At 46.0% G+C, this 220,673-nt stretch overlaps 1 protein-coding gene across 3 annotated transcripts; it reads right to left on the bottom strand.

The window, feature by feature from the left end:
* Positions 1-1,116: 1,116 nt before the first annotated feature.
* ZBTB16 (zinc finger and BTB domain containing 16) lies at positions 1,117-191,394 on the bottom strand. Of its 3 annotated transcripts, none has more exons than XM_081844388.1 (7): positions 191,205-191,394; positions 185,260-186,549; positions 107,682-107,779; positions 71,665-71,751; positions 16,776-16,946; positions 5,911-6,078; positions 1,117-3,068 (listed from the first exon to the last, which is right to left on the bottom strand). In XM_081844388.1, the coding sequence occupies exons 2-7, from the start codon at positions 186,495-186,497 to the stop codon at positions 2,839-2,841; spliced, it is 1,992 nt and encodes a 663-aa protein (XP_081700514.1). In that variant the 5' UTR covers positions 186,498-186,549; positions 191,205-191,394; the 3' UTR covers positions 1,117-2,838. The 3 variants fall into 3 exon arrangements, with proteins under 3 accessions (XP_081700514.1, XP_081700515.1, XP_081700513.1); XM_081844389.1 differs by lacking the exon at positions 191,205-191,394 and adding an exon at positions 190,723-190,815; XM_081844387.1 differs by lacking the exon at positions 191,205-191,394 and adding an exon at positions 189,791-189,990.
* Positions 191,395-220,673: the final 29,279 nt, after the last annotated feature.

The raw sequence follows: 220,673 nt of genomic DNA, 5'->3' as shown, positions 1-220,673 counted from the left end.
TCCTTTGCAATTGGCCATGCTGGGAGCTGTAGTCCAGCAACATCTGGAAAGCTGTAGGCTGCCCGCTCCCTGCTCCAAGAAGGTGGCAGGCAACTCATAGGACAAGTCCTTCCCATGGATGACAACCAGCTGGCCCACCCCTCTAGGCAGCTAATGTAACTCCAGGCAAAGTCCTCACTGGGGGGTTTCAGGAAGGGGGGGATGAACCCAACCAGAAGACACACACACACACACACGCTGCTTACAGTCAACATTTCCCTCCCAAATTCCACAAGAGATAGAGGCTCAATCTGTGCCTTTCACTGTTTGGCTTGACCAAAGGGTAGGCAAGAGCGTAGCATGGGTTGACGGTGCCCAGGGCAGGATAAGCAAGTGTTGCATTCCCCTAGTGGACTGGGCAGCGGTCAGTCCCTTCACCGTCCAGCATCTAATCAAGGGAGTCTCTCCTTGCAAACTAGCTCCAACCTGGGAGCAGGGATAAGGCAGAGAAACACGAAGCTGTGTCTCCTCACTCTCCTGCCCTTGCAGCAAGGCTTTGTGGACCATACACGTGGCTCCGTCAGTGCTTTCTTGCCTTTCTCTTCCACCCTCCCTTCTTGATGGGTGGCACCACTGCCCATCACTCTTTCCCTCTTGGTTGGCCCAGGTGAGGGACGCTCTTGGGCGTCCCTTCGCTGGCCAAGAGGTAAAGAAGGCACCAGCACTGCCCCAGCCCAAAAGGCCTGACCTGGGAATGGATTGTCTCCCTGCAGCTCCAGCTTCTAAGAAGGAGCCTGTTGTGGGGGAACCTGGTTGCGCCCCCTCAGAAATTTGCACCTGTGGCCACGGCCCCCTGCACCTCCACGCTATGCCACTGAGGATGGGTTATCTCTCTGTTGACCTACTGTAGTAAGAATGCAAAGTGTCTCCGTGGTTGCTGTAGGCAGACTGCACTTGCTTCACTGGGCCAGTAGTTCCTCCCCAACCTTTGTGCAGATAGTATGAAGGCTGGCACTGGTGGGTTGGGGGAAGCATGTGCCTTTGATGCCCATTCAGCCCTAAGAGGGGTGACTCATGCACATGAGCCCATGAACCAAAGGGGTGACTCATGCACATGAGCCCATGAAGCCCATGAAGTCCCCTTGGACATTGCAGCAAATTGGCTATGGAAGGCAAGACTCTGCAAATGAAGAGCGCCCCATTGCTAAGAATTGGTATTAGAACTGGTATGGCCCTAGGCTTCCTCATGCCCACCAATAATGCAAATGCCAGTCTCATCTTTTAGTTCAATGATGGGGCTGCTTCCATGTTCACAAAGGAATGTATGCATGGACCTTGTCCCTTCATGGAAGTAAATGGGGAAACTCTCTGTACATCAGATCCCTCTCCCAAATTCCAGGGTCGTCAGATCGTCAGATCAGAGTGCTTGTTCCTGGAAGCCATTGCGTCTCCCACCAGCCTCTTCTGAAAGGAGCTGAAAAATAACTGTCCTCCCCACACCCCGGCTCCTCTGAGAAGGCTGACCACTCATATTAAGAAATGTGCAAAGTTATGCTGTCCCTAACTGGTTTCTCTCACCCGAACCCCTCTCCCACTCCCACTCAAAAGAAAACATTAAATTAAATTTAAAAGAATGCATAGAATGGTCTTTGGTCAGGAGAAAGCATTGTGACCTAGAAGGGATGGTCTACAGGTGAGTGGTGTGCTCTTGTAAACTCAACTTGACCTTGGTCATGCTCTGTGGGAAAATCTGGATTTTGCCTCAGGAGCACAGCCATGATGCAAACGATAGGCCCAAAATGGAAGCACAGGGAGGGGTGTCTATAGGGGAAATAATGACAATGTGATTTGCAGGCATCTCAGCACTTCCATTGCCCTACCCACTCCCCACTCCGGAGAGCATAGTAAGAACAGTCCTACCCTCCCCCTTGGCTAAGGCCAGACACAAACACTCAGCACTCCCATCCCTTCTGCCCCGCAAGACCCTCAAGACTGAGGAAAGCAGGGCACAATGCTCCACATACCATCTGAAACTTTCACCCCAGCACCTTCTGTGGCACACCTCTCCAATCCCACACCACTTCATTGGTGCCCCCTCAACCTCTGGCAACACTCCTGCTCCAAAGAGAATGGACTGGGAGGTTGAGCCACCTGCCAAAGGGATGGGACGGGGAAAGCAGATGAAGAGCAGCTTCCAGGGAATGTTGACACTGTAAACTGAAGCCTGTGCCGACTGGTGTCCTTCTCCCCAAGGATTGTGGGGTGCTAGGGATCTGCATCTAAACGAGGTCACAATATACCTAACAGAGAATCCTCAGAGGCCTCGTAAGACTGCAGTTCCCAAGGCTCCTTGGGGGAAATCAGGCCGGCAACGCAGAAGTGAGGACTTGGTTTCAGTTTACAACATGAATGAGGCCTTGGTAAAATGCAACAGCCCCACTAAGGAGTAGAAGAAGCTAAACCAAACCCCTCCTAAGGCCCTTTATGAGCATGGAGAGACAGAGACACACATGAGGCAACTGAAGACATGGCTAGGGCTGGGCTGAGAGAGGGGTGGGCTTTTTGTTGTTGTTGTTGTTAGCCTCTTGTGGGTTTTGGCCAGGGAACTCCAAAGAGTTTCCCTCCTCCTTCTCTTACTCCCGCTGCGATTGCAACAAGGACCCTCATGAGCTAGGAAGGAGGTTGCCAGCAAATCCTAGTTGGACAGAAACAGAACCAGGTGGGGTGGGGTGGGGTGGGATTGGGGAGAGAAAAAGAAGAAGGGAAAAGGAGAGAAGGGAGGCCAGAGACCACTTAGGGGGGTGGTTGGTTTTGCCCAGTCCTTCCCAGATTCATCCCTCCATCCCTCCTCTTGTCCTGTTAGACATAGCAAAGGTACAGATAGGTCTTCTCTATCCTCCAGTCGGTGGGGATCTCTTCCGGCTTGTGGCCTTTCATGTGCTTCTGCATGGCAGAAAGACTTGGGCAGTACTCCAGGCAGATCGTGCACTGATATGGGGAGGCTCCGTTGTGGGTCCTGAGGTGCTTGATCATGGCAGAGTAGTCTCGGGACCGCTGGTGGCAGAGCTTGCACTCAAAGGGCTTCTCACCTGCAATTAGAGAAGCAAGGCAGGGGGCAAGGGAAAAGTCACCGATTTGGAGAAAATGACAGCTCTGGGTGGTGCCTAAGCCAAAAACCAACCCTTCTGTTTCTCAAGGGGTTTGGATCCCCTGTGAAAGAGGTTTCCATTGTTATGCCCCATCCTCAAGACTCTTGAGAATTCCTTGGGGGTTCTGGTGGGTTTCGAACAAGGTGGCCAAAGACGGTGTGTTTTTGATTCCCAGGAAACATTTCTCCAGTGCTCTGCAGCCTCCATGGCTGCCCATGCTTCCTGATTTGAAAAAAACCCAAGGGAGGAGGTTTACACTGGGCTTTGAATGAAACATGGGCATCCAGGGAGGCTGCAGGGTGCAGATATCCAAGAGATGTGTTTTTGAATGAAAGAAAGGACCCTACAAAACCCCTCAGCCACCATTAAAAAGATCAGCATTTATGTATTTATTCATTTACTTAATTACTTACATTTATATTCCACATTTGCTCCAAGGAGCTTAAGTTGGGGTACATAGTTCTCCTCCCCACCATTTTATCCTCAGAACAGCCTTGTCAGGTAGGCTGATTTGACAGTGTGTGTCTGGTCTGACGTCACCCACTAAGTTTCATGGGTGGGGGGGGGGCGGATTTGAACCCTGGTCACTTTCATGTTGTAGTCTAAGCAAGGCTGAGTACACTGTACTTAAAGTGTACTTAAATCCAACATTTTGTGCCGGGGAGCCTAATCATTCTTCAGAAAGCAAGGTTGGATTCCTCAGCCTGGTCAAATAAAATTTGAGCTATTTTGTTGTTGTTATTGCATAATTCATTCTTTGCAAGTCATGGGAAAGAGCTATGCCCAGACTTTTGAGATTTCAGAATTGCAATAAGCACTGGAAGCTTTTTAAAAAGGCAGCGGAGATCCTCCCTAGGGAACTGTATTGTGTCCAATACCTCATTTTTAACCTTTTCTGTGTTCCTGTGAGATCACAGCACACAGAGAGCCATGGCTAAATGAAAAAAAAAAAAGGAGGGGGGGAAGAATACTGCAAGCCCGCAAGTATTTTGTTGACTGGCTATGGGCTTATTTCATCTTTGCAAAGGGCTCAAGTTACCATGCAGATGACCATCACCTTTACAGCAGAGTTACTCGGTCTTTCCCGGAGAGATATGTTTCGCTACTGTCCACGGCAGCCCCGATCGAAAGCCAAAGGGGGCTCCTTTCGACGCAGTAATTAACTGCCTCAGTCTTCTCAATATTGATACCTGCTCTGTGCACAGACAGAGCGAATAATGAAGTAATGAACAGCAAAAGTGATCTAAATATTGACCTGCTATTTATATTAGTTGTGGGCTGCTGAAGCACTCAGCAATTCGCTAGCTGGCAGTGAGAGATCTGGGTTCCACGGTACACAAGAAATCTTCTGTCTTGTATTCAAAAAAGTGGGGAATCCCACATTCAGCAACAAAAGCATGGGGAAGAGGAGGATGAAATAGGGGAAATTGTCCTCACGGCTGCCTATATAGAGGGCTGCCTTCTGCTGCAACCATGAAGGCAGAAATAGGAATATAGAAATCTGCCATATTGAATCAGACCATCTAGTTCAGTCTACTCAGATGGACAGTGGCTCTGTAGGGTTTCAAAAGAGTCTTTCCCAAGCCTGCTTAGAGATGCAAGGGATTGAACCTGGGACCTTCTGCATACAAAGCAGATGCTCTAGAACTCAGCTTTCACAAATGATTGCACAGAGAAGTCGTTTTCAGCTTCCTTTCTTCACCCTCCTTCTGATGGCACCCCTGAATGTCTCTTATGGAGCACATGTGAGTTGCAAAGGTTCTGGAGCCAAGGGCATGTGTCTCAGCTCATCTTGAGCATGTGTGAGGCCTTACAGGGGGAGGGTGTGTGACACATCGCTTCTGCTCCCTGTTAAATTCGGGGGGGGGGGCATTTAGAAGTGGCATGGATGAGCTGCCTTTCCAGGAAGCTTGAACCTTCTCCTTGAGGACACCTGCTCAACTTCCAAAGGAATCCAAGGAGTGCCATTCAGAAATCGCAGATCAAGAAAAGCGAGGGAGCCAGCATTGTGCATACACCTCACTTTTTGGAATGACAATAGGTCACTTTCACTCTGCTGCTTTCCTCATCCCCTTCCCTCCACGACACCCATACCTGTTCAGTGCAAATGGAGGGAGAAAACACTGAGCTGGCTGCTGGTACCTCTCTCAGGAGTCTGCTTTTGGGTCAGGGGTTACCAGTCACTCTTCGTCACCCCCATCCCCAGTAGAATGTCATCTCCTATGTATCTGGGGCTGTTCTGTATTATTATTATTATTATTATTATTATTATTATTATTATTGACTGCTCAATGCCGAAATTAGCTTCTAAGTGGTTCGCTAAATATAGCTTGCAACGGCTAGCAGGGTGATATTAGGAAACGGTTGCAGAGCCCAATGAGAGTGTGGATTTGGAACGTTATATTGGTCCACCTAGCTCAGTACTTATTCTGACCCACCTAGCTCAGTACTATTTGTTGCATCTGGCAGTAATTCTGTTAGGTAGAAAGACTCAAAGCTCAGTTGCTGGAAATTCTTTGCACTGGAGATGCCAGGGATTGAGCTAAGGACCTCCTTGCAATGCATGTGCCTGACAGCTGAGCAACAGCACCATCCATGCATACTGTATATGGAGTTGCCAGATTCTTGCTCCTACTCTCCCAGTATTTCCTGCTCTGACTGACAGCCACTCTCCACATTCTTTTCCAGCTCTGCTGCTGCCTGAGCTTCTGAGATGCTGAGCAGTGAACTGGCATCTTCTGCATGGAAAGCCTGAAATCCATGGCTGAATCCTTTTCCTTACCTGTGTGGACCCTGTAGTGGGTCTCCAGCTGATGCTTGAGGCTGAACTTCTTGCCACAGCCGTTGCATTCGTAGGGCTTCTCTCCAGTGTGGATGCGCTTGTGGCCCTTCAGAGTGCTCTCGTCCCGGAAGCAGCTGCCACAAAACTCACACTCGTATGGGTGGTCACCTACAATCAGATGGGGACTGTCAGTCGGGGAAGGCACAAGCTGGATATAAGTCAATAGAAGCAAATGGGGGCCTAGGGGTCATTCCTTGCCCTGACCCCAGCTAGAGCCCATAGCGTACAAGAGACATCTGGCTTAGTCCAGCAGGTAGTGTTGAGCTGGACTTCCAGCACCTTGGATAGCACCAAGCAGACCTCTTGCTATGTCAAGAAGAGCCTCCTTCATGGAAAGAAGATAAAGTCCCTACCAGAGAAGAATGGTAAATGAAGCTGTTGGACTATGCCGAAATGGCAAAACTGACTGGAAAGCTCAGGAACCAGGAAGACCAAAATTTTAATAAGGAATGGGGAAAAATTACAATTTACCTTAAAGACCATTGTAAGCAGCTGAAAACATTATCAGGACTGCAGTAACACTTGTAATGTAGAGAGAACTATGGATACAATGGAGTTATAAAAAACTTGGATTATTTTAAAAAAAGATGCAGTAGGAAAGGTTTAATAACAGAACCCAGGGAGGGGAAGGTGGACAAACCAGAGATTCGGGAGAATCTTGTAACTTTGGATGTGTTGTGGTATGATTGTAAACTTAAATACCGTATTTTTCGCACCATAGGATGCACTGGACAATAGGACGCACCTTGTTTTAGAGGGGGGAGAACAAGAAAAAAAAAATCTCCCCCTCTCTGCCCAGCGCCCCTTCAGCGAAGTGGCAGGAGGCGCTGTGCAGAGAGGGGGAGAATTTTCCCCCTCTTGTTTTCTCGCTCTAAAACAAGGTGCCATTCAGGCGGCTACCTTGGAAGCCTGGAGAGCAAGAGGGGTCGGTGTGCACCGACCCCTCTCACTCTCCAGGCTTCAGGTTCCTTTCGACCTGCTCTTTGGGGCTGGCGGGGGAAGCCCACCACCAGCCGCAAAGAGCAGGTCAGGGAGCAGCGGAAAGGCGCAGCGGAGAGGCTGCTGCCATAGCCACGTTTCACCTCTCCAGCTGGGAGAGGGTCGCGGGGCTATGGCGTCTTCGCTCCATAGGATGCACACACATTTCCCCTTCATTTTTGAAGGGGAAAAAGTGTGTCCTATAGAGCAAAAAATACGGTATGTAAAACCAAATAAAAAAAATTATTATTAAAAAAAGAGAAGAGCCTCCTTTAGGTGCGAACTGTGTGGAAGGGAAGCAAGACTCCAACTCCACTCTTGACATCCATATATTAGGCAATTAGGTCTTAAGAGAGAGGTGGCTACACTTGTATAGTCTTCTCCATATGATCAGGAGTCCTGAGCAACTGCCCCTCACCACATCACATGGAAAAGACTACAGGTGTACAGCCAGCACCCTCTTCAGATACCTGCCCAACATTCAAAGGTTGTGGCAGAGCAGGGATCTGACTCAGGGGGCTTCTTGATGACAGGATCCAGCTTAGAGCAACCATTCTTCCACGGTTGGCCTTCCGGATTCAGCTGTTTTCTCCTCCTCTGTGTCAGAGTCCTAGCTTTTGGCCAGGACTAGGGGTCATGGCAGGTTGAACGGCGTACATGGGGCTGAGACAAAAGAAGATTCTGAATGGCTGGAAGTCTGTGTGCCTCAATTAGCATTTCAAAATGGCAGCTGTGTGATGGCTCCGTTGCTCTTTCTGTCTGCCATCCTTTGTGGGAATTAGCAGCTTCTCAGTTGAGGGGCTGGGGCTGCTGTATCTAGTCACAGCCTTTCTTGGCTTTGGATTCAGTGCCCTTGGGAAGTCTGAGATCCTGGCTCAGGAGAGGCAAGTGCTAACAAGGCAGACAACTTTCCAGCCTGAGAAGCAAATCCAGAAAAGGGGCTTGGAGCGCTTAGTAGAGCGAGGCGCAGCTGACGGAGAGGGCTGCTGTGCTGGAGAGAGGAAGGGACCCTATTAGGGAGAGGTCACCCCCCATCCCAGCATGCTGCTAACGAGAATGAGACCAAGGAAGGTGATGGAAGAGGCATGTTCTGTTCCTCTACAACAATTCTCTATTTCTTGCTAGGAGGTGGTTTAGGAACATCTGCATGAAAACTCATATCAGGCAGTCCTTCTCAAAGGAGCCATAGTTTGCTCGGCACCAAGATGGGGAAACCAACTACACAAATCATTGGGATGAAGGACAACTGTGTGTTATCTTGTGAGTCATTAAAGAAGACCAAGATGGTGATGTGATGTTCATTGTACAAAAAGAGGACATGATGTGTGTGTGTGTGTGTGTGTGTGTGTGTGTGTGTGTGTGTGCAGGTATTGACGGTCTGGGCACAGCCTTCTCTAACCTCGTGCCCTCCAGATGTTTTGGATCACAATTCCCACCGGCCCCCAGCCAGTTTGGGAGCTGTAGTCAAAAGCTTCTGGAGGACACCAGGTTGGTGAGGCTGATCTAGCAGACCTAAATGACACTCAAGTGGAAGAATCATAGAATTGTAGAGTTGGAAGGGACCCTAAGGGTCATCTAGTACAGTGTTCCCCAAACTTGGGTCTCCAGCTGTTTTGGACTACAACTCCCATCATCCTTAGCTAGGCAAGACCAGTGGTCAGGGATGATGGGAACTGTAGTCCAAAAACAGCTGGAGACCCAAGTTTAGGAAACATTGATCTAGTCCAACTCCCTGCAATGCAGGAATCTCAACTAAAGCACCTATGACAGATGGTCATCCAATGTCTGCTTAAAAACCTCCAAGGAAGGAGAGTCCACAACCTCCCGAGGGAATCCTTTCCAGAGAGTATAATCTTGTGGTGAAACACTCCCTCTCCCCCTGGATGCACTTGGGATGCTACAAATTTGCCCTCCTGTACATGTCAATTTCAAACATCATTATTCCCTGGAGCATTTATTGATTTTTAATGGAATTTACCCCCACCTCCTTTCAACAGATCTGCCAGGATCTGGGAATCTGTTCCCACCTGATTCGCTACAGCTTCCTGCTGATGGCCTGGAAAAGTCCCAGTCCCACTCAGCTGCAGGGCCCCATCTATGAAATGACAGAGCCAGCAACTTGATCAAGAGGTTGGGTCTTTGTGACACGACTCTGTCCAATGCCCGGCTCTCTCCAGATGTTGTTGGACTACAACTCTCATAATCCCTGGCCATTCTGGCTGATGGGAATTGTGGTCCAGCATTTTGGAGGCACAATGCTTGCTACCCATGGGCTAATGGATCCCTAGGCTGATGCTCAAGAAAGGTTTTAACTCAGGATGGCAACTCCCTATGCAGATTTTGCCTTACCCAGTATTTTTTAGAAGCTGGTTCCCTTCCTTCTCTCTCTCTCTCTCTCTCTCTCTCTCTCTCTCTCTCTGATGGCCCCTATTTTTGGAAGAACACTCACTCATGCCATCTGCTTCCAATGTGCCACTGTGCTCTGGGCCAATCAAGTGGGTTAACCCACAATTAAGTGAGTACTTATCAATGTACATACAGTTCCAATCAAACAGACTTTTAATTGTCTGTAACCATAGGCCATGACGAAAAAGGGCATACAATTAAGAAAACATGTGTGTTCCTGACACCTCTGGTTTGGGGCACAGGGACTGAGGGGTGGGTTGGTGCGATTCACATATGAATTGGAAAGAAAAGACAGACATTCTCTGAAGAAACAGCCAAGGCATGCTTAGACAATGTCCTTTTGCTTGTCGATCTCTTCCTATCTTGGTCAACAATCCAGAGCCAATGTGAACTCTGTGTGTGTGTGTGTGTGTGTGTGTGTGTGTGTGTGTGTAGACTTTGGGAAACAATTGGTCTGTTTTGAGGCAAGTCTCTTCTGCTGGGGAAAGCTCACCGCCTAAGAAATCACTTGCAAATTAGGCACCACAAGAATACATTGGGCATGGTTCACTGGTAAGTTTGGCTACAGATGCCCAGTGATACAAGGGGGAATGGCACAAGGGAACTAGTTCCCCTTGCAGACAACCCCTTTGTGTCACTGGGGCTTGTGGGGCCAAAATTCGCATTGTATCATACCCCATAGCATTTGCATTTTAGGGCATCAAGTACTGAAAATCTCTAGATTTTTGCCATCAGTTTCACCAGTCTATTGCCCCTTCCCCTTCCCCTGCCCCCCTTTCCCCAGTATTGCTTCTTAAGGCAAGGAGGAAAAAAAGGTGAGGGGCTTCTAGCTCCTTTTAGCTTTTTTCCTTTTTTCAGTTTTTTTTTTTTTAAAAAAATATTTATTACAGAAGCCGAACGGAAGGACAATAAAGATAGATTGATCGCCCAAGACTTTGTTCATGAATATTTAAATATCGCTGATTTGTCTTGTCAGTGTAATTACAATCTTCTCCGGGCTTGGCGGATCCGACGACCACAAGTTTATGGTAAAGAATGGCCCCACTGTATTTCACTTGTCCCGTTGCAGATGTGCAGAGCCGCCAAGCGTGTAATGCCGCTCGCATTTCATACATTTTCCTCAGCTGCTGAAGGCTTAAGTCATCCACAATGACCTACGCTTTTTCATTATCCCCATGTCAAACCAAACTCGTGCCTGAGCATAAATTGTCCTTCTTGTTATAGACTTGCAGGCTGCCGCCTCCACTTCCTCTTTACAATGATATTTTACTCTCTTCCTTTCCTCTTCTCCCTCATCCTGCCGCCCTCTGCCCTCCCCTCACATCATCCCACCCCCTTTTTCCTCAATTAGGACCCTCGTTGCCTCAATTACAGCACTCCCCCATATTGTTAATCTTTTCTTTTAAAAACGCGGCAACCTGATGTGTACTAACAACATGCACACCTTGTATTCCTTCTGCTGCAGAGAGGAGCGAGCTATGCAGAAAGGGCCCCCAGAGACAGGGAAGAACAGAAGAAGCTGCCTCATACTGAATTGGACCATTGGGCCCATCTAACTCAATATTGTTTACACTGATTGGCAGCAGCTCTCTGGGGTCTCAGGCCAGAAATCTTTCCCAGAATTAGCTGGAGACGCTGGGAACTGAACCTGGGACCTTCTGCATGCAAAGACACATGCTCTACCACTGAGCTATGGCCCTTCCCTGAATAAAGTCTTTTTTCTAAGCATCTTCTTCTGAGTACAGTGGTACCTTGGGTTACAGATGCTTCAGGTTACATACGCTTCAGGTTACAGACTCCGCTAACCCAGAAATATTACCTCGGGTTAAGAACTTTGCTTCAGGATGAGAACAGAAATTGTGCGGCAGCGGAAGGCCCCATTAGCTAAAGTGGTGCTTCAGGTTAAGAACAGTTTCAGGTTAAGAACGGACCTCCGGAATGAATTAAGTTCTTAACCCAAGGTACCACTGTACTCTACAAATACTCAGTTGGTTACAGCGTGGTGCTGATAACACCAAGGCGGCAGATTCAATCCCCATAATGGACAGTTGCATGTTCTTGCAATGCAGGGGGTTGGACTAGATGATCCTCAGGGTTGCTTCCAACTCTACAATTCTATGATTCACTTCCAACTTTGATCTAGGATTCTACTGTCTCTCCCAGCCCCACCTGAAGATGCCAACAGGGACTGAACCTGGAACCTTCTGCATGCAAAGCTACATGCTCTACCACTGAGCCCATGGTCCCTCTTTCATCTACCCTAGGAGGCAAAATTGTGGGCCACCAAACAATAATTTGGTGGTTGCCGAGACCACAAGAGGTGGGCTTTTGTCCCTAGCCCTATGCATTACTTGGAACACCCAGGATGAAGTTAAGGTTAGCCCCAGTGTTGCCCTCTCCATCTCCAAATTGGGGAGGGAGGTGGGGCTGAGGAGACAAGTCCTGTATCAGTGCTGGGCTTCCAAGTGCTCCAAGCAAGGAAGGTAATGGTCCTTAAGACTGTGTTGGAGCCTAGTGTGGCATAATGTGCACCTGACTGCTTTGGGCAAGCCACTAGTCCTCAACTTCAGCCCCTGAACCATATAAACCAACCTCATGGTGGTGGAGGGTAGCTTGAGGCCCCACAAACACTATGGGCTGTATTAAATGCTTGTGTTACTCAGAGGAGACCCACAGAATATAAAGGGCATGGCTAACGTAGGTATAATGATTTCAGTGAGTCTACTCTAAGTAGAGCTTATTAGGATAAAGGTAAAGGGTCATGATTGACCCTTAGGTCCAGTCATGACCAACTCTGGGGTTGCGGCGCTCATCTCACTTTACTTGCCGAGGGATCCGGCGTACAGCTTCCGGGTCATGTGGCCAGCATGACTAAGCTGCTTCTGGCGAATCAGAGCAGCACACGGAAACGCCGTTTACCTTCCCACCAGAGCAGTACCTATTTATCTACTTGCACTTTGACGTGTTTTCAAACTGCTAGGTTGGCAGAAGCTGGGACCAAGCAACAGAAGCTCACCCCGTTGTGGGGATTCGAACCGCCGACCTTCTGATTGGCAAGTCCTAGGCTCTGTGGTTTAACCCACAGCGTCACCCACATCCCTGCTTATTAGGATACAACCCTATTTGTGAGCCTGGATAGCTCAGTTGGTTAGACCATGGTGCTGATAACACCAAGGTTACAGGTTCGATCCCTGTATGGACCAGCTGCATATTCCTGCATTGCAGGGGGTTGGACTAGATGATCCTCAGGGTCCCTTCCAACTCTACAGTTCTGTGATTCTATGATTCTATGATTCTATTAAATGCTTCGCACCAGAATGAGTGCTATCAAACTCCTGTCACGGCAAGGATCCTGGATTCCAATTCAGTGCTGCCCTTTCTGATTCTCATGCTACTGATATCTATGCTTCCTGATTCTCACATGCAAACAAACAGCCTCCTCAAAGTCAGAGTGATGACACTTCTCTGTGTCAAATTATTATTGGTTTTTTTCAGAAGACGCAACATGCAAGCTTCGATGGCAATCAGATGGCAGTCACGTCTTCCAATTCCCCGTATTCTATGGAGGATTTCTGAGATTATTATTATTATTAAGTTAAAAAGAGAGAGAGAGCGTTCTCTCTCCAACCCTCTCTCCAATTTAGGGCTCACTGTTCTAAGCAGAGCATTGAAATTCCGGAGCCTGTATGAGCAAATTCAATTATAAAGCCAATCACATGCTAAATGAGCTTAAATCTGCACACTTGAAGTGCTCACACCAATGACACCTGCTTTAGGAGCCATATAGAAGGAGGAAACTGGAGCTGCGTTTGGGGTACTGTACACACATGCACACACACACCAGCTGCCAGACAGCAACGATAACAGCAAGGAAAAATCCCATTTATGGCACGTTGATTAACTTTGCAAGGCCTCTTAATGAGGTTGACATTAAGTCCAGGACAAATGGGACTAATTAGAGCCCTCTCTGGCTGCTTGGCTGCACCTGTGACCCGGCCTCTCCATTGTTACCTGCTGCATTCGTGAGCCAGCTGAGTGGCCAATCCGGAGGCTTGTAGGCCGCCTCGCTGGCGCAGCAAAGGGTCTTATTATACAGCCGGCCAAGTAAATCAGGGATCCGTCAATGCCAGCAGCTCGGTTGGCCCTGTGTACTGAACGCAGCTGCTGATGCTAAACACGCAGCCCTGGAAGCAAATGGGGACGGGCAGGATGGAATATTAATGAGGCAGAGCAGAAAGCCTGTGAGTGACGCGAGCATCAGCTAAGCTCTCGGAAAGAGCCGGAGAGGCAATCTTAATGTTGTGCAACTGTACGTCTCACAGAAGGAGAATAAAATCGACAGCCCAGAGGCTGAGAATGCATGTTCTACATGAGCATATGAGGAGAGCATGGGACTTCGTGCCAACACTGGATGGTGTTGGGTGGTGAAATGACAGAGTTCACATGAGGTGCCACGCTGCACTCACAGGTAGACTCCCCCTGAACAAGGAGGTTCCATTCAGCTATCCTGGCCAAGAGCATTGCTGCTCCTTCATGAATTTGCCTTTTCCTTCTAAAAGGTTTTAGTGGCCATCGCTCCATCCTGACTAAAGCCCCACATCAAAGTCCCAGCCACTACAAGGAGAAATGTGCAGCTTGAGGAAAGGAGAGACAAAAGGGATGATATCTAAAGCATTGCTCTACATTCAGCTGCATCTGGAATTGTTTCCCAGAGCCAGAAGTTTCATCCTTCCCCAGGATTTGGCACTTAAAGGAACGGAGAAGGGAAAGCCCACACGTCAGTGGATTAATAGCATTAGCCCTCCTCCAATCGAAGGCAGCTTTCCAAAAACACTTCCTGATGCAATTTAAATCCCAATCGCATGCAGCACAGGTTGTTGTAATCCCATTAAGAACAGGGGGGGGGGGGGTTGGCCTAGTGAGCTGTATCCAGCACCTTAAGCAGTTGAATTGTGATCACTTGCCTACTTATTAAGGTCATATGACAGATCACGTCTCAGCCCCACCTCTCATCTTCTGGCCCACAAACCGAATTTCCAGAGGCAGATGTACAGCAGTTATCAACTGCCTCAGGGAGGGGGGAAACCAGATGTTGCTGGGCTCCCAACTCTCATTGTCTCTGGTCTGTCAGCCATGTTGATGGAAGCTGGCGTCCTGCACAATCCGAAGGGTCACAGGTTCCTCACCCCAAATTACAACTTTGAGAAGAGGCTGGGAAGCGAGTATCCAAAAGTTATCCTTGGCTTGAGAGAGGAAATGGTCCTTTCTCTGTATGGTGGACAGAGGCCTCTTGGAAATAAAGAATACCTCACACTAGGGATATGGTGAGAAACTGAATGGGGGATCTCACACAATGATGACCACTCCTGTTCTGTTCCTGGCAACTAGGATGGGGGGAGCACGCTTCAAGTAGGGCCTGATCATCGTGAACTCTGAGTTTTGACCACGCCTGCCTGCTCACCTCAGGGCCAACAAACCTGTCAGCATTTCATTTCCCCCATCTTCAATTCATTTCTTCACATTTCCACATCAGTTTCCATTTTTTATAATAAAAAAATGAAAACTCTTCACCAACATTTTAGTGCAAATTCCTCCTAATATATACAGTGGTACCACGGGTTACAGACGCTTCAAGTTACAGACTCAGAAATAGTACCTCGGGTTAAGAACTTTGCTTCAGCATGAGAACAGAAATTGCGTGGCGGCAGTGGGAGGCCCCATTAGCTACAGTGGTACCTCAGGTTAGGAACAGTTTCAGGTTAAGAACAGACCTCCAGAATGAATTAAGTTCTTAACCCGAGGTACCACAGTACATTGTTGTTCCGTATGCAATTTTGCAAAGTACACAGGCTTGCAAAGCAATATAATGCATTTTGTTATCCTGCTTCCCCGATATATTTGCTTTCATGCCAGTATAAGCATTTTGTGCAGATTACCAAGCTGAAGAACTGCATTGCAAAATTCAGAAAAGTGCAAATTTCAATGCGTGGCTGCATTTCGGTTTGTGTCTTGTTTTGGAAAGGTAGTAAAGGTAGAGGGACCCCTGCCCATGGACGTCCAGTCATGGACGACTCTGTGGTTGCAGCGCACATCTCACTTTACTGGCCGAGGGAGCCGGCATACAGCTTCCGGGTCATGTGGCCAGCATGACTAAGCTGCTTCTGGCGAACCAGAGCAGCGCACGGAAACACTGTTTACCTTCCCGCCGGAGGGGTACCTATTTATCTACTTGCACTTTGACATGCTTTTGAACTGCTAGGTTGGCAGGAGGAGGGACCAAGCAATGGGAGCTCACCCCGTTGTGGGGATTCGAACCGCCGACCTTCTGATCGGCAAGCCCTAGGCTCTGTGGTTTAACCCACACTACCACCCGCATCCCTATTGGAAAGGTAGGTTCACCTTTAAATGCAAGCCAAATTGAAGTCATTCCCCCCCCACACCCCATTACTCAGGCTGGTAGGACAGGGAGTGGCAGTGATGGAGGCAGATGTTTTGGAGTGCCCCTTTCCTGAAAGGGAAGAAGCTGGCATGGGCTTCCCTGGCATCCACAGAAGGAGGTTCCAAATATTGACTGGCACTGTCAACCCCTTTCTCCTTCCCCGCATACGATCTGCTGGCTTGGAAGTGGCAGCAGGTGCGTTGCAAACTCAAAAGCATCATGCAGGTGCCCAGAAGCAGCATCTCTAAACAGTAATTGTTTTATGGGCAGCATAAAGTGGATAGCCTTTGTAGGGAGCAATGGATTTCATAGAAATAGTTATGTTGCAGGGAATCCTAAGTAAAGTTCTCATTTAAACCTCCAACAGTGTTTATGGCGGGTCCTAAGGACTGTGCCTTTACTAGTGAAAATGTCAAGTATAATCCCTCTTTGAGTGCTTGCTAAATAAAGTAGAGTTTTGTTTTGAAAATGCCTCAACTTTACCTTATGCCCAGAACTGGGAATTACAGTGGTACCTCAGGTTACAGATGCTTCAGGTTACAGATGCTTCAGGTTACTCATAACCTGACTCCGCTAACTCATAAATAGTACCTCGGGTTAAGAACTTTGCTTCAGGATGAGAACAGAAATCGTGCTCTGGGAGCGCGGCAGCAGCAGGAGGCCCCATTAGCTAAAGTGGTACATCAGGTTAAGAACAGTTTCAGGTTAAGAACGGACGAATTAAGTTCTTAACCAGAGGTACCACTGTAGTTGCCCTGGGACCCCCAACACCAGGAGTCCTTGTTGCAGATCCATAATGAATCCCCTGCCACTCAGAGAGGATCCTTGGATTCACAGTTTGTTACAGGGAAGGAGGAATGAAGGATATACACCTCCCCATTCTCAGTGATGTTGCCTCATTCCCATCTTCACTGAGGGAGTTTGTCGCAGTTCCCACAAGCCAGTCCAAATTTAACCTCCAACCTTTTTGTGGTCTGCTTACCTGTGTGGGAGCGCAGGTGCCTCTTGAGGGCTGTGTGGCTGGGGAAGGTGCGGTTGCACTCGCTGCAAATGTAGCTGCGCACTCCAGCATGCACCTCCATGTGCTGCTGCAGGGCGGTCTGTGTCTGGAATCGTTTCCCGCAGAGCAGGCAGAAGACAGCCATGTCCGAGCCTGGAGGGAGAGAAGGAGAGGAGTTCTCATCAGCTGTTTCCCTTTTGTACCATGCCTGAGCGAGTGGTCTAGACACCAGCAGCACAGCACACAAGGCTGGGTGGAACTGCGCGTAGAATCTCATCTTAAAGTGCACCACAAGTTTCTAGACCTCATGGGTGTCAAGGTAAACGAAAATGTGCTGGAAACGGCCAACCCCAGACAGGAGGGCAGAGGAAGCAGCAGCTGAGGCTTTAAAGAAATGGCTGTGTTTAAAAGCTTGCAAAGAAATACAGTTCAAAATTCTACTAGCTGAACCATTCGTTCTGTTTCTGTCATCATGGAGAGATGCCAGGAATTATGCAAAGTGCCGAAGTCTCGCCCTCTAAACACTGAAAATGTTATTGAGTCATTTCACTGGCTTTTTTCTTAAAAAATGAAGCAGGTTATCCCAAAGCCAAATTCAGTGACTTTTCTGCTAACCCCCAGAAATCTTGATGTACATGTGGCCCAACCCAGCATATTGGCTGTTCCCATGCCTATGTAGAAACAAACAAATATTCAGATAAGCTTAATCTGTGACAGCTTATTCAGACTGGAACTTCAGTTTGGTTTTGTAGAGAGTGGTGCAAACCAAGGTTTGCCAATGGCAAGATGGCTGCAGAAGCAGAGGGACACCTTACATCGTATGCACCAACACAAGTGACTTTTGATATAACTATCAAAAGGAGTTATCAGAAAAGCATATTAGAAAAACGTACGCCTCCACTAATGAAACCTGATTGCACTAGTTAGGAAGGAAATTAAATTAAAATAAAATAAAATAAAGGGCAAATTAAAAAAAAAAAGAGTAGAAGTGTTATGATGTGCACATGGTGGCTTTTAAATTTCATCAGCTGAAATTGGGAAGAGAATGCTTTTTTTCCTAATGTGCTTCCAGAATATCCATCTGCAAGAAGGAGGTAATTTTGAAGAAGTAAAATTAAAAATATTAACTATCACTTTAAAGATGCCTCTTTGCAGGAAAGTGGAGAGGAAAGCAGAGAAGAGCCCCTGGCTCTGTTTTCATCTGATGACTAGTTAACGACAACAGTAAGATTTTTACAATGTAACAGCAGTCTGGAAATACATGGAAGCTGAAGACTTGCAGGAAGGTAAACAACACAGGAAGGAGGAGCAGTTTGGGGTGTGGGGCATGGCTTACTTCCAAAACAGCAGCAGGCAAACCTACCAGCATCTGACCCCAAAGTTCTCCTTCCTGTCTTCAGAAACCCAACCCATATTCTTGGCCAATTCTGGCCTTCGGAGAGGGCTGGCCCACTCAAGAGTTCAGATGAGTAGATTGCCTCAGGCGGCAGAGCACTCAGGGCAGGAAATCCCAAGGTCAATCTTTCCCTCTCCACCTTTGTTTCTTATGCCAATCTTCACTCACCCTGTCTTCCCTGGTGCCCCATTTTGGCGTTTGCCTCAGGTGCCGAAATGTCTTGAGCTGGCCCTACCTTTGGGGACCTTAGCTCAATGGCAGAGGGCATGTTTTGCATACACAAGGTTCCAAGTTTAATCCCCAGCATCTTCCGATATAACTAGAAAGGCTCCTTCCCAAACTGCAGAGAGCTGCTGTACACAACACTGAGCAAGAGGGACCAAACATTTGACTTGACTTAAGCCAAGCTTCTGATGTTTCCTCAAACACCAACTTTTGGAGTAGCTCCTCAGGAGGTGGAATGCCACAACTTTGCAGGAAGCAGCTAAGGATATTGTTTTTCTTAGTTTTGCCAGATGCAGAGCTGGCCTTTGGTTTAGAGAGAGTTTCAGATGTTTAGGGCTCTGGAAGCCCCAGCAAACAGCTGATTGTCACAACTTCAAAGCACCACACAGGGCTTTTTGCATGTGGTTTGCAAAGAGCCACCTGCTGTGTTTTGAAGTCTATCCAATCAGCTGATCGCTGGTGCTTTAAAAGCCTGGTGATCACTGGGACTTCAGAAGCACTGCATGAAGGGCTCTTGGAGCTCTGATGACCAGCTGATTGGTGGCACTGCAGAAGCTCCCTTTGGCTCATCCCATTCCTGATATCATGTGTGATGTCAGGTGATTGGCAGGTGGGCATGGCTCAGACAAATGGGGAGAGTGCAGCAGGCCAGAGATTCTCCATCCTGTTCTGTAGGCTTGTTGACTGCCCAGGTGTGTCTAGATTTCTAACCTGAAATACATCTTTGTGAAATCTGAACATGAGGCATGCTTCCTGATTACTGACACCTTCCATGCTGATGGCCCACTCAGCCCCTATGCATATTCAATCAGAAGAAATAGGTGGGGAAATAATCCCTCTTTCATCCCTTGCACTGCTTGAAATCCACTGGAGAAATGTCAGCCAAAGAGCTTACAAGCCTATGAACAAGAGACATAAAGGTGTTCAATGGCCTGTATCCATAGAGGCAGTAAATCTGCCCCGCGACCACATTCCAATATTTACACATCGTCAATAACAAATACCCAATGACCTTTGTGCTATTAAACAATTTGCTTTTGTTTATGCATAGTTGATTGTTCTGAAATGTATGAGTCAGTGCAAATTGCATTACCCAGGGAAGATTAAAGCGAGGAAATGCTGGCTTTTTTTGGAGGCCCATTAGAACGCGGGGAGGGTGGAAATAAAATTATCTCGAAAATTGTATTAGCGATTCATTAGCGACACCACACTATTGCAAGGTAAGCACTGGATGTGCATTGCCTTTAAAGGAAAAAAGAAAGAAAAGAAACGAGAAGCAATTCACACTTCATTTACGTGCCAGAAATGAACCCTCCAGGAATACGTTTGCAAGGAATAGGGAGAGATGCCAATTGTTTCTATTGCAACAGCCGAATCGGGCTGAATGTCGGGTGGGGATTGCCACAGGACAGCATCCGCATGCCAGAACTGTGACTCTATTGCCACATTTAGTCCAGGTGAGAAGAAAGAGGCAATTTCTGGAAGCAATATATATATTATTATTTTTTGCGGGGTGCTCACTCAAAGGAAACAAGCTTCACGTTAGCGTATCAGCAGAACCTTATGGAAATTATATATGCCCATTTTCATCTCCCAACACAGTCCCAGTTTCTATCAATTGCAGAATCTTGCACCTAAGGCCTCTTAGAACATACAGTAGAATGAGTCCTACTGCATCAGATCAAAGGTCCATTTAGTTCTGCATTCCACAGCAGCTCATTAGATGCTTCTGGGAAGCCCAGAAAAAGGGCATGATGGCAAGAGAGAGCCATCCCTGGGCATTATCAAATAGGCTAGAGATGATGGGAGTTGTACTACAACAGCACCTGTGGACCCAAAGCTGAAGAACACTGAACTAGAACCTGGGAGGTCAGGCCGAAATTTATATTACGATGCTGTCTGTTTAAATTGGCTAAAAGAGTGGGTTGTATTAAAAGATAGTGATTTGTTAGATCTAGAAGGATTTAACAATCGTTATGGTTGGCATGCGTATTTAGCTTATGGAAAAGGGAAAGTACACAGGGGATTTATGAACCATGTCATTAGGAAATCATTATATAAAACATGGACAAAATATAAAGATCTCCTAGAACAATCCCTGAGCATTGGCTAAGCAGGCTAGAGATGATGGGAGTTGTGCTACAACAGCACCTGTGGACCCAAAGTTGAAGAACACTGAACTTGAATCTGGGAGGTCAGGGTTCAATTCCCTACACTGTCCCTCAACCTAACCTACCTCATAAGGTTATTGCTAGCGTGGGGGGGGGATTGGTAGGGGGAGAACCCCTACCACTCGCTTGCTCTTCCTCTTATTTCAGACATAGCCAAATAAACTCTTTTAAGGGGCTGTCACATGGAAAATGGAGCAAGCTTGCTTTCTGCTGTTCTGGAGGGTAGGACTCAAACCAATGGCTTCAAGTTACAAGAAAGGAGACTCTGACTAAACATCAGGAAGAACTTTCTGACAGTAGGAGCTCTCCTTCCTTGGAGGTTTTTAAGCAGAGGTTGGATGGCCATCTGTCATGGATGCTTTTGCTGAGATTTTTGCATTGCAGGGGGGTTGGGGTCCCTTCCAACTCTACAGTTCTATGATTCTATGCATATTTTGCCACCTGGAGCTTCTTGGAGGAAAGGCAGGATAGAAATGTAATAATACCCCCCCCCAAACAAATAGTTCTCTCCCACTGTGGTTTTTGGGGTTCACTGGCAGATAGTTTAATTTACTCTTCACAACCAGCAGCCACAGACAGACTTCTCGTCCTCTGTGCCTTTGCCCAATTCTCTCAGGAAGCCAATCTAATCTAGTGGCCGTTTCCACATCTTGCACCTGCAAGTCCAAAAAAATGAAATACTTCCTTTTGTCTCATAAAAAGGATCCCTCTTCTCTCTGACATCCACCCATGCACCCCTCAGAGAAAGAGATGCTCAGGCACTTGCTGGAGCAGGCTTCCTCAACCTCGGCCCTCCAGATGTTTTTGGCCTACAACTCCCATGATTCCTAGCTAGCAGGACCAGTGGTCAGGAATGCTGGGAATTGTAGTCTCAAAACATCTGGAGGGCCGAGGTTGAGGAAGCCTGTGCTGAAGTCACTGCAAAATCTGTTTCCACCTGTGTATGCTTCCACACGTGCTTAGACCATTAAGGGGAACCAAGGGCAGTGGCGTAGCAAGTAATTTGCGCCCCCTAACCCATGGATTTGTGCCCCCTAACCCGTGGATTTGCGCCCCCTAACCCTAACCCCCAGATGTTGCGACCGGTGTGGCCGGCCCCCCCTGCACCCCCCATGCTATGCCACTGACCAAGGGAGCAGGGCAAGAGAGCAGCACAGCTGGAGACGATTTCAGGTGCTTTCACCTTCCGAGTGAAAGGCTCTCATTACCTTGCATCGTAAGTGCTGACTTAATCAGGGAGAGGGACCTCTAAATAGAAACAGGCTTTTTTGGGTAACAATTTGCAGAACAAGAAATGTGTCAGTGCTGGGGAGGAAGGCAGAGAGGTACTATGAAGTCAATAAACCCAAAAGGAACCTCACTGCTCTTGATGTGGACTTTTGCAGCATTTTCCCTACCTCCCCAGGGCACGCGGAAGAACACAGAAAGGTTGCAAACATTCTCAGAACTCAGAGACTCTGCACTTCTTAAATAGGTACCTATACCAATTTCTGGGTTGCCAACTGATCTGACTTACCTTGCTCTTTTGCTTTTAAAGGCAGAGTGATATGTGGGAATGCTATGGGAAGGGCTGCAGCTCATGAACATGAACATTTTGTTCGTGTGGAAGATCCCAGGTTCAGGTCCTGCCACCTCCAGTCTCTGACAGCTGCCAGTCAGAGTTGACAGTACAGTGGTACCTCAGGTTACATATGCTTCAGGCTACATACGCTTCAGGTTACAGACTCCGCTAACCCAGAAATACTACCTCAAGTTAAGAACTTTGCTTCAGGGTGAGAACAGAAATCATGCAGCGGCGGCGCAGCGGCAGCAGGAGGCCCCATTAGCCAAAGTGGTGCTTCAGGTTAAGAACAGACCTCCAGAACAAATTAATTTCTTAACCTGAGGTACCACTGTACTGAACTAGATGGACTTGGTATAAGGCAGCTCCTGATGTTTGTTCCTAACCACGGGGGAGTTTTCTGTGGCATAGAGAAGTAACCTGATCTCTTGCTAATGTCTGAAGACAGTGGAGCATCATCCATTGAGGTGAGTGGGCATTGCCCCACTATACTCAGTCTTCCCCAAGCCAAACCCCCACCTGCTTGCCTTCTTATAACCTGTCACGGGGGTAGACCTGGCTGTCAGCTTCCTCCTCAGTCTCAATTTGGTCGTTGCAGAACTCAGCAACATGAGAAGAGTCTGCTAGATCAGGCCAATAGCCCTAATGCCAGATTGGGCTGCATGCTGCCATTACTGATGGGAAGTCAAATGCAGTGTGAGGAGAGGGTGAAATAAATGCTCTTAAGAATGCCCTGTATTTATAAGCATACTGCCTCTGGCAGTGGAGGTAGAGCATATCCATCAGGGTTCTCCTGACAGCCTTTCCAGGAGAAGGGGGGTAAAGAGTCTAGAACAGGCACCCCCAAACTCGGCCTTCCAGATGTTTTGGGACTACAACTCCAATCATCCCTAGCTAACAGGACCAGTGGTCAGGGATGATGGGAATTGTAATCCCATAACATCTGGAGGGCTGAGTTTGGGGGTGCCTGGTCTAGAATTTGTTGGCTCTACCTATGGTTGCCTTCCCTGCCTTCTGCCTACTAGTCCCATTGGACAGTGGCCAGCCCTGACCAGAGAGACACAACAGCTGATGTTGGGTGGCTAGGAAATGAGATCTTAAATATTCTGAGTATGGGTCGGCCAAAGATTTTAGGGCACTGGGAGAAAATTAAAATGGTAGTCGCTGCATTTAGATAAGCTTAAAACTAGTAGACTGGGACCCACCAACATAGGTGATGGTTAGAAAGTTGGACTAGGAGCTAGGAGACCAGGATTTAGACTCTCAGCCTTAAAGCTCACTGGGTGACCTTTAGCCAGTCGTTATCTTACAACCTAAGCAACCCTCTTCATTTTTAAAGAAACTTCATTCATTTTTAAAACAAAGACAAAATATAGACAGCTTCAAACATACTGATACAAAAAGGGAGGAAAGCAAAACTAGGTAGATGGAAGGGAAGGGAAGGGAAGGTACAGGGATATTTTGAAGATAAAATAGAGAACGTAGGAACCATGTATGGCACCTTCATGGAGAAAAAATGGGCTATAAATGTGGTAGCAATGGTAGGGCACCCATAGAGGGCACTTTCCCCAGGACCTTCAAACCTGGAGCCAGTCCTGTGGTGACATCTCTCCACTCCCAGCCGAAACCCACAAACAAACCAATCCTTCTCAAAGAACTCTGTTCATGGGGTGGGGATGGAGAAAACTCTTATGAATGCAAGCTGCTTCCTTGCGCCCCAGCGACCGTCGATGCATCGGGTAAAACCTCCTTTTTCATTCAAGGATGTGCCTGCCCCCTCTTCTACACAAAACCCTGCAGCACGCCGGCTCCGTGGGAGACAGGTTTCTGTCTGCATCTTAAAAGGATGCAAAAGAAGCTGGGCTGACAGCAGAATGTACAGTTCAACTCCCCCACTCCCGACGTTCTCTTTATCTCTCTCTCTCTCTCTCCCCACACCCCAATTTGTAACAAACACTTTCTCCTCCATTCCTCTTTTGGAAGTGCCCCCCTCCCTTCCCAGTGGCACCACTCTGGACTGCATTCCAGCTATTTTCCGCCTTGTGTTGTCGATACAGTGCGTATCGCTATGCGCACACACAGCTGATGCACGACAGATGCTTTTCCATACTTCGACAACCGCCCCAAAAAAGCCTCAAACAAAAGCAGGCTGGGAAGAGCCTTTATTGGCAGCTATTGCACATGGCTAGTGTTGGCCCCTACGGATGGGCAGGGAAGGGTCAGTACAAGGATGCACAGTTCCTTCCTATCGAAATGTCCTGCAAACCTCAAAAAGCTTGCAGAGTCTCATATCAGCTTAGATAGGTCCCCTCCCCAAAATGCCACTGCAAATTCTTTTCTTCTCTGTGCTTTTTTGGGGGTGGGTGGGTAGGGGCTAGATAAGGTGTATTCGTGGATTGTGAACGGAACAGGTCAAATATCTACAGTGGTGCCCCGCAAGACGAATGCCTCGCAAGACGAAAAACCCGCTAGACGAAAGGGTTTTCCGTTTTGGAGGTGCTTCGCAAGACGAATTTCCCTATGGGCTTGCTTCGCAAGACGAAAATGTCTTGCGAGTTTTTCCGACTTTTTTTCCCTTCCCCCCCCTTTTTCTAAGCCGCTAAGCCGCTTATCCGCTAATCCGCTAATCCGCTAATGGGCTTGCTTCGCAAGACAAAAAAACCGCTAGACGAAGAGACTCGCGGCACAGATTATTTTCGTCTTGCGAGGCACCACTGTACACACATTTATTTTTTAAGGCAAAGGATTATGCCCAAGTTCCATGACTGTGATCTTTCCAGGGGTGAAGATAAAATCTTGCCACTTTGCTGCCATCTGAACTTCTTTTCTTCCCTTTTCAATTTATATCCCACCACAGGCTCCAGAAAGCCTCAGGGTGGCTTTGTGAGGAGCAGACACACAAACACATTTCATTACACAGCACCTACAGTAAACAAATTTGTCAGCTCGCTTGATCATTAAAGCGGGTGCTTCCCCCCCAATCCCCCTCCACATCATAGTGCAGGAGGGATTTACTGGTACTTGTACAGCAAAAATAACACGAATGGATTTACTAATTTTGTCAATCCTTTCGAGGTAGGGTGGAGGCAAACAAAGTTCCAGAACACAGACTTCCGACAGCAAGCTGAATACTAACACATGGCAGGATTGGTTGCTAAACGGTTTTGATTCTCTGCTCTCATTCCCCGCAGTCTCAGATATGACTGGTCTGCTATACCAGATCTTCACCATAAAAACACATCTCATGAGGTGACTGTTCACTTCTAAACATGCAAATACCTGAGCAGAGGGAAAGTGGAATGATTCGGAAGCTGGTGGACCCTACCAGGACGGCAGGCAAAGATGACACTTTGGGAAGAACTAATGAGGCAGAGAATTAAAAACACACATTAAGAGACACGGCGGAGGCCGGCAGTATCCCGCTCTTATCTGCTTCCCAGTCCTCAGTAAAGGCAGAAACAAAACCACACACAGCCAATAGCAAGCTCTCCACAGCCTTCCCAAATCCACCCTCCTCCCCTGGAACAAAAGTCCTCGCACCCACAAAGGAGTAAATCCCACGAGGTATGCAGCCCTCTGGTCTGTAACTTTCAAAATGACAGCAGGATCGGGGCAAAGGTCAGTGGGTCTGAGGCCCTGCGCACCTCAGCCAGCTGTGGTGTGGAGGCCCTGAGCCGGCAGGACGCCTGGCCGCAGAAGTCTCCCGTAAGTAGCACCCGCTGAGGCCGTGAATAAAGGTCGCCAGCGGGAGTGGAAGGCAGGACAAAGGCGGCAGGCCAGTGCGCAGGCCTGGAACAAATCTACGGTGGCACCGCGGGGTCCTCATTTGTGAAACTAATTGGCCCCCGATTTGAAGGGGGGGAAGAGAGAGAGAACCACGCAACCTGGACCTGTTTCAACAGCCAAGAGTGTTACAGAGCAGTTGCCACATGCAAACAGTGATGACGACAAAACAGCCCACCAGAAAGGACTAGAATTTTGTTTTTCGTGCCAAAGGGAAAGACACGCTGAACAGGGAAAAACATGAGTCACTTTGTGGCATTTGTCCACTACCGTGGGGCTAGACCCACACTTGCTTCTCCAGCAGTGAGTTACCCACTCTTGGGGAGAGCACAGCCGTTGTTGCATCATCTGATTTCCAAGGAGATTTTGGGGCATGGAGAGAAAGTCCTGGTGTACATGGACTCCCTGTCTTCTCCCTCCTCTGCCCAGATGTGCTAGTGGTGAAAGGACCAAGTGCCTGGCCTACAAGGCTCTTGGTTTGAGGTCCTTGCAGTGCTTGACACAAACTGGTGCCCTCCCTTTGTTGCTGGACTCCAACTCCCATCAGCCCCTGGCGGCATGGCCAACGGTCAGGAACAATGGGCACTGTAGATCAAAAAAACATCTGGAGGGCACTGCATTGGCTACCCCTTGGTTCTCAAACTTAATCCATTCCAGCAGTCTGTTCCAAAACCAAAGCGTTCCAAAACCAAGGTGCGCTTTCCCATAGAAAGTAATGCATAACAGATTTATCTGTTCCAGACTTTTAAAAACAACCCCTAAAACAGCAATTTAACATGAATTTTACTATCTAATGAGACCATTGATCCATAAAATGAAAGCAATAAACAATGTACTGCAGTCACACAATCAATCAATCAGTAGCTGAACTGGCTTCCACACAGTCACAAAAACAAAACAAAAAGCCGCAAAAACAGAAATGCAAAATAAATAGCAAAAACAGACAGACCTCAGCGTAACACTCAAAACGGAAGTGTGGCACTCAAAACAGAGCATGTTCGGCTTCCGAAAAGAGTTCGCAAACTGGAACACTTCCTTCCAGGTTTGCAGTGTTTGGGTTCCAAGTTGTTTGAGTACCAAGGCGTTTGAAAACCAAAGTACCACTGCATTCATGTGTCTTATAATAAGCAACTCTTCTTCAGATCTGTATCAGGGACACTGGATGGGAACAAAGATGGTACAATTCCCCAGTTAAGTGGTAACCGGTTATAATGTACTGCTTCCTCCATTTCCAGGCCTTATTGACAAATTCCAAATGAATAAATCACCAGATCCAGACCCAAGAGTTCTAAAAGAAATGGGCAAAAATATGTAACTTATACCTAAAAGGATCAGCCTCCATACCTAAGAACTAGGAAGTGGCCACTACAACATCTCTCTTCTTCTTTTTTTAGGGATTCAGAGATGGGAGGCTGTAAAATAACAGGCTGGTTAGCTTAAAGCCTGTTCTGGGAAAAGTGGAAGAAAGCATAGCTAAAGACAGAATGACGAAGCATATAGAAGAACAAGTCTTGCTGAAGAAGAATCAGCATGGCTTCTGCAAGGGTAAGTGCTGTCTCATGAAAAAATTTTTGAGAGTGTCAACAAGTATGCAGATAGAGGTGACCCAGTTGACACTTGTGTACTTCTAAGGAAGCTTAGCAGTCCTGGAATAACAGGACTGGTCTCCTTACAGATCTGTAACATATTATGGAACAGGAACTGGAGAATAGGAATAAGTGTACAGTTTTCCCTATGGAGGGATGCAGAAATTGCAGTGCCTCTGTCATCAGTATTGGGACTGGTGCTTTCTAACTGGTTCATTAGAAGTGAGAGGAAGCCAAGTTTGCTGATCACATCAAATTATTTAGGGTATTAAGAAGAAAAGGAGATTGGAAAGAGCTCCAAGAAGATCTCTCTAAACAGGGTAAACGGGCATTAAAATGGAAAATGTAGTTCAGTGGCAATATCGTAATGCTATAATTTATGGTGTGACTACTCTTGAAATACTGTGTTCAGGTTTGGTCACCTCAAAAAGGATATTCTGGAGCTGGAAAAGTTGCAGAAGAGCACAACCAAAATGATTAAGAGGGTGAAGCAAATCTCCCATGAGGAAAGAATACAGCATTTGAGACTTTTTAGTGTAGAAAAATGGCAAGCAAGTGGGGACACAAGAGAGGAGGGAGGGAGTGCTTTTCTTTCTCTTGGGAGATTCAGGAGAGACTTCTTCACACAGAACATAGCATGAGACTCTTAAATCTCAGTGGCATGAGTTCTAGCCCCACATTGGACAAAAAGATTCTGGCATAGCAGGGGGTTGGACTAGATGACCCCCGTGGTCCCTTTTAACTCTACAAATTGATGATGCTGTGATAGTTGAACTAAGGAATTTGCTCACACAAGGTGTAGTGATGGCTACTAACTTTGATGGCTTAAAAAGGGATTTAAGACAAATTCATGGAGGAGGAGGAGACTTTTAATGACTGCAGATCATCATGGTTGTCTATTACCTCCGGTTACAGATAGGTAGCCGTGTTGGTCTGCCATACATAGTCAAAACAAAATAACAAAATTCCTCCCAGTAGCACCTTAAAGACCAACTAAGTTAGTTCTTGGTATGAGCTTTCGTGTGTATCTGAAGAAGTGTGCATGCACACGAAAGCTCATACCAAGAACTAACTTAGTTGGTCTTTAAGGTGCTACTGGAAGGAATTTTTTTATTTTGTATTACCTCCGGTGTTGGAGGTAGTATACATCTGAATACCATGAGCTTCTGGACATCAGGAGCAGGAAAGGGCTGTTGCTCTCATGCCCTGCTTCTCATGGGCACCTGGTTGGTCACTGTGGATGCTGGATTAGATCGACCTCCTTTGGTCTGATCTAGCAGCCAGGCTCTCTTGTGTTTTTCAGTCTTGGGCCACCCTGCCAATCCCCAAGAGAAAGCATTTTGCTCCTCCCCAGAGAAAACAGTTGCATCGTTTTTCACTGTTCCTAGAAAACCAACAGCTGAAAAGACTACTACACTATAAATGAAAGAGCTTTCTCTGTAGCATTTGAGTGGAAGACCAGTCATTTGCCTGAAGGTCCCTGCCTCTGACTGTGCATGGCAAGGGTAGGTGGCGCCTGGGACCTGTTTGCAGTTTTCATCGGGGGGGGGGTATTATTTTTCTGCCAAACCACTGCTGGGTTGGTTAGGATAAAGGATAAAGCCCTTTCATTTCCCTGCAGCTGTTTAAGAACTGTGAAGATGAAGTGGGTTTTCATATTCTATAGGCTGCATCCAACACAGCTGTACATTAAGGTCACTTAGCTGAATATTTGTTCCGCTGTTGAAATGTTCTGAGCCAGCAGAATATTGTTCATAGAATCATAGAATTGTACGGTTAGAAGAGACCCTCAGGACCATCTAGACGAAACCCCTGCAATGAAGAGATATTTGCAGCTGTCTCATATGGGGATCAAACCTGCAACCTTGGCATTATCAGCACCGCACTCAAACCAACTGAGCTGGGCAAGAGAAGGCCTAGGTAGGTTGCTGGTAACTTTGTTGTACAGTAGACTCTGCAATCTGTTACGCAAGGGGTTCCCAGGTCTCATGGAACCTGGGAAGGAGAGAGCCTCAGAGACCCAAAGGAGGTGGGTTTTCCAGAAGACCGAGCATTCTGAAAAGGACAAAGGGCTACATCGTTTTCTGAACTGCTTCTCCTGGCTCCCCTTGCCCAACTTTGGCAGATGTTCAGCCGAGAGAAAGACCGAAGGGGCTGGATGGCATCACTCCAAGAAATAAAAAGCTTTTCGTAAGCCAAAGCCATGCGGAGGTGACACGGGGGCTTGACCCAATTCATGGCAACCGCCAAGGCTGTTTGTCTAGACTCTCGCGGTCTTGCCAACTGCTGGCACGGCGCCCTTTGCGGCATTGTCCTTTGAGGCTGGCGTTGGATCTGCCACGTGGCAGAGAGGGGGACACCTATTCCCACGACAACCTGGAGGTATTTAAACAAGAAGAGGAGCATCGTTTCCCAGGCTAAGGACAGGGCAAGGCAAGAAGCAGCAGGCATAAGCTCCAGGAAGGAAGGTGCAAGCCCAACCCTGAGAGAGCTTTCCTAGTTATAAGGGTAGTTTGAGAATAAGGAAAGAATCATCAGGAATGTCTGCAAGATCTGCTCCTGGGGGCATTAATGGAAGGAGAACATCCTGCCCCCCCCCCCGGACTGGGGTTGGGACTAGATTGGCAACTAGATGGAAAGATAGGCCAATATAGTACAGAACATAGGAGTGACAGGTCAAGAGGATATTGTGAATTGGGTTCAGGGTTGTTGTTTTCTAAAGCAAATTCAAATATTTGGAAAAAAACATTTATTAAAAATTATAATGGAACTTTTTCTGTGGCATTTCAGGGGCAGAACAAATGGGTGCAGCAATTCTTAACTCATTCAGGGATATCTTAATGCACCTACTTTAGATTGGGTCGAGAAGGGCATCAGCGAGAAACTTTCATCTGATTTTTTTTTTCTTCTGGTGCTGCACTGAACTGGGCACTCCAGGAGCAAAAAACAAACAAGTGAAAACAAGACGTGTCCATCAAGAATCCCAATTCTGGTTTCATAATTGGAAATAGTCCATTTCACTTAAATGCACCCTTCTAGCTCTGTGTTGAGACTCTTCACACAACAGTATCGGGGCCGACGAGTGAAGGCGTGAGGTATAAAACGTAGAGGCAAGGAGGTTTGTGAGCCTTTAAAAGGAGAACAAAGCTATAACTCATGTCGTTCACTTTTACCAGTTGCTCTTCCAGAGGTGTGTGGAGCACAGCAACTAGAATGGAGGCCCAAACTCCAAAGGAAGAGGACGCCATTTTGTCTGTATTATATCCTATGTGCTTCAGCTCTAGTTAGCTCAACCTATTTATTTCTTTTTTTAAAAAAAACACCTACCTCTTTGTGGAAATCAGAAAGGTCCTCTTTTGCCCTAGAGAGGTGTGTGTGCAGGGTGGAATAAATATGTCTAGGCAACACACATTCCATTAAAAAGTTAAGTCAGGATCCTATGTTTCCATGCTATCAAGTTTAATATGCAGAAGGCTGGCCCAAAAAAAACATGTCTTTCTTTCCTTGCCCTCTCCTCACCACATGTTGAAACTGGAAAAAGATAGATTCTATTCAAAACACAAAACAAATTAGCATTGTTCCAAAGATACGTTTTGATATTTGAATGCTGTGGCAGTGAAAGAGATGGGGAGGGCGAGAATATTGCCCTCCTCAATAAGCAAACAGCCACCTAAACCAACAGTGTGGGGGGGGGGAGAAATGAGAGAAAGGGGGAATGAGAAAAACCACAGACAAGAGATGGAGAGAGAGAGAGAGAGAGAGAGAGAGAGAGAGAGAGGTGGACTTATTCATTTCGTTGACGTTTTAATGGTTTTTCCTCCCTTTCCCCCCTCCAGAAGATGATTACAAATTAAGCAGCATTTAAACGCTTTTTACTGTCAACAATTAAAATGGGAGAAGGGAAAAGTGTAGCGGCCATTCATTTCCACGGTAACGCCGCTATCAGAGAACACCAAGGGGCCTCGCCTTTACTGTACGCCACACAATGGCCAAAAGAGAAAGAGGGAGAAGTATACCATTAATTTTGTAGGACATTCAAAAGCAAATTAAAATATAAAAAGCTCCAGGCACAAAGATAGATATGAAGAAAGGGGGGCGGGCAGGACAGGTCAAGCTTGCGGAATTAAAGTCTTAACAACAGGGAGAGCTTTTAGGACAGCCTTATAACATTTCACTCAATAGCCACCTTTTCTCATCTTTCTTGCTTTTTCTGTGTGTCGGGTGGAGATGGGTGTGTGAGATGCAGGGGGGAGAGGGGTTAGGTGTGTGAATGCACCTATAAGAGGGAAATGCATACTGAACATCGATCTTTTTCTCAAAATCATCAGCAGCAAACCATTTAATATGGCACATGTGAACAATGACGGGGTCCACAGCACACACACAAAAAGCAACAGTCTGCTACCAAGATTCATTTTTTTGAATGTGACATTAAAGTGGCTACTAGGGAGAGTGAGAGGTTTTTGCTGCGTGGGGAAAGGGAAGAAAAAAAGGTCCACAGCAACCCACAAGTGCTTTAAATAACAGGTGATTTGGAAAACAGTTTTTACCACACTGATGCTCACTTGAAAGGAAGCTGGTGGCGGAAAAGTATTTCAAACAATACTTGGGAGGTATGAGAACACCGACTGTCATTCCCTTCCTTTAGAATCCCAAAGAAGAAATCTCTTTCCTTGCTTAGCCACTGGACTTTTAGAAGATGAAAAATGGGAAGTTTCAAATGCCCTCCTCCATCCAGCCTACTTCCAAGTCTGAGATGCAGACAGCCACGTAGAAACAAGTATATATATATTTTTAAGTCAAGTGTCTACTCACTCCACCTTTCTTTTCAAAAAGTCGAGGTCTAATTGGTTAAATGCACCCCAGCTTTGTGGAAACTAGAAAGGTCCTTTCTTGCCTTAGAGGTGTGTGTGTGTGTGTGTGTGTGTGTGTGTGTGTGTGAATAAATATGTCTGGGGACACACATCCCATTAAAAGTTAAGCCAGCTGCGTATGCCGCCATGCCGTCATGTTTAATATGCAGAAGGCAGGCCAAAGGCATAAAAGAGACACGTCCCCTTTAAAAGGAAATATAATTTACAGTGTGCAGCCAGCCGCGCCATAGTTCCAATCTCGTTTACTATAGAGAAAACTCTGCTAGCTGCTCTGTATCCCACAAATCCGATTTAATCAGACAAGCCAGCCAGCGTGGCTTGAAGTAAAAACGGATAATTAGTAAACAGAGAGCTACTTCAGTGCTTCATTGGCATTCGAGGCGGGCTACTGTGTCGCATTTAAAATGCAGTCTGATGAAGTTTACAAAATCAAACCATTTGTTACTCCTATTGAAGAGGCTTCGGGCCACCTCGCAATTAAATTGGAATTAGTGCTCGGAATGAGATACAGCAAATTCATACTAAAAAGGGATCTGACTTTGAGACATTTGACTTCAAGCCTTCTTACACACACGCACACACAGAAAGAAAAAAAAGCAAGGAAGGAAGAACACATGCACACAGACTGCATATGTGTATTTGTGGGGGATTGTGCTTGTGGAAATGGAATTTGGGGTAGTTTTGTGGTAATCAGCTCCCAGCCAGGGCTGCATTCACAAGAAACGAAGGCTGGAGGGTTACTCACTTTGGTACCAAAAGTTTTTCCCCTGCATCAGCAGGATGTGAAGTCATTACAAGATACAGAAAAATCTGCCAATTCTCCTTTGCTACCTCCTAACCATATAAACCACCCTGGACTCTGCATTCATCATCTGAGGCCCTTCTTCATGTGCCACTTCCATATGAGGTCCAGACAGTGACAACATAAGAACGGGCCTTCTCTGTAGTGGCTCCCCTTCTGTGGAATGCTCTCCCCAGGGAGGCTTGCTTGGTGCCTTCATTACAAATTTTTAGGCGCCAGGTGAAAACGTTGCTCTTCAACCAGCCCTTGGGCTGATTAGTATTCTACAGCCTTTTAAAATTGCCTGTGGGAAGCGGGGTGTTACGGTTTTGCTGTTTTGTTTTACTTATTTACTTGTTTTTTAGGCATCGTTCTGCCCAGACACTGAGGTCCAGGGCCAAGGGCCTTCTGGTGGTTCCCTTGTTGTGAGAAGCCAAGTTACAGGGAAGTGGTGCCTGCCTTGTGGAACGCCCTCCTACCGGATGTCAAACAGAAAAACAACTACCAGACTTTTAGATGACATCTGAAGGCAGCCCTGTTTAGGGAAGCTTTTACTGTTTGACAGACTATTGTATTTTAATATTTTGTTAGAAGCTGCCCAGATGGGAGGGGCATAAATAATAAATAATAATAATAATAATTATTATTATTATTATTATTATTATTATTTCTGTGAACAGCCCTGAGATCTGATGATGAAGGGCAGTATGTAAATCAAATAAAATAAACAAACAAACCTTGGTATTCCCTCCCAGAACACCTACAATGTAGCTCGCAAGGCTAGGATCCGATAAGGCTCTGACCCACAGAGTCAAGGTTCCCTACCTCGCCTTCCTCTCTTCTTGCAAAGCCCACCTCTGCTATGCAGCCTTTGGGCTCAATCCAGGGGTAGTCAGCATGGTGGCCTCCAGGTATTCTTGGACTCCAACTCCCATCAGGCTAAGCCAGCATGTCCAACAGGCCAGGTACAACAAGAGTTCAACAACTGCTTTAGGGGTTCTGTGTTGACTTAATCCCTCCGTGTGCATCTTCAACTGAAATAAATCTTAGTAGTACATCAATTTTGCCCACACTTATTCATTGTTACCCTTAGGAAGCTGACTTATGCCAACTCAGACTGTGGGCCCAACCAGCTCATTAATGTCTACACTGACTGGCAGAGCAGGTCTCCAGACTTTCAGGCAGGGGATTCTTCCAGCCCGACCTGGAGATGCCACTTGGGTTTGAACCTCAGACCTTCTGCATTCACAGCCATAGCTGAGTGGCAGAGCACCTGTTTTCCATGTAAAAGGTCTCCGGTTCAATCCCTGGAGTCTGCAGTTAAAAGGATCTGGTGGCACAGAAATCTGTGTTGTAGCAAGTCTGACCATTGGTTCACCTAGCTCAACTTTAGTCTACAGTGACTGGCAGTGTCTCTCCCCACAGTTGGTTTCTCAAGTTGGGCAGCTGTCTTCTTACATTATTTTGTAAAATAACTGTTGATGTCATGCCACCACTCTACGGATCTCCTATGATTATCTTCTACAGAAGAACTAGCCCTCTTGGCTATGGTGGGTGGGGGGAAACTCAGGAAAGAGTGGAGCTAACCCTGATAACACCCACCAGGTCACGTAGCTCAAAGGTTAGGGGTACATTCTTCCACCCAAAGTGAAGCCCTGCACTCCCTCCCCTCCAACCTGCCTCTCATAGAAGAGCAGCCCTTGAAGTTACAGAACATTAATTGCCTGTTACACTTAAGTAACTATTTGTCTTTAACGACACTCTGCTCCAACCTATCAAGACACTTCCGTAATGCATGCAGCTGCTTTGATGTGGCAATAATGTAGCAGCCCCTCAGGTGACAATTTTTTGGCATGACTACTGATCTTGAAAATGTCTATGACACACCTCCAATGCCTTCTGCAATCAGGGCTGTCTTTAGCCTATGCGCCGGGGTGCAAAGATCCGCCCAGTGCCCCCAAATTTAGTTTAGCTGCCCCCAAATAAACTTTTTTGAGATTTTTTGGGAGGGGGGAAGCCCTTTTTTTAGGTGGGGCGAACTCAAAGTTGTTGAACTTTCTTGGGGGGGGGGGGAATTACCCACCTGTGACAACAACACAGCGGAAAGAACTGCTTTTGTTTCCTGAATTGTCGGGAATATTTGACGCAATGGAGTAACAGAGCGGCGGGGGGGGAGGGGGCGGGGACTTTTGCTCCATTGCTTTTTACTCCCACCGATCGAGAGTTAAGAGCTTAGGTGACTTCAGCGGTGGGCACCTGGTGCCCCCCGGAAATCGGCACCCAGGTGCCACGCACCCCTTGCAACCCTGGGTTGCAATGCAACCTGTCTGCAATGCACTCGCCTCAGGAAAGAGCTGAACTGGGGAATAAAATGCTGCCATTGTGATACATGGTAGGCCAGCCTACATGAAGGAAAAAAGGTTGAATGGTAGTGAGGTTTCCCTGCCATATCAAAATGGCTGTGTGGGTTTACCTTCCTTGCCACCCCTCTGTTCCATGCACCATCTATGATGGGCTTTCAGAAAAGGAAACAAGCCAATAAAGAAATGAAGCAACACAGCTGTTGATGCTGGAGTGCCCAGAATGAAAGGGAGGGGGGGAATGCACCACTCACAACATACTGATGGCATCTTTCCCCTGGATCCTTTACAGTCCAACACAAGTGTCAAGCATCTTGCCCTATGCGGCTACTGCATTCCTGAACAGGCAGCCCAGAATGCTTAAAAACATCGAGCCATTCCTGTTGGAATCACAAGGACAGAACTCCTCTCCTGACAGTTATAGACACCAGCTGCTCAGGAAAATCCATTCTCTTTACAGAGCAACTTGCACTTTTAGATTCCGACACTTAAGAATGAAAAGGAGACCTAGGGTGCAGCCATACTGTGATATCAGTATGGTAAGCACTGCTCTCACAACTTCTTGGAAAGAACTTCAGCTCACGGCAACCTGTTGAATATTCTTTGCTGGGTTCCAAACTTGCTTTCCAGTCTTCCATGAAATGGCAGAAATTAGGTGTCCTCTAGTCGATTTGCTATGATAGTGTAGAGCAGATTTAGCTAATATGGTGCCCCTCCAGAAATTGTTGAGTTTCACCTCCCAGCAGGTCCTGCAGAGCAGCATGGCCAATGATCAGGGCATGACAGGAGTTGTAGTGCAACCTCTGGAGCGGTGCCTCCTTGGCCACTCCTAGCAAGGTCCTTCAATTTTGGGGGGCCCATATGTGGTTAATTAAACGCCCATCACACCAGATCATCAGGCTGGGGCTCGCCAGTTTCCACAGGCATCTGTGAGACTAGGATGTTTGGTCTAGATGGGCCACTGGCTTGATCCAGCAACCTCTTTTTATGAAGAACATTGGTATAGAGCAGCGGTTCTCAACCTGTGGGTCCCCAGATGTTGTTGGACTACAACTCCCATCATCCCTGAGCTCTGGCCTTGCTAGCTAGGGGTGATGGGAGTTGTAGTTCAACAACATCTGGGGACCCACAGGTTGAGAACCACTGGTATAGAGGAATATTTTTGTCTTTACAAAGGAATAGGTCTTTCCTCCGCTAGAATGTTTCCACCTTTGGCTTGCATACATGGAATGTTCCCTATCACTTGCTGAGACTTTAAGAGCGACCCTCCCCAGTACACCTTTCCCGTTTTTTTCCCTTCTGTTTTTAGCAGCTCCAAGAATCTGCTAGATCCATCTTCCTCACAACACCCGTGCTGTTCCAGGCCTTCCGGGTGGCTGTGTTTTCGGTTCCTAATGCAGAGCATGGAAGGGGAAGGGGGAGGGAAGGTGGCAGAGCAGCAGGCAGAGGGCGGTTGGCTCTTAATGGCACAATGCAGAACAAATTAACATGGAAAATGCTCCACCAAATTAACAATAGCAGTTGGAGATTATGAGGCTTAAACATCTGATTCCTCCGCATTTGAGGCTTCCTCCTTTCCCAGATAGCGCATAAAATGTGAAGGAGCCCACCGTGGATGCATGGGAGGCAGATTTTGTCTAAAGGGCAACTTAGCATCACTCCTTGCTGGGGGCCCCTCTTAATCGACAGTTGGGCATCTTTCCCTGGCCTCTGTGGCCAGGATCCTGAATGCCAAAAGGGCTCCCTTTCACACAAAGATTTCATCTTGCCTAAGCACGAGGGGATCCCTGCAAAATGTGGCATTTTCTCAAATTTATTTGCTATCATTTATAAGTGGTTTTTAACCCTCACCTACTTTCCTCTGAGGAGAGTTCATTGTGGTTCTTATCCTCCTCCCTTCACATTTTAGCTTGACGAAAGCTCTGTAGAATAAGTTACGTTAAGTCTTTTTCACAATATTGCCTCTTTGCACCGACTAAATAGGAGAGGGGCTGCTCCCTTCCCATCTCCTGTCCCTATCTCCCAGTAACTTCAGACAAGGAGCTCAACATGGTGGCAAGATTGCAGGGGGCGTGGCATCAAGGGCATGGCCAGCAGGTGTCATCCTGCTACCGCCTCCCACACACATATATTTAATCTACATGTGGTCGATGACCTTGTGAAAAGAGCTACAGTTATTGGCGGCTTATGATCTCCACTGATGGAGGCAGCACACCTCTAAATACCAGTCTCTGTGGAGCAGAAGTGGGGAGAGCAGGGGTGCCACCAAGGGGTGCCATAGGGGGAAGCCCCCCAATTTTCAAGAAGGGGGCTGGGACCACCCCAAATTCCATGGTGATCCTCAAAAGGGTGAAGACGCTTTGTTCTGCTGTGTCCATGTGAGGCTCTCCAGGGAGTCGGCAGGGTGAAGTGTCTTCACCCCGTGTGTCCCTTCGACGATTGCCAGAGCATGTTCCCGAAAGGCACACTGGCGATCTCCACTAGTGATGTGGCAGGGAGAAGCATCTTCACCCGGGCATGTCCTCCACCAGGGATGCAAAGGTAAGGTGGGTGGGTGGGGGATGGCAGGCTGAGTCGGTCTGGCTGGGTTAGGGGGGCATCATGTGTGTGATGTCATGCATGTGCGATACCCCTCCCCCCAATGTTGGGCGCAACTCTGCGCACCTTGGGGAGAGTACTGCCGGATGACTTTAAAAGAGGATTAGGCAAATTCACAAAGGATAAGACTACTAGACACAATGGCCATGTTCTGTCTACACTGCGGAATCACAAGCGAGGAGAGTGCTCAGGTGCTGCTTGCAGCCTTCTGACTTAGGGCATCTAGTTGGACATTGTAATAAGAAGATGCTGGCCTTGATGGGCCCCCCTTCGTTTGCTCCAGCTGTGAGGCTCTCCAATGGTGTTTCATGTATTCCCCAAATGGGGTGGGGTGCATCATGTGTAGTGAATGTAAAGCCACCCCTGGCTCAGAGGATTATAGCATGTTCTCCGCTTGCTTCTTCTCCAGAGTTGATGGTCTTCAGGAAAGCATTAAAAAGAGGGACAGAACACAGAAAAAGGGGGGTGGAGGTGATGCATTTAGTATTTGAAATTTCCAACTCTTTTAATGGAGAGGTAAGGATCCTGTGGCTCTCCAGCTGTTGGTTGGCTGAACTCCCATCAGTACCAGACAGCATGGTCAAAAGCCAGGGATGATGTCTGGGTGTCCACCACTGTCTCGCCCTTAAAAAAGAAATCCTTGTGAAAATTCACACATTGTATCGGGAAGTGTGAGTGAAGTGGATCTGCCTTTAGATGCAAACAGAATAAAAGTTCTCCTCTCGACCCTGCCCAGGGGAGAGGTTAGGAGTGACTGGCAGAGGCTGGTGTTTGGACTGTCCCTTTCCCACAAGAGGAAGAAGCTGGGATGAACTGGCCAGCATCCCCAGTGGGAAGAGGAGGCTCTGTATCTCTGCTGGAACTGCCAACCCCTTTCTCCTTCCCCATGTGACATTTTCTGGACTTAGAAAGGACAGGCAGGTGCTGGAGGACTGCGCGGGGAAACTGGGAGGTGTGTGAATTTTGAAGAATGGTCACACTACGGTGTGCGTGTTGTTTTAGAAAGCATGAATCATGTACAGTAGGTTCGAACTGGATCAAATTTCTCTCCCATCCCCACCTGCTGCACAAAAGCAGATAAACCTGGCCTCAGTGTCAGCTGCTGCAATTATGTGTGCTCTGGTGACAAAGCTGAAGCACGAAGCATTCCTTGCACAGCACCACCCAAGTACATCCTTATGGTAAAACCCAGAAAAAGAAACCTTTGGATAATTGCTGTTTTCTGAATACTCTTTCACATTCACGCCTGCATATAATATATACAAACATGCAGACACACAGCGTCTCATCCGAACATCACGGCACTCACAAAACCCATCCTTTTTTCCTCAGCCTCACGTTTCCTCCCATCTCATGTCACTCGGCTGCCACACTTCTGCAGGAAACAATGATGCTATTGAGAGATGATTGCTGTTTGCTGTTAATACAGCAGCTCTGGAATGCTAAAAGCACACTTTTAAAAGGATACTGTATTTAAAGAGTCTTTCAAAAGGAAACATGCGACAACAACTCTTTCAAAGGATATACTGTGCTTTAAAAAAAAAAAAAAAGAGTGGTGGGGAGAGAAAGAGAGAGAGAGGGAGAGAGATGCTAAGTGCACTTCTCGGTCATTTGGTCTTTGCAAAAATTAGCTGTTTTATTGCTGGTGAGGATGGGAACCCAGAATTCTGAGCAGTTGCAGCCCTGGGCAACTCTCAGTTCTTTTCTGTCTACCTGCTGCCCTGGTTCCCACACCACCACCCACAATTGGGGTGGGGGGACAACAACATGGCCATCTGTAAAGATCCAGTTGCACCCACCTTTTCAAAGTTTATACCAGAGATAATGGCTGCTTGTAGATGCGAGCTTCATATTGTCAATGGGTTTTTTTATTTTCCAGCCATTGCAAATGGGTTGCTGGAAGCACATTCACAATGTCCTGAGGGACAGCTCAGTCAGTAGAGCATGAGACCCTTAATCTCAAGGTCATGGGTTTGAGTACCACGTTGGGCACAATATTCCTGCACTGAAGGGAGTTGGATGAGATGATCCCCTGAGAGGACCATCTGAGAGACATCCCTTCTGTTAACGTAAACTAGCACAATGTTACTGTTCTGGAAAAGGGAGAAAAATGTGGGTGATGTCAGGACAGGGTGAGGAAACTGTAGCCCTCCAGATGTTGCTGGATGAACTACAGCTCCCATCATTCCTGGCTGTAGGCTATGATGGCTGCTGGGGCTGCTGGGAGATGTCGTCCAACAACATCTGGAGATGTTGCACATGTGGTTTCATGATTGCTGGCAGAAACTATCCTTGTCTCAAAATCCCATTGAAAAGAACCTGGATGAGGGATAGCTCAAGAGGTAGAGCATGAGCCTCTTAATCTCAGGGTTGTGGGTTTGAGCCCCATGTTGTGCAAAATATTCCTGCACTGCAGGGAGTTAGACGAGATGATCCTTGTGGTCCCTTCCAATTCTACAATCCTGATTGTAGAAATGGGTTTTCATCAGAAAGGTCCGTCTGGATCAAGCTAGGAAGGGCAGAACATAGGCTAGCATTTGGATGCCAATGGCTTTGTGTGGGTGCTGTGAAAAGTTTGCATGCATGGGAAGCACTCCTCTGGGCACACCCCACATTGCACACTTCCGTGCTGTTTTGGAAGCTGCTTGGAGGGACCATGACACAGTAGCAGTGGAGAACATGTTTTGCATGCAGAAGATCCCAAGGTGAAATCCTGGCATCTCCAACTGAAAGGGAAGAGGGAGCCTATGATGGAGAAAGCATCCCTCTGAGGACCCCAGAAGAACCCTGCAGCAACTGGGTCAAGCCAAAGGGAGACTATCCAGTCTAGCATCCTGTCCTCACAATGACCTACCGGGTGCCCCCAAGCCTGCCAGCAGGACCTGAGCACGACAGCAGCACTATCTCGATTTGTTATTCCCAGCAATTGGTATCCAGAGCCACACTGCCTCCAACCGTGTAAGCAAAACATAGCCATAGTGGCTAGTAGCTGCCAATAGCCATATCCTCCATGAATTTGTCTAATCCTCAAGGGCCACCTCTCTCCATATGAACTGACCCGAACCCTGAGATCAGCCTCTGAGGCCCTTCTTCATGTGCCTCCTCCACGAGAGGCCTGGAGGGTGGCAACACAAGAATGGGCCTTTTCTGCAGTGGCTCTCCGTTTGAGAAATGCTCTCCCCAGGAAGGTTTGCCTGGAGCCTTCATTATACACCTTAAGGTGCCAGGTAAAAACATTCATGTATAACCAGGTCTTTGGCTGATTGACACCCAATGTTATCTTAAAATGTGTTGGGGGGACCTTATCGGGTTGTTCTTGTTTTTGCTTTCATTATGTGTTTTATGTTCATATATTGTGATTTTGTGTTGTAACTACTTTGCGACCTGTAGGTATAAGGCAGCATACAAATTTTAATCATCAGCATCATCCTTTTCTTAAAGTCATCCAGCTTTTTGGGCACCACTATGTCTTGGGGTAGCGAATGCCACCGTTCAACTATGTGCTGTGCAAAGAAGTCTTTCCTTTTGAATCTTCCGATATCATGGTCCCACTGGGTTCACCGAGAGAGGGAGACAAATGTTTCCCTGTCTACTTTTTTTTTACTGTCCAGTGTCCGCTAGGGAACTGAAGCCAGTGGGACATGCTGGGTTACATAGGTAAACCATATGACCTGCCATAAGACTGGCTCCTGTTCCTGCTTCAGAACACTGCAGTGCACCTAAATAAGGGAAAGAGAACTCAACATGATGGGGACATAAGGCATGTTTGGAGGCAGTTGCCAGTACAGAATTCCACCCAATGGTCATTACTCAAGGCCGGGTTGTGGGTTACGTGCCCCTGTTGCATCAGGAAAGTCACTGAACAAACATTCCCTCATACTGGAAGGCAGTTTCTGCCTCCCCTGATTTATTCCGCGGGCCATCTGGACCTTGAGAACAATGTGTCCCCATATCTGAATGGCTAGCCCCGTTAGTCACACCCTCTTCGCTCGACCTCTGCATCCCTAATCTTCACACTCTCTCTCGGCCCCTTTGAGTGTGGCAAAATGACCGGATCCAATTCTCACCTCTCCTTCGGCTGCCGAAGTTCAGAGGAGACAAAAGGGCCTGCCTCTCTGCACATCGGCGCGACAGGGAGCATAAAAATGACATATGCGGTGGCCCACCCCAATCCCCCAGAGTCCGCCTTTCCAGGTTTCCCAGCTGAAGCTCTGCTCCTCATCAGAAAAGTCACAGAAGTTAAGAGACCCTCTCACCATCTCAAACCTTATGGGGGCAATCACTGCATTGGGAACACACCCGTACCAAACAAATCTTGCACATTGTCAGCGCTCTTTGGGCTTTATTTTTTTGCTTGCAGTTCCTCTGATGATGATGCCTGAAGAGGAATCAGCAAATATGCTTCAGATCCTACTATGGGCAACAACCAGCAACAACAGAGGGAGACACAGAACATTATCCCTTGGTAATGAGACATCCCCCGGATCTTAAAGATATTCTTTTGGCAAACTTTTTTTTTTTGCAGCAGCAAAGTTCCAGCAGCCCTGGTTTAGCCTGTGGGTTGGGAGGTGGCTAAGACTTTATCTTGTGGCACAATGAAAGATGAGATTTGGGCGCAGAGATTCCATTCTCCCCTTATTTATCGGGAAGATGTTGCTAACACAAGGATGATGGAGATAAGATCGACTGAGTTCCCACAAAAACAGCTAAGGAGGAATCACTTCCCAACCCAAAATGATTTTCCTCCAGGGTGCAGGACCAATATCAAGTCCACTCTTGCAGCGATGTGCATTAGGCCTTTTCCCTGGCTGCTCTTCCCCTCCTCTCCATCACTATCTGCACCATATCATCAGTTTACTTATTCTTTATTACACTTCTTTCTTTCCTTTTCGGTGATTGCCCAAGGAAGAATGATTATGCCAGGGAAGGAGCAAAGAGGGAAAGAATCAAGCGGCTATTAGTGGCAGGCGGTTTATTGCAACAGGCGCACGAACTCATTCCTTTCATGTTCCCCCGGAATATAAAAGCCCCGAAACATTTTAATTTTAAATTCTTATCATTGAATTTACTGCTTTTCTCTCCCAATGATTTGTGTTGCTTTTTAATTTTTACAGTCTCTACAGCAGCCAGATGCTACTGCCTCAGGCCAAAATAATAAAAAAAGGCTACTGCAGTCATGAGTTACAGAGAGAGAGGGAGAAACCGCAACGAAAAAGCATGCTTGACAGAAGTTAATATCTCAATTTAACAGTGCTGCTTTGCTAATGATCCTTTGATATGTGTTTATTTAAAAAGGTCTGATCTTGACCTTGGAGGGAAAAATGAAACCACAAAGTCTTTATGAGGGGAAAGAGAGGGAGAGGTAGCTGTGGGGGTGGGAAAGGGGTTTATTTAGATATTGGCTTTGTGTCAATCGCCATGGCAGCTGGACCTGGGGGGGGGGGGAAGGAAGTGGCTGAAAGGGGGAGGAGCAGAGGCTCAGCATTAATTTATGATCAAATTTAGGTGTCCAAGGAAGCCGGACAGTGAGGGGGTGGAGGAATGGGAGATAAAACGAGGACCACTGACCATGTTCTTCACACACCCATTGGGTGTTCATAGCCACACAAAGGAGATCCTGGGTTAGAATGATGAAAGCATAGAAACAAAAGAACTGGTTTTAGGAACTGGTTTTCCCCACCTGTCAGCTTCACGGTTTCTTTTGGGGTTGCTCTGAGGCTGGGAAAGGTGGTCAAGGCAAGAGGGCAACGGGAACTGATGCTAAGCGAGAAATGGTGTTGGGTTCTCTAGAACTAGAACATGGCCGTCCTCCAGGCTGCTGGTGTAGAGGGGAAAGTCAGAAGTGTAGGGTTCCTTTGGGGTAGTCAGCCACCTGTCAGGCTTCAGGGACTTGGCTTCCTCACGCCCCTTTGGCAGGAGATAAGCAGAACAAAGTGAAAGGAGTCTCTTAAGAGTTCAAAGTTTTAATGACTACAGCAAGAGAACAAAGCCTCCATTCCTAGGGAAGAGGTGCTCCCAGTTAAAGGTCCCCCCCCCCACTTCCACCCATGTCACTTCTGCCTCTTGCAACCTGATCTAGCACCCACCTTATCTGCTCTCCTTGACCTCGGGCTGAGCAGATAAACGCTTTCCAGTGACAGTGAGTCTGTTAACTCTCCCTCTCCCAGTTCTCCTCCTCCAAACTGTTCACCACCCAGTTCTTCCCAACTTCTGCCTTCTGAACTATGTCCCTCTGCAAACCACTGTTCCAAATCTATACTGTCTTCCTGCTCCTGGGAAGATTGAGGATCCTGATGAGGAGCAGGGGGAGGCTCCCACCATTCCTCCTCAGTGCAGCCCTCCTCAGCACGGTCCCTGACATCACCTCACAGCCATGCCCCGTGTACGGTTATACAGTAGGTTTATAGCTATGCAATATTACTAGTTAGGGATGCATTGCAGCAATCAATGCAACTACCAATGTGTTGCTTTTCAGCTGGATCTACCTATTTATTTAGGGACACAGGTGGCACTGTGGGTTGAACCACAGAGCCTAGAACTTGCCGATCAGAAGGTCGGCGGTTTGAATCCCCATGACGGGGTGAGCTCCCGTTGCTCGGTCCCTGCTCCTGCCAACCTAGCAGTTCAAAAGCATGCAGTACAAGTAGATAAATAGGTAGTGCTCTGGCGGGAAGGTAAAGGGTGTTTCCGTGCGCTGCTCTGGTTCTCCAGAAGCGGCTTAGTCATGCTGGCCACATGACCCGGAAGCTGTACGCCAGCTCCCTCAGCCAATAAAGTGAGATGAGCGCCGCAACCCCAGAGTCGGTCATGACTGGACCTAATGGTCAGGGGTCCCTTTACCTTTACCTATCCCAACTCCCCCCCCCCAAGGAGATCAAGGTAGTGGACATGGTTCTTCCCCTCCTCACTTAATCCTCACATCAACCCTGTGAAGTAGGCAGACAGGTTAAGCTGAGAGGCAGCGTCAGCCACCGAGCTTCATTTTCTGTGCATGTCCGTGGGCAAACGATTTGGAGAGCTCCAGTGTCTTCTTCTGGGCTGTCTTAATTTGCGTTTTCCATGAGGTTCCATTGCACACAATGGAACTTGCACACCATTCAGAGCATGAGACTCTTAATCACAGGGTTGTGAGTTCGAGTCCCACATTGGGCAAAAGATTCCTGCATTGCATGGGGGGGTGGACTAAATAACCCCTGTGGTCCACTCCAACTCTATAAGGCACACTAGGAAATGGGGAGGTTTTTTCCTTGTCCTGTTTTAAATGGCTCAGAAGTATTTTTGATGCACTTCCAAATTTTACAACAGACATGGAAGGAAGGATGGACAGGTGTCACAGGTTAATGGGTTAACCCAGACCAGCAAAGTGACCATACTCCAGCCTTGCAAGTAAGTCCAGGTGACCCACCCCAAAGTATGTAACATTACAAACCAATTTTTGGCATACCTACACAGCCTGAAAGAAGCACCAGCTCTTTCCTATCTGTCTGCTATTTCTTGCCTGGTTGCCCAAAAGCACATTTGATTCACCCTAGGCGAGCAGAAGTGAGACTATTTACAAGCCTGCATTGCTGAAAAACTTAATAAAAGGTGCATTGGGAGACCCAGAAGGCAGAGAAATGCATCCCAACACCCCCTATTTATTTCCATATTTCAAAGATTTACCTTATATGATTCCATTTAAATAAAGCGCCCACAGCAGATTTTTTTGTTAATAATACAGTGATATCCACAAAATAAAACAGCTATAAAACCTAGAAGAGTTTACAAAAAATGCCCAGCAGCAATATCATTAAAATTTCTATAAAATGGGTGCAGAAGGTCCCAGGTTCAGCTTCTGACATCTCCAGGTAGGACTGGGAGAGACTCTTGCCTGAAACTCTGGGGAGCTGCTGCAAGTCAGTGCTCGCAATACTGAATCAGATGGACTGATGGTCTGACTTATATTTATTTGAAAGGGGACAAAAACTAGGGCTTACAGGCATTGAGCAGACCTCTATAGAGCAGTGGTACCTTGGTTCTCAAAAGCCTTGGTTCCCAAACGCCAAAAACTCAAAAGTAAGTGTTCCGGTTTTCGAACAATTTTCGGAAGCTGAACATCCAATGCAGCTGTCGGCTATTGTTTCTGGGGCACCTGCACCAATCAGAAGCTGCACCTTGGTTTTCAAACATTTCAGGAGTCGAACGGACTTCCGGAATGGATTAAGTTTGGCACTTTTGTTTTTGCTATTTATTTTGCGTTTTTGTTTCTGAGGCTTTTTCGGTTAATTTGCTTTTGTGACTGTGTGGAACCCAGTTCAGCTACTGATTGATTGACTGTGTGACTACAGAAATTGATAAAGGGGTGGTTTTTAAAAGTCTGGAATGGATTAATCCGTTTTGCATTACTTTCTATGGGAAAGCACGTCTTTGGTTTTGGAATGCTTTGGTTTTGGAACAGAGAACCAAGGTACCATTGTATTTTGATTCTGGCTCTTCTACATGTTAGCCAGAGGCAATGATGATAAACATCTCACCATCTCATCATCCTGAGTGGCTGAGTGGAAGAAGGACCAGAACAGAGATAGATACAGGTACCTGTACCTGTCCTGTCCCCTGTGCACACATCACACAAACAAACACAAGCACGCAGGCACAAATCCTCTGCAAAAGTTGACTTAGCTTGCTCTTACGAAGAGTAAAATGGGAACAAAGAGTCCCATCTGGTCAAGCAGCTGAGAAGGAAAAGCTTAGCGATACTACACCATAATCACAAACGGGTCTATATTTAGATGCACAAAGAGACTGCAATGATATTCCAATCTTTAAACCAATATGAACGATAGAACAGGCCAAGAGCTTACGCTGAAAGAAGCTATTAACTCCGAAGAGGGAGACGTAAGCACTGCCTAGAGTTAGAAGCACAGCAGCGGAAGCGGTAGAAAAGGACGCTCGTCCTCTGCCATTTCTTCTCCAGACTGGCCATGTCAGTGGGTGCTTTTCCAATCAAACAGGGCCCAGAATCAAACAGGCTGCTGTGTCCTGGCTGTGTCTACAGCTAAGCTGCATAATGATGAATCTTCCCTGTAAAATTTCCTGTTTCCCAGTGCAGATAAAGCCGAATGTGAGGTGGGAACTAATGTAAACCAAAGGGCTTTATCACCTTCTTTATCAGATCCTGGTCTAGACTCTGGCTTAATAATAATAAAAAAGCTTTAACACATTGCACATGCCTCTCCATTCATTCATTCATTCATTCATTTACACACACACACTTTAAATGAAAGGTCAATTCATAAAAACCAGCCCTTGTGTCATTGGAAAAGCCAGATTCAGCTAGGAATAATTTTCTCCCCCAATTCCAGAATTGCAAATTTTAATTTCTTCAGTGGACTATCTGAAGAAAACACCAAGGAGACCGACCCAGCAGAAGCTGGCAAAATAAATAAGCAGCATAAATATTTGGGAAGTGCAGACTGTCCTCTTCTTGGACTGTACCCTTTCAGGCTGTATGTAAAAGGGTGCAGTTCTGAATGCCTCTCCCCTCCACAAAATTAAATACCCTTATGGGCAGAGGATGCCAGAGCCCTTAGCATGGAGAAAACGGGCCCTTTCCTGTCATGTGCTATTTTTCTAGATCAGGAAGGCTTTAAGGTACTGACCTTTAAAGCCCTAAACGGCCTCGGCCCAGTATATCTGAAGGAGCATCTCCACCCCCATCGTTCATCTTGGACACTGAAGTCCAGCGCAGAGGGCCTTCTGGCAGTTCCCTCACTGCAAGAAGTGAGGTTACAGGAAACCAGGCAGAGGGCCTTCTCGGAGGTGGCCGCCCTGTGGAATGCCCTCCCATCAGATGTCAAGGAAATAAACAACTATCTGACTTTTAGAAGACATCTGAAGGCAGCCCTGTTTAGGGAAGCTTCTAATGTTTGCTCTTTTATTGTGCTTTTCATATTCTGTTGGGAGTGACTGGGGAAACCCAGCCAGTTGGGTGGGGTATAAACAAACAAACAAACAAACAAACATAGTGAAACATCAAAAAATGTGACCTGTCCCAAATTCTGTTCTTGGCGTACTTGCAGCTGGACATGGTAGATTTGGACAACAGACTGCCACTCTAATCTCTAAATGTTCTCCGAGATAATTAAAACGCATTCTTCCTGAAGTAGAAAACTAGCTCTGCTATGGGTGGGCTGGACTAGTACCTCTTCTCTGGATGGGTGGGTTTTCTTCTTGCAGGGTGTTTATGAAAGTGGGGAAGTATTTGCATTTATTTTTAAACACCTCCCACCTGGTACCCAAAGTGATAACAATCCAGTTAGAACTCCCTGTCCCCAGGACTCTAACACCTCATTCTGCAGCATGGATAGCCATACCCAGGCCTGAAACAGTCCGATCCAGAACTTATCACCTTAACTCCAATGGGGGGAACAGAGGATGTTAAAGGGGAACTCCGGCAACCACAGGGGAAGCCATGGCCAGCTGATTCAAAAAGGTATTTCAGAGGATGTCTGCAGACTGTTTTGCACAACCACTGAACTCGTCTTCTTTTTAAAAGCGGAAGTGTTCAGACACTCTGGAAACCTGGTAGCCTGATAAATACCCTGAGCTGCTCACATCAATGAAGATCAACCACAGCTCCGTGGATAAATTCTTCAGCAAAGCATCCTTGGAGGCCCAGGGAGCTAAGATCAATCAACCCATCACACATGCACAAAATAACAACCTTCAAAAAGGTTGTGCCAGCCAAACACGGTGAAAAGGCTGAAAAAAAATCCACCACTGCCACCATCTGGAACTTTTTATAGCCACCTAGACGCCTCGTGTTCCTACCTAAACTGCAATCTAGCCCATGTCCCATTTCGGGCGGAATCCCCCCCCCCCCAATAGAGGCAGGGAAGTGACCCTGAATTGATTTAACAACTGATGGATTCCACACCCGAGAGGGCAGCATTTCCCTGATAAATATTTAGTTATCCTTACTTGTCCTGCACAAGGAGCTCTCCACCAGCCACACATCAAAAAAAGTAAAACCCAATCTGTTTTGCCTGTCAGTATATAGGCGCACAGTCACATGCTGCCATTAAAATCCAAGTCAAAAGTAATGTGTTTGTATACAAAAGCTGGTCAGAGCTTTTTGCAAGCCAACAGCCCAACGGACTGCAGGCTTTGGCAATCTACCCATTGTCTTCTGTGGGAAGAAGCTCAAGCTAGTAGTTTGCTATGTGTAGTCATCTGGCCAGAGGAATTGGAACTGGAGGTCAGGTTTTTACATCGGTAACGTGAATTAGTTTTTGAAAGCCTGCAGCAATTTCGCATTGGTCACAAAATCAGAGACTAGCATTGTGGGTTCCTTTCTGAGAAAATCCAGCATTCATTATTTTATTTTTTTACATTTCCAGATGAATCATATTTTATTTTTTACTTTTCTTGAGACACAGCTTTAATTAAAACCAAAGACAGACTAATTAGCAACAGGGGAACTGGGAGAAAAGAAGTCACCACCTCCGTCCCAAAACTTGGGTTTCAAGGGTCCCAGGATACACAAGTAACTGTTAAGGTAAGCTAAACCTTGTCAAGATGAACTTTTTTCTCCTGCTACTTTTAATTAAAGTTCTTTAGAATTAAAAAGGACACTATTCAGGAACGGCTGGAGGGGAAAAAAATCATTGACACTGGCCCGTCCCCCTCCCTTTTTTCCCAAGGAAAAGAAAAAAGGTGGGTTTTGTGTGCTTGTTCACCCAGCCCTCACTGTACAAAAGGAAACGGATTTGCGGCAGGACACACGAGATGACCCCTTGACCCTCAACCGCTGAAAACTCCTCAATGGCATAAATACCAGATAATCAATCACATACCAGGAGGCCTGGGCCGGCTGCCCTTACCCCAGTGGTCGAGTTTATGAGAGATGAACTGTAAATGGACACCGGCTTAAGAGAGGCCCCTTCTGGCATTCCATGGGCAGGCCGGAATATTTTACGGTGGACAGAGAGAGGGAAAGAGGGGGGCTGCACTCTTGACCAGCTAGCTCTACACATTTCAGCACTGGTTTATAAAGAGGCCGGCTTTGGTCTTGAAATGCCTGGTGTGTGTCCGCTGGTGCCTTCTGCTTTGGTGATCTTCTACACACACACACACACACACACACACACACACACACACACACACACTGGGTCCAGTAAGAGAAAAGTAAAAAGAGAGGGAGAAGACCAACAGAGCCTGTTAAAAGTCAGCTAATAAAGTCATTGAATGATTGGATATCGGAGCACAGATGGCACCTATCCTCTTGTGGGTTCGGCGCACCAAGCACACACTCACAATATCGATGCCGTAGATTGCTCGCTGTCCCCAGATGGAGGGAATCAAGATGTTGGAAAGGTCTGGTTTTCGCCACCAGAGAAAAAAAGAAGGCATAATCGCAGAGCGGCAGGGGACATGACAACCATTTCAAATATCTACGTAGAGTGTGTGTGTGTGTGTGTGTGTGTGCGCACAAAAACACAAGGAGCCTGATCTCTTGCAAGGCCACCGTGGGATTGTTTGCCTGGGTGTGCTTTTCTGTTTATTTTCCAAAGTCTCATGGCAGATCCCCAACACTCTGGCAAGGCTGGCGTCGACTCCTCTTTCCTCATTTATACCCCGACAACCATTTCAAATCTAAACCTGAAGAAAGCACCACAGAGGCGTCCCATTTAACAATAGATTTTTGAACTTTGCCTCTCCGTTCTGGAAAAAAAAGAAGGAGGAGGCAAAGAGACTGAACTAGTTCTGTTAAATGGAGACCACTTGGTCACTAAATTTGATAATGCTTTTGTCTGAAGGTCAGAGGCTAAATATGTTCACACTAATCCCCTTCATCTAGAATTAAAGGACAAGAAAGGTTTTCCGTAGCTTAGCAAGAGAGTGCTTTTCTCATCGCTGTTTAAATACTATTTGCAGAGGGGAAAATTAAAAGTGAGCCAGTGACTGTTCGTTTTAAATACAGATCCCTAGAGCTTGCAAATTTCTCCTTTATTTATTTTTCAGGCGAAATATGTCACCAACAGAGCAAACCCATTCTCGTTAGGGCCCCAGAGAAGTTGAGATCTGGAAGTATAACTTTGCTACCAACTTAAACAACAACAAAAAATGTATAAGGTTGCAATTCCTTCCCTCCCCCTCTTTCTGTGTTGAAAACCAGGGAGATTCCCCAGGTTTTTTTGGAATGTGTACTCAGACTCAAATTTCAAATGCTGCCATACAACATTACAGTCGCACAAAGAGACTCTCTGTTTAGGTACCCAGGAATTGAGGAGCGGGGTGCTTTAGGCCAACGAGCGCCAAGAAATCGGAGGGATAAAATTGCTAACCTTAACTAACCCCGACGCTATGCAATGCTAACGCAGCTTGAGATACATAACGTCTCCAAGAGCTGGCCTTGGAAAAACACACTGCTCAAAGCTCACAAAGGTACACTCAAAGGGAGCAGAGGTGTGGCATCTCCTATCACCTTGGAGGAACTAATTTCCTGCACATTTTCAGGGCCACAGCTCGCGTGGCACCCCAGAAGGTGTGCTTTTGGGGAACCATGCCTGAAAAGCACCTTTTCGGGGCTGCAATCTCGCACAGGTCAAGCGACTCCTCGGAAGAAGGCATCCCGGTTTTTCACCGCGATGTGTTGGAGGGTATGAAGATGGCAAATAGATGCAATAAATAAATATTAGGTTAAAGAGGCCAGGGCAGCAGGTATATGAAGGTAAAGGGTAAAGGTAAAGGGATCCCTGACCATTAGGTCCAGTCGTGGTCAACTCTGGGGTTGCAGTGCTCATTTCGCTTTATTGGCCGAGGGAGCTGGCGTACAGCTTCTGGGACATGGGGCCAGCATGACTAAGCCACTTCTGGCGAATCAGAGCAGTGCACAGAAACACTGTTTACCTTCCCACCGGAGCGGTACCTATTTATCTACTTGCACTTTGACGTGCTTTTGAACTGCTAGGTTGGCAGGAGCTGGGACCGAGCAATGGGAGCTCACTCTGTCGCAGAGATTCGAACCGCCAACCTTCTGATCGGCAAGTCCTAGGCTCTGTGGTTTAACCCACAGCGCCACCCACGTCCCATATGAAAGTATGTGGGGAGATTTAGTACACCCTTTCTATATGGCACCAACAGTGCTTGAAAGATGACCCACATGGCTCTCTTCTTTATAGGCAGACAGGGCAGACAAAGGACAAGAAATCTGTTTGTCCCCACCATGTCTAGGTGGGCACTCCTAAACAAGGAGATGTGACTCAGAACTCCTTCAACGTGATACCCCCCACTAATGTCAACATTTGCAAAAGGATCCTCAGTCCTCTGTGAGCTTTCTTTCCATTGCAATGGTTAAAAAAAGCATGTGTATTGAGGGATACTTCTCACAGACAGATGAAGCACACAGAAGTTTCTCCACTGTGAACAGAGTCCCATTAACAATACAGTATAACAAAAACAGTTAAGATCATAGCTACTCACAAGTTTGCTGGGCAGAATTAACACTCACACAAATGCAGCCAGTGTCTCGAAAACATTTCAAGACCAGCTTATTACTCCTTTATGTTGTCTTCTTTTGATTGTCTCACAAGCTCTTTTGCTAAGGAGGTTATATAAAAGCTTCCAGACCCACTAGAATTTCTCTATTCTTGTTCTGTATGTTTTCCCCCAAGGAAATTATTGCTTTTAAATCAGCCATTCATCTCATCCACACAGGGAACAATGTGGATTTTGAGGTGAAGAAGATGCAGTATTATTTTGTTTTTGAGTGATCAACCAAGTGATATAGAAAATTTTAGGTTGAAAAGTACAGTAACTGAATGCATACATGACTTGAAAGCAAATTTGAAGGATGTAAGTGGCTGGAGCTCTCTCCAGAGTTTGAGAAACTACTTTCTTTGCAATATTTATAATAAGGCTATAATTGCGATGCGACATCTGATTTATTTTGCCATGTAACGCTGTTTAATCTCTTGAGAATAGATGTCTTCCAAAGAACTGGGCCACTGAATGCAAAGTTGAAATCAAAGAGGGAAAGTTTATAAGAGGCAAGCTCACTTTTCACCATCTAACGCTAGATCTTCCACTAAGATGTTGTTCTTAAGAGGGAAGAAGGAATGGAGAGTGAAGCATGGAGCTATTAGAACGTGGTGATGTAATAACATTGGGCTTCTTCCTCTTCCCAATGGGAAGATGCAAAACAGTCTTCTTCAGATGCATCCAGTGCCGAATTCATGTTAACACGCAGTGTGCACACACCCTAAAGCAAACCCCCAAGAACACTGGGAACTATAGTATGCTAGGGGGTGCTGGGAATTGTAGTTCATTTGGAGTTAAACTACAGTTCCCAGGATTCTTGGAGGTTTAGGATTTAAATGTGCTTTCACGGGAGTTGGAGAAGGAAGAGTGTGGGATAGAGGGATGAGTCTTGCACCCTGGTGCAAGGGAAGGAGCCAGGCAGGCTGGCCGGCTGATGGAGTTAGCAGCAGCAGCATCAATAGTGAGGAGCAGGAGGATGAAGGGGGAACTGGGGAATGGGGCCATCGTGACTGTCCCTGCCATGGGAGGCTGTGACTCTCCAACCTGGCAGGCCCCCAGCCAGCCAGCCATGCCAAATAAAAACAAGAATGAGCCAGGGCAGGAGCAGTCTCTGGGATGTGGGTGGGAGGGAAGGGTCTGGCTGGCGGGGTGCAGGCAGGCCTGTGGGGGCTGGCGTTTGAGGCGTGGGGGGCAAGGAAGTTAGGTGGGCAAGGGTGGGCACTGGAGCTAGCCAGGCTTTCAGGAGGTGCATCTGCAACCTGAAAAACTGAAAATCTTAAAGTCCTGAAATTTGTTATGTATGAATCTCTCTCTCTCTCTCTCTCTCTCTCTCTCTCTCTCTCTCTTTGGTAATATGTATTGATTTTAGATTGTTTTTGTTGACTGTTTTGTTTAAATCAGTACAGCATTTTAAAAAGAAAAACTGAAAATCGTTAACGTGCAACCGCACTGCCTCCCCTCTCCCAACAGAATGTCCTTATTTGCCTCTGAGGAGTGTTGGAGTGTATGTGATTTGTGTTGCATCCATCCTTCACTATACTTGCCTCTCTACCAATGCTGATGCTTTCTCTTTTTATTCTTTTCCATGGCTAATATTTAGATTAAAGATAAAGGAACCCCTGGCCATTAGGTCCAGTCGTGGCCGACTCTGGGGTTGCGGCACTCATCTCGCTTTATTGGCCGAGGGAGCCAGTGTCCAGCTTCCGGGTCATGTGGCCAGCATGACTAAGCTGCTTCTGGCGAACCAGAGCAGCGCACAGAAACGCTGTTTACCTTCCCACCGGAATGGTACCTATTTATCTACTTGCACTTCGACGTGCTTTCAAACTGCTAGGTTGGCAGGAGCAGGGACCGAACAACAGGAGCTCACCCCGTCACAGGGATTTGAACCGCCAATCTTCTGATCAGCAAGGCCTAGGCTCTGTGGTTTAACCCACAGCGCCACCAGCTTCCCAATACTTAGATTAGGTGTTCAAAAAGGTGGATGTTTTTCACAATCATGTTTGTCCTTGCCTTCAGTGATTGCTTTGGGGGATATTCGTATTCGGGAACTTTTGCCCTCGCTCTGAATGGGCCTTCTTGTCCTCAACGACATCATCATTTTCAGCACTGATACATAATAAACAACCATTTTTATTTTTATTTTAAATGTGACCTCCCACCTATAGTCTGAAACAGCCCAGGCAAACCTTTCCACCTCTGGGCTCTCGCCTGCCCCCTTTGTTCCGCCGTGCTTGTGGTCAAGACCTCTCACTGTCGAGCCTCCGTACGCCCCCCCCCCCCGCTGGAGACATTTTTAAAGCCACGCGCGGAAGGCATGGAATCCGGCAGTTGCGCCTGACAAACAGCAGTGGATGCCAGAAACCCTTTTAAACATTTTAGTTTGGAGTTCATCCGGCTGGAGCAAGGCTGGGCCAAGGCGAGAGTTGTTTTTGCAAGGGGTGGGGGTGGGGGGGCGGGCTGCACTCCGGCTCGCGAAGCATTTCGTTTTCGAAGCCCGAGCCAAAGCACACAGCAAAATATTTCAGCTGCAAGTCATAAGGTACCGATTATGGACAGGAGGCTTTCCAAAAAGGGACACCATCTCCGGGACTCTCTGTTCCTCTGTAAACACATTGATGGCCCCCTTTTCAGGTTTGCCAGGAAGATTCTGTTACAAGGAGGCCAGGCTTACATTCACGGTACCCATTTCAAAAAAAGAAAAGGAAAAAAAACACACCCAAAGGTGTGGCCAGGAGCCAGCTCAGGCGAAAAATAAATGTCTAAAGTTAGACTCCCCCAGTCCATATTTAGTCACTGGGAATAAGTGGTACAATTCTTCAAAAGTGCTGAGCTCCCAAAGTAGCTTTCAAAGTCAGCTGTGGGTGTTACTGGCCTGGGAGACATGGCAGGGAGTGGCAAGGCAAGCAGGATGGTATGCTTGTTGTATCTTTGTTGTAGGCATCTTCACAACAGGTTGTGCACTAAGAAAGAGTCCGACAAGAGACTGTTGCCATTTGCATTTCTGGCTGCTCCCCTTCGAAAAGGCTATAGGGAAACTGAGGAACAGAAATGACCGAGGGGATAAGATACCTTCCCTATGAAGAACAATGAGCAGAGGCACAGCTCTCTCCAAGCAATGGCTTGGTCACATGAATGGGTAGGCTTGTGAAATCCATTTTTTATTTTGTTTTTTAAGCTAGCACCTCCGCATCTACCAGCCGGTTTCAAAAGACAGCCCATTAGAATTACGAAACAGCATGTTCTGAGCCTAGGAATTTCTTTTCAGAACCAGAACTGAAGTGAGCTCTCAGTCTTTTCCCACCACAGACCACTCATGGTTAGCTTTCTTCATTTCGACAGCTTTGATTACACAGCCTAAACAGTTTGTTCCTTGCAATTGCTGAATGATTGGGAGCCAGAAACTATCATCTATCTATTTATCTGCAGATCATAGAAACCTAGGAAGCTGCCCTTTACTGAGTCAGCCCAATGGTCCATTTATCTCAGTAATGTCTGCACTGACTGGCAGCAGCTCCCCAGAGTTTGAGGCCAAGCCCTATTAAGAGATACCATTGAGGATTGAACCTGGGACCTTAAGCAGGTCAAGCAGATGCTCTACCACTGAGCTAAGACCCTTCTACCCAGAGATCTACCAGGAGATCTGCTTTCCACTTGCCCCCACCCCACGACGCATCACAGACAACTGGTGAGATGGAAGTTCCCCTCATTGCAGAACACATTGGAAGTGTAAGGTTGACTTGACATTGAGATCTCAACACTTGGCCAACACAACACTTGGCTGCTTGCCATGATGGCTTTGCTCTGCTTCCATTGTTGGAGTCAGTAATACTTCTGAATACCACTTGCTGGAAACCACAGAGGATGGGGAAAGTGGTCTTATGCTTAGGTTCCACTTGCAAGCTTCCCATGGACACGTGGTTGGCTGCTGTGAGACAGAATATTGGAATAGATGGGCCATTGGTCTGATCTAGCAGGCTGGTTTTTTCATTCTTACACACAAGGGAGGTCATACAGTTGGCAGGCTTTTGATTGTTGAAAGTAGCAAAAGTGATCAACGCAGAGTAAGTGGCCTTCGCAAGCAGCCATATTGACAAAGTATTTCATAAGAACATGAGAAGATCCTGGATAGATCAGACCAAATAGCCCCTCTAGGCCAGTCAAATGCCCCCAAGGAGCCTACAAGCAGGGCAGGAAGGGGTCAAACCTCTTTTCAATGATCTTCCCCAGCAACTGGTAACTGGAGGCATTTAAAGAAAAATTACAAAGCTGGGAAAGTACCTTCCTATGCCAGCTCTTCAACAACGGTGACCTGGTTGTGCAATGTCAGAAGGAAACCAGGATGCTCTATATTTGTGAGGAGAAGAGGGCAGAGGGATGATAGATTTCTCCCAAACCACTCAAAATATTAGGCAAAGGAGCAGTGTGTGTTAAAAAATTTAAAAATACACGAAATATTAATCCCAGGACTGAGTGGGAGATACAGAAAAGCTGCACAGATGAGACAAAAGTCATGGGAAAACTTGATTTTATTCTAGTCAACAAGTAATACAATTGGCAACTCTGCCTTGTAAGAGGTGGCCTGTGCATCTGAAGCAGAAGAGGCCCCAGGAGGGAACTGTCTCTTTTAGCGACTCCTTTTGCGTCAAGTTCAATGTATATTTTTGTAAGATGGTAAACAACTCTGGGGCATCATTCGCTACCTTCAGAAAAGTGCCCTCTGTACTTCTTCACCCATCAATTAAATCTTTTTGATCAGCATCAGAAACCCGCAGAACACACACGCCCAAGAGTTATGCTCTTCATATACCAGAGATTACAATATCAACTTCCTGCCTACGGGACAAAATAAATCAGGCATTTTTGAACCTGCTTCACTGAGATCGCTGTCGCCAGCACACACACTTATTTTTAAACTGCCACGGCTTCCCAAACAGGACTGAAATGTCAAAACCCACATCGTGTAAATAATTTTGCACAGACACACGTCGTAATTATACACAAACCCAAAGTACTTAGATGACCGAGGAACAAGGACTATCCAGGTTTCTGTGGAAATATTCAGCTACCACACTGCCAAACTCCATGCATCTATGCAAAACAACTTTCAAAATGGAAAAAAAGAGAACGCAAGCACACCACTGTCTTACGTGTTCAAGGAATACTTGGAAATCCTGACAGTGGTATAACATTGGAGGAGAAAAAGCTGGTCATCATCTTCCATGTGGCAAAGACCTGTTCCAAGATCACAGAAACTTCCCAGTTATCTTCTGACATTATGATGATTATGCAAGTAGACCACTTACACAAGCAGTTAAATGTCCCAGAAATATGGCAATAAAATCCTATTAAAAAACACCCAACCTCACAGTTGTGCAGATTCTTCTATGCAGTTATGTCTAATACCCATGTTTCTGCAAGCCGTTTCTCCTAAGAATGAATTTTTTTATGTTACTTTCACTATTATATGTATGGTTTTTATGAACAGCTTCCCCTAATATAGGCACTTTTTACACATTTTGGGCAGTGGTGGGAGCAGGGGACGGTCAGAGAACCCCACTGCAAAATTCAGATTAGTGTGACATTCAAAGGCTAGCTGTGTTTCAGATTTTTTGGGGAGGTGTGAATTAGGGACGTTTGCCTATAAATGTGAACCGGACTGATTTTCCCTGCTCTCCACCCCAATCCCTTTTGCTGTGGTAGCGGAGGAAAAAACAGGGCGCCGTTTTCTTGACAGAAAAGTTCTTGCCAACGAAAGCCTGTGATTGATTGCTGACACCAGCCCCCAATGAAAAGATAAATCCTTTCCTCATAACAGAGGCTGAAAGCTCCTTCCTCTACTTGCAGAGCGAACACCAGTCAGGGGATAACATTTCATCGAGGCTTATAATTGTCACCAAGGCCTTCTTAACCCATCCCTGATCTGCCCGGGACTGCTGAGCACTGCACCTCAAACTCCTGTTTGCTTTGGTTTTCATGTAACCAATATGAATAGGGGGAAGATAATTACCCTTAAACATACTTAATGCCAACAGTACATTATCTCTGTCTGTGGAGTAGCATGCTGATAGTATTTTTCCCACAAGCTTAATCAAGCTGCTATCTTAAAACTCTCCAGAGTACTGTGAAACGGTAATAGAAAGTCGTCGGCTGCTTGGGGAATTTTCATTTGGTGTGTGTGTGTAAGAAGAATTCGCACAGGCTGTTTGTACACAAAGCTTCCCGGGTGTAATAGCGCCATGATAATGAAGCCATGCTCTGGATTGGCCAGGCGCTGCCAAGATATCGTGAACTGGAAGATCAGAATAAAAAAAAAAGCAAACTTGTAAGATTTTAATGAGCTCTCGTGCACTCCCAGCTGTGGTTTATTTTGTTTTATTTTAAATTAACCAAGTAAGTTCTTGTGGTTCTGCTTCATGTCAGGGGCAGGCTTAAGGGTGCACTTTCACAAGAGGTATTTGAAGTGGCATCAAGAAAGGAGGAAGAAAGGAAAGGAAAGGAAAGGAAAGGAAAGGAAAGGAAAGGAAAGGAAAGGAAAGGAAAGGAAAGGAAAGGGGGGAGACTCAAAATGAGGTATACACCTTCTTGGTTAAGAATAGCTAAGTACCTTTGCTGTCACCCTCTGAGGGGAAGGTCTGAAACGGAGAGACCAGTGGCATATTGTTTTGTTGTTTTGGTTTAATTACTTGCTTGTGTTTGGTCTTGTATTTTATTCTGTGAACCACCCTGGGATCTCTCGATGAAGGGTGGTACATAAATTTAATATTAATAATAATAAAAACAAAATAAAGCTGCATGGGGATGTGGGAAGCTTTGGCCCCAGCATTAATTTCTGAGGGGGCACAACCAGGCGCCCCACATGACGGGCTCCCTCGTCAAAACCAGAGCCACGGTGAGGCAAGCCGTGCCTGGGTGGGGTCACTGGGGCTGGGGTGGCAATAGCATCTTCTTCTCCATGTGGATGGCAAAGCCCCACCCCTGGGCTGGCCAAGAGGGAAGGAGGTGGAGGGTGCTGCCACTGCTGTTGCCACCCACCAAGGTGGGAGGGAGGAAGAGGAAGGAGGGAAAGCACTGCCGGAGCCATTCACATTGCCCAGAGCGCCTCGCTGCAAGGACGGCGAGGCGACGTAGCAGTGCACGGGTAGGCGAACTAAGGCCCTGGGGCCGGATCCAGCCCAATCGCCTTCTAAATCCAGCCCGCAGACGGTCTGGGAATCAGCATGTTTTTACATGAGTAGAATGTGTCCTTTTATTTAAAATGCATCTCTGGGTTATTTGTGGGGCCTGCCTGGTGTTTTTACATGAGTAGAATGTGTGCTTTTATTTAAAATGCATCTCTGGGTTATTTGTGGGGCATAGGAATTCATTCAGTTTTCTCTCTCAAAATATAATCCGGCCCCCCACAAGGTCTGAGGCACAGTGGACCGGCCCCCGGCTGAAAAAGTTTGCTGACCCCTGTCTCGTGGCTTTGCCTTTCTCTGCCTTACCTCTGCTTCCAGGTTGGGGCTAGTTTGCAAGGACAGACTCCCTTGATTAGATGCTGGATGGCAAGGAGAATGGCCGCTGCCCAATCCACCAGGGAAGCACAACACTTGCCCTGCCCTGGGCCCCATCAACCCATGCTACGCCCCTGGAGGAGACTCCATGAGGGCAGGATGATGCCCTCTGCAGACCTTCACCCTTCCCAAGTTGGAGGGCTGTGGGCAATGGTGAATTGAAGGTGTCAGTAGCCCAGGTCAGACCTTCTCCACGTGTTCAGTGAATGGGGTGGAGAAGGGCAGAGCAGGTGTCCTCAGTGTCACACCTCGGCAGGATCCTGCTCCTGACTTTCAAGAGGAGCACTGAAGGTCTGCAAAAAGGTGCCACTGCAAGCCCCCAGCTCTCCATGTGAAGGACACAGGGCACAGTGAGCTGTACAGACTCACTCCCTCCCTTATCTATGAGTTCAATGGTATACCACCTTGTGTAGAAAGCTGCTTATTATGAATAAGTCAGAAGAAAACCAGTTGCCACAAACTGGGATCCACCATGGACAGACGCCAGAGTTCAGTGGCAGAGCACACACTTTGAACACAGAAGGCCTTAGGTTCAATCCTTGGTTTCTGCAAGTAGGGCTGGGAAGGGCTGCACCCTGAAACCCCGGAGAGCTGCTGCCAGTCTGTGCAGACAATACTGAACTAGATGGGAAGCTTCTCTGACTCCACAGAAGTCAGCTTCCTGAAATGTGGAGTTGTGAGCGAGCTTTCAAGGGAAGTTGAGCAGGCTTTTCCCAATTCGAAAATCCATTTGATGCCGTGTAAAGTGACCGAATTCTCTGGTTCTTTGTGCTAGGCAGGAGACGGAGTACTTTTTAACACTTCCCAAGAAAGTGCCTGAAGCAAGCATATTGTCTATATATCTATATATCTATCTGCTGCAAACTGGTTTGTTGCCGTGATAATAAGCCGAGCTGGAATCCAGTGACACGACTGACTCCTTTCACTCCCCGAGACGGCTGTGCTCCTGCAAGAGTCCCCCCCCCCCCCGCCCTTCCCTCTCCATGTACCTCCACTTACCACGATACTGTTTTGAATCTCTAAAATAATGTGACAACTTAATGATGGCACAATTATCTAAATGTTTAACAGACATGTTATCTAAGTGAATCGGATCGAGATTTCATCCCGCTGACAATAAACATCAATGGAAGCGCAGAAAGTGATGGGCAAATTATCACAAACCCTGCAATTTCAATGCTATTAAATTTGGAAGAATAACAGCCCCGAGGCCTGTAAACGCTGAATAAAATAGACCCTTGTGTTTGTCCAACTATTAAATCAAAATGCTACCAACATCCTAGGGAAGGGGGAGAGGGGAAGCGCGAGACAATTTATAGCTTTTCATGTTTCAGTTACACATTGGTTTTATTAACTCCTCTCTGCCATTTGGGTGCTAGTGGGTGGTTTTGCCAGTGAAGTTGGGAGGTTTTTTTTGGGGGGGGGGCACAGAGCATGAAGCCGAATGTCTTTGACCAAAGGAAGGGCAGTTTAAAGACTAAGCTGCAAGAGAAGAAGCAAAGATGTTTTCTGCTGGGAGCAAGGATGTTCTAACATGTTTACTAATGATCTGGGAAGAGGAGACAGTGTGTGTGTGTGTGTGTGTGTGTGTGTGTGTTGCGGAGTGAAGAATGGAATAACTGTGGGACTGGCAGACAGTGAAAATCAAAAACACAGAATGCCACACAATTTTTCAACCGAGTATAGGAGCAATGGCCATGGCAGGGATGGAAGGCAGCAGGTGAAATTCGATGCTAGCAAATGCGCAGTGAAAATGCCAAGCTGAGCTACCAAGTTGTTGTTGCTTTTTTTTTTTTAAAAAAAGGAAATTAACAGCTTATATTTAAATTAAGCAAACAAAACCTATGACAAATAATCTTTGCGTCAGTGGGAAATGGGCTCATGGAGCCGAAAAGATAATGCTGTATCTTGCATCTAGCATCCCAGCATGCTCAGAGCCAACCCATTGAAATGAATGGGTATGGCTAACTTAGGTCCATTCATTTCAATAGGTCTTCTCAGAGTGGAGATTTCTTGGAGAAGACCCCTTGAGTCTGAAGAGAACTTAGTTGGCTAGCGAGAGAGAGAGAAACCTCGTTGCATGCCAGTTTTCACTGGTTTCACCAGAAATGTCCTTTGCCCCAAAGGAAAGCAGTTTAGCTGATAATTTTTAAGAGTTTCATTCCGGAAAGCAGAACTGAGGACTGTACAGTCCAGCCTCCCTGGCTCTGACTACAGCTGAATCCTCACTATGGAAGGCACAGATTAGCCCGTGTTATTACACCTCTAGGATGATACGCAAAGAGAAGAGATTGTGTCCCACACCTTGTTGGAGATGCCTTAATGTAAGAACATTCAGATCATGTAAGCAAGGGTGTGTCATGTTCCGTGGGAGCAGAAAGAAAAGTGAGTATAATGCCACTGCGCCAAAATACACACATCCGCAACTTTTATAGCATAAGCTATTTCTCTCACCCTCAAATACATGCATAAAATAATTGCAGCTTCTTTGCATTGGATCTGAATAGACCCTGCTGGTGTTTTTGCCTTAAGAGAGGAGGCACGTCTTTATGATGGCCAAGTTATGCTAATTTGACACCGTGCTCAGTTTAAGTCCCCACGTGATGTTTGCTCTCTTTGCTCGGCTATGCCAAGTTCACACAGTCCAGGCAGAAGCTTTTGGGCTTCAAAAGTTGCGCTGGTCCACGTAGCAGGCAAAACCTAGGAGGAATGGGCCCATACTACATGAAAGAGCATCGCTCGCGTCGCAAATCAGACCCTGTCATGGCAGAGACGCCACATGCTAAGAAAATCAGCTCTATATTAGGCATCCAGCATGCCCCTGTAGTAGCAGAGTGCAAAACTAGGTCAGGAGTAAATCCATGCCAGGGTATTGACTGTACAAACACAAGCTCAGGACAGAAGCTTCCCATGTGGGGCTGACGTTACACAGCATTCTGCTCTCGGTCTTTTGCGCATGTGAAATACTTTGGCCCAGCCTGGGAAATCCTATACAAATCACCTCTGATATTTAAAAAAGTCAACAGCTATTACATTTTTTTGAAATAAAAAGGGACACAACCAGTTGCTGCTACATTTTCCGTGTAACCTGAACACTGCAACCATGCTGCTAGCAGCTGGTGCTGATTGAATTCATTCCTTTTTAATTTCAAAAAATATATATTACTTTTTTTTTTTTTACACCTTTCCCCCAGGCGTAGCAGGGTGCCAAAACATTTTTTCCTGTGAATGCAGAGGCCAAGTGATGTGAACAGCCACAGAAAAACCAATGGAGCCCAAAGTGTCTTCTAGCAGATTACAGACGTCTTGATCTCTTTTGAATATATGTAATTGTTGAGGAGAGGGGACAGGGAGGTTGGGAATTGCAAGGGGAGAGAGAGCAATTTTTCCGCACGGTGAACAGAAACCAAACTGTCACATAGAGGGTTTCTTTGCTAGAGGTCTTCACTAGGTCAGCTTGTTGTGTTGCACTGGCTCTTATAGGTTGTAAAGAAACAGATTCATCAAGAATAAAGTGAAGCTGAATCCAGACTAGACAGAGGTGATGTCGTTGGCCCATTCCTGAATCCAGCATCTAGAGGATCTAGCTGGGAATTGCATTCCCTTGAAGGAGTATCTGTATCGCTTTGGAGGGGATACTCTTGGGACCAGTTTTTTGTCACTGGAAGACCAGGTGGTTTTAATGGCCTGTAGTGCCTATGACTAGCTAAGAACATAAAATAAGCCTGCTAGATTAAGCAAGTGGCCCATCTAGTCCAACACCCTGATCTCAAAGTGGTCTGTGGGATGCCCACTGGCAGGACCTGAAGGTAATGACTTTCTGCCCATCCCATCAACTGGTATTAAGAGGCACAATGCCTCTGACTGTGGAGGTAGATCATAGCCATTGTGGCTAGTAGCCACTGGTTCACCAGCGATGGTCTTTCCTGGACCAGAAAAGTCTAGATACAGTTATCCCTTTTTTTGGAAACCTTCAGATTATACTCTTGCATACCCTCCAACATTTCTCTGATGAAACTAGGGATGTCCTAAGGAAAAGCGGGATATTCTTGGATCTAATCAGAAACCAGGACAGCTTCTGTCAATCAGGGACTGTCCCTGGAAAACAGGGACATTTGGTGAGTTTGCTAACAGGCACTACTTGGGGCCGAAAATGGTTTCAGAAGCTACAAATTTGAAGGTGGCAGCCAGGATGTTTCTGATTACTTGCATATAGCACCAGTTTTAAACAAGTTGCTTTCCCAGTCAAGGCACTGATGATGATCTATCACGCTCTAAATGACTTAGGCCCCATATACCTTTGGAGGTCTTCCTCTGCGGTGGCCCTACGGGCTAATGCACATCTCCTTCTCCAGTCTTTGGCCTGCTCTCCATAAACAGGTTGACTTAGCTCAGGGGTGGGGAACCGGCTTCTACCCGCACCAGTCCCAGCCAGCATGATCAAGGGTGCTGGGAGTCTAATGCCACCTGGTGGGCCAGAGGCAATTCATTCACTGAGTAGAGGGCTTTGGCCTGATCCAGGAAGTCTCATCTGCATGCTGTTATCTTCATTGCAATTGCCTGGTGCCCAAGTTCAAATAATCTAAGGGACAGGAAGGTGGACTCCAACCCCCAAAACACCACCACAACTTTGCTGGTTTGAAGGGGTCATTCTTGCTACCTCAACAGTGAATTAGGGGAATTATAAGCCTTGGAGTCTTTTTCTTCCAGGCGCAGGGAGCTTTCACTTCAGAAAACGCCAACAAGTTCAGAGTTTGATCCTCCTACCAGTGCTATTTCCAGCCCTGCTCAGCAAGAGGAAGCTATCAATTTCTTGGCAAGAGGGAGGCACTTTTTGGCCATAAAGCCAGTTACTGACATGCAACTGAGACACACTTGTTTACAGCTCGAAGAGGCGATGCTAAACCTGCTCCACTTGGGTCGCGCTGACCTCGAGCTGCCTATTTTTGTTCCTCGATTCTGCATGATCATGTCACCCTCTGAGCTCTGACAGGGCAGCCGCTTTTGCTGGCAGCCACCGACATTCTTGTCCCAAAGTTTTAAATCAAAACATACTTAATCTGTCCCAGGAGTGCTCCACCCCTCCCATCCAAGGTCATCATTGAAACCTGACCGTTAGGAACTCTCTTGTCCTCTATTTGAAGGGGGCAGATGCAACATGAAAGCTGCCTTGAAAAACACAAGGCTCCCCTCACAGGGGGGAAACAGCATGGCATTGGCAGGTGTGTTCTTCTACCACCCCCTACCCTTCCATCTCCAGAAGAGGTGCAGAAGACCCATGCCAGAATCCTGCCAGGCTCAGGAGGGACCTGTTTGGAGAAAGAGGATGGAGAACTGGAAGAACCCACAATAGTTCAAAGGCTGCCTGAAGAGCCCATCTTAGAGACGCTTCATCTGGGCCTCCTAACAACCCCTTCAACCCCTTCCAGAGTCCTGATTCCCCTGCTCCACCCCCACCCCCCAGCCTCAGGATCAAAGGTGGCAGCAGAACTGATGGGAAGCCCAGAGCCACCAAAGGAATAACCATTTGGCCACCAGACCACTCTCTTGTGGAGGGAAGGTGAGACGACCCACATGCAATAATGTTCTAGCAGAGAATTGGGAAGAGGAAGGGGTGGCAGTGGCTATATAAGTCTCCCAGTCTCCTCTGGACTTTTGCTGGGGTAACATCTCCCTTGTGAGCTAATTCATCTCCAACTTAGGAGCTGGTCATGGACATTCCACTAAGAGCCACCCCAGTTTGCCAGAAGAACTCAACCAAAAGGAAGGGCAGGATCTCAGTGGGAGAGCACCAGCTTTGCATGCAGAAGGTGCGAGGTTCAAATCCGGGCAGCATCCCCAAACATCTGGGAACATCCTACTGCCTGAACCCTGAAATGCAGCTCTGGCAGTCAGGGTAGACAGTCAGTACTGAGCTACATGGATGAGTGACCTGCCCTATAATATGTCAGCTTGCTACACCCCCATAGTTCCTACAAGCCTTTCCAGAACTGTGGCTGTCTCACTTCCTCTGCCAGAAATGCTTCATTTATCTGGGCAGCCAAATGAAGCAGGTAAGGTCTGAGGTGGTAGCATAGATCGTAACCTCTTCAGGCTCCCAGTGAGGCAGTACTGGATTCTGAATACATCAGAAGGGGACATCCTCAGGAAGCTACTGTATGCCTCCTTCTCATTTGTGGTTGTTGTCAATAGGCGCCTCCCCCTGCTGTCACCTCCCAGAAATAAAGAGAAGGCAGGATCTGTCTGCTAAGACAAGGACCACTGACATGTGGGACATCCACCACAGCTAGCCCTGCTTGAAGGCACAAGCCTTCCAAACAGGAAACTAGCACAGCAGGCGAAGGACCTTGGGTGGGTCTAGAACTGGGGCTCTGAGCAGTCAAACCTCAGCACCTGCCCTCAACACTCCATTCCTGTTGCAAGACAGAGCTCCTTGCACGGAGACAGGACCATCTAGTCTCATGCCTGGTCCTCTACAGGACCATCTCAGTCTCCTAGTGATGAAGGCACTGGCTAAATTCTGGCTCCCCAATCCATCTTGACCAATCTGCCATGGATCTTGACTCCTTCCTATTTTTGGAACATGCAAACATGTCTCTGACCTACTTGAATGAACTGCCTTTGCTGAGGCCTGATACTGAACTAGGATATTTATCCTGAAATGCTAGCTTTTAATTTGCAGGAAGTTATGTTTTGTTATCTCACATGGTGAAGCATATGGAAAGGAAGAGGGGATGGGATGGGTCCCTTTCACTCAGATAAAGCATTTTCTCCATGGGTTTCTTCAAATGAAATATTCCCATTTTCAGATTTGCAAAAGCCTGGGTCTATCTGGGCTCTTTGTGATATTCCAGGCAGGTGTTGGTTTCAGTTGTGAAAACTCAGAGAGCAGTTCATTTGCTTTTGGGTTCTGTGTGGCCGACAGATTAAGCAGACACTTAAGAGTGTCGCAATAGTGCACCTGGGTAGTCCAGGGGATTAGAGAAGGCTCCCACCACCATACTTCCTAGATCCCAAAACCTCACTGCATACTTTCTTGATCCCACTGGTGGCCAGTACAAGTCTCCCAAGCCCCTGGCAAGAGGTTGTCCAAGCTTCATGCTATCTTTCTGATGCGCCCAGGACACCACAAAGTCACTTTCCCACAGCAAGCTCCCACCTCACAGTGGCAATGTGGCACTGAGTTGCCCCAAAGGCTTCTGCTAGTTGGCTAACAGTGGCACTGTGATGCCGCTATAAAAGCACACATAGTAGATTCCTTCCATCGTGGGTCTTCATAATGAGGCATTGAATGTGGATACAGAAAGCTGCCCCATACGAGGTCAGACTATCTATCCACCTGGTCTAAGGCTGTCTATTCTGACTGGCAGCACCTTCTCTCTCTCTGGAGTCTGAGGCAGAGGTCCTTCCAATTGCCCGTCATCTGATCCTTCTAACTGGAGATGCCAGGACTTGAACTTAAGATGCTCATGTGTGTACAGCAGGTGCGTGACCTCTGACTTTTAGGCTGCACATGTTTAACGGCTTTGGTTTACTGCCCAAAATGGCGGCCCCAACTCTCCACATGGCAGAACTGCACGGCAAAGTTACATATCAAGCGCTTGGCTCCTCGAGAAATCCTGGGAACTGAGTGAGGGTACTGAGAATTGTCTGTTGCAGATCCCTAGCCCCGCTCACACACCTATAGTTCCCAGGATCCCCTGGAAGGAGGGGATGGCTGTTAAACCAGGTGTGCCTTTGCAGTTAAGAAGATACGCCAAGAGTCTCAAAGGCCATCACGTTGCACAAACTATGTAGGTCAAATGGAAAGGGCACCTGTTCCTATTTCTATTACAGTCAACGCCTATCAACTCATAAAACAGGCTTCTCACTGCACCAGGGGTTTTGTGAAAGAGAAAGTAACACAGCCACACGTATTTGCTGTTTGATCCCTTAGCTCTGGAGTAGATTCCAGGTAGGAGCCCTTCCTCCCCCGTCCTCCTGAAAATGCTTCTGCTGTGAATTCCATTAGTAACAAAACAACTTTATCTGTTGCCAACATCAACCAGCTGGCTAGTCTTAGGAGGAGGAGGAGGACAATCATTCTGAAATTTATTAACTGCTACTTTGCCAATGCAGTTGCAAGATCGAATGGCACGGCAAGCATCGGTTGCGCTCTATGATGCATGTACGGTCTAATGCCGGCTCTTCCTAATCCTGGTGCACACAGTCAGCTGTTGTATATTTGGGAGCCAAGATAGCATCCAGGGTGTTAAATTTCAACTTGCGGATTCATACATTCCATCCTCATTGGCATTTATTGGTTTATCGGTACTAAAAAGATTTGCTCGCCCTAATATAGTCCGGGAGGGAGGGAGGGAGCTGTCTCCCGCTTCAGTCGCAGGAGTGCGCAGAGTCATGCTCAAAGTGTGAATGAAGCTGGAGCCTCCCCTGGGACCCTCAAGCCAGTAAGTTCAAGCAAAGTACTCAGTGAAAGGAGGCGCTCACAGTACAAAATATGCCATGATAAAGAGCGAAGCTTTTGCCTCCTACTGTCTGCAAAAAAATGGAACAGAAACAAAAAACACTGAGATAAAACTATGGGGTAGAGCAACGTGCTGAAAGGGTAGGTGCAACGTCTGAGAGAGCCCCTTCCTAGCAACCAGAGATGCCCCTCATCATGATTTGGGGTGAAGCGGACACCTCAGAGGGCACCCCCAAGGGTCAGCACCCCCGTTCTGCTGCCAAGCTTTGCCATCAGGTGGGCAGGAGATCTCCCCCATACCCGGTGGAGTGGCAGAGCTTTGCACTGTTTTTTCCTGAGGGGAGAAGCAAAGCTCCACCACCGGTTGGGAGTGGGAGAGCCAGAAAGGAGAAGCCCTTGTGAAGTTTGCCCCCCTCCCCTTTGTGGGTGTGGCAGTGGGGCATTTTGCCCCAGGTGCCAATACCCCTCCAATTCCCCTTGCTATCACCCGTTCAAGACTGTTCCTCCATTCAGCGGCAGAGAAAATCTCTACTGGGCACCATTCACATGGCAGTGCATTCCATTTGCATGAACTTTCCCTAACTGTTTATTTCCATTTCACATGGCATAAAAGCCACTTCTGGAACTATGAGTGGAATGAGAGTGATGTACAGTGCAAGTTTAGCGCTCATTTTCATATTATTTGCAAATGGATTTTTTTTCCCCTGGGAGCAAATAACACAGAAATGAGCACTAAACTTCCGTTACAGAATTGGCTTTTATGTCGTGTGAAAGCTCAAATGTAATACTGTTAGGGAAAAGTTGTGAAAACGTTATAGATTGCCGTGTGAATGCAGCCAGTTTCACCATAACTAATTCTCTTACCGTGCCTTTTTTCTTAAACTTGGCATGCTTGGAAAGAAAGTTATTAGCTCAAGCATAAATTCCCACAGAGCAAAGGTGGAGACCCTCTCATATGGTCTCTGGACTCTAACTCCCATCACCCCAGACTATTGGCTGTGCTGGCTGGGGCTGATGGGAGTTCGAGGTCAGTAACATCAGGAGTTCACCAGATCCTTCATCCCTGCTGTAGATGATCAGGGTACCTAAGGCAGGAGTGCTCTCAGGAATACATTATCTCCACCACCATCCCACCAATTCACAATGGGAGCTCCATGATTCACTGTTCAAAGCACACTATCGGGGGGCTACTAGGGGGCACATTGGAAGATGGCGACAATACCATCTTTGGAAGATGGCGACAATACCACACAGGGTAATTAAGAGGCTGTTATGGGAGTAGGCAGCCTCCCTTGTTGCCCCAAGGAAATGGGGAACACTGCCCTTGCCTGCTGTGCCCATAAATCACCCCCTAATTCAAAAGAAGGGGGTGAGGGCCCCAGGCAGAATGCCCCCGTGTGGACCTCGGCTCTCCTGGACGCTGTCTCTGATCGTGCACTAGCTGCAGCAATTTGGAATAATTAATTACAAAAGAAGCAAATGCACATATTTCAAGTGAAGAAGGGGAGTGAAGTCTGCTAATTTAAGTGACCTCTGCGAAAGAAGACGACGGGTTGGAGAAACAGGAATATTTTACGATGAAGATACACCAAAGGCTGGGTATGTTGACCACGGGACTGAATGGGGGGGGGAACCTTTTTTACTTTCCTTCTATGTGATTTACAAGAACCCCTCCTCATTAGAATCATCGGTTGAACTGACCCAAGCAGGATGATTAAGGTCTGTGTGGAGATAAACTTTAACCAAAAGTATGTTTTATGGAGATCGAGAAGCAATAAGAGCTTTTGGAATGGCGCAGTAATTAATTCGGAGTCGCCATGTTGCTAAAGGATTTATAGCCGAGAGGAAGAACAGACTTGTTTTCAGACTGCATTCCTGGTGAATCTCCTCAGAGGTTTTGAGAAAGGAGGCAGATTGGTGAAGATTAATGACGCTAAGACTGTTTTGATGTATGGAAGTGATGTTATATGGAAAACGTCTGGATATGGCTACTGGATAAAAAAAATAATATCCACGCAGGATTACAAAATGTTCTAACCAGCTTGTGGAGACTATCAGAGGTCACAAAGAGAAAGGAAAAATATATGAAAATAACAACAAGATATGTGGAAAACAATAAGAAAGGACTGGATAGTACTGTGAACATAGGTTAGATTTGTGGACATTAAAACAGCAGTAAGAAGCAAGAAGTTGATTGGATCCCCTTCGGAACTTGAAATATGGGTACCCCCAACAAAAATTTAAAATTCGGCTGTGTAATTTGGAATTTATGTAATTTGGTTTGATTTGATGTGATTGGTCGGTTAATAAAAAAATATTCTTTAAAAAGAAAAACCAAAGCACACTTTGCTTAGCATAGGGAGGGAACCTGGGTACATGTGGATAAGACCGTTCACAAGGACAGCTTCTGTGCTATGAAGCAACTCTCCGAAAAGTCTTCCAGTGGGAAAGTTGTTGATCTCACACATCGCAGCTCAGGTGAGCCCAATTAAACAATACATTGATCAAGACTGAAACTAGAAATTGAGCAATCTGTGTTGAGCAACAGGTTGTTGAGCAAACTGTTTATGATAAGTTTTTGCCTTCCATCAGCCTGTGGCGATCAGAGGCACATCAGCCTTCAGTCAGCAAATGTATTGATGATCACCCTCCCATTTTTATTGCAGTGCCCTGCATCACCCTCTCCCAACCTGATGTGCTTCAAATGAATTGGACTACAGTTGCCATCAGCCTCCTGCCAGCTTTATTGCAGTTCCTAGTTGCCTGAAGGGTTCTACTCACCCTCAAGCAAAGGCAAGTAGAAGTCCCTGCAGACCTTCCCAGTGCATTGGGTGAGGGGTTTGTATGTGCAACCCCCCCCACACACTTTGATATTTCATGTATGATCTTTCCAGGAATTCTGGAATAACAATGCCGTTCTGCAAGCAAACCGCTGTTTTGCAAAATCGAGAGATTTTTGAAAAAAAACAAATGAAACCCCCAAACAGAACACCTACCAGTGTGGGTCTGCCTGTGGGTCTCCAGAGCATCTTCTTTTGAGAACTGAGCTCCGCAGTGGTCACAGACAAAGGCTTTGGCACCCGCTATAGAGAGAGAGAGAGAGAAGGAGAGAACATTATAAAATACATGTTTACCAAGATTCATGGATAAATCTTAAAAATTTACCTGTCAAAAAACTCATCCTGTTAGTAGCAGTGAAAATGAATGAAAGACCTCTTTGAACAGAGATCCCAAAATGGGTGTGGGGTTTCTTAGAGATAAAAGAAAATAAAAAATTGAAACTTAGGGAATGAGTCTAACTAACAAGCTAGCTTTTGCCTGGAGTAGACCTATTCAGTTAATGGACCTAAGTTTTCCATGCCCATTAATTTCAAAGAGTCTGTTCCATGAGTGTGACTAACTCTGGGCTCAACCCCATGGGAATGCAATATCTGCACTCCAAATAAATCATCAGGATTTTTTTTTCAGATGCAACTCACAGGGAGGTGTCACAAGGAACAGGGGTTGCACAAGAGCACAATGGTAGTTCCATAACATTAAGACTGTAATACAAACACAAACACACACACAATATGAGAATTAAAGAAGCAATAAAAATGCAATTTAGAATTAAATAAAGTACAATTTAAAATAATTATTAATATTTAAGGGAGACATTCTACAGTCCACCTGAATGAAGTTCATGGACCAATGGTGGTTCATGGAGCAAAGTTTAGGAACCCCTAGTCTAGAGATCTCTTTGATATACTTTCTTACATTAAAAATCTTTTCTTTTTAACAAATGTTCAGTTCTCAGCTCCAGGAATGCCTCTGTGTGGACACAGTAAAATCATAGCCACAGACATAAGGAATCTCTGAAATTGGGAGAGCGTCAAATGCTTCAGAATCTAAAGTTGACTATCACTGTGAAGTCTTTGCAATTACGGGGCTACTGTATACACAGTCAAAGCGAGGGCATGCCTTTTGAAAACCCAAACAAGGAGAAGAAAAAGTTCACTTGAACTCGAGGGACTTGGGAAGCCATGGCATATTGGCAGTAGATGTCGATATTACCACCCGTCCAAGCGCTGCCATCGATGTGGAAGGAACACAGATCACTACATGATCCCCAAGGATTGGAAAGGGATTCAGAATCAACATGTGGAAGGATATAATTCAGAAATGAGAGAGGGGCTGTGGACCCTGCCTAAGGGCCTCTGCCCCAGTTTAGCTTTGCATAGGGCCTCTGACACAAAGCTCTCCTACAAACATGGCAGCAGATGTACAGAGCACTCTGGGTAAATATGGCAGTTGGGATGGGGTCCCGGTGATTGCTGGAAGCAGACAGAAATCAAATGTGTAGGGCAACAGAAAGAGATGAAGATGCAGAGGGCTAGCCAGGGCCTCTTATGTGGGTTTGGGCATGAGCATTTGGTTGATAAATGTAGCCTCCATGTAGGGGTGCAGTGTAGCTTTCAAAACCAGGTGTGGGGGGTAATCAACAGGGGGAATTTGTTGCTTTCATGCCTTTCCTGCAGGCTCCTCTGTGGAGATGGCAGTATTGAGTCAGTGGCTCACGTGCTTCTGGCTTGCACTCTTTATAAAATTTGAGGAATTAGGTTATTAAAGGTAAAGGGACCCCTGACCATTAGGTCCAGTCGTAACCGACTCTGGGGTTGCGGCGCTCATCTCACTTTATTGGCCAAGGGAGCCGGCATACAGCTTCCAGGTCATGTGGCCAGCATGACTAAGTGTACGGAAATGCTGTTTACCTTCCCGCCAGAGCGGTACCTATTTATCTACTTCCACTTTGGCATGCTTTCGAACTGCTAGGTTGGCAGGAGCAGGGACCAAGCAACAGAAGCTCATCCCGTTGTGGGGATTCGAACAGCCAACCTTCTGATCGGCAAGTCCTAGGCTCTGTGGTTTAACCCACAGCGCCACCCGCGTCCCATTAGGTTATTACCCCTCTCTTATTGTCCACACCAGGTCACTCAACCACTGCTACCACGTCCTTTCTTTTAGCAGATCAAGATGATCATGTGACATCAAAAACTGCAAGGTTTTTAGCGGGGGCAATTAGAACAAGCTGTATTATTTGATTATTGATGTAAACCCACAAAATGTATTTTCTATAGTTAAGTTTTTACCTCTGTCTTTAATACAGTGGTACCTTGGTTCTCAAACACCTTGGTTCTCAAATGCTTTGATTCTCAAACTCTGAAAACCCGGAAGTACCGGTAAGTGTTCTGGTTTTCAAACAATTTTTGGAAGCCGAACGTTCAATGCAGTTGTCGGCTATTGTTTCTGGGGCACCTGCACCAATCAGAAGCTGTGCCTTGGTTTTTGAATATTTCGGAAGTCAAACGGATTTCTGGAACGGGTTAAGTTTGGCGCTTTAGTTTTTGCTATTTATTTTGCATTTTTGTTTTTGAGGCTTTTTCGATTAATTTGTTTTTGTGACTGTGTGGAACCCAGTTCAGCTACTGATTGATTGATTGATTGTGTGTGTGACTGTGGAAATGGATAAAAGCCCCCCATCCAAACAATGACTATTGTCAGTGCAGGGAAGGAAAAAAAAATTTCATTTTTATCATCTACAATGCTGTCTTATTTATTTTATAGTGCAGTACATTGATTATTGCTTTCATTTTATGGATCAATAGTCTTGTTAGATAGTAAAATTCATGTTTAATTGCTGTTTTAGGGGTTGTTTTTAAAAGTCTGGAACAGATTAATTCATTTTGCATTACTTTCTGTGGGAAAGCACGCCTTGGTTTTGGAATGCTTTGGTTTTGGAACAGGCTTCCGGAACGGATTAAGTTTGAGAACCAAGGTACCATTGTACATTTTATTTTATTTTATTGTTATGGCTAGTGGCTGATCCAAATAAAGATTCTTCTTCCTGGCAAGGAGCTGGCAATGACAATCTTCCAAAGCAGACTGGCTTTTGGGATGACCCAGGAAGACAATTCTGATGCCAGGGTGTGTATGAACATGGATAGCTGTGGGTTGTAATATTAATCACTTTTTAAGGGGTATGTGTGTAAAAAAAATAAAACAAACCACAAACGTTGCTCTTCCAACAAGAAAGGCGTTTGCTTAAAAATCATTATATGCCAATGCCTTCTTGGAGAGGTTAGCAATCCCATATAATTGCCGCCGCACCCCCAGCAAACCCCCCCCCCATTGTCAGGCATGCCATAAAGGGAAAGACGACAACACTATCAGATAAGGAAAGTGGCAACAGCAAGAGCGTGTGCTGAGACTCACAGATATTTCCACAACTATCAGTGAGGTGTGGTATTTGTGGTATTTCTTAGAAAATTGCTACCAACATGCATGGCGTCTGTTGGGTCACAGCTCCAGTTATAATGAGGGAAACAAGTGTGCACAGGATGTCTAAACAGCAGATAAGAAACTTGAAGATAAAAATAGACCCCACTATACAGACACAAGCACAGTCTTCTAAGCATATGCTGTTAGGCCAAAGCTGTGAACGTAATTGTTAGATTCAGAAGTTTGATTCATCTGTTCCAAGAAACTAAAGCACGGGATTCGGCGATGATAAAAGTAACCTTGAAAGGAAGGAAAGGAGAGGAGAGGATCTGGAGGAGAGAGTAGCAAACTGGTCTTTGTTTTGTTTTTTGTTATTGTTTTTTAAAAAAACAGCATCACTCCCTAGAATCTTAATGGCTTTATCAGGGTAGAATCTTTTGTGGGCCGCAGCAGACACTATGTAGATCTCTGGTAGATCACAAAATCTCATGCCGTACATGGGATGAGCAATGTCAATCACACTTTCTCTTAGTTTCTCATTTTTTTCAATCACAAGTTCTTAAATACGTAGTTTAAAAGTTGTCATGAAATTTCATCAGCATTTTAGAATGGCTTTCTCCTAGTGCACACGTTTTTTGTAGTACAGTAGTACCTCGGGTTACAAACACTTTGGGTTACAGACTCCACTAACTTGGAATTAGTACCTCGGGTTAAGAACTTTACCTCAGGATGAGAATAGAAATTGCGCGGTGGCAGCACAGGGGCAGCAGGAGGCCCCATTAGCTAAAGTGGTACCTCAGGTTAAGAGCAGTTTCGGGTTAAGAACGGACCTCCAGAACGAATTAAGTTTGTAACCAGAGGTACCACTGTAGTAGTAATAGTAATAGTAGTAGTAATAATAATTAAAAAAATATATGCAAACAAGCATGATGATTATTATTAATAATTTATTATTCATATGCCACCCATCTGACTGGGTTGCCTTTTAGATGTCTTCTAAAAGTCAGATAGTTATGTCCTTGACATCTGATGGGATGGTGTTCCACAGGGAGGGCGCCACTGCCGAGAAAGCCCTCTGCCTGGTTCCCTGTAACCTCACTTCTTGCAGCAAGGGAACCACCAGAAAGCCCTCAGTGCTGGACCTCAGTGTCCGGGCTGAACGATGGGGGTGGAGACGCTCCTTCAGGTATACTGGGCCGAAGCCACTGTACGCAGCATTGCCTAACAGGCACAGTTTTACAAAGCAATTTCCCCTAATAGAATACATTTTTGTGTTAATTTGACTACTATATGAACTTCTATGTAGGCTTTACACTAGTATATGCATTTTTGGCTGGAGAACAGCACTGCAAAATTTGGAGAAGGTGCCAATTTGGAAGGATAGCTGTGTTACGGTTATGGTTCTTGTTCTCTTTTGGTAAAGAGAATGAAGTACGCTCACTTTGAAATGAGAACTGGATTGGATTCTTCCCCCATCCCCAGCCTTGGCTCACATCCTGGTCTTGCAGGTGTCACAACACTCTTCTTTTTCCAGCCCAGCATCACTCTCCCAAAATATTCCCCTTTCCGCAAGAGCATTTCGCCAGCTCCCCTCCTCACCCCACTGAATCGTGCACCCAAAGAAAGCACAGAAAGAAGCAGCAGAAGTGCCCCCATTTCCCCATTAGAAAAAGAATTCCTCTGCCTTTAAATTGTCTCAGTAACGGCTGGCTCACAGGCAGAAATATTTGGCAGCAGTGAAATTAAAAGTGATAAATTTTCTCGCCAAGCTTTGATCGATAATAGAGGTCTCATCTGTTAATCAATAAGACAGTCTGCCTGTTTACTGTGCATACGCCGTTCGCGGCTGCTTGCGGGGCGATGTCAAGTTTGCATTCAAAACAACTCAAGTGTGCCTAAACCAAATGGCCAGTCCCTAAAAAAGAAAGGAGGTACGGAGGGGGTGGGAAGGAGAAGAGGCCGGACAATGACATCACATGCCTGCTCATATATTAGAAAAGACAGTCCACGTGCCTGCTTTTCCTTCGCTTGCCTGTACATTTCATTTTCTTTCAATTTTATATGTATATATAAATGCACAGCCTTTCAAGTCATGGGAGACAGTTTCACAAAAAGCCGTACACTGGAAGGCAACAAGGATGGGCTCATCTGAAATATACCCAAAGCTGCCAGGCCTAGTTAGAAAGAGAGGTGCACTAGAAAGACGGCCAGGATGCCAAATAGCCTGCCCCTCTCTCTCTCTCTCTCTCTCTCTCTCTCTCTCTGCTCTCTCCACCACCCCCTCCATCCCTTTCACCACCAAGCCCTGCTTAAATAATAAACACAGCTTTATTACCAACATAATTAGAAAGGTCAGTTCTATTTGAGAACTATTACAGCCCTTCGTGCCAGAGGCTGTTCGGAGAATGTTTTGTTCCAGAATCATTGACCTAAAAGGCCAGTACAGTGCCGGCTGGTACCTTGAAGGCTCTGGGGTGAGCAAATCAGATTTATTCTTGATCACAGCAGTCAGATCTCAAAACATTTCCTAGGCTGGTTTTTAGGGGGGGGGGGTTCATAAGAGAATAGGGAGACAGAGACTTTCCAAAACACCAACACCATTGCCCCAGAACTGGAGGAAAAACATGTCCGTTAAGAGTGTTTAATTTGATCCCTAAACCCCACGAAGCAAGATGCAATTAGTGCAAAGTGAAAGATGTTCTGAGCATGAATTATGACAATGCACACAGCTCCCAAGATGAATTGTGGCTCAGGATTCAGCTCCTGCCCATTCTCCAAAAATCTCTGTGTTCCCATGACCTCCTGCACCCTTTGTCTACCTAATGGCTGTCGAGCCCATGGTGGACTAGGCAGTTGCCTCCTAAGTTCCAGAATTTCATCCTCTACTGGCAAACCACTCCCCTCATTTTCAGTTGCAGAGCAGTAAGTTCTGCAGATAATCAGAGCTGTCCTGTTTTTCTTTTTCAGGGGTACTTCATTGTCCCTGTAGGCCTGTGGCTGCCATTGGCTTAGCTGCTGTGATGTCAGAGCAGGCCTGGGCAGCAGAGTGCTAAGGGTGCTGCATCGGAGAAATGAGGATCCTCATCCCTAAAGGTCAAGGCAGAACTTTTTATTCATATAAGTAGCATGGGCTGTATCCAATATTGTCTGTCAGCTAGTGCGAGGGCTCTTGTGTTAGCAGACAGGCTAGTTTCGATGTAGCACAGCAGAAGAATCCAAGTCAATAGATGTGCCAGGAGAAACTCAGGGTGCAATCTGCTCGTGCATCCTCTGATACAACAATGTTCTGCTGGCACATGTACAGCAGAATACCATTAAATGACTCACACACATTGGATACAGCCCTGTAAGTACTGCCTGAGCTTTCAAATGATGACATGTCATGACAAACCAGTCAACAGTTTCAAGGGAAGATGCTTACAGGACTATGCAATGGTGGGTGAGCCTGGCATCAAATAATGGTTTGGGGGCTAAGCCCTAGCAAATAAGGCTCAGAAATGCACTGGGGATACCTGCTTCAAACTTGATATTTTGTACAAAACAGACACAAGACAGCAGTGAAAAGTATATTCACTCAGAAGGAAGTCCCAGTGTGTATAACAAAACCGATTCCTAGGAAATACATACAGGATTGAAGTCTAACTGCATTCAGCAGGTATATATGCCTCTAAAATATTAGGAAGGGGGAGACACAATTCTGAAGAGACATTTCAGATTCTCGTGAAGCCCCATCAGATTGATCACTGCTAGTCATGTGCAAGAACACCCAGGTTTTTAGACACCTGGGCAATCAGATGCCTGGGAATGTTCAAGCCCCAGGTGGCACCCAAATCAGCTGCTCATCTGCCCGTGTTTTTTATGTCCCTTCTTTGGAAAACAAGAGTGAGCTGCATTTGAAACTCAGGTGCAGGATCTTAATGTTTGCGATGATTCACTTTTGCACGAGGCACACTTTTCTCATTGGCTGCATTACAGCAGAAGGAAATCAGGGACAAGGGGGAAGAGGAGGAGGAAATGGCTGGCAAAACAAGCCTGGTTCCATCTGGAGAAAACGGGGTGCTTCCATTAGAGAAAACACAAGCAGAACATTTGCAAACAATGCTAACCCAGAGGAGGGAACCCCACATGGTAATGGCCAGTTCAGCTCATTCAGGCGGAAGATGCACCTATGGCAGCATCCTTTTCTCACAGTCAGCAGACAAATGCCAGGTGGAATTGGACGGGTTGTGGTAACTTGCGTGTGTGTGTGTGTTTGTGTGATGCACTCTTTGTGTCCCCAGAGGCCCTTTTCCAGAGCTCAGCCCTGGCACTGAAACTAAAGGTAGTCTAATTCAGGGCCTATTGCTCAGGGTGAGTTAGAACACATTTCCTGCCCTGGGAAGCTGCTTTTTAAAAAATAAATATGTTTTTTTATTAATAACACTCCAATTAATAACATATCAAATCTTGCCACACCCTAATACAAATAATAAAGCCAGTTATACATTCCGAATTATATAATTTAAAGAGACTTCTCATGTTCTGGCTGGCCAGGGGGAAAGGAAGTCTCTTTAAATTATATAATTTGGAATGTATAATTGGCTTTATTATTTGCATTAGGATGTGGCAAGATTTGATACGTTATTAATTGCCCTGGGAAGCTGCTGATGCTATAGATCAGTGGCGTAGCATGAGGAGGGCCACAGGGATGGTTGCCCTGGGTGCAAAATGCTCAGGAACACAAAATTTCAAAACTTGATGCTGCCTCAATACAGCCGCGTGCTTCCGTTTCTGGGCTCCATTGAAAATGGTTTCTCCATATGAACTATGAAGTGACCTCTCCAGGCAACGGAATGACACTTTTTTTCTTATCTCTGTGGCTGCAATCTCCTGAGTGACGCAGGCACTGTTAGGCAGTTGAATGTGCATGTGTACTCCGTTTGCTTCCCTCTGTCCCACCTATCCTCTCCACATGGCCCTAAAGTGCTGGCAACCCACACAATGTCATTGGCAGAGATGACAATGCAGGGTCACTAGTCTTTTGGGGTCAGTGGGCGTATTTGGAATTTTGAGAAAATATCATGGCCACTGGTCACAAAATGGCTGCCACCTGGAGCATGACATAGCACAAAATTACTGCTATACCCGTGTGGTATATAAAAAAATGCCTGCCACAACTAAAAACCAGTAAAGAGCCATCTCAAAAAAGTCTGGGCATACCCTGTCATTTATGGGGAAAAAAGCTGCCTCAGCCACTGCCACACTCATTCACAGACAGAAGCAATGTGCACCTCTCCTCTGTTTGGGATGGAAGGGAAGGAGGGTTTCTGACTCTGGCATCCAATGAAATGTTGTCATGCTTAAGGAAGCATGTTCAATGTAGGAGACATTGGGCCAGGGCAAATAGTCCCTTTTGCATTATGGGTTTTTGAAGGGATGTTCACTGAGACCATGCACAGGCCCCCAGGGGAGGGCTGGTGGGCACAGTGGTACTCATGGAAGCCATGTTGGCAAGCCATGTGATATTGGGTAGATGGACCAATGTACCTGGTTTCTGGCAGTGTCACAGACTCACACATTAGCCAAAAAAAAGCACCCAACAGCATTTCCTGGGGAGAATAAGTGGGTGCCTTCTTTTCATTGACAGGTTCTGACCTGGCAACATATCTGGCATAGCAAACCCTGTTTTTCTACCCCAGTGATACTTGGCCAGAAAGGTTGAGGTGCATGGAGCCATTTCCTATGCAAAGACATCCCCACCCCCATAGGAACATTGTGGTCCAGGGCTCTGGGGATGAAATTTAACCCATGGTGAAAGGGGATGGACTATATAGCTTTTAAGAAGAAATGAACAAAGCAAAATACTTCCGTAAGTAACCAGGGAGAAGAAATGGAAGAAATATTTCTGAGCAATGAATAACAAGTGGAGCATTGCCCTCATCTATTGGGGAGGTTGTTTTTTTTAACAGGGGGGAAGAATCCTGGAGATTTTAAAATAAACATCTTGAATGTTCTGATGAGATACGCATGCTTGGTTATATAAGGAGAGTACAGAGCGTACCAAAACAGCCGACCCGCAAAAGCTGTCAGAACAATAAGTGCAGACACAGGGCATCTTACGACAGGCTACGCCGTACAGTTTTATTTACAGTACCTCTTATCAGTCAGGGAACAGTACGCAGCCTGCCAATTTTCAAAGGCTAGAACTGGGTGTTCTTTCTTTTGCTCAAGTAGATGTGTACGCCAGGCAGGGAGGTTTCTCCACCCCCCCTTCTCTAAATCAAATCAGCAAAACAAAAAGTGATACCAAGCCAGAAATCTTGCCATGTACGCATGCATAATAGGACTTGTTTGGAGGGCGGGGGGAAGGGGGGGGAGAAAGAGTGTTAAAGCCAAGGCAGAGAACAGAGCGATTGAATATGCAAATAGTTCAATGTTAATTTTACTATGTGAGTCACCAGGAAAATGTCAGCCAGCATCAGTGCTTATTACACCAGGGTTTCAGAAAAACAAGGAGAGATATTTATTAAAAGCACGGAACATCGGGGATGGAACATTCAAAAGCAATACATCTTTTGGTTATTTACAGGCTTTTTTCCTTCTTCCTTTTCTTTTAAAGCCTCTTGTTGAAGCTAGCAGCTTTAATGTAAACAGGTTTGCCCCCCCCCCCAAATAAACAATGTTTTAGGTGGGATTTTTTTTGTGGGGGAGGGGAGAAGGGAGAAAAGATAAAAGGTGGTATTTTTAGCAAGTTGTTTCAACTTGCCTACAGTATAAAGATATCTTCCGATGACTGACCCTGGAGAGATGGGACCCCGTGTGCTGCCAAGAGTCAGCTGTGTGTTTGAGAACATGCCTCATTCCCTTGGCACCAGCTCCTCGGCCGGTCTTCCGCTGGTGTTTGTACAAGCAGATTTATGGGCCCTCTGCTTAATAAAGATACTTGCTCAACTCAGCTGGCAAAAACAGGCGGCTTTTTCCATTCAGGCAGGATTCTGCAGAGTCACCGAGGTCCTCTGGAATGACAGCAAGTCCTCGCTATGCTCTACCCTCTCCCTCACCCCAGGCCCTTGACCTGTGTCCTTCCAGCATGGGTGACTGGAAGAAAGTTGGCACCTGCAATACATACCCCTTTTCAAAAGCCCAAGGCAAGCTCTCTGCTCTTCCAAAACCAATTCCTCTCTTTGCCGTACAGTCACAATCCAGGAATATTTGCAGCTGACCCAGCACTCATTTGGCTGAAAAAGGTGACAGCAATGGGCATGGATGGAGAACCGAGGCATAAAACCAGAGGCTGGCAAATAATTCTGAATTCTGGGGGGAAATGTTTCCAAACTCAACAGTGAGCAAAAGCCTGCCTCAATGTCCCAAAGACTTGCTATCTATTAAAAGCTATAGGAGAAAGTTTAACAGTTCTACTCGTCTAACTCTTGATGCTCAACAGGTAGATGAAACCTTGAGGCACCAAGCAGGACTTTTTTGGTCTGTTGGGCATCAGGACCACTTGCATGTCACCTGGCTGGAGACTCTTGGGTTAGTCTGGAAACCATGGCCAAGTCCAGGTTTGCAGGACATTTAATCCAACCCCAGAAGGATTGGCTCCTTGTATTGTCAACAGGCCTGGCCAATCTGGTGACATCATGCTGCCTTCTAATCACAAGGGCTTATGGTGGCTACTTCTGTTTCCTTCTGTGCCCAAATACTGCTTGATTTCCAATAAAGCTAGTCCAAACTGCTTGCCCGCCATTGTACTGGATGGCCAATTTGAGGCTATCCCTCATGGCGAATTACTCTGTCCTTGTGAAGAGCAGGTTGAAGAATATTTTGCTCATGTGGTTCTTCACTATAATTTCAACAAAGATGACCCGATTGGTGGCTCCTGTTCTCTCAAAAATTTCCAGGTAGGGCTTCCAAATGGGATCTGACCTACCTTTTGGCAGACTCAAACAGATTATTAACAGAGAATGGGGCTACATTTCTCTTTCTGGCTGCAAAAACACGAAAGGCAATCTTCCCTGATAAATGCTATCCTGTCCAATGGCTGTTGCAATTTATAATCTGGTTATTTCTTATTAATTTCTTAACTTACTTTTCATTTCCATATTTTAAAGCAATATGCTGCATAGCTCACTTTAGACATGTTTTATATTTTCCTGATCTAATATACTTTGTATGTTACGGTATTTTGCTTGTATAGTCATTAGTTTTTGGTTTGTTTGGGTTTGTGATCACATAATGAAGAGATTCAGTGTTCCCTTCAGCATCAGTAAAGGACCCCGATGTTTGTGCACTTGGCTGGGTTTCCAGATTTGGATCTGGAATTTGAGTTTGGTCCTAGAGCCCTTGCTCATGGTTAACTTATAGTGGGAACAAGTGAGCTGGGATGGTATGCAAATTCTTTATCCTTCACTGGTAGTTTTCATCTAAGAATCACCATCTGTATGCACTACAAGTAGAAGCTGAGAAGCCTTGCTGCGTCCAGGGTGGGAGGAACATGGTCAGGGTGAAGGCAGATAGCCCATACAAAAAGGAAGAGAGGTGTAGCCAGAGGCTAAGAAGCAAGATGGCGGCTATGTGATACCTCCACTGTCAGAAGCAGTATGCTTCTAAATACCAGTTGCTGGGGAGCATGAGGAGCAAAAATGTAGGTGCGCTCATTTGGGCTTCCCATTGGGAATCTGTTTGGCCACTGTGAGAAAAGGATGCTGGGCAAGATGGACCACTGGCCTGATCCAACCATGTTCTCCTTTTGTTCTTAAGCAGTAGATAGGAAGTGGGCAGAACAGCCTGGAATTGAAGGAAAAGAGCAGGCTGCAGGAGGAAGTAGAAAAGCAGGTATTTGGAGTGCAAAGCCAAACAAATAAATTGTCTCTGCTGTAGCACCTCAGTCCACAAAGAGACTGGTCAAAGAACCCTGGGAAGTCAATCTTGTTTACTCAGAAGAGTACCAACCTCCATCCATCTCAGTACAATTATGAGTGGGATTGTGCAAGGCCGAGATTCATAAGCCCAGGTAATTCAGCAACAGCGGAGGCAGGGACATACTTTGAAGAGCAGAGATTTGTACATTGGGCAGTGTGAGAACATAATGGGAGGCACAAGATGATTATGATAAACATGACTCAAGAGTGGATCGGATCAATTTCATACCTCCTTGGAAGCTAGAAAAGAGTTTGTGGAAGGTTCTTTGATGTGCAGGGTGGTGTGTGTGTGTGGGTCTGTCTGTCTGTCTGTCTGTCTGTCTGTGTGTCTATGTATATAACAATTGATAGGATAAGGAGTGGTGCTGGGGAATGTAGACATGAGAGGGAAAGGAAGCAAAACAGAAAAGGGCAGCTGGGAAGAAGGGGTGGAGTCACAGAATCACAGAACTGTACAGTTGGAAGGGACCCAAGGGTCATCTAGTCCAAAGTAGGAATCGCAGCTAAATAACCCATGATAGATGGCCACCCAACTTCTGTTTAAACACCTCCAAGGAAGGAGAGTCCACCACCTTAAGAGGTAGTCAGTTCCCCGGTCAAACAGAAAGTTCTTCCTAATGTTGAGTTGAAATCTCCTTTCTTGTAATGTGAATCCATTGGCTGGGGCCCTACCCTCTGTAGCCAATCTTTATTTAATTGCATCTATTTTTGCATCTTTTTCCGGTACTATGGTGCCAAATTACCTTGAGATTGTATGGTATAAGGCAATACATAAATAAAATCCTTCTTGGCACTGTTGTGAGTCGGAGTGTTTTCCTGTCCAGTCAAACTGCTCTCTGGTGTCAGAGGCCTCCTTCTTGTGATGAGGTCCATCACTTTCTGGTGTAGGAGACTCCCTCCTCCCTCCTCCACATATTTGGTGTAAAGCATAATGCTCCCATTCTACCCATTTAGATATACGTTAGGTTTTGCCTTTGCTGGGTCTCCAAGGCGAAGGAATTTCTTGGACAGCTCTTGGACACATGCAGAGAGCACCTCTGTATGCCACTGGTCTTCAACTTGTGGGTCATGGCTTGATCCAAGCTGGGTTGCAACAGGAGCACCACCACCATGCAAAAATATGGTAAAGGGTTTAAGAAATTGGTCCCCAAAAGCATATTTTAGTGGGTTTAACCCGTCTTATGCATCTTCACTAACTGACCACACCTCAAAGATTTCTGGAAGAGGAACTCTTCTCTTTATGCAGTCACATCCTTGAGGGGTTTTTAAAAATTACCTTCTGTGGTTTCAAGTGTGTCTAACTGTTCCTGCAAATGGTCCAAACCAGGCTTCCTCAACCTTGGCCCTGCAGATGTTTTGAGACTACAATTCCCATCATCTATGACCACTGGTTCTGCTAGCTAGGGATCATGGGAGTTGTAGGCCAAAAACATCTGGAGGGCCAAGGTTGAGGAAACCTGATCCAAAGCATAGCACAGCTATGACCCATCCGTTATGGTCCGAGTCCATGGGACTTCCTGGGATGAGATCAAATATTGCATGTCTGTATGTTAAACTCTGGCTTCAGAATAAAAAAAACCAGCAAGGTGATCCATATTTTATTTTTTATTTTTTGATTGCATTTATATACCACCTGTATCTTGCAAGGATCTCAAGGTGGTGTATATAGTTGTTCTCCTCCTCCCCATTTCATCCTCACATCCTCCCTTTGAGGGAGGTTAGGTTACGAGATGGTGACTGTCCCAAGGTCACCCAGTGAGCTTCGTGGCTGAGCGGGGATTCCAACCCTGCTCTCCCAAGTCCCAGTCCAACACTCTAACCACATCAGTCACAAAACAGAGCAACACCATAAGGACATAAGAGGAGTGTTGCTGGATGAGGCCAAGGGCTCATCTAGAATGACATCCTGTTCTTGCAGTGGCTGTGCGTCCATTATCTCCTGCGAATGTTGGGGGAATCAGCTGAACGGACCAGAAAAGGGGCAGTCAGGAGTGGGTGGGTGGGTGGGTGGGTGTGAGGGAGAAGAACAGAAAGCATTTGCTGGTCTTGAATATAAAACCACTGAATTCCATTTGGCAAATCTTCTGGAAAAAAAGGTTAGCACCTGGACATCCACAAATCCTTCTCTGAACTCTTACCTATTTTGCATTCGTTTAAAGAAGAAGGAAAAAAATAGATTCTCTTCTACCTCCCCTGGGCTTTGGCGCTGAAAAATGCAGAGGCAATTGATCAGCTGCCAGCTGTCTGCCCCAGCTCCTTAGAATAAAGCAGCAGCAAGTCTTTAATATCTGTCTATATCTTCTGCAAAACATCCAGCGGGTCACAAAATGCGCAGCCGGTTAAAGGATAGCAGGCGGGGGGGGGGGGAGCCTCCAAACACACTCATCTGTTCTGAAAGCACCGCTTTGCTATTTTTAGACACCCCATAATACTCCCCAATACCCATTCAGTTTAATGGCTTTATTGAGGAGAAGAACTGGGGCTCCCTGGTTCGTGGCACTTCTGATGTTAGGAAGTAGTAAAAATCTTCTAACTGGTAAAAAATGACACTCGTCCAATTGCCTTTGGTGTGTCTAAAACCTTAATTGTCGTCACCCAGCCTGCTGGATGTAAAGATTCTCACCGGTTTTCATAGCTTTGATTTCTACTTTCTTCTCCCCATAATTGAGGTGTTACATTACATGGTGCTGTGCTTGGCATTTTCAGAAAGGAGCAAGGAGCTGGACACCTAAACACTCTGGCGACCAAGAAGCTTTGCATACGAAACAGGAGGGGGAAAAAAAAACTTCTTCCTGAGTGGCATTCAGAGTTTCCCTTCATCTTTTTCTCTTTCATTTTAGGCCACGCAAGAAGCAAGAGCACTAAACTGTGCACTTTTCCTGTATTATTATCAGAGTATTATTAAAGTGTACCTGGCAACTAAAAATGACATCAAAATTGCTGCCTGAGAAACTGGAAAGATCTGGGTTGTAACGGAGGAACTGAAAACAGGTAATGTTAAGAATACACAACCGGCGATTAAAGTTTCAGGCAATGGTGGGGGAGAAGGTAAGATCACTAAGCAGAATTGCTGTCTATAACCACCATTAGTTTAATTTTATGGGGAAGCAACAGGCATAAGTTGCTATAGCACAAGAGACATATTCTTCTTTCAGCAGAGGCCAACCAAAAGATGATTCCGACTTCCCAAACACCCCAATTTTTCTTTTAAGTAATTCATTTCAAATTTACAATTCCATGTTCTCAAGCAGATCACTGAAGAGCATCTGTTCAAACACTAAAATGACCTCGGCATTTTTTCTTCCCCCTTTGTTTAGGTGTACAAATGCCTTCCGTGAAACTGCCCGGCCCCCACCCCACCCTCTGCCGCTGTCCACTACAAGGCCAGGTAAACAATGATTCATATTTTCCCAAACCTAGCCATTTTATAATTTAGCAAGGTGCACGTTGTTCTGTACCCATTAAACTGTTCTTAACTGCAGCGACATTTGAGGAGGAGGAGGATGGAAGGAGATGAAGAGTGAGAGAACAACGGGAAGGAACAGTAAGAAGGTAAGACAGGATGGATTCAGAATGGTCAGATAAGGGACTTGCAGATTTTGCTAGGATCAGGAGTCACACTAAGAGACACCAGGAGAAGAATGCCATCTCCTCCAAGTTCAGCTAATTCAACAGCACTTGTGAGGACAGGTGAAAAGATGAATAAGCTTGAAGCAGCATTCACTTCAGGGTAGGAGTGATACAACACTTATCACCTCTTAGGCATAAGAGTAAGACCATTTCTCACCTGTACTACCAAGACATCTCAATGCTAGTGCTGCTCTCTTTGGCAGCAGAAGCCTGTTTGCCAAAACCCCTTCAGTGTGTCTATTTCTCTTGCTGATACCTTTTATGAGTGCCAACAAATGGCCTAACCCATTGGCCGGCCTTCTGCATTCATCCTTCTAGAGCAGGGATGTCCAACTCCCAACAGACTGTGATCTACTCACATATACAAAAAAACTCGCAGTGATCAGATCAAAGTTGCCGAGCTTTTTTTTTAGGGAGGAATGTCCCATTGGGGGAGGGGGTTCAGGTCTAAGTAGCTGAACAATATCACATTATGGAGAGGAAAATTTCTGAATTGAGTAAGGGGGAAAGGTGGAAAGTCACTCATCAACAGGTTGCTAAAGAAACAATCTGCCTCCCAATGAAAACTCCATCTGCCGTTTCAGCGATCATGCAAAAATGGAGGATGGGCCAAGGGGGTGGGGCTGGATGCTATTATGCCACTGCAAAGGAACCTCCTGACCAGTCAAATGCGACCGACCTGTTGGACATCCCTGTTCTAGAGCAACTGATCAGTACAAGGGCTCCACCCTGGAGGGAAGTGACAATCGACAGATATATCAATGGAACACATGGGATTGCTTAAGGGCTCCCAGGCTCTTCTTCCTTGTTCAAGCTGATTGGCTCCATTCACAGTGCGTGGGCTGTCAACCATAAGCAGATGTTGGCTTTCCTGCCAATCACATGAGCAGCGACCCACATCCCTTCTGTATAAAGAAAGGAGAAGTGGAAGAGTTGCCAGTTCCCAGCTTGTGCCCAGAGGATTAGTAACCCAGGGATGTCACAAAAACATTTAGGAGAGCCAGTCCATGAAGCCACCTCAAGATGTGATGCTGTCTTCAATGGACTGGTATGACTTAAATGGTTTCATTTGCATCCAGATTGGAAAGTATAACATCCCAGTCCAAGCTTCTTCATCCCCAATTGTTGCTGCATGTCGTGTTGAGCAACAATCTGGAAGCAGCTTCTCATAAGGCCAACTGATTAACCCAACCGATTCAGATCTACTGAAAAGAAAGAAAGCTGGAGAATCGGCATTTAGCCTCCCAAAGACACCTTCTGGAAAGGTATTTTGAACATGATCCCATCATGCTGAAGTTCTGGTTGGTGATACCTAGTCCAACATCCTCTTCTCACAGTAGCCAACCGATGCCCCAGTGGGAAGCACACTGGGGTTATTTTTGAACTGGAAAGTAAATCTTCCCTGGGTCAGAACAGCTGGTGATTCTGGGTTTTATATGGTCTCCCACAATGTGGGATTAGTGGCTTGGATCGCTTGCCTGAGTCATCTGGAGTGGTTTGTTTGCTGGACTGTGTCAACATGGTGTGGGTCTGCTTGATTTAGCTGGCAGCTTGTGGTTCCTGGTGCTCTGGAATCTGGATGCAAGAAACCAAGGTGTTCTCTTGTGCAAGCCCATAGAAAGGAATGGGAATAGACAGTTCCTGGGTGCAATTGCTCTCTAGTGATGTAATAGCTTGCTCCTCAGCTAACAATTGTATTTTTTATTCAGCTCTGTCATGGCCAATGAATAGTACAATAAAGTTATTTGGATTGGAGCTAACAACTGAGCTTTTTGGCCAAACCAAAAGAAACTAGCAAGATAAGAAGCTGAACTCAGAGTAAGACTATACAGCTGAGGGGGTGGGATTGTGTAGTTACGACAGTGCTAGACCTCTCTCAGCCCAATACCTAGGATAGGTGCTGCCAGTCAGAGTGGAATGCATGGAGGCTGATGGGCAAAGACCTCACCTGGCATAAGGTAGACCTTTCTGCTCCAAAAAGAAAACAATATGGTGGTGGTGAGTTGGGATGGGGCATAAGTTCAACTGAGTTCATATTTAAGAGCTGAAGATTCACATTTTCTGAACGAACGTGAGAATCGAAACACAGCCAGAATCTGAAATTTCTCTGAAATTCGCACTTTTCCAAATTTCGTAATGCAGTTCTCTAACCGCACAACGTTTACAAAATTGCATTTAACAGAGGAAACTGTGGCTAAAAATGAATGTATTGCTGGAGATAACATATAAAAAATGCTTGAGGGAAAATGGTTTGTTAAACTATTTACATTAGTCAAAACTACAAGCAAAAAAATGTGTTTTATTAGGAGATATTCACAGGAAAAACCTAAAGGAATTTCATTAGGATTAGGGAAAAATTCACAAATGGCTGTATGGAAAACTGAAATGAAGACTGCAAAACTGAGAAACTGAGGGACCTGAAATGGGTGGATCCCGCTGAGACCATATAACACTGGTACTGAAAGACCTCAATTGGCTCCCAGTACGTTTCCGGGCACAATTCAAAGTGTTCATGCTGATCTTTAAAGCCCTAAATGGCCTTGGCCCAGTATACCTGAAGGAGCGTCTCCACCCCCATCATTCTGCCCGGACACTGAGATCCCGCTCTGAGGGCTTTCTGGCAGTTCCCTCACTGCGAGAAGCAAAGCTACAGGGAACCAGGCAGAGGCCTTCTCGGTAGTGGCACCTGCCCTGTGGAATGCCCTCCCATCAGATGTCAAGGAAACAAACAACTATCTGACTTTTAGAAGACAGCTGAAGGCAGCCCGGTTTATGGAGGGCAGTCCCCGGGCGTACCTGGCCTTAAATGGGCTAGGCCACGCCTCCCCATCCGCCGATTGGCGGGCAGGGTCGCAGGCATGCCCAGGGATTCCCTCGATCTCGCGGTGGCTAAAGGCCAGCCCCCGCGGGTGTGGGAGGGGGGCCGCAACCCCACCTCCTCCCAAGCTCGGAAGTGGCTTTAGAAGACAGCTGAAGGCAGCCCGGTTTATGGAAGTTTTTAATGTTTGACATTTTTTTGTGCTTTTAATTTTCTGTTGGGAGCTGCCCAGAGTGGCTGGGGAAGCCCAGCCAGATGGGCGGGGTATAAATAATAACTTATTATTATTATTCCACCTCTAGTGGTGAGCTGCTTCCAGCCTGAACCTGGGCAACATGACCTCCCCACGATGGGACCCCTCAGGAGCTGGGATGTGTCTGTGGTTGCACAGACAGGACTTACACACAAGCCCTTCAAAACTTTCCTTTTTGCATCCCGTTTTTCATCATAACAATGACCATTCCGTTAGCATAAAACATAGACCACGCCACCCAAACTGATCAGGGGATAAAGGCACACACCCAGAGACACTCCCCTCTCCCGTATATTTAGCCTGTTTACACCGAAAGCGCCACGAAAATGAACAGTCACGTTCTTGGCATCAACCTTTGCTGTTGAGTTCAGGCCAGAACAACTCCAAACAGCATCCCCTTTTCCAACCACAGTTTCATAACTCGCATATTTTCTGACGTAGCAATCCTCAGAAATTTCACAGGCACCAGATACTCCCTTCCCCTGCTAGCCAGTGAGAGCCATGTGCTATTAATTAAAATAAAACGTGGGCTATATTTGTATAGTGTGAGTGTTAAAACTGATGAGAAAATTGGGGGAGGGAAGCAAGAGGAAAAGGAGGAGGAGGGAGACAAATATGGATTTGTAAAAAAAAAAAAGTAAAAAAAGTGGCAAAGCAAATTTATGCATTGCCGTCACTTTACTACCTAATTAATTCAGTCATTTTTTTTTTAAAAAAAATCCAACCACAATTTTATTTATGTTCCATTTACCACATCAAAAGTGCAAAGGGGAAAGGGGGGGGGAGAACACGCACACACAACAACACTCCCCACACACTGATGCTAAAATAATACCTCAAGGCATCTATTTTTAATCAGTCTAAAAAAACACAAAACGCTGGATTCTATACAATCTCTCTTGGGCAGACCACCAAGGCTCGGAAAGGGAAACAGCCAAGTCTTCCAAGCGCCCTTGCTGGCTGCTGAAAACTGTTCTTGACAAAAAGAGAGAGAGGGGGAGAGAGAGAGAGAGAGAGAGAGAGAGAGAGAGAGAGAGAAAGAAAAAAACCCCACAGAAATCCATAATGGCCTCAGGCTCCTCTCCAATCTATTTTCTGCTCAGCTGGTTTTAAATGAAGTTATTATGAGTCATTAAAACACCCGCAAGCTTGTGGAAGTCAGCCAATTACAATTTTAAATTTAGCCTGTTCTCTACCCCAGTCCCTTGGTTTCTTCTGTTGCCCACAAAAAGCCACTGGGTTTGCTCTGGTTTAATTTCTCTCTCTGTGTGTCTGCTCCTTGCACCCCCAAAAAAGACCCCCCTCCCCTCCACAACCAAATTTCACTCAAATTTCACATATATATATATATACTTAAAATCATATTGCATAAAGAAGCAGATGGCATAAAATGTCACACACGGAGACCTTCCCAGTTTTGCATGTCTCAGATTACTACTAATTCTATCACACATATATTCATCAAAAGTGCGTCTTAGTTTTTGTTTTGAATGTACATATAGTTCAACAACAGACATCTAAGCGGAGCATGACAGTCAGGGTGACGTCATCATACCTGAGGTCTTATTTCATTTTCAAACCTACAGGATAATGGTCTGGGCCAGACTGTTAAAGGAATATAATACCTGCCCCCGACAACTCCCAACGTCCGTGTAAGTGAATCCCTTCCTGAAGGATCAGTCACACAAACCACGCTAGACTGTTGCAATCCTGGTGCAGAAGTAATTGGCATCATCTCCCCAAATCCACATTGGGCAAGGGGGACAAAGACTCTAGGAACAGAGGAAGACATGCAGGGCACACCCTGGGAGCTGAATCAGAGACCAGATGCTCTACCACTGATCTAGTAGGCCCTGGTGACAGGCATCGTTAACTAATTCAGGGTCTTCTGCAAACCCCATCCATGTTGTGGCCAGAAGAGATGACCCACCCACTCTAAATGGTGCCCAGAGGGCTCATCCTCACTACTGGAAGACAGAAGCATCCCCACAACAGCCTTGAAAGGCAGGCCTCTATGAAGAGCATGACTGCAATGGAGCTGGAGAGTTTAGATGGCATCCTGTGATCACTTGGTGTCCTCTGAGTTACAGCAGATGTTTGACTGGATTCTGAGCCTTCCTGACTCCCCTGAGGCGGCTGCTAATGCCTAGATGGCTGCCACTGGACTGTTGTTAGCCAGGGCTCCCGCTTCTTCTCTGGACCAGCTTTTCGCTGCCCATCCACACGGCTGCAATGAGCATCCTGCCCTATGCTAATAGCCGCAAGACAGATGAATGCTCAGGTGTCACTGATAATATGGCTTCTGCCTCTCACCCTCCCTCCTCTCCGTGAGCAGACAGTGAGGGGCGGCTGAGAGCTTTCTCAGCGCGCCACCAAGACATCAATTCTGCCTCTTGATTTCCTTCAGACAACAAGAGCGCGAGGCGTGCACGCTCAACGGGCAGCTTCTTTAAAGGGAATTTTAGAAGGGGTGGGTGGGAAATCAGCATTTTGGAGTGGAAAGCACAGGGGAGGCAGGCTCAAAGGTACCCGGGCCATTCTTCCCATGAGGAGTGCAGTCAGATGCTTGTGAATCTGTGGAACACTGCTGAGGATGGAAAGAGTGGAGCGTCTATTTTGGGTCCATGTGTCATTTTGGTTCAGCAAAATAACAAACAAACCCCCAAACCACACACACACACACACACACACATGAGAGAAAGTAAGATTATTACATAATTGCTGCTCCCCCACCCTTAAAGTAATGTTCTATCCAACAGACTGAGCTGGGAAGGGGTGGGGTGGGATGGGGGCGATGGTGACAAACCCCATTCCAAAAAACCCAACAGCCTGTGTTCCGTTTCAGAAGGCACAGAGTGTACTGTACGGCCTATAAAACTCCAAAACAGCCTCCAGACACTTCTGCAATCGTCCTCCATCAAAACACTTTGCCTTGCATACAAAAATAAGATACAGGGCTGAACGGAATACACAATCAGGCCATTACAGTACAGGGAGGCTGCTACTTAGCAACGAGGGGGCTTTAAAGCTGAGATGCAGGAGAGGAAGCAGAAATCTGTCGAGCCTGTTGGGCAAATGATAAACATTAGCAGGTTTTTGTTGGGTTGGGTTGGGGGGGGGTTGAAGGGGGAACTACAGAAGCCGTGCAAAAAAAAAGAGAGAGGGGGGTAAGGAACAATAGTGTGTGTGCTTTTTTGGACTGCGTACATTAAAATAACAAAAGGGGGAAAGGAGAGGGCAAAGGTTCTGAATAAATAAATCAGCTCATCATCTGATCTTCAGCTGACGGCTAGCTGCAAACATGGTTGAAGTCCCATTGCCTCCACCCCCCCACCCCCCAAAAGGATGGAGGGGTGTTTTCTAATACAGTGACCTCCGCTGAACTCTTAGAATGTTCTCCATCTCGTGCAGAGGTCTACCAGCTTTTTTAAAAAATGAAATGAAATGAAAACATGAAGGGCTGGCCAGAGGGTGGAGAACCCATACAGTTCGCAGAACCGCCAACGGCGCCGGACAAAAATAATCCATGAGTTATTGGCTTTCAGAAGGGTCTCTTGGCATCATCTTTGGTGCACGGTCAGGGGGGAAGGGGGGCTCTCGTCAGAATGCCGTAAATAGCGGAACGGAAGGGAGCTTTAAAAACAAGAACGAGAGACAGCAAACAGGAGTGCTGAGAAATAACATGTATTTCATCAGGTAAAGGTTGCTGGGGGTGGGGGTGCGGGAGGGGAGGGAAACATGCTGGCTGGCTGGCTGCATCAGCAGCAGCGAAGATCTTTGCCAGAACAGGAGCTCAGACGCAAAACCATATTATTCTAGTCAGCTTAAACTCTGAAAGCTGGGGGGGGGGGTTTGAAAGGCAGGAAGGCGGGGTGGGAGAGAGAGAAAGAAATGTATTTTTCATCAGCAAGTGTATAATTTATAAACAGCATTAAACAGTTTGTGTTTTCTTTCTCTCTTCCCCCCTCTTTCTCTTGGGTTGGACGGCACTCAAGCCTGCATTAATTTCTGCTCTGGGTACAGTGTGTTCTTGGAGCCGCATCTGCCAGTGATCATAAACTCTCTGGAATGCTGGCAGAACATCCAGACCCTGCCAGCAAGCCGATGACATCACTCTGGGAATAAATTCGGGATGGCGGCCAAAACTCGAGGCGGCGAGAAGGGGAGGGAAGAAAAGGAAGAGAGTGGGGTTTTTTAAGAGAGACTCTGGAACAACATGAGCACTTCCTTTTCCTCTTGCTCTTTAAAAAGCCCGCTCCTTTGGGCTGCATCCAACTCACTTTTACTCTGAGTAGACCTACTGGAATTAGTGGATCGAAGTCAGCTATGCCTGTTGGCTTCAGTGGGTCTGCTCTCAGTACGACAGACATTGAATGGAGGCAACCCTTTGGGGTCACTTGGCCAAGGATGCTGGGAACTGGAGGCCAACTGGGATAGCTCAGCTGGTAGAGCATCAGACTATTAAGCTCAGGGTTGTGCATTCGAGCCCCATGTTAGGTGAAATATTTCTGCAATTCAGGGGATTGGAATAGGCGAGCCTTCCAGTTCTGTGATTCTGTGAACACCTGGAGGGCCCCAAATTAGCCACTCTGATCTAGAGGAAAAGATACTTGATTTTTAAAGGTGTCCCTAGAACTACTTGAAAATAAGTCTTGGAGGGCAACAGTGAAAGGGAGGGAGAGAGAGACCAATGCCAAATGACTCATGTTAAAGGAGGGCTGAGTGGGTACCATGGAATATTCATAATCAGCCTCACTTAGGGGGGAAATGAAAGCACAAGAATATTGACACACTGTGCAGATTCTTTGAATGATGTGGGAAACTTGTTTGACTAAGGGAAGTAGAGTAGCATAGAGGCAAGGCACTGGATATTGTAGGTGGAAAGGGTGCAAGGTGCAGGAGCAGGAAAATGAGAAAGTACGGAGTCCAGTGGCAGGAAGAACAAGAGGCAGGAGGGTGGAGAAGGAAAAGAGGCCGATAAACTCCTTCCCCATGAATTCTCCTCATTTCTGAAGCACACAGGCTTTGGTCAAGAAGGTTGCAACTGGGTAGCAAGAAGATGGTCCTGATTATTACTGGAGGAAAGCAAGACTTGGGGTGTCAGATAGGGTTGCATTTGAGGCCTTGCATCAAAATAAGCAGGGTAAGGAGGGCTGCTGGTAACATCGGTTGCTGTCTCTCCCCCCTCCCCATTTAGGTCTTCTTTTGTTATCCAGTGCATTTTGCCACCCCTTGTTCAGCAGCCTCATCTGCACCAGGCTGCCAAATCCACCTGTCTGTCTCTAGCAGGACACTTCTCTATTCTTGTCACACAAGCAGCTGAAGTCGAATAGCCGGCACTGCCTCACCTTCCCTTCATGGAGACATAGACATCAGAGGGAAGGGAAAGGAAGGCAGCTTCTCCCTTTCAAGGCTCTCATGAAGAAAGAGGAAGTGGGTGACAAGAGGACAGACCCCCCCGGGACCCCCAAATTTCAATTGCACCCAGTATATTGCTCCAGCAGTCATGGTGCAAAGGTTGCTTGAAGTTGACTGTTCATATAAACAACAACAGACCCAGAATGAGCTAAAAGGTGAGACTTCTATGGTGAGGGACTTCTCCATTTACTTATGTCATCAGATCAACAGGTACCATGGACACTCAAGGTGCTATATAGATCTATCATAATTTGGGAGGCGTTAAAAAGCACCCTCCACTTTCAAAATGGCATAAGATCTGTGGATCTTGGGGGACACTGATGGCAACTCACTCATGGTGGCAAGACTTGGGTCATCAACGTACAACCCGGCTTCAGAGTTTGCCTTTGCAGCCCTGCTCACTGGGAGCAGAAATACCCCGCCACATTGATGAGGGCATATGACCGGGTTGGAAAGATCTATAGGGGAAATGGATTGCTGCCACTCTCATTCACCTGAAACCCATCCTCAACCCATCTCTGCAATTGCCAAAATAACCCTCATTGAGGAACTGGAGCAGAAATGGGCATCTTGGGCTCCTTATCCTGGCACACTAGTCTACTCCTCTCTGCCCAAAGCAAAAGGGTCACACGGGTGAGTTAGGAGGCAGAAAGTGTGGCCAATCTGAGTTGGATCCAGAGTTTGTAGTTACCTAATGGGGCCTTAGGAGCATTCCATTTTTACCATATGCCACTGCCCCACGTGTTCCATGCCTATGTTAACAAATAGGGTTTGTGTGCTTTGGATACCTATAGTTATATCAAGCATGCATGCAATGGTTGCTATAAACACTGCCATGAGAAAGCACACCCACACAAAACTATAGACAGAAAGGACAATGATGGAGTGGTTTTATTGGAGAGTGGCACTGTGAGTATTGATCTTTATGCCACTTGGTACAACATTTCGCAACACTTTGCCTCTGTGCTCTTTGTAGTGCCCATGTTGTGCTTGTCTGCTCATCGGCCTTACAAAGGCACCATATGGAAAAATTACATTGTTATTATTTCTAAATATTATTCAGCTCATTATCTGCTTTGCACAAACGTTTCAAGCAAACGTACAAATGCAAGCAAATGCATGATGCAACAGAGGAAAACAAAATATTTAAAAAACAAAGCAGTCAAACCATAACAACAAGCTCACCGCTACCTAACATGGGTATCGTCAACAAAAAAGGGGAGAGGATAATCATCGGCTGGCAGGAAAACAAACAACACTCAAATGCCGGGGAGAAGAGAACCTATTAGTCTGGCTGTTGTTGCCAGGCGAGCCTCCCTGGGGTGAGCATTGCATAGACAGGGAGCCATCGCCCAAAAGACCTCTTCATTTTTAGGAATTTGCTTTGGGCATGATCCTCTGGAAGTGGAAGTGGGTGGAAAACACCCCTCGAGAGCATTCTGAACAGCAAGCTACACCAGCCCACTCATAAGATGAAAGGAAAACGAAAGGGAGATAGAAGAATCCACACCTGGGGCCCAGTAGGTATTTTGCTTATGCACCTACATGGTTTAAGAGTGGATTAGAGAAATTGCTGGAAGAAGAGGGTGCAGAATTAGGAAGGGCTCTTAGCTGCTATGGCTCAGTGGAGATCTCTTGCTTTCAAGGGACCTGGTTAGCCACTGCACTGCCCCATCTCTTCTGCTTTCCTAAGATTCACTCAGAAATAATCTGGAAGTGTGTTTCTGATTTACCCTCCTGGTTCCCAATCCAACAAGTGATCTGTGGTCAAGTTTCCCTAGATGGATCAGGGTGGGGAGCCATCAGACGAGGGTGTTAGCAGAAATATTGTTTCCTCTTTGCATTATTGTCCCCTTTTCCTCCCTTCTCCAACCACATCCCCCCTTCCAGTTCTGCAAAACTGTGTCGCTAAGATCACATTCACTGCCAATCTGATTTGGGGAAGATTTCTTGCTCTAAAACCATGACGACTGAAACCTAGGGATGAACCTAAACCATCACATTATCCCAAATAAAACTATCAGGTTGCCTCTCTGTCGCACACCCAGAATCCTAGTCAAAGCCAGGGTGGATAAAAATCAATGATCTAAATTTTAAAAATAAATAAATCAGATTTTTAAAAAATTAAATTGGATTTTTAAAATAAAATGCTTTTGTAGGAAAAAATCTTTCTAAAGATAGTTTTCTATTTAAGTTACATTATAGGCTTTCTGGGAAATGATATATAATGAGCTGAAAAAGGTATTTAAGTATACCTTCACCAAGAAACCAGAGGCCTTCCTTCTGGGTATTGTCGGCCCGAAGGTGTTAAAGAAGGACCGAACATTTTTTATGTACGTAACAACGGCAGCAAGGATACTCATCGCTAAGAACTGGAAAACTCAAGATCTACCCACACTGGAAGAGTGGCAGATGCAACTGATGGACTACATGGAACTGGCCGAGATGACTGGCAGAATCCGAGACCTGGGAGAGGAGAGGGTTGAAGAAGACTGGAAGAAATTCAAGATTTATTTAAAAAAACACTGTAATTTGGTTGAATGTTAAGAAAGGATGCTAGATCATAAATAATTGTGCACCACTAAACTAGATGGAATTAAGATGACAAGTAAGTTGAGGAAAAATTATAAACCTATTGGAGAATTAACAGATTAGAGTTAAATGAATGTGACACAAGATTGTAAACAAGATGATAAATTGCAGGCAAGAATTGACAATGATGCAAATGGGAGCGGGAGATGTGAGGGAGTCCAAAGAAGTTACGAAAGTATGTTATGATATATGTTATACTGTTTTCTATCTTTGCATTTATGTTTAAAAACTTTAATAAAATATATATTTTTTAAAAAAAGTTACATTATAGTCAAAAGGAGATTCATCAGGAAATAAGGATTTGTTTTAAGTTTTTCATGTGTGCTAAAACTCAGTCTAAGGTGTGGGGTTTTTTTAATGTTTAACCACATCAGCTAACAAACATGGATACATATGCTATAATGTTATTGTTTTAGTTCAGGGATGTCCAACCAGTAGATCGCAATCTACTGGTAGATCCCTGGCTGATCCTGGTAGATCACGGGATCCTTATCAAGTACAAAAAGTTAAGAGGGGAAAGCTTAAAAACTCTGTGCAATCCTCCCCCCCAAAATAGCTTAACAACTCTGGGCAATCCACCCACCCACCCACCCCACGCACGCTCCTCCTCCCTCCAATGACAATGGGTAGACCACTGCCAGTTTTTTTATACTGGGAGTAGATCGCAGTCTCTTGGGAGTTGGACATGCCTGTTTAGTTAAATAAATTGTTTAAATTGTTATCAAGGAAATTATTATTTTTCTCCTCCCAATAAAGTACAGCAGAAAAGTTCACCAAATACAAACAGTTAACTTATTAAACCTCACAATAATTTCATAATTATCACTCTATGTATTTTAATAGTATAACCAAATCTTGTAATTTTTGATATAACTGTAAAAAGAACTACTCTGAAAATTTATCATTACAAAAAATGAAACCTTCCTCTGGTTGTAAATATTAAGATTGTACCAGCAAGAATTAGTCTTTCTGCAAATAAATAAATAAATCAAGTCTTACTGACTAGTGATTTCAATCGTGATTTCAATCAATTTGATTTCAATCGAACCCACCCTGGTCAAAGCTAAGCCATTCTTAGGAGCACAGGAAGATGCCTTATATACCATGTCATGTCCTTGGTCCATCAGGCTCAGTATTGCAGTATTATAGCTGCCCTCCAGGGTTTCATATGGGAGACAAATCCCAGCTGTACCTGGATATGCCCCACCAGGAATCTCATCAGCTCTTCTCTCTTTAGGGCTGGTCCATTTGTGGGTGGCTGCATTTCCGGTGGACACAGACTCAGAGAATGGTAAGAAGAGGCCCACAACAAGGATTTCAGTCCTCTGGCACACGATACAAAGATACACACATTTCTGATGGCACCGTGGCAGCCCTAACCTCCTTAGGGCACGCGGGAACAGGGGCTGCCCTGATCAATCCTGTTATTTAATGCGAGGGTTTATCGTTTGCTAATTGATTTCTTAAAATAAAAAAACCCTCTATCATCAGGTATCGCTCGTAAACACTTGATTAGTTAACGCGCATCCAAAGTGAAATTAAAAAACGCCACACACACGCTGCTCTAACTTCAATTAAGCCCAAGGTTTAACAACAATATAGCCAAATACTACAAAACATGTTAAGTGCAGGCAGGGGTGGGAAATGGGACAGACAGCAGATAGGGGGGCTGGCTGGTCCACCTAGGGAGTCAATTTCTAATTAAACAAGTTGTGAATTTATCCGAGAGAGAGAGAGAAAGAGAGAGAAAGAAACAGGTTTTAAAAAAACAATCCGTTGTTCCAGTGTTAAGAGGAGGCCTTCATTCAGTCAAATCAGTGTAAGCTTATCTGGGGATGGAGGGAGAGCAAAAAAAGGAGGGTGGAGGCAGAGAAAATTGGAATAAAACAGCCCAAGGGGGTGCCGGTAGCTTTCATAAACAACAGCCCTGGAATTTAACGCGGTTGTTTTCGAGCACCAGAGCAGCTCCTCCCTCCCTCCCACCCAGGCAGGCAGGAAAGGGGAAAAAAAAAAAACCTTTCATGATGACAAACTTGGCTCGACGCTCACTGTACATACTGTACCCGCAAAACAGGCAGCCAGCCAGCCAACTGCTGGCACTGGGCCAAAACGACAACAACAAACAGAGGCAGCGTGCGCCAGAGAGGAGAGGGAGGGAGGGAGGGGAAGGGAAAACACAGCTGAGAGGCAGCAGAGCGCTCTCTCCACACGGGCCGACACCGTGCTGTCCCCACCGCCGGACAGCGCGATGGGACGCTGGGGAATCGCCGGCAGGTTTGGCCAAACCTGGTTTTGCAATCCGGGTATTCGGTGGTTACAGAATATTCACACACACACACACACACACACACACACAAACACACACACACAAAACAACACACACACACCACTCTCTCTTGCATGCATGCATGAACACAAAACATGAATTCTGCATATCTTGTTTCCTAACATGATCTATTCAGCCAGCCGGCTGCTTGCATGGACTCAAAAGCTGGATTTGGGGTCTGGTTTCAAGGTAATGAGGGGATGTGGGAGCCTAGGACTTGCTGATCAGAAGGTCAGCGGTTCGAATCCCCGTGACGGGGTGAGCTTCCGTTGCTCGGTCCCTGCTCCTGCCAACCTAACAGGTCGAAAGCACGTCAAAGTGCAAGAAGATAAATATGTACCGCTCCGGCGGGAAGGTAAACGGCGTTTCCGTGCACTGCTCTGGTTCGCCAGAAGCGGCTTAGTCATGCTGGCCACATGACCCGGAAGCTGTACGCTGGCTCCCTCGGCCAATAAAATGAGATGAGCGCCACAACCCCAAAGTTGGCCACCACTGGACCTAATGGTCAGGGGTCCCTTTACCTTTACTTCAAGGTGATTGGGCTAACCTATAAAGGTCTAAACATACCGGGAGTCAAATATCTGAAGCAAGACCCCCTCGCTGGCTGAAAATGTGCAGGGAGTCCCTCCTTGACACTCTGCCAATGGCAGGCGCACATTTGAGGTGAGGCAAGAAACGGTCTTATGTTCAATGGCACCTTGTCCCTGGAAACCCCTCCATCCCTGAAGCATATCTGCCACTGACGCTCATCCCAGCCCATTTCAGTACCAGGTAAAGACCTAGTTATTTGGATTGTTTCACCGGTTTGGATATATTTGTGATTTGCACTGCACCTCACTTTAAGAACTTACAATGAACAGTGAATTTGCAATGTTTCACATAGATAGATAGATGGTAGATAGATGATTGATAGATAGATGATAGATAGATAGATAGATGATAGATAGATAGATAGATAGATAGATAGATAGATAGATAGATAGATAGATGAAGATGATAGATAGATAGATAGATAGATGATAGATGATGATAGATGATAGATGATAGATGATAGATGATAGATAGATAGATAGATGATAGATAGATAGATGATAGATAGATAGATAGATGATAGATGATAGATAGATAGATAGATAGAGATGATAGATAGATAGATGATAGATAGATAGATATAGATGATAGATAGATAGATAGATAGATAGATAGATAGATAGATATAGCTATAGCTATAGATATAGATGTAGATGATAGATAGATAGCTATAGCTATAGCTATAGCTATAGCTATAGATATAGATAGATGATAGATAGATATAGATAAATTATAGATAGATTTGCATTTGTGCTGAAACCATATACTTCCTCTCCATAATTTTTTGGCCCTATAAACAGGATATAAAAGTGGACAACTACATTCCGATTATTTTCAGAGGTAGGGCTTAATTTCAGGAGGTCAAATGTCCCTGAATTAACCTCTCCACAACACAACTGAAATCTCCCCCCCCACACACACACAATTTATTGTGGCAACTGACATCCCCCATTCCGAAAAATGTCCCAGGGAACACATGGAGCTTCAGCAACCCTGGCATATTTTGTCACCTGTCAGAATTAACCCACCTGGCTCCAGGAAAAACTGAAAGAAGGAACAGACTTTTGCCCACCCTCTTATCACCCTCAAACGTAGGTTGAAAGTTCTTTTTATACCTACAGAGAAGTTTTCGCTGGGTGGAAATGTGGAGCTCTGCTGGAGGGACAAAGCTTCCCTTGGAATATATTCCTATATTTCTAAAATTGGCCTGGCACCGTACCATGCGCTCACCATTAAAAATCTTCCTCAGTGGTAGAGCAACTGCCTTGCACACAGAATTTGTTTCAATCCCTGGCTTCCAGTATGTTTCTGAGCACAATTCAAAGTGTTGGTGCTGACCTTTAAAGCCCTAAACGGCCTTGGCCCAGTATACCTGAAGGAGCATCTCCACCCCCATCGTTCTGCCTGGACACTGAGGTCCAGCTCTGAGGGCTTTCTGGCAGTTCCCTCACTGTGAGAAGCAGTTACTGGGAACCAGGCAGAGGGCCTTCTCGGTAGTGGCACCCAGCCTGTGGAACACCCTCCAATCAGATGTCAAGGAAACAAACAACTATCTGACTTTTAGAAGACAGCTGAAGGCAGCCCTGTTTAGGAAAGTTTTTAATGTGTGACATTTTAATGTATTTTTAATCTTTGTTGGAAGCTGCCCAGAGTGGCTGGGAAGACCCAGCCAGATGGGTGGGGTACAAATAAATTATTATTATTATTTTTATTATTATTATTATTATTCCTGTAAAGCTGCACAGACCCTCGTCTGAAACCCTGGAGAGCCACTGCCTCTCAGTGGAGAGAGAGCTAGATTGGACCAAGGCATCTCCCTTGCTTCCTCTCTTCTAAGGCTGCAGTTTCCCATCATGCTCAGCTTCTGCCCTTTGACAGCAAGAGAGACTGAGTTGTTTTCAGCACCTTCCAAAACCATTTTTGGTCCATCAAGCCTACCCAGGCATGTAATTTTAGCACAGAATTTTGACATGGGAGTTTAATAGTTATAAAGTGTTTTAAAATTACTGGTTTTATTTTATATTTAAAGGGTTGGGGTTTTTTTTTTACAAAATGTAACCTGCTTTTAAACTGGTGCTTTAAATGAAGATTTTAGACCGTCTGTTGTGAGCCACTCAGAGGTCTTTTGTTCCAGCAAGCAGTATCTAAATTTTGTTAAATAAATACATGCAAATCTCTGTGAACACCCTGCAACTGTTGCTTCCTTCCCATGCTTACAGTGAGGACCAGACTGTAAATACTCCAGAAGCTAACAACTAGGACATGGTAGGAGAGCCCTATCTGTGTCCAAGGCTAGTGTCAGGAATCAGCATAACTGGGCAATCGCCAAGGTCCGCACTGCAGCAGTGAGTCCACAGTCAACCCTTGGAGCCCCCAGGCCTTGCTTCTGCTGCCGTCTCTTGCTGCTATCACCTGTTCACCTATCTCTTCTAAGCAAGCGAGCCAGGGGAGAGATGCAGAGGGCTTGCCTTCCCCTTTCTCCTGGGACAGCTGTGTAGCTAGGACTCAAAAATAATATGGTGAATGAATGAACAGCAGTCGGGGATGAGGAACAAATTTGTGGTGGGCAGGAGGGGGGTCGTTAGCTTTCTGAATTTTAATGAGAAACTATCTAATCTGCCTCCTGCCAACCTAGCGGTTCAAAAACACGTCAAAGTGCAAGTAGATAAATAGGTACCACTCTGGCAGGAAGGTAAACAGCATTTCCGTGCGCTGCTCTGGTTCGCCAGAAGCGGCTTAATCATGCTGGCCACATGACCCGGAAGCTGTACGCCGGCTCCCTCGGCCAATAAAGCGAGATGAGTGCTGCAACCCCAGAGTCAGCCACGACTTGTCCTAATGGTCAGGAGTCCCTTTACCTTTTACCTAATCTGCGCATCTCGAACCAAGAACCAAAACACAGCAATCCTTTGAAATCTACGCTTCTCCGAATTTTGCGATGCTGTTTTCCAACCAACGGATATGTGCAAAAATGTGTATACATATTAGAAGAAAGGGGGCATAAAAATGCATTTGTATATGAAAATTGACTGTTTTGAGAGAAAATGCAAAAAAGTACATTAGTCAAAACTGCATGCAAAAACTTGGGGGATGGGGTTAGAATCAAGATGATGATGAATTTTCACGATGAATTTTTTTTATGTTAACAGAAGAATGCCTAATGAATGCATGAATGTGAAATGCTGATTCTAAGATTAGAAAAAAATGAAAAACTGAGAGAAACAGAATCTGGCAGATTTCTCTCTCTCTCTGCACAAAGGCTCTGTGCCTTTATGTGTGAGGAGGTGAGTCCGTTCAGGAAAGGGTCCAAACCTTTGAGCCCCACAATCACCACACCATCAAAATTGCGTGAGAGAGACTCCCAGCCAGCCAGCCACAATAGTCAAGGCGGTATGCCGCCATCACTGAGCATGCTCTGTCCTGATTGGGCGGTCCTGCTGCCACTTCAGTTCTCTTGCTTAAATACCACCCCCCTTCTGCAAAGCTTGGGACACATAAGCTACATAAGGAGCACCATTCAGAGAACTGAGTATATGGGATGGCTGCACACTGAGTTCCTCCTGCAAGTAAGTTTGGGACTGAATTAACTTTCAGGATACCAAGCCTCCCACTTAGCATTCCAGCCCCTTGATAGCCATTTAATTAAGGAGGCTGCATAATTTGAGCCCACTCGTGAGATTCATTACAGGAAGCGAGTGCCTAATTCTGCAACAGTTTTACTAATGCAACTCCAGTGGTTGCTCGGAGAATGCAGCTTTCGCAACACATACACAGAAATGCAGAACGTATTGGTGGAGACAAAGACGAGCGAAATAGGGGGAGCCATGTCTGTCCATCCTGGAAGGATGGAATAGTAATCAGCCACTTGGGATTCAAAGTCTGCCGCTCCAGGGCTGTGCTTAAGCACCTGCAGTATCAAGGAGCCAAAGAAAACCATTCAGAATGACAAGACCTGGCTCTGAGGACCTCTGACAAAGTGTAACCAATTGGCTTTAATGGCTGGGAAATCATTGAGAAATTGTAGTTTGTACTCTTCAACAGGGCAAAGTCTGAAGCGTGGCTCATGGTCTGAATTGGTATGCATTTAAACCAGCACTGTCCCTAACTCCAATGGCAATCTTTAGAAGTATGTTTCTGGTGTATGGAGAACTCTCAGGAGGGAGGGAGGCCACAGCTTCTAGAGGCCAAGGAGTTGAACTTCTGTGCACCCAACAGTCCTTTGTCCTAGCACAATGGCTACCATTATTTAGTAGCCTGTTGTCAAGTGGGCACAAGACCACACTATGGACTAGAAAGCTGTTGGTTAAATTTTGTGCTGGCCATGAGCAAGCTTTGCCATTTTTCTCTTGACCAAGCCTGTCTTTGCAATACAGGGATAATACTGGCCTAACTTACAAGTGCCAAAATCCCAACAGAGCAGAAAAGACTATTTATGTATGTGACCATAGCTGCCTGGATGTTAATGGCCCAGAGATGGAAAGAAGACAAAGTCCCTGCCAGAGAAGAATGGCAGATTAAGTTGGTGGACTATGCCAAAACGGCAAAAATGACCGGAAGAGTCAGAGATCAGGAAGGCCAAAATTTTAATAAGGAATGGGAAAATTACATAATTTATCTTAAAAACCATCGTAAACAGCTAAAATCATTAGTAGGATTGGAATAACACTTGTAGTTGAATTTTGGATATAATGAAGATGAAAAAGATTTGGATTATTATAAAAGATGCAGCAGGAAATGGTTAACAAACAGACCCACAAAGGGGAGGAGGAGATTCTTTGGAATCTTGTTTTTATGTTGGTTGTTGGATAATTGATTGTAAATTTTTAAACTGCAAAACTATTTTTTAAAATAATAATAATAATAACAACAACAACAACAACAACAACAACAACAACAACAACAACAACAATAATACTGGCCTAACTTACCATGCCACCCGAGTGCTTAATGGGGGGTGATATGATAGCCATTTTGAAATATCTGAAGGGCTTGTCACTTTGAAGATGGAGCTGTTTTCTGCTGCTCCTGAAGGTAGGATCTGAACCAATGTATTCTGACTAAACATTAGGAAGAACTTCCTGGTGGTGATTGCTGCTTGGCAGGGCAACAGACTACTTAAGAGGCTGGTGGACTCTCTTTCACTGGAGGTTTTTAAATAGAGATTAGATGGCCAGCTGTTTGGGATTCTTCAGCTGTGATTCTTGCACTGCAGAGGATAGGACTTGGGGTACCTTCCAACTCTACAATTCTGTGATTCTATAGGGTTATCTCCATAACCTCGCCACCTCACACTCTTCACCCCCAGAAGCCCACACAGCAAGCTGCAGACACAAGATAATCCATGCAAAATAAGAAAAGCTGTTCTGTTCTTACAAACTGAGACCTAACTCAGGCTGGTGACCAGGTATGTGAGCTTTCTGTTATCACACAAGCATCCTCAACAGGCAGACCAGAGTAATATTTCACAGGGATGAAAAGGGAACAAGCTGGGTCACAGGTTAACAGCAAAGAGGGCCAACTATCAGCAAACAGCTCAATTTGGTGGCTTTGGGAAACCTTGTTTTACACACACCTGTGATTTGATTCATTCTATGTTCTCCATGGAACATAGAGTGCTCACTGGAAGGACAGATCCTGAAGCTGAGGCTCCAATACTTTGGCCACCTTGTGAGAAGAGAAGACTCCCTGGAAAAGACCCTGATGTTGGGAAAGATGGAGGGCACAAGGAGAAGGGGGCGACAGAGGACGAGATGGTTGGACAGTGTTATTGAAGCTACCAACATGAGTTTGACCAAACTTTGGGAGGCAGTGGAAGACAGAAGTGCCTGGTGTGCTCCATGGGGTCACGAAGAGTCGGACATGACTAAATGACTAAACAACAACAAACAACAAATGTTCTCCATGATGAAGGGATATGGGAAACTGAGAGGCTTGCAACCAATTTTAAAATACACATTTCTCCCAACTTTGTCTCTCTTTTGAAACAAGTCCTGCCTCATACACACACACCAGTCACTATTTATAAGGAGGGGGTGACAGAATATGAAATGCATTGACATCTGTTTTGGTCCTAAGTGTTCATCTTCTTGTACGCTCTACACTCAATATGATGGGGATGATGACGATAGAGTTTCAGTATATTCCAATCCTGATTAAGCTAAAATACCACGAACCTGGAAAGTGGATGGGGGGAAGGAATGCCCCTCCCCCCATTTTCCCAAACTTACCTGAATGAGCCAATAAGTGCATCCGGAGCCGCAGGCTGTCAAGGAATCTTTTCCCGCACAATTCACACCCATAAGTCTTCATCCCACTGTGTAGTTTCCTACAGAAAGGCAAAAGATGGGTGGAAAGTGAGTCCTCTTGGTATGCTCAGAGATTTTGAGTGCCGGGGTGGAAAGAATTTATTTTTAAACACCAGCCCTTAACCCATGGGGATGTTTCACAAAAGCTACTGTTACTGACAGATTCTCATCAGTTAAGAATCACAGGAAATATAATATATTTAACTGGAAGGGTTAAGCAGGGGAATTTTTAAACAACCGCATAGGCTTGTTGTAAAAAAAAAAAAGGATTCAAGACTTCTCCTGAAGTATTTATACATACAACCAAATAAGGTTCTAAAAGACGTGAGCATGCTCACAGACAACAAAAAAAACCATCTCTCATACACCTGGGCTGATGTGACGTGTGATAGGTGGGTTTTTGTTGTAGCCTTGCTCAACCCAGCCTCAGTTCTGCAACTGTATAATGGGTGCTTTTAATGACCGGAATGGAATAGCCACAGACAGGTTGATGCTATAATTTTAAACATGTTTCCACCCCACCCCACCACCCCCAATCTACTGATGGACCACCTCTCATGGTGGCTAGTAGGGGCTGCTGAGAAGAGGAGTCATGAAGTGCTTTTTAGATTTACCGGTATATAAAAAAAATGTGGAAACAACTGGTGAGAAGAAACAGCAATATATGAGTTAAGGAAGGGCAGAAATGCCAACAGAATGATTGGAAGCGGGGCGGGTGGGGGATGAAGAGGAAAAGGTACTTAATCAACATCCTGGGAGATTTATTTTCCTGCTTCCATCTCTACTCCTAACCCAGGGCTGTGAATCTAGACACTTCCCAAGACAGGTGATGAAAGGCACCCATCCATGGCCTTTCTGGTTGGGAGTGTGCACTGTCTCTTTTATAAAACAGCTGCTCATCAAAGAGTGAACTGGTGAAGTTCTTGAGCCATTGGTCTCACGGCCCAAATGATATTTAGCAGGCTGAGCTATATATGTCAAGATGGGGCAGTAGCAGGATTGATCCCAAGAAGACAGAGGAGGAAATAGTTGCCCAACTTCTATCGGTTTTAAATTCCCATCACTGAAATTCGTCTACAACCCTATGACAAAGACACATGGAGCAAACAGCCACCCAATCACAGCTAAGCTACAGACTGTATGGAGTATCACCCCCTGTCAATCAAATCCCTTCCCCAAAGAGGCTCAAAGGGGCATGAACTATAAGAAAAGCAGCTGCCTAGGGGCACTCAATGGGGGTACAAAGCAAAGCAGGTGAGGGGTGTGGTTTAGATAGAGGGTGTGGTCTAGAGAGAGTCCCAAGGGCAGATTTGGGAGGTCACCAGGTCTGGGGTTCCTCAGCCCTGCACTAAAAGTCCCACACAGGTTTTCCCCCCACATTTTAACAGTGGAGAGGGTCACTAAAACCAGAAGGCGGGGAATGTTGCCACAGAATAACACTGCCTAAATGTAAATGTGCTTTGCAGCATGTAGCAGTGAAAGGAAGACTGAACAAGTTTAGTTGCACAGTGCAGAATATAATGGGGGGCACAACCTGATCCCACATTTTTGCACCGGGGGGATTAACCACTTCAAGCCAAGATGGTTTTGACCCTGAAATGGATTGAACGGTCTTCTGCATATAAAACAATCAAACAGGTTGAAGCTCCTTGATGGCCCATCCACTGCCAATAGGTGTGCAAGTTAAATGCTAAAATGCTCAGGTTTAAGCAGCCCTCAGCTGAAATGCCCTCATACCCACCTGCAAAATTTGCCCCTCTGTTCACAGGTGGCAAAACTAGGAGACACAGTTGTCCATCTCCAAAAAGTTTTTTGCAACCTTTTTGCACCCTCCCTTTGGTGGCCATGGAAGTGCCTCATTTAATTTTCCCCGCTCCCACTTCTTTGCACTTATACTTGCTACTTCCAGTGGCAATGGTGGTGCCGTCCAGCGGCCATGATGCAGTGTGATTCCAAGAGTGCCCCAGGAAGAGGGAGAGAATACTTTGGCAGGTCAGAGACCTCTGGGTGCAAGGGAGACCTCCAGTGCTACTGGCTGCCACAGCTTGCAGTTAAAAAGCTGAAAAAAGTAAATACTATGAATCACCAACACTGCTGGACATATGCAAGGGAATAATTATAATTATAATTATAATTTATTATTTAAGCTCCGCCCATCTGGCTGAATTTCCCTAGCCACTCTGGGCAGCTCCCATCGAGTGTTAAAACAATACAGTATTAAATATTTAAAACTTCCGTAAACAGGGCTGCCTTCAGATGTCTTTTAAAGATAGGATAGCTGCTTATTTCCTTCACATCTGATGGGAGGGCATTTCACAGGGCAGGCGCCACTACCGAGAAGGCCCTCTGTCTGGTTCCCTATAACCTCACTTCTTGCAATGAGGGAACCGCCAGAAGGCCCTTGGCGCTGGATCTCAGTGTTTGGGGTGAACGATGGGGGTGGAGATGCTCCTTCAGGTATACAGGACCGAGGATCTAAACTACCTCACTTTTGAGCCCCTGTGCCCCATTTTGGCTGGATACCAGGTAGAGAATTCGGTCAGAAATGGGAATAGCAGCAGAAATTGCCACAAGTCGTCTGAAGTCAGGAATGGAAATCACACAAGGAAATATGAGCAGTGGTCATATTCATCTTGTTGAGTTTGCAAATCTTCCATAAATAATTACATTATTTTCTGCATTGTTTCTGATGTTTCCCTTCCATTGAAATTAATTACACACAGGCAACTCCCATTTTAGCTGCAACCGATATGTGTGTGATTGCACACACACGCACAGGACCAAACCTGGAAATGACCCAGAAACTTCATAAAGACATCACTGAAACGTCACTAAAAGGGTGGGACAGGGATGGAGCGGGGGCAGAATAGAGTGTTTGCAGGCTTTTCCAATGGATTCTGATTTCACACAATTTCACATAAGAGTGCAATGACCCGCAACGCAACCCCCACACAAACGGGGCGTTGCCTGTAATTAATTATTTTTGTTTTAACCATGATGGATAGTGAGACAAATGATGCAGTCTTTTGTGGAAGCCAAACTGTGGTGGAACGGAAACAGTGCTGCTTGCAACAAAGTCAGGGTAGAGAGAAATCGCTGCTTCCTTACACTGGGACAAGGTGTAAGCATGTCATTTTGGAGAAGACACAACATTGCCCCACATTTTCAGAGCTGCATGACATCCCACAAGGGCTGAATGTGCTGTTCTGAAGAGCCATACTGAAGGACACACGCATGTTAGAAGAGAACCACAATCCCAGTAGAGTGTTTGCAGGCTCCTCTTCCCTGCTCCCTCCCACTGCCCCAAGCAAGGCATTTGAACAGGGTGTCAGAAATGACAAAAGAACACATTAATCTTACTATACCCAACAGCTCACCTACAGATCTACATGGCAATCAAACTCGGTGTCCCAACCCTTCCATTGGTTACATAACCAAGTCTTTGTTTTTTGTTTTTTTTTTAAAAAAATAACAGTGCTTTGGCTTTCGGCAAGTCATTTATTTGAAATATCTCTATCAACAAATTTCAGCAGGAACAAAAGTTTTCCATTTGGCACCTGCTTATAGCATGATGTTATCGTAGCCAATCTTATACAGTCTCTTTCAGCAAGGTCTTTAAAGCACTTTATCTCTCAGGCTCCTGGTAGCGAAATATGATTGAAATGTTCTATTTATGCTCAGTGGATTAAGGCTATTTTATTGCCACACACATAAGAAAAAAAAAGGAAAACCCTTGCAGATGTAAGCAAGGTATTATAGCCATCCACGCTGTTAAGATCTGAAAGAGAAAGATCAATAGACAAGTCGACCATTTTCACTAAATTTGTGCTTTTAAGAAAGAAGGAATGGAGGGGGGGGAGAGACCCACGAAAACACATTCAAAGTATGTGGGTATTGATTCCCAATTATACACTCCCAAAATGGCACAGTCCAGAAAAATGATCTGCAGTTTTTAATATTTGAAATCTGACTGACATCATAAATTCCTAATCTCTTGTGCATCCTGAATAAGTAAATAAATGTCACTCTAAGCAAAGTAAAGCCACAATGTGGTGCAGAAGGGATTATGGAGGGAGACACACACCGTGGAAATCTCCTTCTGCTTCAAGAGAACGCAAGTGATCCTCCTGGGGAGGTTTGTGCCACAGGTTAATACGAATGCACAGGTGAAGACAATTCTGCTGGACTGGTGCTGAACAGGCTGACACAAATAAATCAGCCCCAAACTAGCAAGCCACCCATCTACAAGCTGTGCCTGCCATTGTTCTAGCAGTTGGAAATTTGGGAGTCTTTTTCCTAACAGCACAGCAGATTGCTATGGCTTGCACATGGCCCAATCTTAAAGGGGGAGAGTCAGAAAGGTATGTTTTTATCAAGCCCGTCATACATGTATATTTATCAAGCAAAGCTCTAGGAGTAATACTTGTTGTTGTTGTTTAGTTGTTTAGTCGTGTCCGACTCTTCGTGAGCCCATGGACCAGAGCACGCCAGGCACTTTTGTCTTCCACTGCCTCCCGCAGTTTGGTCAGACTCATGTTTGTGGCTTCGAGAACACTGTCCAACCATCTCGTCCTCTGTCATCCCCTTCTCCTTGTGCCCTCAATCTTTCCCAACATTAGGGTCTTTTCCAGGGAGTCTTCTCTTCTCATGAGATGGCCAAAGTATTGGAGCCTCAGCTTCAGGATCTGTCCTTCCAGTGACCACTCAGGGCTGATTTCCTTAAGAATGGATGTGTTTGATCTTCTTGCAGTCCATGGGACTCTCAAGAGTCTCCTCCAGCATCATAATTCAAAAGCATCAATTCTTCGGCGATCAGCCTTCTTTATGGTCCAGCTCTCACTTCCATACATCACTACTGGGAAAACCATGGCTTTAACTATACGGACCTTTGTTGGCAAGGTGATGTCTCTGCTTTTTAAGATGCTGTCTAGGTTTGCCATCGCCTTTCTCCCAAGGAGCAGGCGTCTTTTAATTTCATGACTGCTGTCACCATCTGCAGTGATCATGGAGCCCAAGAAAATAAAATCTCTCACTGCCTCCATTTCTTCTCCTTCTATTTGCCAGGAGGTGATGGGCCCAGTGGCCATGATCTTCGTTTTTTTGATGTTGAGCTTCAGACCATATTTTGCGCTCTCCTCTTTCACCCTCAATAAAAGGTTCTTTAATTCCTCCTCACTTTCTGCCATCAATGTTGTGTCATCTGCATATCTGAGGTTGTTGATATTTCTTCCAGCAATCTTAATTCCGGCTTCGGATTCATCCAGCCCAGCCTTTCGCATGATGAATTCTGCATATAAGTTAAATAAGCAGGGAGACAATATACAGCCTTGTCGTACTCCTTTCCCAATTTTGAACCAATCAGTTGTTCCATATCCAGTTCTAACTGTAGCTTCTTGTCCCACATAGAGATTTCTCAGGAGACAGATGAGGTGATCAGGCACTCCCATTTCTTTAAGAGCTTGCCATAGTTTGCTGTGGTCGACACAGTCAAAGGCTTTTGCATAGTCAATGAAGCAGAAGTAGATGTCTTTCTGGAACTCTCTAGCTTTCTCCATAATCCAGCGCATGTTTGCAATTTGGTCTCTGGTTCCTCTGCCTCTTCTAAATCCAGCTTGCACTTCTGGGAGTTCTCGGTCCACATACTTAAATACCTCCTTATAAACCTTCATATCAAAGTCAACCTTTGCATGCAGAGGGTACTGGGTTCAACTGGCATCATCTCTAGGTACAGCTGGGGGGGGGGTCCTGCTGCTGCCAGTCAGTGTAGACAATACTGAGCTAGGTGGACCAATGGTCTTACTCAGCATAAGGCCATATGGTAACTGAAGAGGGTTGAGGCTTCTACTGAATTTTGGCATGCTGGTTTTGTGAATGTGATCACATGGGACAAGACTGCACACAGCTGAGCATATCCTGGGTCAAGGGGGCCATGCTAGAAAACAGCTACTGACTTATCAAAACATTCAGAGAGTTCACTGAAAAAAAGAGCCAAGTCATGTGAGCTAAGTGGTCTTCATTCAGGTTCTGAATACTGTCACCAACCACCTCCCAGAGTGGCCTCTACCTTCCCTCAACTGCCACCACAGGGGTGGAGGGGAGGGGAGAAGAAGCAGTAATAGTGATATTATCCATTCTACTGTAACATTATATATATCACAAGAAGATCAAACCTCTCCATTCTGAAGGAAATCAGCCCTGAGTGCTCTCTGGAAGGACAGATCCTGAGGCTGAGGCTCCAATACTCTGGCCACCTCATGAGAAGAGAAGATTCCCTGGAAAAGACCCTGATGCTGGGAAAGATTGAGGGCACAAGGAGAAGGGGGGCGGCAGAGGATGAGATGGTTGGGCAGTGTTCTCGGACCAAACTGCAGGAGGCAGTGGATGACAGGAGTGTCTGGCGTGCTGTGGTCCATGGGTTCATGAAGAACTGGACACGACTAAACAACTAAATAACAATAACAACAACAACCCACAGCCTTGGTTCCACCTGAAATATGATTGCGAAGCGGGAGGCAATGCCTACAGTTGAATACATCAGTGATACATCCTTTTTCTATGCAGGTGCCAATTGTATGCAGAGGGTCTCAGGTATGAACCCTAGAATCTCTTCTCACAGGTAGAAGGGCTGGGATAGTCTTCTACGTGAGACAATAGAAACCAGCTACCAAGATACAGTGCCAATACCATAGGCCTTGTTTGCCAAGGCGACAAACCTGGACTAGGAACAACCCAGGAACCTAGTCCTTCAAGCAGCTAAAAATTGGACAGTGGTACTCATGAAAGTTCATCTTTCCTCACTCTTCCTGCGGAGCCCATACCAACGAATTTGTGGTGGGCAGTTGGCTTCAAGAAACTGGATGGACTTTACTCCAACTCTGGGAATATTTAAGTAAGCCAGAGCCCCAATCATAGATGGTGGCTTGCAAAGATGACCTACTCATGAGAGAAGTTATCTCTGAACAGCGAGCTTGAAGCAGAATTGACAAGGGCTTTGTCCCCACCCCTTTTTAAACTATTGAGGAAGACTGGAGTTTGTGGGGGGAGAGAATTGCTGTACTCCTGCCTTCCGCAAAGGCCACTGGAAAGAACAAACAATCAGACACTGGACTGGAAAGCAGGGGGCCTCTCGCAAGCAGTAGGTAATTAAAAAGGCCTGTAAAATCTCCTGCACAAAAAAAAGCAGCACTTCAAAGAGACCGTAATTCCAGCACTGACCAGTCAGGACTGTGTGGTGTAAAAATTATGAGTTTTCCCAATGGGGTGCTTTGTGTGAAAAGGCAAAGGGGATTGGTGGCAAGTGATTCGGCACCACTCGGGGAGAATTTTATGTTTGTGTGTGTACAAAGGGTGTGCGCGGGCATTTGTCAACGCAGGCCGAATCCACCCGCACACAGGAACAGCAGGGGGGGCGGAGAGGAGAAAGGCTCACATACAAGGCCACACTGCTCACTCGGGCCTTTGTTCCAGCCAAGCCAGAGCAACTGCTACTACTCAGGCGCTGCTGCGGCAGCAGTTGCTAACCCAGGATGGAGGGACATTGAACGTAAGGGCAGCCTGGCTAGGTCAGGCCTACAGAGGCTTCCCACATGGAGTGCCTAACCTCCTGGAAAGGCAACACACATTTTTCACCCCAGCACCTACTCCCCAAAGGCATACGCCACCACCCCAAGGCAGCCTTCTCATATATCTCATATAACCATAGAATCAGAAGGGACCCTGAGGATCATCTAGTCCAATTCCCTACAATGCAGGAATTTGCAGAGGTCCCTTGTGGGGATCAAACCCATAACCTCGGCGTTATCAGCACCACGCTCTAACCAAGTGAGCTATCCAGCAGGCATGGGAATCTAACTTCCATGGACTTCTTTAGAAATGGAAGAAACTTCCACCTTCAATTATTCTGACATGGTGTTCTTTTCACCAGTATATGCATTTGGGGGTACATTTTCACCTAATACACTCACTTTTGTACACATTTTTCAGTGGGTGGGAGACCTGTCCATTTCTGAAGCAACCACCAATACATTTCATTGAGTGACCCGGAATTCTAGAATTACACAAGAGGGTCGCTGGTGGCGGGACACCTGCTTTGCCTGCAGAAAGTTCCATCCCTGGCAGAATCTTCAAATAGGGATGGGGATGTCCCCTGACTGAAACTGTACCAAATTGATACCAGTGTGGACAATCCAGAGCTTAGAGGGACAGATGGTCTGACTCAGTATAAGTCAGATTCTCATGTTCCTAAGTTAAAAAAGAAAACAGAGATTGACAACTCCTGGAGTAGCTCTCCTAGGTTTCTGGCTGGAAACAATCCCAGTCCGACTTGGAGATGTCAGAAACTGAACCTGGGAACCAACTGCATGCTAAGCAGATGCTCTTCCAGTGAGCTTCTTAAATTCCAAATAAAAATACTACTACTATATAATGCCCCTCTTAAAATGGGGGGGGGGAGAGAAAAGGGGATCACTGGGGATGCTCCCGAAATACCTGAAATTCCAGGCATTAATGAAGAGGGTTTATAGATACAGTGGCACCTCAGGTTACATACGCTTCAGGTTGCAGACTCTGCTAACCCAGAAATAGTACCTCGGGTTAAGAACTTTGCTTCAGGATGAGAACAGAAATTGTGCTCCGGCGGCGTGGCAGCAGCAGGAGGCCCCATTAGCTAAAGCAGTGCTTCAGGTTAAGAACAGTTTCAGGTTAAGAACAGACCTCCGGAACGAATTAAGTACTTAACCCGAGGTACCACTGTATAACCTTTTTTTCTCTCCTTTGGATAATATAAAATTTATGCTGCATTTGTTCTTAGAACCTGATGTGTGTACTATGGACAAAGCAGATTATGAATGCAGCTATACAAAGGTCACTTCCCCACGGCCACCTGTTTGCAAGCCAGAGTCAAAGCATTCTCTATTTTTGCTTGAGACAACCCCCCAAAGCAAAACATTTCCCATCCAGTAAGTGTCAGAGTCACGGGCAATTTCTAAGACGAGCCAACTTGGTCCATCACACGGGAAGTGTGAGCTCTTGCTGCCCTCTCAATCCTGTGTCAGAATAGCGGTGGCTTTCCCCATTTGTGCAAAAATGTGTTTATTTACATATTTATGAGCCACACTTTTATAGGAAATGTAGCAAGGCAGTGTACAACATGAACATTAATACTACAACAACAGCAGCAGCAGCACTGTTGCTAAAAGCATAAAGGGAATGTCAATAAAACTGGCTGGTTACAAAAAGTGGCCTGTCTGAATGGTCCAGTTTTTGAAAGATATCTAAAAGAAAACTGATGCAAATCTTTGGTGAAGTTCCCAGTCTAGAAGTGGCCTGCAGTTTGCTGCTGGCCTTTAAAACCAAAATTCCTTGCATTAGTGAAACAAACTGAGACTAGCTGACTATGCAGGCCCCAAGAAATCAGAAGCTGGCACCTCAGAATTTTCCGTGTTGTGCAATAGATGTTGGTGGCACCTGGAAAGCTAAAATCACCCCTGACCGGCCTTTCTAGGTTCCTGGCCTATTACTTTGGCCAATGAAAATTGGACATTCATTTGTCCCACTTTATTGACCTTTCTTTCCAAAGAGATATACCAAACATCCTGTTTTCTTTGGTGTTTCTTTTTCTCTTAGGGATGGGTGAATTTCGGTTTCTTTTGTTTTCTCCTTTTCCCACTCTTGAGTTCTCCACATTTCCACATAATTTTGTACATTATTATTGTTTTTAAGTCCTCATGAAAATTCCATCAGCATTTTTAGGGAAATTTCTCTCTTAATATACACATTTTTGTATGCAATTTTACCAAATACACACATTTTTCCAAACCAGATTTCCCCTAATATTTACATGTTCTCCCTAATAAAATGCATTCTGTATGCTATTTTCAATAATATATTCAATTTAATACACAGATCCCCCTGGTATGTGCATTATTGTACATCGCTTGACTTGAAAGCTGCAATGCAAAATTAGAACAGTGCAAAATTCAATGGATGTTCACATTTCGGGTTCGCATAGTGTTTCCTAAAAGTTTGAATTTGTTAGATTGGTCTTTACATGTGAACTGAGTCAAATTTCTCCTCCCATCTCTGTTTTCTGTACACTGCTCTGTGGGGCCCTTGTTAGGGTTGAAAGCCAGTTTGTAAAACTAGCTTTTATTTTTATAAATGCATACAATAGGTGACAACTTTTAACCCACTGTAAACCAAACAGTACTTGTTTGCAGCCCAATACCCTAAACTCTCCTGCCTTTTTTAAAAGCTGCAAATAAAAACACCTTTTATAGTATATTTATTTAACAAGCTCCCCCTCCAACCGCCCCTCCTCCTTTCTCCCCTTTTCTTGTTTAATGAGGAAGAAAAGGGTGCTTTGCTCCGAAGGGGGAAGGGCATAAAACTCTGAGTTGGCATTCAGAAGGGCCTGAGAGTTTGCACAAAGATTCTCTTCCTTCAGGCAGACTCGGCAAAACCAAAAGAAGTACAGATTTTAGGACATTTGATTTTTTTTAAATTTTAAACGAAAGTATGTGTATAATTCTACTCCAACTCCTCAAACAGACTGAATACAATGGTTAGGAAATTTGACAGAAAACTATTCCCGGTCATTTATTGCCTTAATACGCACCTTTGTCCAACAGGCAGTTTTGACAAGAGCAATAAATTCCAAATTTATGTCAACAGAGCATATGTTGAACACCTCATTTCTGAGCTAAAGCGGCATGCCGCCCCATAAATCACCGTTCTGTTTGAAATGAAAGTAGATTACAGGCCTGGGTTATTGAGCAGTTAGAGCTACAGTCATATAAATCAGAACTTTTAACTCTGGGCGATCCGTCGTGCAATTAACTAAAGGGTGCTTTGTCATTTCAGGGCTCGAGCACAGGCTTCGTGAGGCGCATAGAGCTACTGGGGGGGCATGGGGTGTTAAGGAGGGAGGGAGAGGGGGGAGTTTATTTGGCAACTGACAGATTTGGTCACCATCGTTATACTAAATACCTGTCGGACTAGTTAATTTTACAGCCAACTGACTAATCCTTTCCAACATTTGCCGCTAAACGCAGATGGGGGCAGTGGGGGGGGGCAGACTTGCCACCTCAGTGCTTAGGATCCTAAGTAGTTACTTGGGGAATCTAACGCAGCAGCTGCAATCCAAGGTGTGCGCCTCTTGAGCCTTCCAACGCAAGGGATCCTGTCTATTCCTTCACCTCTTGCAATTTTTGGTAGCAATTGAAGGGCGATTACTGCCATCGCTGCTACACCCACCTTCCTCTTGTCGTTTAGACACTGCAAAGACTAGACCAGTGTTTCCCAACCTTGTGCCTCCAGCTGTTTTTGAACTACAACTCCCATCATCCCTGACTAGCAAGACCAGTGGCAAGGGATGATGGGAATTGTAGTCCAAAAACAGCTGGAGGCACAAGGTTGGGAAACACTGGACTAGACGGTTACATCCAACGTGACAAAAGCAACTCAACTGCTGCAACGTCTTCTCTCCATAAACTCCAGAAACTTTCATTTGTGAAGGTTGCTTAAAAATATCGTGCCAGAGAGCCTCGACTTTCTGAGCCAAAGATTCCAGGGTTCCTAGAAAGGGGAACTGACTATTGGTTCAGTTTGATGCACAGTCAAGCAGCAAACCCCAACCTGGTGCCCACCATGACTACAACTTCCATCAAGTCCAGCCAGCATGGCCATAATAACTGAGCCTGGTGGGAGCTGTATTGCAAAACCTGAGGGAGGCACGAGGTTTGGAAAGGGCTGTAGTAGAGTTATATCTTCACTGTGGCAACAGCAGATGTAGAGAAGGTTTTAAGGTCAATTTCTGGCATCTCCAGTGTCTGGGGAGAGGGTTAAGGAACAGGTTGCAAGAGCTGGAGGAAATCTTCCCTTGTCCAATGCCCTGGATAGCTGCTGCCAGTCAGGGCAGACAACACTAAGCTAGATATACAAATGACCTGGAATAAGGCAGCCTTCCAACTAGGAGTTTAGAAGGTCATTCTTTTGGATGGTTGAATTATGAAGCAGATGAGGAATTTTGCACGACTCAGTGTGAATCTGTGACCAGTCACTCTTGCATCCCTGCAGATAAGGTCTCCTCAACAATCGAGACTGGAGGGTCATCTCTTCCAACCCAGTGTAGACAAAAATAGGCTTGATGTACTATTAAAAGGTAAAGGTAAAGGGACCCCTGACCATTAGGTCCAGTCGTGACCGACTCTGGGGTTGCGGCGCTCATCTCACTTTATTGGCCGAGGGACCCGGCGTATAGCTTCCGGGTCATGTGGCCAGCATGACTAAGCTGCTTCTGGCGAACCAGAGCAGTGCACGGAAACGGCGTTTACCTTCCCACCCCAGTGGTACCTATTTATCTACTTGCACTTTGACGTGCTTTTGAACTGCTAGGTTGGCAGAAGCTGGGACCGAGCAACGGGGGCTCACCCCGTCGTGAGGATTTGAACCGCCGACCTTCTGATCGGCAAGTCCTAGGCTCTGTGGTTTAACCTACTATTACAGAACTGCAAAGTTCAGCTCAGTCGGTGTGGATCCCTACCAACGCTGCAGAACATCTCTGCTGGCTTTCCAACAAGGAAGGCATATGCCTCTTCCTAATAGACTTCCCATCCTTTCAGCTGGGTGCTATGATGACAGACCAGAAAACGTACATTTCACCATGCAGCAGATATTTAAACTGTGGAACTCACTTCCACAGGAGGCAGCGATGGCTCCAAACTTGGGTGGTTTTAAAAGAGAATTGGACAAATGCATGCAGCAGGTGGCTACCCATGGCAACCAGCCATGGTGGCTATGATCTGCCTCCATGTTCAGAGGCAGCAATGCTTCTGAATGCCAGTTGCTGGAAACCAAAGGAGAGGAGAGTCCTCTTGTGCTCAGGTCCTGCTTGCCAGTTTTCCACCGAACCTAAGAACAAGATGATGGACATCTGTAGATGAACCACTGGACTGCCCCAGCAGGCTCTTCTCATGTTCTTCCCAGGATGAGAGGAACCTGCCTTTCTATTACAACCCCTTGCTGCTAGATCTTGATATATCATTGAAAGATGCTGGTTGGACTAGCAGCCCCTGGATCATAGCTGTCAACGTTTTCCTTTTTTTAATGGAAATTCCCTTATTCCAAATAGGATTCCTCGCAAGAAAAGGGAAAAGCTGACAGCTATGCCCTGGAAGAATCCAAAACATCATCTATGCACCAAGGGAACGCCCAGATGCTCAGGACCATAATAAGGAGGTAGCTTACTGGATGATTTGGAAATGAAACAGGCCGACTGTCAACTCTAAAGCTGAACTGGTTGCATATCCCCCTAGACACACAAAAGCAGCAGCATTTGCTATGGACTCACATATATGTGTTTGTCCAGATGTTTTTCGAAAGGCGCTGTTGTGATGCAAAGCGCACGTTCTGGAAGGTTACCAGCCATATGAACAGCAGCAGCGGCACTATAAAAAGATTCAGACGCTAAGTATTTCCTTCCCTATAAAATATTCATTGCAGTATGTGAGAGCCAAGGAGCCGAAACCTTAAGCCTTTTCTAACTTTGTACTGCAGTAATAAACAGACTTTTATAGGAACCTTCTGATTTTATTTATATCAGGCTATAAATATGTTGTTCTATCAGAGACAGAACCACAGGCGAACGTACGCAGGCCCTTTGTGGCTCTGCAGGGGGACCTGCATAAAAATGGAAAATGAGCAAAAAATTATGCATGCTGGTTTTAGGTTCAAATTTGAAAATGAATAAATCGCCGCAATAATTTGCAAAAGAAAAATTAACTCCCTTGTTCTTTTATATATAAATATATATATATAATACAACACGGAAATCAGGTTTCATGGCTTCCTTTACGATGATTTGTGCCAACTTAGGACAAAAAACAACAGATCTCTAGCTTAAGCTCACTTATCCTAATAAAAGTTAAATCAGCTGTCAGCTTAGATCTTGGACTGAACACATACTTAAGAATATCTATTTTACTTCTGGAATGGGGGTTGGAAGGGAGAAAGTGTTTACAAAAAGATGCCACAGAGGGAAAATTACAGCCATGTCTCCTCTTTTCATCGCTGTTCGATTTGGCTGTTTCAGTTTTGTGTTAACTGTTTGCACTGATAAAAATGGGAACCGGGGGGAAGGAAAGGGATTAGGCTGTATATAAGGGTATCTGCAAATACAACCACACACCTCCTCCACATCTCCCCTTCTGCAGAGAGGGCCACCCATGGAGTTTCCACAAGGCTGTGGTCCAGCAGACACACTCAGCCGAGTTTTCTGATAGGAAGCAAAAATTTAAAAACAAGAGCCAAAGAAACATGGGCACTCAGCTGCAAACACAGGAAAAGCACATAGCTTTTCAGGCAGCATTCTCCAACCTTGGGTCCCCAGATATTGTCAGTCTAGAACAGGCATAGGCAAACTTGGCCCTCCAGATGTTTTGGGACTACAACTCCCATTATCCCTAGCTAACAGGACCAGTGGTCAGGGATGTTGGGAGTTGTAGTCCCAAAACATCTGGAGGGCCGAGTTTGCCTATGCCTGGTCTAGAACCTCCATCGTCCTCAGCCAGGTGAGCCAGGTTAGCACAGTATCCTAAGCAGGGCCCACTGTTGATGCTCTGCCTTGGGTCCCCTTGTCTTTAAAACAAGCAAACAAAAAGGCACTTATTGGCTCCCAGAAGCCACCATCGTTGGTTCTGATACTGCTCCAGAAAAGAACTCATGCTTTGGAAGCAATGTTTGTGTGTTTGGGGTTGGGGAGGATGGTTGTCCTCTGCAGCTACTGGCAAGTCCTGTGGGGATCCCCATGAACTCCACAGGACCCCATTGGACAGCAGTCCTCAATCCTGGAGTGGGCTTCCTATATAAATTGATATCCATATATTTAATGCAATTCAAGGCTACTGAGAATGCAAGAGGATTCACATACAATACAGGTGGATACCACCGCCATGAGATCATGGGGCTAGGAGCCATTGAAAAAAGATGCACCACCACTTTTGAGGCATGAACAATGTTCAGGACACTAATGAAGGCAATGTTCTGGGGGTTTTGCAGCCTTTGGAAGCTGGGAAAGAAAACCGAGAGTCCCAGGAACTCTCCTGGGTCAGAGCGGTAGAGAATGTGCACTTATTGAAGCAACAGGAACTGAGGAAGCTACTTTAATCCATCTATCTCAGGATTTTGTCTACACTGAGTGACAGTGGCTCTCCAAGGCTTCAAGGAGGAGACTCCCCAGCCCTACCTGAAGATGCAGAGATTGAACCTGGAACCTTCTGCATGCAAAACACACACTCTACTGGAAAGCTACAGTCCTTTCCAGTGTCAATCAGCAGTTGGATCTGGTTCCTCCAGTAGGAACCGGAACTTAAATGCAAAAATTGGAACTGAAAGAATTGAAGCGGCAAATGTATATAAATATAAGGGTTCTCCACTTGGGCACTGAATACAGTGTCCAGTCAAAGGCTGCTGTTTAGCAACCTACTTATGGAGAGATGGTCCAACTCCATGTCATTGCATGTCTTTCCTGACAAGTTGCTTGGTTTTCACTAAAAAGCAGCTCATCGAGAAAGGAGAAACTCTGAGCAGTGTGGGTGGAGAACTACTTAATACCACTCTTCAGCCATGGTCTTCAGATCAGCTTGCATATAAACCCCCAAGAATAGAATAAAGACCCAAGCTAACAAAGACATTACAGCAGGCACTAAAAAAAACAATATATATATATAATATCCATCATAAAAACAGAATCAAGGCTATAAAAGACCTGGGTGAATATAAAATATTTGCTGCTGGTGCTGGAACACTAAGGAGGGTGGCACTGGGAGAAATTCTCTTGGCGAGGGGTTCCAAAGCTGAGAGTGCTACAACAGACAAGGCCACATGTGTGGTCACCAGAGACTAGCCCTCTGAGGCTGATTTTAATGGCTGGACAAATTGACATGGGAGAGGTACTTGTTTTTGGTGCCTTGATCCCAGCCCATTGAGTGCTTTGATGGCCATCATCAGGTACTTTGGACCAGCAGCCAGTCCAGTTGATTAAGAGCAGGAGGGATCTGCTCTCTATAGTCTAAGGGTCCTTCCAGGTGAGCATTTATCATGCTCATGGAAGCCCCCACTTTTTTGCAGTGTCCACACAATGCCACCATGGTCAAAATGCCAGCCTGTAGCCTCCACTTAACCGAGAATTACTCTTTCCAAGGAAACTACTCCAAGTTAGAACAACCTGTTTCAAACAACTTGCTTGAGACACCTCAAACCTCCTAGTGCCGAGGGTTGAATTGCAGACCCCAAACTGTCTCCCAAGGAAGCCTTGCTTGCAGGCTGTACGAGATGTCATCACCGCACGGGTACCTTCGGGTTTTGTGCTTTTTAATAACTGATTTCCCCGCCACACGCATATACACTGTGCAACGGCTTATGCCACGAGAGCTAGCCTGATATGGAGATGGGAAATGCACCCAAACAAAGCAACAGGCCTCTCCACTCCGCAAGGAGTCTTGCAATAGGCACGGCTAACTTCGCACGCCACCTCTGATTCTGCAACTTCTTTGGAGGATGCCATTAAGGAGACGGGGGCCTGATTTGCCTCTCGCTCGCTCCACTCGCGTCGTTTCGTGCTCTGCTAAATCAATATGAAAATCAATTCATCCACTGATACATTTTATCAAGATACATGCGGCAACGCCACATCTCATCTACAGTGCAGATATTGTAGATGCCCAAGGTCATCACACAGAAAAACAGTCCAGCGAAAAAGAAATCCCCCGTTATAGATTGCCTGCAAATCAGAAAAGGGAATGGAATAGAGAGTGGGCAGAGAAGATGAGCCTGGGGAGGCAACAATTACTTGGGGGGGGGGCTAGGAATCAAAGCCCTGTTCGGTTGTTGAAAGGGCACACAACAAATGCATAAGGAGGGAGAGGGACACATCATCTCTCCCCCGACTTTGCACGTTCACTGACCCTCTGCTCAGACAAAAACCCTCGTCAGACACTGAATGAACATGCATAGGTTTGGGGGTACAGGGGCTTGGGGGTCCACAGGGCAGGTAGGAGTGGACACCTGAGCTTCTTCCAGGTTAAAAATGGGGTAAGGCTATTAGCAGAAATTGAGTGATATTTGTAAAGAAAAAGAAAAGAAGAATGTATACAAAGTAGAAATGATATTATACAATATAAACCTGTGTAAAAAAAAATAATGTCTGTATTGTAGTATAATGAGACGGATTGGAAGGACGGTGTCAATGAACACTTTTACTTTGTAAATAATTTTGTCTTGCCTTTTCTTTGCTCTTTTGATTTCTTTACTTCTTATCTTTATTATTTCTTTATTTTCTCTTCCTTTTCCCCCTCTTTGTTATTCCTTTAGAAATTTTCTATTTTTTGTATAATTACACAATGTTTGTGCAGATATGTAAATTTTTAATCAATAAAGAATAATTTAAAGTAAGTAAGTAAATAAATAATGGGGTAAGGTAGGGGCCTGGGTGGCACCTCAATGGGTCCAGCTTTTGGAGGGTTCAACACACATTCAATGCTCATTGCAAGCACGTGACTTCTCCTAAAGATGCCTGGCAGCTGTAGTTTCCACCTCACAGATATACAGTTCACAGCACTCATAACTAACTGCAGTTCCCAGGATTCTTTGTAAGGAGTCATCTCTCTCTCTCTGTGTGTGTTTTGGATTATTATTATTATTATTATTATTATTATTATTATTATTTAAATGCTTTTCTTGGTTTACAAAAGTACATGACTTGTCTCTTTTCTCAGGTTGTAAAGTCTTTTCTATATATCAGTTACATATGATGTGAGACATTAGTATTGTACACAGAAGTCTGGGGAAGGAGAAAAGAGGGGGGGAGTGGTAAAGTTATACAGTGGTACCTCGGGTTAATAACTTAATTCGTTATGGAGGTCTGTTGTTAACGTGAAGCATCACTTTAGCTAATGGGGCCTCCCGCTGCTGCTGTGCCGCTGCTGCACAATTTCTGTTCTCATCCTGAAGCAAAGTTCTTAACCCAAGGTAATATTTCTGGGTTAGCAGCGTATGTAACCTGAAGCGTATGTAACCTGAGGTACCACTGTGTTTTTATATGTTGTGTGTATGTGGGGGTTTTATGCCAGCGTCATTTGGGTAGGTTCTCTTTCTGTTTGTTTATTACATTTCCATCGTATGGGAAACAGCCTTGCTAGAAAAGCTAGCCAACAGACTGAAACTGATGCAGGGGCAAATAGAAGAGGATGCCTTCACCCCAGTATGGCTCCCCATTATCACATACACAGCCCAACAAGGGAGTCTTCTGTGTTGAAGGTGCTTTCAAGCAGTATTACCCAACCTTGGGCCTCCAGATATTTTTGGACTACAACTCCCATCATCCCTAGCTAGCAAGACCAGTGGTCAGGGATGATGGGAATTGTAGTCTGAAAACAGCTGGAGATCCTAGGTTGGGAAGTGCTGCTTTAAAGGAACGGTGTGAACCTGTCCTTAAGAGTTAACTGAAGCCTAAAACTGGCAGGCAGGGCTTCCCATAGCTCCACCACCCGGGAGAGAGCTGTTCATGAGATTAGGAACACTGGAAGATACTTTACACAGAACCAGACCCATAAGAGCCAACTCCTAGGGGCTTAGGTCCCTTTGCCCCCCCCCAAAAGCACTTGAAGGGGCTGCCCCCCAGCCCAAAGTTAATGAGCATTGCCATTCAAATGGAAACCTCTGGAATCAGGATGCTAAAGGGGTCATTGACAGAAGGCCTCTTCTTAGGTTCTTAGGACCATAGGATGAGTCAAGGCCATTCAAAGAAGGTTTTTAGTTGTGTATCTATGGCGGCGGCAGCACAGAGAGGCTGTCCCTCCCCCCCCCCCAGCTTTGATGAACTTGAAAGCAATTATTTACTACAAAACAGTGACATCAGCCACCAGGTGTCTCAAATAGCTCTGGCAGGCACCGCTGAGTATCAAATATAATTCGCAACTGCACCGTCACTGCAGCCTTCTCACCTCTAAACATAGGAGACTAAAATAAGAGCTTCCAAAACAGGGCAGAAGAGTCAGCTGCAGTTTTACAAAAGAAGAAAATAACACAAAACTCAGTGCTGTGTTGTTGTTGTTTTTTTTTGGGGGGGGGAGAGACACACGCATAACAATGTTGCAGATTTCTAAAGATTTACTGCAGAGCGGCGGGGAGGAAATATCAGACAGCATAACCAGGAAAAATGTTCAAAACATGGTAAGAGATGTACGGAAGCAACCATTTCCATCCTGCTCTGTTTGTCTCAATCAGCACTGTTTGCATTCTGCTGCAATTCAGCTTCCACTAAAACCAATGTTATTTCTCTCACTATCCACTATGGTCAAAAAGTATGGAATTACTGGGTGCAGATGGGTGGGCAGGGCACACAGAGATGGAACGGCTTAGAAAAACATACGGTTGGATTTATGACCTTTTCAAAAATGCTTTTTTGAAGTTTTATCTTTGATTGTTATAAGTTGAGAGGATGGTGAGGAAAGAGCAGGAATGGGTGGATCATGCTATTTCCAATCTACATCACTTTAAATCCATAGGAAAACATGCATTTCTAAATGTGTGTGCAGAGGGGTGTTGAGTGAAGAACTGCACTGGATCATTTGGGAAGTGCAAAAGCTGTGGGAGCAACTCAACTCCAAATTGCACATTAGTCTTAGAGGTCTGGATCAGGTCTGTGCATGTTGCAATTAGCAACGATCTCAAGCATCCCTCGGAGAGGAAGAGAGATTTAGCTGCACTTGTTTTTCTTATTCCTACCCGCCCCCGCCCCCAGCTCTTATGTATTTACAGTGGTACCTCAAGTTAAGTACTTAATTCGTTCTGGAGGTCCATTCTTAACCTGAAACGGTTCTTAACCTGAAGCACCACTTTAGCTAATGGGGCCTCCTGCTGCCGCTGCGCCGCCCGAGCCTGATTTCTGTTCTTATCCTGAAGCAAAGTTCTTAACCTGAAGCACTATTTCTGGGTTAGCGGAGTGTGTAACCTGTGAGCGTATGTAACCTGAAGCGTATGTAACCCGAGGTACCACTGTATACCACTTTGGGCTTTTTAAGGAAAAGCAGCTGAAGGAACTTAAAAAAAACAAAAACCTTGCATTGACAGAGTGGAAAAAGAGCAAAGGGAAGGTTCTCATTGCAAAGCTGGTCTATGGAAGAATGCAGTTGCTTCCTGCCTGAATCATACTTCATCATCAAGGTCCCTTTTGAGGAAGCAGGGAAATGAGCCTTAAGACAGGGAGCATGCACCTTAGACAGGGATGCTTGGATTTTGCAAGCCTGCATAAGCCACCCTTCCAGCAGCAACCAAAAAAGGCACCCACCTCCTAGAACTGTCCCCCCTTCAAGGAGGGGCTTTGTTTTTCTCACTGTAACCTTATTCACGAGGCAAAAAGAGAGAGAAGTTGGCACGCAGCAGATAAAGCTGCTAGGATTTCTCTGCTTCTAATGTATTCTAATGTCCCGGTTCCAAAACAAATTTCTTTGTTCAATATTCATTAATTGCTCAGTTACCTTGAAATGAGAATTTTTGAGAGCCCGAAGGAACGCGTTAAAAGGCCGAATCAACAGGGAAGGGAGGGGGGAACCACACACACACCAAATCTTTGCAACCCCAAAGGGAATTAAAGGAAGAAAAATGCTATCCCTCCTGCCAGTTTTTAGAGAGACACATTCTCCACATCTGTATTTATTCCTGGAGGTGTACAGCCTGAAAAGATCTTGGCAGGTGGGCAAACAAGCATGCGGGTTCTAGGACTGGCTGCCAATCAGATGCACAAGACTTGGTACCAAATAAGCCATTGGTGTTTCTCAGGAAGGAAGGCTAAAAGGGGAATGGCTCAGACCCTTTCTAGCCTGTGCCCTGGGGAACGAGAGTTGGACACACACATCTGCAGGAGAGAAGCCAAGCCCACAGATCTTCCTAGCAAAGGCTCAAGTGGAAGTGGCACCCCATTTTTGTCTGCTTGGTTGTTTATCATTCTACAAAGTATTTTACTTCCCTGATCCAGGTAACAGATTGCATACACCACAACAGTGCCACATTAGGGAAGAGCCATAGCTCAGTGGTAAAGCACCTGCTCTCCATGCAGAAGGTCCTGGGTTCAAACCCCAGTGGCATCTCCAGGTAGGGTTGAGAAAGGACTCCTGTCTGGAACCCTGGAGAGCTTCTCTTTGGTCAGTGTGGACCATACTGAGCTAGATGGACCAATGGTATGAATCAGTATAAGTGTCAGAGAGGATGTCGGGAGTTGGTCAGCAATAACTCACAAGGTGTCAGTGAAGTTAACCCTTTATTCCAAGAAACGAAACAGTTCAGGCCTAGTGAGCACAGCAACTCTTCCCAAGAGATCTTGCCCCAATGAGGCAGTTGCAAGGACTGAAGGTCCCTGCTTTCCCACAGCTATACCCCAGTTCCTTCCCAAGCAATCCTAGGCTCCTTTGTCTTGCCTCTCTTTGTTCCACCACCTTCATACCTCTGCAGGTTATGGGAGACCAGTGGGGAGGGGAGCTAGTCGCAGGAGGAGGGGAAGGCTTCTTCAGCAGCCTGCCCCATCTCTGCTTCTTGGCCCCCCTCCTCTCCAGTCTCTGCTTCTGCCTCTGTTTCTGGACTGCTCTCTGTCACAGACTCTTCCTGCTCACTAAGTCCTGTTGCCTCTTCAGTTTCTGACACCTCCTCCTCCCAGTCTGCCGCCTCTTCTCCCTCTGACCACCCATCATCACCCCACCTCCAGTCCCAAGGCTCTGAGCCTTCTTCCCTTGGGGGTTCCCCAACTGGTGCCTCTTATCACTCATCTGCATCCAGCCATCCCATGACAATAAGGCAGCTTCCTATGTTCTATTATTCTAACCCAAAGCAGGGGGAGCCAATGCTGTGCTCTCCAGATGTTGTTAGACTACCACTTCTGTTGACACCGGTTATTAGGGCTTATGGGAGCTGGCATTCAGCAGCACCTGGATAGAACAACCTTGATCAACACTGATCTGAGGATGTGGGAGCAGCTAGAAGGCAGACCCATTTTTTTCTTTTCAAACTCAGGATGATGAGGGGCAGGCGGTTCTTGGCCATTTCTCCACAGATCAGGAAGGGCTGTAGCTCAGCAGTAAAGGTAAAGGGACCCCTGACCATTAGGTCCAGTCATGGCTGACTCTGGGGTTGCGATGCTCATCTCGCTTTATTGGCCGAGGGAGCCGGTAACAGCTTCCGGGTCATGTGGCCAGCATGACTAAGCTGCTTCTGGCGAACCAGAGCAGTGTACAGAAATGCCGTTTACCTTCCCGCTGGAGCGGTACCTATTTATCTACTTGCACTTTGATGTGCTTTCAAACTGCTAGGTTGGCAGGAGCAGGGGCTGAGCACCGGGAGCTCACCCCGCCACGGGGATTTGAACCGCCAACCTTCTGATTGGCAAGTCCTAGGCTCTGTGGTTTAACCCACAGTGCCACCCGCATCCCTGTAGCTCAGTGGTAGAGAGCACCAATTGTGCAGGCAAAACGTTCCAGGTTCTACTCCTGGAGGCTCCTCATGCTAGCTGGGAATGACATCTGTCTGGAGCCCTGGGGAACCATAATCTGGTTGCATAGGCAAAGGGTGGGTAACCTGTGACCCTGCAAGGGTTGCTGGTCTCCAACTCCCATCAGCCACATGCAGGAGCGTGAGTGGTCAGAGATGATGGAAGTGGTGGTCCAACACCATCTAGCCAGCCCTGATGATAGGCAATGCTGAGAAAAAATGATGAATTGTATGACTTGATAGAAGGCACCTTCCTGTGTTCCAGTTCTCAAAATGTATCCTGGAAGTCTTTGAAAGCCAAAATGACAATGAGTTGCTCTCAAAGGCTTCATTTCCTGCTGCTGAATGCAACTGCAGCTAGAACGCAGTAGCAGAAGGGTTAAGCAACGAAGCCAATGAGAACTAGCAATTTCTTCTCACCTAAGGCCTTGGGCTATGGAAGTGGAGATTCAGTGATGCTTAAGTGCTAATGCATTTTATTAGGTGCTCCAGAAGTGCAGTTTATGTATTCCACTATTCCTAGTCACACGGCACCCTCTTGTTTAGAATCACCATTGCTAATTCAGTTTCTTAGATGAGACTTCCCCAACCTGGTGCCCTCCAGATGTTTTGGACCACAGCTCCCATTTTGACAGATGTGCTGGCTAGGAATTGTGATCCGAAAGATCTGGAGGGTGCCAGGTTGGCAAAAGTTGCCGCAGATGTTCTTTGGAAATCTAGCATCACCAGTTATGAAAGCAAAAAGAGAGATTGCTTTTGTGAATCACACACTGATCCCAGAGGACCAGGGTAAATTGAGCAGACTTGACATGTACATCATGTATGGTTAGAAAGGGCTAAAACTCCCCTCCCAGAAACCTCCTCTTCCTCCTTCCCCCAAAGAATTAAACAGAAAACAAGATGATCCAATTGAAAAAAGAGAGATAAAAATGACCTTAGAAGTCTACTGCCAGGGGCAAACTGTAATTATTCAGATGTTTTGAGTCCTCTAATTCAGAAATAGCAAGTAGTTCACAAATTCCAAATTTAAAAATAAACACATCACCTGATCTTCCTAACAGCACGTTCCCTTGAGGGGGGAAAGTCATCATCCAAATTGTTACAGCCAAAAATAAAAGAAATTCAGGAGCTTCTTGTGTAAAGCTAAAACAGTACCCTGCTGGATCAAACCAAAAAGAAATCTAGAATCTAGGTCCAGTATCCTGTTTCTGGAGATCTAAACTTTTTCCATGTGTCATTTTCATATGCACTCACTCAGCCATGGGTCCATTCCATTCCCACACGAGGGGAAGATGTTTGTCCACTACATCTGGTACTCAGAGGTACCAAGAGAAGAATCACAAAGATTCCATTTGGCTGCTTTATATTGAACCGGTCTCAGATTGACTCAGACCATTGCTGTATCTAGCCCAGCGCAGCCTCTTTTGACTTGCAGTGGCTCTCCAAAGTCTCAGGTTGAGGATCCTTCCCACTGGGGCTGCCAGGGATTGAAGTGTGTGTATCCTGGGACTTTTGGCATGATGTAGAACATGTGCTGTGCCATGAGCAAAAATTCCCCCTCCATCTCACATGTGCATGAATTAATTTGACGGGTGCATATCCCTTCATCTAAGTTCAGGAATGTAAATTCCTTGATCATTGTTGACGGTCTTTAAATAATAATACTAATAAAATGACCTTCTATGAATAAAAAATGCTTTAGCATTCACCTTAATCACAGTTCATAGGAACCAGATTCCCTCTTAAGGCAGAGTTTGCTAATCAGCTTCAAACCCTAGTTACAGCTGACCTCTGTTCAGTAATCCAGTGCTGTCTCAAAGCTGCCCATCCCATGATTAACAGCAGTATCAGCACTGACCTTAACCATGTTTAATAGCAACCATGACCAAGTTTGTGTTAAACGCCACCCACATCTTAACTACAGATTGAAGCCAACTAGCAAACCACTGTAAAGAGGGAACCCAGCTAACCACAGCTTGGGTCAGTGTTGATGACATAAACCTTAACTGTGCATCACACCTGCACCTGCCCTTTGAAAGTTAACAGAATGTTGTAAGAAATCGCTCAGGTGAAACCACCAAACACATCTCAGCCATGATGGTGGTGCAAAGGCTGGGGGAGGTCACACATGTGTGTATGAGATACAATACATGCCCTGCGGTGGGATTGTACTGGTAAGAATTCCCAATCCATTTGAGTTTATGGAGTGCATGTATGCATAATAAATATATACAATAATTAAAACTGTATCCACCCCCATTGTTCAGCCTGGACACTGAGATCCTCCTCTGTGGGTCTTCTGGTGGTTCGCTCACTATGAGAAGTGAAGTTACGGGGAACCAGCAGAAGGCCTTCTTGGTAGTGGCATCCTCCCTGTGGAACGTCCTTCCTTCAGATGTCAAGGCGATAAAGAACTACATAACTTTTAGAAGACATCTGAAGGCAGCCCTGTACCAGGAAGTTTTTAATGTTTGATGTTTTACTATGCTTTTTATATGCTGTATAAATAATAATAAAGTTGTTGCTGTTGTTGCCATTTTGAACACAGACCATACCTAGAAGGGCAAACTCCATGGAAACAGTGAAGAAGTTGGAGAGAGAGAGAGAGAGAGAGAGAGAGAGAAAGAAAGAAAGAAAGAAAGAAAGAGAATTTGCATTTCCATACTGTCAAGCAAATGATCACAAAAACGTCTTCCTTTTGCTAGTCTCCTTTTGGACACTTGGGTTGTGTGAATCTGGGGGAAGAAGTTTAACACCACCACTCCCAATGTCCATCACCTTCCCAAACCACCATTAGTCCTCCCTCAAATTTCCCTAACGAAATCACTTATCATTTCATTCTCTGTTCCCACTAACACACAAACACACAATGCTCTCCTCCCTGCTGTTTCAGCCTAGCAGATTATTTGAAACTGAATACTTTCAGTATAACAGGAGCAAGATCTGGATTAAAAAAAAATAAAAAAAATCAGGGAAGCAATCAAATATGCAATAGATTCCATAAACTAATTTTGTGTGCACACCTGGGGTCTTTTGATAACGTCAGTTGCGTCTATGCAGCACGTGGATTAAAATTTCATAGAACCATGATTTCATCAGTCCCTAAACTACAAAGGATTAATTAACAGCAAGGGAAGAGCTTCTAGGTTGAAAGTACAGTCTTATGGGGGTGGGGTGGGATTTATCTATCTTTGCTCTCCAGATGGCAGCGTACATGGAAAAATGGGAGGACTTTGATGAGAACACAACCCTTTACTACTGAAAGGTTTGAAATATGTATTGTTTCTGTAGCTATATACATATATTGTAAAGGGGCAATTTTATTCAGGTTCCTGCAAGGTGAGCAAAAAGTGGCTCCAAGAGACAAAGAAATGGGGGGCAGCTTCCCCCCCCCACAACATTCACACTTCAAAAAGCATCAGAGACATGAGGCGTTCTTGAAAATGACCCCCAAAAATTACCTTTAAAGGGAACAGCTTTATTTACTTACTTACTTAAAAAACCTAGTTCTGCAGGATTATTGTAATAACCTGTAGTTTCATAAGAGTTTGTATTTAAAGTAGATAATTAAATAAGCAAATTAAATGAATTTGGATATGCAGAAGATATTAAAAAAATAAATTAAGAAACTGCAGAAAGAGGGGAAGGAAGTCAAACCTTGAAATGCTAAAATGATTGTAAAATTAATGAAATGTATAAATTTGAAAAGTATAAATACAAATATATTTTTTTAAAAAACACACACACACCACACAACCTAGTTCAGGACATCACATTAGTTTGATTATCTTCAATGCAATTTGAAGGAATTCAGAGACCCGCATCACTTCATTTAATATTAGGACAAAAGCTTTGAAAATGGCTCTTTTGACATAGGGAAGAAAGTTATCTGAAACATTCTAAGAAAAGTTAATTTGGTGGTAGCTACAAATCTCTCCTTCTCCCCCCCCCCCGTGCCTTAAAACTATGCCAGGTCCAGGATGTTGATGGTGCCTCTGCTGCTCGTCAGAAAACCTATTTAGGAAGGGTGGCGCCATGCCACTGGCAAGGCCCAACATCAAGAAAGAATTTATCCTTCCTGCAGGATCCTATTTGACAAATTCTGCTGCCTGCAGACAGGGTGGAGAATTTTAGGAGACCTTTTTCCCCCTCCTCAGTTCCAGCTAACATAGATCTACAGGGATGCCCACCATGGCAGATAGGTGGTGGCCTAATCAAGAGGAAGGTCAGACATCCCATTATTCTGGATAGAGAGCAAGGCAAGGCAAAGTCAGCACCTCGGAGAGAGGGCTGGGGATAAGTTTCAGGACCACGGTTAGAGATACTGCTGCTGAGTCAAAACATAAAGTTGTCTTAGCAGTGTCCCAGAGCATCTGGCAGATCTTAAAAGCATGGGCTGTGTTCATTGACTAGAGGCCAAAGTCCCGGACCACTGCATCTGGTCAGTTAAAAGGACAGTGCAGCCACTGGCTTCTTTTAGGCCCTAATGTTTCAGGGTGTAGGCATATCTCTTCAGGGCTCTACTGATCCTCTGAGGAGTCTGATAACTCATCATCTAAGTCTAGTGGCATAGGTATTTCCTCAGGGTTCAGGGGAAATGTGGGCTCTAGTGGTCATGATTCCATGTGGGATAGACTAGAGAGTGGGCCAACCTCCCCTCAGGGCTGCCTTCATTGGAGAACTCTGACTCCAATGAGTGCTTGCCTGGGGCTGGAAGACAGTAGTAACATGTTCTATCAATACAAGGATTTCTGCTTATGCAATGGGATTGTCCCTCTTTCCCTTCTGCTCACCCACTAAACTGATTCCGTGGCTTCCTCTACACCTCTGGAGCAGATCTGGGGAGGGCATGGAGCACACATGGGGAGACAGGAAGATCAATTGAACAAGCAGAAATCCTTACACTTTTGGGATATGTTCCTGGGACACCGATCTTGTTTTCATTTAGAAATAAAGAGCATGCTTGAGGCACCTGCTTGGGTCCCCTCCCAACTATATCAGGTGAAACAAGAACTCAAGCAGAGCACCCACATTTATTATTGGTAGCTCTACCGTCTCTCCAAACTTTAGGCCACAGAGGCGGGAGAGGAATTAACTTAGCAGATAAAATGGAGTAGGAAGGAGCAGGCAATTGTTCATTAAAAAACAACAACTGGGGAGGGAAAATAGAGAAGAAACAGCACTTTGCTTCATGGAAAAAAATACACACACTCATGTGCCGGACTTCAATTCTTCAGAGAAAAACATCCACTACACCCAGCACTCACATAGCTCAGCAGAAAAGCAAGCTCGTGCTGGAGTTTGTGTAGCACAAGTGGCCGAGAGACAGACTTTTCTTTTTCCCTCTCGTCCCCAGGAAGATAAATTAACAAGCTGTCAGCAGAAGACAGCCAAAGCAGTTGTGTTTCTGTAAAGGGGCAGTGGAAGTGTCTTTGATTAATGAAACCTTAATACTTGGTCGTTAGGAAGCCTTTCTTCAGACAGGCCAAGGAAGATAGATCCCTTCCAGGCAAGTGGGCCTGGAGAACGGGAGAGATTTCCCAGGTTTCTGCTCAAATGGAAAGGCGTTGACAAGATAGGCAAGAAGGGGGAAGAGATGCACACGGGATTCCTTCAAGAGTAGGAAATGAAGCTCTTTGCAGAGATTTTCGTTAGCGGAGATCCCAAAGGACACAGCACTTGCAGCTCTTCTCAAGGAGGGAAAGTGTCACCGTCTTAGGCAAAGCAGTGGTGGGCAAGGAGGTGTACTGAGTTGATGAAACCAAGATATTATCACCTGTGAGTTTAAGGGCAGTGTGGAAACAGGGAGGATACTTCAACAGGAAAGCAGTGAGCCTTCCAGAGTTCAAATTTGGAGAGGTGGCCAGGGCCAGGCATATGCCACCCAGCTACAAGATTGGAACCACAGGTTAGGGATGGGGGAGAAATTTGGTCCAGTTTGCATCTGGAGGCAAACCTACCTAATTCACACTTTCAGAAATAATATTTTTTTGTTTGTTTGTTTTCCATCACACTATTCAGATGTACATCTGAATAGTGTGATGGAGATTATGCGCTGAAATATTTTAGTTGATATTTTAGATTGTAAAATGCTATTTTTATCTATTGATTTGTTTTACCTTGTGGGCTTATAGCCGAATAAAGTATTATCTATCTATCTATCTATCTATCTATCTATCTATCTATCTATCATCTATCTTTCAGAAATAATATGCAGACTGAAACACAGGCATCCTTCAAAATGAACACTTCTCCGAATGTTGCAACGCTCCAACCAAAAGATGGCCTCAAATACACATAGAGTGGGGCAAATAATGCATATAAAATTTGTGGAGAAAGCATGCATTATATTGGAGGAATTACTTTGCAAAAATAGTCACGTTGGCCAAAAAAAAAAAAAAATCATGCTAAAATGCTGCTGAATTTTCACGAGGACTTTGAAAATTAAAATCATAAACTGATATGGAAATGTGATGGACTGAATTTAAGATGGGGGGGATGAGAAACTCAGAAGAAGCAAGTAGGCAGATTTATCCACTGTTACCAGGGATTCACATTGAGGAAAGTCTGGAGAGTCAAGGAGATCCCTTATCCCAAAGTTAAAATCTCGCTGCCATAGCAGCTGCTTCTCCCTCTTCACTTTCAATTTTTAACTTAGGGGGGAAGAATTTGCCCTGGGACATCCAGCTGCTGATGGCTCCTGCAACATATCTCAAAAAGGCCTTCAGTGCTTGGTGAGAGAGGAAAAGAGGATTCCAGCAATTTACAGATATGCAACTCTGCTCCCCAGTGATGACTAACGAAGCCCTGATACACCCTTCCTCAAACCTGGCACACCACAACTCCCAACAGCCACAGCCAGGTTGGAATCAAATCTCTACTTGGGCAATGAGGTTATTGTGAGGATCAAAGGGGGCTGGGGCCATGTATACAACCTTCAGTTCCTTGAATGAAAGGCAGGATAATCAGTGCAACCATTGCTACTTCCATCTGCAAAGTTCAGGCTGTGAATGTTTATGTAGCTAAAGACGTAAGATGGCAATATTCCATAAGGAGTGGGCAGAAGCGCTGCAAAGGGAATTCCCCCGGGGGGGAAACAAAAGCAGAAAGATGGAGATCCTGCCTTTGCTCCAAGCAGTTCAAACTGCCTACGTGATCCCCCTTTCCCTCTTCAACCTCACAACAACCCTGTGAGGTAGGTTAGGCTGAGATAATGTGAAAGGCCCCAAGAAGTGTGGATTTTGAAAGGGCTTCAGAGAACACCTGGGAGCATTGAGGAGAGAGGCATAAATGGAATCCCGACACCAAATCCTTTCCCTTTTCTTTTCAACTTCCGAAATAAAACTGATAGGCAAATCCGAAGAACATCTCAGAACTACGGTGGCTACTAAAATGCTATGCAAGTGTTCTCCAAAGAGTCCTGTTTAACAATGCATCTACCAAAAACGTAATCATAAAGCTGAAAAATCAAAGACCTGCTTTTCGAAAGCATTAGACACAGGTGCTCTTCAGAACTAATCAGGTCACTTATTCAGGCAAGTAAACAAGGAGCCTAATTGCCACCTTCCATCTCGGAAAAACTTGGCCGGCCACGGCAGAGGCACAATTTGTTATTGAAGCAAGATACTTGCTCTTTCTCTCCTCCCAAACAAGTTCTTGGATTGCACAGAGCAAGAGGAACAAATTGCTTACGACTACACACTGCAAGAACGCTTCTCAAAATACCCTTCCTTTAAAAGATCATATCAGCACATGGGGGGGGGGAGGGGGGAGGAGAGGAAGGGGGGGCATACTTGACTTGAGTCCTCATATCCTGACTTTATGCCAGAGTCCATTACAAAGTCATCTGATAAAATGAGGCACAAGGTTCTGCCCCCCTCCTGCACCAAATAAAACATTGTTTCAGGGCAAAAGACCTGTCAAATCAGGAGGTGTCAAACTAGCTTGTGTAAACTCTCTCCCTCGGGAGTTTTCAATATTACATGGTACACGGTGGTCTCAGCAAAGCTCATTCATAATGTTTGATTTGGCTCCTGTTCCAAAACCACATTAACACACACACACACACACGCCTCAATCTGCGCAGGAGGAAGCAACAGGCTCAAGCGAAAATTACTCTGGAAACTTTTTAAATGCTAAATCGAGGGTAATTTCAGGAACGGTACAATACAGTTAATGTTAGTGCCTGGAAGGACACTGCGGTTAGCAACCCGTGCCAGGACTTTTCGTGGGCTCACTAACAGCAAGGGGCAGGGAGGGGGGGAGAAAGAGAAGCATTTAAGGAAACGAGGCCAAGTATGCCAGGATCGCTTGGATTTCTTTGTTTAAAAGGCTGGCATGTTTTATGGCAATGCCGGTAGAAAGCTAGACGGAACCATCCCAAACTCATTCCGCCTTAAACACGGGGGGGGGGGGGAGGAAATGGAATGGGAGACTGCTTTAAAAGCTAGGCAAGGGGGGTGCATTATAGGGCAACCAGAATGGGATGCAAATGCCAGACAGGGCAGGGGAGGACCCAGGTACCAGGTCACCCAGAAAAGGAGAAGCGATAAAATAAAGTACACCTTTACACAGTTCATAGTTAAACTATGGATCTTAATTCCAAAGGAGGTGGTGATGACCAGTTTGGGTGCCTTTCAAAGAGGCTTGGATAAATTCACAGAGAACAAGGCTATCAAAGGCTACAATGGCAATGTTGTACCTTTACTGTAAGAGGCAATATGTCTCTGAAAACCAGTTGCTGGAAACTGCAGGGCTCAGGTCCTGCTCAAGGGCTTCCCACAGATATATGGGCAGCCATGTGAGAACAGGACACTCAACTAGATGAGCCACTGTCATGATCCAAAATGCTCGTATGTTCTTACGTCGCAGGAAGGTAAGGAGATGCCTTATGCCAAAGTCAGATTCAAAAAGACAACAGATCAAATCTTTATTACTGTCATAGACCAGCATAAAAGGGGGGATTCAGTCCTTTAAAATCTGAAAAGCATTTTGGAAAGCTAAAAGATATTAAAACAGAAGGTGAATATCAAAGTCTATAAGAATTTAAAAGAAGCTAAAAGAAGGGATAGGAGCATTGGGCAGGTGTGGAAGAGCATAAAAGGTTGATATATAAAAGATTTTAACTATTAATTTACAGAGTTTGTGGCACAGGTCTTCCTCTGACGAATTTTGAGCGCTGCTGTGCAGAATCTAGCAACATTGTATGTTGTAGCAGGACTGGTATCTGAGAGCAGCAGGGAGGTATAGATTGCCCTATGCGCCCTGGGTAGTTATGAAGTAGTGGGGAAATCAGGCTAATACAAATGTCTCTGTAATACAGGCACTGGAGAAGGACATGTTTCTATTTGTCCCGAGTCACAGAGGCATTGTCTCTCTGGGCTGTCAATCTTATTACACCATGTCAGAACATTGGCACACCTAGCTCTGTTTTGTCTACAATATCTGGGAATGGCTCTCTGGGGTCTGAGGCAGGGGTTTTTCCCTGATCCTTCTTATGGAACTGGGACCTTCCACACAGAAAGCTGTGTCCCTTGTCCTTGAGACACATGGTCCCCTCTGTGTGTGGTTTTCCACCCAGCACAACCAAATGCCCACTTTCCCCAAAAAAGAACCCAGTCCACATTCCATGGCTGACCTTCCCTCTCATCAGTTCTCTAAAACCCCATGGTGGCTTTTGAGAGCAGGAGCAATTGTGCACATGTCACAAGATCTCCAACTTTCCTGTAAAGGGCTTCCCCACCCCCACCACCCCGCTACCCACCACACAATTAATTATTTTATGAAGTCACAGACCCCTGCACCCAAAACACACCCAGCACCCCCCTCCCCTCCCTCACCCCGCACAACAGGTTCCATGCAGATCCTAGAGCTTTTAAATTATACTGTTAATGAAAGCAAATAAAGGCAGTTAAAAGGCAATTTGCTCAATTGGTGTTAATATTTAAGCACAGCATGTGCAAAGACAAGATCGCAGAATTCGAGGATTTTTTTTCTCCCCCCTGAAGAAAAAACTTTTTGCCCCAGCTGAAAAGGGGGAGGGAATCAAATGCATGTGGTGCTGGGTATGGAGGGCTCCCCCCCCTTCATCTTCCTCAGCATCAGGTAATGAGGCTGTTTATTAAGCTGAAATTCCCCACATTAAACTCATTCGTTTCTCTTATGCAAAATTTTCTTTTTTTGCTTGAACACTTGACAATCTTATACAACAAATATAATGTACATCTTCTTAACTAGACAAGAATATAAACCGTATAAACAAAAAACATATACAAGTAATACTCCATTTGTTTACAGACATTAAACTTATTCTGTATTTTTACTCTCATTTTCTTATCTATTTATTAGCATAAATTAAAAGTAGTTGGACTACTTTTGTAGTTGGACTTCCTATCATTTCCTGATGTGTATTTTCTTTCTGATGATGAATGTACCTTACATTATTAGCTTATCCTTTGTTTCACTTATGCAAAATTTTCAAACTGTTAACAGCGTTCCCCAACTAGGTGCCCCTCTAAATGTTCTGAAACCCAACTTTCACCACCGCTGGGGCTGATGGGAATTATGGTCCAAAACATGTAGACGGCACCCACTTGAGAAGGCAGATTTGGAAGATAAAAGCCAACTTTAGGTGGCACTTAAAATGAGCTGGCTCTCTCCCCTTTCCCATGTCCTGAAGTAGGTATTCATAGAATGATAGAACTGAAGCAGACCAAAGTGGCATCTAGCCCAACCCAAGGCAGCAATCTCAGAGCCCTTTCAAGAAGTTATTTTGCTTCTTTCCTTCTTACCTCTTGACATCTTCCCTCCTTGGTTTTTAGCAAAGAAACCAAACCGGGAACTCTGATTTTTGGTTCTCAGATTTCCTCCCACCTTTAAGAACCACGTTGCATTCCCAAGAAAAAGATGTATCGATATTTCTGAATGAGGTTGCTTGATCCCTATGTTGGCATGCCGGTTCTATTTCATTGCAGTTGAGACGGGTCTTACTTTGCCTGCCCACCCGGTGGAGATGATTCCTACCTCCAAGAATAGAAACGATCAAGGACCAGTTCAGAAAGCAACATGTAGGGATGCTCACTGCAATCTCTCTTGCTAGGAAATCCTACCACCACCACCAGTTATGCCCAGTTCAAGGCATCTCAAAGGGCTCATCCACACTTCTTGTCCCACTCCTTTCCCCTGGAAAAAACGCTGTTTGGCACTCAGTTGGAGCAAACAGCAATTTGGGTTTTCTCCAGGTTGTTGTTTGCTCCGATTTAGCACTAAAGAGAGGGTTCTCCCTGGGAAAGGAGTGGGGCAAGGGGAAAACCACTCTGACAAGCGGAAGTGTGGACAAGCCCAAACTGTGCATCAGTGGGTTTAAACTGGTTTCAGATCACAGATATTGTCAGAATGGTAGGACAGCTTCTCATGAACTTTCTGGTCCACCAAGCTGAGTCCCAGCCTGGCACAGACCTTAATCCCACCCCCTTACCAGTGCTCTCAAGACATCCAGAAGACCAATGGGGGGGCAGATGGACTCGAAGCCCAATGAGACAATCTCCTATCTCCTTCCTCTTGACTTCCCCACAGAGAAGTCAATGTATACAGAACTTTTTTTGTTGGATCAGGCAATCAGAAAGTTGGGGAGGGCGGCTTCTGGTCCAGGGTCCCCATGTGTGTGGTGTTCAAATAGCTGCAGCCCAGAGACCAAGCACGTGCTATGCATGCAGAAAGTCCCATGCTCAATCCAGGGTAACTGAAGGAAGGACTAGGAATATCCCATCCGAAACCCTGGAAAGCTGCTGCCAGTCAGTTAGACCAGTGTTTCCCAACCTTGTGCCTCCAGCTGTTTTTGGACTACAATTCCCATCATCCCTTGCCACTGGTCTTGCTAGTCAGGGATGATGGGAGTTGTAGTTCAAAAACAGCTGGAGGCACAAGGTTGGGAAACACTGAGTTAGACAATACTGAGCTAGATAGACCTATGATCATGTTGTTGTTTAGTCGTTTAGTCGTGTCCGACTCTTCGTGACCCCATGGACCAGAGCACGCCAGGCACTCCTGTCTTCCACTGCCTCCCGCAGTTTGGTCAAACTCATGCTGGTAGCTTCGAGAACACTAGCCAACCATCTCGTCCTCTGTCATCCCCTTCTTGTGCCCTCAATCTTCCCAACATCAGGGTCTTTTCCAGGGAGTCTTCTCTTCTCATGAGGTGGCCAAAGTATTGGAGCCTCAGCTTCACGATCTGCCCTTCCAGTGAGCACTCAGGGCTGATTTCCTTAAGAATGGATAGGTTTGTTCTTCTTGCACTCCATGGGACTTTCAAGAGTCTCCTCCAGCACCATAATTCAAAAACATCAATTCTTTGGCGATCAGCCTTCTTTATGGTCCAGCTCTCCATACATCACTACTACTTTATGGTCCAGCTTTCCATACATCACTACTGGGAAAACCATGGCTTTAACTATACGGACCTTTGTTGGTAAGGTGATGTCTCTGCTTTTTAAGATGCTGTCTAGGTTTGCCATCGCCTTTCTCCCAAGAAGCAGGCGTCTTTTAATTTCGTGACTGCTGTCACCATCTGTAAAATCTTTTGCACCCCATGGGCCACATCATAATGGCCAAAGTATTGGAGCCTCAGCTTCACGACCTGTCCTTCCAGTGAGCACTCAGGGCTGATTTCCTTCAGAATGGAGAGGTTTGATCTTCTTGCAGTCCATTGGACTCTCAAGAGTCTCCTCCAGACCATAATTCAAAAGCATCAATTCTTCAGCGATCAGCCTTCTTTATGGTCCAGCTCTCACTTCCATACATCACTACTGGGAAAACCATAGCTTTAACTATACGGACCTTTGTTGGCAAGGTGATCCCTTCATGGATCACCTATGATCTTAGAATCATACAATCATAGAGTTGTAGAGTGGGAAGGGACCCTGAGGATCATCTAGTTCAACCTCCTGCAATGCAGGAATATGGAGTTGTCCCATAGGGGGATCGAACCTGCAACCTTGTCATTATCAGCACCACACTCCAACCAACTGAGCTACCTATTTGGTCTGACTCAGTATAAGGCAGCTTCCTATGCTCTTACAATTCACTGATTTTTTTCCCCCAAAAGGGGAGGCTTCCTGTTCTCAGCTGCCTACTGTAGGGCAAAAGCTGAACCACCAGGTATGGCTTTTTTTAACATCTAGGGGGGGAATAGAAAAGTCTGGCTTTATGTGCACATGGATGAGATCTCTCTCGAGGTGGAAAAATCCTGAACACTTTGAAGATGCAGAAGTGATTGTAAAATAGAATAGCAGGAATGATCTGTTGATTACAATGTATTGCTTATTTTCTTTAGCACACCATCAATGCACATGGTATTATACGAAGCGCTGTAAAGGTTATAAAAGGTTTCTCAACGGGCTAGGAGTCTTTCTAGACACAGCCAGGCATGGACCCTGCTGTTTATGGGAAGAATAGCACCAGAGACAAATCCACATGGGGGAACTGCTCCCTCACCCCACCCCCAGCCGTTCCCGCACCAGCTACATTCGACCCACAGGAACCAAGCTGAAGAGGATGTTTATGTTAGTCTAGTTTGGGGGGCTGTAAGACTCCCAGGGGAACACATTCCTACAACCAAAAGCAGGGCACAATGTATACAAGCTATCTGGCCTGGCGGCGGGGGTGGGGGGGGCAAGGACTTGGCTGCCCCCTGCAGATGGCAGGCCCTGATTCAGTTTTAGATGGTCATGTGCTTGCATGGGCCAAAAGCCAAGTCCAGGTGATCCCCTCTATCCTCAATGCACAAAGTCTAGCTGTGATTTTTCAGCGGTAAGCAGCATGAGCTCTGTATATGTTCAGAGATACCCTTCCTGGCAGCCAATCTAAACGCATGCAAACAAACAAAAAGGCCTTATGAGGAGTGGTTGAAGGAGCTGGCTATGTTTAGCCTGGAACAGAGACTGAGAGGAGATAGGATAGTCATCTTCAAATATCTCAAGGGCTGTCACATGGAAGATATGGCAAGCTTGTTTTCGCCTGCTCTGGAGGGTAGGACCTAAACCAATGGCTTCAAGTTACACGAAAGGAGACTGAACATCAGGAAGAACTTTCTGACATTGGAATGGTCTCCCTCTGGAGGTTGTGGACTCTCCTTTCGTTTAAGCAGAGGACAGATGGCCATCTATCTTGGATGCACATGGCTGAGCTGCCTGCATTGCAGGGGCTTGGAGTAGATGTCCTTTGGGTTCCCTTCCAACTCTACAATTCTAGGATTCTATGAAACACAGGCCGAGGGAGTGGAACTGGCTAGGCCTGGAGCTGGGTTTCCCCCCTCACTCCAGCACCCAGGGCAGCCTGGCTTAACAGACTTTTATATGCGCTGGGAAACAAAACAAAAAAGTGTGGCTCACTTTATTGCAATATTCACTTTATTGTAGGGCTGCCCCCACTTTTGGGGGGCAACCCTACTTTATTGCCATGGTCTGAAACTGAACCTGCAACATCTCTGAGGTGTGCCTCTATAAATCCAGCTAATGCAACATAACATGGCAGGCTAGGATTCAGGATACAAAGTGTGGATAACAGAACAGGCCAACTGGCTATGGGAAGCCAAGCAGGAAAGGAGCAGAATAATTCAATCCTCAGACACACTTCGCAGTACACAGAAGTGACTATATGGTGTGGGGGGGTTTTGTACGATATACCTAACCCTTTGCAAATGCATCCCTTCCAAAACAAACGCTGGCGAGTTTCTCTTCCCATAAGCTCTTACCCAAGAAGATACACCCTGAGACTGTAACCACTGTAACCACATACAGTGATTTCAGAGAGGCAGAATTTGAAATTCATAAAAATGGGCAAGCTGCATAATTTAAAATGTGCTAATTGTGGATATTTAAAACGTGGGAAGTCTATTTCCTCGGGGGGGGGGCGGTCTGAGGAAAGTAGCTTTAGAATTAATATTGCAAAATTTCTCTCTGGGGTAACCTGGATTGCTCACCAAAATGGCATTAACTCCTTGTTCTACTAGTAACAAGGAAAGCTGTTTTCCTTTGTGAGTTGTTGGAAGGCTTTAACACACACACACACACACACACACACACACACACACACACACCATCTCTCCCCCAACTGAGAGTATGTCCATTCAGTCAGACTTAAGTGATCACTAACTACACACAAGCCCAGTTTCCCCCTCCCCCGCTCCTCGCTGAATCTAACCCCATGAGGTCATTTACTCAGACAGTGGGAATCGGATTGTACAATAAGACATCTTCCAGAGCAGAGCTTTGCTAGGCATTTACCACAGCACTCTCGGCAGCCCTGGTGAAAGGGCATTTTTACACATTCACAACATACCGGTTCTCAAGGTTGTTTGTAGCAGCAATCACAACAGTTTCCAACTCACTCTTTAAAAGGGAAAGAGAAAAGGAGCTCTTTCGAAGCATATCCGATTCACAACAAACGAAATGAATAAATAAAAACTATCGCGGTCAAATCTGACAGAATTGCAAATGGAGTAAAAATAAGAACCTAATTTTTAGTTTGACTAACACACAAACACAAACACCACAGGGGGGGAAACTGGATGCAAATACTCCAAGTTAAAGCCCCGTTTGTGCTTCAGTGCCCATGCTGAGCTCCTAACAGGGTGTGCCGTTCTTTTCTAAGATCCAACCTGGCAGAGCAGATTTTTGAACAATTTGCTACAGTGGAACCCGGAGTTTGGATTCCCCAAATCTGCACAAGATTTGTATGCATTGCCCAATGAGCATTGGGCTTTCCCATTCACTATCTTTAAGATATTGCATTAGGACTGTCTCTCCCTCCGCCTGCCGCCCCCCCCCCACTCGCCCTGCTACAACAGGAGCTTTTGGCAAATGAGACCTGGTTTTCTAATGGCTGGAAATATTTTGTACACTCTGCTGCTCCCTCTGAAGCGCCTTTGTCACAGCCAGGGTCTCTGAGCTAAAGCGTGTACCAAAAGACCATCTGTAGCCACCGTCTTTACAGAGAAGTTTAAATAGAAGGATGAATGAACACAGGAATTAATGAATGACGAAGCCGTATGGTCCCACTCAGCTGCCCACACTCACATGTGGCATTCAAACCCTCCCTGCCTTCTGCTACAATGGGCAAGCTTCTGAAAAAGAGACAGAGACTGACAGTTTTAACATACACACGGGGAAAGAATAAGAATGGCAACTTGTGGCAAGGTTCCCACCAGATTAAGCCACTTCATCTGAGTTAGGAAAGGCACATTTCAATCCCAGATTAGAGGATGGGCAGCCAAAATAGACATACAGACTCCAAAACTGCCAACAATGTTGAGAGAAATCAAGATGAGACTCCTCTGATGTTGGAGTTATGTTCATCTCTGAAAAAGGAGGAAAGCATCACTGCTACCATGCAAGAATTGATAGTTCTATGCCAGCTCTAGCCTTCGTACTTAAAATATCAGCAGGACATTGTTTTTATGTATCTTTGCAATGTAGATAAAGTTAGGGATGATGCCACAGCATATATGCTGTCTTGCATATTATTAAAAAACATGCAAAGAGCAGATATGGCCAAAGGAATCATCTAAAAGTTGCCAGCCCCTTGCAGAAGGTCAGAGCTACAAATTGACGCACAAATCTCAAAGATGTTCCCACCTGTAACCTAGTCTCATAGTCTTATCTGAACCTTCCAATATTGCAGGGGCGGGGAGCGGGGGGTGGACAGGCACCTCCAATAATTTCTCCCTTGCTTCCCTAGGTGTGTTTTTCAAATGTAGCCAGGGAAACGCAACCTATGAAGTAGCCCAAGGACGGAGGCTACTTTGATGCCCTGGGCACCATCGCTTGACATCAGCACAACTTCTTGCAATGTCACTTGAGAGCTGGGATGCCGGATAATTCCAACAAAAACAGAAATAGGAGTGGAAATAGCCGGTGCTCACTTTTTCATCCCATGTTCAGGATGGAAATCAATCCAGCGAATGCAATTGGCTTTTACTGTTGCTGTTGCTCTCAGCTCGCAAACGACACATTAATTGATTACTCCCCCAGACTTCTGCGTTGTGTTTCCTCTGCTCTAAAATGAATGGAGCGGAATAACTTCATGGCAACATTATGAAATTTCACCACAGTCGACGGCAAGGTGAATATTGTAGTTTTATGGTAGCAGCTGCACCGGAGCAGCATGGAAACAGTGTTGCATGCAACCAATACATGTGGGAGGAATGAGAAATGATGCCTTCTTGAATCCATGCTTAAGGGACAAGGCTGGGAGAGTTGTCAGGTCCCTGAGTGGACCTATAAGAACTCAGAGGGGTTCAGACTTCCCTGGAGCAACTCCTGCTTCCTGGTGAGCCCTTAAAAGTCCAGCAGTGCTTGACTGGCTGCCTTTCAGCCAGATCTCTGTTATCCAAGACCCATGTCCACATCCGTCAGACTCCACCCAAACATTTTCATGCCTCTGGCCATGGATCCTTTCCCCTGACAGCCATGCACCCAGAGCATCCTTCCAAGGACAAGCATTACAAAGGTACTTTTACTGCTGTGAAAACTTTAACATTCTTCCTTTTCATTCCAGAGTACGAACGGTAGCAAAAAGTTGCGAGAATCCAATTGAATATCTGAAAAGCATTTTTTTTAATGCAAGTTCCATCAGAATCAAAGCCCCCCCCCCACAACTTTAAAAATGGGGAAAGGCAAATGACATCTGCAAACCCACAGAAATGGCCTGATTTCCGTGGGAAATCCTTATTCCACAGAGCAAAAGATCAGCAGGCACAAGCAGTTCAAAGATTGGCGTTCTGCGTCCAGCCCTATTGCACCGTAAGGCAGCAGAGAGTGTGGTACAGATTGATGAACCATGGAGGCTTCCCTTTAACCAGCATGGGAAGGAAATTTAAGGGGAAAGCATATAAAAGATCCATTAGGAACTAAATTCAAACCTTCCCCACATAAGCAGCAGTAGCAGCAACCACCACCGTCTTGATGTAGTTTTTAAAAGGTCTTTCTCAACTGACAGAAGAACAGCAGCAGCTTGGAGATTCCCCGCCAGCTGAGCTGAGAACGGCAATCTTTTCCCTACATTCTGCCTTCACCAGGAGATGTTTGTGCCTGTTTGTTGTCTCCAAAATTGCCAACTAAAGGTTAATGCAATACACGAAGCAGAGCACTTCTCAATATTAGAATGCTACTTTTATTTTAAAAGCCATCATGTGTAAAAACGTTAGTGTTTTTGAAATTGCATTCTTGGAGTTAATTAAATGGACAATCTTTTACACATAAAAAGTGAGAGAAAGCAATTAAAAGCTAAACAGAGAGAAATGCTTTTGCGGGGAGGCGTGCTCCACACCCCCGCTCCCCAGAATCCCCCTGCGTTCACTTCTTGCAAAAACGCAGGCCTCCGCGGAGCGCTGGCTGCCCAAATGCGGCTTTTAATGGCACCCCCGGTGACAGTTCCATCAGTGTTTATTTCCCTTCCAAGTTTACCTGGGAGACTTGGTGCAGCCCAAGCAGACTTGCTTAGGTGGAAAACGCATAGTGCCCACAAAGAAAGAATGGCTGGCAGCTTCTGGACCGAGAAGCACGGTGGATGCCCCTCAGCAGACCGTTGTGCCCCTTTCAGAGGCAAGAAGGTTTGCCATGTGACTTGTGTGCTGTGTGGAAAAGATTGTGGCTTGAAAACGTCTAGATATGAGACAATTGGCATCAAATAAATCTGCAGAACGGTAGCCACTGCACGGATTGACACAACTGCAAATGCACTCACTGTCCTGAAGTGCAAAAAAGCTCTCTCAGAGTGTTGCCAGGATGCAGCCAAACAGCACCAAGCACCACATCCTCATGATGCAATGATGAGAAGCTACCTATATCTCAAAGTGTGACCACATATCTGATATCCAAACTCATGGGAATCTGCCTTACACCCAGACAGAGCACTGGTCCATACCCTCCAACATATCTCCAATGGAAATAGGGATGTCCTATTCCATTAAAATAGTAGTAGTAGTAATGGTGGTGGTGGTGGTGATATTATTTATACCCCACCCATCTGACTTGGTTGACCCAACCACTCTGGGTGGCTTTCAACATATATAAAAACATAATAAAACATTAAACATTTACAAACTTCCCTATCTAGGGCTGCCTTCAAATGTCTTCTAAAGGTTGTATAGTTACTTATCTCCTTGGCTCAGGGGTCGCATAACTCCATACCCTCCAACATTTCTCCAATGAAAATGAGGACATCCTAAGGAAAAGTGGGACATTCTGGGATCAAATCAGAAACTGGGATGGCTTCTGTAAAACCCAGGACTGTCCCTGGAAAACAGGGACACTTGAAGAGTCTGCTGGTCTATTTAACTCAGCACTATCTACTCTCACTGAAAGTGACTCTCCAGGGTTTCAGGCAGAGAGGGATCTCTCCTGGAGATGCTATGGGGGAGGTTCAACCTGGGCCCCTCCTGCTTACAAAGCAGGTGCTATATGAGTGAGCTAAGTCCCTTCTACTCTCAGCTAAGGCACCTGGCCATGTGGTAAATGGCATGGTGTGTTATTATCCACTTCCACTGAGACACGGCCAAGAGAGAAACTGATCAATGTGGCACCCACTGGGTTCTGTGCTACCTGTGGAGAGGCCCATCACAGACCAGTGACTTCGAGCGCTTTAGGGTTCTACACACATGCATACATTGTGCCCCATGTGCCCAGGCACAGCTCAGCAACAGTGGCTAGTCCTCACGCCCACAAGCCTGGCAAACAGCATTTGCCAGTTATTGGGCATGAGCCAGCACACTTTGCAAACCTCCCTTGTGCAAGTTCAGCAGCATAGTATGGAAACATCTTGGTTTTGTGCTTTTTGAAAAACCCAGTTTGCTGGACTGAAACCTCAACAGCTACCTATTCTCAGTAGTCAACAACGCACACGCGGTCACCACTTTTGGTGTCGTCTCCCCGCTGCCCGCCCCCCCCCCCGATTCTCTTTCTGCTTTTGAAAAAGTGCTCAGCCCAAATCACTGTGACAAGTTGCGTAGAGCTGCCTGACACTTCCTTCCCCTTTAATTAGCAAGTTTTCTACCCGTTTTGGTGATCTTTAAGATATTACCTAGAGGGCGCAACCTTATAATTTGGAGCAGGAGTCAATTTGCACACACCTGGCCACAGAGAGAATCGGGACTCCTGTGAGGGACTGAAGAAGAACCAGTAAATGCCAAAGGAGAGCTATCTGGGAGGCCAAAGAACCAGCTAAATGACAAAAGGGAAATCTCTCGTTCTTTTTCAATCCCAAAGTGAGCTGAAGTAGGAAAGGCTGGCAGCCAGGAAATTCTGTTATTCAGGATTTCCCTGCTGTTCTTTCAGTAATGCCTTTACTGAGACCTCTGAGTCCATCTACCGCATTGAGAAAGCACCTCACACAGTTAATAAAAGGGCAGCATGGATAGGAAACAGAAGTGGGGGAAAAAATGCTGAAAGGGTTTCCCCAACCCACACACCTCCAGAAAGGTTTCCCCCCACCCCCACCCCCCACATTGCTCTGAGTCATGGTTCACTGCAAAGCCCCACAAACTCTTTTTCTCTCCACTGCAAAGCCAACGGTGACATCAGCAGATATCCACCCCTCTCTTTTCCACAGTTCTGCAATAGGTCAAGCAGAGTTTCAGGTAAATTGGTGCCGGAAGTGTTTCACCACCAGTGTGAGAAGGTGCTTTTGAAAGAAAGCACGACCCAGCAAGCTACCGTACATGGGCCTCCCCCAGCCTGGTGCCTTCCAGGTGCAATGAGACAGAACTCTGATCAGCCCCAATGGGCACAGCAGTTGTGGACTTCCATCAGCACCAAATGTCCTAGCTTGCTGGGAGGATGGGAGCTGGAGTTGAAAACATCTGGAGGGGAAGGCTGGGAAGTGTGATCTCAAGGCATGGCAGAAGAAGATGCTGTGGGGTGGCAGAGCCCTTCCTATCGGGTCCAGTGCCATAGAAAGGGAGGGGGAGATAAAGCTTTGAAGACTCCTGATTCAACAAGCTCCACAAGGGGAGAGACCACAGCTCACTGGCATTGCAGCTGCTTTCCATGTAGAAGTTCCCAGCTTTAGCTCACATATCTGAAGGCAGCCCTGTATCGGGAAGTTTTTAATGTTTCATTATGCATATATGTTTCATTATGCATATATTTGTGTGTGTGTGTGTGTGTGCGCACACACACACACATACGCACACATAAACACAGTGCTTTTTCCTAAAAAATGTTTAGGGGTACTCTCATTTTGATTCAGGAAAATCACCATTTTATAGTTCAAATCAGGAAAAATAAATACAGTAAACGGACAAAAGTACAAAGATTCACAAAATGTTTAGGGGTATGTGTACCCCTGTGTACTCCCAGAAAAAGCACTGCATATATGGGGCAACCCAGTCAGATGGATGGGGTACATAGAAGCCAACTCCTAGAGGCTAACATTCCTTCGCCCCCTGAAAAATATTTCAGGGGGCTCCCCCCCCCCCAATTGATGAGCACTGCCATTCAAATGGTGTGTGTGTGCTGTGTCTTGTGACCGATTATGTGGGGCAAGGCTTACCTGGGTCCCCTAATAAGTACTTTATTCAAGCTGGCACTCCTGGTAGAGTATAAGTAATAAATTACAGTTTATTTACTTAATCCATTCTAGAAGTCCGTTCCAAAACCAAAGCATTCCAAAACCAAGGCACACTTTCCCATAGAAAGTAATGCAAAATGGATTAATCCATTCCAGACTTTTAAAAACAACCCTTAAAACAGCAATTTAACATGAATTTTACTATCTAGTGAGACCATTGATGCATAAAATGAAAGCAATAAACAATGTGCTGCAGTCACACAATCAATCAATCAATCAGTAGCAGAACTGGGTTCCACACAGTCACCAAAACAAAACAAAAAAAGCCGCAAAAACAAAAATGCAAAATAAATAGCAAAAACGACAGACCTCAGCATAACACTCAGAACCAGCGGTTCTCAACCTGTGGGTCTCCAGATGCTGTTGGACTACAACTCCCATCATCCCTGAGTTCTGGCCTTACTAGCTAGGGGTGATGGGAGTTGTAGTTCAACAACATCTGGGGACCCACTGGTGGGGAAAGGCTGCTCAAAACAGAAGTGTGGCACTCAAATCAGAAGTGTAACACACAAAACGGAGCACATTTGGCTTCCGAAAAAACTTCACAAGCTGGAACACTTGCAGTGTTTGGGTTCCAAGTTGTTTGGGTTCCAAGTTGTTTGAGAACCAAGGTACCACTGTATTATTTTATTATTATTCACAGAATCTGTGCTTTAAAGGGTCTGGGAGATGGGAGAATCCTTGGCCTCACAGCCCAGAGAATGGCTGCTAGTCAAGAGTTCTGGGTTACAAATGGAGCACCAACAGCCCGACCTATATAAGGCAGTTTCAGATGGGTAGGTGGGTAGATGGGTAGATGGATAGATGAGATAGATACATAGATCTGATATGAAGGAGGGAGGGGAAAAAACATTGCACCAAGGGGAAGCTGGTGATGACATACACCATGTGAGAGGCTCTATTGCCTGGTCTGATCAGGCACTGAACCCTCCAAAGTCCAAGGCTGATGTCACAACTGACATGGCGACTCCACCCCCAGTGGGATTTCTTTGCAGCATGGATGAATCAGTCAATTTCAGTTTCTCACAGTGTCTCGTTTTTCCAGTCTAAAGTTCAGTTTATCACATTTGCAAATCGATTTGTAATTTTAAAAAAACTTATCACAAAGAGATTTTAATACTTTCTTATGCAATTATACACAACACAATCATAGAATTATAGAAATGTACAGTTGGAATGGACCACAAGGATCATCTGGTCCAACCCCCTGCAATACAGGAATCTTTTGCCCATTCATAAACAGTTCCCCCTAATATAATGCCTTTCAATGTGTTACTTTCCCCAATAAAAGCATTATTATGCACACTTCCACCCTAGCTTGCGCACTTTGATCCAATTTTAGGGAGCATCCCATATGACAGTTTTCCAAAACCTATGGGTCTGCTTAAGTATCAGCTAGTCTTCATTTAACCAGTTGGCTAACCAAAATAAGCTTTTGGTTAGCCAAAATATAGCTAACCAAATAATGCTTTTCTGAGATCAATATAAATCGCATCCACGGTCCACTAAACAACCTAGTCGAGAAAAAGAGATAAGTTTAGTCTGGTGAGCCAGAAGAGGGAACTATTTTTATTGGCACAGAAATTGTAGAAGTTTGGTAACTTCCTGCATGATTCCATAACATTAGAAGTTGATGTAGGTGGAGTTCATGCTCTGTTTCCTTCCCAGACCAGCATTTTCCTTTGCAGAAAGTTGTGGGTTTCAATTTTATAAAGAGACCATCTTGCAGCAGCACCCACATCACTAAGGTGGCACTAAGTAAATCCTCAAGTTCTCAGCAGAATTATGCTTATTGCATCCCATCACTGATACTGCAACCCGACGTACAAAGGAAAGTCATATGACATTCCAATTGGAATGACGATCCACGTTGACGGCAGCAATCCTTTAAGGAGCAATCCTCCACTGGATATGCGGCAGCAATCCTTTAAGGAGCAGGAAGCTCAGTTTTCTCTCATTATCTGTGTAATGACAAGAAGATGGAAGCCTATCTCTATGTCAATAAATACTATAGGCACTCACCAATCCACATTCCATCAGAGGTATTCAACTCCTCTAACACGGGCGCGAAAACGAGTGCCTGTTATCTTAACCCAATAAAACATGACCTCTGCTTTAGGAAAGAGGTAAAGTTCAGTATTGATTGGCCATTCAATAATCTGCTCATAATTACTATTATCTTGTTGACTTCATCTCGTTAAGAGGTCAACAATTTTGCGCGCACACACAAAAATTCTTGCAAACCATGCTGTTTGATTGCCAACTTCATATGTGGGCCAAAAGATCACTCACTCTTGATGTCTAATTTTATAGTGCTTTTTTCCCCCAGAGAGGAGGTGGGAGAACAATATTAACAGTCATTAAATTTGATTTTACTTCACCTCTTGATCCTTCAGATTATAAAAAGGCAGAGTCAATGAGAAGTATGCTAGGGTCAGACTGCCTGGAGTTAATTATAATGCTCCAATGATACAAGCCTACACTGCTGTGTCCCACTTAACTCTCTTCCTGTGGGACATCTGCCAGTTTCAGCCTGCTCTTCTCACTCTTTATAGAATCAAAAAGGTTTCCCTTGCATTTCAGCCCAAATGCTCTGCAGTCCTGCAGTCCTGTGATGTGCAGTCAGGGAGAGGCTAAACATGGTTTGGATGGGTCTTCCAGTGATCCTCAATGCTCAGGACTCAGACAATGCATGGCTCAGGGGCATGCAAACAGCATCGCTGAAACCCTGATTTAAAGCCAAGGAGATCTGCCTCAAGAACTTCCAAACTGGGTTAATGATTGGCACTTAATTGCCAGCACCAATGGAAATCCTTGGAGAACAAAATGCAAAGCCAAGACCTCAAAGCATGACTCACTCCAATGGTAGCGTGACTTCCTTACATTTGCTTATCTGACTTGGATTTATGGCATGTCCCTATCCAAAATCTCAAGGGAGGTAAATACAATGTTTTCTTATCTTGGATTTCTGGAGTGACCTTTCATCAGTTACACATGAACATGTGAAGCTGCCGCATACGGAGTCAAACCACAGCTGCAGTTGAATCAGAGAAGACCAGCCTTCGTCAGCCTGGAGCATTCCAGATATTTTGGACTGCAACTCCCACCAATCCCAGCCAGCATGGTAAAACTAGGAGATGGCCACCCAAGCATGTGCCCCTGACTAGTACCAAATGCTGGAGCAGGAGCTAAGCCAGCAAACTCAAGCAGGAGCTGGACAAAGACCCTTGACAGGCAGCTGTTAATATGGGATGGCACCATAGCTCAGTGGTAGAGCATTGGCTTGGGATGCAGAAGGTCCCAGGTCCAAATTCCAGCATCTCCTGGTAAGGATGGACAAGACCTCTGCCTGAATTCCTGGAGATCCACTGGCAGTCAGTGTAGACAATACTAAGCCAGATACACCAAGAGTCTGGATCATTATAGGACACAGTTCCTATAACCCTGTGAGCTGCCTTGAACTAACAACACAGTACCAAGTGAGAGGCTTATGACGTCACTGCCAACCCCAGCCCTTCCTGGCCATCTGCTAAGTCATAATTTACAGTTGACTCTTCTCTGATGCCTCCCTCCTCCTGAGGAGACCCCAGGAGAGAAAGCCTCCTGGCAGCCTTAAGTCTCTAATGGGTTCTTCCAAATCCACAACTGTGGAGTGGTACACCTTTTCTTTTGAGGAGGTCATATCCAGGGTCCATGTTGAGCAGGAGCCTAATATCCAACAAGGATTTGAATTTGGTATGCCCCAGCTAACCACAAGACCCACTGGCCCTGCCATAACAGCCACCACTTTTTGCCTTTAAAAAGCCAAGCGTTAGTATGGAGATCCTTGTGCGGGGAAAGCAACCTAGAGGATCTACTAGGGAAGTAAACCAACAACAAAAAGCAACTTCAATTTGTGATTTAACAGACTCCTTCCAATGTGTTTCGTTGCCTCTCTAGACTCCATGTGTCAGGCCTGTTTTGTGAATTACAGGGTGCAACTCATTAAGCACTCCTGAGCTTTCCCCAGATGGGTTAGACCTTTCAGCCCTGGGTTATTGAGAGACGCGTCCAGCATTTCAGCAGAGCCAGGAGCATCAATTCAAGTTCTTGCTTTCACTTTTTGGCTTCAAAAAGGGAGAGGGATGTAAAAAAAAGTCTGTGTGTTTGTGTGTGTGTGTGTGTGTGTGTGTGTGTGTGTGTGTGTGAAGCATTCAAACACACCACAGAGAAGGTGCTTTCCTTCCAACAACATGGAGAAAAGCAAGGATGGAAAAGCAGAGGAAGGAGGAAGGAGAAGAGACAATGGCAGGAGAGACTAAAGAACCTGTACAACACTGTGCTGGACATGTTCACAGAGATTATTCCCTTAATAAATGGGTGTGGTTGGTGGCCTCATCATGAGCTGTGCTTGTGGATGCCCTCACAGGAGGCAAATGAGCCCACAAGACACACTAGCACAAGATACAGTGGTGCCCGTTATCTTAAATAGCTTTGGGAAAGGTACACAGAAACTTTCTGCTTGTTCCCGGGACAAGCAGAAACCATTCCATCCATCCTTTTTGTAGTGAAGGCTGGTGGGCTGCTACTCCACAGGGTTCCAGCAGCTACAATTTTGGCTCAGCTAGTAAAGTGAACTGTGAATCCCTCTCTCTCTTATCGATGGCTCAATGGTTTCTCCATACACAAAAGTAACATATTCCAGAAGCACCTTTTGGAATCAATGCAATGGACTGGTGGACAGGACTCAGTTCTGCTGGTTTTACTGTCTTAGAAAAACACTTCTCTGCAGTCATACCCTCCAAGTTCTTCTGCCATCTTATCATGCAGCCAACAACTCTGGTGGAAAAAGGCATGCAAAACGAACAGTGGTCTTACCTAGTGCGATTTTTCTAGAAAAAGAGGTGCCAAACTCACAATGAACGCCGTCCCTGTTTTCTTATCATGGCAAAGGTGCACTCCTGAGTGGTGCTGGTGTTCTGGTGAGTTCCAGCTGGGGGGGGAGCCCTGGTCTTCCACCTGTGTCCCCCCTCTACTTGCAGGTATCCTCATCGCCGCCACCCTTAATAATTAGATTGCAACACGTTCCCTCAAAATGGCTTATAATGAATGAAAAGATTGCTTGGGAAGAGAAATCGAAAGGTTTATAGGTGTGGAACGAAGGAAATCAAAGCAAGAGAGGGATGGGAAAGGAAAGAGAAAGAGAGAGAGAACGAACTCAACAAAAAGATAAAGCAAGACTCCACCAGACCCTCCATTTTTTTGGCCAGTCATCTTTCCAGACAGCTTGACTTGCGCTTTATAATCAAATCTTGCCACTCATGTTATTTCATAGTTTACACATTCTGTTCGGAGGTGGCGGGTGGGAGGAAGAGACAGACTTCTCTGACGCCAAGACATCAGTGTTCAAAGAGCGTAATGCCATACTTAGGAAGGGAGAGAAATCAATAGCTGTTGCACCTTTTCCCGGTAAGATCACGACTCTGTTTTAGGAGAGGGGGAGGCTTTCTGAAATGTAGCCTTAACAAACAGAACATTGCTCAACCGTTCCAGAGGCGAGTGTCATAAACAAGCAGGCACATGGCAAACATATTGATTTCCTCAACCTTATCACACGGCAACCACTGCTCAGTTACCAAGCTACTTTAATATGTAATTTACTGTGAGGAGAGAGAACAAGGAGGAGGGTGCCTGAAATATTTACTGTAGAAACTGAAGGGGGGGAGAGAGAAAAGGCTCAGCTGGTGCCCAGTGTGTAGCTTGGTTGCTGACACTGTATGTGTAAAAGGATGGGAGACTCCAGGCACTGCCATTTGCCAGTTTTCACCAGGGGTTAAATGTTTCCCAACTTAGAAGCAGGGGTGGGCGAATCAATCCGTTTTGGTTTCTCTCCATTTTTCACTCTTCCGCTCTTAAATTCAGTGTTCCACATTTCTACATCAGTTTGCATTTTTTTAAATTCCTCGTTAAAATTCAGCAGCATTTTAGTGTGAAATAACCCCGATAATACACATTTTCAAATGCAACAGGCATGTTTTTTTTGGCAAGGTTTCCCCTAATATAATGCATTTTCTGTATGCGAGTATACTACATTTTCACCAATATGTGCATTTTTATACGCACTAGTATGTGCATCTTTGTACATATTACTTGATTGATTCATCATTTGAGTTTACTTATATGCTGTTTTTCTGCAAGCGGCTGTGCCCAAAGTGGTGAACAGAACTGCAAAATTTGGGGAAGTGTGAATTTTGAGGGATGGCTATGTTTTCGTTTGAACGTAAGACAGTGACGGCCAAACTTGGCACTCCAGCTGTTTTGGGACTGCAATTCCCATCATCCCTGACCACTAGGTGCTGTTAGCTAGGGATGATGAGAGTTGTAGTCCCAAAACAGCTGGAGGGCTGAGTTTGGCCATCACTGACGTAAGAAGAGCCTGCTGGACCAGGCCAATGGCCCATCTGGTCCAGCATCCTATTCTTACAGTGGCCAACCAGATGCCACAACTGGGAAACCTGCAAGCAAGACCAGAGCACCCTCCTGTCCTGTGGTTTGCAGCAACTGGAATTCAGAAGGACTCTTGCCTCAACTGTGGAGGCAGAGCATAATCATCAAGGATAGTAGCTTTTGAATTTGCCCAGTCCTCTTTTAAAGCCATCAAGTCTGGGGCTGCCACTGCTTCTTGTGAGAACAAGTTTCATAGTTTAACTATGTGCTAGGGACACAGGTGGTGCTGTGGGTTAAACCACAGAGCTTAGGACATGCCAATCAGAAGGTCGGTGGTTCGAATCCCCGTGACGGGGTGAGCTCCCATTGCTCGGTCCCAGCTCCTGCCAACCTAGCAATTCGAAAGCACATCAAAGTGCAAGTAGATAAATAGGTACCACTCTGGTGGGAAGGTATACGGCGTTTCCGTGCGCTGCTCTGGTTCGCCAGAAGTGGCTTAGTCATGCTGTCCACATGACCCGGAAGCTGTACGCCGGCTCCCTCGGCCAAAAAGTGAGATGAGCGCCACAACCCCAGAGTTGTCTGCGACTGGACCTAATGGTCAGGGGTCCCTTTACCTTTACATTTATGTGAGGAAGTCACTTTTTTTGCCTGCCTGAATCTTCCAAGCTTCAGCTTCATTGGATGAGCACGAGTTTTTGTGTTATGAGAGAGGGAGAAAAACTTCCCTCTTCCCACTTCTTCCATGCATAATTTCATACACTTCAACTATGTCACCTCTTGTCTTTTCTCTAAGTGAAACGGTCTCAATATCCTTTTAGTGTATTAGCTGCCCTGGTGTAGAAGCCCTCTTGAGGCTATTGTATGCATAAAGATGGAACACAAATCAATAAACTAAGTGTATTATTGTTGTTGTTGTTGTTATTATTCATTCTGTTCCTTTGTCACTTTTCTCACAAAAGGTGACCCAAGGTGACTTACATTGAAACCAGTTAACACAAACACAACCAACAAAAGCCTTAACTATGCATCTATGCAGAGAAAATATCTCTGTGAGCTTTTAAAGTTGAGATGGGCCAACATCGCACAGGTGCCATCAGCTGGTGCTGACTTTCTCAAGTGATGAAAATGCACCTCTGAACCTCACTTTAGTTCTTGGCATGGGAGGTGCTGTGGTCTAAACCATTGAGCCTCTTGGGCTTGCCGATCAGAAGGCTGGCGGTTCAAATCCTCACAATGGAGTGAGCTCCCGTTGTTCTGTCCCAGCTCCTGCCAACCTAGCAGTTCGAAAGCATACCAGTGTGAGTAGATAAATAGGTACCGCTGTGGCGGGAAGGTAAACGGCATTTCTGTGCACTCTGGTTTCCATCACTGTGTTCCATTGCACCAGAAGTGATTTAGTTATGATGGCCACATGACCCGGAAAGCTGTCTGTGGACAAACGTCGGCTCCCTCAGGCTGAAAGCGAGATGAGCACCACAACCCCATAGTCGCCTTTGACTGGACTTAACCATCCGGGGTCCTTTACCTTTACTTTTTTACCTAGTTCTAGGGAAACTGGGCCCAACTTCCTCCTCCCAGCTATTGCAATGGCCCATTCTTTTCTTCTCCCCTTCTTCTGGTCCTAAGCCAAACAATTTCTCCCCCAAAATGCCATCCAAATCTAAAGCACCTCATCCCAAAAATCCACCATTGATGGTTCGCTCTGCTGCTGCTGTTGAAGCAGGAAGAGGACTCTTCCCGAATCTGCACCTGAGGATCTACCTGCGTTGGTCTTGGGCAGATCTCCAGAAACAGCATCCACTCCTTGGTTACACAGGGAACTTGGCAATACCTCTGGGGCAAAGGCACATTTCGCAGATGACTGCCTCTACACACAGCAACACATCAAAAACAAAAACAAATGATGTCCTTTGGATGCTGCTTGTTTGTTGTGACTGGTTGGCTATGCATTTATTATTATTATTTTTAAAAAGCCCGTGAACCACCCTTCATCCAAAACTGACTTCTCAGAGTCATCCCCAAAGAAATTTAGCAATTTCGAAAAGTTCAAAAACACAATAAAATCAAGAGGAACAAAGCCATCCAAGCAGCTAAAAATATCACCATCTACAATGTCTGGGGCAAATAGATCAGGTTTTTAACCTAGTGTCAGGCACTATCTCCCTCGGAGTGGCAAGTCTACAGTTGGGGAGCCACCACAGAGAAGGCCCCCTCTTTGCAACCCACACAATGTACTTTTCTGCTCAAGATGGAAGATAGAAAATGGGTTCTTTGGAAGGTTCTCAGTGGTTGGGCTGGATGGTACAATGACGAGTCCTAGGAATATTACAGTGCTTTTAAAAACAGTTTCTAGATTTGCAATGCTGTTTCAAAAAATTTTATATGGCTGCTTTTATCCCCACTGCTAGCCATTTGGGAAGCCATTTGGTTTCCTCAGATTGGGAACCCCCATGGTTGTTGTTGTTTTAAAAACCCCAACAACTATAAGCCACTCTAAGCCCAGGAGACAGAGGGGGTACAGGCAAGCACAGAAATGAGAGCACCCAGAGGGAGAGGGACCTCTGCCAGAAACCCTGGGGAGCTGCTGCCAATCAGAGCAGACAATACTGATCTAGATGGACCCAAGGATCCGATTCAGTGTAAGGCAGCTCCCTACATTCCTGGGAGCATTGGCCATTTTGCCTCAGCTCCTAAAACCACCACCATCCGCACCACATTCACCCAGTCAGAGACGGAGAGGGAGAAGATGAAGAATAATCATAATAAAAAGGAAACAGACGGCAATTCATCAGGTTAGGAAAATAAAGCTTGCGGACCCGGCAGTGTCAGCCCAACGCCAGCCAGAGATGGCCCAGACGTTACAAAAGTACTTGTGTTAGGCTGCGAGGAAAACGGCGGGGACTGTTGGAAGCTGCTCACCGGAGCCAGAGTTCACCGGAGTTCAACATCAGAAGCGTGCAGTAATAAATGATTCGTAACGTATGGTAAATCTTGCTGAACAGTTTAATGGGGAAATTAATGCTTTAACCAAGCAAAGCCCTTTATGAGGCGAAAGTGTTACAAGGCTCAGCCGCGCTCGAGGTTTGAGCATAATATGCCGGTTGAAGGGGAAAGGAAAAAAAATAAGTTAATGTTTCTGGAGCTCCAGGTACACGCGGATTAAAAGACGATAAATGGCCTTTCAGGCGCCTGGGCCTTCAAAACCAGGAAAATTATTTATTTTGCCAATAAAAATGAGAGCAACACAGTTTATGTGGCTTTTATTGTGAACTTTAAACAAAAAGGAATTGTGTCCACACGGAACAAGCCATCTACGGCTTGGGCGTTTTGATGCTGCATGTTCAATAAATCTGCCTGGCTACTGGCCTTTTTCAGGGTCCAGAAACACACTTCAATTAACAAGGTGCAGGAAAGGTCAATGGGATCTGGAATGCAGGAGTCGAGGTGGAAGAGGGTTCCTCTGAGGATGTGCAGAGTGTTTTTTCTCTGCACTCTCTAAGTGCAGTCAGCATCAGAACTCTGGGAATGGCAGATGGGCACCCCCAGGTCCCAGGGGCTCCTCATTTTCACAAACGTGGGCAGAGATAGACAGTGCTCTTAGAAATTAAGGAGTAACTGCTTTTCTTTATAATGATAGCATAATATTAAGACTATTATATGGCTGTACAAAGCCATTAAGAGTTTACATTTTCATAGCATAAACTTTACACACACACACACACAAACCCTTAACCCACCCCTTTTAATACATACAGCATCTTAAGTAGATCTTCTGGAATTTACAAGATAAATACTGGTAATTTGATTCTTATCTCCTTTAAATCCAATTCTAAGCCAATTCCATGTAAGGGACACTAATTATAGCCTACGGGGGAATGAAAAAAGGTAACCTATCAGCGCGAATGCGCTCAGAACACTTAAAGGGGTATGGGATGCTGAAAAGTTAAATGGATTTCAAAGCTGCTCTTTCGTAAGGGCTGTAATTTGTTAAGTGAAAATTATTCTCTGCGCCCGCTTCCTTGGAATCACACGTGCACTGGGTAATCTTATCAAGGCTTTGCGGAAAAATGCACCAGGCTGCCGAGGCGGGTGGTTGGGCAGTCCTGCCCTGTTTAAGCTCACCAATCTCTTTAAGGCTGCCTGATCTTGGAGCAGAAGGCTGGGGAGTGGGCTCAGGACTTTATGCTGAAGGAAGACCCCTCTCCCCACCACCCCAAATGTCCCCTGCTTCACCCGTCACCTCCCGAGATCAGAAAAGGAGCTGTGAACTCACCACCCATGTTCACAGGCAGGAAACTTTCATGTTCTGCTTCCAAACTTCCCAGAGGAATAGGACTGACCACCACAAGAAACAGGATGCTAGATTGGGCGGACCCGATCCGGCAAATGTGGCTCTTAACAAGGGACATTTTCCATTAAAGCAAATCAAAGTGAAAAGTGAAAGAAACTAAACTCGTTGACTACCAGGGATTTGAAGGGTGCGAGGAATTTGCTTGGTTCCCATTTTAATGCCAAAGCTACCTAGTTCACATAACCCTGAACCAATGTAGGATGCTGAATGTACCTATCCTTTGAAATTTGCACTTTTTCTGAACTGCGTGATGCCACCTGTCTATGCAAGCAAGTGCACCAGCAAAGGAAGATTAGCCTGGCCCAAAGTGGAGATAAACACGTGCTTACAGCTTACCAATTCCTTCTGGCCTTGAAGAACTGAGCACCCTCATCTACTACAGTACTATCTCCCTACACGCCCCTTCCCTTTTGTGTCTTGTCATTTTAGTTTGTAATCCGGAAGGCAAGGCCTATTGGTATGAGCCACTTTGGGAGACAACTATTTTCTGAAAAGTGGGATAAGAAAATATATAGGGCTTTTGTCATATTCAGAACAAGCCCACCAAATTTATAAATTTAAATCCATTGATTTCAGCAGGTCTGTTTTGAGTATGACTTAGTTGGACATCACCCACAGTGAATTAATAACTGCACCTGTTTCTATAAGGGAAGAGGCTAACTGCAGAGGAAATTTTCACTGCTGGATCCACACGTCCTTCCACAGTGGGGACATAGGTTTCTGGGTGGGAGCTGATCACGGTGAGGGTTTGCCCTCCAGGTAATCTTGTACTCCAACTCCCATCAGCCTCAGCTATGATGGCTGTACAGAGAAAAGGGAATTTATTTAAGGAAAGGTGTACATGGTAGAACTCATGGGCATCCAAGGAAACTGAACGTTGGAAGATCCAGGACAGAGGAAAGAACGTATTTCTCCACACAGCACTAGACAGAGGGCCTTCTCAGTAGTGGCGCCCACCCTGCGGAACACCCTCCCTTCAGATGTGAAGGAAATAAGTAGCTATCTTATTTTTAAAAGACATCTGAAGGCAGCCCTGTTCAGGGAAGTTTTTAATATTTAACACTGTATTGTTTTTAATACTTGATTGGGAGCCACCCAGAGTGGCTGGGGAAACTCAGCCAGATGGGCGGATTATAAATAATAAATTATTATTATTATTATTATTATTATTATTATTATTATTATTATTATTAAATGGAACTTGCTCTTGCAAGAGGCCACCCTTCTAGATGACTTCCAAAGTGAATCAGACAAATTCATGGAGGACAAGGTAGGAGGGAGAATGCTCTTGTACTCAGATCCCGTTTGAGGGTTGCCCACAGACATCTGGTTGGCCACTGTGAGAACAGAATGCTGGACTAGATGGCCTGTTAGACTGATCCAGTGTGTGGGGAAGAACATGTGTATATGAGAAATGTGTGCTAAAATTGTGGAGAATTTTGGGTAAGGATTATCTTTATATAAAGAAATGTGGTGAATAAGATTGGGAAAATGAGAAATTCAGAGAAACTGAAATTGACAGGCTTACCCAACCTTACTTCTAAGACTGATGATACTTAAAGGTAAAGGGACCCCTGACCATTAGGCCCAGTTGTGACCGACTCTGGGGTTGTGCGCTCATCTCGCTCTATAGGCGAGGGAGCCAGCGTTTGTCCGCGGACAGCTTCCAGGTCATGTGGCCAGTATGAATAAGCCACTTCTGGTGAACCAGAGCAGCACACAGAAACGCCGTTTACCTTCCCACTGGAGCGGTACCTATTTATCTACTTGCACTTGTGTGCTTTTGCACTGCTAGGTTGACAGGAGCAGGGACCGAGCAACTGGAGCTCACCCTGTCACGGGGATTCGAACCGCCGACCTTCTGATCGGCAAGTCTTAGGCTCTGTGGTTTAACCCACAGCGCCACCCACGTCCCTAATCTTGATGATACTTAGCAGTAAAAACTAGCAAGAGACAGCACCCAGCACCTCCCTCCTCTTTGCTTCTATAATGTAATGAAACTAAGCTGCACTGGTGCCTCATTTCCCCCCAGCCAGCCCTGTGCCCTCCAGATGTTTTGGGGTAAAGCTTCCTAGTCCATCCAGCCACATGATCCTGGGGCTAATGGGAGTTGTAGTCCGAAACATCCAGGGAGTGCCAGGCTGCTCTCTGCAAACCATTGGTTTTGAGTTGGCTTCCTTTCTTGAGAACCCACTTGCTCAGCCATGCCACAAACTCTTAATGACCAGGTACCCTTTACAGGCCCTTCCACTGAAATTAATTGCTCGACACAGCAACGAGCCACGTGCATTGATTCTGGTTATCATGAAACGTGCGGCGATCATGTTAGGAAAGAGAGAAAGCGGGCCTTGGAGAATAAGGAGAAAAATCTGTGTGACAGAGTGTGTGTGAGTGTAGGGAGGGGGGAGAACATTTTTGGACCCCACCAATAACTGGTTTCAGAATGGGCAAGCTGGGGCCAAATACAACCTTTCGCCTGCCAAGTGATGGTGTGAAACTCTGACTCAGCTCATTTAAAAGGCAGGGGTGAGCTTGCCTCCTAACCTCTACAACAATCTCAGGAACATAAATTAAACACGGGGAGGCTGGTAGGCAAGGTTTAAACAAACCTAAAACATTTGTGTGTGCGCGCGTGCACGCGTGCACATACACACACACACACACACAAGCAAAAGTCTCACACCATCATTCCTTCTTCTCCATCGAGCCTGGCTGTGACTGACAATAAAGGCCCCTTTAGTCTCCAGCAATCTGTGTCATTTCTACACCCCCCTCCCCATCACCCTCCCCCCCCAACCTTTGTGCTCTGCCCTCTCCGGCCTGGGTAGGCCTGACTGAACAGAGACAGTAGCCTTTCAAGATGGCCACTTGGGAGTCCCATTTCTATGGGCCAATGAAAGGGGCTACTGTAAATAAATGGGGCCTTCCTGACCTGGCCATTGTCTCCTGCCTTGACCCCTCTGCGTCCGGCCTACTGTAACAGAGGAGCCTCCGGACAAAGGCCCCCTTCAGAGACACCTCAGAGAGCGGGGGGGGGGGGCATCCCAACTAGGATGAGGAGGGAATCAGGTTTTCAGTGTGGAAGAGAAGCATCTGGCAGAGGGACGATGAGGGAGAAATGCAATTCGGTTTACATTTCTAGGCAAACCCACCAAATTCACATTTTGCGAAACGACTCAAAACCAAAACTCAACCACCCCAAATTTTTCAACGCAGTTCCCCAGTCTATTAATGTCTGCAAAAATGTGTGCACGGGAAAATGCACTCCATATATAAGAAATGAACTCAACCCCCCCCCCCCCCCGCAATGTATATATGGGGCAGAATTGCATCCGAAGAAATATTGGGAGAAATTCAACCAAAAGGGTGGCAAATGAGTGTGGAAATGTACAGAGCTGAACTTATATGTGCAAAGATGAGACACAGAAGGAAACTGAAATTGACACATTCACCCATCCCTAATCTGACAACTTCCCAAATGAAACGTTTGAGGTTACAATGTAGTGTCACTAATATCACGTCGAAGTTTGCGTTCAGTCCGAAAGCTTCGTCATGCATGGAGCTTGTCACTGGATTTTGCTTTGTGGTTTTCCTTACCAGCATGGAGCCTGCTTTTGGGTGTTTCACAAGCCACTGTGAAATATTTTTCTACCATTGGGATGTGGTGGGGGTGGGCTGTGCAGGTTGGCCAGATTTTCACATAAAAACAAGGTGGAAGAGAAACCGTGTCTTATCTGAAAAGCAACACCAAGGGAGAAATGCACTTTCTTCATGCTCAGAGGCACTGTTTTCCTCTTTAGCACTTTGCATGTTCTAGGGATGAGCTCTAGGCATTCAAGACAATGGAACGCCTGAGCCCCAAAATCCAATGCTGCTGTTTATTTTTTCAAAATCCTGCACCCAAGGAGTGGCAGAATCCTACAATTACTCAACATGAAACTTAGGTGGTTCCTCTCTCGAATTTGTCTACTTTTGGGCTTTGCTATTTCTGTGTATCTTTAGGCCCATAATTCTATTCTATTTGCATGATAACCTGATTTTTTAAATTTTTTTAAAAATCTCAAAATACATTCTCCAATGCACATTTTCTGGCACAATACGTATTTAAATCTGTAGTCTGATACATTTAACCGTGTTGCAACAGTTCAAGAAGTGCAAAATCAATGTGAAAGCTACATTCAGGTCTGAGGCCTTTTGCATAGGAATTTGCAAATGATCAAATAACTCAAGTTCTAAGGGTCTCTTTGCTGTGCGCCCAGGAAATCACACACATGCATCCAAAAAGACAATATGGAGAGGCAGAAAAGTATTGGTTAAGTTCTCAAAGGGGAGGTTGGGTTGGGTGCTCACCATAATATTATGGGAAGGCCAAGGGGTTCAGGTGCCCTTCCAATAGGCCTACTCTATGAACTTAAAATAGAGACATTATATGTACCCTTGCTATCTATGAACATCTTTCAATAATAACATTTAAACCAAAAAGTAATAAAATTGTGCTGTTTTGGGGCACTGCCAGAATCCTCCACAGCTGGCACAGCTCCTGACATGGCAATGGGTGGGTATTGTGATGTAACATCCTTTCAATGACATTTTAGGGAGTGAAACAGAGAATGGCAATTTTATAAAAAGCTAAAGGGAGGAGCACACACACCTCTTGGCTATCTAGTGCTGGTAATTATGAAGATACCGTATTTTTCGCCCTATAGGACGCACATTTCCCCCTCCAAAAATGAAGGCGAAATGTGTGTGCGTCCTATGGGGCAAATGCAGGCTTTCGCTGAAGCCTGGAGAGCGAGAGGGGTCGGTGTGCACCGAGCCCTCTCACTGTCCAGGCTTCAGGAAGCTCTGCGCAACCCTCGGGAGACCGGCTTCGAGGATTGCGCAGAGCTGCCTGCAGTCCCGGGCTCAGCGCTGCTCTGCGTGGCCATCGGGAGTGGGGTGCGAAGTCCCGCCTGGCTCCTGATGGCTGCACAGAGCTGCCTGCAGTCCCGGGCTCAGCGCAGCTCTGCACGGCCATCGGGAGCGGGGGCGAAGTCCCGCCCGGCTCCCGATGGCTGCGCAGAGCTGCCTGCAGTCCAGGGCTCAGCGCAGCTCTGCACGGCCATCGGGGGCGGGGGCGAAGTCCCGCCCGGCTCCCGATGGGTGCGCAAAGCTGCCTGCAGTCCCGGGCTCAGCGCAGCTCTGCACGGCCATCGAGAGTCCCGCCCGGCTCCCGATGGCTGCGCAGAGCTGCCTGCAGTCCCGGGCTCAGCGCAGCTCTGCACAGCCATCAGGAGCGGGGTGCGAAGTCCCGCCCGGCTCCCGATGGCTGCGCAGAGCTGCCTCCAGTCCTGGGCTCAGTACACTTCTCCCCATTGCCAGCCCCACAAGCTCGGGGGACAGCGGGGAGGTGGAGCGCGCCTTCCTGCTGTTCCCCGACCTGGTTCTCCCAGCCCCGCACCTTGGGGGGGAAATAATTTTTTTTCTTTATTTCCCCCCCAAAAAACTAGGTGCGTCCTATGGGCCGGTGCGTCCTATGGGGCGCAAAATACAGTAAGTACAAAATAGTCCCATCCCCACAAAAATGTAACCGAAGCTCTCCCACTCCCACAAAAGACACAGGGAAACAACTGTCTCAATGGTGGTGATGCACAGGCCACACAAAATATAGTGGAACCTTGGAACTCGAACGGCTTGGCTACCGACAAATCGGCTCCCGAATTCCGCAAACCCGGAAGTAAGCGTTCCAGTTTGTGAGCATTTTTCGGAAGCCAAATGTCCAATGTGGCTTCTGCTTGAGTGCAGGAAGCTCCTGCAGCCAATTGGAAGCTGTGCCTTGGTTTATGAATGTTTTTGGGAGTCGAACAGGCTCCCAGAACTGATTCAGTTTGAGAGCTAAGGTACCACTGTATGCTCTTGCAGGGGTGAAGAGTTTTAAGAAATTTATAAGCAGCCGTAGCCTGACAGCAAAGCTTATTTTCAATGCCGTACTTATTTTCAATGCCATTTCTCAGTCATGAAAAAGCAAAAGAGTGCATCTGTGAGCATGCACAGAGTGCCCTGTAACCTCCAGAGTCAGATAACACTCGATTAAACAACAATCAATGGCTTTTAGCTGAACATGTGAACAAAACGTTAGCCTTTCTGGGGGATAAGCAAGTTTGCGCTCTTCCTGGCTTGACCCATGTCGACCTGTTCAGACATGTTAGTCGTCACTGGATGGGGATGAACATGCATGTCTGAAGCAGCTTTGGGCATGATGAACACTTGTGGAGTAATGGGGTAGCAGGCTCAGAATACAACTCGGCACCTCACATTGATGAGGAATGAAATAGGATTATCCGAAGTCCACACAAGCCCCAGTAGCTTACACTGATCCAGGATGCTTCCTTACAGTGTGTCAGGCCAATGGTCCATCTAGCTCAATACTGTCTAGACTGACTGGCAGCAGCTCCTCAGGGTTTCAGACAGGCATCTTTCCTCAGGCCTACCTGGAGATGCTGGGGCTTGAACCTGGGACCTTCTGCATGCAAAGCAGTTGCTCTGCCACTGAGCTACATCTCTCATGCCTTTGCATGCCTTTCTCTGGACTGCCGCTCAGCGCTCTGCATGCCCTGCACCCCTCCCGCCTGTCCCGCAGCACGTGCGCCCAGCCCAGCCATGCAATACCTGCGACCCGAGCAGCACGTACCAGCCCGTCTCTAAATTATCTCCAGGGGAGGCTGCTGTGGCTTTTACCCCTCTAAATAATGCATTTGCAGACCCTAATTAATGCGAGGAAAAGGATGATATACATTTCTCTGTTGCTTTAAGTTACATCTGGTTAGACACTTTGAGAGAGGAGCAGCCTCTAGCTAAAGGGCCAGATAAGCTAAAAATCAATACCAGCAACGGGCTCAGAATCCTTTAAATCAGAGCGGCCCCTTTCCAAACTCTCCCTCGAGCGAGAAGGAGAGGTGCAGGGGAAAGCTGCCAATTCATCAGCACCATTACTATGGAAATCCAAGCTTGGCTTGGAGGGGGAAAGGAGGCTCAAGGAGCTCACCTCTCCACACTCACCTGCCAAGGCAGAAATAATCTCCGCTTTCAAAAGGCCTTGTCCACTTCCTCCAATGCAAACAGGAGCCATCGCAAGCTGGGAGCACAGAGTGGTGGGCAGCGTCGCTAAGTGGGTGCTGCCACGCTCAGCTTTGCTGACGGCTTTGAAAGAGGGCAGTTACTCTCCCATGAGTCTTTGAGGCAATGGTGGCTTGCGGCCAGTGAGAAGGGTAGCAACTTGGGAGAGGGACCAATCTGACTCACGGGTCCCCTCAAAGGCGCCACAGTGTTTGGGCTCAGGAGAACTTCCTGGGAGATTTCACCCTATGCAAATCAGCCCCCCACAGGCCAACCAACCTCTCTGACTGGCCCAACATGTTCAACCTCCTCTTTGGAGGTGCCAGTTATAAGCAGGATGGGGAGAACCAATCCAAGTTAGAGCAGCATGGAATCCTGATGCTTGACAGTGGCTCCTTGAATGCTTACACCCATTGCTCTTCCTTCCTGCCCATCATTCCTCAAGGCCCACCTTTTCCATGAAGCTTGATTCATCCCCATCCCTCCCTGTACCCAGTGGTCATGAAGTCAGCCTTCCCCGATGGAAGTTGATGGCAGTTTCAGTCCTAAACATCTGGAGGGCACAGGTAGGCGAAGGCTGAACAAAGCAACAATCATATATTCTTCCTCTGCTCACCCCCTGCCTCCATTTCCCTTTCTCTGTTACCTCCAATATCAAATTTCAAATTGCATGCTCACTGGGGCAAGGAGCTGCACTATCTTAAGTGCCATGCATGTGCAGTGCTCTTTCTCTCTATAAGGACAGAACTTATAAGCCCTACAAGGGCTGCTGCAGGCACATGTGTTGCTGGACTCCTCCAGATGTTGCTGGACTCCAACTCCCATAAAAGGTAAAGGGACCCTTGACCATTAGGTCCAGTCAGGACAGACTCTGGGGTTGCGGTGCTCATCTCGCTTTATTGGCCAAGGGAGCCGGTGTACAGCTTCCAGGTCATGTGGCCAGCATGACTAAGTCACTACTAGAGAACCACAGCAGCGCACGGAAACACCGTTTACCTTCCCGCCGGAGCGGTACCTATTTCTCTACTTGCACTTTGACGCGCTTTCGAACTGCTAGATTGGCAGGAGCAGGGACCAAGCAACAGGAGCTCACCCCGTTGCGGGGATTCGAACCTCCGACCTTCTGATCGGCAAGTCCTAGGCTCTGTGGTTTAACCCACAGTGCCACCTGCGTCCCTCCAGCTCCCATAGTCCCTGCCTATTGGCCATGCTGGCAGCTGGGGGTGCTGGGAGCTGGAGGGCCACAGATCCACCACTCCACCTTAAGATGACTACGATCTACCTCCACTACCAGAGGCAGCATGCCTCTGAATACCTGTTGCTGGAAAACACAGGTGAAAAAAGCTCTGTTGCACTCAGGTCCTGCTTATGGGCTCCCCAATGGGGCACCCAGATGTCCACTGTGAGAACAGGATGCTAGACTAGATGGGCAATTGGCCTCTTCTTACGTTTCTTGAGAACAAAAGGTATTGTTTCTCACCCTCCCACTTCTCCGTGCGTTCGACTCTGCCAGGATTTCTAAAGCGGTAAATTAAATGCGCCCAAGGCGTTTGACAGGTATTGTCATTTTGCCTGCTACGTTGAACCACAAGAGCAAAGACAGAGAGAGCATAAGGAGACCGTGGTAAACAAGAGTTGGCCAAGACCGCAGCAGCGCGAGTGCCGGGGCGGGGGGCAGGCAGGAGAAGGAACGGGCTCTTGCCTTGAGGTTAGCAGCTCTGAGAGAAAACCCAAGAGATCAGCAAACTGCTGGCAAGGAGCCAGCATTGCAGGACACACCTCTCTGCCTTATCTCTCAGACACAACGGTAGTTTGTGCATCTTGCAGAAAGTGTGCTACAACCACAGAAACCCTGCATCCAGCAGCAGCAGATAAGGCACCTCAGGCAGCCGGTGAAACAAGCACGCTTGCAACTCCCTCAACAGCCGATCCGAACCAGAGCAATTCATGAAAGGAACAGAGTGGGGTGGGGGGAGAGATGAATCAAGATAGGATCGCCAGTTCAGATTTCTGCCTCCTTCCTCTGGCGTGAGGAGGGAGCTGCAATGGTGTGAACTCTTTGCTTGTGGGAAGCGGGATGAGGCCAGCGTGGCTGAGCAGAGCGCAATCTTTGATCACGAGAGAGGCCTGGCACCTTCTGCAATGGCAGTAGCTGAGCTACAACCTCTAAGAATTTATGCCAATTGAATATACAAAGCCTACTAGATGGGAGGCCAAGTCCTTTCACTTAAAAAAATAATAAATAGATCCAGTCCCCTAAGAGTATGGGTGAGCACCAACAACTTTGCAACCAGGAGAGACATTCCAGTTCAGACACATGGTCTTCAGCAGGTGGTCTCAGCTGGCACAACCAGAAACCAAATTTTAAACGAACGAAATGTCAGCCAACTCTCCATTTTTGTCATTCGCACACACTTCCAAGAAAAAGTAAAGGGGGGGGGAGAGGAGGAATTGAAACGTTTTTTTGAACTGCCCAAGAGTTTAATCAGTTCTCTCCTCTTAAAAGCCCTCTCTTCGCAAGTTTCAACTTTCACAATCCCCAATTAGCAGAAACTCTCCTTAAAAAGAAGAAAAAGTCAGGTTTGGGGTTGCTGCTTTTGTTTCTTTTTTTAACACACACATATCAAGCACTTCGTATTTATGTCATCAGTGGTTACCAGAAAGGTGAATCACGCGTCCTCCTTAGCACTCTCCTCTGATCCTCTGTGAATAACTACACAAAAGGAGGAGGTTGGGAAAGTACGCAGAACCATGGCCACTCGTACCGACACTAGACGGCAACCTTGGCTAAGAATAAAGGTCGGCGCCACCTCACAAGTGGGGATGGTGATGATGCACCATAAAATCATTTTGGCAGGTATGCAAACTTTGTGCATTAACTTTGGCAACAGAGGAACCAAAGATGTCCCAGAAAATTATCTCTTTCGGCCTCACCTCTGAGTGGTATGTCCTTTGTTGCAACCGTCAAAGTCCTACTGCTTGAGCTCCTACTGATGTTGGTGCTTTAAGAGAAAAATCTTATGATTTTCTATTGCTCCAGCCTGCCTTGGAAGGTGAATGGATCCAGTTAACGCCTGCTTCCTTGCACAAGGAACAGTATGTTAAGGAAGAGAGCAACATCCACTGCCCTAAATGTAGTACCTGGTGTGTTAGAATGAACATCTCTGCAGTTTGAAGATAGAAAATTCATTCACGGGTATATGTAAACAAGCAAGTTGTTAAAATGATGTTGCTGCAGCTGAACTCCAGTAAAAACGATGCCTTTTTGAGAGATGAATGAACCTATCTTCCCCTGGGCTTGTGTGCTTCCCCCCTCTGTATGAGGAGATCAGATGTGTAGTTTATAAACATTTAAATAAATAAAACAAGCTTTTGCTTCTGAATTCAATTAAGAACATTTTTGCATTTCTTCAAACCCGAAACCAATCTTGTTGAAACAAGCCAGCTTTGTAAACTACGGTTTGACAGTGGCTTGTTTCAAACACAGAATAGTTAAGATTGACCATAGTTTGTTGAGTTCAGATGGTGCGTTAAAAAGCAGATAAATTGTGAAGAGGGGCAGGCTCACTCACATCACCATCAACCATGGTTTGCATCACAACATCTGAATGCAGTCATTTATTCTCTCTCCCCCCTCTCTCATTGTCTTTCTGTCAAACACACACACACAGAGGGGCCTGAGGTTTTTTTGCATGATGAAACCTGCAAACAACAAAAGAACGGACTTTGTATTAGTTTTTGTTTGCTTCCCGGTACAATAAACTCCTCAAGGAGATACCAGAGTTCTTTAAATAGCTGACCAAGTTCTGCAAACACTGGACAGCACAGCTCCCAATTTAAACAGCTTTACCATTTGAGTTTTGCAAGACAGATAGCAGAAATTGATTGTGCAGCAGAGGTGGGGTGGGTCATTTTCCAAGTTATTCAACTCAAAGTCTGAACACACACATACAAACTCCAAACGCCCTCCAACAATGTTAATTTATTAGGATCAAATTCCAAAACCATGACATGCAGGAGCCATGAAGATAAATAAAGGTGTCATATATACTTGATCTCATATATATATATATATATATATATATATATATATATATATAATATTATATACACACACACACACACACACACACACACACATATATACACACACTTACCGTACTCTCTTATATAGGTTCATATATACTTCTATACATTACACTTGCAGGAAGATAAATGCAGTAAAATAGTCTAGATGAGTTAAGTCCATCTTCATTTTCTTCATCCAAAATGAATTACCTTTTTCATACAATGCAGACATAACCAAATGTGTGTATGCATAGAGCCTTTTTTGCATGTAACATTAAACTATGGTTGAGTGTAATGCACTAGGGGGCTTGGGGAATGGGATCTATTCAAATTCCTTTAAGAAGTGACCTGACCCACCAACCCAGAACTAAAATGTAGACCAGAACCCAAGTTATCCATCAGACTTTGCACTTCCCAAATGTTCTGATGCCCTTCTCACAAGAATGCATTTCAAAATGTGGTTTCATACACTTAAATGCCAATTTATGTAATATATGCAGATCAATGTAGAAATGGGACATAATGGAACGGACCAAAGGACAAGCACATGTTAAATTGGCACAGCATTGACCAGAATGAGACTCGTTCCTGCTATGCACTGGAGCTGAGAAAAATGGCAGGATCATGCTCTTCCCACATTACTCTGCTCCTCTGCTGCAGATGTGAAAAGAAAACAAGAAGCTTTTGCTTCCACTTCTAAACTAACTAGAGGTTCCCCATTACATCCAAACTAAGGGGATCTTGAAGTATGATTTGTTTAAACAATCTAGGACTATGTCACAGTTTATGATCCTGGCTGGTTTTTTTTTTAAAAAAAAAAAAAACACACAATAGTTTAAACCAGGGGTAGGTGGCCCTTGGTCTATAGAATGTTGCTAGAGTACAATGCCCATCATCTCTGACCATTGTCCATGTTGTCTGGAGCTGAAACTACAGCGATCTCAACAACATCTGGAGGGACTCAGGTATAGCACCTCTAGTTTAAACTAACCAGGGTTTACCAGCTGCACCAGAAGAGGGGAGGAAGGAGGTGTTTGAACCCTGCACTCATGCAGGTGACACCAAGACTTGGGAGAGGAACCTGGCTCTCCATATGCTGTTGGACTCCAACTTCAAACTCCCACCAGCAGTCAGCATGGCCAATGGTCGGGGTAGTGGGAGTTGCAGTCCATAGGGCACCGTTTTCCATTACAGCCAAACTGAGCTGTTATGTATGTGTATAAGTGTGCACGCCACCTCATTTGCAGATAAAAATGCAGTTCTTTATTTCTCCTTGCTTGAAAGGTGAGAACCAATTTCCATCCATCCCACCACTCCTCAGATCTCTCTCTTAATCTGAAATCATTTCCCACTTGACAGTTCGCCTTCATATGTCTGTAAAAACCCGGCGTCTAAAGCGGGTAATCAGCTTCTCATACATAGCTAAGCAGACTGCAGGGTTATCAGTAAAACTGATATATAATCGGATAAGAACAGCAAACCTTTTGTAGCAACATGGTCCAGGAATAGCTACATCTCTCCTCTACTGCCCCACCCACCCCTCTCCCCACAGCCAGCGCCGTTGGCTACACACCAGACAGCTCACTTTTATATTATGCACATAAGGTAGAAGAATGTGCTAAATATCAGAGAATAGGACACTATCCGTCCTCCAACCAGCTTCAGTGGGAGAGAGTTGGGCCTCTCCCACTGAAGTCAATAAGGCTTAAAGGTGCTTAACTTTGGGGGTGAATCATGACTGCAGTTTTAAATGTGTGTTCTTTGGGGCAGGGGCCCATCACCTGAGCGACCCTGTAAGCAGCATGCATATAGATCATGCTACAAATAGCACTGTTTGACACAACAGATTTGTTGGGTATCGAATGTAATATTATGGTGCTACTTAAATATGAGTGGAAGTTACTTGTGCAGGCTGCTGTTATTAATTGCCATTTATATCTTGTTCTACCTACCAGGTGCTGAAAGCCAAATGTGTGGGGTTATCCCCTTTTTAAGCCCACAAAAGACTGCTGTGTGCTGGGGGTGGGCAACACTTGCCCTGACCCGGGCACCAGCAACCCATGTTACACCCCTGCATCCACATAGACAGTAATGTAGGGGGTTGGACGATGACGCTTGGGGTCTTTTCCCACTGTACAATTCTATGATTCTAAGCTAGGTGGAACATTGGTCTGCTATGCTGTGAGGCAGCTTCACGGGGTCCCTATATTGATAATGAGAGTATGCAGACGCTACTACAAGTCAAGGGAAGCTCCGTGAAGAATTAAGGCTATATAAAGCATTTAGCTGCCTAACACCAGGACAGGAGAGAGAAAAATTGCAGCAACAATGACACAATCCAGGTCTGGCCAGTATGAATGGAACAAGCTAATTTACACAGGAAGTAAGCACTTACCAGACCCTTCATCCCAACACACAAAAACCTTGGCCATATCTGGAAGCAATTACAGCCAGTTAACATGATCCGCCTGCCACTAAAATTAACTACAAACAGAAGGTTTTTTTGTTGTTTTTTTCACTCGGGTGATAGGCGATGCAGCAGCCCCCATGTTTGACTGATGGGAAATATTCAGTAATTACTCATTTTTAGAAGTCATTCCTTGAAACCAGCGAGGGGTGGGTGCAACGGTTGCTAATTATGAATGAAAAGGAGAATGTCGCTCATCTTGCTAGTTGCAAGGGAAGCAAAAGGCAGCTACTGCTCACAGCCCTGGGATAAGAAAATGAATCTGCTCCGCTCATGCAAAGAGAAAGGTGGTTACTCAGACTTCTTAGAAGTTTGGCGTCATTCTGACACTTGCAAGCTTCTCTGTGGGAACTCTGGGCAACTAGGGGAAAAACCTCTGTGCTAATATTTCCATGTTCCTCACTCATCCTCTCCAGATCTCGCAAACAAATTAGTGTTGCCTTTCACTCCGAAACAGATTTGTTTCCCAGTAAAAAGAAGAGGGGGGAGTCATCAACATCCAGTAAGGTTGAGCCAGCCTTGCAAAGAGAGGGTGGAAACAAACACTGAAACCAGATAGCTGATAACAAGATTGCACCACTGTGCATATTTTAATCCATTCAATGATAGCTCATTTCAATCTGCAGAATAGAACAAAGAACATGGTGAACCAGTTGCGTTGATCTGCCACATCAAGAGCATGAATGAATGAAATGCGTATGATGCTAGTCACTGGCTATGAAGCTATGATTTACGTTCCTGGTGGCCATTTCATACAACCAACCCACAAGGTGTTCAACTAACCACACATTGGACTTGTTTCAATCTGGGCTCACGTGATTTGCACCCTCGATCTCAAGATAGTTTCATCAGAATATGGGGCACTTCAGAATGATGTTAACATGGCAAAAGAAGGAGACAATTTTTTATATATAATAATAAATAAATAAACTACATTTTTTTATCAATGCCTTCATTTGATTTAACAGATGTAAGAAATTCAGATATCAGAGCTGCAATCATTTGCAGAACAAAAAACAAAAAAGCCCTTCAGTCTTTAGTTCAGGCTGTGACAAGCCACAACTTTGTGGATTTCAGAAGTTCGACACACATGAAGAGGATGGTGGGGCTGGAGGAAGCAGATCAGGGTAAAGGGAAGAATACTCAACCCTCACCATTCTCTTAACAATGAAAGTCACCTCTATTATACACTCAGATGATCATCACTTTTAGGTTGAGCAAAAGGACAACCCCCCCCTTTTTTTTTTTTGCTGACACTCCCAAAATCGTGGAGGTGCTCTATCACCTGCAAGTCCCTGTTCCTGAATCCCTTGGCTGAAAGAAGCATCAATCAGCAGCAGATGACGACAAAAGGTGACAGTTTGGGGTGAGTACAATGGTCTTTGGGTAGTGTTACCTTTGGGGTAGCAGTCATGGCATTATGGAATTTCCCCCTGGCAATGCTTGCAGTTGCCTAAGCTGATTTGATTTTAGGAAGTTCAAGATCTCCCATTTGGAGAACCCTTTAAATGGACAACTTATTGTTTGATGGAGTTCAGGACAAATCTTGCTAGATGGTACCTCATTGGGGTTTCCTTTTATAAGGACAGGGTCATGCAGGAAATCATAATGCTTAGAGACTGGATCTTAAGAAATGCAAAAAGAGATGGGAAGAGTGATATTATAAGGGAGATATATTTTTAAAAAATCAGGGGATGAATCGCTTGCTAAATTAAGGTTTAAAATCCCCCCTTCTCAGGATCTGCTACAAAGGGCAAAGAGCACTGTCCAATGAAGTGGCCTGAGCACATATTTCTCTAGGGGTCTTCCCACCTCCAGCGCACATTCCACGCATGGAAACAGTTAAGTCCCCCACAGGATAAATCAAAAAGTTCAAGGCTCCTACCCTCCACAATGCGCTCCCTCTTTCCCCAGTGACAAGAACCAGAGAGGGCTGAACTGGCCGCCAAACTTCCTGAGGAGGGGTCTCCTCGGCGCTCGCAGGTTACACGATCGGGGTCAGAGCCGTGGACCTTAACGGCAGCCTTCATTTCCTGAATGGGGGGTGAGTTCTCTTGGCCATAAAGCTAATAAGAACTTCCTCGCATGGCAAGCGCTGCCTGACAGAGCTACTTGTCAGCCAGCCCATAGTGGGAGAGTGCTGGTTTCCATTAGCGGGTTACAATGCCAGGTGCCACTAATAAGGTCCATCAGCGAGAAACACGAGACTGCTAACCTAGCCTACAAACTCTGGAAGTAATCATTGTCAAGAGGGTTTTTCTTTTCCCTGGGAGGGGGCGAGTGGACAGCAGAAGAGATTCCAAAAATTCAGGTTGCAAGGGATTCGGGAGTACATTAGCCAATGCGTCATTAACACAACATTAAAATATGGGGGGGGGGGAGGTTGCTACATCAACCCCTAGGCATGAACCAATCTGTCAATTTCAGTTTCTCTCAGTTATCTGATCTTAAATTCAGGTCTCCACATTTCCACATCAGCTTGCCCATTATTTAAAAAAGTCCTCGTGAAAATTAAACAGCATTTCAGTAAAAAGAATTATCCTATTGTGGTTTTGCCTGATTTATACGTATTTTTTTCAAACTGACTTTCCACAATATAATGCATTTTCAATGGTGTACGCATTTTGAGGCACACTTCACTTTAATATATCCCTGTCTTTACACATAAGCTGGATGGATAACTGCACTGCAAAATTCAGAGACGTCGCAAATTTCAAAGGATGGTTTCATTTCGGTTTGGGATTTTTTTTTATCTTTTCAAGAAACTAGGTAGGTTTGCTCCTGACTGCAAACTGGAATCAACTTTCTCCCTGCTGCCTAATCGCCAACACCAAAAGCAAAAGACATTGAGGAAAGGAAAGATTCTTCAAGGACACGGAACAGGGCTCCAAAAATGCAGATGGTGCACTGAAAACCGCATTTATGTAACAATGTGGCGAAAAAAAAGAGATGCAGAGGCAAGTTGGCCATTGAAACAGCCATAAGCCTTGGCCATGTTGACCCAGCCAAAGTTGAGCACTTTGTTAAAATGTTTATTCCGTGGGGGAGCTGTGCACATGCTTAATTCTCTCCCACTAAATCAATGGGATTTAAAGAGTGCTTAACTCTGGCAGGATCATGCCCTTTGATTCTTGGAATGTGAGTAACACCCTCATTAATATTGCTGTGTTCTAAGTGTGTTTGAACTATACAGCCTCCCACCCCCCACTCAGCCCGCAATTAAAAGCTACAATCAATACCAACATTAGATTAAGCCTGAACTTTCCTGAACCTTGAAGAAAACCTCTTATTAAAATGAACATTTTTAAAAAAAAAAATACAATTGTAAACTCACGATGTGGTCAATTGGTCAAAATCATAAGCACAGTTTAAGAAAGAGCAAGAGATTGAGTGACGTTGGCTTTCTTAGCCGACCTGATAAAGTTATACTAGTGCAAAGAGTTTTGTAAGACTTTGAGGGAGGTCAAAATTTGAAGCTCTTGATAAACGAGGCATATAGGGGCACCTTTGGGAGGAATAAATAAATATCACAGGGCAAAAAAGTTGACCCAAAAGTAAGCATTGGGGCGGCTGTGAAGATCGTACACTGTAAACTTATAAAGAAAAGAAAAACTTTTGCCAGTCACTTATGAAACTTCTCTCACCAGTAAAATGTTGCTTGCACCCACATCTTCTCATAAAACCTTAGAAAATGCATCATACGTGTTTCAAAAATTCAGTTAATGTTGATAATTTGCCCATGATTCAGTCATTTGATGAAGTTAGCACAAAATGACAAAGTTACTATGAGCCTTTGGCATATTAAGTCCAATTAAATCTTCCAGAATTTTCAATTAATTCTACATATTTCTGGACCAGTTTCTCAGCTGGCCTTTTTTAGAGAATTTTTAAACAACAACATTTGCCAGTAAAAAAGATGAAAATGAGGATGAAACAGAGTCATTCATGATCTTGGCCATTCTTCAGATCTGCAAGTGAGTAGCTGAAAAGAGTGTGTCATCAGACTGGTTTGGGGACACTTACTAATATTCTTTGATAAATGTCAATGTTTTCTGATAAATGACGATAAAATTTGGTCATAGCCAAAGCTCATTAGACACTCGTGATTTATCAGTGAATTTTCTGCCTTTTCCCACTGCTCTCTGAAAACACTAAGAGTTATTATTATTCATCATTTATAAATCATGTAAAGCTACCCAGATGCCGTACTAAAACATTTCTAACATTTACCATAGCAATGTAGGTTAAAATGAATGTTAGAAATGCAATGAACTGCTAACACTCTTGGGAGGAATTCCTTCAGGACCAATCTATTCCTGAGGAAGTTTAGGACACAAAAGTTATATACACAAATCAGTTATATACACTGTCTGGGTTGCAAAACTAAAAAAACCAGTAATTACATATACGTGGGCATTTATCAGCCAAGCTATCAGAGGTTCAAAGTAAATTTAAAAGCATTCCCTTGTGTCCTGGCTTTGGCTTAATCACACTGCACAAAATTCTTCAAAAATTAGCAGCACAAAAATCTGACTGGATTTGTGGGAAGTAGAATTTGTGACCACTACATGGCTTTCAGTCAAATGCAGCCATGGTTAATTTCTGCAGGATCGTGCCCATCAGTTTAAAAAATACCCCATTTACTAGAAAGCTTCATCTAGATATTTACCATCCAGTCCTAACCAACATGTATCTTTTTTTTTCTGAGAAAACCAGCAAGACTATGTTAAGAGCATCATAAATAAATAATCTAGACAGCTACAGTTGTTGCTTCAATTACATCTAAAAGAGCACAGAACAGAAAGCTTTTTCAAACAAACAAAAATTTGGCTTATTTAGACCGATACATTCTATGCCTTCTTATTCATAGTTTTCAGTTTAAAAAAATGGCAATATTGGTAAAATTAAGTAAATACTAATTTAACACTGAGATTAGCTGCAGTTGAATATATATATATATATTATCGATCAGGTCTGGCAACTCCCGGCTGCCTCAGCATTAGAAATTCCCTAGCTGCAACCTTTGCCAAGTTGCCAAACCCTGGCACTGTAGCAAACATAGATAGATAAAAGCTTGTCCCAGCACTCAAATAAAAGGAGAGATGCTCTTTAACAACAAAGAGAGAAAAAGATTGTGCTTAACATACCGAGACAGGTTGCATGTCCCACCTCAACTCCAAAAGTAGAAGGTGATTCATTATTTCCACCAACAAAGTGTCTGGCATTTCTCCAGTGCCCCTACCATTCATCTCTGCTTAACCAAAACTACACCGAGAGATAAGCCACTGGGTGTTTCCATTTTACAGGTGGGAAAGCAGAGGTTGAGATGCAGGGACTGGCCCAAATACACCCCAGGGCTTGGTGTCCTCCAGATGTTCTAGACTACAGACTTTTGCTGGGGAGAATGGAGTTGGCTACCCGTGCCCCAGAGTGCATTCAAATGAGCCACCCAGAGTGGCTGGGGAAACCCAGCCAGATGGGTGGGGTATAAATAATAAATTATTTATTTATTTATTTATTTATTTATTTATTTATTTATTTATTTATTTTATTATTAACCATGTGGTATATTGGCCTCATTTCTCTGTCTCCTCACCTCACAAACACGCTCGACAAAGGGACTGGTTTTAATTGGATGTTGGCTTATAAAAGGGTGAATGCAAACCCCTGTCTTTGAAGCAAGCCACAGAAATATAAAAGAAACACAGACACTCAAAGGTCTTGTGCATTTGTGTTCCTTGTAGATTGCAGAGATGAGGGTCACTCCTAAATTCTGTGCACATCAAGGGTTAATGGTATGGCTCCATCTGCATTGAGTCCAATGGGACATATAGTCCCAGGAAGGAGAGAATAGGTTTGCAGCCTAATAGAAGCAGTTGTGTGGCTCACTGTTCCCAACACTCTTTGCCTAGGCATCCTCCAGCAAGGGAACTGCTGGAACTGCCATTCAATGCTGTCAGATAAGAACTCCTTCTCCCTAAAAGCAGATGAATAGGCAAGTCTGATTCTATGGCCTCCAATGGAAAGGGGGCAGAGAGGGTTGAATGCTCCCTGCACTAGCAGCTATGGGGGGAAACGAGGACAGAACCCTTTCCCTCAACATGCTAGATTTCTGCATGCAGAGAATGTTAATGTTTTGGAAGAGCATTCCCTTCTGTGAGAACCTCACCTGCAAAGCCCAGAATCTGCTTCGCCTCCTTATTTGCTCTTTATGAGAGTTGGTCTAACACTGGCAACCAACCGTTACTGGAGCATTCAACACGGGATTCTGGTTTGGGGCCAAGAAAAGGAACTGACCAACTGCTGCAATAATGCATCTGTATTTATTTATTTTAAGGGAGTTGGCCAGTCCAACCAGAATCCTAATGACACAAAAATTGTTACATTATCTCAGGCCATCTGGGATCATCTCAGATAGGACATGCAGGGTGCTCAGACGGGCATCATCAATTCTGTGCGGGGTGCTGAGTGGTAGACTTCTTAAACTGATCTTCAAATGTGGAAAGATAAATTGCCTATTCACTGGCAAGAAGCGATCTCACATTAGCCATACACTACACCTACATTGGCCATGGCTGGCATTTTTTTTTAAAGACCCCGAAACAGAACTTGCGCACCCGGAGTTGCCCAAACGGACAGAAAAAAAGCACATCCTGTCAGAGCCTTGTGTGTACATTTGAACTACAGTAATTAAACTTGTTGGTTCATTAAAACACTTCAGAGCATCTCCAGGATTCTTGCTCTGAATCCTATTAGCGGACTGCCTTGTAATATGTTTGTTTGCAGAGTATTAGATACACAAGAAATATGCCGAACTCTATACGCTGAACCGAAGCCAAATGTCTGCCACTAAAGGCAAAACCAGGAAGGAAAAGTAGTACTGTGAGACCCAGAGACAAATTTGCCTGGCAGGCTTCTACCCAGAGCCTAGGGGAAAAAATGCCACAAGGAGCCAATTCTCAAAGCAGCCATCAACCATGAAAGGGAAGAGGCTTTCTCCCCAAATAACAGAGGTTTTCTAAGATTCGTTCCCCAAAGGTATAACCAGACTCTCAAGGAACACAAAAGATCAGTTATGTTCAAGAACCAGAAACATGTATTCAGGAAAACTGGTGCAGTTGGATTAAGTCAAAACTGAAATGGGGAATATTTTTAACCCAACATTTTAAAAAGAACTGCCCTACTGTCAAACTTGGTTCACACACTGATAATGGCATTTTGTTTATTTTTTAAATTAGGTTAGTCTCTCAGCTTGAGGAACATAGTTTTTAGAACAACCCCAAAGCAAATGTATGAGTTACTTGGCAAAGATCATAATTGGTTTCCATGTATTAACACCCCCTCTTAATAAATAAATCACTGATCTTCTTAATAGGTTACATTGCTTTTGTGAATTAATCTGTTAAAATAAGCTGTGAAAGTTTACAGCCAAAACTGATAGCATCCATTTTAAACTCCCCGTTTTCAGAGGAAGTGTCTTTTTCCCTTCCAAAAAGAGAAATTTAATCCAGAAACCAACCCTGAGGTTGTAGTAAACAGAGTGTAAATTTCTGTTTGTTTTGATTTATTTTTAAAAATGTATACTTGGCTTTCCCAGAAGTGATTTTCAAAGCAGCTTACAATAACCAAACATTTTTTTAAAAAGTCACATATCAATTACAAAATGGCTCAATGCCCAAAAGAATTATTGTTCAAACATCGCAAGTGCACTGTGAAGTCAGAAATAAAGCTTGCAAAGAGATAGTGGGGGGAGGGACATTTTGGGAGGAGGGGGAGAGGGGGAATAACAGGAACCAAATCAATAGCTGCTCCAAACTTTAATTCATAAAAAGGGGATGAGATGGAAGCAACAAGAAAACTGACGTTGGCATAGCTAACTATGGAGACTGGAACGGAGCCATAGCGGGTAGTAACTGAGAGCGCATGTCTAAGCTGGCGTATGTCCCTTTGAGTTTGATGGTACTTACTCCCAGGTAAGTGGGCACAGGGTTTCAACCAGAAGGAGTCATGTCCTTCCAAGTAAATGGGCAGGAGTTCATTTATTTCCCCAGGAACCCTGACATATACATCACAACCTACCCTCAAATAGAGCTGGGTGATATATTGTCCGAAACCAGTTTGAAGTCCATATCATGATATCAGTTTCATAAATGTTGACCTGGCAATATATCGCAAATCATGATATGTGCGTGTGTGTGTTGTGCAAAAATCACAATGTGGGAAAACTGTGAAGCCAGCCAATGCCTCTACATAGCTCCGACTTTATTTCAGTCACTGTGATATGTCAGTATATTGCGTTGTTTAGCTGGTGATATGATGCTGAAAACCAGATATCGCCCAGCCCTACAGTGTTCACCTCTACGCAGTTCCATCCTTATTTCAGAGATTGTGATATATCAGTATATTGTGATGTTTAGCTGGGAATATATCACAATATTGAAAAGCAGGTGTCACCTAGCCCTACACTCAAAGCATCAGCCCCTCCACCACTTTAGCTATTAAAATGTTTCTAAAATGGACAAAATGTCAGAAAGTGCCAACCAGCCTGGATAGAAACAGCTCCTCTTTCTGCTATATATCAAAACCACTAGTGCAACTCTGACTATATAATCTAGTGAGGAGGACGCTGGATTTCCTACAGGCCTCCCATCCCTCTCTCCTCTCCTGGTGCCCACTTGGCCATCATCTCAAATCTCTTCCCCCCACCTCCCCATTTATTCTACTCCGGGTAGCATGAGGTTAATGTGAAACCCTACATCATGCTTCTAACTTTAACAAAGAAAGTAGATTAGCAAGCCTATCGAAAGGAAACTCAGTTCTACTGGCTGCAGTCAAAGAAGTGAGAAACAAAGTCGCATAAAGTAGACTGCGAAAACAGACTCCGGAGGCAAGGTTTGACTGCTGAGCTCAAGAGGGAAACCAAAAGGACGTACCTGTGTTGTTCTACTGTCTCGTTGTCCGGAAGCTCTGCCCCACAGACGCTGCACTGTTCACCAATGGCTCGGTTCTCAGTTTTTATACCCACAGCCAGTTCCCCGAGCTTGCTGAACAGCTCTCTCTGGATGAAGCCTTGTGGGAGGAGCCCCCCGTAGGCGCTGAAGTCCATAGACACCGCGAGAGCCGGCTGAACGTGCAGAGCGGGTGCCATGGAGGACGGGATGCTCAGCATGGAGTCGCCTTTGTGATTGGGTAGCACGGGGTAGATGCCCATCGTCTTGTCGCCGTGGGAAACCATGAGATCTGGCCCAGCCGGCGGGCCTTGGACCGCCTCCGAGGACTGGTCAGCATTCTCGTCACGGGGGTAGTGAAGTTCGCGGGCACTTGTGATGACGCTGCTGCGCGTGGGGGTGCCGGGCCCTTGCTTGCTCTTGTCATCGCCTTTGTCCCCCACGGAAGCGCTCATGTCGGCCGTCCGCGGGCTCTCGTGGCTGGAGGCCTCCTCCACCTGCATCGCTTCCGTCTTCACCTCGGACAGGTTTGGGTGGCGGCTGCCAGCAGAGTGCAAGTCTTCGGGGCCGCTGTGCTGCAGTGCCCCTTGCAGCAAGGACTGGCCGATGGACATGAGGCTGTCGACGGCGGCCTTGGTGGGGCTCATGGCCGAGAGTCCGAAGGAGGTGGAGACCGAGGGGCTTTGCTCCACCATCAGGCTCTGGCCGGCCAGGCTGGAGTAGCCACTCTCTTCACTGGAATGCTTGGAGATGAGTATGTTTTTAATGTACTTTGACTTGCGGTCTTCTTCCTCTTCGGTGCTGCCGTCAGCCATGTTGGCCTCGGCATCGTTGTCTTCTGATGCTTGAATGGTCTCCAGGATCTTCAAGCACTGCTCTTCCAGGTACTCAATCTCCAGGATCTCAGCAGCGTAAAGAAGGTCGTCCAGGTCTTCGACTTTAGCCTGCAAGGTCGCCGTGTAGGCGTACTCCAGGATCTGCTGGAATGTCTTTGGCGAGAGGAAGTCCAAGGTGTAATGCTGACTGTTGCGGTGGAAGAGGATCTCGAACATTTTGCTGGTGCAAGCCAGCACTGTCCGGTGGGCGTGGAACTCTTGGCTGTCCACCAAGATCACCACATCGCACAAGGTCCCAGCCAAGCGCATCTGGTTGGCTTTCTGCAGGAGGCCGGTGGCGTGGCTGGGGTTCTGGAGCTGTATCATACCCATCTTAGTCAAATCCATAACACTCCCGGGGTCTAGGCATCAGGGAGTCTTTCCACTGCAGGATCCGGAGCTGTCATAAAGGAAGGGAAATGGAGGAAGGGAGAGAAGAGAGAGAGAAATTGAGGAAAGGCGGTGGGAATGTGGCACACAGTGTGATGAGATCGAACTGAGAACCCCAAGAAGTCAAGCAGAGAACTCATCCCCTGCAAAAGAAGAAGACAACTAGACACCAAAGGTGAAAGGGGGCCTGTCTCTCTGTATCCTATGGGTGAACTGGAGAGAGGAAGGAAAGGGTGGGATTGTGGGTGGGGAAACATTCCTATTTGCTCTGCTTTGCTTTCCCCTCCATCCAACAAGCCACTTTTGGACAGAGACAACTGAAGGCTTGGTGTGGGTGGGAAGCAAAGTTAACCCTGGGCACACAGCTAAATCGGTAGAAGGACTGTGAGGGGAGGCACAATAACTGGAGAGCAAACTAACCCATGATTTCTACCCCAGTAGCCTTTCCCAAAGAATTCCCCAGCCCACAATTTGAAAAGATAGAGGGTGGGGGAGGACATCCTCCCTTCCTTTCTCCTCCTTGCCTTCAGCTGTGGCCCTGGGCAGAAGCACCTCTTCCACAACCCCACAGAGCCTTTTCCAGGACAAAAGTGCAGCCAGGGGGAATGGCTGGGATCCTGGCCAGCAGCTTTTCTCTCCTTTGTTCCTGGGAGGAGTGGGGGGAGTTCGATGGGGCCGAGAGGAGTGAGAGCGCATACGGAGGTTACTCAAGCCAGCGCTGGGGAGCCTAAATTTTACTATCCATATGAGACTCTCCCCCCCCCCACTTCCCCAAACCCAAGCCCACTCTCCTCCAGAGACCAAGATGATACCCAGCCAGCCAACAGACAAATAGTCCATTCTGAATAGCATCTTCTTTAGACTACATTATTAGAGTGAATATACAAACTGCCTAACATCCCTTTCTCCTGCCCGGGCTCTCACATATACACAAACACATCAGCTTCTAAGCGTACACACACAACAAGCACACGCTGCAAAAGCAGATTTGGCATTAAAAGGTTAACCCCAACTACTTGGAGGGGGGTAGAGATAGGGTTGCAATGACTAAAAAGGGTTTTGCCCCCGCCCGCCCCCTGCACGCTTATAGGCAACGACACCCCTTTGCCACAACTTTCTACAATCAATGCAGCAGTAGCTGCACTTGATATAACAACACGCAACACTTTCCCCTGTTGGAAGGCTCTGAGGGTCCCGGTTTCTAGGGCTGCCTCCCTTGACTCCCACCATAAGTATCTGGGAGAGTAAGGTGTTGACTTCTCCCCACCCACAAACACCCACAGGTAGCTCTTCAGCTTTTAATGCCCCGAACCACGAAGCAATGAGCTCCTAACTCTCACCCGGTTCCAGTATCCTCAGAGCCTCCGTACGGCAAACAGAGTGCAGAACTAAGAAAAGGGGGTGTCACCCTAGAATAATTCAACCCCAGGAAACAGGAGCTGGGGGAAACTCGGGACTCGGTCCCCAGGTTCCGGTCAGGTCTCACTCGCTTCCCACAGACCAGGCTCGATACCCGAACCCTAGTACTTTTTCCCATCCGCACCAGCGCTAGAATGGATCGCTCCTTATCTGAGCTTCTAAGCAGAGCTTTCGGTTCACAATTGATCCAGGGTGAAGATTGGGAAGTAATCTTATTTGTTTATTTTTTGTGTGTGGGGTGCGCGTATTTTTATGACTTTGCGGGAGAGGGCTCTTTGAGGCGCAAGTCTGAACTGTGCCATCAAGGGAGAAGCGAGCAGGGCGCGTTTACTGGCAAGGAGATATTCATGAGGTCCAGAAGCCGCGATTTAACCCAGCAGGGGAAAGAAAGCAAGGCGAAATCCCCTCGTATTTTGCAACTAAAGCAGGAGGAGGGGAAAGAAAACACCCTATCTATATATATTTAATATGAGTAAGGGGGAAAACGCTTTTTAAAAAAGACGTCTTCTTTGTACTTTTCTTCAACACCGCCCCCCCCCCCACAAAGCAACCCAATTCATAATACAGTTAAGCCGGGAGGGTGTACATTTATTTTTCAGAACTGAGATCGAGGAGATATATACTGCCCACCAAGCAAGCACTTGAATTGAGCTTGGAGGGGGGTGAATCCGCGGGTGTCCATCAAATTGGAAGCCAAAACTCCTTTGGGGCTGGAAGCAAAAGAAGTCCGAAAATCCGAGGTCTGTGTTGTTTTAGCCTCGTTGTTCGCTGGCGCCCTTTGCGCCGGTTGCGGCGCGCAGGCGGAGGCCCTCAATCCCCACACCACGCACACACTTAAAAACAAGGTCCAATTCTGATGTTGTGGTAACTGACCTGTTCGTCTGTGCCCCTTCTCCAAATAATTCGCTTTGAGCAACCTCCAACTATTTTGACCAACAGTTGCTTCCGATGGCCCTGCAAACGCATATGACCGCCCCCAAAATACGTGTCCTCGAGCAGAGCCCTGTTCCGCCAGGCACGAGGATGAGGAACGCAGGGCTCGCATACCCCGGCCGGCGCACGCCCTCGGCAGCCTCCGCGCACAACCAACACGCGCAACTGCCGGCGCTCACCGCGCACCCCGACCTTTGCACCATCCCCAAAGATAGCAAGGTTGGAGCAAAGTGCAACCGCCCCGCTTCCCCCCGAAGAAGAGCAAGTTGGTATCCCCCACTCGAACAGGAAACCCCAAATATTCTACTCTCTTGCACGGGATGCTGTTCCCTTTGCAACTGCGTAGGAGCGCACAGTCCACAATCTCCTTGTGCTTTCTAACATCAAATGATTATTTTATTGGCATAAGGGATTTCCTTGCCTTTTTAATCCTTTTTTCCTTCCTTCTCGGCCTTTTTTTTTTAAAAAAAATTATTTTATATCTATTGTTCCCCTGGCGCGCAAATGCTGCTTCTTCGCGTGCCGTAGTCCAGCCAGGCTCACACGCTCTACGACTTCGGCCACTGTCCTGCGCTCGCACGCCACTCCGCTCCCCAAGAAAAAGAATAAATGCCCCGAAAAACTTGCGGCGCGCTCCCCAGGTGCCCTGCAAAGTGTCCCGAACTGACAACCCTCCCCCCTATGTTCCCCTCTCCAAAGAATGGGAGCGAAGGAGGAAGAAGAAGAAAAACGCCATCAACCACCACAACAAAAAAAGACCCTTCCTTGGGGCACTGTTTCTCTCCCCCACCCCAAGTTTTGTGCAGGAGCCCTCGGGGGCCGTCGCTTGCCCCGTGCGTAATTGCGCACGCCAGCCCAAGGAGCAAGTTTTTGGCTCCGTCCCGCTCGCGGAGACTTACCGGGCTCTGCACCGCGGAACTCTTGCGAGCTGCTAAAGAAGCAGCGGCGGCGGAGGCAGGAGGAGGAGGCGGCAGTGGCGGAGGAGCGGCGGCGGCGGCCGGAGGAACAGCATCGCCGGCGCGTCAGGCGAGTTCGCAGCGCCCGCTCTCAGGCTCTCTAGCTGCGCTCGGCGGCGCGGCTAGCAAATCACCAGCGGCTGCCTGACGTTGCCACGGCTGGCGAGGCGCGTCGGGGCCGCCCCCTGCTCTCCTCCCCTGCGAAGCCCCAGCCAGGCACCATCTTGACTGCTGGCACCGACGGCTCCTGCCCACAAGCGGCCGCGCGCGGCGCAGCGCCCGGACCCGGCCTAGCCACGGCCAGCCAGCGCACGGAGCCGGACGCCGGGGCCGCACGACCAAGTCGGGGATGGCCTGACCCCTAGCTGCCAAAGACGCCTCTGCTACTCTGGTTGCAGCTGGACTATTGGCTACGCGCGGGACCAAGAGTCCGGCGCTCAAGAGTTGCGCCCGCGTCACGCGAGAAAATTCAACAGGGAGCGAGGGAGGGGAGGAGAGGGGACTCCTGTTGAATTTCGACCTGCTCGACGGCTTTTGGAGGCGCGGAAGGGGAGGGGCTGCTGCTGCCAAGGAGGGCAACGGGGCTTGCTTACACCTCGAGTGGCTGCCTAAGTGCTAGTCTGCCTGCACCATACGCGGTTCTCGCGTGCAGAAGAACCCGTTGGCTGACGACGGCGCGGTGGACTGCCGGGACATAGTGGAAGAAGCTGCCCCGATCTTTGGGCAGGGCTGCCTTGGGAATGGAGAGGCGCCGATGCTTCAGCGGTGGAATTGAATGTCTGGCCTGCATTCTGATGGAAATATTCCCTAAAGCGAGGGTGCACGGCAGGGGCGCTCCGCACGTGCCCAGATGCACTCTTTTTTAGCCCACTTACCAGTTCCTCCCCGAGGATTTCTTTTCAGTCCCTTGAGTCAAATGAATCTTGATGTTACAGATACCACCCAATCGCTCCTGCGCTTAACCCACTTTCCGTCACCACACACACACACACACGCACATACACATACACACACACAAACACACACACACACACACACACACACACACACAGAGAGAGAGAGAGCCTTCAACTCAGGACCCAGACAAGGTTCGCCACCAACTGACGCACACGCTTCCTGATGCGCTCCTAGGGACTCCGGATTGGGATTCGACCCGTGGAAACGCCGTGCGCATGGGGACGGCAGAGAAGCGGTCCACATGATCGGGGGGGGGGGCTAGTAGGATTAAAATGAGCCCCCTCCCCTCCCACACAACATGCCCAGCTCCCTTTGATCCAGTCCATCTGTGACCAGATGTTTTGGGGGCAGTAACTAAAGGAACAGGACCGTTTCAAGCACAGTATTACACAGCGCGGACCTGTTGTAAGTCGCCGCACCTTCTTCTGGGTGGGTTGGTGGGTGGAATTCCGGATTGACAACCCGATGCGCTCAGAGGGGCAGCCCCAGAAAGTTGCGCTGGGTTTGCTGGAAAGCCCGATCCGGAAAATACGCGCGGAACACGCGCGCGCGCGCCATAGGGGCTCCCGAGGGCTGCTGCTGCTGCTGGACAGCGCTCTCCCTCTGCCCGGATCAAATATGGAGGCGGCGGCAGCAGACGCCTACGGGAGGGGCGGAGGGGGAGGGATAAAAGCCCCCCTCCTACCTCTCTCCACTCCGCCTCCCTGCTGCTACCTGCTGCTGCACAAACTCACGAGCCCCAGCTGGACGCCCCCGTCCGCACCGCAACACACCCGCCCCAGGTTAAAACAAGAAAACGCGTGCGCTTTGCCACCACGCATCCAAAATTAAGACAAAGACTCTCCGTCCTCCGCACTCATCCAGTGTTCTGCCGTCTGCGAGGCATGGAAGGGATTCTTCGCTCCTCGCCAGTCCTCGGCGTCTCCCCGCTACACACGGACTACAGTGGTACCTCAGGTTAAGTACTCAATTCGTTCGGGAGGTCCGTTCTTAACCTGAAACTGTTCTTAACCTGAAGCACCACTTGAGCTACTGGGGCCTCCCGCTGCCGCCGCGCCGCCGGAGCACAATTTCTGTTCTCATCCTGAAGCAAAGTTCTTAACTTGAAGCACTATTTCTGGGTTAGCGGAGCCTGTAACCTTAAGCGTCTGTAACCTGAAGCGTAACCCGAGGTACCACTGTAGTTCGCACGCCCAGGTAGATCCACGCAGGAGTTGCTAATAAAACCAGATGGGCGGGATATAAATCACCATCATTAAAAATTATTAAATGAAACGAGGGGTGGGGGAGGACAACGGTGGGTGGAGTGGCTGGGATGGTGACTTCACAAGTCAAAATGTCCTGAAACTCGAGAGGGTGTTTCATGCGCTACAAAATGTGTGTGGGGGGGGGGTTCTTTTTTTCAGTCCGGGTTATAGGAAGCTGCCCTATTACTGAGCCAGGCCAATGGCACATGTAGATCAACACTGAGTGGCAGCGGCTGTCCAGGATTTCAGGCCCCGGGGGAAAATGAGTAGCTGCAGAAGTGAGAGGGTTAAATAATTCACACACAGTCCCTCCTCTTAGAATCAGTAATTCCAAATGGGGGGGGGGGTCAAACATATCTTTGTGCTTTCGGAGGACTGGTAACAGGTTGCAAATATACACAGCTGCTGATGCCACTGAAGCTGCTCTCCTGCTATGCTCACTCACTGGGAGTGTCTCTGCATGCTCTGTCCTGGCCAGAGACTCATACAGAGAAGCAGCAGGTAGACTCCCTCTGGGTCCTGCTCTTCCTGACTCCTACACACTGTAAAAGCAGGAGTAAAGAGCACAGGGGAACCTCTACTTTCAATTTACAGTGCCGCTGATGTCCCCCACTTCTCAGAAGTCTGAAAAATGCAATTGAGAAGGGAGGGCCAACAGCTTAGTCCCCATCACAGACTGAGCAAGCGAGAAATGGAAAAAGAACAATTTTCAAGTTCCTTCCAAGAAAGCTGCTCCTACAGTTTGCTTCTTTCTCTTGGCTGTTGTAGGAGCAATTTTGCCAAAACAGGGAAAATGCACAGTTAACTCTCTACATCTTAAGCTTCAGTTAATCAATTGGTTAGACAGAGGGAAGGTGGAGAGGGGTATCAGTGTGGGCATACTGATTGGAAGCTTGGAACTGGGCCAGCCCTGGCACCTGACTTTTGAATGACAGTTTTCAAATATGTTTGGGATGCAAGAATCCTCTTCAACAGCATGAAAGTAACCGACACTCAAACTTGTGGACACGAAGCTGAATGTAGGAAGATTCAGGACAGATTTATTTATTTTTAAGTACTTCTTCATACAGCTTGTAGCAGCTGAACTAAAGAACTCACTCCCACTGGAAGCAGCAATGGTCAACTTGGATGGCTTTGAGAGAGGGTTGGACAAATTCATGGGGGATAAGGCTACTGACGGCTTCTAGGCTGGGCCCTTCTCCCACTGCCAGAGGCAGTAATGTTCCTGAGAAAGAATTGGCGGGAAGAGTGCTCTTGCGCTCAGAACCTGCTTGCCATTTATCCCCTTGCATCTGGGTGTGAGAACTGGTCCATTGGCCTGATCCAGAAGCTCTTCTTATAAAGATGGGAACAGGGAGGAACTCGGGGTAATGTCGGGGGGGGGGCGCGGTTCACAGTCATTGCACAGCCCCATGTCCTGTTTGCTGTTAAAATGGACAATTAGCAAAGTTAGGTAAGTTTAGACAGGAGTATTCAAGGGCCTCATGCTGACAAACAAAGGTAATCATGCTTGTTTGCATATAGAATACAGTCTGAGTTTTAATATACAGTGGTACCTCGGGTTAAGAACTTAATTCATTCTGGAGGTCCATTCTTAACCTGAAACTGTTCTTAACATGAGGTACCACTTTAGCTAACAGGGCCTCCCTCTGTTGCCGCACCACCGCGGCACAATTTCTGTTCTCATCCTGAAGCAAAGTTCTTAACCCGAGGTACTATTTCTGGGTTAGCAGAGTCTGTAACCTGAAGCGTCTGTAACCCGAGGTACCACTGTAATAGAATCGTAGAACTATAGAGTTGAAAGAGACCCTGAGGACCACCTGGTCCAACCCCCCCCCCCCCGCAAGGCAGGATTATGCAGCTGTTCCATTTGGGGATCAAACCTGCAACCTTGGAACGATCAGCCCCAAGCTCTAACCAACTGAGCTATCCAGGCCAAGTATGAACCATTTGTCTTATGCCACCACCCTGTAGATGATATTATATATTAGGTCACTTCAGAATGTGGCAATTCATCCCTACTACAGTGTTCAAAATGCCCATTGTTCTAGGTGCAGTTTGTGACGGGGAATTTCATTAGTGCAAGAAGATTCTGAGCTCTGGGCACAGTACTGTGCCCTAAGATTTCAGATTAAAACTGCAGAGTGGAAGGAAAGGAAGACCTTTTCCTGCCTCCCCACTTCCAGCTACTTTCTGAAGACTGGAGAAGAGACCCTCTTAAAAATATTATGGGCAGGGGAAGGACTTGTATTCTTGTTACAAAAAAGTTGCACCTAGACATTCTGTTGTTGCGCCCATAAACTCCATATAGTTAAAGCTATGGTTTTCCCAGTAGTGATGTATGAAGTGAGAGCTGGACCATAAAAAAGGCTGATCACAGAAGAATTGATGCTTTTGAATTATGGTGCTGGAGGAGACTCTTGAGAGTCCCATGGACTGCAAGAAGATCAAACCTATCCATTCTGAAGGAAATCAGCCCTGAGTGCTCACTGGAAGGACAGATCCTGAAGCTGAGGCTCCAATACTTTGGCCACCTCATGAGAAGAGAAGACTCCCTGGAAAAGACCCTGATGCTGGGGAAAATGGAGGGCGCAAGGAGAAGGGGATGACAGAGGATGAGATGGTTGGAGAGTGTTCTCAAAGCTACCAGCATGAGTTTGACCAAACTGCGGGAGGCAGTGGAAGACAGGAGTGCCTGGCGTGCTCTGGTCCATGGGGTCACGAAGAGTCAGACACAACTAAATGACAACAAGATACCATTTAGCTCCTCGCTGCCATATCACAGTTTCTAACACAGCTCTTGTCCATCGGCCTGCTGCTGAGTGGGGCTGTGGCCTTCTTCCCTGAAGTCTTGCCCTGAGGAGCTCAAAAGGAGGCCATCGTTCAGAGGCAGAGCACCTGTTATGCATGAGGAAGGTTCCAGGTTCAGGCCCAGATAGCATCTTCAGGGAGGGCTGGGGTGAGATCTGCCTGAAACCCTGCAGAGGAGCTGCAAGTCAGTGTAGACAATGCTGAACTAGATGCACCAACCATCTGGTTTGATTTAAGGAAGCTTCCTTGACTCTCTTTGGCCCATGGAATATCAGGCTCAGGGCCTTGAAGTGTTTCTGTTTTAAGCTTCCTTGGTTCCTATGACCAATCCTGTAAGAGGCAGGACAGAGAAAGGCCCTCAGGGTTGGCTGGAGGAAGCTCTGATTAGACAGGAATTGGAGCTGCTTGTACATACACATACAAAACCCCTCTTCTGATAAGGTTTTATTATTTATTTCTAAAGTCCCAGCTCAACAAACAAGCAGGACTTATATAGGGCTGGCAGGGCATTTTCTGGTGTCACAGAATGACCATGAAAGGCTGAGAGCAAAGATTTACTGCTGGCCTTTATAGAGAGGACAAGGATGGGAAATTGCAAGATTACGATGAAATGGGGGGCAGCAGCAGGGCGGGGGGGGGAGAGAAAGGGGAAAACAGTGTCTGGTGGGTGAACAAATCTGCTTCTCAGAATAGAGAGAGGCTGCGATGGAGGCTGTGATGAGCAGAAAGTCAGACCATTGGTCCATTTAGCTCAGTACTCCCTACACTGGCTGGCAGCACCTCTCCAGGGCCTCAGGTGGGGGTGTTCCCCAGCTTCAGGCTGAATTGCATTACAGCTTGGAATCCCCTTCTAGAGTACATCTGGTGGCTGGTTATTTTCAGCACCTATGACTTGTACCCCTGGCTTATGCCCCCTGAGTTTACATTTTGATAATATTTACACCATTCATTCAACCAAACTAACAAATCCCACAAGTTTCCTTATATGTACAGATTAATCAAAGTGGGGAGAGAAGGGATGGACACCCTGCCTTGGGTCTACTCTTTGAAGTGTGCACAAGCATGCTAGAAAAAAAAGGTTTCCAAATTAGAGTAAGAGATCTCTCTCTTCATAAGAAATCACTCACTTCCACTCTCCCCCCGCCCTTACATGGTACAAATAGGATGTGAACTGATATTACAGCCAGTTAAGATAGGAAAATAAGAAACACATTTAAGAATGGAGATGCCCCGAGGCTCGGCACCTGGGTGAATGTAATCTGCAGAAGGAAAGTGTGTTTATAATTATAATGGGGTTTAATGTATGCTGGGGACAGATGAGGTTGGCACTCATTTTGCATGGACGGCCTGATATCAAAACCCTCACAAAAGGTGGAGGCACGGAGGTTATTAGATCCATATCAAAATGCTGAGCTGCACATTCTGCAGATAAGGAATTGAGACAGGGGCTAGCCACACAGAACATATGTGCACCTCTGTTGTGGCCTGGGCTAAATTCAAAATATTGGTGAACCTTATTGGATCTGGGTACCTGAGGTTTTGAAGTTTATTCTTCCCTGGGTTTTAAGCTCTGGAGATGGTGAGAACCAGTGCTATTTTTCTAGCAAAAGAGATGCTGGAATTCACCATGAAGACCTCCCTTGTTGTCTAATCATGGCAATTGTGCACACCTGAGAGGTGCCGGAACTGAGTTCTGGTGAGTTTTTGCTGGAAAAAAAGCCCTGATGTAAGTGCCAACGTCATCAGAGGTGATTTTTATTTTATTTTTGAGGAAGGTCCTCTTATGGTTCAGTGACTGATTAAAGAAGAAGAAGCAAAGAACAGATCAGAAACCAACTGACAGTTCTCCAAATGGAGAGGTGCAAGAAATGAGGTTCCCCAAGGATCAGTACTAGGCTGACCACTACCTGTAAAGCTGCTTATAAATGACATGGAGTTAGGGGTGAGCAGAGACGTGGTGAAGCTTGCTGATTCCCAACTTTTAAGACCCGTGGGCACATTTGGGTTTTTTGAGCAGCTGCCATGGGTGACACACCCCTCTCCTCACTTCTTGCTCCCCTCCCTCGGATCACATCTTTCTCCTTAACATTAGAACATTAGTGAGCATTCTGTGATGTCACTGCATCTTACCCAATGACTAGGACAGGTTTGGAAGTGGTAGGCAAAACAGGAAACAGCCAGGCTTTTTCCTACTAAACACACTGATGAACTCAATGGGAATTACTTGCAAGTAAACATGCATGGGAGAAGCCCCTCCCCATTTATTAGATGTTGAAAAGAGGGCCTGATGAAGAGGACTACAGCCCAAGCACAAGGCAAATAGCATGACAGTGAGGAGTTTTGCTTACCTACTAACTTTCAAAAGGCTGGAACTCAGAGCTGAAATTTTGTAGCTAAGGGGGCCATTTTTACTGCTGCACGCATAAAATTAAGCTGCATGAGTCCCATTAGCAGTAATGGAAACCCCATAGCTAAGTCCCTGCTGAAAGTTAACTCACTGGTGCATTTAACCTTTGTTTGTGTATATGTACAATGTGAACGTACAAAAGTGGTTTTTGTTTGATTGTATGTTTGTTTCACACAGTCAGTGATTTCCAGAGGAAGCCAGCCTGAATGCAAACACTTCCACATCAATCTTCCAACAGGCCAGACAGTGTCGGGGGGAAAGGATGGTCCTCTGCTTTTGCCTATTGGAGCTCAGCCTTCTCTGCTGGGAGGGCAGGCACCTGACCCCCACAGCCTCCAAGGCAGAAGTGGGGACCTCACATCAACCCCTAGGCTGTGCAAAACACTCTCAGGAGGAAGGGAACCCCACACCACTTGCAATAAGCCAAACAGATGTCTAGAATCCCTGTAGTCATCCCAAGGGCCATGTTCCCCTCCAGGCAGTCTTCTGAGGGCCACATATTGATGGGCGGTGCCAGAGGCATGGAAGCAAATGTCATTTTCTGTTTTGCACAGTAGGCTGGGGTTTCTGCACACAAACACTGCCCTTCATCCAGGCAAGCAAGAACCATTATCAGAATTTGAGGACACATCCCAGCCAGGTGAAGACATTCGAGGAAGGAGTGAAGAAAGTCCAGTGAGGGGTGTGGTCTGGGGCCAGATAGAGAAGTGTGGAAGGTTATATTTGGCCCCCAAGGCCTGAGGGTTCCCACCCCTCCTCTAGTGGGTGTAATTAGACTCCTTGAAATCCCTCTTTCATCTAGACTGGGAGTTAACTCTGGATAACAGCCTCCAAACCTATAACGTACAAAGGAGTTCATACCCAATGACTCTTCCTCTGACTGAATCGCTGCCTTTTTAGGATAGCAAGAATGTAATTCTGTCTCCTATTGGTGGGATAGTCTCACCTGCAGGAGCTGCCTGTCTCATTTTGCCACCTGAGGCTAAATGGGAAGGTTTTGCCTTTAGCACCCCACCCACCAAAGCAGGGATGCCCTTACTGGGAGTTCAGCGAGCTCACGTGAGAGTTCTGCAAGATCTCATGAGATCTTGCCAGAAGCTGCCACTGCATTACCCTGGTGGCAGCGGTGGGCAAGTTGCCTGTGGGGGACCACACCATTGGATTCTGCCACCTGAGGCAGCTGCTCTTGTCCTCCTCATAGGCAGGCGGACCCTGGTGTCGTGCCCCCTAATCTATCATCCATTTACAACCAAGGTCCAAGCACACATACTTAGAAAGGAGCCCCATTGAGTTCAGTGGGGCTTACTCTCAAGTAACTGTATTTAGGATTGCGCTTGAGATTCCTATACTTGTCTTGAAGCATCTCTGGCTGCCTTCTCCCCACTGTGGGCTCCTTTTTCTTTTAACAGCTGCATGTTGTTGTTTAGTCATTTAGTCGTGTCTGACTCTTTGTGACCCCATGGACCAAGGCACGCCAGGCACTCCTGTCTTCCACTGCCTCCTGCAGTTTGGTCAAACTCATGCTGGTAGCTTCGAGAACACTGTCCCACCATCTCGTCCTCTGTTGTCCCCTTCTCCTTGTGCCTTCCATCTTTCCCAGCATCAGGGTCTTTTCCAGGGAGTCTTCTCTTCTCATGAGGTGGCCAAAGTATTGGAGCCTCAGCTTCAGGATCTGTCCTTCCAGTGAGCACTCAGGGCTGATTTCCTTAAGAATGGATAGGTTTGATCTTCTTGCTGTCCATGGGACTCTCAAGAGTCTCCTACAGCACCATAATTCAAAAGCATCAATTCTTTGGCAATCAGCCTTCTTTATGGTCCAGCTCTCACTTCATACATCACAACAAGGGAAGAGAAACAGCAGGTCCCTTCCATGTAGAAGACCTCAATTTCAATCTCCCACTTCTCCAGGTAGGGCTGGGAATGTCCTCTGCCTAAAACTCTTCTGCCAGTCAGTGCAGGCAGTATTGAGCTAGGTGGGTGAAGGCTACGTAGCAGGAGAGGACCTGGTGAGGTTCTAATGTTTAAGGCAGCCTTTCTCGAGCTGATGCCCTCTAGACTACAACCGGACTGCAATCCTCATCACACACCTGCAAACCAGCGCAGCCAGCCTGCGGTCAGGGATGATGGGAGCTGCCTGTGAAATGCTGGAGAATATATCAGGAAAAGTGTGGGTGACAACAATAAGGTCATTTGTAGCTTACAGCCCTAAGCTTGCAAACACTTGGAGGTCCTTTGTAAGCTGTGACTCAGGATCACTTTGACAGCCAAGGCCAGCCGGCCCACATTCCAAGACTTTATCCCTGCTCCTCCTTGCCCCACTCCAAGAGCTCAGAAGAAGAAAATATTACCAATGGTGACTCGGCTATGGAAGGCAGACTTTTATAGTGCTGAGAAATGGGCACCCGGGCTCTCTGCTGTCATGTTTTCCTTTCTCTTTCCCTGTGACAATGCATGGTTTGGTTTGTAATTGCATTAAAATGTCTTCTCTAGCAGCCTATGACCTAATCATCTCTTCAACGCCTATATTTAGAAGCCGTCCTTTGTACTCAGGAGAACTGAAGCCAGAAGTAACAAGCACTGCTCTTGATGTCTTAATAAGCGCCGGGTTTGTTTGGAGGGTGTTTTTTGCTCAATTTGCTGCATAATTATTTATTTTGTCTCCCCACCCCACTGCCACCTTCCATTTCCCTTCTCATCTCTTTAGCCTAAAAGGTTTGACATTTTACCAAATCATGGATAAATTTTGCGTAGTATCAAGGGGCAGCTGTGGCACCGCATGAATTGTGTCTCTGTGTGTGCCTCCCTTGTAAATGGAGAAGTCCAACCCAATGGGAAGTCTGCAAGAAAGAAGTGGAATCAATTAAAAATGTAAGAATAAATTATTTTAATTAAAAATAGCTCAGAGGCAGAAAGAGCAAGATAAATGGAGAGGGGGATGTGCTCACTCCTAAATGAGTCGTCAGAAACATCATTGATGAAATCATTTTGGAAGATAACATTTTGGGGTGTGTTTTGGGGGAAGAGTAATCTGGTAATCTGCATGGTGAAAGATGCCCACTAAGGAGAAAGGAAGGAAATCGGGCACTTAAACTGGTACTTGCATTGTCCACTCAGTCTTTATCAGCATGGCCATTTATTATTATAGTAACATACCACCTTTCTTCCAAAGAGTTCAAGATTTCCTCACCCCTTTATCCTAACAATAAGGATGTGAGGTAGGTCAGGTTGAGAGATACTGGTCACCTAAGATCACATAGGGATCTCCATAGATAAGTGAGCATTTGAAGCTGGGCCTTCACCATCTTACTCTGATATTCTAACCATGACATCACACTAGTCCCCACTGAGACCCCGATGCCATTATTACACACACTAAAAGTTAAATAGCTCACTGATGCAGTTCACAAGAAGTGGATGTGAGAGCTTGCTGTTATTTGGGGGCGGATCAATAGCCCACCGGTCTTACCTGCTGTCATGGACTGGTTGGACTCAGATGAATGGTGGGAGGAACCAGCTGAGGAACTACCAAGGGAAGAAGATTCAGAGCACAGGGAGTGGTGGTGGGATAACGATGAGTGGTCATAGGAGGGGAGGAAGAAGATTGGGAAGAGAAGGTGTCAGGAGCTAAGGAGGAGACAGGGCTTAGTGAGCTGGGAGAGTTTGTTGCAGAGAGAAGTACAGAATCGGAGGCAGAAGCTGAAGTGGAAGAGGAAGAGGAAGAGGAGAGAGGCCAAGAGGCAGAGATGAGTCATTTGGTGAAGAGTCACAAGTGTCTCCCCCTCCTGCTGCAACAACCTCCCCTCCCTGATTGCTCCCAGAACCAGAAGAGGCATAGAAAGGGTGAAGGAGAGATTGGTGACACACAGTCTCTGATTGGGATAGACCCCGAAGAGGAGGGGACTTAGGCAGCTAGGGGGAGGCAGGGACCTTCAGTCTCAGCAACTGTTTTATGGGAGCCAGACCTACCGGAGATGAATTTCTGTGCTTATTAGGTGTGGCACTCCTGTGCAGAACACATTTTTGCTAATAAAGAGTGAACACCAACTTGCATGGTGTGATTTACTGCTGGCTTGCTCCTGGTAGCTGCATTATCTGACAACATTGACTAAGCCAAGATTTCACAGAAATCTCTTTCTAAAGATCTAGCACAGGGTGGTCCAACACAAAGCCTGCAGCCTGCATGTGGCCCTCAATGCCTTTTTGGGTGGCCCTTGCTGAGTACCAAAGCTGCAAGGAAATGGAAGTGACAACATGAAAGCCTTGCCCTGCTTTGCTCATGACCACCGCAAGCCACTCATTCCAACTGTTGCTGAGAATCCACCTTGGGGGCTTGGATGAGGATTCCCCACTTCCCATTCTCCCGTCTCTGACTGCCCAGCCCCTTTCTTCTGCCTCAGGGAAGGCACAGAACCCCACAAATATCTGCCCCCTCCTCCTTCCTCCTCTGTCCACCCTTCAGACTCCTATCTGTCCCTGACATTCTTCATCTTAAGGTGTCGTGTGTGTTTATGGTGTTATCTACACTGGTGAGTTATAAAGTTAAAAATGTGTTATAAAAATGTGACACCAGAGGGCTCTGTAAAGCAGTAATCTGTCGCCAATGAGAAATTTTTAAATAGCGTTTTTCAGATCAATGTAGATCCAGCCTATGAGTAGACTCAAATGGTTCTTTCCCTCCCCTTCTACAAATATCTACAAAGAAACTGCATCACCAGAAGCCTTTGCTCATGCTTCACTTGAAGACCCTTAGCTCTGCAAGCCTCAAGTAACAAATTACTTGACTTGCATTGGCTCCCAGTAAAAATGCACACCTTGTTCAGACTTCTGATCCTGTTCCATGCTGACCTAGGTGACTAAAATTCAGGAGCCATCGTGTCCTGACAGGAAACTGGCCCTCAAATCCCCACCCTGTGAAGTACAAACTGAACAAAGAAGAACTGAGGAGATGTTGCAAGTCTAATTATGGAGCCACACCTCGCTGTTGCAGGCTGGCTGCCAAGCTATTTATTAACCAATTTTATTTCTTGAATATTTGCAGGAGGTGCAACAAGTTCTTGCTATCTTATCTGTCTGGAAACTGGAAACAGGTTGCTGTGACTTCTGGTGATATTTGTACAGCAGGACCGTTGGCAAATTTCCCAGACTTCAAAAAATCCAGAGCATTAGAGATACCTCATCCAGTTCAGATGAAGCAGTCTTTGTCATCCCAGTGGAAATCTGGGTTATTTATTTCTTGTGCTCACATCCCACTCTTTCATGATGAGAATTGGACACTTGGTAGTGAAGTATGGACAGGCCTTTCACACCTTGGCTCTGGAATGTGCTCCCCCTAGAAAATTTGTGACTGACTCCTCACCACCCCAGTCCAGAGTACAGTGTGAAGCCCCTTTAGACTGCCAGACATTCAGCTGCAGGTCTCAGTTCCTCTTGGTCAACCAGCACCATGCAGGTGTCAGGGACTGGGCAGAGGAGGAATGGAGAAGACCTCCTCCCCAGCCTGACCCTTCTAGAGAAGAAGAAGACAGTTCAGACTTATAACGGGGGTTTGAGGGAGGTCACAGCTCAGAGGCAGATGAGGGGGAAAGTGGGGAAATAATGGAGGAGGAGGCAGAGTCGGAGCAGCTGGCTGACACATTATCACTAGAAAGCATTCCAGACCCTCCATCTCCCAGAACCTGGCAAGCCTTGAAAGTAGGAGAGCAAAGAGCTCAAAGACAGATGGCCCTAAGTGGCAACCATAGAGGGGGTGGTGCTGTTGACAAATGAGGAAGTGGGAGAAAAGGGAGGTGGAGGTTTACTTGGGACAATGCCATTATTCCAAAAGGCTGCATTCCCAAGCCTCTCTGTGTAAATATTGAATAAAAAGCAGATGGTAAGGACTTTTCCTTGTCTTATCCATTGCTGGCAAACTGCTGTGGCGGTTGGTTCCTCTGCCGCCTGACAGCAGGATTGCAAATGCCCTTGGCCCCTATCTAACTTCAGCCACACAAAAATGGAACTTATGGAATGTGACTGGTTGGAAATATGAGTCCAGGTACATAGTCAGTTCTGCAAGCCACCTTTTGAAAGCAATGCAATGGGCACAGAGGGTGCTGCCATCCTGTTCTCGTGTGTATCTATTGTGGAACTTGAAAAGATGCACACATTGCATCAGATGATGCCCATAGTTCCTGTTCCCAACAACAACAACAACAACAACAACAACAACAACAACAACTCCTTTACTATTTATATCTCTCCCATTTGGCTGGATAGACAAAAGCTAGGTGGGAGCATCTTTGTTTACCAAAGTATTTCTCTACCTTCAGTTGAAATCTAAGGATTGTATTCAACTAAGTTCCACCCAAAGCAGACCTACTACGTTAGTCATGTGCATTAATGTCAATGAGTCTACTCTGAGAAGGAGCAGCATTGGTTACAATCCTTTGCATTAAAAAAACAAGCCCCAAACCTTCTCGACATACAATATAAGTTGCAATGCAGAAAATAATTCCTGGTTGTAAATAGGCTCATCATGACTATAAGGACTAGGAGTGGATCTACACACAGGAAAAAACACACTATAAGTAAGTCATAAATAACAAAAGGAAAAAAAAACGCTATGTAAAATTGCATACATTTTATTATTATTATTATTATTTTTTGCTGTCCTTTGCTACTTGGTGTTGCATGTTTATAACATATTCCAAACACTGTTTTTTTGACTAATGTAGCTGAGTCCGAGGAGTAAAGAAGACTAGGAATCTGTCAGTGTAACCCTGAAGCTGCAATCTTCAACCTACTAAACATAGTGGGACTTTCTTCAGAGGTTGTGCTGCAAGTGTACTTAGAATTAAGTCCCATTGAGTATCTCCTGAACAGGTAAGCTCTTTTGTAGTTGCCCAAAGTGGGAGGTGCCTTTAAAGGGTGTCTTTGTGGCCACTGCCCCTCCCTTCAGCTCATTCCTGTGTAAAAGCAGCAGGCACTGATGTTCTCCATCTAACCACATCTCATCTACCTGCCTACTCCTCTGGAAATGCTTTGTAGATATACCAGACAATTCCATCTCAGGAACTCTCCTTCCACCAGTTGAAGCTGGCAGGGAGAGAGCCCAGGAGACAAATAGTAGGAAATCATCCAGCAGCTGGGCATATTCTGAAGGATAACCTGGGCCCTTAGCAAGTGTAAATCACTGTGATCTCAATTGACTTTGGTGGGTGTCAAACGATGTCTGGAGGCCCTGTGCTTCCCCCCTTCCCACAGTGCAACTAAGCAGCCCTGGCTCCAGAGCCTGCTTATTTCTAGCTAAGGGGGCGCAAAAGGATGGGCTATTTATTTTTAAACCTACTTTATAAAAGAAGACGAAGCTAATTTCCCTCGTTTTCCTTTGGACTCCTGCCCGGGCTTCTTGCTGCACATGCATCCCTTTCCGAGCCAACAAACTGGCAGATACCAAATGCCAAGTCGAGCCCAGAACAAAGAGGATAATCTGAAAGGCGAGAGGTGCTGGTGCCAGGAGGAGTTGGGTCCCTGGGCTTTGACTGCCCTCGCAGTGGCCACGGCTGACCTCTAGTGGTTCCTCGGGGAAATGGAAGAGTGAGGTTGACATGCCAGGCTCTCGCTAGTGGTGCTGGCTTATCCAAAGGTCCCACACCGCGTGGCACCTCCCTGTGCTCCTGGTTGGATGCCAAGGGAAATGTTCTACTTTGTTACTTGGTGGTTCTGTAATTTCGCCTGTTTGTTTGTTATGGATTTGGTTATAGCTTATGCCTTTATAACAGATGTGTTAGTCTTTAAGCTGCTACTAGATGCTTTATGAACTTTGCAGCAACAGAATACTACCGCCAGCCTTCCAGAAGATATAGATTTAGTTGTATTTTCTTTTTTTTAAATCAATATCCTTGTTTCATTTTTATTGGTTCCCTTATGTAAATTCATTTATTTTTGGAGGTGGGGATGCATGTTGTAAATGTACCTTGATAAATAAAATATATAGTAGAAGAGTCATTGGGGTGATCATATGGAAGGGAGAGTGGTTTTTTGTTGTTGTTTTTTATTTCACTATTATTAAATTTATATCTTGCCTTTTTCCTCAGACTGGAACTCAAGCCCTGGGATAGCTCAGTTGGTAGAGCATGAGACTCTTAATCTCAGGGTTGTGGCTTCGAGTCCCATGTTGGGCAAAATATTACTGCACTGCAGGGGGTTGGACTAGACCAGGGATCCCCAACCTGTGGCCCTCCAGATGTTTTGGCCTACAACTCCCATGATCCCTAGCTAACAGGACCACTGGTCAGGGATGATGGGAATTGTAGTCCAAAACATCTGGAAGCCCAAAGGTTGGGGGTGCCTGGACTAGACCATCCTTATGGTCCCTTCCAACTTTACAGTTCTATGATTTTCTGCAGCTAATTCTATGTCATTTTTTTCTGCCTTAAGCCCCCCAGAGTGATGAACAGCCTGTGAATATAAAAGAAAGCTACAATTAAAGTACAATAAATGCAGGAAGTCAAACGGAACAATATAAAACAGCAAAATCACCCATAATTACACTGGATATGACTTTCGGCAATGCATGCTATCCATTCATGCTCTCACCATAGACGCAGCCCTCCAGCATCCCACCTCTCCCATAGAAGCTGGGACCTACTGCAGGCAAAGGAATTTCTGCGCAGCTGGCCCTATGATTCTCCATCCACCAAGCAGGAAGATTTTCAGTTCTGCTGGACGGACATCTGTGACGTTACCATATGAGAGTGCTGGAGGTGAAATAGTTAAACAGGTTACCCTATCAGAACCCGGGGGGGGGTGGACTCAGAAGGACTATAAAACCAACTCTGGGGGGGAGTTTGTGAGGAGTTCGTTGGGAGTTGGGTGGTTGGTTGGAGTGGGAGTGAATTGGGATAGAGTTTGTGGGTAGGTTGAGTTAGTGTAGCGAAATAGGCTGAGTCAGGAACAGTTAGGGGCTAGGCAGACAAGTAAATATCAGAGAGGTGGTTTAGTGAGTGAGAGCAGGTAGCGAAAGTTGTAGGTCTGGATAGGCACCCCATGAATGTAATTGACTGATACTGTTTATGAAACCACACGCTTGTTAAACTGCAATAAATAAACAAAAGTTTATGTTTCAATTTAACACTGACTGGACTCAGTATTGTCCCAGGAAGGGCCTGGGTGGTGGCAGCGAGAAATAAAGTGGTGGCACAGGGATCAATTGATGGTGAAACGTATGGGGACCCTGTGTGATCACCACAACATCTATTTCAATTCTTGCCTTGCTCATTTTAAATGGCCTGCAATCAACCAGGCCACGTGGTGTATGGCTGGTTTGGGGTGTGGTGGCCACCCATTGAATGACACCCACACCTACTGCAAATATGGACAAGCCCATTATGGGCCTGCACTTGCATTGAGCTAGCTTGGAATCCCTGCCTGTCTGGAGGAATTCTTTATCTCCTCCATGGAAGAAAAATGTTTCCATATTCCCTCCCGCCGCTCCTGACCTGCCGTCCCAGGGAGCCCTTTTGCCCCCGAGAGCCATAATGTTATTTGTTAACATTTTTATGACGCCAAATGGTCTGCGCCGGAGCGGGTGCCATTCTTTCGCTGGGAAACCATATGGCACTCCAAGTAATAAATAAGGTATTGTGATAGTTAATGAACCTAATTGCTAGCAAAGGCTTTAATACAAAGCCTGCGCCGCTGAGAATTTAGCACCGCATTAGGGATGCGATGGAGCTCCCCTGACTTCTGAGGCTTAATTTAAGTTCTATATTGCAAACCCCAGAAAATAATTCCAAACCCTCCTGCTGCAAAAGCAACCTGCTGCTAGACTGTGATTATACTGAATTACTAAAAATCGCAATCCATTTTATACACACGGTTAACCCTTGCTAGGGCTGTCTCCTAGAGGTGATTTGATTTTCAACCACTTAAATCACAGCTTGGGGACAGATATGTAAATAAACCCCAGGCACCATCCCATTCACGATTCTCCATTTTTGAGCATTGCCCTCAATGCCATGACTTCCCCTTTCAAGCAAAACCCTGGCCTAGCCAGAGAAGCACTGTGCCAAAACCTCCACTCTAGTTCCTTTTCATCTCTTGTGAAAGAGGCTTCTCTTCTTCTACGCTCTTCCAGAGGACACTTTAGACACTTTCCTTATGGTTTTTCAGGGTATGGGGTTGAGATGGCTCTGTGGTTGTGAGCTAGCTAATGGCTTAGGCCCCCAAATACCTGAAAGATAACTTCCTTCCCTCTAGGAGTCCATGGGTGGTAAGATCAGGAGAGGAAGCCCTCTCGGTGGTTCCACCACCCTTGGACTCTTGGGAAAGGGCATTCTTTGTGGCAGCCCCTGAGTTGCAGAACTGCCTCCCCATAGAGGTGCATCTGGAGTCTTCATTATATAAAAATGGTAAAGGGACCCCTGACCATTAGGTCCAGTCATGACCGACTCTAGGGTTGCTGCGCTCATCTCGCTTTATTGGCCGAGGGAGCCGGCGTACAGCTTCCGGGTCATGTGGCCAGCATGACTAAGCCGCTTCTGGTGAACCAGAGCAGCGCATGGAAACGCTGTTTACCTTCCCACTGGAGCGGCACCTATTTATCTACTTGCACTTTGACGTGCTTTCGAACTGCTAGGTTGGCAGGAGCAGGGACCGAGCAACGGGAGCTCACCCCGTCGCAGGGATTTGAACAGCCGATCTTCTGATCAGCAAGTCCTAGGCTCTGTGGTATAACCCACAGCGCCACCTGCAAATGCTGAAGACATGCCTCTTTACCCTGGCTTTTGAAACCTCAGAGGTATGTTTTGGGTGACCTTATTTCTGCAATTGCAAGTTGTTTTAAACTGTTTTTAACATATTTTAATTGTAGTAGCCCACTCTGGGACCTTAGGGTGGTTCTCCAGGGCTGTGCAGCCTCCCCACCTGCCTGCACTTCCTGACCTGGGGGAAAAACAACCTCATCACATCTACCTCTAGGATTTCATTGAAGCCAGGGAGGCTGGCCACCAGGTGCTTGAGATTAGTGCATTCACTGATAGTGTTTTTAACAGATGTCCTTCCTATTACCTTTTAAAAATAAAATAAAATCTTTCTGCACTGAATTCTTTTAAAGTAAAAGAAAGAGAAGATGATAAATAAGAAGAAGCTGCCAGGATCACAGTAGACAGCATCCCTGGTGTTCTCAGCTTACAGAAAAGCTCAACTAAGGATATCTTGATATTTTCATGAAGGGTGGGCACCCAGGAAGGCTGCAGAATGCAAACCACGGAAGAGATGGTTTGCAGACACCCCTTGGGCACCATTACGTTCAGTCGTGGCCGACTCTGGGGTTGTGGCGCTCATCTCACTTTATTGGCCGAGGGAGCCGGCATACAACTTCCGGGTCACGTGGCCAGCATGACTAAGTTGCTTCTGGTGAACCAGAGCAGCGCACGGAAATGCCGTTTACCTTCCCGCTGGAGTGGTACCTATTTATCTACTTGCACTTTGATGTGCTTTCGAACTGCTAGCTTGGCAGGAGCTGGGACAGAAGAACGGGAGCTCACCCTGTCGCGGGGATTCGAACTGCTGACCTTCTGATCGGCAAGTCCTAGGCTCTGTGGTTTAACCCACAGCACCACCCACGTCCCTTGAAAGTAAGGTAAGTGCAAACAAAACAAAACCAAAACCTACACACTGCCCAGGAGAATTTCACTATTTCTTTCCCTCTCCCCTTTGATAATTTTTGAATGCAATTTCTTTTCTCATTAATTGATATAGATTTTTTTAAAAAAAACAACAACACAGAAAAAATGTTCAGCACAGTACTGAGGTAAAAAGGCCAAACTTCAGAGGCCTTGCAACAACAAAAGGTGGTGCTCCTCAGTTCTCTGAACTCCCGGCTACACTCACTGCGAGAGATGGACTGTGATACAAATGCTGAACTGTCAACTAGATGTGTGTCCCACAGGCAAGTGACGTGCTCCCTGAGGCTCTGATAGCTGTGGATCTGAGGGAGGGATAAGTACCTCCATTGGCTGCTGGTGGTGAAATTATCCCCATTCCTGTGCATGAACATGGGCAGTGCTTTTTTTCCTTAAAAAATGTTTAGGGGGACTCTCAGTTTCCTACTTATATTAAAAAACCGTCCCTCAATGAGGCCAAACTTAGATTCACAAAATGTTTAGGGGTATGTGTACCCCTGTATCCCCTCAGAAAAAAGCACTGCACATGGGCATAATTAGAAGCAGTCACTATGTAGACCAGGGGTCAGCAAACTTTTTCAGCAGGGGGCCGGTTCCACTGTTCCTCAGACGTTGTGGGGGGCCGGACTATATTTTGAAGAAGAAGAAAAAAGAATGAATTCATTTGCCCCACAAATAACCCAGAGATGCATTTTAAATAAAAGCACACATTCTACTCATGTAAAAAGATTCCTGGACTGTCTGTGGGCCGGATTGAGAAGCGATTGGGCCAGATCCAGCCCCCGGGCCTTAGTTTGCCTACCTATGATGTACACAATAACAGGGAGGGATGATCAGTGGCTAGAATTGTGAAGTTCAAGTTTTGCATTTGGACAAAATGTGACCTTGTTAATCGGGACATTTGCACCTGGTGGCTTCTGGTGGCCCTGGTTGCAAATTGAGCAAGCGTGCTAAGTAGATCACCCAAAGAAAGGAACGAGGTTTCTCTCACCCCTTCTCTCCCCCCACCGGGAGGGGGGGCAGGCAGCATCAATGTACAGCCTAGGAATCCCTTCATCTGCCATGTGAACAGATGTGGAGCATCAGGGCAGGCTTTGAACACAGGCCAGGAGTGAATGGGCAGGAGGCAGCAGGATGTTCTCTGGCCTCTCAAGCGAGCTGTACACAGACAACACCTCCCTTAGGTAATGGCATTAGAAGCATGCTCCAGTGGTGGAAAAGGTGTGACTCTCACTGTACATGCTTACAGGAATAGGCCCTCAGGTGCGAGCCCAGCCCTGTAATGGGAAAGAAGAGAACAATGTGTCAAGAGTGTTCTCAAAAGCAGGTGAGAGGTTTGGTATGTATTTATTCTCCCAAAGGAACAGGCTCCATCCCTGGGAAGAAATTATGAGACAATCTGATGGGTACCTTGCCAAGGCAACATCCTAAATAAAAACCAACAAGCTTCCCTATACAGCTAAGCAACAAATAGGTTGCCTCAATCCAGCTATGTCCTCCAATCCGTTGATACTATACCAGCACTGGGGAACTTCTGGCCCTCCAGATTTCTAGATTTTGTTGGACTCCCACTTCTATAGACCTTGAGCAGCAGCCATGGTGTCTCAGGCTGGTGAGAGTTGAAGTCCAACAACATTTGCAGGGCCCGATGTTAGTCATCCCTGCCATAAAGTGTTCCAGCTTTAAGTTCCTAGGGCTTTTCCTCCTAGGAACATCTCCCTGAATCTGGTGCCTGCCATCTGTTTTGGACTACAACTCCCATCATGCCCTGCTAGAGTGATTGCATGAGGCTGGGGCTGATAGGAGCAGAGCTCTGATGGCAGGGCCCAATGGGAGTTGCACTTCAAACCATCTGGAGGGCACTGGCTTGAGGAAGGCTGAATGAATGAAGCCTAAGTACATGCAACTGTAGTTACCACACATTCTTCCCCTGCTCAGCCTTGCCTCCATTTCCCTTTCTCTGCTGTTTCCCATATCAAATTTCAGATTGCAGGCTCATGGGGACAGGGACCTGCACTATGTCTAGCGCCATGCATATTAGCAGTGCTCCCTCTCTCTCTATAAGAACAGACCTTATAAGCCTGACACGGGTGGTGTTGTGGTCTAAATCACTGGGCCTCTTGGGCTTGCCAATCAGAAGGTCGGTGGTTCAAATCCCCACGACGGCGTGAGCTCTCGTTGCTCTGTCAAAGCTCCTGCCATCCTAGCAGTTTGAAAGCACACCAGTGCAAGTAGATAAATAGGTGGAAAGTAAATGGCATTTCCGTGCACTCTGGCTTCCATCACAGTGTTCAGTTGCGTCAGAAGCAGTTTAAGTCATTCTGGCCACATGACCCAGAAAGCTGTTTGTGGACAAATGTCAGCTCCCTCGGCCTGAAAACAAGATGAGCGCCACAACCCCATAGTCGCCTTTGACTGGACTTAACCGTCCAGGGGTCCTTTACCTTTACCTATAATCCTGACAAATGCTGTTTCAGCCACAGGTGGGGAGCCCCATCAGATGTTGCTAGGCTACAACTCCCATCATCCCTGACTAATGGCCATGCTGGTTGCTGGGACTGATGGGAGTTGGAGTCCAACCACAGCTCGAGAGTACCAGGTCAAGGAAAGCTGCCTTTGGTTGCTCTCCTTCTGGTAGGATGGTGGCAGCAGATCTTTTAGCATGAGTCCATGCTAAAACTTGCTTGGGCCTCGTTTCACACTTTGCAATGGAGCCATCCGTGTATGTTTGCATCCTTGTCCTCCTGAGTGCTAAAGGCTAAGATTCAAAACCTGACTGCTGTGGGAGTGGCAAAGGTTTGTTGGGGTTTGTGGTGTTCTTAGTTTCAGTTGCCCAACTGCAAATTTAGAGGACTGAATATTTCTGGCCTGAAAGTTGCATTCCAGAGGCCAACATGCCCGTAATAGGAGTAGCTGGCCCCTGTTCTCACATGCATGCCTCTTTGCATGCAGAGGGCACAGAAGTCCCACCATGATGAACGGGGTTTAGCTCAGTACTACATTTCTTTCTCAGTATTACATTTCTGAGTGCTCACTGGAAGGACAGATCATGAAGCTGAGGCTCCAATACTTTGGCCACCTCATGAGAAGAGAAGACTCCCTGGAAGAGACCCTGATGTTGGGAAAGATGGAGGGCACAAGGAGAAGGGGACAACAGAGGACGAGATGGTTGGACGGTGTTCTCGAGGCTATCAGAATGAGTTTAACCAAGCTGTGGGAGGTGGTGGAGGACAGGGGTGCCTGACATGCTCTGGTCCATGGGGTCACAAAGAGTCGGACACGACTAAATGACTAAACAACAACAACAACATTTCTTTTTCCGGCACCACCATCCAAACTGGTGAACCAGAAAAATTTGCATTGGACCAAAACCACCACCACCACCCCACTAAGGGTTAACCACCCCTGATTTAGGAGGGTAGTTCTTAAGTTGGTCAAAAGCTTTTGAGGAACCTGGAGACGTCTCAAGAGCCATTTCACAGCAAAGCCTATCACCTCTATCTGAGCATATAACAGGGAATGTTTGCATAGTTTGAGGATTAGTTTCTTAAATCTCGCATCAAGAGAAGTGATCTATGACAAGAGCAAAAAGATACAGTAATGAAGCTGCGCAGACCTAGCTAAAAACCTATTCAGAGGAAAAGACATCCCTTCAAAGTGCCTCCCTGCAAAGAGCATTCCATAGATGGGTTGCTGTTGTGGATGGGCACATTGTCATTTGATCTCAATCTGCCAAACCCGGGAGTGGCTTCTTAGGAATTATTATTGAAGAAGACTCTCCTGTACAAGCAGGCAGTTTCTCCTAAGCCTTATCAATAAGACCTGCCCGGGCAGTCATAAGAGCAATTAAGGCGTGAGAAACCAATTGGGCAGGAACAAAAGGCATCCACAAAGGCAGATCGCAGGTGACAAGCAGAAACTTCAAGGTGTTTACAACAAGGTTGCTTGCTTGCTTCGCAGCATCCTCCCACCGCCCTTGCTCTTGTTTCTGCTGGCGGCTTGCATTACATGTTGAGTTTCAAGGGCTCTGTCTCGGTCCTTTTGGGGTGCATCCAGAGCAGACTGCCATCAGGTTTCATAGAGGGGGACTTTTATCTGTATGGGGATGTAGCTTAGTGGTAGAGCACATGTACTGCATGCAGAAGGACCCAAAGGCAGCTAGCTCCCTGTTTTTCCTATCCATTACTGTCTGCCTGACCTGTGCTAATCTTCATGTGTTTCCTGTACCTAAGTTTGAATTTCCTGGCTAAAAGGAAAAGGAGAAAGCAACAGGTAGACAGAAATTAAGGAAGAAACTGCACAGAGAAGGGTGTAGTCACTTGGTTCTGTTCCAAAAAGACTATTTTTTGGGGGGGGGCAGATTTTGGGACCCTTCTTCTTTCCAATTTTCCTCATTGTATGTTAGAACAGTGATGGACATACCAGCCTACATCTGATCCATGTCAGATTCGCCAGCACTCAATCACAGACCTCTTCCATCAGCCCCCCCCCTTTTTGTACAATTTTCAAAAGAAGACACACACAGACAATCCAGATGTCAATGGTACACATTTTGTATACACTCTTGTATAAATACGTCTATTTGTGTGTATGTTTTGGGGACCAAAACGGCAGTGCAGAATACACAATGAATAATGCATCTGAAAGAAAGGTAAGGTAAAGGTAAAGGGACCCCTGACCATTAGGTCCAGTCGTGGCTGACTCTGGGGTTGTGGCGCTCATCTCGCTTTACTGGCCGAGGGAGCCGGCGTACAGCTTCCGGGTCATGTGGCCAGCATGACTAAGCCGCTTCTGGTGAACCAGAGCAGCGCACGGAAACGCTGTTTACCTTCCCACTGGAGTGGTACCTATATATCTACTTGCACTTTGACGTGCTTTCGAACTGCTAGCTTGGCAGGAGCTGGGACCGAGCAACAGGAGCTCACCCTGTCACGGGGATTTGAACCACCAACCTTCTGATTGGCAAGTCCTAGGCTCTGTGGTTTAACCCACAGCGCCACCCAAGGTAGCAACATATAAAATGATGCATGCCATGGGGGGGGGGGGAGGCAGACAGAAGCTTGTCTGCTGCCATCATGATGGTAGAACGTGGGTCATCCAAAAAACTGAATGTTGAAAAATTCAGGAGATGAAATGAATTACTTCTTCACAATGCCTATAGTTAAACTATGAAATTTGCCAACAAAGTCAAATAGACCACTAGCCATGAGAGCTATCGAGAGTGCGCTGCCTAGCTTCCTGTGGCTGCTGTAGGGGCTGTTTGTTCCATTTTTATCATATTATATATTTATGTTTACATTTTCAAGGCGTGATAAGTCATTTGGAGACCTTTGGGTACCAAGAGACTAACCAGCCTAAACAACAACAATAGATTTATAATATTACTGTCGGTACGAGAGTCAGGATGCCTCTCTGAATGTTAGTTGACAGGGATCATGAATGAGGGAGTGCTTTTTTAACATCAGTTTTTAAGGGCTTTTTGGTGTTACAAATCATATAAGCAGGGGAAGGTACATCTATCGCCTCCACTTTCAGTTCATAAAGTCTTTTTCACAGTTCGTTTATACTCAGTGAGATACACTTTTGTCATAGACATCTTGTGGTTGGTGGGTGAAAGAGAAGGGGAGAGAGAGATGGGGGTATTATCCTTTCATTCTGTTGCCTACTGTTACTGTAGGGGTTTGTGTCAACATCACCTGGATAGGTCCTCTATTTATACATTTATTTTTGTTACTATTGCTAGAGATTAGGGGGTCCCTAGATTGGTTGGTTGGTTGCATTTGCAGTGTGGCTTGCTTGGGGGGGAGGGTTAGGTTGTTGGGCCAGGTTAGCCATATTGATGAGTTCCTGGAGGATAACGCTATCAATGGATGCTTGTCATGATGGCTATATTACTTCTGCTGACAGAGCAGTATGTCTCTGAATACCAGATGTTAGAGATCACAAGCACTGCTGCTGTGTCCAGCTTCTGGCTTTCCATTGAGTGTCTCCACTCCATCATTCAGCCCAGACACTGAGGTCCAGCTCCGAGAGCCTTCTGGCGGTTCCCTCACTGTGAGAAGTGAGGTTATAGGGAACCAGGCAGAGGGCCTTCTTAGTGGTGGCGTCTGCCCTGTGGAACACCCTCCCATCAGATGTCAAGGAATTAAATAACTATCTGACTTTTAAAAGACATCTGAAGGCAGCCCTGTTTAGGGAAGTTTTTAATGTTTGATGTTTTATCGTGTTTTCAATATTCTGCTGGGAGCTGCAGAATTATTATTATTACTATCAGTGCTTTTTTTCTAAAAAAAATGTTTAGGAGTACTCTCATTTTGACTCAAGAAAATCATCATTTTATAGTTCAAATTGGGAAAAATAAATACAGTAAATGGACAAAAGTACAAATATTCACAAAATGTTTAAGGATATGTATACCCCTGCATCCCCCCAGAAAAAAACACTGGTTATTATTGCATGGACAGGTGGAGTCCCCCCAACCCCAGGCGACCCCCGAGCGGAATAATGACTCAAGACAACGTGCTATGGGATTAAAATTGGCCACAACTTTATTAAATTTCAGGTGTAGGGAGGCCTTGGCTCAGGCACTGGGCGTTTATCCTTCCCTGTCCCCAGCCAGGGATCTGGGAGACATCAGGGTTATCTAGAATGTGTGGGGATTGGGCTGGCTCTGGAGAACATATGTTCAAGCAGAGAGCCCACCCCCCGTTTCGCCACCGTCGCAGGGGAGAGCAATGACAACCTTTCGGCGTATGGCCAATGCCTCCCCTCAACACCCCTTTAACGGAGAACCCTGAGATCAACGCCGCAAGGGGGGCGTGGGTCACTGCTTTACACACACACACCCATTTAGGAAGATAGACTAAAGGATTTCGCCCAAGGCCTGAAACCGCCGAAGTTGTGACATTTTGCTACGAGAAAGGCAAAACCTGCCAAAGAAGGAAAATTCGTTTCCGGCCCTTCAACAGAGACCTTGACGTAGCAGCGCCCGCGTACCTGTAGAGAAGAGGTTAACCTGCAAAAGAAGGCTTAACTGAGGGAGAGAAGGGTGGGATAAGCTCTGGAGCCAACTGACGACTCCCAAGTAAGATCCTCCTCCTATTGTGTGGGCAGGTACTCCCTCCCCCTACCTGGCCTGATCACCTTAGCAATGCCTCCCCAGGCAGGATTGGGCGATTGGCTGAGGTGGGCAGAGACCTCCAGGTATCCAGCCTGGGGTGGGCGAAACCAGTCCATACTACCGGGAGCCACACTGGGATCCGGGGGGTTGCGTGTGACCATGAAAAGGCGCCCCCCATTTGATGTGGGGAGTGGCCATTACTACCTGGTTGGCCAATAGGAGAATCTGACCAGAAAAGCCTTTGGTCTGACCCATCAGGGACCTTCTAATGTTCTTATGCTCCAAATGTTTATAATTCACCCTCACCTCACCCCCCCCCCCCCAGCGAAGCCTGTATTTGGCTGCCCTTTTGGCACCCCCACTTCTCCCCAAAAGACTGAAAAACGATGGGTCAAATTCTTAGGCTGAGCACTAAGTGCCACGCAGGATGACTTTGCAAAATCTCTTTCTGGCATGCCACAGGACCAGGCTTGAGAGAGGTGTTTGTTGAACACCCCAGAAAAGTACAATCTCGGAAAAAGACTGGCGATCTCAAATCTTTGTTTAGCCAGGACAGTTTTTATGGCTGCTCTAATTGTGCCACGCATTGCCACGGAGACAGGAGACAGGCGAGAGGGTCTGATGGTGGCTGGAGCGTCAGAAAAGGAAGAGTGCCAAGACAGAGGACTGCATTGGGAGGATTTAAGATTGTACATAAATACACTTTACAGTCACAGAAAGCCTGTGTGCGGAGAGAAAAACTATTGGAATATTTTATAGTGATGCAGATCGAGTGAAAAGCCTGTGAATAAAAAAAGAAAGAGGAAAGATAATTATTTGATGGAGTTCTCTTAGGATACGCCACAGCAGGGAATACTTACAGAGAATACATATTACTGGAGAGACACAGCTATTCAAGCATCAAACTAACCTATAAATTGTCACAGGAGAAAATTGGAGGAGAGAAATGGAGAGAGGTTGAAGTGCCGGCCAGATTATTAACGTCGGATTCCGCTTCCTACCTCGCCCGCTGCAGTTGTCTGGAGCTACACAGCCCCACAAAAAAAGGGGGGGAGAGAGAAGACCGCATCTAATAAATGTCTAACACAAATTATGGCTCAAGCGCTACAGTAAAAAGATGGCATCATTTATCTCTCCACCATCTGCGCAGGATCATTTGGCCTAGTGGCGGCATCCTGGGCTGACTGAGAAAGTTTTATTTCATGCGCCCGGTTTGGCGGCTCGGTTCTTCTTTGAAATTCGGCAGTCTGCAAAGCTGCATCTGCAGCTTCAGCCCTGGGATTGCAGAGTCACTGACAATTCTTTGGCCTGGAGTTCCACAACAGCAGGCTGCAATCGTGAAGGGAAAGTTCTTGCTTAACTCAAGACTGATAACAAACCTCTTTGCAGGCAAGTGAAAAAGCTGAACAACACAGTTCAGAAGAACCGCCACTATCTCCTTTCTAATCTAGTGCGCAACATCACCAGCCATTTTTGAGCTGGGCAAAATGTTGGGAGGGCTGTAAAGGTAAAGGGTAAAGGGACCCCTGACCATTAGGTCCAGCTGCGGAGAACTCTGGGGTTGTGGCGCACATCTCGCTTTATTGGCCGAGGGAGCCGGCGTACAGCTTCCGGGTCATGTGGCCAGCATGACTAAGCCGCTTCTGGCGAACCAGAGCAGCGCACGGAAACGCCGTTTACCTTCCCGCCAAAGCGGTACCTATTTATCTACTTGCACTTTGACATGCTTTCAAACTGCTAGGTTGGCAGGAGCAGGGACCAAGCAACGGAAGTTCACCCCTTCATGGGGATTCGAACTGCCAACCTTCTGATCGGCAAGTTCTAGGCTCTGTGGTTTAACCCACAGCGCCACCTGCATCCCGGGAGGGCTGTAGCTCAGTGATAATGTATCTACTCTTCATGTTGATGGTCCCAGGTTCAATCCCTGGCTTCTCCAGGTGGGGCTGGGAGTGTCCCCTGTCTGAAATTCTGGAGAGGTGCTGCTGATCAAGGTGGGTGTAGCAATACAAAAAAAGCCTGCTAGGTTAAGCTAGTGGCCCATTTAGGGCGCGAGACTTCGGCCACACAATATATTTAGAGCAATGGGAGAAACTTTGGCAGGAAGATGTAAGATTTACCGCCTGTAGTACAATAAAATAAAATTTCATCAGAATGTCCTACAGGTGGTATTTAACACCAGTCAAATTAGCCAAACTCTATAAACTGAAATCCAACCTCTGTTGGAAATGCAACAAGGAAGCTGGTACAACAATGCATATGTGGTGGAGTTGCACCCCGATTAAGTACTTCTGGGAAGAAATTCATAAGGAGTTGAAAAAAATGCTTAAAATCCCATCAACGAAAAAGCCAGAGGCTTACCTCCTGGGCCTCTTAGGGAAAAAAATACCGAAATATTTTAAAAAAATCTTATATGTGACCACCGCAGCTAGGATAGTAATCACATCTAAATGGAAAGCTAAAGAACTACCTACCAAGGAGGAATGGATTCTCAAATTAAATGAATATTTAAAATTGGCTAAATTAACAGCATCCGTACGACAGCAGCCAAATCAAAAACTAAAAAATGAATGGCAATGCTTTGATGTTCATATGGCAAAATACTGCTCTAAAAAAGACATGCTAATATGCTTAGATTAAGAATGTAAATGCATCAAAACAATAAATTATCAATGACATATGTATGTATATAGAGAAAATAAAAACAATCAGAATGCAATGATTAGGGTAAAATTGATTGTAGAGAGGACGAGTAGCGGTGGAGGGAAGTTAAACAGGGTGGTGGGTTTGTTTTATTTTGTTTATGTTTTTTTCTTTTTCTTTTTTGGATATTGTATAATGATTTAATGTTTCTTTTCTGTTACGTATTATCTCTCTTTTTCTAGCATTCGAAAACATTACTGCCTCCTACTGTGGAAGGACAGCATTGCCATCATGGGTTCCAGCTGTAAATAGCTTTTGCCTCCACAAATTTGTCCAGTCTTCTTTCAAAGCCATCCAAGATGATGGCCACCACTGCTTCCCATGGGAACAAGCTCTACAGTTGATGTTCCGATCTAGGTGGGTCATTGGTCTGGTTTCATTTATGGCAACATCCTACGCTCTTCTTGCCACAAATAGGGCAGTGGGTCATGCAAGCCAAGCTCTTGAGCAAATCCCATCCATCCCCATGGGGCCTGTGCCCTGAATGCTGCATTTTCCAACACCCAACTGTAATTGAAGGCCATTGGGAAAGCATAGCCTGCTGTGCAGCTGTGGAAGTTGGAAAATTCCAACAGAAATGAGAGCGGAAATATTTGTCCCATGTCTGGAACAGAAATCAGGACAATGAATACAATTGGTATTTGCTGCTGCTGCTGCTGTTTTCAGGTCTCAGTTGAGACATAATTGAAGCCCCCACATTTGCAATGTGTTTCCTTAGCACTGGAATTCCATCGCACGGAGTTTAAGGATCAGTAGGTAGGATTCCTCTGGACTTCTTGTGCCAAATGAGAGAGAAGGGGCGTCTAGCTCTCTCAGTAAACAAAGCTGAAAGCATGTTGGGACTCCTTCCGCAAGGCGGTGTCATCATCCTGAGGCCATATGTAAAAAGGCAGGCATGCAACCTGTTCTAACTCCTCACATGATCAGATCAACACATTTGTATAACTCAAGGCACCCTTGTTGCATCAACAGGGAGAGATGAGCATAAGAACTCGAGAATAACTCTGTTGGTTACAGAGTGGTGCTGATAATGCCAGGGTTGCAGGTTTGATCCCCCATATAAGACAGCTGCATTGCAGGCAGTTGAACTAGATGGTGCTCAGGATCCCTTTCAATGCTTACAGTCCCAGGATTCTAAGAGTCCTGCTGGATTAGGCCAATGGACCATCTGGTCCAGAATCCTCTTCTCACACTGGCCTACTAGATGCCCCAATGAGAAAGTTTGCAATTATTATTATTATTATTATTATTATTATTATTATTATTATTATTACCCCTCCCATCTGTCTGGGTTTCCCCAGCCACTCCAGGTGGGTCCCAGCAGAATATTAAAACCATGATAAAACATCAAACATAAAAAACTTCCCAAACAGGGCTGCCTTCAGATGTCTTCCTAAAGTCAGATAGTTGTTTCTTTCCTTGAAATCTGATGGGAGGGCATTCCACAGGGCGAGCACCACCACTGAGAAGGCCCTCTGCCTGGTTCCCTGAAACCTCACTTCTTGCAGCAAAGGAACTACCAGAAGGCCTTCGGAGCTGGACCTCAGTGTCTGGGCAGAACAATAGGGGTGGAGACGCTCCTTCAGGTATACTGGGCTGAGGCTTTTTAGGTCTTTAAAGATCAGCACCAACACTTTGAATTGTGCTTGGAAACATACTGGGAGCTAATGTAGGTCTTTCAGGACCAGTATTATATGGTCTCGGCAACCGTTCCCAGTCACCAGTCTCTCTGCTGCATTCTGGATCAGTTCCAGGTCATCTTCAAAGGTAGCCCCACGTAGAGCACATTACAGTAGTCCAAGTGGAGGATAACCAGAACATGCACCAATCTGGAGAGACAGTCTGCAGGCAGGTAGGGTCTCAGCCTGTGTACCAGATGGAGCTGGTAGACAGCTGCCCTGGACATAGAATTAACCTG

This window comes from Podarcis erhardii (genome assembly GCF_964252035.2).
Source record: "Podarcis erhardii genome assembly, chromosome: 16".
Classification (NCBI taxonomy): Eukaryota; Metazoa; Chordata; class Lepidosauria; order Squamata; family Lacertidae; genus Podarcis; species Podarcis erhardii.
Note: the sequence above shows the minus strand (reverse complement) of the source record. Positions and strands in the feature narration are given on the sequence as shown.

Coding starts and splice junctions, on each gene's coding strand:
- ZBTB16 (XM_081844388.1), bottom strand. CDS start 186,497: ATGGATTTGACTAAGATGGGTATGATACAGCTCCAGAACCCCAGCCAC. Junction 107,780..185,259: donor GAGACAGTAGAACAACACAG/GTACGTCCTTTT, acceptor GCCTTTCTGTAG/GAAACTACACAGTGGGATGA. Junction 16,947..71,664: donor CCACAGGCAGACCCACACTG/GTAGGTGTTCTG, acceptor CTCTCCCTCCAG/GCTCGGACATGGCTGTCTTC.